Raw genomic sequence first — 257753 nt, forward strand, 5'->3', positions numbered from 1 at the left:
CGTGAATGCTTCAATCACAAGGGAGGGAGAAGGTCCGCGATGGGCCTCCTGCAAGGGGGAGATAAGCGCCGAGCCCGAGCTGCCGGCGCCGCCACCGGCGAAATCGCGAGACCAAAATAAACCGCCGTCGGATCCTGTGTGCGGTTTTTGACATCCCGGCGTGACGAGGCCACAAAACCGAGCTGTTGAATTTGGTCTTCACAGTTTTGATGACTAAAGCACTTTCTCCACCTTCTACCTACTCCAGTGGTCGGCAACCTTTTCTGTAGCATGGACCGGTTTAATGTATGACTGTATTCCCGATGCCTGGTCCATGACTAACATTAGTAACAACAATAAATTCAACAATAAATAAATGTGTAATCAATTGACCACTACGGTTCTAGATCAGTGTTTCACACCTCAGGGTTCATATATATATATATATGTCATTGGTATGTTGAATTTTGAAGACACGTCTGTTTCGTCTTTGATTTCCTGAGCACTGAGGTCATGTGAAGCACACAAGCACCTTAGCAAGCCAGTCACTCTGTTGGTTTACATTTTAGGTTTGGAGTGTTTTAAGACAAATTTTGGTAGTTTTGTGGAGAATTAATTTCCCGAGATCCATGGTGCGGTGGGGAGGAACCCTACACTTTCTGTGGCTAATAGAAAACAATAAAGGGTCTTTTATACTCCCTTTGAGGACTTTAAAAGTCAATATTCCAATGTATCCAGTACCATTAAAAGAAGAAAACCATGGTGAATCATGTATTTTGAATCTTGCGTGTGCATTTATTAAGACATGATTACATAGATCTTGAGTAAATCGCAAATACTTTTGTTTTTGAGACAAATAGCTCCTCATGTAAGTGTTGGGTAAAGAGTTAGAGTTGCAGGAAGTTCTTCTCATCCAATTTACAGCAATCGGAGTTCAATTTCCGTCGCATCCAATACTGAGCCATTGAGGTATTATATTGACTGATCAATCTCTGATATACCTCCATAAAACGTTGGTGGAACACAAATCCAAATTTTCAGAATTTTGGGGGGTGAAAAAAAAGATGTATTCAGAAATGATATAAGAAAAAATAAGGCTTTTTTTTCCTGTGCCGCCTGGCACCGAATGAACCCAATCCGCAGCACGGTGGTTGCCGACCACTGACCTACTCAACATGTATAATACACACCACAGGACATGCATCCACGTGGACTCACACATAAAAGACATCTGATACAATAAGAATCTTCTCATTAAAATAATGCAAAGTGAACGCACCTTTTAGAGTGTGTTTTCTCATCCTGGTTGAAGGGAGAATCAGTCATTGATTGGAATCAATAAATAAGATTTGATAAGCTCTAAAAATGGAATGTACAGCAAGTTTAAGTGCTCGACCTGTTCATCCATCGGAGGCATTTCAGTTCGGGTCACATTTTGCTTGGGCCCCCTTCTCAAGGGACGGCCCAGTAGGGTTTTGCGTGGTGGTGCCGGCCAAACCTCTGCTGCCCCCCGTGGCGTCTGACTTCCCGGCTTGTTTGTCATCAGCCGCCTTAGCCTGCTGCTGCTCTTTGCTCCTGGATCCGTCCTGTGAGCCCAATTTGATAGGGCCCAGCACGTTCTTGGCCACGGTGGTCAGCTGGCTCACGAAACTGGTCTTGTCGCCAGGGGAAACGGGCCGTGACTTGCACAGCGAGGGTCCGCAGAGCGAGGGGGTGACGGCGGTCGGAGAGGGAGAAGGGGACGGCGAATGTTCCTCCAGGACCTCCAGGCGACATTTGTCCTCCCAGTCCAGGGTTCCCCGGTAGCAGTTGACCGGGCCTAGACCTTGTCTGACTTTGCCCAGACTCAGTTGCGGCCCGTGAGGGGGCACGGCGGGAGCGAGGATCCGGGTCGGCAGTTTGGGGCTCTTGGAGCTCTGGTCAGAAGTCCTTGAGTCATTGGTCTCAGCTTTTCTCAAGCCGTTTCCCACACTTGAGGGTTTCAAAGCTTTCCTTAAGGCGAGTGGACTGCCCATCAGTGTCACGTTGATGATTTTGTCAGGATTGGAAGCGGAGTTCTTACGTAAACAAGGTCCGTTATTTGTCCCTCCCTCCTGCTTTGATTCCCTCCCACTTCCTAAAATGTGCTCTTGGGGTGATTTACAACCGAATAGAAGACTTTTGGCCATCTTTAGGTCAAGTTGCTTAGGAGTTGGACGCTGTGTGATCTTCTCAGACCCTAGAGTCTCCATTGCTTTGGCAGGGTTGCTTGTAGCTGAAGCAGTTTCTCCAACGTTTTTTGAGCTGAAAGTCTCCGCTTGCTGTCCTCTGTTCAATGCCGCCGCTTCGACCCGACTCAGCCGCTCCAGGACCGTCTCGCTTCTGGTTTCCCTCTCTCGCTCCCGTCCCCTCTCCTTTTCATCCTTTTCTCTACCAGCCAGAAGTGTCTCCCTGCTGAGCGGGGACTCTTGCCTGCCTAACCTCCTCACGGGCTTCAGCACGCGAGTTTCAGAGCCTGCGGAAGATAAAGGGCACGGCAGGGGCGGCGGATTAGGTGGCAGGCTCTCACCGTCCGACTCCAGCAGGCTCTGGAGGCCGAGTTCGGACAGGAAAGCGTCCTTGCGGTACTCGGAGTGTTGCACTTCAAGGCTGTGTTTCCTCAGCGGTCCCCCGAGTCCTCCAGTAGCACTGGGCTGCGTGAGGGGTGAGCTTAGCTTCTCAGCTGATTGCACACGTTTCAGAAGGGGCGACCGTGGGGGTTCGGCGCTCTTTGGCCTAGGACGTACCACCGGGGGCGATGAGTGGAGTTTGACGGGGAAAGACTGGGTGGTGTTAGAACTCCCTATGGTGTGACCAGGTAAGGGAGGGGGTGAAGATTGGGTGGGAGATGGGGTGTGGGCCAGCGGGGACAAGGGGATGTTGCCGGCGGACTTGCAACGGGCAGAGCGGTACTGCCGATGGAGTTTTGGAGAGAGACCGTGCAGGGAACTGGGTCTCATGTGCTGGGAGGGTGCCGGGGAGTTTGGAGTGCTGGAGGCTGAAGAGCTGCTTTGAGATGAAGCACCTATTAATAGAAAATATTGTGCATTAGAGGTCATGGAAATAAAGGGTTTGATTAAACCGTCCATCAGTATATCCTACAGGGCGCACATGATAAAAGAAGCATGTTCAAATTTAAGAACCAAATTTAATTGTGTTTTGTACAAGCCGCATTTTATTTTAAGCCGCAGGCTTACTGTAAGTCCGGGGCATACTTGGCGCCCTCTACGTGGGGAATTCGGTGTCGACGCCTGTGGATGCAAAACTGCTCCGTACCCCTGCAAACCTGAAGCCGTTTTCAGCTCTACTTTGAGTAGTTTAGGTCATGTGTTTTTAGATCATGTGACCATTCAAGATGGAGACTACTGGAGCGATTCCAAACACGAGCACATATTTACTACTACGCCGCTAGAAAACACAATTAAGGGCTGCATCGCATAAAGCATGAGCCCTATAGTTCTAGAAAATAGTGCAAAGGCAAACATACTGTGGAGAATAGTGCCAAATTGCAACACAGACGTAGTTGCATCATAAATGTGTTCAGACGTCACCACGTTGTTTTGTATTTAGAGCCTATGTGTCGTGAAAAAGGGCAGCTCGCCATTTTCCTCTGTGCCCCGCACACTTGAAGAATTTGGAAACGGAGCGTGTCACGATCTGATGCAGTACCTTCCCCCAGAGGTCCCTAATAAGGTTTTGGAACTGTACCAGATATACAAAAACCTGTCCCTAACCATCGTAGCCCTTCTATTATATGACTTTTTGGACTCCATTCTTTGTTTAGTAATTGTGATTCCACACCACTTTTGTCCTATCCGATGTTACTACATGAGGTTTGGGTTTTTTTTGTTTATGGGTTGGACAATTTTCTAGTTTTAAGATCTGCTTTGTTTTTGTTTGTTGTTCCTGTTTTTTGTTTATAAATATACCTTGTTGAGCACACCTGCCTCCGGCTTCTCCGCACTTGGGTCCACCCCCAATATCATGACAGTGCACTTAAATTATGAAGCATGGTTCTAAGAATTAATTAATTTATGCCAAATGCATAGGCATGAACTCAATTTCCTTCTTCAACTGCCAGAGTGATCGTTTCTAACTTAAATGCCGCATCATACGCTTTTCTTGTAGTTTTTTCTAATGTTGATGAGGGTTAGTACGGGTGATTTACAATTACAGAAGTTGTGATGAATCATACTATTCAATTGGACCTCCGTGACTTACTCATTAGCTTTATTGGTCTACTGTTGCTGGTAAAAATGTTTTTCTCGCCACAAAATAAAAAGACACACTGTAATTAAGGCCACACTATTTAAAATGTAGCCAACAATGGAGCGGCTTTTTGGTATGTTCTGTTAAAGACTGCTAAAGTATGGAGTGTTGTACTAAAACATACCCATTACTAATGTCAATGATTTCTGATACAAATTAAAATGACATTTAAGAATTTAATTATTGTGAAAGTGAAATAATAATACAGTATAATATTGCAACAGATAACTAAAGGGTGTCCGTGTGCATTTTGGAATTATTGTTCCATGCATGCATTGAAAACAGAAGAAAGCCAAAGATCAATTTCTAATAATGAATCAACAGAAGTATTTGCCAATTGCAAATAACCATACCCAGGTAGGACGTCTCTGCATTAGAGCGGTACCCCTGGGTTGGGGAACGGGCAGAGAGGCTATGAGTGGGCGAGCCGGGTAGACTCTCGCTAGAGGACAGCGAGCGGTTCAAAGAGGACAAACTGCGGCTGGTGTGGAGAAGATTGGATTGCTTGGTGATCTTGCGGAACAGCGAGCTTCGCTTCTTACTGTGCAGTGAAAAAGGACAGAAATGTTGTGATTGCTTTCCTTATTGTTTCATAAATCATGATACTAAAAGCCAGCAAAGACGTGGAACAACTCCTACCTGTCCTGGCCATCCTTGCAGAGCGTCCTCTTGTGTCTCCGAGCCATTTTACATTTATAACTGGCCTTGCGAGCGGGACCCACTTTGATGGAGGTGTTCTCGAAGGGCGTGGTTGTCACTTTCACCTTGTTGCCGCTCTAATTTGGTCGAAACAATAAATGATTCACACAGGAGTTGTGTAAGGAACAAAAAATGACCAATATAATGTGATATACAATCAAACCCCAGGATTCTGCAACCCAGCTTTACAATGTTTTGACTTTACAGTGTGGAATGAGGTGTTTTTTCGTATCCTCTTTATGGCATGTTCCCTGCTATATGACATAAAGAATAAATTGTTTTACGTTCCTAAAACCTTCTAAAATTCAAACTTTGGGGCTGTCACGAGTTATATAACTAAAATGGTGGTCTGTTCTTGGTTTTTCGTCACTGCGTCATGAGAATACACATGCTATTGGCTAAACTACCTCCCACAATGCCTTTCTCTTTCTTCATTCAGTTTACAACCTTGTGCGCTTCGTCGAGACTGAACTTTGGTGATACAATACTGGGTTTTCTTGGAATGTAATTATTCCCCCCAGGCCCAAGACTTGCAGTGATGCCAAAGGGAAATGCAAAAATGTAATAACCGTGGAAACAGATTTTGCTATCATCAAGGAATCCAAGAGCTATTGATACCCTTTTTTTAGTTACATGGCCATAACCAATTAGAACTATCATTAAAAATTAGGCGATACAAGCAAGGGAATATACCAAAAGCATAACTTTCCTTGGAAGTAGAAGTTGGATGTTTTAAAAACACTTTCATTTTTAATATGCTGTTGCCATTTAATACATACATCCGCTAACCGACTCGGCCAGCTTACGTCACAAAAAAGGTAGGAAAAATAATAATTTTTACTTTGTATTTAGTATATTTATGTATTCATTCAATCATTAATATATTCATTTTCCAAACTGCTTATCATCACAGCTAACATCAGTGTCATGATTACTGATGGGACACAGCGCCAACTGCCGCGGCTTCTGATTGGCTCCCCATCAGTATTTATATCCAGTCCTGTCTGTCCCCTTTTGTCAGTCCGTCTGCGAACCTCAGTTAACACTAGGTAAGCCTTTTTTGACCCTGACTCCCACTTGTTCCTTTTTTTTGCTCCCATCTGTCCCCCGGCTTTGACCCGTTTTTTATCCTGACCACGTCTGCTCTCCCATTCCGGCCTTCGACTTTTTTTTTGTCCCCAAACACGTCTTCTCTCCTATTCTGGCTTACGACTCGCTTCCGACCCCGACCACGTTTTTGCTCTCCCGTCCCGACTACTGACCCGCTATTCCGTCCCCGACACCGTCATCACTCGCCTCGGAAGATCCACTTCCGCGTTCAGAAACAACCGAATTTCAGAGCGACCTGCTTCCTGCGTCCAGCAATCACCAGATCGTGGGCGCAACCCTTTCTCTTTCTTTTAATAAAACTTGTGAGAAACGCAACGCAAATGGGACCTGTTCCCGTTCTGGTCTTGACAATCAGGCAGTGAGCACAGGGACATCCTGGACTGATTGCCAGCCAATCACAGGGCAATGTATACTTATTTATAATGTTATTTGATCATAGACACATATATTATACTTCCCACATACTACTTTGTTATTTTAATTATTTTGTCTAGGGTACCAGGGGTTCCTAGGACATTAGCTTTGCGATCCCAACCTTGGAACAATTAATGTTGTCTCTTGGGAGTCTACTGTAAACACAACCTACATTCAGCAATTTAAAATAAAATAATCAGAACCAATCCAAATTATCCCTACCTTGAGGATGAGCTCAACTACTTCAGTATGGACCAGACCATGGACTGGCTCGCCGTTCACGTGGGTAATGAGGTCGCCTGCACAAAGACCAGCTTCCTGGGCTGGACCACCTTCCTCTACATGCTGACCACGCAAAACACGAAAAAAGCAAGTTGGAGCATAAAAATACATAATGTATGGAAGCAAGGATTGAAAGTTTCTTACCCAGATGATATGATGCACGCTGTAGATATCGCTGTCGCCGATATAGACCCTGATGGCCCTGAGGGTGAAGCCATATTTCTTCCCGGAGCGGTGTATGGTGATGGGCGAGCGCAAAACGTTGACGGTGGGGAAGAAGTCTCGACTGGGTGAAGAGTCACGTGATGATGGGTTGGAGGAGAAGGAGTGGGGGGACATCGGACTCGCCAATGGAGAGAATCCACCGTGCTGGTCCACTGGAAGAGGCACATCAGAATTGACACTGTTATCAATCTTTATGTGTGTGTGTCATTCAATTTATAGACCTAATGCAGTGTTTATCAGAATTTTCTGATGATAAAACTAGAGATAAAACTAGAGACAATTGACATATTTTAGAGTTGTGATGAATGGTAAAAAAATAAACGATTATTATGCTTACTAGGTTATTTCATGGATTTCAGGCTGGTGATCAATGTAAGAATTAAAAAAAAAAAGACGTGGTGATTATTTATATACAAGCATGGAATGCATATTTACACACACAATTTAAACGCTAGTTTGGAAAAAGTTAATAAGTAGTTGGTAAGATTTATCAAATGCTTCTTACACCGATGATTGTTTTAAAAAAGGCACAGAAATTTTTGTAAATTTGAAGAACATAAGCATAACTTAGACGTCTGAAATAAAACTAAAGAAAGTCATTTCCCCTAACATTCACTGTTACCAAGAAATAAGTTGTTGTTATCAGTATTTTGAGTCATAAAACCCGCCTCACTGAGATCAAAAGATGGATGTCACTCAACTTCTTGCGCCTCAGCTTTGAAAAGACCGAAATGTTAATTATTGGTCCATTTAAATGCCGTGACGTGTACTCAAAAACTGCTCTGAACATTGACAAATGTAAAAAAATGTAAAAAAAAAAAAAAAGTAGGTGTCAGATTAGACCCAAATCTTTCCTTCCAAACTCACATTAAGAATATTACTAGAACAGCTTTCTTCCATCTTCACAACCTTGCCAAAATTCGCCCTATGCTGTCTCAGCCCGATGGGGAAATAATAATTGAGGCGTTTGTCTCCTGAAGTCCAAAATCAAGAGCCTGCAGCTGGTACAAAATGCTGCAGCGAGGCTTTTAACTAAGGCAAAAAAGTTTGATCAAAATACCCAGATTTAAGCTAACCTCCATTGACTCCCTGTTAGTTTAAGATGTGATTTTAAGGTTCTGTTGGTAGTATACAAAATCATGCATGGACTTGCTCCTTCATATCTTTCAGATTTAATTTCCACCTATGTTTCGGTTCAGCGCCTCTGCTCTGAAAATGCTGGTCTACTAGTGATCACAAGATCCAAGAAGAAATCTGCAGGTTCGAGACCAGTGCTAAGGAATTCTCTACTCTCTGAGATTAAATCTGCAACCTCAGTGGAACTGTTTAAGTCTAAGCTTAAAACATACTTCTATTCTATAGCATTTAAATAACCTAAATTTTATGATGACAATATCTGTGTATTATTATTGCAACATCCATCGCAGCCTGGTCATCCTGGAAGGGGGATTACCTCATGTGTTGTCCATTCTCAAGGTTTCTTCATTTTCCTCATGTTGAGGTTTTTGAGTTTTTCCTTGCATGTAGGTTTTAGATCAGGGGATAGTGTATTGATAGTCTGTAGTCTGTGCAGCCTTTTGAAACTCCTTGTGATTAAGGGCGTCACAAATAAACATGATTTGACTTGATTCTGTGAGCCTTGAATGATCCGAATCTTAAAATTGTATTTTGGGAGAGAAATTCAAATATATGTGTGGTCACACTGTTCACTGTTTTTATAAAATAAGATATCAATATCTTTAGTCAGAAAAGATAATATTCTGTAAGCCTCGAAAGATCAAAATCTTATCGTCGAGTCACATTATATTTTGGGGGACAATGCAAATATATTTCTCTGAAGGTATGTTCTCATTTTAAATTGAAAAGGTTTAAGAGATTGAATCGGATGCAACCCAACCAAAATCTCTACTTTTCCCATCACCCTTACCGGACGGTATGATGACAGACAGTGCTGTGGTCGAGGCGGATTTGATGACCTTGTTCCCAGCTCTGGAATTGCGTTTCTCCCCGTCTCCAGACAAATGAGAGTGGCGTGCCCTCCGAAGGACCAAATCATTGGTGGCCCGGGCCCCCAGAGGGTCATACAGAGGCGTCATCACATCGCGACCGACTGCTGCCGGAGACGGCCCCAACGTGTTGATGCTCACAACTCCGGGCGTCTCTCCTTGCTTTGGTGACTTGTCTGGCAAGAACGGTGTTGAAAGATTGAAAATAAGCTTAGGGTTAGGCAATGATGTAATCCTGACACCCACCTGCTCCGTTGATCTCTTTAAAACTGCACCTCGGCTCCCCGTGGTGAATTGTGGGAACGCCGGTCCCATCCAGGGATGTGCCTCGGACCCGGATAGGGGTCGGCCTCGACACAAAGTCGGGTTCGCCCTCGATGGGGGAGGCAAAGCGATGCGTGTCCATCAGCGCCGAGAAACGCCGCCGTGCGCCGAGTGGAGGACTGGCGTCACCGTCCATGTAAAGCGACTCGGAGCAGGAAAGGCGCTTCCTGCACGCAACCCAACAGACAGTCCAATATTCTGCTTTTAATCAAACATCCTCGGAATTCTTACAAACATGTTCATTGAATTAGCTTGAAGGAGCAGTACGGAACTGTTTTACTCGCTGTCATCATCTCCTGGCTCGAGTCATTATTGCAGCTTCGGTCTAGCTTCTTTTTGATGTGCATGCAAGTACGTGCACAAATAAACCTTCTTGGGGTTTGAGTTGGCGTTTGGACTTTACTTGAAACAGACCTTTTATTTTTATTTTCCCAAATTCATAATACACAAACAAAAAGAAACAAACCCCATCCTCATCCCGCATTCCTCCTACCTAATGGGTTCCGCCACAAACAGCTCTGATAAAAGTAAGATAAAAACAAGATAGGTGCAATAGAAAATAAACCATAAAGTCAGAGAATTCAGTTGGGCATTGTTAAACACATAAGCAATAGAGAATATATTCTACTTTAAACCTTTTAAGGACACCTCAAATGACGCACCCCACCTTAAACTGGGATGAGATCTACGCTCTAATAAATCATTAAATCACTCGTGTAGGATTTGTTCCCTTAAAAATTGTACTTTCATGGAAAAAAGGATTAAAAAAATGAAATCATGTCATGTGATAGGTGGCCTTAATAGCATGATTTTATTTAGATTTAATGTATGAAGGCTTCTGCATACATTTGTTGATCTTAAATATACTAAATAATTCAGTAAAACACATATATAATACTATATAGATATATAACAAACATTCAATTATTGATTGGTTTAAAAAACATACTATAATGACAGTATATTTCTAGTAAAATTATTATTTAGTTTTACGAGAAGTATTAAATAATGAATTAACATTATCAACTAATATTGTTAAGCAAATGAATAATTTGCTGAAAAACACGTTATAAATATATTTATATTAAAAATAATATATTGCTGCTGTCATCTGAAAAAACATGTTAATGATATAACTTTAATAGGAGGCATTTTTGCAATGTTTACATTTACAGTCAAGTAAAGTCATGTTTATTCATAAAGCCCTTAATCATAAAACGTCTCAAAGGGCTGTACAGACTGCAGACTACTTTTACACCATGCCCTGATCTAAAACGTACATGAGGGCAAGGAAAAACTCAAAAACCTCAACATGAGGAAAATTGAGAAAACTTGAAAAGGGACTGCCAATGAGGTAACCCCCCCCTCCAGGATGACCAGGCTGCAATGGATGTTGCAATGACCAATAATACACAGATATTTTCGACTTGAAATACAAAAAAAATAATAGAATGTCTGGTTGACAGCTTTCTGAGGTCAACATCTTTCATAAGCTATAGAATATAAGTATGTATTAAGCCTAGATTCAAACAATGAGGTTACCAGGGGTCCAAATGGAGAACACACTAACTGTCATGATTACCGATGTAAGGAACCTGTGCCCGCTCCTTTGGCGCCAACTGCCTCGGACTCTGATTGGCTCCCTGTCCCTTTTAAACCCACTCCTTTTTGTGACCTGTTGTCAGTCCGTCTGCGAACCTCAGTTTACACTAGGCAAGCCTTTTTCGACCCTTACTCCTACCTGTTTTTTTGCTCCCGTCTGTTCCCCGGCTTCGACCCGTTTTTGATCTTGACCGCGACTACTTTCCTCTCCTGGCTTACGACTCGTTTCCGACCCCGACCACGTTTTTGCTCTCCTGTCCCGGCGACTGACCCGTTTTTCCGTTCCCAACACCGCCATCGCTCGCCACAGAAGTCCCACTTCCGCGTTCAAAGCGACCTGCTTCCCGAGCCCAGCGATCACCGGATCATGGGTGCAACCCTTTCCTTTCTTCCAATAAAACTGAGAGAAACGAAATGCAAGTGGGTCCTGTCTCCGTTCTGGTCTTGACACTAACATCCCATTTACATTGTGAATATTTTTTTGGGTATAAAAACTGACCCCAAAAAGTGGAGATTTTTTTTAACATGACAGCAATGATTTGTAATATTATGGGAAAAATATGATATGAAAGATGGCAGGTCATTTTGCTCATTTTATTATTGTTTTCTCATGTTTGTCAGACAAGTAAAATACCCCCAAAACGCAGGTGTCAAACAGGCGGCCCGCGGGCCAAATCAGGCCCGCTAAGGGATTGAATCCGGCCCGCGAGACAACATTTAGAGAAGTGCAAGAGAAAAACAAGCTGCAGGTTGAAATATGTCAACTTGATGTTGCCAAAGAAAGGTGCCTCGAACAAAGACACTGTACTTGTATTTCTTTTTCTCTTTCTCTTTCTCTCTCTCTCTTCCATCCCTTTTCTCCCACTCTTTGTCTCTGCCTCTTTCACTTTCTGTGTCTCTTCTCTCTTCCTTTGTTGCTCTTTGTCTCTTTCTCTCTCTGTGTCTTTTTAACTTATTTTGCTCTAACTTCCTTTTTTCCTTTTCTCTCTTTTCTCTTTCTCTCTTCCTACCCTTTGCGCTTTCTTTTCTCTTTTCTCTCCTTCTGTCTTTCTATTTCTCTTTGGATTTCTTTCTTCCCCTCCCTTTCTTTTCCCCCTCTCTCACGACTTTTTATCTTTTGTTTCTCACGCTCTCTCCCTCTCTCTCTTTTTCTTTCTTTGTCCCACCCTCTCTCCTTTTCCCTCCCTCTTTCTCTTCTTTCTTTATCTCTCTTTTTCTTTCTCTTAAATCTACTAGTCCGGCCCCCGACAGAATGTTTGTTCTATCGTGTGGCCCCCGAGTTAAAATGAGTTTGACACCCTTGCCCTAAAAGGAGAGATGACCTAGATGCCTCATGTGAAAAAACGTTCATATGTAACAAGCTGTCTGAATTCAGAACGGATGAATAATTGATTTTTGTGAAATGCAGCGAACTGGTTTTTAACTTTCGGGACAGAAATGGAGTCATGGGATGTAATTACCAACTCCTTATGTGGCGTGTGCGCTCTTATCTCTAATGGATAAAACCAGCAGGTAGCCGCACGCGTGACAAGCATAGATACAGCGGCGCTGCGGATTTATGTTTAATAACTCCCAGGATCAGCTTGCATTTTTCATGTCGGCGTGCTAAAAATGGAAACCCTGTGGCGCTGAGACGTCTCTTAGATTTCTATTCAACGCCGTAGTGACAGTTGAGATGAAAGGCGAAGGAGCCACGACTGCCGATTACCAAATATGACTGAAGCGCTTGTAGGTCTTTGCATGGAATCCATCAGCATTGGTTCTTTTTTTAAAAATGTGGATTATTACTCGGGCGAGCAGAGATTTGGATAATCTGACACCCTCCAGAGAGAAATGTCCACTTCAGGGATTTAAAGGGAGACATCTTTATACAAATAAAATTCAAAGTGTTTATGTCAGAACCAGAACGGAATGAGGACCCACTTGCGTGACGTTCACCACAAGTTTTATTGAATGAGAGAGGAAGGCCTGTCACTCTCGTACTCGGATTGTGATCCGAACATGGAAGTGGATCGTCCGTAGCGAGCGATGGTGGTGTCAGGGGCGGAAAACTGCTCGGTAGCCGGGACTGGGAGAGCAAAACGTGGTCGGGGTCGGAAACGAGTCGTAAGCCGGAACGGGAGAGCAGACATGGTCGGGATCAAAAACGGGTCGTAGGTCAGGACGGGAGAGCAGACGGGAGCAAAAACGGGACAGGCGAGAGTCAGGGTCAAAAAAGGCTTCCCTTGTATCACGGAGATTCGCAGACGGACTGACCACAGGGGATTGACAGGACTGGGTTCAAATACTGACAGGGAGCCATTCAGAAACCGTGGCAGTTGGCGCCAAATGAGCGGGCACAGCTGAGTCACATCAGTAATCATGACAGTTTATTGTCATATACACAGTAAAGAACCACGTTTCCCAGCACAAAGAAATTCTTACTTTGCTGTCCACACAGTTGCCAGCATAATAAAACTGAGAAACTCCTCCGTGTTATATGTCGAAGTGTCCTTGGGCAAGATACTGAATCCCTAATGCACCCAATAGTAGGTAGTTGCCTTGCATGGCTGCACGGCCACTATTGGTATGAGAGAGTGTGTGTGAGTGTGTGTGAATGGGTAAGTGTGAAGCACATTGTAAAGCGCTTTGGGAGGTCTTCATTAACTTGAAAAGCGCTATATAAATGGAGACCATTTACCATTTATACATAAAAAATATTACAAATATTAAAAAGATAAAAATATACAAAATTAAGTCCCGATGAGCACTTAGATACAAGGTTTTTTGAAAACAATCTCACTTGCTTTATAAGGGAAAATCCAAATTCACAAGCAGTCCCAGAGGCTACCACTAGAGACTGCTCACTCCTCACCTCCTTCAGCTCAGTCCAGTTTTTGCAGCCGCTAACAGGCAACTGATTCCATACCTGTATAGTACTTGTATAGTTTTTGATGGCTTCTCTTTAATCGCATTTCACAGCGTCTCAAGTCTGTTACTTTTTGTGACCTTGGCCATGAGTTCTCGAAAGATGACATTTCGAACGAGGCAAGAAATAATGAAAAACACGAGTGCAGCGTTTGTGTGAGTGCCCAAGACAAGGTGGGGAAGGAGCGAGTGCCGATTTACGGAGTGCTTTGCTGCAATAATTTCCAGAGGGAGGTTATGCTCCTGTTGCAAAAAACAGCAAAGATAACAAACTAAAGGAGCTGGAATTTACAAAATAGATTAGAGCGGTGCTGGCTAAGTGGGAGGAAGTTGCTGCTTTTGTTGAAAAAAAAAAAAAATCCAGAAAAATTTGCAACTGGACAGCTCATTTTAATGACACTTGCCTTACGCAATTCCGTAACATTTTAACGAAGAGGCAGAGACGAATCTCATTGGATACGTTTAGGATCTAGCGCCCCTCCATCCACTAGAGGGCGCCTAATTGGCTTATAATTGGGACAAGTGTGTCCAATCAACTCACACCTGTCCCGAATTAGCATCACAATTCATTTTTGATTTCCATTCTCCAGTCACCTTTTTCCAGACCATCCAATTTTCTTGTTTCCCAATGCTTAATCTATTGCTGTCACGACCAGAACAGAATTATGACCCAGATGCGTAACGTCAACCACAAATTCATTGAGATAAAGAGGAAAGGCAGCCCCCGCGATCCGGTGCTCGCTGGACGCGGGAAGCAAGCCGCTCACAGAATCGGAACGTGTTCCGAATGCGAAAGTGGATCTTCCAGAGCGGGAAATCGTAGTGTCGTAGAAGGAAAAACAGGTCGATAGCCTGGATAGGAGAGCAAAACGTAGTCGCGATCAAAAAAACAGGTCGTAGCCGCAGACAACGGGGGTGGAAAACGGGTGAAAAAAGCGGCACCGATGGGAGTCAGAGTCAAAATGCTTGCCTTGTAGAAACAGAGGTTTGCTGATGAACTGACAACAGGTGAGTGAAAGGACTGAGCTTAAGTAGGACGGGGAACCAATCAGGAAGCCAGCAGCAGCTGGCGCCAAACGATCGGGCACAGGTGAAATTAATCAGACACCATGACAATTGCACCCTGGTCATCCTGAGAGGGGATTACCACTTGTAAAGACCTTTCTCAAGGTTTCCGATTTTCCTCGTGCTGAGGTTTTGAGTTTTTCCTTGTCTGCATGTTGGTTTCAGATCAGGGGATGCTGTCATTGCAATCTGTGTGGTCCTTTGAGACATTTTGTGATTAAGGGATATACAAATAAATGTCACTTGACTTTGGTTCTGACAGTTTTATTGTTGTTTTTGACCGTTTGTTTGTTACTATGTTAAGATAATATATTATGTTATTAAATACCATCCTTTTAGAGGTTCCTGCGTTTGGGTCCATTGCGAAACTATAACGTTTTTTTTTTTCAAAAGACCTATAAAAAGTGATAGTGTTGCGAGTCCGGCTAAAAAGGGCAAAATAAAGTGATGATCGAAAACTGAAACAGACAAAAAAGAAAATGCTTTGAAAACATTTGATGCCTTCATGTTCATTTAAAGTTACAGTAACTTTAATTTTGGTTGTACAGTAAGTGTGTCACGGTTGCCATGGCACCCAATTGGGCCCGCCCGTGTGACACCAGCTGCGGCTCATTGACAGATTGGCTTTCTGTCTGTTTAAGCTCGGTGCCCTCATTTTTCCTTTGTCAGTCCGTCAATGAAATTCTCCCTCGCAAGACGTGGGTTTCGACTCGGTCCTGTTCCTGTTGGTATTTCCTGTTTGGTATTGTTCCCGTTCATTTAGTCCTGTTTAATTTCGGCTTCCAGTTTTGTTTCCGTCTATTTTTGCCCTGTTTATTATTTTCTCCAGTTTTCGTTCCCGTCTAGTTTATCCTGTTTAATTTCGATATCCTGTTTCATTATCTATCCTGTCTGTCCCGTCCGGTATCAACCCATCTGTCCGATATCAATCGATTGGTATCGATGTCGTCATTTTGAGAGGTTGGGAAAAAGACAATTTGTTTTTAATTATTTCATATTGGGCACAATTCGTTTCTAACACAAGCAATTCAAGCTACGAGCACAATCCTGGTACTCGTATGTAGAGATATTACTGTATTCGGCTCTCCGTGCAAGCTGTCAGAAGCGGCCATGGCTACTTACATTTCAGGGGAACCCGTCCTCCAGCTCTTGTCTCGCATACCGAAGCTTCCGAAGCTCTCTCTCTTTGTCACCTTCTCCTCTCTGGAGCCCTTGTGGTCCCGACGGGATATGGAGGTGGACACTTTCTGTTCCAGTTGAGAGAGCTGCTCCATGCTGCTGTACACCTACAATTTTTAATGTTATGTTGATGGTTTGAATAGAATATACTCATGAAAATGTCCATATAGAAAATAATTCCCTTTTTGTGTTTTTCCCCAGTACATTTGTACATCCCAACGAAGGTTTTCTCAATCTATCAGGGAGCTGTAATATCAACCTGATTGACTGGATTGATCTTCTGACGAGATGATTAATAACAGTGTCTGAAATAACGTCTGCCCGGAGGCCCGGGGCATACATCTTTTACGTCGGGCGTACAACTTATAAAATGTCTCCGCCCCAGTGGACAGGATGGAATGGTAGCTTGTTATAAACGTTCTATTTATTCTGATTTCGGAATGTTCATTCGGTTTGGAAATTTCGGTTTGTTTGGCAATTTGCATACTCGGCAGCTAATCAGAATGCATCGAATAACTTCGGGACTTTCCCGAGCCTTATAAGGTCGTGCATTTGCATATCATTTTTCAAAGTAGACGCACAGAGAACACAAGAAAAATGGTAAAGTGGTTAGGAATAGAGCCAAAAACTCCCAGAAGAAAGATTCAAAAGAAGCTAACAAAATTAAGGACACTACAAAAAGTAAACGTACATTAAAAGCATCGTGGAAAGAGGAGTTCACGTGTCTTGTAGCAAATATTGCATGAAGATGAGTAAATACCGGTACATACTGATGGCAGATGGAAAACAGCGATGTCATATCCATGCAATGAATGTTATAAGTAGATTTATAATCAACGTAATTTTAAAGTGTTGTTCTTTTATATATTCTGATTATCAATCTTTGATACTTTGCAACAATATCTTTTTTTTTTTTTTTTTGCGATTAGTCGTCTTATTGTGTTTCAAGTTGGGAAAAATGGGGCAGGCAACTTTATGGCTGGGCAGGCAACTTTTCAGAGTTGTCTGCCTTGGTGTCCGGTAACTATTTGGCCCGAGTTTCAGACTCTGCTTATAAGCTTTATTTTGTGGAAGATAACTATGTCTTACGCAAAACATTGTTTACCCCATTCTCTCACGTTCATCTCTGGTATTGCAAGTAAAAATAGTGTGATAACAAGAAAAAAATCGAATGCCTTTTCATATGTCATATGTACTAGTGGTTGAGTGGTTAAGATTCGGCACAATCACCGTTGCATCCGATATTTTGCGATTGTGGTCATTGATATTTTTTGACTGAAAATTATTTCACAAATACTGTAATAAAGTAACGTATAATGAGCATCCAAACTTCTTTTTTCCCCTTTTTTAAAAAGAAAAAGTGCATTATACACAAATAAATATGGTACTTTTCAGTACTGATTAATTTGAAGCACTACCAGTTGTATATGGAATTCTAAAATGAAAACTCACTATTATGTCACCATGTTATTATTATGTTATGCATTGTTATTATTATAAATTCCTAGAAAACTGCAATGATCTATTACTAGTGAGCTATTTTCAGAATTGGTATTTTTAGGGGGATACCTGTTGGTACCAGTTTTATATCAAGTTCTAAAAAAAAATATAGTTATGACTAATTTGTTACCTTGTTATTATAATGTTATTGTTTTATATATGTTATTATAAATTCCTAGAAAACTGGTATGACCCATTACTGGAGAGCTATTTTCAGAATTGGTATTCTTATGGGACTACCTGGTATGGGCATGGTACCAGTTTTATATCCAGTACAAAAATAGAATATTGTTATGACTATATTGTTACCATGTTATTAGAATGTTATTGTTTTATATATTTAATGTTATTATACATTTGTAGAAAACTGGTATGACACATTACTGGTGAGCTATTTTCAGAATTGGTATTCTTAAAGGGCTACCTGGTGTGGGTGTGGCACCAATTTATATGTAGTTCTAAAATAGAATTTTGTTATTACTAAGTTGTTACCATGTTATTATTATGTTATTGTTATAAATTGTATATGTTGCTGTAAATTCCTAGAAAACTGCAATGACCTACTACTAGCAGTATTGTGTAGACCCTTCTATCTACCGAGAGAGCTAACTGTGGTCATTGTGCTTGCTGTTTACGTTCCACCGGATGCTAACGTTAGCATAGCGCTAAATCTCCTGCCCGCTGCTATCAATAAACAGCAGCTTGCACACCCCAACGGAGCTTTTATCGTCCCCGGCGACTTTAATCGGGCATGTTTAAGGACTGTACTTCCCAAATCCATTCAATACGTCGACTGAGCAATTCAGGAGAAAAACACTGGACCGTGTGTACAGTAAGATCAAACATCTAGTTGGATCCGCCCATCTCTGTCTGTCCCTCAACCCCCCATACACCCCCCCTCTGGAGGAAAACAAAGCCTATACAACAAGGACAGTACAAACATCTTCTTTGTTCCTTTATCTCTTTGTTTTCCTTATATCCTCACTGTAAAATGTGGAACTGGAGTGCCAAGTCCAATTTCGTTGTCACAATATATCCCATGTTGTAACAATGACAATAAAGGTATATTCTACTCTATTCTATTCTACTGGTGAGCTATTTTCGGAATTGGTATTCTTAGGGGGCTACTGGGTGTGGGTGTGGTATCAGTTTTATATGCAGAACCTGTGTATTTAGGGGGGTAGCTGATGCGCATGGGCACCAAGTTGATGACCTCAAGCTTATAAAGATGTGTATGAATGAGAGGTTGAGAGGAGATCTCTACCTTGCTAAATCGAGGAGAGCATGAGGAAAACTGTCGGATCTCCACCGGTTCGTCGTCGTTGGTGTCGTCCCCATCGTAGGTGTTGATGTGGTGGTAACGATCAGACCGCGCTGGAGAAGGTAGTCAAAATATATAGGAGCTGTCACTTCAGGAACCATAGCTAGCTCTAATAGAGATGCTGCGTACTATCAAAGTAGCTGGTGTCCTCCTCCGACTCCAGGTGAGGGACAAACTCCGCTTTCTGACGCAGCAAACTGTTCCAGTCCAGCTCGGTGAAAAACGGGTGCTCTTTCACTTCGAATGCGCCACCTGACAGGTGCACAAATGCAATGAGTAAAGAGATCTTAGGAAACGGACACAGAAGGGAAAAGTCAGCACCTGTGCCCAACCTCACGAGGGGGTTGGTTTGCAGCAGGGCGGAGATGAGGGCTTGCGCCTCTTCGGGTAAAGCGTCATCACCGTCGGGCCAAACCATGTTATCTGAAGAAAAAAGAAAGGACATCAGTTGAATTTATTTAGATTTTTAGATTTCATTGTTTCCTCATTTTGGAGGCCCACACTGGTTAGGGTATGGTTCAATGGCTGCCATCCCTATCAGTGTGGATAACCCTCCCTCAGGTATCTTTCCTCACATGGTTAGTCTGTGCCTTGTCATAATCACATTTTATTTCTATAACTGTTTATTTTGTTTTTATTGTATTTCAACCATTGAGTGTGTTTGCATTATGTGTATCAGGTTGTCAGGAGGGGATGAAGGAGGGGATTTGATTTTCTTATGGTACACTGCATGTTTTTATACAGCTATTTGACAGCAATGAATTGGCTGAAAAGTGCTTTTTAAATAAATTTGATTTGATCAAATGAAATGCTACATCTGTCATGATGACTGATTTAGATCACCTGTGCCCGCTCGTTTGGCGCCAACCGCTGCAGGTTCTCTGTCCTTTTTAAGACCAGTCCTTTCACACTCCTGTTGTCAGTCCGTCAGCGGACCTCTGTTTCTACAACGCAAGCATTTTCACTCCCGTCGATCCCGCTTTTTGCACGGGTTATTCACCCGTCTGTTCCTGATATCCCCATTGGTCTCCGGCTTTGACCTGTTTTTAACCCCGACTACGTTTGCTCTCCCGTCCCGGCTTACGACCCGTTTTTGGTCCCGACCACGTTTTTGCTCTTCTGTCTCGGCTATCGACCTGTTTTTTCCGTCCTTGACACCGCCATCTCCCGCTCCGGAATATCCACTTCCGTATTCGGATCACGAATACGATTGAGCCCTCGATTGTGTGTGAGCGGCTTGCTTCCCGTGTCCAGCACCGGATCGCGGGCGCTGCCCTTCCTCTTTCTATCAATAAACTTGTGGTTAACGCTACGCATTTGGGTCCTGATTCCGTTCTGGTCGTGACAACCTCAGTAAAAAAAATAATCACAGATTGTTATCTGATTATTTGAATTGTAATCTATCTTGGAACGGACTGACAGGATGGGACCAAGATAAGCTCTGGCTTTTTTCTGGTTAGCCCTTTTTTTCCTTCAGTTTTGTAAACTAAAATTGTTGATTTTGAATTCATTGTAACCTTGTATTTGATAAGCAGTTAAAAAATGTGAATCAATCAATCAATCAATTGAATCAATGAATAAAAATTCAGAATATTAAAAGAGAAATATATTCAGATTGTATCCCCTGCCACAATAAACTATACTGTAGCCGTTAATGCGAATTCAATTTATTGTTATTATAAAACAAGACTCATTATTAACAACCACAGTTGACACAAACCCCGCACTTACAAGAAAAAAAAGCTGATGGTGTGTTCAAGGACCAGAATCGCCGTGGAAAATTGGAATAAAAAGAAGCTCTGGAATCTCAATGTTTGCTTTTTTTTTGTATTACTGTTTAGATGTTGACATCTACAGTAAGTACTATAGTGATTTTGAAATATGTCAATGCATTTATAGTCATGGCTGTATAGGTTTTCAGCATTTACCTTTTTATTATTTCACTCATTTTTATCTTCTTCATTTATTTAGTGATAGTTGTCCATCCATTATCTGCACCGCTTATCCTCAGTAGGGTCACGGGGTTGCTGGAGCCCAACCCAGCTATCTTAGGGCAGTGGGCAGGGGACACCCTAAATTGGTTGCCTGAGACAGACAACTCACTCGCTTATTCACACCAAGGGACAGTTTAGACCGGCCAAGTAACCTGACATGCATGTTTTTGAAAGCGGGAGGAAACCGGAGTGCCCGTAGGAAACCCAAGGAAGCACGAGGAGAACATGCAAACTCCGCACAGGAAGGCTGGTAGCTAAATTTGATCTCATGACCTCAGAACTGTGCCGCACTAACCACTCATCCGCTGTTCTGCCCCTAGTGATAATAATCACTCCACCTCATATACATCTGGATACCGTGAACTTAAATGTACTGTAGCTATTTAGTTATTTATATTATTTTTTCACTTGATGTCTCAATGTATCCAGTCAAGACTTTATACCATCTCTAAAGTAGTGTTCTGATTTACTGTGAGAGTGGTATTCCCTTAAGTCTTATCAAAGCACCTAAATAATTTAGTCTGGTATATAAATAATTGTCAAACACTTTCAAAGTGCACTTGCGAAACCATTAAAGCCTTGTTCTATACTCACAAGCCCAGAATATTCAGTTTTCCTTTATTTGTTTTAATTGTATTAAAAATCTCAAGGAAAATGCTCTGCCAGCTCATTTTTTTATATATCTGTCTTATCTCGTTACCCAGATATTAAATTAAACACATGTCCTTCTTAAGTACTTCTTTAAAAACAAAAAATACTTCAGTCGATAAACGCTAATTGTATCACTATACTGGTATGATGGACAAAGATGCAATTTATTGGTTTAAAATCAAGTTATTGAGTATTTTGGGGTTGGCTTATCTTATGACTTCTGATGGCAAATTGATTGGTAATCATTGAAATAATTTGGACTGAAAACAACATGAATCATGTTTAAATATATAATAAAAACATAATAATACAATATTTTTCTGATTCCAATCTGCTGGATTTGATGGGATGGGTCACCATCATCTAATGTTCTCACCAGTGATGACCTGTCCGAACAATTCCTCGGGAGTGTCTCCAAAGAAGGGCACGCAACCTACAAGGAACTCGTAGAGGATGATGCCCATTGCCCACCAGTCCACTGGCTTTCCATAGCCCTGACGGAGAATAACTTCTGGGGCAATATATTCCGGAGTACCGCACACCTGAAAGATGAGTAAAGACAAACGCAGAAAAATTTATGAAGGACAGTATTCCTCCGACTTTTTAAGTTATCTCATTCCATTACCACTTGTATTGAGCAAATTTCTACGAAGTAGTAAGTATTTAGCTATTCAATGCCATAATATCTAAGAAGTATTTTCCCTGAATGCGAAAACGTAAAAATACGCTTTTTTGTTTTTGTTTAATTTAAGAAAATGTTATAAAGGGTTTGGTGCAGCTCATCGGTAAGCATCAATCCTCTGCGCATTATTTCAGTATGATAAATCACCATTAGATAGCAGGAGTGGCTTTGATCAAATCTTTGTCCACACATTGAGGAAGCCCCCACTTCCTAGTATTGCTTTCTGTATCCAGCGATTGAGAGTGTAGGCCGCCCCGTATGGCAATCAAGTGAAGTGAAGCATTTTGGTGAGAGAAGTGAAGTACAAACGATTAATCTTTAAACAGAGCTTTTTCCTCTCAAATAAAGATGACGTGCTCCAAAAGTTGCGTGAGGTAAGTTTTTCTGCTGCCATTTCAGTGTGTGTTCCTTTTTTCCCATCCCCACCCTTTAGGTCGGCAATTGTTGCTTTCCCTTTTGTGTTTTTCACCGCATGTCTTTCCCTGTTGAGCGTCGGGGCCAAAGGCTTCCAGTTTTGTTTGGTCAAGGTTAGCTTCTTTAGAGGTCGGCAAGCTGGCTAGCCTGCCATGTCCATTGTTTTTTTTCCTGGCTTAGTTGTTTTTGTGTGGGTTTTTTTTCAATGTTAATTCCCTGATAGCCTGGCTGCTTACTGCCTGTTTTCGGTCAGCTAGCTTCATGTTTTTCTGCCAATCGGTCCCTGTTAGCAGCCAGCTAGCCTGTCGTGGTCATTCGATTTATTTTCGGGTTGTTTCATGTTTCTTGCCGCATCCTTGGTAGCCTGTCTGCTTATTGCATGTTTTCAGTCGCCCAGCTTCACGTTTTTCGGCTAGCCTACCGTGTCTCGGCATGGTTAGCCTCTGTGTGTTATTTTTGCCAGTTCTCCCCATAATGTACCATGGCTGCACCCACCTGCATCACAGCGCCAAGGCATTCGCCATAAAAACTACCAAAAGTTGGCTTAAAACACTTAAAACCTATTCGACTAACACGTAAACCGATATGGTGACTGGCTTGCAAGGGTGCTGGTGATAGGTGATCTTCAAAATGCAATATCTCTGAAAATAATTGGAATACACTGAAATTATTATTATGTATATATATATATATATATATAAAAACATAATGCAATGAACATTTTTCACTTTTAATGTTTTAGAATTTGGGGTATGCCTTCAAGCCCTGCAACACCTGGCGCCAACCACGTGCGACGCCACAGGTGATCGATATTTTGCTTCTGGTGTTGAGTATCAAACATATTTTATATTTTTGTCTCTCGGTTGCCAAATTCCTCCCTGTAAATGCAAGTTAAAAATCCATTGATGTTTTCTCTCCTTATTTTGGGAGGCTACTAAAGTTTAAACTTATCTTGAACAATATTCAATATATTTTCCTGTACAACTTCATGAGAATACGGTTATTATTTAATAGGAATTTAAAAAATAGCAATCTGCTGCCACTACTGATATAGATGAATGTTACAGTTACTCGGCTGATAACCGGGAAAAATCAAAGATACTGAACTGATTGTCATGTCCTGCACGGTTGTCGTGGCGCCCAGCTGGCCCCGCCCCTTGACACCGGCTGACCTGCATTTCCTGATTACTCCTATGGGTACTTAAACGCGCCTTTTGGAACTGCCCTTGGCCAGATCGTTGTTTACCCTTATTGAAAACCTGTTCATGCCTGTTTGATACCTGTTTATTCTTGTTGTGCTTGTTGGACTTTGTTGCACTTTGGTGTAACATTCTGAGAGATTCCTGCAAGCTCTGTTTAATCCCGTTAAATGCCTAGTCTGTAGTTTTGCCTGCATTTGAGCCTGCTTTGTTTTGTTTTTAGTCCGTTTGTGTGTTGGACAACTTTTCTTTCTCAATTAAAGTGACAGATCGTCTACGCAAATGAGTTCCTGCTTCATGCTTCCCGACCCGTTTCAAGACAGTCCCGTTCCGTTTCATGACACTGATAAAATCGGGCAATTTCTCGCGGCACATTAGACAAGGTCTCAGTAGATTTGGGCTTATCATTAATAATATTATTATTATGGTTTTACTAATGTTATTAATGGGCCAGGCCACTGTTGCAAACGATTCATCCAGATAGTTCGAATCAATGCCCAGAAAACAGAAGGCATACTCAGATAGGTTTGAGTATACTGGTCATTGTAAAGTGGTGTAATAATTTTGCAAAGTATGTTTTTTTTTGGGCAACCTATCATTAGAAAAAAATAAGCAATGCACTGAGGTCACAAAAGTCGAAGCGTGAACTGGCAAGGGAATACTGTACAAAGTCTTGCTTATTTAATTTCAAGGGCAAACCGAGTTGCCAGAAAGGCTCATGCATCACGTTGACTGATTACGACGACTATCATTTGTAAAGAGCATAAACAATAGCTATAATAGCATTGCCACCAAGATGAAAAGCAGCACGCTTCACTGGTTTCAGGGAGCATTATCCCGTCAAGACGGACGACTTTACGGCGAGACTCGCCGGGGGTGGGCCGTACCACGGCGAAAGATGGAACGATTCTTTGATTGCCATTCACCCGTGCATCAATCACACATCCTGATTGGGGCTCATTTTATGTTATTGTCCCGCTTGTCAAGGAGAGCCGGAAAACCGTACCTGCTTATCCAGGAACTCTCTGGCGTCTTTTTCTATGTGTCCTTCGTAGAGATTGGTGGTGAGGCTCATCAGGCCCATTTTTGACAAGCCAAAGTCAGTCAGCTTGATATGGCCCATGGAGGTGATTAACAGGCTATAACAGGAGAGACAATATTACGTCATGAGCAATGTTCCCTGTAATTTTCCACGTGTCTGAGCTTTCACACAAAGTCGGTGGGCAACGCTTGAAACAACAGTGAGCAATTGTAATCCCAAGTGTGGCAAGATAATTAATTATCAAACATGTCCAAAACTTGACATCAAGTTACATTTTGCTGAGTTTCCGGCAATGCAAAACGATTTTTCTCTTTTGAATGAATTGACTCATGTACTATTGCAAAGGTTGTACGGCCTACAAACGTCGTTTGTTTTTACAATTCTTTCACAAGATATCCATTTATTTTTTTTCCTGATATATTTTGTCGCATAATACTAACATTTTTGGGGGCTTATTTAGTCGGTTGCAAGATACAGAACTGTACTTAATCACATTTTTTAGTGGAAGTACAATGTTGGCAACAAGATTCACTTGATATAATTGGAAATTATTTGAATGCAACACAAACTTTTTCTTCTTTTTGCTTTTTTTCTACTTTTTTAAAATTCCTTTAAATAAAATCTCATTGTGTTTATTTTTTCCGAGCTGTTACTTTTTTCTTTTTGTTCTCTATTTACTTTTTTCCTACATTTCTTTCTTTTCTTTTTTCTGGCTTTTTTTCTAAATTTGTACTTATTTTTTTCTCTTCCCTTTGTTTCTTTTTTTCTCAGCTTTTCACTACTTTTTCATTTTGGTATTTTTTTCTTTTTTGTTCTATTCCCCCCTTCCTTCAAGTCATTTTGTGCATAATTTTACATAATATTTGGTTATTTTGGGATTAATGAAGCAGAAACAACCTGAAGAGCCGTTTAGGACCTAGTGAGCCGAGCCAAAGAAGCCGGTTCTCGACAAACTCTACTAACTTTACCCAACTTCGTTCTACTTCGACTCGACTTCAAAATACCGCATTTAGGACACAACGTCAGGGGAACCCGTGTATTTTTACCTTCATGCACTGTAACTTTGACTTAAGTCGCTTTTTAATTAGTAATTTTGAGCCCGACGAGGGAAACAACAATCGCACTATGCGTTGATTCATATCTTTCAAGACGTACAGTATTTCTGTTTTCTCCATTGTTAACCATTTGTTTCTGGTACCCCGAGTGAAAATAATGTGAGAATAAAATCAGATCTAATGCCTTTGCATCTGTCATCTGTATCAAGTCAAGCCCAGTCACATTTATTTGTATAGCCATTCATCACAAAGAGTCTGAAGGGGTTGTAAAACAGTCAATTGAATGAATCCTAGAATTTTTTTTAAGTTTGATTATATATGAGCCTACCTACTAGTGGTATGTTGACTTTAAGTTCAGTTTCATCTAACACGTTTAAAATTGTGTTGAATTTACTTACTTTTATTGCACATGCACACACAAAAATGGATCCAGATAGATTTTAAGTTGCTGTAGACCCGGGTTCATTTCCCGTTGCATACAATGTTTTGCGATTTTGATTAGCACCATTTTTTAGATTGATCGATCATTGCATAAATATGATTGTATACTGTAAAACCTGGTGTGGTAAAAAAATCCTGTAGGGATTTACAATCATCTCTACTGCATTTTCCGGTATAAAGCACACAGTATTATAACCAGTTTGTCCAATTTGGGGTTTTTAGGTGCCCTGCATAGTCTAGTAATATTTATTCTTTGCCCTTTAGCAAGACATTCAACCAATTTTTAAAAGTTTGCACAGCAATAACTATAAAGTAATAATGAATCTTTTTCCAATTTAGCTAATAAATATTTGTTACAGCTGGTGGATGGTGGCTGATCCAAATCTGGACTATTTGGCCTTAACAGAGGTCTGTGCTCGACTGAGTGCCATTGGAGTTTGTCAAGTACCCAATTGTGAAAATTTGCTGCTTTTTCATTTGACCATTGAGGTCTTTTTAGCCACTTGTGCTTATTGTGCTGCTTTGTCAAAGAAGACGTTTCCTGGAAACCCTCGTTTGAATTAAATTAGCCTCATTCAGGGCGAGTACCCCACAGTTTTCCCAAAAGGTTTTTTGAAAGGCTTGTGAAATGCAGAATACAGACAAACAAATTGAATCGTAGTATGAAACAAGACACAAAAATCCACATTTTTAGGTCAATTACCGTATTTTAAGAACAATAAGGCGCACCCAAAAAACCCCAATATGGCCCAAAAGTTGAAAAAAAAGGTTTAGAATATATAGGATGGAGTACAGCCATGCACCAGCGAGGCAACTAAGCTTCTGTTACGCCCAAGGCCAGAGGTGGCAGTAATGAGTCAAAAAGCGACAACATTCCCATGCACTTTTTGTGATCACAAAAGATCTTTAAAAGACTGACTTGTCCGGCTTTAGGTCTCTGTGAACGATGCCATAGTTATGCAAGTACTCTAGGGCCAGAACGGTCTCGGCAAAGTACATTCGGGCCAGCTCCAAAGGAAGAGCCCCGATGTTCTTCAACAAGGTGGCGCAGTCGCCACCTGCACACAAATGTAGAAACAGGTTGCATGACTTTCAGTGCAGGTTGAAGAAAAATAGTATTTCAATGAAAAAAAATTAATATAAAGTGGCATGCGAAACTATTTGGCCCCCTTGAACTTTGTGACCTTTTGCCACATTTCAGACTTCAAACATCAAGATATAAAACTGTAATTTCTTGTGAAGAATCAACAATAAGTGGGACACAATCATGAAATGGAACACACTTTATTGGATATTTTAAAGTTGGAGTATGTATCTATCAGTTTTGCACATCGAGAAACTGATATTTTTGCCCATTCCTCCTTTCAAAAAAGCTCGAGCTTAGTGAGGTTGGATGGAAAGCGTTTGTATTCAGCAGTTTTCAGTTCTTTCCACAGATTCTCAGTTGGATTGAGGTCTGGACTTTGACTTGGCCATTCTAACAACTTGAAATGTTCTTTTGGTGAACCATTCCATTGTAGCTTATGCTTTATGTTTTGGATCATTTTCTTGTTGGAAGACAAATCTTTGTCTCAGTCTCAGGTCTTTTGTGGACTCCGTCAGGTTTTCTTCCAGAATTGTCCTTTATTTGGCTCCATCCACCTTCCCATCAATTTTAACTATCTTCCCTGTCCCTGCTGAAGAAAAGCAGACCCAAACCATGATGCTGCCACCACCATGTTTGACTGTGGGGACACTGAGTTTAGGGTGATGATCTGTGCCGCTTTCACACCAAACATAACGTCTTGCATTGTTGCCAAAAAGTTCGATTTTGGTCTCATCGGACCAGAGCACCTTCTTCCACATGTTTGATGTGTCTCCCAGGTGGCTTGTAGCAAACTTTAAACAATACTTTTTATGGATATCTTTAAGAAATGGCTTCCTTCTTGCCACTCTTCCATAAAGGCCAGATTTGTGCAGTATACGACTGAGTGTTTTCCTAAGGACAGATTCTTCCACCTCAGCTGTAGACCTCTGCAGTTCATCCAGAGTGAACACGGGCCTCTTGGCTGGATCTCTGATCAGTTTTCTCCTTGTATTTGCTGAAAGTTTAGGGGGATGGCCTGATCTTGGTAGATTTGCAGTGGTTTGATACTCCTTCCATTTCAATATTATTGCTTGCGCGGTGCTCTTTGGGGTGTTTAAAGCTTGGGAAATCTTTTTGAATCCAAATCCAGCTTTAAACTTCTCCACACCAGTATCTCGGACCTGCCTGGTGTGTCCCTCGTTCTTCATGATGCTCTCTGCGCTTTAAACAGACCTCTGAGACTATCACAGTGCATGCGCATTTATACAGAGACTTGATTACACACAGGTGGATTCCATTTATCATTGTTCGTCATTTAGATCAACATTGAATCATTCAGAGATCCTCACTGAACGTCTGGACAAAGTTTGCTGCACTGAAAATAAAGGGCCTGAATAATTTTGCACGCACTTTTTCGTTTTTTATTTGTTGAAAACGTTTAAAACATCCAAAAAAGTGTGTTCTACTTCACGATTGTGTCCGACTTATGGTTGATTCTTCACAAGAAATTACAGTTTTATATCTTTATGTTTGAAGTCTGAAATATGGCAAAAGGTCACAAAGTTCAAGGGGGCCAAATACTTTCGCAAGCCACTGTACTGAGAAAGTTAATCCTTTCTTACTGATATTCATAATGACCTCCACAATGCAAAATATATATTTTTGCCCCATTGGTACAGAAGCATTGATATTCTTATTTGACTGTGTTTTAATGAGAAATTAAATTCTTTGAATAATATAATTGATGGTTTTGCAAGCATATTTGTATACAAAATTGGGAAAAACACATTTACATTATTAATGCATATTTTTGTTACCAATGACAACAATATACTAAAAATACATCAAATGACTTGCAATATCAGACATTTCTGCTAACTAGTCCTTTTTCTGCAGTCTGACATTTTTTGTATCGCATGGAGGACATGCAATAGTGATATTAAAACTTATTAGTTAATTATTTTGTACTTTATAAATTCACGGTTTTTTACTTAGAGTTTCTTGGATAAAAATTTACAAAAAAAAGTTGTGGCATATGATGGAAACTTCAGTCAGCAACACAGCCCAGAAAATAATCAGCTGCTTTTTGCCCAGTCTGGAGGACATTGCCAGCCCGTGCTACGATGACTAATCTTTTGGTAAACAATGTAAACTATGTTGTTTAATAAATGACCCTAAAGACAATTATATTATTTTCTATCGTAACTCCAAAATATCTTCTTCTCAAACTTAAAAAAACAAATGTCCACCCAGGCACGGACGTTTTCATCTTACCTTCAACGTACTCCAGCACCATGCACAAGTGTTTACGTGTTTCGAAGGAACAAAACAAGGAAACCACAAAGGGGTTCTCCGCAAAGGTGAGAATGTCTCTCTCGACAAAGGCCTGCTGGATCTGGTTCCGCAGGATCAGGTTCTGCTTGTTGATCTTCTTCATGGCGAAGCGTTGTCGGGTCTCACGGTGGCGCACCAAATACACGGCCCTGCTCCGACAAGCGAGATTGAAGATGGACGACGAGGACTAAAAAGTCAATTGTGAAATGTTTGTGAAGTGTGGTACTTTACCCGTAAGCGCCATTGCTTATGAGTTTGATGCTCTGAAAGTCTTCCTCACTTGGTGGTTTGATTGATCTCCCTTTACCCTGGAAACAGAAGAAAATAGTTTTTGATATTTAAATTATGTGATGGTTACTTACAAAATTTTATAGAATAGAATTTGCCAGACTTCCTGTGCGGAGTTTGTATGTTCTCCCCTGGTTGCGTGGGTTTCCTCCGGGCACTCCGGTTTCCTCCCACATTCCAAAAACAAGCATTTCAGGTGAATTGGCCAATCCAAATTGTCCCTAGGTGTGAATGAGCGAGTGAGTTGTCTGTCCCTGTGTGCCCTGCGATTGGCTGGCAACCAGTTCAGGGTGTCCCCTGCCCACTGCCCGATGATTGGGCAGTGATGATGGGCTCCAGCACCCCCGTGACCCTACTGAGGATAAGCGGTGCAGCTAATGAGATGAGATAATGAGATGAGAATTTAATTGTAAATACTGTAGCTCCAGAAAAGGCCAAAGAGAACTTTTACCATTGTGGTGAACAGGGTTGGGTAGGGTTATTTTAACTGGATTACTTTCAACTACTTTTGGATTACTCCAATACCAAATATCCTAATAAAAGACAAAAGAAACTAAATAGGAATAAAATGACAAAATTTTGTGCAGGCTTGGGGAGTAACGGAATACATGGAACGGCAAAAATGATGTTGGCAAGCTGTTTGGATTTATTTTCATTTTGTTTCCGTCGCATTTTATGTTAGTTTTGCCGGAGATCAAAGAGATCAAAGCCAGGAGAGAAAGCTTACCACGTATTGTGAGTCATAATTTTATTCATATTTAGTTTCTTTGGTCTTTTATTAGCATATTTGGTATTGGAGTAATCCAAAAGTAATTGAAAGTAATCCAGTTAAAGTAACCCTACCCAACCCTGGTGGTGAATTTACAGTTTTGCAGTATTGTTATCAATGTTGTTGTTATTTTTCAATCATTATTACACTTTTTGACAAATATTCGTATTCCTATATGTACAGCTACAAGCTTGGACAAAAAATAGCTACCTCTGTGGAGTCGTCCGTCTCTGGCGTCTGCGGCCCTTCGCTGTCGTAGCTGTCAAGACTCACTATATCTGAAAAACACAAGCGTTAAGAGAAAAACTGAGCATGAAAACAAAAACTACCAGATTTACCGGACTATAAGTCCCTCTCAAGTATAAGTCGCACCAGCCGAAAAATGCATGATTAAGAAGGAAAAACGGGTACACGTCGCACTCGGAGTATCAGTCGCATTATTTGGGGGAATTCATTTGATAAAAATCCAACACACAAAACATCCATGTCATCTTGAAAAGCAATTCAAAATGAAAATAAAATAGAGAACACGGAATACTAACGTAATAGATACGTGTATATCAACGTAACATATTAAGAGTTATTCAGATAAGTAGCATAAAGAAGATGCCGACTGTCAACTTACTCCAAATCACTAAATCCGATAAAATATTCATCCTCAGTGTCACTTTTACCGGTAGACAACTCCTCCAACTTGGGAGGAAGACAATAAGGCTAGTGGTGTCAAGCTTGCCGCCCGCAGGCCGAATCGGGACCGCCATGGGTTTTTATCTGGCCCGGGAGACCACGCCGAGGGAGAAAAATGACTTGCAGTTTTAAATGATGTCCACTGGGAGTCGCCAAAGCCAGGGGCCACTCACGAAGCAATTTTCTTTCTTTTACTCTCTCTTTTTCACTCTCAATTTCTTTTTCTCTTTTTTACTATTTCTTCTTCTTCTAAAGCGCTTTGGGAGGTCTTCAGTGACTAGAAAAGAGCGCTATATAAATGCAGACCATTATCATTACCACTCCTTTTCTCTCTCTCTCTCTCTCTCTCTCTCTCTCTCTTTCCCTCTGCCTGTCTTTCTGTTTGTCTGTCTCTCTTTCTTCTCTATCTTTCTCTGCCTCTCTACTTTTTGCTCTTTCTAGCGATCGCTTTCTCTAATTAGCTCATTTTTGCTCTTTTTCTCCTTCCATCCTCCTTCTTTTTTTCCATCTCTCTTTCTCTCTATCTTTCTCTCTTGCTCCCTCCCCCTTCTTTTTCTCCATCTTTCTTTTTAATCTACATGTCTGGCCCTTGTGAAAGTTTTTTCTTCTATCATGTAGCCCTCGAGCTCAAATGAGTTTGACACCCCTGCAATAAAGCCGCTTTGCTTCCTTTTTCTGCTTCGAAAAATGTCCCCCACACAACAGGGCAAGGTTGAAATGATCAACACAAGCTTAGAGCGCCCTCTTGCGGTTTAGTGTGAAAATAATATGTGAAGTCATACCGGGAACAAAAATTAAAACCCAATGGTATAATACTGTGTTAATAATTTCAAATATAAGTCTCACAGGAGTATAACTGGCACACAGGGCCAAACTATGAAAAAAAAATGCGTATTATAGTCCGGAAACAATGGTTGCTTATCCACCGCGGCGAGCATCACGAAGGAAAAGCTATTTAGTTTTGGGGCACCACCGCCAAATATTTCATGAAAAGAAACCAGGATAAAGAAGAACGCTTTAATTATTTTTTTTTAGTATTGCTTTCAGTGCTGCCTCCCACCTCTGATGTTCTCTGCCAGAGGAAAGCCACTAATTTCCGCTGTTCTTGTAACACATGTACCGTGCGTGACAGTTACTGGAGCACAATGATTAGTAAGTAAATCTTTTGTTAAAGTGCAAAAAAACAAAACAAAGTACACCCCAAAAGATTTAATAGAACAGAAGACCGTTAATTCTGTCAAGTTGGATGTGGTACACACAGCCTTTATTATGTGCCAAGAAAAACAAAGTGGGAGACGCTTTGTTGTTTCAGAACATGCGCCCACGCTTCAAGTTGCGAAAACAGTCTCATCTTGAGCAGATCCGATCAGAAAATACAGCGGCACCTCTTCATACGAGCCTAATTTGGTTATAGCGGTTGCAGCTTGAATTGCCCGTTGAATGAGCACATTTTCTTAATATGAAATAACTAAAAATTAATCGCCTTTCTTCTTCCAAAAGTGTCCGTGTGAACACTAAATAGCAATAAAACACATCAGCCCAGCCCCTCAAAGAGAGCCATCTCTATCAGCAGAGATACAACTCGAAAGCCAGCCAGGAGGTCGTGTCTGTCACCTGGCAGCCGATAAGTCAAAACCAGGCCCCGGGGAACCATCTGAGTTCAAACGTCAGTAGTGGTGACAACATGACCTTGAGTAGAAATGAGAGCACCATTCAACAAGATCAAGAGCCCCTCAACATGACTGTGCATAACTTTGTCCAGAGCTCCAAGAAAACTCTACCATGAGCACCAGCCACCACATCATCTCCATCACCCAGCAGTGCTGGAGTGCTGGGCTGAACCAGACTTATGGCCAACGTAAGGTCTTCATTGACTTGAAAAGTGCTGTATAAATGCAGACCATTAATCGTTAAAAAAAATAATCATTCAACAACCCCATTGAATTTACTTTGGATTGGGATTTCAGGTGAATTTACAGGATTGTAAAGGGGATCATTAATAAGGGGAGAAATTGGCAGAGCTTGACATGTGTGAGATTGAGAGACTGTTGTTGATAAAAGAGCACTTACTGAACAATTAAAATGAAAGTTAAGTTTACTTTAAATGAATGTACACACAAAAAAATTACAGCGCAGTTTTTTTATTTTTTTGCTCGTAGTAGTTTGCATGGTCATGCGTGGTCAGTGGTCACGAGCGGTTTCTAGTGTAGCCTCTAGAACTGCTCGTGAACTGAATTTTTCTTCGTATCTCGAGCAAGGTTTTTGTTGCGAATAAAACACGCAGCGGCAGGCCATGAGGGCCAGCAAGGTTTTCTCTGCTAGCCTTAAAAAAACACGAATCATGTGATCTCATCTCATCTCATTAGCCGTACCGCTTATCCTCATTAGGGTCGCGGGGGGGCTGGAGCCCATCCCAGCCATCACCGGGCAGTGGGCAGGGGACTGAACTGGTTGCCAGCCAATCGCAGAGCACGCTGGGACAGACAACTCATTCGCTCATTCACACCTAGGGACAATTTGGACCGGCCAATTCACCTGAAATACATGTTTTTGGAATGTGGGAGGAAACCGGAGTGCCCGGAGGAAACCCACGCAAGCACGGGGAGAACATACAAACTCCGCACAGGAAGTCTGGAGCTGGATTTGAACCCACGACAGGTTCCCATGACATGAACTGTGCCGCACAAGCGCTAACCACTGCTCCTTTCCCGTTCTACTTCACGGATCGATATACTGTACAAGCAGCAACTCCAGACTCGTTGCACTATGCATCTTCAAGGAAGCCATTGATCAAAATATGCCGTGCCTCTGTTAGCTCAAAATATTGAGCCGTACTTAAAATTGTAATTCTATGTCAATGCTGGGGCCTTAAAAAGTGTTTGTGAACTGTTATAACTGGAAAAAGGTAAATTAATTAATCTTTTTTCTCACAACTTATTTCCAGTTTATTGCAATCCATTACCTTCAAGGCAAAGAAGCAAAAAAAAATATTCCATGGCGGTCTGCTTCACCTGCACGACCACAACCATGTTTATCAGGGGGAGAATCACGCAGAGGACGGGGAGTTTGAACACGACGGAGACATCCCTCACGAAGCACCGCAAGGACTCAAAGTAGACGGCGCTCAACACAGGAAAACATGACGACTTGTTTTGAAATCATGTGATGTTAATTGCATTTTGTCCATAAATACTAGAAATTGTTTGTGAGCTTCCATTCATTTCTTCTCCCTGGTTGCGCTGCTTCCAGATATGTGCTTTCATATTCAAGCATTTTAGTCATTAGTTTTTGCTAGACTGCTAGAAACCTTCCTAGTTTAAAAAATTAGTATTGGCTGGTGGAGGGGCGGTAATCCACCAAAGCAATCGTGTCAACAGCAGGTAAATTTGAAGAGAAAATCTGCACAAAGAAATACAGTAAATTGTGTTGATTTAATATCAAAAAGTCAGACAACTCTGTAGCGGTAAAAGGTTTTGTCCCCCACTTTCAGCCTAGAGGTAAGATCTTAAACCTGAGCCCTACCCAAATTGGGGTCGAGCCGAGCTTTTCCTTTGCTGACTATTTTTTATTATCCACCTGTCATTGTTCATTGTCACTGTTTGTACCATCTTGTTTAACTTAAATTCTGTAACAAAAGACAGGCTTTACGTGTCGCACCTCTGCATGGTGCTGGGCCCTTGGCAGCCCCCCTGCCCCCCTCTCGTCAAGTCCATGTTGCCGGCTCCCGTGTGCAACACGCTCTGCAGGGTGTCGCCTGTGGCCGTCGTACTATACCGCTGTATTTCTCGTCAATTTAAAATAAGTAGCTTCATGCCGCTTAGCCCATCGGCTAAATAGCAGCCTGCATTTTTGGTTTACAGCGGGCCCATCTGACAGGTGTTAATTAAAGGTTTGGAGGCAGTGACGGTGGCGCTCAGTTCTGGTGATTAATTAGAGACGCTGATGCTGCCACGCGATTACCGCTTCCAGCAGCCTAAATTGCACATGTCAGGTATTGTCTCGTCTACAATGTCAAAAAACACTTGCATTACTCAATAATTGCTGGCCTACTGAAAATCTATTTTGGAGGTCTGTATACAGTAAATTTACCAGAGTTAAATATGCACGATTAAAGTCTTTTAACTTCTCTGGTATTCTTCCAACAATGGAGTAAAATGGAGTAAAAAAAGTCCAGTGATGGTGAAAAAAGAATAACATAGTTAACTTAGTGTTTACTGTCACTCTTACATATTCATTTAGAGTTAATACAACTGTGGGAAGAGTCAAATACTTTTCTATTGTAGAAAAACAGTTTCTTTTTTCAACCACTGTGCTGCGAGAAAATTACCCGAATTGTGTGCCTGGGCGGTCTAGCACCTAGTAGAGTAATCATGTACAGGGTTACTACAGCTTGAGTCATGGTGAATTCAAGACTTAAAGACTCTTTCAAATGCCCTTTAAAATTGAGTTCAAGACCAAGCCGACAAAGAAACAACAACACGAATTGAAACAAACAAAATAAAAATATACATATATTTCTTGCACACAAAACATCGTGCCTCGTACACATTACCTGGCACAGCTTTTAGCCATGACGAAAAACGTTCATTGGACAGCGACTTCTTGTGAAATTTACACTTTTCCATAGTCCAATCTTAAAAGGCCAGGCTGAAACCATATCACCGTTTTGATACTTCCATTATTGTGGTCACGGCATGTTGCCAGTAAATTGGTGATTAATTATATAAGACAATTGATAAATGTCACACTTTTTTAGTTCATACAAATTTAAATATCATTATTTTGTTTCTCAAAAAAAATCGAACATTGGATTTGAGACATTTTAATGCCAGTTAAGGCTTTATTTTTAGAATAGTGAATTCAATGACTTTTAAGATTTTTCAAGGATCCGTAGGAACCCTGATGTAGTTCTCTTCCATACCATAAGCGACAGCAGGTAACTCATTTTCTTGTGCTTCGAGACAAGCGAATTAGTGAGAAAAAGAAATGCTTTGTGTGTGTCTTTGATTGATTCCTGTCTTGACAAACAGCCCCAGGTTTCACACTGAGTAAGTATGAATATGAGAGATTATAAAATACTTTATCCTTTGTGCCTATTTAATTCTTATTCAATACCATGGAACGTCATTCTTCAATGTTAAAAAAAATTGTATTGTTCATATAAAATATTTTGTCATTTTTCAGATGGTGGTGTCCCGAGGGATTTTTTTCAAATGAAAGTAATGTTCGAAAACACTGCTTTAAAGTGTAGAAAACAATTGACCCACTCTCAACCGGGAGCAGAGCCATTAAGGTAGAATAAATAACGTTAGTTTAGAGTAAAGAGTGGCAGCTCTGCTAACTCCTGAGTCCCGACATGCCGAATATTTGAAAAGGCAGTGAAAAACGTGTGTATGATTAAGACATAGCGTAAATATAGTGAACTTGATTTTAGGAAGCACATTCAGGTGTAGAATGTTGTATTAGATATTATCATAACATTAGTTTATTAATCAAGCCTGTGTGTTTGTGATTGAGAGAGAGAGCATAAAAAGCACAATGATGTGGCTGAGTGATTATCGGTTACCATTAGTTTGTCAATTTGGCTCTAAAACTGGAGTGCTGACACTTTTTGGGGTCTCCATTGAAATTTCAATGCACTTTTTGTTGGAATTCTTATGTTTTACTGTAAAAGGTTTCACGGAGCTATTTAAGCTTTTATGTACCTTTATAGGAATTACTGCAGAGCCCGATTTTATTTCCTGCACTGTTACTTTTTGGTGCAAGTGAAAGATATGACATAACCCTGAGATTCGAGTTACAACCTCAGTGGAACTGTTTAAATCTAGGCTTAAAACACACTTCTATTCTGTAGCATATGAATAATCTATATTTTATGTTGACAATATATGTGTATTATTTGTTATCGCAACATCCATTGTAGCCTGGTCATCCTGTAAAGGGGACTACCTCATGTGCGGTCCCTTCTCAAGGTTCCTTCATTTTCCTCATGTTGAGGTTTTTGAGTTTTTTCTTGCCCTCATGTAGGTTTTAGATCAGGGGATGGTGTCAGTGTAGTTTGCAATAATCTGTGGTCTGTGTAGCCCATTGAGACTCTTTGTGATTAAGGGCTATACAAATAAACATGACTTGACTTGACATGAATTTCTAATTTATTAACTGTAAAAGGTTACAAAGACCTTTTGGAGTTGTATTTAAATTTATAACAAATATTCTTTGTTTCTTTTTGCATCATTGAAATTATTTTTTTTTTTAATTGAAATTATTTTACAGAAAATGAATATCGGTTCCAAATATAGGTACCGTAAATTCCGGAATATAGGGCGCACCTGATTATAAGCCGCACCCACCACATTTTAAGAGGAAAACCGATTTTGTACTTACACAAGCCGCACCTGTATATACGCCGCATGCGCCCACATTAAAAAAATGTAACACAAACACAAAATTAACCCAAACCCGACTTTAAGTCCCGCGATTGGAAAAATATATATCCACTATTGTCCGCCGCGTCCACGAACAGGTCTCACCTTGCAGTCTTCCTCGGTGCATAAATTCCACCGGTCTAAATCTTACCTTTTGTACTCGAGCGCCGCTGGTGGCCGTTAGAAAAATTACATAAATTGGCCGCATCACTGAATAAGCCGCAGGGCTGAACGTTTGGGAAAAAAGTAGCGGCTTATAGTTCGGAATTTACGGTAATCGACCTCCTCCTTATACTAAAAATCAGTATCGACCCTGAAAAGCCTATATCGCTTGATCCTCAGTCGATAGCACTGAAGACATTCAAGTTAGCTAGCAATGTCTACAATTAAGAATGAAAAAAAAAATCCATCCCCACATTTTTTTTTCTTGGCAAATTCCTTCCACTCACCTTCCAGGGGGTCCCTGGTGAGCCCCAGCTGGCTGATGATGTATCGAGGGATGTCGGCCTTCATCAACTGTCCCTCTTTGGCGTGGTCCTCAGCTGCTTCCAGCAGATGGTAAAATTCTTCCGGATTAAACTCCTGTTAACGAGCACACAGACCAAAAACAGGGTTCGTAAACAATTTTCATGGCCAAATTCAAGCATTTTTCAAGCACTTTCAAGGCCATTATTCCTTGTACCTTCAAATATAGAAATCCAGCGCCGATCGAAAGAACATTTTTTTGTTGTTGACTTTGATGAGTAAAATGAAGTCCCTATCTTGCTGCCAACACATACTTAGTGCTATTATGATCTACAATAATTTGTGTCAATGGGCTATAGACTGACATGAATTCTGCCTCAACAATGCTTGCGCAGTTTGGCTACGTCACACATGTTTACAAACACGGAAAATGCTTTATAGGTGTTGGGTGATAATCGATAATCAATACGGAAGACAAAATAAAACAAAGTACTGTGAGTATTAAAACTGAAAAAGGAGCCAAATTATGACTCATGTTAATGATATTGATGATCTTTTGCTTTTTATTTTACTTATGGTATTTTAATTTTGATTTTTTGTGTTTTTCTGAGGATCTGTGTCTAAATTGGTTAAAATTGAATTGTAAATAGTATTTTTGCATTTAATAATTTATTTATAGGACTGAAGAGTTCATATTTATAATATTCATTTTATTGTTTTGCATTTTCAGGAATTGTGTGTTGTTGTTTGACTTTGAATCTGCCTAGTTAGTAAAAAGCTAAAATTGTTCTGTATTTTAAAACAATTTATGTAAATCTGTAACTATATTTCATATGTTTTTCAGGGGTCCCTTGCAAAAAAATATGAAATTACTACCGTAAATTCCGGACTATAAGCCGCTACTTTTTTCCCAAATGTTCAGCCCTGCGGCTTATTCAGTGAAGCGGCCAATTTATGGAATTTTTCTAACGGCCACCAGCGGCGCTGGAGTATAAAAGGTAAGATTAAGACCAGTAGAATAAGTGCGCCAAGAAAGACTGCAACCTCTAAGTTTAAGCATACATTGTCTGTAAAATTAAGGTACGTTCCGATAATGACGGAGACGCCCTTGATGACGATAGTTATGAGAAGGAAGTTGAGGACGATCTTCCGTGAATTTCACAATTACGGGATGTTTTTTTTAACAAGCACGTTTGATACATTGCGAGCGTGATCCTACTAGCGTGTTGGTACCTTTCAAAGGCACAGTTTGGGATGAAAGTTATATTATTATTATTAAAGCTTTGAAAACTCTCTCGGTGTACCGTCTTTCTTCGTAAATATGTGTAACCATGTATAATATGTATTTGCAACTGTATGTTTTTGTAATGTATTTATTTTAGAGATTTATTCTGTTATGTGTTCTACGGGCGAATCAAAAAGGGGCGGAGCAAACGCGGGCTGATGGGAATTGGGGTAAAGCTGAGTTACCGGTAGATCTGTCTGTTGACGCAGCGGACAATAGTGGAGATATATTTCTCCCACCCTTAACTTTGGAAATATACATTTTGTTTCCTTGGATTACTTTTAACGGGACCCGGACTTTACAAGTCTGCATCATACGTTAATTACGGGTATCATTTTCTATTTATGATGCCAACTGTGGTTCTAGAATTGTGTACCATCTATGAAGTTACAATCATAGAACTTACAGCCTGGCCTGGGTTGAACTTGTGTTTGTGTCCCAAATATTAATGCGGGCGTACGCGATTTATACATGGGTGCGGCTTGTGTAAGTACAAAAGTGGCAAATCACCTAAAAAGTGGTGGGTGCAGCTTATAATCAAGTGCTCTCTATAATCCAGAATTTATGGTAGTTATTAGTAATTGGCACTCAGTGAGCCGAGCCAAAAGAACCGTTTTTTTAAATAAAGTTGTCCTCTTGGGTGTGACCAGTGGTGGTGGCGCTTCACAAGACAATTGTTTTTCTTTTGGCTTTATTATTGTATTGTTCTCAGCTCAGGGATGCTGCTGGAAATGTGAATTTCCCTTAGGGGATGAATAAAGTATCTATCTATCTATCTATCTATCTATCTAAATGACTGAGAGCAGGCATGTCGACGTCGTTTTTCACGCACTTATTTAAAAAAAGGTTACATTTATCATGTGGTCTATAGCTTCAGACTGACAAGAACCATGGCAATGGCAACAATTTCAAGCATGTTCAAGCACTTAACTCAAAATGTAAGCATTTTCTTCACCTTGAAAACACAACCTTAATATTCTAGCATTTTCAAGGATTTCAAGCAACCGTACAAACCCTGCAAAAAGCTTCGGAAACTGAAATCAAAGCAGCCTGGGTCTATTTGTAAAGTGTCATAAATGATGCCTGGGATAAAGTCTTGTAACACATTTATCGAGATGTGAAAGACAATTTGCACATGGGCCAAGTGTTAATAAGCTCCAATAGATTCCGAAGGAAAAACGAGAAAAGGTCTTTTATGACTCAACTAACAGACGGGGAAAATAATTGATATTCATTGAGTTGAGATCTTGAGTCATTTTAATTTACATTTTCATAATTGTACTTGGTGAATTTTGGGTTGCTATTAACTTTGGCCTTCAGCATGAGAGCTGAAATCCGAGGACAAGGAGGAACAAGGTCGAGGGGAAATGCACAAATAGATCTTTTTCATTGCCGATAGCGGTTTCTTTCTCCTAATTTTTCATTTTGTGAGCATGTTATTTAGTGAAAATAAAACAAAAACTATCAATCAAGACTTCAAAATGACAGAATGCCCGATGTTACAATTTGTGCCTTTCAAAATTAAAGCTTTAACAGGAGTTAAACTAGACTTCAAGTTTCAAAGCAGATTCAACTCCAAATTATCTTTCAAAGTTAACGCCAGGATCAAAAATTAAAATTTAGTACTGTAGTGTTAACCCTACAGTTAAGGGGACAATATACGATTTAGCGCCTCCGTCTGGTAAAAAACATATATTTCAAATATTATATTGATTTAATTAATAGGCAAAAATACACTACAAATGTACGTTCTTTTAAAACCCTTAAGTCAATAAATTCAAATTCATATAATATAACATGGCGACCTAGATTGTCAGCCATCTTGCTGCTACAAGTACCCCAAGAACAAATACCTGACAAAAATGTAGTTGGTCACTTTAAGTCTCCGTAGTCTGTAATCTTCCTTTTAATTATTAGCACTTGTTTTCAGTTGCACGACACAATACAGCGACATCTAGTCATGAAATAATACACACTGTCCCTTTAAAGCAGGGCTCAGGGAGAGAAAAGTGCCCTGCGCGCTTAGTTCCGCCCACACTTACCGCTCACCCAATCAAATTGCTCTCCGTATTTGGTTGGTGATTCTGGGAGTTTTCAGTTTTTCTGTGGGTTTCTATCACAAAGTTATATTTAAAGTGAACCTAGATTGATTAATGAGCTTCCATATAAAAGATTCCTTAATCCTGTACAGCCAGAACTGAGTCTGTTGGTGTGCCCAGTATGCTCTTTATTTTCTGGGCTAAACCAATTATTCTATAGCTGGTAAGTGAACTATGTGCTCATTGACTCGACTCTGCCCTTATTAGAATTGGCACGCTGTAGATGAGATCTACATGAGTAAAATTGTATGTCTGAGCCATATATACTCATGAAAAGAGCCATATATAGCTTGCTAGCCATACGTTCCCGACCCATCCATTAAAGCAATAACTTTAGCAGAACCGTTGCACATGGTTTTTTCATGGTAAAATTAATATTGTGTGGTGTTTTATAAAAGTAAAAAGTACTTCTCAAAATTCTGTAGCCCTTTCCAGCTTTGTGGAGGTGTACAATTTTGTCTCAGGTGTCTTTGGACAGCTTTTTGGTCTTCGCCAAGTTAAAGTCTTACTGATTGTATGGGGTGGACAGGTGTCTTTATGCAGCTGACCACCTCAAACAGGTGGCTCTGATTCAGGATGATACATGAAGTGCTGGTGGACTTCTATTGGGCGGACTAACAGGTCTTTCAGGGTCAGAATTCTAGCTGATACACAGGTGTTCAAATACTTATTTGCAGCAATATCACATAAATAAATCCGTAAAAAATCATTTATTGTGCTTTCTGGATTTTCTTTTTAGTTTATCTCTCATAGTGGACGTGCACCTACGATGAATCTACGAGTGTAGATCGTGTAGATCGCCCCCACCCCTCGTGACCAACTGTTATCACGTGCGCACTTGCCTCTTTTTGCTTTCGCTTTTAATATCGGTGAACGGAGTGTTTTAGCCCTTAACTATGCCTCCGAAGAAGGTCGGCGCAAGCAGGAAAGGTGAAAAAAGAAAAGTTGTTCGTACAACTATTGCCTTTAAGAAAGACATAATAGCTAAGTACGAAAGAGGTGTCCGAGTTTCCGATCTTGCTAGGAAATACAGCATGCGCTTTCTGCTGACCACCACAAAGGTAAGAAATCCTATTCATAATTCTTTTCTTTATCTTTTTTTTTTTTTTTTTTTACACGTTCGTGTTAGCGTAATCTTTCGTACGGAAGATTACGATAACGCGAACGTACGATTAGCCTGGGTTAGCTCTATGATTACGTTGAACATTCAGGTAAACATTCAGGGTGTTGGAACTGAGCCCCCTTTCCAATGAAGCGCTAGCCAATTGTGGTGCTAAATGACTAGTAAACGACCTGATTTTTTTATTTTTACACGTTCATGTTAGCGTAATCTTTCGTACGGAAGATTACAATAACGCGAACGTACGATTAGCCTGGGTTAGCTTCATGTTTACGTTAAACATTCATGGTAAACATTCAGGGTGTTGGAACGGATTAAAACGATTTACATGATTTCGATGATTGAACAAATCTGTTCTCGAACAGGGTTCTGGAACGGATTATGGTCGAGAACCGAGGTTCCACTGTACTTATTTTCTTCACTGTATATATAATGACTTTTGATTTTTATACACATGTCCGTGTAAACTGTACACAAAAAAAATACAAATACGGTTTTTGGATCAAAATGACCCACGTGGCAAATAGAGCTGAAATCCAGGTCACAGAAAAAGAGATGTCAGTCCTGCCCTCAAAAGTCAGACTGTAAAACACATACTGTGTGTTGAAGGTGTAAGAAATACATCCACTCAGGCTGTGCACTTTCATACATGTGCTAATTAGCTGAATGGGTTATTGTTTTTCATTGTTTTGTAACCGATGGGACAGTTCTGAATCGTCTTTTGTTTACTGGATGTGAAAAAGGAAGAAACTGCATCCAAAACTAATTCTCAGACATTACTTTTCATTTTTCTCTCGCAATAAAATACAAGATGTGATGAAGAGGGATAACTATTTCACACATATATGCTGGTGAAGGACAAGTTGTTTTTCGAAGCAATACGACAATTGGAGTTTGAATTTAAATGAATCTACTTAAATTGGGGGTTAGTGACAACGGGTCATCTAGACCCAGAGGGCACAGGGTGTGCACAGAAAATGAGGACAACAGGAGAGTTAAATTACTTTTCTCAAAGAATTCCTTTTTCCTGTTTAGGGTCCCAGGGGATCACAGAGTGATTTTGATTACGAGGCGCAGTCGGGGGGGCTGCCGAGATCATTTCCTCCCGCGGTCTCGTGTATCCAACATCCCCCGCAAGACCAGGGAAAAAAGGAGCAGCGGAGGTAGAAGGATTAACCTCCTCAAGGATCGTATTTTTTGCGGCTAACGGCTTCCTGGCTTGGCTGACATTTCCGCCAGAGCCGACGTCGGCAACTGACTAATATACTCAAGGAACATTTCGTCATTGTCTCCTTCTTGCTAACCGAAAGGGCCGAAATCCCATTCGCATCTTGTCAAAGCCGATCAAGCCCTTTGGGACGGTCGTCTTGGCAACGGGAGGATGAGGGAAATGTGGGTGGAGTGATGTTAGCGACGATAGTGCAAGGACAATTGTCTCGGCCCAGGGCCACATGGGGTCCGTCATACTTTTGAAGCCAGCATTCCAAACAAAACTGGTCAAAGTATCATGACAGTAGTGATAAAAGTACTACTATTGAAAACGTATTTTTGGGGGGTCAACTTTGTCCCAATTTTCCGTTGATGTGTCTACAGCTCGGCGGCCTTGGGGTATGGCGCCCACCCCGAGACTAGGAGATTGTGGTTCAAGCCTCGGCCGAGTCATAGCTAAGACTTAAACATTGGTACCCGTTGCCTCCCTGCTTGGCGTTCAGCATTAGGGGTTGGAATTGGTCACCTAATGGCTCCCAACACCTCAGTTGGGTTAAGCGAGGGGGCTGGGAATCCCCTCCACTGTATCATCTCCCAAAAAGAGTCAGAAATGACTCTAGCCACCTCCCACTAGGGGGATATGGCTGCAATATATATATATATATATATATATATATATATATATATATATATATATATAGTGTCTACATTAAAAATACAACCACAGAAACACAAGAATACTACAAAATGACAACAAACTCCAGTCTTGTTTGACTTAGATTTTGTCACAAAAGACAGATTAAAATTTGTTATCATAAATCATATCTCCTCCTCCCAAGTCCTCACAAAAGAAAAGGAAATTTTAAGTTTGGGTGCATATTAAGTTAGTTGGTTGGGATCAGATTTGATTGGCTGGATTATTTTAGGCCCGATTTTAGCTCTAATTCATTGCAACTCCAAAGAAAACAAATTCTCACCAAGCACTCCAGAAGCCTGGCAGGCCGGGATATGATGATAAAGAGCTTTTTGACCAGCTCGATGACGAAGGTCAGCTCAGAGCTCTCAGAGCGCTCGTACGCCTGAGGGCAAAAAACAAAACAAAATCGAAGTTTCTGAGATGTCCCCGGAGGGAGACGTACGCCGAGCTATGCTGCTCACGTCGTGCAGGAGTTTTTCTAAGTTTTCCTGAAGTTCGCAGAAGTAAACGCTGGTAATGAGACCCTCTCGCGATTTAGTCAGACAGTCTCGGGACAGCTCGGCGATCTGGTGATGGATGAAGCTGAGGACGCCGTCGGCCAGCGGCAGAACGCTCTCTGGGGAGTAGTTGTGGATGAACTCTGCTAGCCTCTCCTCCATCTGAGCTGTGGCCTGAAGAAGGGTAACACAGCAGTTAGTCATCTATTATTGTCAAGTTTGATGGCGGATAATAATAAAGCTCAAAAATAAAACAATTACAATGCTATATAATTTCCAAAAGGGGTCACCTCTTTTACTGAAGCGTAAAGCTACTTCTCTGTTACTGATTAATGTGAAGGGCTACCAGTTTGCTACTCATTTCTGATACAACAACAGTTATCATGCTAACACCATATTTTTCGGCGCACTTAAAAAATTGGCCAGTAATTTAAGGTCCGCTTTATAATCCAGTGCGCCTTATATACCACAGAATACGGTGGATAAGTACATCCAGCACTCAAAGGTGGACATTACTACATGACGTTTTATGGCATACTACCATATATGAGCAATAATTGACAATTGCTAATCATTGCTAGCCCAAATTGCATAACATTATAAGCAATGGGATTAGAACCCAGGTTGCGGCAGCAAGGGCTTTGATGCTTTAATACGAGACCAACAGTGGAAGACACTTGAAAATACCATAGGCCAGAGGTGACCAATTTTTTTGACTCAGGGTCCAAACTGGATTAAAACATTGAGACGTGTGGCTGGGCAAGGAGGAAAAATAAAATTGACTATTTGGTTTGATTTTTTTTTATCTGTGAATAGTCTCGAATGAAATATCGCCATTATAAAAAAAGATACTGTAGACCTACACAATTAGTCTCTATAGTGTATTTGAATGAATATAACAACTGGCATCTACAGACGCTCCCCTACTTACGAACATTCGAGTTACGAAAAACGTAGGTACAAACGCTTTTTTGGGGATGTCGAAAAATATCCGGACATTGCTGTAAGTTAGATTTTGTATTGTGTGCACCTTTTTCCGAGTAGAGGACAGAACTGTAGTGCTTCTTTCCGCCACTACCGGCGTGTCGCGCTCTGAGAAGTCATCCAGCATCCACCCCGAAGAAGAAATGTGCTTCCTCTTCCTCGTTCGTTTGTAAACATACTACCTGTATATTGTATCTCCAGCGCGCTAAGAATTTTGACATTAATATCGTTTAATATCTCGGGCATCTATTCAATATGGTTGGTGTAAAGTGTAAAGAAGAAACGGACGGTTTCCTTTGAAAAGAAAGTAGAATATGGAAACTTGATGCTGTTGAGAAAATGGTTGGATCGCTTTTTTTCGGCCACTTTCTACCACGGCGAAGAAAGTCGCCTAACTCTTGAAGCCCATCTTCCAAAAGTAAGGTCAACTTAACTTGATTTATCTTTACAGAGCATATTGTTTCATCAAATGTTTAGTTTTCAGTACAAAACGATACAGGTTACTTATACAAGCCTTAAACATACTTATATAAACCTTTAACATACAAAGTATAGCACTGAAGCAACGTATGAAGAAATTCAACGTAGGAACGATCTTGTTCGTAAGTAGGGCAGCGTCCGTACATCTATTTTTTTTTTTCAATTTCATATTTGTTTAGAAATAGAGTCATTTCATTAAGTTGACATTCAAACACCCAGAATTAAACACAATGTTTTCTGTCCCTTATTAAGCACTAAATTTGATAAAATACATGGAAAAACTCAAAATATATTAGGGCTCAAAAAGGTACATCTATATCTTGATAAATAAAATGAATACATAATATAAAAGAAACAATTACAGAAACATGTAGCCAGATATTTGAATGTTGGCCATGAAAAATATATCTGGGCGGAGACACAAAAAAGGACACTGGGGACAAGAGTGATACCAAAAGACACATTTTTAATAGCAATATTGTATTTATAATAATATGTATGTATGTATGTATGTAGGTAGGTAGGTGGGTGGGTAGGTAGGTAGGTAGGTAGGTATGACAAAAAAATCTATTTTGGGGGAGTGCACCTTAGTGTACGGTGAGCCTTATCATGTGGAAAATACGGTACTATGTTACTATCTTATCATTGTGATATTACAAGGTTGCAATTATTAAGAGTGAGGCTAAAATCGTAGAAAATAAAAATGCATTGTTTTTTCGATAATTCAAAGTTTGGATGCAGGGTGTCGTGTTGTTTGTAAATAAAATATTACGACGTCTACCCCAAATGCCCTCTATTACATCTTAGATCTGGAACATAACACCTGTGAGAAATGGCCACCCATGTACAGTACATGCAAATGAACGGCAATAGGGAGTCATGCTGTTTAGCCCACGTTTCCTGAAACGTTTATGAAAACGTGTGATTAAAAGCTGTTCTTGTTATCACAGTCAGGTTGACAATGACGACAATGATGATGATTATGATAGTGAAATGATTTTGTAGGCACATTTTTGAGTTTCTGTTTGAAAAAACAAAAAATCATTTAAACACAAATTTCACTGTATTTTTATACTCTACCTGACAATTTAAAATTAGGACTTAAACCATTGTGCAGTATTCCCTTCAAAGCTTTTGAGTTAACTTAACCCTTTAACATTCCTGTACAATTCGCCTAAAATCCCGATCCAAGAAGAACCCAAAGCAAATTGCTTGCTGTTGTTGAACCATTTGGAGAATATGGTCGAGGTTTGGTCTCTTTTGAAAGGTAAGACTCTTTAGTTTTGTCCCAAAATGGATATGATCACTGCAAAGGCTACTAACATTGAGTAATCTGAGTTAGAACACACAGAAATAGAAGGTTTTTATTGTCGCCTGAATTTATTTCTTGCAATTACAGTAAATGCTTGAAGCCTTACCTAGTACCTTGTCAAATTTGATCACAATATGAAAAACTAAACATTGTATTTTACACATTTCTCTAATTGTAGGTTTGGGCGTTTCGACCTTTACTACATTAAAAGCTTTGCAAATTTTAATTGGCCATTTTTTCAGATATTGTGAAAGAGTTGTAAATGTTTGACATCTCTTTCCAGAAGTCAAATCAATAATGGTGCTTAAAAATGAATTACAAATTGTTTTGCGCATGTTTCATTTCGGCTTTGATTTAAAGACACATCGACAAATTGTATATATTCATGTTGGAAATTCTATTGGCTAACCTGTGTCTCAATCATTATTCTATTGGTTACTACTGGCTGAAGATAACCAGACCTATCACAGGTGATATCCGTTTTATCAAACAGTCTTGTATAATGCGGGATGTGGACCGTGAAGAAAAGCCTGCGTTTGGCCGAGAGTAGTGCCAATCAAAAAGGGGAAATGCTACCTACCATATTGTGAATAATTTTACAGGTACGTTTATTATGAAAGGGGAGTGTTGGAGCGAAACGAACGAATTTCGAAAAGCAAAGTCGAACGATGCAGACACGCTTTTAGGCGGTGTTTTATGTATCTGTCGGTATTATCTCCTGCTTTGGAGTACCGTAAATTCCTGGCAATAAGCCGCGACTTTTGTTACAACCCTGCTGCTAATGCAATGATGTGACTAATTCATGCATTCTTTTATAACGGCCAGCAGGGGCACCCGAGCAGTAAAGGTAAGAGTGCGACAGGTCGAATCTATGTGACGAGGAAAACGCAAGTTTGATTTAACTTTGTGCTTTGTGCATTAATAAAACTAGCACAGACACTCATCATGTAAATGGTGTCAATTGCAATACCGACTATGAAAAGACAGAAGAAGAGGAGCACCACTCAAAAGGATGCAAAACACCAGCTACAATATGCGATATCTCCTTTGTTCGAGTCCATAGGCTACCTTGTTGTCCTGATTGCAGAGCCTGTTTGAACAAAAATGTGCTACTTCACAAAACATTGAAGTTGTTACTTCATTACTTAATAAATCCCCTCCACGTAAGTACGCATCTGTCGGTCTCCGCTAAGGCACATTTATTTGTCGGAGAACTCTGCCAGGCTCTGGCGTGTTTAACCTATCAAACGTAGCAGCCTTGTCACCTGAACATATTCAACTTCAGCTAGGGAAAAAGTTGGATAAAACAGATGAAACAGATCGAAAATGTCGCTTAGCAATACCGACTACGAAAACGCAGAATAGGAGCACCCCTGGCCCCACATCAAAAGCATGTTCCCCTTAAAAAGGATTCCAAACACCAGCTACAATATGCAATATCTCCTTTGTTTGAGTTCATGGGCTAGTTCATTTTTCTGCTTGCAGAGGTGGCTATGAATGTGCTACTCTGTGCTACATGTGCTTAATTCATTCTTTTGATTTATACTTTTTGCATTTTATGGTTTTTTAAAGCATTTGAATTTGCGTTGATTCTCTTAATCTACAAATAAATAAAATGTATTTTTTGTTGATTGGATGGACTTTGATAATTTGATGATCTGATTGGTTGTTTTAAAAAAATCAATATATATGACGTCACTACAGTTACTCAGTACTTGAGTACTTTTCCTCAAGTAAGTATTTGGATGACTACTTTTACTTCTACTTAAGTAATAATATTCTGAAGTAATGGTACTTTTACTTGTGGAAGATTTTTGGCTTCTGTGTGTGCTTCTGACCTTGGGAAAGCGCTCCTTGTACACATGGTTCATCATCACTATTTCATTGTCGTAGCAGGATGGCGAGCGCCCCGGGCTGAAAACAGACAAAGGCAAAATGAGACGGAGTGTAAGACACATCTCGCAATGTGAAAAATCAAAGAGCGAGTAAAATATGCAGGGGAACTGTCTTTTCTTTGTTTTACCCACTTGCAAAAAAAAAAAAAAGCATTCACTGTTTCCATGTGCAGTCTCTCCACATATTATGCTAAAAAATGTAACAGTGTTTAATTAATGGAGACTTCTATTATGTGACACTCTCCTCCATCATTAGATCCCAGAGATAAATGCACTGAAAGGGTGCGGAAAATATCATTATAATCCCTTTTTTCATCGCCACGAACGGCACATTCAGTGGCATGAGATTGCATAGGATGATGAAAACCCGTCTGGCGGGCAAACACGCGAAAGAAAGCTTCCCAGACCGACGTGATGTGAATAGCAACAATGAGGCCCGTCAAGGTGCACAATGGGGGGGGAGCGCTGTGGAAAAGCCAGGATACAAGCTGGAGTATTATCTGGGAGAGGATCTGCTGAGCGGATTAATACGCTGGCCCTGATAAGTAGGAATGTGTGGTATCTTCTGTATCCGTAAGGACGCTGCTGAGCGTGCACCTCACATCCCTGCAAAGAAAGGACGTTATGTGTGCTAGAGGCTCCCAAAACAACAGGGTGCAAGAAAGGATAAGAATAGTTTTTCTTGAAATCATCCTCAAGTCCAATAAGACTGTGCAATTTCTTAGCTTTCTGTTGGTGCACCTCCTTCCTTTAGGGGGCGCCAACTGTGTTTGTAACTAGAACAGGTGTGTTTGAAATCCACACACCTGTCCCTGTCCCTATTTCGGGTCATATTCATTTCCACCACCACACCACATTTGTTTATCACTGGTTTCTTTATTACTTTGCTCCTTGCATTTTCCAGTTTTGGTCTTTGTTTCTGGTTTGGACTTTGTCAGGGTTGGCTTTGTTTGGACTTTTCATTGTTTTGTGAACTCATGTTTGTCACTTTGTACCTCCTTTTGTCTTTTGAGCACCTCTTCCTCCCGTTCCTGCTTCCCCACATGCGCCCTTCACCCTTCAAAAGAGGATGACCTGACCACCAAAGAAGCCAAAGGGAGGCTTCCATATCCTTGTCACGGCGGTGGCTTTTGGTTCCTGGAGAAAGGCCCTAAGCCGTGCCAGGTTTCCTGTCTTATCAGCGAGGAGAAAGAACCTCTCGGCGGCGCCTGGCTTCCTGTCCTTGTGGCGAGGGTAAAGCTTGACGGCTGCGCTCGGTTTCCGGTCCTGGCGGCAAAAATAAAGCCCCTCTGCGGCGCTTGCTTTCCTGTCCTGACCACAGGAAGACAGCCCCTCGGCCATTCTTGGTTTACTGGCATGGCAATGAGGAAAAATGCCCCTCAGGCGCGCCTGGTTTTCTGTCCTGGCAGCGAGGAGAAAGCCCTTCGGCCATCCTTTATTTCCTTCTGCTGTCCTGTTGCTGCAGACTCCGTATCTTTTTTTTCTTTAGGGCTTGAGGGGTTTCTGGCACGAGAGGGGGAAGTTATGTTAGGGTCTGGTGTGCCTCCTTTCGACAGGGGTATGCCGACTTTGACTGGGCACAGGAGTGTGCAATATCCACACTCGTCCCTATCAATCCTGAGCCCTTGAAAAGTACATTCTGGCCACCATATATAATTGGGTAAATTACATTTCCAAAAACACGCTAGGTTTTTTTGTTTCGTTTTTTTTTTCTTTACTTACCTACTTGCATTTTACAGTTTCGGCGTTTGTTTCTGTTTGGAACCTTGTCGGGTTTTGTTTTGTTTGGACATTTCATTGTTCAGTGAACCCATGTTTGTTTGTCACTTCCTTTCGTTATTCATTGCAATCCCTCTCTTTGGGCACCTCTGCCTCCAGTTCCTGCTTCCCCCAAATGGGTCCATAGTCCTTCAAATCATAACACTTTCGCTGTTATCCACATCCGCTTTTAAATATATTGGACTCCATTTTCACATTTCAGCAGGGTGATAAAATGGATCCTTGCACCGATCGACACCAAGGAAATTGATGTCCTCCGTTTCAGGCTTCAGCCGCGCGTATTTATCCGTATTTAATGGATTGTATATACAATCTAGCCAGGTTTAGAGTGCTCTAATTGGGCCAACCATGAATACTGTAAATGCCAAACCATCAGGATCAATTTGAGCAGATTGGCAGGGACGGGTTGACATTACGCGGTAATTTAACTTCCCTGATAATTAGACTTTAATTAGTCCCAAATTATGGTCTGCCACTCAGTGCGGGTGACAGGACAGCAATGCCACTGATTTACTGTAGATAATAAATTAAGATAATACGGTGTTCCCTCGCTACTTCACAACTCAGTTATTGGAGGTTCGCTGATTGCAGATCTTAATTAGCAAGTAATTTGTGAAATTTGTGAACCGGTTTCTGGGTCAGTTAAATTCTGTTACCGTAAAACCTTATGTGGAAACACATACTAATAATTACTATATGCATTTCCAATCTTATTTGCCGTATTCTGCAGTTTACAAGACGCACCGAGTTATAAGGCGCAGTTTCAAATTTTGGGCCAAAACGCGGTTTTATGTGCACCTTATAGTCAGGAAATTGCAGTAGATAAAGTTTTTTTTTCTAGGCAGGTGACTCACCTAAGACTCCGAGAGCGAGGCCGGACGTGTGGCGAGCGCCGGCCCCCGTCGTCGTCCGTAATGCTCTCCGTGCTTCCAAAATGCTTGGATAGGAAGTGCAGCTCATCCATGGTGGGCTGGAAAGGCAGCTGGTGCAAACGCTCCTGGGATGAGCTGGATGACTGCAAAAAGAAGATTTTTGTTAAAACGAGTTATAAAGAGTGAGAACTAGATAAATACAAGGATAATTTGACATTTAATTAAAATATTCAAATGTGACAGGAAGCCAATTGTAGTAAATATTCGCTCCTACAACAATGTTATTGGATAAAAATGAAAAGTTTATTAACGATTATTGATTTGTCGTTTCTTGTTTCAATAAAGTTTTGCAAAAAAATATATCATGGACATCCTAGCGAATGACGTTAGCACATTTTTCATCGTTGCTCGCTGCGGGCAGAACTCGCAGACAGAACCTGCGATTATCAATAGAAATCTTTACACAAGATTTCTTGGAAAACCACGTTTCTTCTTTTCAAACAAAACCTATAATTTTACTCCACCCTGTGATGGAGTTCTTCACAATAGTGGAAAACCCAAACTACACGAGTTTGGACAGGTTTTTCCCCCCTTCCGGGAAAATACCTGGATTCCTTGGACGATTGTAACTTTTGGGTACCCGAGTGGCAAGCTACCCAGACCAAGAAACCATCAAGGATCTGATTCTTCATAGAGCTTCACGTCAAGGTCACAGCAACAATTGGATAATTCCTTTGGTCTTGACCGTGGACTGCTGAACTTTCAAAAAACAGCGGTACGCATGGATTTGGGATTCATTGAATTAGAGAACAATAGAACTGTGTTTGCTTATTTGATAAACCCTCTTGTCATTCATTTGAATTGTCATTGACTTTAGAATCTGACATGAAAACAGATTTAAGTGGATTCTAAAATCCTATTCGTGGGCATAAAAATACATTTTGACTAATATTAGGTCTTCAACCATTACAATATATGACTGGTTATTTTACTGAGATAGAAATAAAACAGGGTAATTAAACCAAGATTAACCAAATTTAGAATATCTCATCCAACACCATAAGCAAGAACGAGCGTAAACTATAATTTATGTTAACTGTTGTCCATTGTCTTGTCCATTGTTCATTAAATTGCCAGTTTTTGTTCAAATCAATTTTGACTTTGGAACATCCTCTATTAATCTACCTATTAAACCTAGAATCAATCCAGTAGCTTATTTTCTCTGTGTCCAACAGCAAACTGTAGGTGATAAATCGACCGCGGCTAATAATTGAAGTGAAATAGGGAGCAAGGTAGTGAAGGGTAGGAAAGTAAAATACGTGGCGTAACATCATATGAGTGGGTGTAAAAAACATGACCAACATGAAGTAGCAAAGAGAGAGGTGAAGGAAAAAAGAAAAACACAAAAAATAGAGGGGTAAAGGAACAAAAGGTTAAATTCTGAAAGGAATGAAACATTCTGGAAGAATCAAAGTAGCCTGCAGCCTTTTAGGGGTTGATAGCGGCGTTTTTGCCCGCTCAGCGGGGAAAACGCCAACCTGGATCAATACGAGACTGAGTGAACGTGCCTCCCGATGGGATGTCATGCTTGGCATTGACCACACAATGATTTCTGCTCTCAGCCACTTGGAAGCTCATAAGTGGAATAATGGCAAGAATGGACGTATAAAAGAGAACCACAGGATCCATAAGAAAGCCATTTTGCTCAGAGCAAAATGTGCCTCCACTTATTTCATCCTCACTTTGCTTTTTATTTTCCTATCTATTACAGAAAAATCTTCTTTTTTAAAACATTAGGAGAGACATGCTTGCAGAATTATCACATTTGGCTTGGTAATTTCAGTTCTTCCACATTTTGCACATTAAACTTAAATTCAAGAAATCAGGTTTAACTCAACCTCTTTGTGGAATTTAAGGGGTGTTACCTTGAAGAGAAAATTTTTAGAAGAAGATTGTGTGCCAATATCATTTCAGTATCATATCATATCAGTACCCAAAACTCCAATCAGCCATAGAATGTTTTGTTCTCTTTGTTACTACATATAAGTGTGAGGCGGTGGTTTTCCACTACTTTAAATGTGAAGACAAAAAAAAGAAAGTGTCTGTAAGCTAATCATGATATGAAATTTGCCCTTTCGAGTGTTGAACCACATTTTGATTTATTGTGCAAAAATAAAAAGCAAGAGCATGTCATCCACCAAAATTGAGTATAGTACCAGAATGGCATAGTTGTGTCCAGCACTACATTTTGACGAAAGTTGAGGTTTGTGGTCTGGGAGCCTTTTCAACGACTCACTGGGGGTCCGGGCCCAGGTTGACTTTGGGAACCACTGCTGTAAATGAATCTGTATATGCTAAATATGCAGAATATACCACAGAATATACTCATATTTAGAAAACGGTTGAAAGTGTCAATTTTCAAAGAGATTATTATTCATGGCTCTCAGCTCTCCTTCCCGTTTCGGAACATTTTATGCATGCATTTAACAAGGACGTATGAAATTTCCTCACACCTTTCATCTGCTACGATCAATATGCACGGCCAAGGCTGCGCCTAACCAAGCGTGTAATGCCTCCGATAGGAGAGACGGAATGAAGCCAAAACACGCGTGGTCTGCATGTTTAATGAGATCAGATCTACAGTAAAGGGAGTAAAACTGTAAACAGATGCAAAGGCCGAAATTTCAACACGCCAACAAAAAGCCACGGAAGACATTCCTGCCTAAGTGATCTGGTAATCACCTCTGTGCCGCCCACCCTTGCTCATTAACTATCCACGCCAGAGGGAACACAGCGAAGCGTTACGGGAATTTGTTGGAACACGTTGTGACCGAAAGGCACAATTCCTTTCAATTATCTTCGCTCCACTTTTTTTTCCCTTTTATTTGGTTCTTTTTTCCTTGAAGAGCGAGTAATGATGAGCAGACGAATCAGGTCAATCAGTTCCTGGCAATGTATGAGATATTTTTTTAAGGTTTGCGCGCTCCTCTTTGTTTTCAAAGCGGGAAGAAACAAGCAGAACAAGAAAACTTCAGAGCGTGGCAGAATGAACACTGGAACGCCGTCTGATTTCATGCATGGGAATTTAAAGAAATCAAGTGGTGGGGTAAGTGTAGCTCGCGGGCAGAGAATGTCCCACTGGATACATTAATCCAGACAACCGAACAGTTAGATTATGAACTGAAATGTCTTTATCGTCAATGATATCAATGTTGTAAAACATTGTATGCAACGAGATTAGACAAGAGACTCAAGGGTAAACAGAGACCGTATTGTCGGCACTATAAGGCGCACACCCCAAAAAATAGTCATTTGTCATATATTTTCCATACATTAGGCGCACTGGACTATAAGGCGCTACAGTAGACACCTCAACAATACAGTCATATAGGTTAGTGTAACTTTATTAGCCCCTTAACGGACTGTTAAGAAGCAAATATGGGTCTCAGACATATAAAGAAATGGTGTCTGTACGATCTGGAGCATTCGCTCTGAAAATGCTGGTCTACTAGTGATCCCAAGAGCCAAGAAGAGAACCGCATGTTCGAGAGCATTCTCTATTCAGGCCCCAGTGCTGTGAAATGCTCTTCGCCCCTGAGATTTGATCTGCATCCTCAGTGGAAATGTTTAAATCTAAGTTTAAAACACACTTCTGTTTTATAGCATATAAATAACCTATATTTTGTGTTGACAATATCTGTGTATTATTTGTTATTGCAACATCCCTTGCAGCCTGGTTGTCCTGGAAGGGATATTACCTCATGTGCGGTCCCTTCTCAAGGTTTCTTCATTTTCCTCATGTTGAGGTTTTTAATTTTTTCCTTGCCCTCAAGTAGGTTTTAGATCATGGGATGTTGTTATAATAGTCTGTTGTTTGCAATAATCTGTGGTCTGTGCAGCCCTTTGAGACTCCTTGTGATTAAGGGCGTCACAAATAAATAAAATGAATGAATAAAATGAATAAAATTACTAAATTTTGTGCAGGCTTGGGGAGTAACGGAATACATGGAACGGCAAAAATGATGTTGGCAAGCTGTTTGGATTTATTTTCATTTTGTTTCTGTCGCATTTTATTTTAAGTTTTGCCAGAGATCAAAGAGATCAAAGCCAGGAGAGAAAGCTTACCACGTGTTGTGAGTCATAATTGTATTCATATTTAGTTTCTTTTGTCTTTTATTAGCATATTTGGTATTGGAGTAATCCAAAAGTAATTGAAAGTAATCAAGTTAAAGTAACCCTCCCCAACCCTGTATATATATATTTATATGTATATACTGTATATATTTACATAGGTTCTGTGGATGCACTTCATCATCATCATTACCATCACTATTTTCACCGTCATTATTATCGTCATTGCTGTCTTCATGCTCCTTTAGTATACTGTATAATTATCCATCCATCCATTATCTGCACCGCTTATCCTCAGTAGAGTCGCGGGGGTGCTGGAGCCCATCCCAGCTATCTTCGGGCAGTGGGCAGGGGACACCCCTAACTGGTTGCCAGCCAGTCCCAGGGCACACAGGGACAGACAATTCGCTCGCTTATTTACCCGTAGGGACAACTTGGACCGGCCAATTAACCTGACATGCATGTTTCTGGAATGTGGGAGGAAACCGGAGCCCCCGGAGGGAACCCACGGAAGCACGGGGGAGAGCATGCAAACTCCACACAGGAGGTTCGATCTCATGACCTATATAAAATTAGATTTTCTATAATAATTACATAAGTGACATGTCTGGTGACGTTAGTAACGACATAACATATTGAGAGTTATATAAAAAACATGCTTACTAAAATATCAACTTTACTCCAAATCACTAAATTCAGTGAAATCTTCATCCTCAATGTCACTCTTACCGGTAAACAACTCCCCCGACTATAAATTATGGGCGATGCGCCCAAAAATATACCCCCAAAACAGGGCAAAGTTGAAATTATCAACACAAGCCTAGAGCGCCCTCTTTTGGTTTAGTGTGAAAATAACATGTGAAATGATAGAGTACGGGTAATAACAATTTAGAGGTGAATAATAGAATTACGTGGTAATAATTTCACGTATAAGATTCACTGGCGTATAGTCGCACCACCAGACTTATAGTCCGGAAAATAAGGTATCCTCGAAACTAACTCTTACCGTAGAACTCGGCGTATTTGTGCCATATCCCGAGGACGGAAGCGAAGCCAGGGACCATCTACGGCCATCGGGCCTGGGGGAGGCGCAGAGAAAGAAGCAGCAAAAATCACAATTTTCTTTAGCAGTGTAAAAAGCATAACAAGCAAAACAGACACCACCGCTTTGCACGCCAGTGTGCGTCGTTATCGCCTCGTGTTTTCGCCGTGCATGTGAAATGAATCTCGTCAGCGATTTCACAGTTAGCCTTTCACAACAACAGAAAGGGACGCGAACCTTCTTGAAGAGGCGAAAGAGAAGTGGGCGGGACCGCTTGGTGAGAAGTTGCGTGGGCTGTCCAATGGGCTGCTTCCTGGTGGCGTAAACATGACAAAAAATCAGGACTCGAGATTTTATGGTGGGTTGAGGATGAATAATGACAAAAATATGACTAAACGTTTCATTTGGAGCAGGCTTGCCGAAACGACTCTTGTTCTCCATAGAACTAGGGTCAGGAAATAATAATAATATCACTATTAATGAGACAAATATCGTCATTACCAAACAAAAATTTTTGGTTCTTCACAGAACAAAAAGCCTATGGATTGTAAAAATTCTTAACAGGTCCAATATTAGAACACTGGACCACTAGTAGTATAGATGACTGGCGAAAAGGCTTTCGATTTTATCTCATTATAAAGCCAATTTTGATCACAGTACCAGGGACGAATGTTACTGTTAGATCTAAAGCGATCGTTTTGCGTCTGGGAGAGCTTAACAATATTGACTGATCGTAGGAGAAATTCAGACAAAGACTTTTGGTATTTTCTCAATTGCTATTGGAGAGAGAATTCAGGGTTTGAGTCTCCCCTCAGCCCGTTTCTCTCTACCTTGCTCCTCCTCCTTGCTCATCTTTTTATTGCAAAACTACTATCCCTCCTGGGAAACAAAGAAGCAAAGAAAACTCAGAGATTAGAAATTCACATTTTTGAGTAAATACATTTTAAACCCACTTTACAGTTACTTTCTTGTTCGTTTCACATTTTACTTTGACTATAAATCCAATTATATTTTTCTCTTCTAAGCATTGTGAGTGAACAATTTAATTGTTACTGTAACATGTGAAATGCACAATGAAATGAACATTAGTCTTTGGTACCATGACCAAAGATAGTATGTTAATTTCTTCAAATGTCATCTATATCCAGTGATAAGAGCTCACCACGATCCGTGTTCAAATCCTGTTAAAACCAAAGAGGCGCACCCAGACTTTTGAGTTCTTTTTCAAATAAAAAAAACAAAAAGCATGTCAAAATGCTTGCTGCTACTATTCATGGGGCTTGGATTGTAGATGACCAAGGAAAAGGCATTAGCTTCCATCTCATCATAAAACTTTTTTTACTCATGGTGCCACCTTGTATAATGCTCTAATGGAGCTTTATGGGAAAGAGTTTAGCAAAAACCTTCTACAAAGGGCAGCACGACGGCACAGTGGTTAGCGCGTGTGCAGCACAGTTCTGAGGTCATGAGATCGAACCTCCTGTGTGGAGTTTGCATGTTCTCCCCGTGGTTGCCTGGGTTTCCTCCTGGCACTGGGGTTTCCTCCCACATTCCAAAAACATGCATGTCAGGTTAACTGGCCGGTCCAAATTGTCCCTATGTGTGAATGAGCGAATTCTGTCCCTGTGTGACCTGCAACTGACTGGCAACCAGTTTAAGGTGTCCCCTGCCCACTGCCCAAAGATAGCTGGGATGGGCTCCAGCACCCCCGCGATCCTAATGAGGATAAGCGGTGCAGATAATGGATGGATGGACGTTCTACAAGGTGGCACTGAGAGTCAAGCAAAATAGTGTGCTGATGAGATAAAATTGAATGCCTTCTCCTATGTTATCTACAAGATCTCTAGTTGTCTATTGATTACAGAATGGAATTGGGCTTATTATTATTATAAATGTTATTATTACTGATATTATTATTAGGCCGGTCAGACATTTAACCAGTCCGTTGAGCAGAAAAGGTTGCCGACCACTGATTTGAAGGATACTTTTTGTTTTTATATGCCGAAAATAGATGCATTCGGGATTTGACATAAACCCGAGTTATTTTTCAGTATAAACTGACGGAACTGTCAGAAACTCTTTTGTCACATATAAAAAAAGTCTCATTCTAACATGAATCGGTGAAGGTTCGCATCAGGTTGAATGTGGGAGAAAAAAACAGAACTATTTATCATTTAAAAGTCAGAGTCTCTATGGAGAACCCAAACAATATCTTTGTTACCGTAGTAACAGGTCATAAAAAACAACAAGACTGTATCTCACGCTGGTCATTAAAACTTCATTTTTCTTGTGTCAATCTTTTCATGATGCATTTCGAGAGATTGCGGTAAACATCTCAAGAATCGACGCGATGGCTTTGTAACAAAGAAAGCGGCATCTCACGTGTTGCCAAGGCAACGTGATAAGATCACCGACTAAGCTCATGGTATATTGCACAACTGCATCCTTGTCCTTGACTGACCTATGTGTCCAGGCAGTGGGGAGTGAGGTCTGGGCAGAGTGGGAGACGTACTGGTCAGGATCAGGCTTTTCCGGTTACTTGTTCTGCAACTGGAAAACATGAGAGAAGAATCCAAATTTGATCATCTTGTACATTGATTTCAGAAAAAAATGAGAATATATTTGCTGGCATGGAAAAAACATGTATCTCCAACAGTTGCTACTTATTTCCACTTTTTGGAATCAGTGTATTTACAATTTAACACTCTGCTCTGTTGCACTGGTTTTTGTTTGGATTAGACAATACAGTGCCACCTAGTGGTGAAATATTACACACTCGGGCGTAAATATGTGTATACAGACGTTCCCCTACTTATGACTTTCGCGAAACAGTAGATACGAACATTTTTTTCGAGATGTCAAAAAATAATTAGACATTGCTGTAAATTAGATTTTGTTATCTATCTGAGTAGAGGACATTACTGTAGTGCTTCTTTCCCCCGCGTGGCGCTGTGAGAGCTCACCCAGCATCCACCCCAAAGAAGAAATCCAGCTTCTACTTCCTGGTTTGTGTGTATACACACTGCATTGTATCTCTAGCGCGCTCAGAACTTTGACGTTTTTATCGTGTAATATCTCGTGCATCCATTCAATATGGTTGGTCTAAAGCTTAAAGAAGAGGCAAGCCGTTTCTTTTGAAATGAAAGTGGAATAAGAAAGCTTGATGCGGTTGAGAAAATGGTTGGATGGCTTTTTTTCGGCCACTTTTTACCACGTAGGAGGAAGTCGCCAACAGAAGTAAGTAAATCTTACCTTTATTCATCTTTAAAGTCAAGTCGTGTTTATTTGTGACGCTCTTAATCACAAGGAGCCTCAAAGAGTTTCACAGACCACACAATGTCAACGCTTAATGTGTAGCTTTGTTCTTCAGTACTATGCTTTATCATTCAGCCTGCTTTGATAATTTTCCATTGTGATCCCCAACTCAGAAGAGATTAATGTATGTAACATATTTTAAATGTCCCGCGACCCTACTGAGGATAAGTGGCGCAGATAATGGATGAATGGATGGATGGATGGATATTTTAAATGGATTTACTCTTTAATATTGATAGAAATACCAATTCAGACCAGTAAAACAGATTCTCATTGTTTTGGTAGCTCTATTAGCGATTAAACACTATTTCAAGTTGACAAAAAAACTGTACTGCGGCTATTGCTGATTGTTATGATATCTGCTCTGTTATGTTCGTAATCAGAACCTTGATTGCCCTTCAAAGTGAGGCTCAAGTACTCTCTGCTCCTGTCTTACACAAGTTTCAATTGGACAAGCTCAGTGTCTTTGTCGTCTATTACCACTTGAAAGAGAGAAAGGATCTCATTTGTCCCGTGACTCAACAGAAATATCATGTTGCATCTAGTGCTGCAACAACAAATCGAAAAAAAAATCGATTAATATAGACGATTAAATGCATAGGTAACTAATTGATTTACGTGATTTATGAGCCACCAATGATGTTAAATCAATGCAAATTAAAGTGCGGGCTGTTTTGTTGTGACGCTGGGAATTGTAGTACCACTTTGGACTGATAGAGGGCGCCAAGACAGTTTTTATTAAAACAAATATGTTAAATATTTTACATCCTATATTTTAAACATCGCATCATTTACAAACAAAATTGACATGAAAGTTTCAACTTTGTCGTTTGTGACTGTTTCATCATGAAACAAAGTTAACAAATTTCAAGGGAACAGACAGAGAAAAACAATCGAAAAATAAGTATAAAATAAATAAAGTAAAAAGAAAAATAATAATAATGACATGTTTAAGTCTACCCAAGCAGCAAATTCTTGCGCATTTATCATTTTCATATTGGCAATGTTTATCATATTCCAAAATTTAACCTCCAAAACAAATTTGTTGACTACATTTTGAAACGTGGTTTTGTTTACATCTTTGATTATTTTTTTTGTGGATTAAAAAAATCCACACAAATTGAAAAGTATTGCTTTTTTCTTGTTCGTTGTGTAAGATAAGCCCAACTTTAATATGATCTGTAAATAAGGTGGTAGGGATAACAGTATCTTACATATTTACGGTGTATAGCTGTCATGATGACTGATTTGGATCACGTGTGCCATCTCGTTTGGCGCCAACCGCTGCGGGCTATCTGATTGGTTCCCTGTCCTTTTTAAGCCCAGTCCTTTCACTCTCCTGTTGTCAGTCCGTTAGCGAACCTCTGTTTCTACAAGGCAAGCATTTTGACTCTGACTCCCGTCTGTCCTGCTTTTTGCACACGTTTTTCCACCCGTCCGTTCCTGATCTCCCAGGTTGTCTCTGGCTTCAACCTGTTTTTGACCCCGAACACATTTTTGCTCTCCTGTCCCGGCTAGCGACCTGTTTTTTCCGTCCTTGAGACCGCCATCTCCCGCTGTGTGAGCGGCTTGCTTCCCGCGTCCAGCGAGCACCGGATCGCGGGCGCTGCCCTTCCTCTTTCTATCAATAAACTTGTAGTTAACGCTACTCATTTGGGTCCGTTCTGGTCGTGACAATAGCATACATTTCTATGCATTTTTTTCATCAAGTTAATTGACAAACCCTTAAATTTATTATTATTTGATATCACAGGATATTTTGTTTTGTGCAATATCGTCTATCCGTCCAAAACTTCAATTTTTGAGTAAATAGGAGGGAAATTAGAACTCCGATTCATCAATTAATCGAAGAAATAATCAACCAATTAATCAGTTATGAAATGAATCGTTAGTTGCAACCTTGGTTGCATCAAAGCACAGATTAGCTCTCAATAGATCTCCAACAATAGAATAGAATAGAATAGAATAGAATAGAATAGAATAGAATAGAATATACCTTTATTGTCATTGTTACAAAATTGGTTGAACATATTGTGACACTCCAGGTTCACATTTGACAGTGAGGATAAAAGAAAACAAAGAAGATAAAGGAACAAAGAATAAGGTTATAATTTACACAATATTTACACAAGAAATGTGGGCATGTAGGATGTTACATACAGTTTTGGGATCGTATTAGTGCAGTACGCGTTAAGTTCAAAAATAGTCAAAATTGTGCAAAAAAAAGAGTCAACATTGTGCAAAGTGAGCATAGGCATGAATACAATTTTACATCTGTATGAGGTAGTGTGTTTGCAAGAGTTTCAGTTGTTTGTGCGGTGTGTGTTAAGGGTGGTAATGGCTCTGGGGAAGAAACTGTCTCTGAGTCTGTTTGTTTTTGTTTTGTGTGACTTGTAGCGCTTGCCGGAAGGCAGCAGGTCAAAGAGGTGGTGGCCGGGGTGAGAGAAGTCCAAAGCACAAAGCCTGGATTTTGCCATTTCCCCAAATTCTGCTGCTTTATCCGGCCTCATTTTTTAGACTCTTGCACACAGCGAGACACCCAAATCTGGCCGGGAGTGCACATGTTCAGACGTGCCGAACTCAGGAGAGGCTTATTGAAATATTTAGGGGAATGCATTAGCCCTGAAAGCAGTTTCAGTGTTCTCGAGAGGATAAGAGCGAAAGGAGAGTGATGGACAAAGACAAGATTAGCCTCATTGCTGCTCATAGAAATGGGCGATTCGTTTTTATTCCTTTCCATATTTCACCTTGGCATTCTATGAATGCTCATTTACATCCGCTGACATTGAAAGGCTAAATCACCCGAGCGCACGTCGGACACGCTTGACTCTCTTGTGTTTTCTTTACTGCTGATTCATCAATCAAGATGTCGACGAGAGACCCGCACAGGAATCAACAAGTAGTTGTGACTCATTACAAGTTGACGTCACGACGTTTAGATTTATTTTGGGAAGACGTCGTAGTGACTAATGCCGCTTTATGACGGCAAATGAAGATATTTGTCAGCAACAAATCCTCAACATTTGATTTCTTTTCTTGACAATCCTTGCGATGCTAACGTCTAGTGGCGCTCAGCGGATCACAATGTACTGCAAACGAGGATTCTTGACGTATTGAACTTCAGTGGAGACGGCACTCACCCAATCAAATTGCTCGTTGCGCTTGGCTGGCGTTTCTGGGTATTTATGGTTTGTACCGTGGGTTTTCATCATGAAGTGTCTCAACAGTAAACCTGAATTGTTGAATGACCTTCCATATAAAAGATGTTTTTAGCGAAATAAATAACCAAAACGGGGTCTGTTGATGTGACACCTTGATTCTGACGACTGAAGACCAAACTTTCTTGTGTAAAATTGTGTAAATTATCTTTTTATCTTTTTTGGGGGGGGATCCTCACAGTAAAATGTGAAACTGGAATGCCACGTCCAATTTCGTTGTCACAATATGTTCAACCCATTTTGTAACAATGATAATAAAGTTATACTCTATTCTATTCTATTCTATACTATTCTAATGATTACATTTGCATGAGCAATATTTTATCTCCGAGCCATATGTACTCATAAAAATAGCCATATCTGTATCGCAAGCCATAGGTTCCTGACCCCTGTGCTAGCGTAGCGGCTAGTCCTCTTAGGTAGGTAATGATCGCGGCTCAAGAGCCTCTATTACTAGTGTTAGATTATTAAAATGTTTCAATAAATACACTGTAAAGCGCTTCGGGAAGTCTTCAGTGATTTGAAAAGTGCGATATAAAATGCAGTGCATTTGCCATTTGAATCAATGACACTATTGCATGAGTTTTTCAAGTACATTACTTTTATCATTTATTCATCACATCATCGTTATAATCATTTTATTCATTTAGTTGTTATAAATGCACCTTATGCTTATCCGCATATTTGAATGAAACATTCAGTTTTTGTGTTAACTTGATGTTTTAAGGTATCCTTTCATTCAGTACTTTACCAGCGATGTTTGTAAGTGGTGTTCTGATAAGTTTGCCCTCAAGTCTGTCATACTCTTATCATACCACCAGCAAAATCCCGTTAGATCTAGTTTTAACAAAAAGTTTCTTGGAAAGATGTACCTCCCTTGCCTGGATAATCCCAATTCAGTTAACTTTAATTTCCCAGCTAAGTTTCACTTTGGTCAATCCACGCCCCTTTCCTAGAAAAACAGTCAGCCATTTCTCGAGGCTTGCTTGTTTTAGGGACAACGTTGTCCTGATCACAAGCCCAGAATATTCTGTTTATTTTTTTTATAAAATTCCTCAACTGAACTGCTCTCTTCAGCTTTTTTTTCTTTGCCCAAACATTCGGTCAGAATCCAGAAAACTGAGCTCAAGCCACGAATTTCCCATGCAACACTAGCTAGCTATGTAATGCTAACGGTTAGCACCTCTCGACATGTTTTCGGACTTAGATGACAGCCTGCCTAGCTTGCTGTGATTACTTAATATCGCTAGATTTTAGACTAACCAAATATGTTAGCGTGGAAAAATCACAGTGTGAATTGACATTTAAAAAAGGTAACCCGGTAACTCATTACAACTGAGTTTAATATATTTACATATATATTTACATATATACGCAGTGTTCTCGTTTGCCCGCATCCCTGCATCCTAGACGCATTATTTTTGCTGGGGACGCATCGTGTCAAAGCAACTTTTTTGACACGAAATTGTCATTATCATTTTTTAACAAAGATTTACCGCACTCCAAACTTTTCAGCAGGCAGATCCGCCATTGTTGTTTTGGTCTCGCGGTTCGAGTTTTCGTCTGCACGCCGATCTCGAGTTCGAGTTGTGTAGTGAAAGTCCGTCTCTTTTTAGAGAACCGGCTTTTTCTGCTCAACTCATTAAAGAGCCGGCTTTCAAACTTTGATGCATTATATTACGAATGATTATGTTGTATCAAGAAGTTAAGAAAAAAAGGAAGTATAAAAGGAGAAAATGAAAAAAGACAGGTTTGTGGTGCTCCCTTTTAATCGGTATATTACCAACAATAATTCATTACAGAAAATGAATTAATAATTTGAATAAGAAAATGTATTATTCTACTTAATTATATTCTCATGTATTTTTTCCTCCTACAGTGAACGTCCAAGCAACTTCATTTTTGAACTTTTTTTTATAATAAACCTCATTCATGTCGAGCAAATCAGTGTCTCACAACAAAATGTTCATTAACAATGCATACGATATAAGGGAACACATGTATAATATAACGTATTAAACTACATAAAATAAACACGTTTGAAAAAAAAATATGCTGTAAGATTTTTTCGTATTTTGTAAGGAAAAATACGACAGTTTGTAAGGGCATGGAGCCCTGGAGCTTGGCAGGTATGAGTATGCCTCCGAAAAAAACAGTTAGTATTAGGTGAAAATCAACACAAAATTGGTAATTTCTTCAGTGTCGAAACATAATGCAGAAAGTGATAACAACGGCAATAATTCCGGCACGAAAAAACAGAATTGGCCGGTCCAAATTGTCCCTAGGTGTGAATGAGCGAGTGAGTTGTCTGTCCCCGTGTGCCCTGCGATTGGCTGGCAACCAGTTCAGGGTGTCCCCTGCCCACTGCCCGGAGATGGCTGGGATGGGCTCCAGCCCCCCCGCGACCCCAATGAGGATAAGCGGTACGGCTGATGAGATGAGATGACATATATTATCTCGTTCATCCTAGAAAGCCAAATATAATCTCGTTACAAAGAATGTACACCACGTTGTCATTAATGACAGTAAAGACTATTTTATGGTATCCTGATTTTTTTCAAACCACTAGGGGACGCTATACAATAAACACATTAAAGCTAGACAGAAACAGCCCAGTAAAAGTGACACAAAAGCAGCTTCGTGTGACTGTGTCTTAAAAGGTTTACGGCAAACAATAAAATAAAAGTACAACAGTAAAATAAAAGTGGATGTAAACACAGTCAGGACCTTGTCTTAACATTGTGGGGATCCACACACGTTTAAAACTACATTCGCTGGGATGGAATTATAACAAAAGACTTTATGTCTGTATACGATTCAAACAAGGACAAATCCAATTAGGCCAATAAAGAAAACAATATCTTAATGTGTATTTAATTGAGCGGGACGAAAGATGAGGAACAAAGGAGTACGAGGAGGAGGAGATGGGAGGAAAAGCGTAAAATCATGGCAACTCCTTTTAAATCACAAGCCGGGGAGGCAAACTCTGTTTTGTCTCTACCCAATTAGAAACAAAAACCGATTTTAAAAAACATGATCTCATCCGGCAATGGCAACAAAGATGGTTTGTTGGATGTGGATGCTAGTGGTACGATCCATCATCATCCAAAGTGTAATCCATCATGTGGCCTCAGTGTTTTTGCAGCAGGCTGTACAGACTAAAAGACTATGATTAAACCCTCCATAATAATATTTATTACACCAATAAAGAAAAACTAGTACAGATAGACTACGACAGAAATACTACCAAAAATACTACCGCAGAAATAATACGAAACTAAAGAAATACTACAACAATACTATGATGAAAATACTACAGAAATACTACAAAAATACAACCACAGTAATACTATAATACAAAAATAAAACTACAGAAATAATGTGACGATATAGGAAACACTACAAAAATGCTACAAAAATACCTCTACAGTAATACCATAATACAAAAATACAACTACAGAAATATTATGAGGAAAATACTACAAAAACACTACTATAGAAATACCACAAACATACTTTAACAGAAATTCAACAAAAACGTCACTACAGTCATAATATAATCAGAAATACTACTACAGAAATATTACAAAACTACTAAAGAAATACTACAAAAATACCATGATGAAAAGTTACAGAAATACTACAAAAATACCACTACAGTAATACCATAATACAAAAATAAAACGACAGAACTATTATGACGGAAGGACTACAAAAACACTACTATGGAAATACTACAAAAATACTAAATTAAACAAAAACATCCCTACAGTCTTACTATGATACAAAATACTACTACAGAAATATGACAAAATGAAACAAAATGGGACTACATTAATACAAAAATACTACAGATACACTAAAAAAATACTGCTGCAGAAATATTACAAAATACTACAAAAATGAAACTGTAATATTACATAAGTATAACTACAATAACACTACAAAAATACTAAATAAATACTACAAAAATACTAAATAAATACTACAAAAATACCACTACAGTAATACTATAATACGGAAACAAAATTACAGAAATATCGTGACGGAAGTACTACAGAAACAGTACTATGGAAAGACTACAAAAATACAACTACAGTAATACTATAAGACAAAAATACGACTGCAGAAATATTATGATGGAAATACTACAAAAACACTACTATGGAAATACTAAAAAATACGTCTACAGAAATGTAACAAAAACATCACTACAGTCATACGATGATACAAAAATACTACTACAAAAATATGACAGAATACAACAAAATAGGACTACATTCATACGGAAAAAATAGTACAGATATACTACAAAAATACTGCTGTAAAACCATTACAAAATACCACAACAAACCTTCTACAGGAATTTCACAAAAAATATCACGACAGTCATACTATGATACAAAAAAAAACTACAGAAATATCGTTACGGAAGTACTACAAAAACACTAGTATGGAAATACTACAAAAATACCACTACAGTTATGCTATAATACAAAAATACGACCACAGAATTATTATAAGGGAAATACTACAAAAACACTACTATGGAAATACTAAAAAATACGTCTACAGAAATTTAACAAAAACATCACTACAGTCATACGATGATACAAAAATACTAATACAAAAATATGACAGAATACAACAAAATAGGACTACATTCATACTGAAAAAATAGTACAGATATACTACAAAAATACTGCTGTAGAACCATTACAAAATACTACGAAAATGCAGCTCTGTAATTTTACATAAATAAAACTGCAATAACACTATAACACTACAAAAATGCTACAGAAATACTACAAAAATCTAAACGCAGAAAAAAGCTTTACCTGAACAAAACAAGATAGAAAACGACAACATGTTAGGATGCTGACTAGCTCTAAGTACGATTGATAGTGGTGATAATGCACGCAGCTACTTTGTGGAGAAATCCGGCTTATACTTCCTAGTTCGTGTTACTTGTACTGTATCTCTAGCGCGCGAAGAACTTTGACGTTTAATATCTCTCGCATCGATTCAATTTAAGTGTAAAGAAAAGGCGAGCCATTTCTTTTGAAAAGAAAGTGAAATAGGAAAGCTTGATGCGGTTGAGAAAATGGTTGGATCAATTTTTTTTAGCCACTTTCTACCATGGAGGAGGAAGTCACCTAACTCTTGAAGCTCATCTTCCAAAAGTAAGTAAAACTTAACTTTATTCATCTTTACAGAGCGTCTTATTTTATGAAATGTTTATTTTTTAGTACAGCGTCTTTTAATGAGTTTCCAACAAACTCAATTCATCAGTCAATGCCTATAAAGAAATAACTTCGATTATAGGACTGGCAAATAAATACCAAATGCATGCCTGAATACTCTGCAACAAATGACACTGGAGTAAAATATATTTTTTTCCAACAGTAAAATCAAATGTGTGATTGCCCTATTTGTTACTCACTTCGCCCAATCCAGCGGCCAGGTTAATACTCTGGCTAATGGCTAGCTAGTAAGGTCAACAATTAGCCAGTTAATGATTTGTGCAGAAGCTTTGACGACCAATTATCCCCCCTGAGGACAATGAGCAGGCACGGGGGGGGGAAGGCACTAGTGCCTGTTCCAGACGTGACCGTGAATGCAAAATAGGAGCAAATAAAACCCCTCTATAAATGATCCCAAATATTTACAATATATTGTATTGCCGTTAAAAGTGAACTCTACTCTTCCCCCTGAGATTCAATCTGCAATGTCAGTAGAACTGTTTAAATCTAGGCTTAAAACACACTTCTATTCTATAGCATATGAATAACCTATATTTTATGTTGACAATATCTGTTTATTATTTGTCATTCCAACATCCGTTGCAACCTGGTCATCCTGGAGAGGGGATTACATCATGTGTGGTCTCTTCTCAAGGTTTTTTCATTTTCCTCATGTTGAGGTTTTTGAGTTTTTCCTTCCCCTTATGTAGGTTTTAGATCAGGGGATGGTGTAATAATACGCTGTGGTCTGTGCAGCCCTTTGAGACACTTCGCTATGAAGGGCGTCACAAATAAACATGACTTGACTTGACAGGAAGGAAGACAAGATGGAAGAAAAAAGGAGAGGAGAGCAAAAAGAGACAAAGAAAGAAAGAATGAAGGAAAAGCAAATCGATATAAAGAAAGGCAGAAAGAGAGAAAGAAAGAAAGAGGGGGATGAAGGGAAGCAAGAAAGAAAGCAAAAAAGCAAGATTATTTCAGAGAGAAAGAAAGAGACAATGAAAAAATAAAGAAAGAGACAGAAAGAAAATGAGAAATTAAGAAGGTTAGGAAGGAAAGAAGGAAGCAAGCAAGCAAGCAAGCAAGCAAGCAAGCAAGCAAGCAAGCAAGCAAGCAAGCAAGCAAGCAAGCAAGCAAGCAAGGAAGGAAGGAAGGAAGGAAGGAAGGAAGGAAGAAAAGTTCAGAGAAAGGAGATAAAGTGTCATCATTGCCAAAATGAAGACACCTGGGGCAATCGTTTGCCACACAGGAGCGCGCTCTCTGATTGGCTGGCACTCTCCTCTTAAGCTGTCAGTGCCCAGTGGAGAGTGTCAGACCGTACTTGTGTCTCTCGGTGTGTTTTGCCAGATTCCAGTACCAAAGAACTTTCCTGTTTGATTCCTGCCTGCCTTCGGTTTTGACCTGTTTCTGTCCCTTGTTTACGACCTGCTCTCCTGCCCTGGCCATCAACCCGCCCGCTAAGCCATATCGATTCTGCCTACCTGTCACGGAACTGCCATTGAAATGAAATGATCTGCATTTATATAGCGCTTTTCAAGTCAATGACTTCCTAAAGCGCTTTACAGTGTGCTTCACATTTCCCAATAGCGGCCGTGATCTGTGCAGCCATGTAGGCGCTAACCTGCTTATTGGGGGTATTGGGGATTCAGTGTCATACCCAAGGACACTTCGGCATGTAACACAGACAAGCTGGGATTCGAACTGGGATCCCTTAATCCTAAAACGATCGCTCTACCTCCTGAGCTACTGCCGCCCCGTTCAACGCTGCTAGCGACCGACAACCATCGGCTTCCAAGTTCTGTCAACTCAATCCAATAAAGATTCCTTTAAAACGAACGCAATTGGGTGCGAGATTCCATTCTGGGTCATGACAGAAAGTATGGAAATAAAGAGAGAAAGAGATTATAGGAAAAATAGGAAGGAAAGAGGGAATGGAGAGCAAAGAGATAAAAAATAAAGAAAGAAAGAAAGAAAGGAAGAAAGAAAAAAGAAAGAAAAGTAAAATAATAGATCTTTTTATAACTCCTTATTTTAGATTTAAGGGCAGGGGGGAAAATCCCAACCTTTTTTGATATTTATTTCCACAATTGAAAGGAACTGAAGATCAACTAAAAATAATTTTGTGAGTGTCTCAATCCTCACTCCACACACTTTGTCCCTTATAATAAACTGGAAATATATATATATATATATATATATATATATATACAAATCCGGAAAAAGGGCAAACTAAATGTCAAACGTGACTGGACCCGACCTGCGAATTGCAAGCGGATTAGCATCCAGTGGGACGGCGAGAGGAAACAAAAAAACCCTCAAACGGCGAAGCCGAAGGTCTGCTGACTCACAGGGCAGCCAGGACGCTCCGGCCATCGATCCGCACGGACGCGTTTCCTGTCAGCTGACTCTCTCCCCCGCTTGTGATTCCCCGCAGAGCCTTTTAAAGGTGAGTGCATGTTTACAGGCTTTGCCGAGTGGGACGGAAATGAAAAAAGGCAAAATGCTATGCCTTTAAAGGCTCTTGCCAACGTCTTGCTGCTCCCCAATCGCTCTTTACGCTCACTAATGTGCAGCATTCACAGCTGCACCATTTCCTGATGAAATCCAGGGCGGTTTCTTTTTAGGGCAGGGGCGCTAACACATCTTTTAGCATGCTAGCTACTTTCAAAAAGAGACAGTCGATAAGATCTACAAGCATACAGCCCGTGGGCCGGATCATGTCCGTTGACGGGCCAAGAGAAGCGCGAGAGTAAAATAAGCAACAATGACCTGTAGTTTTTCATACGTCCACACAATGTCGCCAAAGCCAAATCTAATCCACCCATTGTAGCTTTAATAGAGGTAAGATAAAACGTAAAATCTAGCCCAACCCGACACAGGTCCGCAGGTATTAAAGCCCGAACCGACCAGAGTCCGACGAATTAACTTGATTCGTAGGACTGAGCGCGAAGCAAACCTGAAATTTTGAAGTTTATTTGTGAGGACTCAGGAGGAGGAGAGGTGGTTTATGATAACAAATTAAAGCATGTCTTTTTGAACAAAATCCATGTTGAACAAGACTGTACAAACATTTATACATTTTATATTTTTGTGTCTGCAGAGGTTACATTAACCGACAATTTTCCATCATTGACCGATTTGACGAGTTGACGGGAACGTATAAAGGTCATCCGTTATTTTGACGCGTTGATAATTGGTCCATAAACCGCAGCAGCAGTACGTTCTTTAGAATCTAGTGTAGCACTTTGAGAGAGAGAGAGAGAGAGAGAGAGAGAGAAGGGATAAAAAGAAAAAAAAAGAAATAAAGGAAGAAAGACAGGAAGAAAGTAAGAAAGAAAGAAAGAAACAAAGAAAGAAAAAGAAAGGAATGAATGAAAAAGAAAGAAGGAAGGAAGCATTTAAATCATTAATCAATCGATTTAACCGTTTGCCCCTAAATCAGTGTCAGTAAACTCTCATCTCATCTCATTAGCCGTACCGCTTATCCTCAGTAGGGTCGCGGGGGGCTGGAGCCCATCCCAGCAATCATCGGGCAGTGGGCAGGGGACACCCTGAACTGGTTGCCAGCCAATCGCAGGGCACACAGGGACAGACAACGCATTCGCTCATTCACACTTAGGGACAATTTGGACCGGCCAATTCACCTGAAATGCATGTCTTTGGAATGTGGGAGGAAACCGGAGTGCCCGGAGGAAACCCACGCAAGCACGGGGAGAACATACAAACTCCGCACAGAAAGTCTGGAGCTGGATTTGAACCCACGACAGGTTCCCATGACATGAACTGTGCCGCACAAGCGCTAACCACTGCGCCGCCGTGTCAGTAAACTATTTCATTCAATTTCCACTTTGCATCTGAGTTTTTCACAGTTAACTAAAAAAAAAAAGTAATAAATTGTCGCTGTATTGTGTAGTGCAACCAAAAATGGGTACTAGAAAGCACAAGAAAGAATATCTATGGAGACTCAAAGTGACCAAATCGTGCTTTTTTTCTTCTCATTTCTTTTTTTCAGCTTTTTCGTTGCATGACACAATACAGCAACATCTAGTGGTCAATAACTCACACTGTACCTTTAACAACAATTTCATCACTGGTTTGGCCAGAACCTTTCCAAAGATGTTGATCTTTTTTGGTGTTAAAATAAAACAAATTGCTGCATCTTGAATCAATACAGACGCTCCTCTACTTACGACCATTTGACTTACGAAAAACAGTAGATACGAATAAATTTTTCGGGATGTCGAAAATATACGGACATTGCTGTAAGTTAGATTTTGTATTGTATGCACCTCTTTCTGAGTAGAGGACAGTCCTGTAGTGCTTCTTTCCGCCACTACCGCCATGTATCGATGTGAGAGGTCACCCAACATCCACCCAGAAGAAGAAATCCAGCTTCTACTTCCTAGTTTGTGTGTGATGTAAACACACTGCACTGTATCTATGGCATGCTAAGAACTTTGACATTTCTTTTGAAACGAGAATAAAATGGGAAGGCTTGATGCGGTTGAGAAAATGGTCGGACGGCTTTTTTTCGGCCACTTTTGACCACGGAGGAGGATGTCGCCTAACTCTTGAAGCTCATCTTTTGAAAGTAAGTTGAACTCAACTTTTTTTATCTTTATAGAGCATATTATTTTATTATTTTTTAGTACAAAACGATGCAGGTGACTTATACAAGCCTTAAACATATGTATATAAACCTAAAACATACAAAATATAGCACTGAAGCGACTCACGAACAAATTCAATTTACGAACGATCGTCCGGAAGCTATCTCGTTCGTAAGTACGGCAACGTCTGTACTATCAGTTCAGAAGACAGACAAGGACATTCATCTATTTAAAAAGTATCCAAAAATTTAGGGGAAATCCTAGAAATACTAAATTTTAAAAAGGAAAATAATTGGGAATGAATAAATGGATTAAGGACAATTAACATCCATCCATCCATTATCTGCACCGCTTATCCTCAGTAGGGTCGCGGGGGTGCTGGAGCCCATCCCAGCCATCTTCGGGCAGTGGGCAGAGGACACCCTAAACTGGTTGCCAGCCAGTCGCAGGGCACATAGGGACAGACAACTCATCGCACATTTACACCTAAGGACAAATGGACCGGCCAATTCACCTGACATGCATGTTTTTGGAATGTGGGAGGAAACCGTAGTGCCCGGAGGAAACCCACGCAAGCACGGAGAGAATATGCAAACTCCACACAGGATGTTCAATCTCATGACCTCAGAACTGTGCCGCACACGCGGTAACCACTGCGACACCGTGCTGCCCGGACGATTAACACATTCCAGCGATTCAAGGGAGAAGTCATCCAAAAGAAATAGTAAGTTAACAACAGAGACTGTCATTGCTGTCATGTCTTAAAATATCCATAAAACAATTACGACCCAAACAGTTTTCCCTAAAATGCAATACAGTATATCTGTTTAACCATCATGTTTGTGGAGAAGCTGAACCTAAACTTGATTTACAAAAAGACAGTCTTTTGACATACAAGCAGAGCACAGTCTGTGCCAATGGTGGTCATAAATCTTTCCTTTTTTTCACAGCACCTGCCAAACCGTGCAGTACATCTCCTTTTGATACGTTGTCAACAAGCGAAGCCCCTCAGAATCGCAAGAAGACGGAGCCGGGAAGGTTTCAGACAGACGGAAGGACTTAATGGCTGGCTTAGAGGCTGGCTACAGTAAACCTCGGTGGGTTTCAGCTAAATGTAGGCTGAGAGATCACCTGCGGCAGTGTCTTGCACCGCACCCCTCCCTTGTCCATTGCGATCTCTCATTCTTTCTTGCTCTCTGCTCTTTTGGCTAAGCTGGCTTGGCGTTGTACACACACATTACAAAACATCCTTATTACAGTATTTCCCGCACTATACAACAACCCCCCAAACAAGTATTTAGTCATTTTCTTTTACAAGGCACACCAGACTGTAAGGCACGATAAATTGGGAACAACTGTATGTATTTGTGTATAACCATTGGCCTTTTTATTTGTCCTATACCATCTCAGTCGGATGCGGGGATTATAATTTACGCGTTTGTTACCTCCCTTCTCAATTACTGTAATGCACTACTCTCCGGTCTCCCGAAGTCCAGAATCAAGAGTCTTCAGCTGGTACAAAATGCTGCAGCAAAGCTTTTAACTAGGACAAAAAAGTCATATCACGCCGATTTTGGCTAACCTGCATTGGCTCCCTGTTAGCCTACGATGTGATTTCAAGGTTCTCTTAGTATTATACAAAATCATACATGGACTTGCTCCCTCATATCTTTCAGATCTGATTTCCCCCTATGTTCCGGTCCGAAGCCTTCGTTCTGAGAGCGCCGGTCTTCTGGTGATCCCAAGAGCCAAGAAGTGTTCCGCTGGTTCGAGAGCGTTCTCCATTCGGGCACCGGTGCTGTGGAATGCTCTTCCCCCTGAGATCCGTTCTGCAACCTCAGTGGAAATGTTTAAATCTTAGCTCAAAACACACTTCTACTCTATAGCATATGAATAACCTACACTTTTCTTGGACAATATCTCTTTATTATTTGTGATTGCAAAATCCTTTGTTGTCTGGTAATCCTGAAAGGGGGATGCCACATGTGCGGTCCCTTCTCAAGGTTTCTTCATTTTGTTGAGGTTTTTGAGTTTTTCCTTGCCCTCATGTTGGTTCCAGATCAGGAGATGGTGTAATAATAGTCTGAAAAAATAGTCTGTGTAATAACCTGTGAAGCCCTTTGAGACTCTTTGTGATTAAGGGCTATACAAATAAAAATGACTTGACTTGACTACACTTACAGCAGGGGTGTCAAATCCGTTTTAGCTAGTGGCCACATGCAGGATAAAAATATCACAAGGGCCAATCTAGTAGGTTTAAGAGGAAGAGAGAAAGAAAGCGAGAGGGAGAAAAGGAGACAGAAGGAAAGAGAGAGAATGAGAGTGAGAACAACTGGGACAGAGTAAAAGAGTGAGGGAGGGTTGGAGAGAGAGAGGGAAGGTAAGAGAGGGACAGAAAAACAGAGAGAGCACAATAAAGAGAGAGCACAATAGAAAAAGAAAGACAAAAAAGGAACGTGTCACAAGCCAGAGACGGAGACAGGACCCAATACCGTTCGTTTAAATCAGTTTTATTGAAAAAGAGAGCAGTGCTTGCTTCCACGCTGCGATGATCGTCAGACACGGGTAGCTGATGGCAGGAATGTGGAAGTGGCACTTTCGTGTCGAGCGGGGATAGTCGTGGGTGGCAAGGAAGCTGGCCGGTAGCCGGGACAGGAGAGCAGGGGTGGTAATCGAGTCCAGGAAAAAGGTCAGCAACAAGTATCAGGCAGGAAACAGGGCAAAACAGGTCGATGGCCGTGACGGAAGAGCAGGGCGGAAACGGGTCCAGAAACGGGTCGGCAACAGGGAGGACAAAACAGAACAGGAGATTGTCGGAGGGTACGGTGCTTGCCTAGCAAAAGCGTAGGTTCGCAGGACGGTCTGACACCAGTAACAGGGAGCCGGGGGTTTAAAAAGTGGCAAGGAGCCAATCAGCGACCAGGGCTGTTGGCGCCAACGGGGCAGCCGCAGGTGCCCCAAATCAGTAATCATGACAGATAGAGAAAAGAATAAAGAGAGAAATACAGTGAGAAAGAGTGAGAGAGCAAAAGATAAAAATAATGAGTAGAGAAAAAGACAGAGAGAGAGGATGAGGGAATGTGAGACAAAAGAGGGGAAGAGCAAAAGAGAGAGAGAGAAAAAAACAGAGGGAAAGAGGAAAAAAGGAGGAAAGTGACAAAGGGGGGTTGAAAAAGACAGGGTGGGAAATTAAAAATGAGGAAAATAACAGAGAAAGGAAAAAACAGAGAAAAGAGAAAAGATAAAGACAGACAATCGGACAGGATGGAAGGAAGGCAGGAAAAACAGAAGGAGAGAAATAGAAAGAAAGCAAGAAAACTAAGAGCGAGAGAGAATGAAAGTAAAAAGAGAGAGAGAGAATCCAAGTAGTAACAATGAAAAGCACTGACAATTAACCACTAGACTACCAATGGGATGAATAACACTCAAAAAGGCCAGGTTATCCTATTTCCACACTATTTATATGGCACCAGCGACACTGATTTGCATAGTGCACTCTGATATGTTAAACAGCCTCTACACTTCTTCACCTGTGCATCTATAACCTCTCGGTTCAATATTCATACGTATGTAAAAGAGTATTTTGTTGAAAGACTTTCCGTTTCCTCCATTCTCCATCATTCGTTAGTGAAGAGGTGGAAAGACGGTTTCCAGACACCGATTAAAAATAATGTGATAATGAGATAAGCTCTAATGTCTTGTCATATGTCATTTGCACTACTGGTAGAAGAGTGGTAAAGTGCCAGTACTTTGCATATTATGCCTTGCAATTAAGGTTAATGATGTTCATATTTATTTGATCAATCATTGCATAGTCATTGCTCAAATGCGGGGTTTGTGTTTGGAGACTTGTGGCCGACACTAGTGGATGAAGGCCTGGGTTAGAAATCCCGGTCGGCAAAACTCTCGCAGGCTTGTGTTTGGAGACTTGTGGCCGACACTCGTGGATGAAGGCCTGGGTTAGAAATCCCGGTCGGGGAAACTCTTGCAGGCTTGTGTTAGGAGGCTTGTGGCAGACACTAGTGGATGAAGGCCTGGGTTAGAAATCCCGGTCGGGAAAACTCTTGCACGCTTGTGTTTGGAGACTTGTGGCCGACACTAGTGGACGAATGCCTGGGTTAGAAATCCCAGTCGGGGAAACTCTTTCAGGCTTGTGTTTGGAGACTTGTGGCCGACACTAGTGGATGAAGGCCTGGGTCAGAAATCCCGGTCGGGGAAACTGTTGCAGGCTTGTGTTTGGAAAATTGTAGCCGACACTAGTGGACGAAGGCCTGGGTTGGAAATCCCGGTCGGGGAAACTGTTGCAGGCTTGTGTTTGGAAACTTGTGGCCGACACTAGAGGATGAAGGCCTGGGTTAGAAATCCCGGTCGGGGAAACTCTTACAGGCAAACTTGTATTTAACACCTTGTATGGTAATGCATAATTATAATTACTGTATGCATTTTCAGTCTTCACCGTATTCTGCAGTACAATATAAGGCACAACAGGTTTTAAGGAGCTCTTATAGTCAAGGAAATACGGTGCTGTCTGTAGGGAAGGCAAAAGCTAGTCTGAGCTGCCATAAAACTGATTCAGATGTGATTTTGTTTGCGCAGACATCGGCGGTGGCCTGGCGGTGAACCCTACTGACTGTGTTAATCCCCTTTCAAGGAGGGTGACGAGACAATTTGGGCTAGCTCTGCAACATCTTGGCTGCTATGAGACTAGCCTGGAATTCAATGCACACACACAGTCAGCTAATATGTCAAATCCGTGATAGAAATCTCTATATAGCGGCACAAGATCTGCAGAGCTGTACAATCCAGTTCCCCTTCTCTACCTTAACCTGACTCATTATTTCTTCCCCCTTTACTCTAGCCTACTCCCTACGCTACCATTGTTTTTTCTTTCTGTCCCTGACGTCCGCCATCTGTCGCCCATCTTTCCATTACGACTCTTCTTTTCTCCGGGATGTGTTTACTCGAGGAGCTTAAGCCGCTCAATGGAAACATTATTCCTTTACACACTCCTTTGGTAAAAAAGACAAGCACTTTTCTTATGATCCAAGATAACAATTCCTTTTTATGACTGTTCCTTCCATTTGAACATGATTCATTGTTGACCAATTAAAATTGGAATCAAACACATTACAACTGAAAAATCCAAAACAAGGGTGTTTGTTCTCTGATATCTTAGCCACAACAAGGAATTCAAAACACACACTAAAAAATATAATAAATGAGACATAAATCTTTGACAAAACAACAGATCTTCCCGTAAAACAGCAAAGCGGACCAGATTTGGTAAGCTGAGAATGTGGGAGGGTCGACAATTAAGCCTGGCATTCTTTGAACAGTCTTTAATAATTTCAACCTCAGTGAAAAGTTTACAGTGATTGGCTCGCCTTTGTAGAATTATCATCTGACTCCAAAGGTCTCGTGAAAAAGAGCTACTGTGCTATTAAACAGCTTTAGGTTGCTTCACCCTTTCACATCATTTGTTTGCAGTTAGCTTTTTTGTAGTCAGCATGTTTCATCTGGCAGTGCCACTTGATATTATATTCTTTGAAAACAGCCAGTCCACTTGTTTCATTTTTCGGTAATAAAATACAAACATTTCCGCTTCTCCTGGAAACAGCGGCCCTCACAGCCAACTTTCCTTTTTTTAATTTACATTCGCAATGTCTGAAATTGGGTGGGCTAAGTAAAAAACGTTCACAGGCCGTAACTGGCCCACGGGCCGGACTTTGGACATCCCTGCTGTAAAAATACTGGAAAAAAAATCTAATAAAAAAAATTACCAAAAGAAAAAGTGAGATAACATGCAAATTCGGATAATACTTTTCTTTTTTTACGATTTATTTTAAACAATCAGGCAAGATAATAAACAACACATACAAATTTTACCTATTTAAAAATGTAATTTGGAAAATAATGCCTTAAATGAAAAACATCTGCCAAGAGGAAATTTGTGAAAATAAGAAAGATAGGACTTAAAATTAACAAAATAATCTGCCACCTGACATAAAAGATAAATTCACTCATTTGTGTTGTATCAATCCATTTTTAAAAAATTATCATTGTGTAAAGATGCTGTTGTGAGAAGTATCACTGAAAAGATTAAAGGGACAGTATTCAACTTCTATAAAATCATACATTCGTGTTAGGAACTGAAATTCCAATATATACTGAAATAGTATTTTATCTTTATGTTTACATTTGTAAGGAATATATCACGACCAGAACGGAATCGGGAACCAATTGCGTAACGTTTACCACAAGTTTTATTGAATGAAAGAGGAAGGGCTGCGCCCACGATCCGGTGCTCGCTGGACGCGGGAAGAAAGTCGCTCTCGCAATCGGATTGTGATCAGAATACGGAAGTGGATCTTCCGTAGCGGGCGATGACAGTGTCAGGGACGGAAAAACAGGTCGATAGCCGGGACGAGAGAGCAGACGTGGTCGGGATAAGAAAAGGGGTTGTGAGCCGGGACGGGAGAGCAGACGTGTTCGGGATCAAAACAGATCGTAGCCAGAGACAAACGGGGAGATCAGGAACGGGCAGGTGGAAAAACGGGTGCAAATACGGGACAGGCGGCAGTCAGGGTCAAAAAGGCTTGCCTTGTATCAACAGAGGTTTGCAGACGGACTGACAACAGGAGAGTGACAGGACTGGGTTTAAATAGGGACAGGGAGCCAATCAGATGAGCGGGCATAGGTGATTCTAATCGGTAATCATGACACATTTTATAAGTGGAAGTGTCATATTATTTTATATAATATATAATTAAAATACATCATATTACTCATTTACAAAATGTGGACGGCTCTAATTTGTTACTGCCAAGATCAACATTTGATGTCCATGCTGTCAAGCTGCTTTTGAAAACCAGATGGCAATCATGTTTGAACAAATACAAAGAACTGAATACATTTTCCGTTTGTCAACCAATACGACCATTGCCATCAACCAGTAAATCTCGATCGACGTGAGCATTTCAGATTTAGATTAAGCATGCACATTTTAAAAAATCAATAAGGATGAAAAAATAAGTATCTATTCCACTTCGGATGATTCAGGTTTTTTAAATGAATCGGTTGGTTAGTGTTATAAAAAAACATCCCCTTTAAGGTGTTTGCTCCCGTTCCACAACTAAAACACGGTGAAAAACATGCAAAAACATGATCCATTCGAGAAAGGCGAGGAAATAGAAAGATAGGTGACAGATGGAGGACTTGAGGGACCGCGATGAGCGTCTTGGACAGAGGAGAAGCAATAACAATAGAGGAGAAAATAGCGAGAAGTGTCGAGGGAGAGGAAAAAGACAGGATTGGTGCCAGGCAGACGGCAATCTCAGCAATCAGCTGTCCACTGTTGCCTTTGCTTTTTAATGCTGGACAGAAGAATGAACATCCTTTGGTCTTTGAAAAACATTCAAGTTGACCAGATTTGACACATTCCTGACCTATTGAATTGCCTTGTCTTTCAGGCGTGCCAAATGTCGACAAAAGATGTCCTAGACCAGGTATTTAAATCACAAGCAATTGTGAAATGTTAGTTATTGGTCCATCTAAATGCTGTGACTTATTCTCAAAAACTGCTGTGAACATTGAAAAATGTCACATCACACAGAGTGACTCAGTTAAAAATTTAGGTGTCATATTTGACCCCGATCTGTCCTTTAAAACACATGTGAAGAAAATTACTAGAACCGCTTTCTTCCATCTTCGCAACTTTGCTAAAATTCGTCCTATACTGTCTGAGTCGGATGCGGAGATTATAATTCACGCGTTTGTTACCTCCAGTCTCGATTACTGTAATGCACTACTCTCCGGTCTCCCGAAGTCCAGAATCAAGAGTCTTCAGCTGGTACAAAATGCCGCAGCGAGGCTTTTAACTAGGACAAAAAAGTACGATCACAACACGCCGATTTTGGCTAACCTGCATTGGCTCCCTGTTAGCCTAAGATGTGATTTCAAGGTTCTCGTAGTATTATACAAAATCATACATGGACTTGCTCCCTCATATCTTTCAGATCTGATTTCCCCCTATGTTCCGGTCCGAAGCCTTCGTTCTGAGAGCGCCGGTCTTCTGGTGATCCCAAGAGCCAAGAAGTGTTCCGCTGGTTCGAGAGCGTTCTCCATTCGGGCACCGGTGCTGTGGAATGCTCTTCCCCCTGAGATCCGTTCTGCAACCTCAGTGGAAATGTTTAAATCTTAGCTCAAAACACACTTCTACTCTATAGCATATGAATAACCTACACTTTTCTTGGACAATATCTCTTTATTATTTGTGATTGCAAAATCCTTTGTTGTCTGGTAATCCTGAAAGGGGGATGCCACATGTGCGGTCCCTTCTCAAGGTTTCTTCATTTTGTTGAGGTTTTTGAGTTTTTCCTTGCCCTCATGTTGGTTCCAGATCAGGAGATGGTGTAATAATAGTCTGAAAAAATAGTCTGTGTAATAACCTGTGAAGCCCTTTGAGACTCTTTGTGATTAAGGGCTATACAAATAAAAATGACTTGACTTGACTACACTTACAGCAGGGGTGTCAAATCCGTTTTAGCTAGTGGCCACATGCAGGATAAAAATATCACAAGGGCCAATCTAGTAGGTTTAAGAGGAAGAGAGAAAGAAAGCGAGAGGGAGAAAAGGAGACAGAAGGAAAGAGAGAGAATGAGAGTGAGAACAACTGGGACAGAGTAAAAGAGTGAGGGAGGGTTGGAGAGAGAGAGGGAAGGTAAGAGAGGGACAGAAAAACAGAGAGAGCACAATAAAGAGAGAGCACAATAGAAAAAGAAAGACAAAAAAGGAACGTGTCACAAGCCAGAGACGGAGACAGGACCCAATACCGTTCGTTTAAATCAGTTTTATTGAAAAAGAGAGCAGTGCTTGCTTCCACGCTGCGATGATCGTCAGACACGGGTAGCTGATGGCAGGAATGTGGAAGTGGCACTTTCGTGTCGAGCGGGGATAGTCGTGGGTGGCAAGGAAGCTGGCCGGTAGCCGGGACAGGAGAGCAGGGGTGGTAATCGAGTCCAAGAAGTGTTCCGCTGGTTCGAGAGCGTTCTCCATCCGGGCACCGGTGCTGTGGAATGCTCTTTCCCCTGAGATTCAATCTGCAACCTCAGTGGAGCTGTTTAAATCGAGGCTTAAAACTCACTTCTACTCTATAGCATATGAATAACCTAAACTTTTCGTGGACAATATCTGTGTATTATTTGTGACTGCAACATCCTTTGGTGTCTGGTAATCCTGGAAGGGGGATACCACATGTGCGGTCCCTTCTCAAGGTGTCTTCATTTTCCTCATGTTGAGGTTTTTGAGTTTTTCCTTGCCCTCATGTTGGTTCCAGATCAGGGGATGGTGTAATAATAGTCTGAAAAAATAGTCTGGGTAATAACCTGTGAAGCCCTTTGAGACTCTTTGTGATTAAGGGCTATACAAATAAATATGACTTGACTTGACTTGAAAACTGATATCAGACCAATCTGAGGTGTCTCGAAAGCAGGCATGTTCTTATGCATTGACTTTGATTTTACGAAGTGACCTAAAGTATTTAAAGCATAACATATGCACAATATTCAAAACAGATTTTGAAAGATCCTTAAAGGACCCCTTTTGCTTTTTTTTTCCACTACACTTATCTGCTTTTAACTTACTTTTGGCAGAGATGTTCGAGGTGGAACAAATTAAGTTCAAAGAATGGGGGTTAGAGGAAGTGCAAGAGAATGACATCATACTCACTCCTGCAGGTTTTTCTTGTATTTATATTTCTCAGTGTAGCATGAAAATGGTGACGGTAAGAAAAGCCCTGCCTAAAGTAGAGTCCAAACCGCAACCAAACCCCCAAGATAGAAAAATAAGCGTTTATTCGAGCGCATCTAAGAAATGCACGTACATGCACGTGCATGATGAATGAGCGGACTTAGGCTGCAATGATGATACAAGCCAGGGGATGGTGGCAAAGAGTAGGAGGAGGAAGTCGCCTAACTCTTGAAGCCCATCTTACAAAAGTAAGTTAAACTTAACTTATAGAGCATATTATTTTTTTGTAGTTTGAACACTTAAATGTCGTGACTTGCAAAATATAAATGAAAAGAAATCTAACTTCTCATTTTACTTGAATGCAAAATTATTTTTCTTATAGTTTAAACTATTTGTTTTCTTTTTTTTGTTAGTGTTGTTGACTAATAAAACGGAACATTTCGGACAGGATATTGAGAAATGTAGTCATTAAAAATGTATATTTAAGCAGATATCTTTGTAAAAATGAATACAGTCCAGCCCTCTAGACCCGAACTTATCCATATCCTCTCGTTTTTTAAAAGAGTGAATACCAGTTCTGCACTAAACAAAAAAAATCCGTACAGTAATACATTAACTGGACTGTGTATTTGAGGGATATCAAAGAAACAGCAAAACATATCTCAGGATGTGGCCATTTTGCCACTTCATGTCAATTGAAAATGAAATCATATCATTTAGAGGTTAACGACCAATCACAAATCAGCGTGTCACAATGATGTGACATGGGTAATGTTATCTGTGACAATCAATACTATTAATCATGTTATTAAACTATAATCAAACCCCCCAAAAACAACATTTATTTCCCGTAGTTTCACGACCAGGAAGCATTCTTCCAAGCTGGTTCTATTCTGTATTTAACACATACACAAGGCGCACCCTACAATCGGGCGTGGACCCCTTTGCTTAGGCTGCGTCACAACGACACAACGACACAAGCATACAAGTGTGCGTATTTAAAAACACAACAGAAGCAAAACTGAGTTTCGTTGTTGTTAATTTAAGTATTGAATACAAATTAAAGCACACGTATAAAAAAAATTAAAAAAGAGCTGGTCCAAAACGGTTTGGCACTCACATACTATACCACTAATCCATAACATAACCGTCATAATCTTCTTGTCTGTTTCTGAACAGAACAGCTTAGCTAAATCTCGCTTTCTTCACTTTCAGAGTAACATTTAGTCACTTTCCGAAAGCCCGAACAACAGTTCCACCCAAGCGTCGACAATCCATTCTTTTCCATATAATCCGCTGTAAGTTTCTGCACCACAGTAGTTCTGGTCTGGGTATGAAAATGACACAGTATCATGAAACGAAAGCACCAAGACTGTAACAATAACTTTTAAATTGGTAGATACACTACGGCGTTAGCATCTCTGATAAACAAAACCGAAAGTTAGATAAAAATGCCAAAATGCTTGCAACTATTATTTGTTTTAGTCAAGTCATGTTTATTTGTGACGCCCTTAATAGCAAAGAGTCTCAAAGGGCTGCACAGACCACAGATTCTTGCAAACTACAGACTAATATCTCCTGTATCCATTCAAAATGGTTGGTGTAAAGCAATGGTTCCCCAGCTTTTGCAGGCTGGCGGCCCCTTGGCCCCCCAGTGTATTACTAGCGTGAAGGTCGGAAATGCTGCTTTGATGGAGGTTTGTTTACCTCCCAGTCCACTTGTAGATGCACCTTCTTCGTCTTTTACTTGTAATCCTTTTTGACATGCCGTGATAATTTTTAAGGTGCTGGTACAAGTTACTTATGTTTCCTCTGGACCAAGTGACTACGCAAAAGCAAATTCTGCAACAGGCGTTTTCTTCTGTTCGAAGTCCACTTCGTCAAAACCGAAATAGGTCCAAACAAGTGATGTACCACCCTTCTTCAGTGCAAGCTTCATTTCCTTCACGTTCGTTGACTCTGGGACTATGTTTACGGAGTCCGCCATGACACTCAATGAGCTCACACGGTGGGTGTGGCATTGTGTGGTGCTTGCAAACTTTGAATCGCGTTTATTGGCTTTTGCTATTATTAAAACTTGCCTCTGATTGGTCGGCGCTTTTGAAACTCGAACAGTAACAATTGTGGTTGGCCAAAACTCCATCACTCACTACAAAACCTTGAAAAAACTGCAGTGCTTTGCAGTCTCACATCCCCACTACGTTCAAACTTCTGACTTCGACTTCGGACTGCTGCCCCCCTACCGCCCCCTACCGCCTTCTTCTTCCTCACCGCCCCCCTACCCCCTTCTTCTTCCTCGGACCCCCCCCTAAGATCTTTCCACCACCCCCAGGGGGCGGTACTGCCCACTTTGAGAACTACTGGTGTTAAGTGTAAAGAAGAGGCAAAATGAAAGTGGAATAAGAAAGCTTGATGCGGTTGCGCTTGGATCACTTTTTTTCGGCCACTTATTACCACGGAGGAGGAAGTCGCCTAACTCTTGAAGCCCAATATTCCAAAAGTAAGTTAAACTTAACTTATAGAGCATGTTATTTAATAAAATGTTTATTTTTTCTGTAAAAATCAATACAGGTTACGTATACAAGCCTTAAAAACATAATTATATAGACCTTAAACATACAAAATATAGCACTGAAACAACTTACGAACAAATTCAACTTACAAGGGATCGTTCATAAGTAGGGCAGCGTCTGTAGGCGCCGAACAATTTGAAGAAAATCTGAGACTTTCATGCGCACCTTATAGTCATGAAAATCCGATATGTGTTTGCAAATATTAAAAGGCTTTTCCTCCTTTATGATCTCGATTTAAACTGGAGTCATTCCTTTAGCTGTAGCATATAAACAAAAACACACACAGATATGTGCAACCGGGCATGCTACAACACGCACGTGTACACAAACACGCCATATTCCTGTAGCTATTTGGACACAACTGTGAGACAGCTGGCAGGCACAATGGAAATATCCCCCGAAAATAAAACACTCTCTCTCCAACGAGTTCAGGCTGCAAGCTAAATGCTAACGGGAGTGATGCAACGAACCGACGCGCCGTTACCTTTTTGTGCGTCGGAACATGTCGCTAGCAGCAGAGGCTGTGTCGGCAGCTGATCTTTCACGTATATTCACGCACCACACGGAAGCAGTCAAGAGTCAAGCGCTACAGCCCACGTGTCAGTTCCGCACATGCACACATCACAAGTGGGAGACCGAGGGATGTGAGGCAGTCAAGAGGCAAGAGTTTGGGGCGCCAGGGCTTGCTTCCCCCCCTTTGGATTGTGTGCACCAAACCGGCAAAAAATGATGGGGGGGTTGCAGCCCGACAGAGGAAGAAAAAGTGCAAGGAAGGATGTTTGGGCGGCGCAAACAGTATTGAAAAAGATGAGAGAGCGAGAGGATGCGAGGGGAGAGGATGCGGGTGGGAGACGAGACGGAGCAGCCAAGCGGAGACTAATTTGAGGACAGACAGCGAGGAAGGGGGGCGATGGGGTTCCGTGTGTGTTATAGTGCACAATTTGACTTGATGGCACAAGTGAAGCACGGTGGCACTGGTGGGAGACGAGGAATCAATATTTCATTCAACAAGATAGATTGGACTAATTCAAAAGGCCAAATTGCTAATATACCCTGATGGCTAGCGCTATTACAATGTTGTTATTATCATATTTGTCAATGTAAATTCATGATATCAATCCCACATTCAATTGTGTTAAACTTTATTACCCAATAAATAGACACCAAAAAATCACCCCTCTAAGACATTAGAACAGACGTCAAACTCAGTTCGGCCCTGGCGCCGGAACCAGACTTTCTGTTTTGATGCAGACCAGATCAACTACAAAAATGTCGACTACAAATTTTTAGCTTTGCTTTTCAGTAATATGCTTTATCTTTTAGGCTAAGTTTGTAACCTACCCTACAAATTATAATCACGGATGACAAAGTGTCTTTTCTAAACATATTCAAAGGATTTTCATGTTTGGCATTCATTGGTTTATTTCAACAGTTGAGTAAATGTAGTTTTACACCTGATCCAACTCACCACGCTATAACAACTCACACTGCCCCCTAGTCGCTGGAGCGAGCATTTAGTTTTCATTTATTTAAAAAAATCATAATCGAAACGACCTAATGCAGGGATCTTCAACCTTTTTCAAGATGGAAGCTAATTTTTGTTACTAATTAGCACAAATAACACAAAATGTTCCTTAAAGGGGGTCATTATAATCTGCAGCGCTGCAGGCATTGTGTGGAATTTAATTATTCAATAGATCAACACAAAATCACACTTCCAACACTGTGACCCTTTTTGGCTTACCGCCCCTAAAAATTGACTCAAGAATAATAAACTTAAGAGAACAAACAGTAAAAATATACAGGACAATACGTTATTTATTTGCCTAAATTGTAGTCCTCATCAAGGTGTACTGGCCACAACAAGGCAGTAAAAGATAGGTAGTATAAAGAAAGTTCAGCTGATCTATTCTTTCCAGAGGATAAAGAATATTAGCATATTACACTCTTTTGACTACTAGAACCAGAACCTTGGCCTTGTATGAGACCTATTGATTGAAAAAAAAAACAGTGTCAACAGTGTATTGATTGCTAAGTAGATTGTGATCTGAAAACAGTCTGTCACTTGGCAGACATAATCTATATTTTTTGACTATCCTGGAGATCACACATTTTAGAAAAAAACACTGCAGTTTTTGGGGATGCCCGGATGACAATTGGAAATCTGATGCAATCACAGGACTTTCAGCTGATTTGATGAAGATGATTGAAAAAACACATTTTAAGCGTCTAAAAAGCTATCAAATAAAACCAATGTAAACACGTATTAATACTTTTGTTTTGCTTCATATTACTCAATGTTAATTTGTTTAAAATGATTAAGTGACAAAGGAGTGGAACCCTGTTTATGCTAGTTGACAAGCTCATAAGAATACTGTGCAAGTTTATAAACAGAGGAATTAACACACGACCCCAATGTCTAGCTACGCAGCATTTTTCAGCACTGCAAAAAAATAAAACACTATCCATCCATCTATTATCCGCATCGCTTATCCTCAGTAGGGCCGCGGGGGTGCTGGAGCCCATCTCAGCTATCTTCGGACAGAAGGCAGGGGACACCCCGGACTGGTTGCCAGCCAGTCGCAGGGCACATAGAGACAGACAACTCGCTCGCTCATTCATACCTAGGGAAAATTTGGACTGGCCAATTAACATGACATGCGTGTTTTTGGAATGTGGGAGGAAACCGGAGTGCCCGGAGGAAACCCACGCAAGCACGGGGAGAACATGCAAATTCTACACAGGAGGTTCGATCTCATGACCTCAGAACTGTGCCGCACACGCACTAACCACTGCACCGCCGTGCTGCCCAATAACACAAATCATTTGATCATTTTATAGTAAAGCCTACAACAGGGGTCCACAACCCGCGGCTCTTTCGGCCTTGCTGGCACATTACCAAAATTTTTACAAATTGAAAAAAGATATGGGAGGGATATGCATTTTTGTTTCAATGTGGTTTGTGTAAGACACATATGACACACTTCCAATGCCGTAAAATTTGTAGAAAAAATATTATATTTCAACTAGGTTTGTAACTATGAGCTGGTACAAGCGCAATTCTCCTTAGCTTGTTTTTTCTCTCCCGTGTCGCCTGTGTGTGTGCTGATCTGTGAGGCCCAAGCCCCGCCCCTGTTAAAGGCACCACGTTACAAACAAGGCAGATAGCACACCGGTGTGTGTGTGTGTTATCCACCATAGACCCCAAAGGTAAAAAGTAAAAAAATAACAGCGCAAAAATCCAACTTAAACTGTATAATGAGATGTATTTAATTAACATTTTCACATTAACATTAACATTTTTTTGCACTCTTTTTGTTCCCCAGATAAGGGGCCCATTATGCACAGTTGCTGTCCTTTTTTTCAAATCCTCAAAAAAAAAATGACATCAAAAATTGGATTTCTTAAATGCATTTCTTTAGTTTTATCAAAACAATTAGAAATACCTTAATTCACTCATATAGTAACAAAGTTAAACTTGAGGCAGTATATTTCAACAGAGTAGTCACGTGGTGCATCATTCTCTACAGGATGCCCTGCATCCAACTTAGTAATTTTGATACCTGGCTAATATAGCTAATAAAAAAAGCATGTGTTCTTTGGTCCTATATGGCTTTTTCAATATTTTGGGTTGCGGACCCCTGGCCTATACTATGTGAGAAATTGTTTTCCATCAATAACAGCTGAGGAATCGGATTGGGTCTCTGTGTCAGCAACCGATTGCAGGGGACCCAAATGCGTAACGTTTCACACAATGCTTCATTAAGGGATCTGGGAACTCAGGGCGAGAGGAAAAAGACAGCAATCTTGTGCTCGCTGGGCAGGAGGAGCAGGAAGCCCTCGGGAACGAAGCGTGCTCAGAGATCGGAACAAGTCGGGTAGCCGGGCTGAGCGGGAAGTCAGGGATCGGGGATCGATACAGGAAAATGAATCAGGATTCGGGTAGCCGGGACATGCAAACAGAGTTTAGATCGGGGATCGATAAAGGAAACAGAATCAGGATACCGGTAGCCGGGACAGGCAAACAGAGCTTAGATCGGGGATCGATACAGGAAAGAGAATCAGGATACCGGTAGCCGGGACAAGGAAACGGCGCTTGAATCAGGGATTGATACAGGAAACAGGTAGCTGGGACAGGAGAACGGAGCTTGGATCAGGGATTGGTACAGGAAACAGAATCAGGATGCCGGTAGCTGGGACAGGAGAGCGGAGCTTGGATCGGGGATCGATACAGGAAACAGAACCAGGATACGGGTAGCCAGGACAGGAGAACGGAGCTTGCATCGGGGATCGATACAGGAAACAGAATCAGGATACAGGTAGCCGGGAAAGGAGAAGGGAGCTTGAATCGAGGATCGATACAGGAAACAGGTCGGGATCAAAACGGGAGCCAGAGTCAAAAGTGCTTGCCTAGCATGCGTTGAGGTTCACAGACAGACTGCCAAGAGTGAATGAGAAAGACGTGTTTAAATAGGTGAACCAATCAGGAAACGAGCAGCAGTTGGGACAAAACAAGTGAGCGCAAGTGAGAGTAATGGGCAAATCATGACAAAAATATTATTCAGAGAAGTGTTATCCTATAGGGGTATTCTGCTTCAACATTAGTGAAAATGATTTATTTGAACTTACTTTAGATTTAAAGATACAGTAATATGTAATAATGCACCTTCCAGACCCAAAATGGAAAAAAGTCAGATCGTCTGTTGTACTTGTGATGTAAATCTCTCAGCAGTGTGCCACTTAGGCAGGCATCATTATTGTGTTATTGTATGAGGTGTGTGTGCACTCACAACCACACGCACTCACAAAACTTCCCCCACTTTTTCGGCTCAAACAAACCCAGCAAACGTTAAAGCTGACTCTTGGTGACAGTTACACAGTGGTGCCGAGTGGACTGATTGAATAATGGATGTGCTCTCTAATGTGTGAGTAGGAACGGATTAAATAACCATGGCGGACTAGAAATGGAGGCAGCATAGGGAGTGCTATGATATAATGAAGGTGCTGGGATTGAAATTTTTTAAACCTCAATAATTGCAGAGTATTGCCTCGAATTCTGCCGTTAATACATCCGATAACTACCTGTTTTAAGTGAATTTCCACGAAGCAGAACCCATGTGCGTAACACAAGGATCTGTTCCCCTCAATTGGGATATTTTGATGCAGCAGAAGGACTGTGGGACTTGTAGTAGAGACCAATGGTTCACGCAAACTCTGGCTTACTCAATAAAAAAACATCATGTGTATTGGTTGATTTCTCCGGAATCCTTCCATTTTATTTTATTCCCCCACGGCAAAAATGTCACAGTTTACACCATGTAAAGAGATGGAATGCAGCGATGAAACCCAATTTTGGAGCGTGAGCAAAAGAGCAAGGTATTTTGATGATTTAGGTGAAATGAAATGAAATGAAATGATCTGCATTTATATAGCGCTTTTCAAGTCAATGACTTTCCAAAGCACTTTACAATCTGCTCCACATTTCCCAATAGCGGCCTTGCAGCCATGTAAGGCGCTAACCTGCTTATTGGGGGTATTAGGGGTTCAGTGTCTTACCCAAGAACACTTCGACATGTAACACGGACAAGCCGGGATTCGAACCGGGATCCTATTCAATGTCAACAGTTAAATAAGGAAAATGTGTCTGTTTGCATATGACGTTGCCCGTGCTTGCATTCTTGAATACGGCATCCATGCAGGTTTTTGTTTTTTTAATACAAGATTGGATTGTTTCAATAGGCGCCCAGGAAACAGAAAGCAGTTCTAATTAGAGAGTACTGGGGCTCTTAAAGTGACGCTGAAATTCTGTGAGGTATGCCAAAATCCGCAGAACTAATAAAAAAAGAAATGCGCTTTGCACCAAGGACAATAAAGTCAAACCGCAATATGGCTTTAGGTCACATGCGACAAACTCATGGCCAAATTTGGCCATCTACACCATATATTTATATAGCCTGCTAAACAATGCTGAGGGAAGCACAAGAGAAACATAAAAACAATGACCTGCAGTTTTAAATATGTCCACTGGGTGTCGCCAAAGCCGGGTGTCACTTGCAAAGCACCCACTACAGCTGTATTTGCTGCCAAAGCTATTCTACTTAAAATAAAAGCGACAGATGCACAGAAAATACGGAATTAAAAAAGCAGAAGTTTAAAGAAGCTTTAGCTACTTTCTATATTATATATAAAATCTAATAGCAAAGTTCCCATATTCAGATTGACATTTTTATAAGAAAATAAAAAAAGCAGAGAGACTTTTAAGCCATTAAATAAGTCATTCAGATTAGTGTTTGTATGGCAATTTGTACCTTTCCAGTCTGCATGAGTTTCCCAGAGTTAAATATATTTCAGAAAAATAAATTAATTGTATTTATTTTTTGTTTTTGTTTTACAAATGCACAGGTGATAAACACTACAAAAGATTAAATCTTAGTGAAGAAATATATATTGAGGGAAAAAAAACTCCAATCTTAAGATTATAATTTAGTTGTGGGCCTCCAAAAAGACCACCAGCCCTCTGCTTAAGGGACGTTCTATGCCATTAATTCACTCGTCTGGCCCCGTAAGAATGTTTTTCTACCAGGTGGCCCTCGAGCTAATACGAATTTGACACTCCTGCTGTAGGTGCTACACTCTGTGACACTTTATCTCCGCCAATCGGAACACCAAAGTATTTTTTTCTTCATTATTTCCTACTGTGACATATGCTGGAAGTCCAAGGCCAGGGACGAAACACAGCGGGCCAAGGACGCAACATTTAGGCAGTTAAAGTGAAGTGCGGTCGTAATTACTCATGCATTGAGATGCTCAGCGTGTGCGTGGACAGGCTCCTTTGTAGCCAGACAGCACCTCTGCCCTCAAGGTGTACGCCGAATACAAAGACAATTAAATAGGACACACACACATGCAATGCATTTACGCGTGCATTAAAGTCACACATCCTCAATTGCTTCTCCAGTTTATATGATAAGCAGACGGATAACAAGGAAGCAGTATTAAAATGTATTCGTGGCTGCAGGCTACAGCGATTTCAAGAAAGATTTAATTGATTTCCACACCCAAATGAGAAGCACATTCAGGGGAATTACACCCCCACAGCTCCACCGCCATGGGCCCCCCAAGTCGGTCTTTGTTTATAAAGTCGGTTCTCTTTTGATCAGACAAAAGGCGTGCAGAAGATTTGATCTACATGTTTAAGGCTGCAATCTAGCAGCTGGGAACTGAAATTCATTTCGCAGCCGGAAGCCGAAAGAGGCGTGACGGCTACACAATGAACTCCAGCACCATGGACAGGGACACAGGAAAATACAGTTAGGACTTCTTTAGTTGAACAATTAATTTGATGATGCGTCACAGAATGGATGGTTAAATTTTGAAAAAAAACACTGTAGCGATTGAGATATCTTATTTCCACAGGGAAAAACTCTTTGTAAATAAAGTAAATTGTTCTTGCACGTGGAAAAATAATATTTTTAACGCAATTTAATCCCCCAAAAATGATATTCTGAGACATACTTTTTTACATGAAAGCAACACATTTTATAAATACTCTTAAGATAACTGGATGCATTGATGGATGATTTAAATAACAATCAATCAAAAAAATATATATATATTTTTTATACATGCCAGTGACAATATATGACATCGGACTGCACGAAACAAAATTATATAACAATGAGAGAAGATTCCAAAATGTTTTTCACCGCTTTGGTTGAAGAATCTCTTTTCTATCGCAGTATTATATGAATCTCCTGAATTGATTTGATTTAGTCTTATTTAGTTCTGTTGTCATTTTTATTTTATTTTGATACCAATTGGTAAATTTCTTCAGGGGAAATTGATATTGAGTACATGCAGAAAAATCCTTAAATTCTAAATAATACAGGGAGGAGGGATTAACTCGTCAAATTATTCCGTTTATTTTTGTCAAATATCACTTTATTACTTTCATTATTGTATTTCAATACATATACACACAGATATAAATATAAATGGGAAGAGTATATAAATATAAATAGGATCAGTATATTAGAGGTAAGATCAGGCTCAGAAATCTAGCCCGCGGGTATTAGAATGCTTGTCTTGGGATCAGGAGGTCACAGGTTCGATTCCCGGCTCCTCCGTGTTATGTGTTGAAGTGTCCTTGGGCAAGACAATGAATCCCTAATGCCCCCGATAGCAGGTAGGTGCCTTGCATGGCTGACACTGCTATCGGATAGTCAGTGTGTAAAAGGGAAAAGTGCTTTGGGAGGTGTTTATTGACTTGAAAAGCGCAATATAAATGCAGATCATTTACATTTATTTGCATTAGCCCGAACCAGCCCGAGCCCGAACAATTTGCTTGATTTGAGGGACCGAGCCCGAAGCAAACCCCAATTTTTCGTATTTTATTTGTGCGGACATGGGAGGATGCAATTTTTGGCCCAACCTGACCCTAATTTTAGACAGGGCTTCCGCCTAAGATCTTACCTCTACAATATATACATATAAATGGGGACAGTAAAAACACAAAAAACAGCCTTCAAAATTATTCTGATGAATATAGTAAAAATATTGATTTTTTTTTCTTTACTCCTGAGAGTTAATGACGGCTCCAAACATCAAATATTTTGATCGAAAAGGTCGTGAATAAGATAAAATGACCCATTCATGATTTCATGAATCCATATTAAATGATTTTATGAAATTTGATAAATATTTTTTCAAACAAAGCCTTTGGATGTAGTGTTTTTTCTCAAACCTTTTTTATTCAAGTTAAAATTGTGAGATTTGCACAAATGCGGGTTATTTTGAGGCAAAAAAACTGTAGAATAGTTATTTGATTTACCTAGCAAACGATAATGAAGGCAACGGATCGCTTACATTTCAAGTAGATATTTGTTTCTCAATGCAGCAGATTTGGATTCTAGGCGCTTCTAGTTCACATGACAAAATCCACTCATGTGGAGTCGACATCCTTATCGCGGTTATCCTGCTTCGCGAAGCTGTCGCGGAATGCTAATCTTGAGCTTTAAATGTGACATTTTGAGGGAAAGTTTTGGTAATCCTTTGATTAAAAAAGGGAAAAGAAAACCCGGTATGTGCCACAATAAATGACTGCTTTGCAATTCCAACACTGTGGCTCTTTTTTAGTCTAAACTCAAAAAGATTAGTTACCATAACGGCTTAAATAATTAGGAGATTTAAAATGCAAATATGTCAGTTATGCTGCTAGGTATTTCTGAAGTTTAATCAGGAGAATAATTCATGTTCACTCTACACTAGATGTAGGCAAACGTTTTGAGTCGCGGGCCTTATTGGGTTAAAAATGTTGGCAGAGCGCCTGAGCCAGGAGGAAAAACACATTGATTTGACTTTTTAAGATCCCCAAGGTTTCTACATCTTTATTCATGGCCAAATTCAAGCACGTTTTAAGGACTTTCAAAGCCAATTTTCCAACTTTTACAGTACCGTTAAAAGAAAAAACAGGTGTGAATCATGTACAAAAATATTTGTGGTTTATTTAGGCTATTTTAATTGTGCACATGCATTTATCAAAACAAATGATTTTGAGATCTTGAGTAACTATATTTGTTTTTGAGACAAATCTCTCCCCATATACTGTAAGTGTTGGGTAATAGGTAGCTTAAATTGTCAGTTTCAGGAGATTATTTATTTCCATTACAATTACTACTGGGAAACACTAACTTCAAGTTTTGCATGTGTAATCCTTGCACTAATACACATTTCACAGTGAACCTGTTTAAGTGTAGCATGCACCTTTCCTCTTGGGAGCGACCCATAGGGGGTGATGACGTTTCATAAGACATTGCAACACAAACTAATGTCAGCTGCCTTGAATCACCAGGGAAGAAGAAATGCAATCGCAAAGTAAAGACACCAGTGAGTAGTGTCAGTGTAATCTCCAAGCAGACTTGTGAAGAAACGGGGAAACAATTTCAAGCATTTACAAAGCCTTTCAACCACTTTTCAAAATTTGAAAACTCGATATTAAAGTTCAGGCATTTTTAAGGATTTTAAGCTCCTGTACAAAACCTGTATATGCTGATATAGTCTTGAATCTGATACCTTGGCTATACATGAAGAAAATATTTCTAATATTGTCGCTCTTCTATCAAGAAAACATTTCTCCATTTTGGTGCATTTTTTGTGTTACTTTTTTAATTGTAGACATTCTATGTATGCAAAACATTTTTAAAATGACAGTAAAATTGAGATACGTTTTAGAATAGCAGCAACAATATCCCTTTATGAATAAATAAAAGATGCAGACATATACATGTTTTATTATATATTTTTTAATAAATATAAATAAAGTCCATTTGATCAAATTGGTTTAGAAATACTAGAATTAAAGCAAAGTCATATATTTTGTCCATTTGTATAAACACATAATTGTATAATATGCATTTAAAATCCGAAATAGTAATAGTGGAGCTCACGAGTGTGTGTGAAATTTTACAAATATATTGATAAATAAAATAACACATGATAAAAAATAGCAAATACAGCATAAAAAAGCTAGCTATTTCAATGTTGGTATTGGGGTGAAAACACCGTTTTGTAAATTCTACATAAAATCATAATACTGTATTTTAGTTTGGTGGGCCTGACTAATAAGCCTGACAGGCCATATGCGGGTCCACGCTTGTTCTGCACCATTACTACGATTTTATCAAGCCCAGGACTCAATTACTAAACGGAATAGATCTTTGCAAGTTCAACATTAACATAAGTATTCAAAATGACCAACACATCAAATAATAAACACCTTTTAACACTTGAATTACACATCAGGGACTCGAGTAGGTCCTTGTGGTCCTTCTGTCAATGACATCTAACTAAAGCATAGCCCAGCCTCCTCAATTTCTTTTGCTCTTGAAATTTAAATTGCTGCATTTTTGAAAACGCTATATGGGTTTAGACAGACAATATCGTCTGTGCAATAAACAAACCCACATTTGCAATTATGGTGGAAAAATAAGAAGAAAACATACCTGCTACTTTTCCGTGGCAGTGGAAGATCCTTCTGGCGACAAAGCAGAGAGAGAAAAAAAAGATATACATTTAAATTTCAGTGTGTTATTATCTATGGAAAAAATTCTCATGGAAACCGAGATTGACATATTAAGTGTGCTAATGAGTCCAGAGAAAACATTATTTATTCAACTGGAGAAGCAGCTCATTTACAGACTGAAGTACATTTTAGTAATTACACCCCATAATTGTCATACCTTATCTTCTAATATTAAACCATAAAAAAGTAGGTTTGCAGTGAAATAAATAATTCATAAACGAGGGTAGTAAAACATAAAAATTGACAATCTAAAATGTTTACAAGAGAGAATAAAGACATTTTGTATGTCTTTATGTTACCGGTGACCAAACTATGACCCAGGGGCCATTTCTGGCCCACCATCTATTTCTAAGCAGCTCGCAAATAGCTCTAAAACTCCATTTATTAGTGAAAGATTGTTTTCAGCAGCTGAGTGGTTGGCACATTCGCGGTACAGTTCTGAGGTCATGGATTCAAAACCAGCTACCAACCTTCCTGTGCGGAGTTTGCATGTTGTCCCCGTGCTTGTGTAGGTTTCATCCAGGCACTCTGGTTTCTTCCCACATTCCAAAAACATGCATGTGAGGTTGATTGGCCTAGGTTTGACTGAACGAGTGAGTTGTCATTCTGTGTGCCCTACAACTGTCTGGCAACCAGTTTAGGGTGTCCCATGCCCACTGTCCGAAGATGGGCTCATGCAACCCAACTGTGTAGATAATGGATGCTTGAAATTGGTTTCAAAAATTTTTGAGTCTTTATAAATATGCAAAAAATACAAATGAACCATCACCTGCACCGCTTATCTTTAGTATGGTCGCGGGGGTACTGGAGCCCATCCCAGCCATCTCCGGGCAGTGGGCAGGGGACACCCTGAACTGGTTGCCAGCCAGTCGCAGGGCACACAGAGACAGACAACTCAATCGCTCATTCACACCTCGGGACAATATGGACACATTAACCTGACATACATGTTTGGAATGTGGGAGGAAACCGGAATGCCCGGAGTAACTCCACGCAAGCACGGAGAACATGGAAACTCCACACAGGAAGGTTCGATTTTGTGACTTCAGGACTGTGCCACGGACGAGCTAACCACTCATCCGCCGTGCTGTTGCAACACATCAGTTGGGTTGAGCCAGGGGGCTGGGAATCTCAAATAAAGTCAATAGAATAGGCCCTAAAGACAATCAAACAACGGTTTTCAAATTGCTATTACAATAAAGAATAGATTAGAATAGAACTAAGGCTGTCGTGAATATGAAATATTAATCTAATCCCAAATATCTTTCACATTTGCGAATATCTTTCACGATTGCAATTACCGCTTTTTTTCCCTTTCACCCCACTTTGTGACCATCCTTGACTGAAATGAATTGACATCAACGTGCAGCGATACACACGCGGTAGCAGAAAACACCTGCACTCTGTGTATGGTCACCATGAAGGCTCAATTTTTAGTTTCAAAACCACGCACAACTTCAGTATTTTGGACACATTTTGCGTTCACACCAAACGACAGCTATAAGCCCCAAAATACAGAGGAAGTGTCTCAAGGAGGGATCAGTAACAGGAGCAACAACAACCAATCTCAAGCAGCATTAAGAATCCAGACACCCGGTACAATTCGCCAAGCTAGTCATTTTCCGTTCGTTTTGCTGGCTGTGGTTTTTGGACTGTGTATTTTATATTCAGTTACAATCGCGGGACTTTGGGTTTGGGTTAATTTTGTGATTGTGTTACATGTTTTAATGTGAGCGCATGCGGCTTATGTACAGGTGCGGCTTGTGTAAGTACAAAAGCGGTTATCCTCTTAAAATGTGGTGGGTGCGGCTTATAATCAGGTGCGCTCTATAGTCCGGAATTTACGGTAGTCTATACTCACAGTAAGTGGTTTACATCGGGTTTAAACTCCAGGATAAACGTGAAATAAAGGGCTTTAAGAAATAATAGTAATAATAATAATAAAGAATATAAGGATAGATAAGCAATATTCGGGCAGTACGGCGGCGCAGTGGTTAGCGCATGTGTGGCACAGTTCATGTCATGGGAACCTCCTGCGTGGGTTCAAATCCAGCTCCAGACTTGCTGTGCGGAGTTTGTATGTTCTCCCCGTGCTTGCGTGGGTTTCCTCCGGGCACTCCGGTGTCCTCCCACATTCCAAAAACATGCATTTCAGGTGAATTGGCTGGTCCAAATTGTCCCTAGGTGGGAAGGAGCGAGTTGTCTGTCCCCGTGTGCCCAGTGATTGGCTGGCAACCAGTTCAGGGTGTCCCCTGCCCACTGCCCGATGATTCCTGGGATGGGCTCCAGCACCCCCGCGACCCTACTGAGGATAAGCGGTGCAGCTGATGAGATGAGATGAGATGAGATAAGCAATATTCACAAGTTAGTGTTGCTGGACTGGCCTATATGGTAAATGCATTAGAAAAGACCTTAACGATCCAAAAGGGATTTGTATTTTACCATACAGATTAGATGAACAGTTATATTGAAATATTAAATTTCAGTTATTCTCAGCATTTTACTGGTGATTTATTCACAAAACTGTGAAAAATGTAATGGAAAATCAGATTTTTTTTTGGACAATGACTATTGTTCCTGTAAACAGATCACAATATCAAATCAGGGTAAACTCATCTTGATTGATAGTTGCAATGCGAATCAGCCAGGTTTGTGATTACGTCGCTAATCCAATGATGGCCGGCGCACTACTCGATCTTGTCAATGCTCGGGGGCTTTGTGAGTGACAGGAAGCGGCAGGTTGAGTGAAGCAAAAGTCAATTTTAAAACGGTTTCTGTTCATTTTATGACGGCCGGACACGGCAGCGAGGACGCTGATGTGATTAAGATCAAGTGGGACGCACCCTCTCCGCTGTGCTTGTCGCACCGCCCGTTGCCAATTTGAGTCTATTAGACTCTGTCGGGGAGATTTTCTTACATATCTTTTGTCAGATTATCCAATAAGTCTGCTCACGCTAACAACATTAAGGTAAGATGTAGGAAATCAACAACCGCGAGACAGCTAATGACGTCCCTAAAGTAAATACTCTTGTGTTTAATCATTTCGCCTGTCCTTAATTCATTCCCCATCTTGAAGCTTTTGTCTGTTGCAATACAAACATTACCGTCCCAAAAGCGTCCACAAAGGCTAGCTGATGAAACGTGACTTGACAGCTGGAGCTCTTGCATCAAAACAAACTCAGCGCCGCGCTTCTGCAAAAGCAAACCCGGCCGGTTTTGCTGTGCGAGACAGCGTCCCCCTCCCCCTGTCCCTTGATCAGAAATAACAGCAGTGTAGGGGGATCATTAAATAAACATTGCATTCAGAAATACTTTGCAAAGCTAACCACCGCAAAGCAGCAGTCATGATTAACATAAAATCTCTGAAAATTGTGATACACTAATCATAAAAACGTCACTGTATCGCCCTTAGGCAATTGTTTTTCTTTAATAACATAGCGAAAGACTAAAAACAGATGTAAGTTAATCTACAACTGTTCCACATATTTTGTGTGTATTTATATATACATATTATCCATCTATTATCTGCACCACTTATCTTCAGTACGGTCACGGGGTCGCTGGAGCCTACACCAGCTATCTTCGGTCAGAGGGCAGGGGACACCCTGAACTGGTTGCCAGACAGTCGCAGGGCACGGAGAAACAGACAACTCACTCGCTTATTCACACCTAGGGACAATTTGGACCGGCCATATAACCTGACATGCAGGCACGGGGAGAACATGCAAACTCGACACAGGGAGGCTGCAATAGCTGGACTTGAACCCTGAAACTCTGCACCTTGGGGCTGCGCGCTAACCACCCATCCGCCATGCCTTTATATTATATATATAATATATACAGTATATACAATATATATACACAGTGGGACCTCGCTATTTCGCGGTTCCAGAGCTTTGCGAGTCTAAAAAGTAATAATAATTAAATAAAATAATTTTTTTTAAAAAAGCATTTTTTAAGGGGCGTCGCTACTTCGTGGTTCCACGTTCAGAGCTTTGCAGGTCTAAAAAAAAAAAATAATAATAAAATAAAACAATTAAAATAATAATAATAATAAAGTAAAATAATAATAAAAAAAATATGTATTTTTTTTTAAGCATTTTTGAAGGGGCGTCGCTACTCAGCGTAATTTCACTTTCGCGGGTGGTTTTGGTCCCCCATTAACCGCGATAACCGAGGGATTACTGTGTATATATATATATATATATATATATATATATATATATATATATATAAACTTCAGCAATCACAGGGCGTTTTTCATGAGATGGCTAATGAGTTACATCATCAAGAGGAAGTGAGCTTTGCCAAAGTGACTCAGACAGCATGTGCTAAAAGTGTGTTTTTCCATGTATCTATGTGAGCATGCGTGTGTGTCTTTGTGTTAGTGTAGATATGGCGTGTCAGGGGTAGCTAATGGATAAAAACCCCAACACCTGCTCCCTCCATCACTCCTATAAGTGATGTCACCGTGTTGTTTGTTCTCATCTCAGCTCACAGGACTATGACAACCTTGACAAGTCCAAATAGTGTAATATCACTTTTTTTTCTTGTGTAAACTGAATCTTGTGGGGAAAAATAGACATGCTGACTTATTTAGTATTCAGTCCAGATCGCGTTGCTTATTTTACTTTCTGCATAGGTGCATGGAGACAAGTTCCTTCCAAAAGAACTGTCCCGTGAGTCTGCCTTTTACAACTTTGAACAGAATCTTAATTGTTTTTAAAAAATGCAATGAATACGATAAAATCACATTAAAGAGACATTAGGTATATTAAGTGCCTCCTAGTGGTACACAAAACTTTCATTTAGTAAAAAAAAAAAAAAACATTGATGAGAATATTGAGCAAAAATACATACACTATCATCCCTCCATCCATCATCCAAACCGCTTATCCTCAATAGGGTGGCGGGGGTGCTGGAGCCCATCCCAGCTATCTTGGGCAGTGGGCAGCGGACACCCTCAACTGGTTGCCAGCCAGTCTCAGGGCACACAGACAATTCACTCTCTCATTCACTTCTAGAGACAATTTGGATCGACCAATCAACCTGGTATGCATGTTTTTGGAATGTGAGAGTAAACCCGAGCGCCCGGAGGAAACCCACGCAAGCACGGGGAGACCATGCAAACTCCACACAGGAAGACTGGTAGCTGGATTCGATCCCATGACCTCATAACTGTGCCGCAGACTCGCTAACCGCTCAGCTGCCGTGTCGCTCCACTATCATACCAATGTTAATTTAAAATAAAAAAAAATAATTGCTCGAAAAAATTTGTATTTCTTTTACTTTATGGAATCCATAGCTTGAAGTCACAGCCATTTTTGTCTAGTGTCTCGCTGCTAGGGGCATCCAAAGCGACCGAAACTCGCTTTGTGTTGGGCGAGGATCCCAATTCGTCTTCTGCAACATGGAGATACTACCACGAAAAATAATATTGGGCCCTTGCTCAAAGCATTGAGTTAACCAGGTAGGTAGGTAGGTCGGTAGGTTGGTAGGTTTGTAGGCCAGTAGAAGAGTGGTAGTTAGATCGGTAGGTCGGCAGGTGGGTGGGCGGATTTGTGTCTGGTTCCATTAGTTGTGTTTTGGGTAGGTCGGTAGGTATGCGGCTAGGTAGGATTTTGGGTTGTGGGGGGTGGAGGGTGGATAAAAGGATGGATGGATGGAAAGAGAGAGACAGACTAATTAGAAAGAGAGAGCGTGACAGAGCGATAGAAAAGAGAAAAATAGCGAGACAACGAGAGAGAAAGTGAGAAAGATAGACACATTTTCTAAAAGGAATGTGACCAAACAAATTTGCATGTTTATTTTTTGGGCTTGACAAAGCACTTGAATGAATTGGAACAGAGTTGAGGATCAGGCGACAATTATTCGTTGTTACAAAAATATTAGAATAAATCTGAGCATGTTCAAAAAAAGATTAGTCAGTTTGGGCAGAACAATTAGGGAAAAACAAATGTCTGAGTGTGGGCTTATGTGCAGACAATGGTGTACACACACAAACGGAAAAAAGGCATCTTTGGCAAAATGAATTCATTATGCAAAGCGACAACTACAAATAATTAATCTGTTCTACAGTCAACTAACAATGTTGCAAGAGAACATAACCATTCAAATATTTAACTACTTCTTCTGTTCAACAGACAAAACAAAGCTGAATGTCCTTTTCATTTTTCAATATTTCACCCCAAAAAGTAAATAAACTAACAGAAATCTGAAGCTGTCGTGCCAGGCGCTCTGAGCAGAATCAAAGCTCCTGTTCTGTTTCTGCTGCCAAAGAAGTGACAGCCGATTGCAAGGCAAATGTCACACTGTGTACTCTTCACTCGAATGGTCCACCAGACTTCAGGATTAACTTCACTGCTTTGAATCTTCTCTGAGCCTGCAGAGGATATTCGGCCTTTGCATGTATTAGCTCCCTGTTGGGTTACTTCGCGAATGCAATTCTTGATCTTATGTTGCAATTGTTTTGGTCGTAAGAGTCTTTTCTTGACGAGAACTCAATTGACATAGGGGCTTCAACAGACTACCGAAAATTCCGGACTATAAGCTGCTACTTTTTGCCAAAATGTTCAGCCCTGCGGCTTATTCAGGGAAGCGGCCAATGTAATTTTTCTAACGGCCGCGGCGCCGGAATATAAAATGTAAGATGAAGACCAGTAGAATATGTGCACCAAAAAAGACTGCAACCTCTAAATTGATGCATTCATTGTATGTAAAGTAAATGTACATCCCGATAATGAGGAAGACGCCCTTAACGGCAGTAGTTGTGAGGAGAAAGTTAAGGACGATCTACCGTGAAATTCACAATTACGGGATGCTTTTTTTTAACAGGCACGTTTGATACATTGCGAGCGTGATCCTACTAGCGTGTTGGTACCTTTCAAAGGCACGGTTTGGAATGAAAGTCTTATTATTATTATTAAAGCTTTGAAAACTGTCTCAGTGTACCGTCTTTCTTCGTAAATATGTGTAACCATGTATAATATGTATTTGCAACTGTATATTTTTGTAATGTATTTATTTTAGAGATTTATTCTGTTATGTGTTCTAAGGATGAATCAAAAAGAAGGAGCGAAGCAAACGCGGGCTGATGGGAATTGGGGTAAAGCTGAGTTACCGGTAGATCTGTCTGTTGTCGCAGCGGACAATAGTGGGTATATATTTTTCCCACCCTTAACTTTGGAAATATACATTTTGTTTCCTTGGATTACTTTCAACGGGACCCGGACTTTACAAGTCTGCATTATATGTTAATTACGGGTATCATTTTCCATTCATGATGCCGACTGTGGTTCCGGAATTGTGTACCATCTATGTCTTTAGTGTCAATAAATTTGTTCAAACCAAAAAAAAATGTGATTACAATCATGGGACCTGCGGCCTGGTCCATATTAAACTTGTGATTGTGTCACGGGTAATAATGCGGACGCCCGCGGCTTATACATAGGTGCGGCTTGTGTAAGTAAAAAAGTGGCAAATCACCTTAAAAAAAAGGCGTGTGCGGCTTATAACCAGGTGCGCCCTATAGTCCGGAATCTACGGTATGTTATTTTTAATATTTTGTTGATAATAAAAGAATCCGACATAATAGTTTTATTTCAATACCTCTTCTGCAAAAGTCAAATTTAGAGGAATATGTCAAAAAAGTATCTCTCTGTGCAATGAAGTCTTATTCAACTGACAGATGATTATGCAAATTTTAAGTATTCTTGGGGCCAGGGCGAGGTTTTTTTGCTACCCGACGTCTCCAATAAACATATCCAATTCGAATAGGGTAAAAAGTAAACAACATAAGCCGCCGCTTCTGGAGGGACTCATATCCCCGTGTGCTCAGCATACTAAATACGGGCACACTGCCCAGAACAAAATATTCAACAAATTATTCTTAATGTGTGTGTGCAGTGTCCTCCAAACCCCTGACAGTGAGGCGATTTGTGAGTGCGCCAAAGAGAAGAGTGTATTAAGTAGACTCCTGACACCAACCGTAACTGATGGCACAATAACCTTCACCGCAGTAGTTGAGATTGAAATGTCTCATCTTGATACCGGACTTCGGTATCAGAGTGGGAGAATACAGCGCTAAAGCCTTTGAGGAGACACGTGAAAAGGTAATCCTGGAAGGAGGGGCGCAATCACACTGGGACGCAACATATTTTAGAGATTTTAAACATGAACTAATAACTGAAATTGACATTTGGGGATGAATATTGTCATTAGGGTACAACAGAAATGATGAAAAACCATGAATTTAATAGATTTGTCTCGCTTATATTAGTAACAGAAGTCAATCAAACTGTCACGGTTGCCATGGCACCCGATTGGCCCCGCCCGTGTGGCGCCAGCTGTGGCTCGTTGACAGATTGGCTTCCCTTCTTTCTATTTAAGCTCAGTGCTCTCACTCAATCTTTGTCAGTCCGTCATCTAACCTCTGTGCCCGCAAGACGTGGGTTTTGACTCCGTCCGGTTTTCCTGCTTGTGTTTCCTGTCCGGTATTGTTCGATATCCAGTTTCGATAGCTATCCAGTCTGTCTCGCCTTGTCCGGTATCGCCCCATCCGTCCGATATCTACTCCGGCAATTGGTATCTATCTTGTCGGCCACTGGCATCCTGTCATTCCACGCCAGACTGCTGCCTTACGTCTTCCGCCCAACGATCGCCGAATCTCTGGCGTTTGGGTTAACGTGCATGACTGCCCCATTTCCCGTAAAATAAAAGCTTGCGTGAGAAACGTCACGCATTTGGGTTCTCCTCCTGTTCCGGTTCTTGGCACAAACATGCCTGGGGACATAGCATTTTAGTGTACGGAAATCAGAGTTTTAATAACTAATTAATCCTGCATACATATCAGTGTGTCCTATGGTGGAGGGCAGTTAAGTATACAAGAAAATATTTTAAGTATAAGCCAATTTTTATACAAATATACCATTTTATGTCACCAACTTTCTAATGGCACAGAATAACAGGAATAGAGACAGATAGATCAATAGATGTCTAGATAGATAAATAGATGTCTAGATAGATGTCTAGATAGATGTCTAGATAGATGTCTAGATAGATAGATAGATAGATAGATAGATAGATAGATAGATAGATAGATAGATAGATAGATAGATAGATAGATAGATAGATAGATAGATAGATAGATAGATAGATAGATAGATAGATAGATAGATAGATAGATAGATAGATAGATAGATAGATAGATAGATAGATAGATAGATAGATACTTAATTCATCCCTGTTGGGAAATTCACACTTCCAGCAGTATCATTGTGTTGAAAAATAAAATAATAAAATAAAGATATAGAATACAAATATACCCAATATAATGTTTTACTATAAAGCATTTAAATAGTGCTACGAAAAACACACTGTAATAAAAATAGGGTAATATGCAAATGTGGGGGTGGGGTTTAATGTGGGCTTTTACTCCCCCGGATGGAGTTAAAGAGCCTAATGGCATGAGGAAGAAATGATCTCCTCAGTCTGTGACAGCAGTCTGTCGCTGAAGCTGCTCTTCTGTTTGGAGATGATGCTGTGTAGTGGATGACCCAGTACAGGGAAATACATGTCTTTATTATAATAATTGATTATTGATATTTAAAGGATATCATTTTTTTTAAACACCCTTTATAATGGGGCACCTCAATGTCTAGAATCTTTATAAAAGTAGTTTCAGCCGATTGAATATTATAGCATGGTTCCAAGTGACTATGTATTGGGAACTTTTTTTTCTATCCAGCATGTACCGTTATATTATATTTTGCTATTTTAGTCTTATAAATACCAGCCTGATAATTATTGTGCATCACTACTTAGAAGCCGTCAGCAACACTAGTCAATGATCCGGACCACTTTATAGCAACTATAAGTGAAACATGATCCTCAAATAAAAACTCTGCCCATCTGTTTTGTGAAAAGACACACACTACACACTGATAATGTAACGGCCACTTAAACGGGGTGCACCAGAGCCCACAGCTATAGTTCCTTCTTCTGTCCTACCCCCTTGCCCTAGGCCCCTGGGCTTTTTAGGCCGTCCGTCTGCTTTCTCCCCGGGGGTAAACAGCATTCTTAGGCCCCCATTAGTCCTCCTAATGGGCCCGGCAACTGCGCCGGGACCTCCTTCGTCTTAGATATTGATATCGACCGTTTCAGGGTGGAGGAGTGAGTGGAAGGGGGTGGTCATGGGTCGATTTCATACAATCGAAAATACAGTCAAGTCATGTTTATTTGGCCATCACCACCTTAAACGAGCGCACAAAACTGTGAAAACATCTTGCGACATTTGTTTTTTTTTATATTTTTGCTGCTGCTAAATGAAACTGTGAAAACGTATACTATTGCATGAAACAGTGAAAATTTATGACATGTGACTCTTTTTTTTTTTTTGCTGCTGAATGTCATTGCACTTCTTTTCATTTCGCTATTGTTGTCAGGTACCAGCACGGAAAACAGGAAACAGAACCCACTTGCATAACGCTACTCACAGTTTATTGGGGAGAAGAGAAAGGAGCGCACACTCGATCCGGAGATCGTTGGTCGCGGGGAGTAGATTGCTCGGAACGCGGAAGTGGTCAAAATCAAACAGATTGTGGCGAGAGCAAAACAGGAGCAAAAACACAGGAGAAAAAAAACGAGATTCACAGGGCTTTGCAAAACAAGAGCAAAAACACGGGAAAAAACGCAGATTCTCACGGATGGACGTGTCAAAACAGAGTTTCGCAGACACCCCGACAAAAGGCGACTCACAGGACAGTGTTTAAGTAGTGACAGGGAGCAATCTGTCAACTGGTTTCAGCTGGTGTCCATGGGCGGGGCCAATTGGGCGCCCTGGCAACCGTGACAGAGGCTGGCACCACACGGCGGGGGCCAACTGGGCGCCATGGCAACCTTGACAATTGTTACAATGCACTATTGTTTCTCATTCACGAATACTGCACTGTTATTACAACTTTGGCCAGTCTCGAAGCACTGTGTTGTAAGTATTTTTTACTAACTTTTGTCCTGTCTTTTTTTCATTTGCTTTCTTTTAAACTTAGTACATGTTTACCCTGGAGTGCCATGTCCAATCTCATTGCATACAATGTTTCACAAAGTTAAAAATATCTATGACAATAACGACAAAGTCAATGCAATAGCTCTTAATCACAAGAAGTCTCAAAAGCATCAACACACTCAGACACCCGTCAAAGTACAGTAAAAGGGAGTTTGTCAGTAGACAAGATTGGAATTGCCTGCCTAAAAAGGGTAGGTTTAATTCAGCGTATCAAAGAGTGGAAACATTTTGTTAAAAATCAAAAGATAATAAAACATATCATTTGAAAAGTATATTGTAATGCTATGATGTCTTGTAAATCTTTTACCGCTGCTGTGAGTCCTGTTTGTGATGACATTATCTGCTCATAACCTTTAGATACATTTAAAAATGTGATTATGCTTTTGCTGTAAACATTCTGCAGTTGTATACTGTTTTCATTATAAATGGCTAGCATCCTGCAAACTTTCAAAAGCGAATTAACTAAACTGAACATAATTTATTCGAAAACATTTGATGTTGTGATGGTTAATCCTACCAAAATTGAGATAATTAAATCATCATCTGGGTTATATTTGCACAGAAAGCCATCCAAATTCACCAAGTCAATATTTCATAAACGATGAGCAGTCCAGGGCAGCAGATGGCATAGTGCGCTTTAAGTGCTTTGATTGTAAATTAATACATCTCGAGGCAGCTAAGCGCAAGTCAGTGCTTGCAGACTATGGGTTGGCGCTGCTTTGCTAGATTCGTTTTCACGACAGAGGAACACTTTGAAGTAAATCTCATCCAGGCACTCACTAGTGTACAAGATATCGACTAACTTACTTCATTGACAATATGTAGACTAAGCGGCTTTTAGCGCTTGTGGCTAAAGTCGGCTTAATGTAAATCTGAAACTCGTACCAGGGCTATGGCGCCCACTCGCTTCCTGCAGTTCAACCTTCAGAAATGGGTTTAGTAAAATGATCCTAATTGTAAACAGAGGTAGCCCAAGGCAATTTTGTTGTGCAGTCCCAGGCAGAAAAAAAGCGATCTAGTTTGGTGAGAAAGCATTAAGATGCAATGTGTATTAATGTGACAAGCTAAATCTATCGTGTACTGTAATCCCTTGTTTATTGTGGTAATGAGGACCAGAACACCCTGCTATATGCTCAATTCCGCAACAATAATCGGCCGGGGATAATGGACCCTGGCTGCACAAGTGCATTTCCCTTTTCGATGGTCTGAATTGAAAAAAAAAAACCACAATAGGCCTCAAAAAAAGGCGCTCTGCCAAGCCCCGATACCAAATCAGATCGAGGAATATTTTTCGATACACTGAGGCCCCAAAATTATAAGAAATTACAGTACTTTTGGGTGGATGTGCTGGTGAGTGGATCCCTAACCACTAGGGTTGTAGGGGCATTATGTCCTGTGGTGTGTATTGGTCAAGTACAGCCTGGTGGTGCACATCCAAGTTTCCAGAGTACAAAAACAAATTTCATTTCAAGCGAAAACAACGCAAAAAAATGAGCCACCTAGACTAACACAAATTTGCTCCCTCCGCCCCGGCTCTCAGCAATAATCGACTGGAGATAATGGATTGTGGCCAAAAGAGTGCAGTTCATTTTAGGCAGAACACAACGGCACGCTCTGCGATTGGCTGGCAACCAGTTCAGGGTGTCCCCTGCCAGCTGCCCGATGATTGCTGGGATGGGCTCCAGCCCCGGCGCGACCCTAATAAAGATAAGCGGTACAGCTAATGAGATGAGACAACGGCACGCTTTAGTGACTTTAACTAAAAAAAAAAACGCTCTGTCGGCCCCTGCTCTAAGCGAAACACAATCGTGCATTTTCTTTTAGGCGAGCCAGAACGGCAACCTTCCTGACAAGCGTGCCTTTTACTGGTCCCCGTTCACAGAAATACAGGGTTGGGGATAATGAACCGTAGCTGTACAAGTGCAGTTCACTTTAGGCGAGATTACAATAACGGCAAAATAGGAGCTGCCAGACGCAACAAAAGAGCGCTCTGCTGGTCCCCGTTCGCAGCAATATGCAATCGGGATTAATGGATCGCGGCCGCACAAGTGCAGTTCACTATCTGATGGACCGAACGGGATAAAAAAATCTGCCAGTCCCGACATAAAAGCGCTCTGCCGGCCCTTGATCCCAAATTGGATATTTCAACCCCAGATAAACTGAAGCTCCGTAGTATAAACCTTAAAGTGACGAGGGATAACAGTACAGTACAGCATCCATAATATACAGCCATGTTCGTGAGATGAAAAACAAGAGTGAGATTACGTCTTCACCAATACGGTACATACAGTTTCACATTTGGATGTTGTGAAGGAATGTACTTACAACCAACAAAAAACACTCGACAGAACGTAAAAGGTTAAGGATTTATAAAAAAAAAAACAGTTAGAAGGGGAAAATTTAAGACGTGCACAGAGCCAAACTAAATTACATCTTTATACTTGAATGTAGCTTGAAATATGAATACTTTTGTCAGTGGAATTAGTCTTAGAAGATAATGGCAAAATTGCAGAGTGGAACCAGATTTTGTATGGGTGTTAGTCGTAAAGTATGAGTTAAAAAAAAAATATATATACTATAAATTGGTTTCCCACAAAATATATAACATTTGTTTTTATCCATCCATTATCTGCACCGCTTATCCTCAGTAGGGTCGCGGGGGTGCTGGAGCCCATCTCAGCTGTCTTCGGGCAGTGGGCAGGGGACACCCTGAACTGGTTGCCAGCCAGTCGCAGGGCACACAGGGACAGACAATTCGCTCATTCACACCTAGGGACAATTTGGACCAATTAACCTAAAATGCATGTTTTTAGAATGTGGGAGGAAACCGGAGGTCCCGGAGGAAACCCAGGCAAGCACGGGGAGAACATGCAAACTCCACACAGTAAGTTCTATCTCATGACCTCAGAACTGTGCCGCGGACGCGACATTTGTCTTTATATTTTTTTTTAATTGTTGTTTTAGCAACACACGTAGATTGTTGATATACTGTATAGGGCTGCACGATTAACCGAAATCTAATAGATATCGGGATGTGACGTCGTGCAATTGTATAATCGGAACACACTGCGGTTTGAGCCTTGTGTGAGCAGAAGGCAACCATTACAGAGCTCCCCGAAAGAGGGTGTTTTTTTCTTAAGTTTAAATAAGATCAACATGATTAACCTCAATGGTTTAATTTTAAGGAGCATTTTCGTACTTTTTTTATACAGGTTACATGGAAATGTGAATAAAATCAACATTTTATTTTTCTGACCAATTTAGTAAAGTCATAACATTTTGCATGTTGGCGGCAGTAGCTCAGGAGGTAGAGCGCTCGTCTGGGGATCGAGAGATCGCAGTTCGAATCCCGGCTCCTCCGTGTTACATGTTGAAATGTCCTTGGGTAAGACACTGAACCCCTAATGCCCCCAATAAGCAGGTTAGCGCCTTACATGGCTGCACGGCCGCTATTGGGAAATGTGAAGCACACTGTAAAGCGCTTTGGGAAGTCATTGACTTGAAAAGCGCTATAGAAATGCAGATCATTTCATCAGATCAGGTGATGGTGTAATTGTGGCCCATGCAGTCCTTCAAGACATTTTGTGATTAAGGGCTATAATCATAAATGGTAAATGGTAAATGGTCTGCATATAGCGCTTTTCAAGTCAATAAAGACCTCCCAAAGCGTTTTACAATGTGCTTCACACTTACCCATTCACACACACTCACACACCAATAGGGAGTAAATGGGACTAGACATGGGTTAAATAAGATATAACCGATTTGTCAGGGTTTTCAACAACCTAGTGGCGGGTCATTTTGACCTGAGGGCAACAGGAGGGTAAAGTACTAACAAAAAATAATATGAATTTAGATTTTAGCTAACCTGCATTGGCTCCCTGTTAGCTTAAGATGTGATTTTAAGGTTCTGTTGGTAGTGTACAAAATCATGCATGGACTTGCTCCCTCATATCTTTCAGATTTAATTTCCCCCTATGTTCCGGTCCGGAGCCTTCGCTCTGAAAAAGCTGGTCTACTAGTGAGCCAAGAAGAGATCCGCAGGTTCGAGAGTGTTCTCCATTCGGGTCCCAGTCCTGTGGAATGCTCTTCCCCCTGAGATTTGATCTGCAACCTCAGTGGAACTGTTTAAATCCATGCTTAAAACACACTTCTATTCTATAGCATATGAATAACCTATATTTTATGTTGACAATATCTGTGTATTATCTGTTATTGCAACATCCATTGCAGCCTGGTCATCCTGCAAGGGGGATTCTCAAGGTTTCTTCATTTTCCTCATGTTGAGGTTTTTGACGAGTTCCCCTGGTGTAGGTTTTATATCAGGGGATGGTGTAATAATAGTCTGTGGTTTGCAATAATCTGTGAATCCCTTAGAGACTCTTTGTGATTAAGGGCTATACACATAAACATGACTTGACTTGACTTAATAATAAGACAAAAAAATGCACTTTTCTTTCAAAATTTAAAAATTGCATCGAAATTGCAATACTGGTCTGAAAAATCACAATTACCGTAAATTCCGGACTATAGAGCGCACCTGATTATAAGCCGCACCCACCCCATTTCGGGAGAAAAAACGATTTTGTACATACACAAGCCGCACCTGTATATTAGCCGCATGCGCCCACATTGAAAAAACGCAATACAAACACAAAATAAGGGGGGTTTTTGGGGTTTTTAAGGGTTATTGATCTATCTTCGTTATTCATTATCCATTATCCGTTATCGGTCAGTTCATAATACGCTACAAAGCCTAGGAGCCGGGACACTTACTCTTAGCCAAAAGGACAAGCTAAGGTCCTAGCCCTAGAGCCTTGCTGCGATCATTGCGAAAGCACCGTTCCCGGAGGTACTGCAATACCGGGCCGATGCGTGGAGTGGACAGAGCAAGCTCATATTCCATCTCCGAAATGCAAAAATCAAAGATAGTGACTACATAGAAAGTACACAGGCCGAATTAAGGTCCTAGCAATAAAGCGTTGCTTAAAAAAAGCAAAGGATCTAGCATCGGCCAAAAGGCCAAGTTAAGGTCCTGGCTACAAACACAAAATAAACCCATACCCGATACAGTCCAAAAAAACACAGCCGGCAAAATGAACGGAAAATGATACCGGTACTTAAGATTTAATGCAAACCTGCAGAGTCCAGGTGCCCGTTGAAAGTAATCCAAGGAAAAAAGTGTATACTTCCAAAGGTAAGGGTGGGAAAAATATATATCCACTATTGTCGGCCGCGTCCACAAACACGTCTCACCTTTACTCCACTTCCCGTCAGCCCTTGTTTGCCCCGCCCCTTCTTTCTCATTTGCTCGTACAAAACATATCAGAATAAGTTTCTAAAATAAATACATTACAAAAATATACAGTTGCAAATACATATTATACATGGTTACACATATTTACAAAGAAAGACGGTACACCGAGAGAGTTTTCTAAGCTTTAATAATAATATTATAACTTTCATCCCAAATCGTGCCTATGAGGGGTAGCAAAACGCTACTAGCAACACGCTCGCAACGCAACAAACGGCACTGTTAAAAAAACATACCGTACTTGTAATAAGCACGGTAAACTCTCCTCATCTTCCTCTTTATAATTGACGTCATCAAAGTCGTCACCCTTCAGTATGGGAAAGAGACTTTGTCTTATAGATGCCGTCCCACGCTCCCTTAATCAGAAACACGCTAGCATCACGCTCGCATTAATTTGCGTGCGGTAGCTCTGTTTCCTTCTATATCGGACTGCTTGACTGCGTTTAGCTTGAAAGTTGCGTCATGTGCCTTTCTTTTTGCAATTTGCATGATGAGGATATGTCTACGCTAATTTAATTTGTGCACAAGCTAAGAAGTTGTAGTCTAAAACTTACCTTTTGTACTCGAGCGCCGCTGGCGGCCGTTAGAAAAATTACATAAATTGGACGCATCACTGAATAAGCCGCAGGGTTGAAAGTTTGGGGAAAAAGTAGCGGCTTATAGTCCAGAATTTACGGTAGGTTTTACTCCCAAAATGATGGAGCCTTAGTACTGTATGTCCGTTTTCCTTGCCTGCATAGGTTTTCGAACTTATTTTCTGAAGTTTTGCATCAATAACTACGACTGTGTACTGCAAATTGAGAGAACAAATGAGATGTGCATATGAATGAGTTATCAACAGGCCTTGTGGTTAAGCTCATTTGGAGAACTAAAAAGCGGGGAGCAAATGTAATAGCCCTCTAAGGGCAACTGTGGCTAACCAGAGAAATGGACCGCTTTATGAGATATTATTATGTTACGTGCATCAGTGGTTTGCTAAAACACAACCGTGTAACTTTCGTTTTGAACAATCTTCCATTTTGCAATTGTGTGCTCTTCTTGTTGCAGAAGTTACTGTAGTCGGCCTATCAAAGTCTATGAAAGAGATAAAGTGGTCAAATCATTGTTGATAGAGCTGGGTAAAACAATTACACGTGACTGCGGGCTGTGTTGTAATAAGCTGCATAAATAAATTTAGAAATGTCTAGTAGCTTGTTAATATGCAGGAACTCTATTCGGGTGGTTAGCAATAGCAGAAGTGTACATAATAAAGCCAGATTCGAGCATTGTTCATATTTTAGGAGAATTATCAACACAGCAATGTACTTTGAGCAGTAGACAAGCTAGTTGCTTGCCAGATCACACTCCAAAAATAAGTAGACAGACTCAGACAATGAAATTGCCGAGTAAGCTTATGTTTTGTTGGCTAATTTTACTAACTTATCTAAATTATAGTACTGTAGAGCAGTGATTTTCAAACTGTTTTTTTTACGGCAAGGCACATTTTTTTTTATTAAAAAAATCATAAGGGACAACACCATTTGTCCAAAATGATTTAATTCTAAGAATCCATGTTTTTTAATTATCTTTTGTTATTACGTAAATCATCACATTGCCTAAATTGCCAGTTCTGCATGTTTTTATCATTTGTGGTCACCATGGCTCAGGAGAAAATCCAGGTTTTTCATTTGGGTTAAAAATTTAACAATTGATTTTTTTTAACATATTTTTCCAATTTTTACTCAATTTTCATCTTGTTTTTCTGAAAAATAAAAATAAATGTTGAATATGTTCTAAGATTTTTTTAAATAAGAAAATATTATCCAAAACAAGCAATATAATGGTGTTTTTTTCTTCCTATCTGGAGTTTGCACGTTCTCCCCGTGCCCACGTGGGTTTTCTCCAGGCACTCCGGTTTCCTCCCTTATCCCCGAAAACATGCACGTCAGGTTTATTGGTGGGTCCAAATTGTCCGTAGGTGTGAATGAGGAAGTGAGTTGTCTATCTCTGTGTGCCCTCCGACAAACAATTGAGGGTGTCCCCTGCCCACTGCCCGAAGATGACTAGAACGGGCTCCAGCACCCCCGTGACCCTACTGAGGATAAGCGGTGCAGATAACGGATGGATGGATGGATGAATTAGTCTGCTGTTGGTTTTTTTTAGTGCAACCTTGGGAGACTTCATAAAAAGTTATAAAATAAATCTACAATATAAATACATCTCTGTACTGCCTCATGAGAAAATAACTTGGATATATGGGGAAAAAGGATAGTAATCTGCTGCCACCTACTGACATGGATGAATGTTAGTTGGCTAGCAGGTCATTGAAAGACAGTAATCATACTGAAAATGGCATGCCATTTTGCTAAGATTAATTAATTTCCTGTGGCACACTTGACATGGTCTCACGGCACACTAGCGTGGCCTGGCACACTGGTTAAAAAACACCCAGTAGAGGGCAGAGGTTCTCGAAACTATTTAAAGCAGAGCTACATTTTGTAAAGGGCTACTAGTTTGATATGCATTTCTTAAATAACAATTAAGCATGTTTTTACTATATTGTTACCACGTTATTACGAGGTTGTATCTATTAGAAGTAGGGCTAAAATCGGATTAGTCAACCACTTAAACATCTGAGGTATTTACATATAGAAATTATAGGGCCATTTTAAAAACAATTTTGGAAGACTTATCATGTATTGAAAGACACTGATCCTGTCAATCATTCCTCATGCCGGTAAAAATCCAATTTCTTAGACGATCGCGATAACCACTGGCAGGCCATCGGAACGTTAAGGTGCTGATTATTATCAAAACTCTTTCTTTGTAAATATCTCATGTTTGAGATATGTGGGCACATGCAGCTTATAGTCAGGTGTGGCTTATTTATGTACAAAGTGTTTTTTTCCATTAAAAATGTACTGGGTGCGGCTTATAATCAGGTGCACCTAATAGTCGGAATTTTACGGTATGTATACAGTGGGACCTCGCTACTTCGCGGTTCCATGTTCGCGGGTTCAGAGCTTCGCGGGTCTGAAAAATAATAATAATAAAATAAAAATTTCACAAAAAAAAAAAAATATATATATATATATATATATATATATATATATATATGTATATATATATATATATATATATATATATATATATATATATATTAAGCATTTTGGAAGGGGCGTCATTCCACGTACGAGGGTCTACAAAATAATAATATTAAAAAATAAGATAATAAAACAATATATATATATATTTTTTTTTATATATATACTTCGCGGATTTCCACTTTTCGCGGGTGGTTTTTGGTCCCCATTAACCGCGATAACCGACGGATTACTGTATTCGGAAACACCGAAATTACTGCCAAATGGTAAAAGAACTAAAAAAAATTACTAAAATGTCTTCTTTTGTGTTGTTTATTTGGGTAGATAAAATAGACTTGTTTACACAAATTGTTTTTCCATAGTCCTTAATGTTTAATACCAGTTAATAAAGGAAATGGCAATCATTGATAAAAGGAACAGGTATGCTAATGTATGTTTTAGCTAGCTAGTAGGGTACCTTGCTTTATGAGTTGTTAAAAAATAGATACATTGTAGCAATAGAGTAGGAAATAAGATGTAGGCGTTGTATATGAACTCGGAAAAGAGTAGAATTCCTACCTGCAGCCTTCGTCTTCGAATGATACCAGAGTCGTCCATTGTGGCACCACACCTGGACCGTGTTTTGGTCCTCTGTAGTTTTATTTTTGGACTCAATAGAGTCCACACGGTGCTATCACGTGAACCCCCCCTTCAGTCAATTTCGCTAAAAAATCGAATATCGGGTGGACATCGTTCCCGAACAACAAATTACGACGCTAAAGGATATCTCCTATCGTCATTGTGACACAGTTCACTACGAGTGGAGCAAAAAGAATCCCCGCGTTCGGGTCCAGAAATCCAAGAGAGTGACGGTGAACGGGAGTTCCGTGAACGCATCGCCATCCTCGCACCCGTTTAAACGCTCGTTGTTGTAATTTCGCACATCAAGGAGACGCCATTGGGTTTGTTTTCATGTCTGCAGCGCCGTCCGCACAGGGTGTGCGCGGCTGAGGGTTCCTCACTGGCCGGGGGCTTGGTGGTATTGTGTTCCTCCTTTTCCGCCACCTCCCCTCTGCTCCATCCTCATCTCGAGCGCTTCCGACTAGCGTGTGACGTTCATATCCCCTGGGAGAGCAGACGCCCCTCACTGAAGATCCAAAATGGAAAGGGGAGGGGTTTGGGATGGAGTTCACACATGGGACCCTCTTCTCACCCCGCCCCTATTCAAAATGAATAAATTATTATATGTATTCAGTGGGCGGCACGGAGGAGCAGTGGTTAGCGCGTGTGCGGCACAGTTCTGAGGTTGTGAGATCGAACCTCCTGAGTGGAGTTTGCATGTTCTCCCCGTACTTGCGTGGGTTTCCTCCGGGCACTCCAGTTTCCTCACACATTCCAAAAACATGCATGTCAGGTTAATTGGCCAGTCCAAATTGTCCCTAGGTGTGAATGAGCGAGCGAATTGTCTGTCCCTGTGTGCCCTGCGACTGGCTGGCAACCAGTTCAGGGTGTCCCCTGCCCACTGCCCAAAGACAGCTGGGATGGGCTCCAGCACCCCCCGCGACCCTACTGAGGATAAGTGGTGCAGATAATGCATGGATGGATGGATGTATTCAGTCTTAAATTTATTTCTATTTAAACTTCAAAATTTTAGGAATTCCTTTTTTAAAATCGCAGAATTTTCCCACTACAGTATGAATGTGATTAGTATGTAACAAATATACCATTTTAAACTTGTCTCCCTCCTGTAATTACTTAAGATTATTAGGACTCATTTTGACCTTCATTTTTTGATAAATGATGTTTTCAAAACAAGGTGCAAGCAGAGTCATTTTGAAAAAATGTCACAAAATACTGCAAACAAGGATACTGACATATTTACCTTCGGTGCAGACAGCGCTGAGGCAGAAGTGCGCTGCATGCATAGCTCCGCCCACCCCTACCGCATCACCCAATCAAATTGCTCGATGTGCTCGGCTGGTCTTTCTGTCTGATAACAAGTCAAGTCATGTTTATTTGTGACGCCCTTAATCACAAGGAGTCTTAAAGGGCTGAACAGACCACAGATTATTCCTAACGGCAGACTATGATTACATCATCCATTGATCTAAAACCTACATGAGGGCAAGGAAAAACTCAAAAACTTTAGCATTTTAGTAGGTTTTTATCATTAATGGAAACTAAATTGTTGTTTGAGCTTCATATAAAGGATTATTTAGCGATATACAGCCACAACGGGGTCTGTTGGTGTGACAATCTGACTGTAAACTGTTGTGGGAGGTATGCTCTTCATATAATGGACCAAACAACTCTCATGACTATCGCTATGTTAGCAATGCGGGCTATAGACTTGACTCTGCATTCCTGTGATTTGAAACACTACAGATGAGATTGTAAGTACACCATTTTTTCTCTGTGCCAAATGTACTCATGAAAAAGCCATATATGTTTCGTGAGCCATAGGTTCCTGATCCCTGGTGTAAGCTATGTGTGTGGTCATCCTCCCAGCACTAGCATGGACATTTGCATTTTTTTATGTTTAAAAGTACCATGTTCAGGTGAGGGTTTATTACCCACAATAACTAAAGAAATACACAAACCCTTCTATCCATCCATCCATTATCTGCACCGCTTGTCGTCAGTAGGGTTGCAGGGGTGCTGGAGCCCATCCCAGCTATCTTTGGGCAGTGAACTGAACCGAGACAGACAACTCACTCATTCACACCTAGGGACAATTTGGACCGGCCAATTCACGTGACATGCATGTTTTTGGAATGTGGGAGGAAAACGGAGTGCCCGGAGGAAACTCACGCAAGCACGGGGAGAACATGCAAACTCCACACAGGAAGGTTACACAAACCCTTCTTCTGAAAGTGGTCAGCTCGAGGAGATAGAAGGGAAGAAAGGGAGGAGAGGGAACCCGGAGCCCTGGAAAACACAGGTAACATACTCACGAAGAAGCAAAATCTGAAGTTAAAAACATCCCGCCCTGAATAAGATTTAAGATGTATTCTGTTGATAATGAATTTTCTCCTCATTAGTCATCACATTTTGATGGAATATCTATCAACCAATCATCCATTATCTGTACTGCTTATCCTCAGTGGGGTTGCGGGGGTGCTGGAGCCCATCCCAGCCATCTCCAGGCAGTGGGCAGGGGACACCCTGACCTGGTTACCAGCCAGGAATGTTTTTAATGACTAAAAGATGTTTGTATGTGGTAGTTAAGTCAAATCAAATCACACTTCCTTGTATAGCCCTTAATCCAAAATGTCTCAAAGGACTGCACAGGTTACAATGACACCATCCCCTGATCTTGAACCAACATGCGGGCAAGGAAAAACTCAAAATCTCAGCACGGGGAGAATAAGGAGCCTCACATGTGGTAATCCCCCTTCCAGGATTACCACTAGTGAGGCCCCTGTTGTTGGTGGAAAGAGAGATAAGACACTGTGTGCACAGCACTCCCCAGAGCTCTGGACCTAAAATCACACCTGAATTGAAATTATGTATCAGAAAGAATAAACCAGGACAAAGGCAATAGTCCAGTTTTTTTCTAACTGGATTAGGAGAGGATCAAGAAGGTAGTATTACATCTACCTGAAGGTCAGCACTTGAGGTTTAACGACGAGAATGGTCACATCTAATCATGGATGGCGGATTTATACAACAGCGAGATCTGCATCTACAATATAAACGCAGATCTTCTGTAAAAAGGATCAACTGGACTTCCTACTCACTCGATGAGCTTGTCTTGACAAAAGAAGGGATGATCCTATCAACTCTTAATGGAACAACACTGCGGTGTATTGGTACAAGTTAGACTCTAGCTCAGGGGTCAGGAAACTTTTGGACCCAAAGAGCCATAAAAGCAAAAGTAAGAGAGAACGAGAGAGAGAGAGAGACACACACCATATATTTTAAGACAAAGAAAATTCTTCAGCACATTTTATTTCACTGCGTGTTGTTTGATGATTTGATCAAATCTATGAAATAATAATAATGCCAAAGCCTGGGTCCCCTATAAATGTAAATATACCACTTAAAAATCATCTTTCTCTCACAGTTTTTTTTGTCCGAAATAACAAAACAAGGTGCAAGCAAAGTTCTTTTGTAAAAATGTCACAAAATCCTGCAAACAAGGATACCGACGTATTTACCTTCGGTGCAGACTGCGCTGGGCGAGGGGGGACTGTGTGCGTGTGTATAGCTCATTCCTTCAGCTCACCCAATCTCATTACCCCCCACTTTCTCTCCTTCCTTCTCTCTCTCTTACTCTGTATCCCTTGTCTCTCTTGTTTATCTCGTTCCCTCTCTTTCCTTATCCATCCTTTTCTTCCACTCAGTGTTTCTTTTTCTCTCTCTCTTAAATCTGCTAGTTGTCACGGTTGCCATGGCGCCCAATTGGCCCCGCCCGTGTGGCGCCAGCTGCGGCTCGTTGAAAGATTGGCTTACCTTCTATTTAAGCTTAGTGCTCTCACTCACCTTTTGTCAGTCCGTCAACAAACCTCTGCCCTGCAAGATGTGGATTTTGACTCGGTCCTGTTTCCTGTTGGTATTTCCTGTCCGGTATTGTTCCCATTTATTTTGTCCTGTTTAATATCAGTTTCCAGGTCCGTTCCCGTCTAGTTAATTTCGATATCCTGTTTTGATATTAATTCTGTCTGTCCCGTCCTGTTTGGTATCGATTTTGTCGGCCTCTGGCTTCCTGTCATTCCACGCCAGACTGCTGCCTAACATTCATGAACTCCCCATTTCCCGTAAAATAAAAGGCTTGTGTGAAAAACGTCACGCATTTGGGTCCTGATACTGTTCCGGTTTCTGACACTAGTTTGCCCCTCTCAGAATTTTTTTTCGAGCATGTGGCTGAAATGAGTGTGACACCCCTGTGCTAGAGGGATAAGCCTTTTTCTTTTCTGGAGTGGGATATTATTATGTAGTTAAAGAGTTAAAGCACTCGTCTTGGGATCAAGACGTCGTGGTTTGATTCCCGGCTCCTCTGTTACAGGTCGAAGTGTCCTTAGGCAAGACACTGAATCCTTAATGCCCCCGGATGAGCAGGTAGTTGCCTTCCATGGCTGACACTGCTATCGGTGTGTGAGTGTGTGCGCCCCAGGGCAGGTTTCTCTTAAGAACTCCTTTGTTCTTTGTTTGAAATTCCCTTTGTTTTCCAAGTCGCCAATTAGCGAAGACAAATTAAGGCCGGATAGCAAAATCTACCTAAAAAGTCAAGAGTGAGGTGAAATATTCCGTTTGAGAGCGTGACCTAGTTAGCAGCTTGTCAGACTCCTCTATTAAGCCGTTTTTTGTTATTAGCGTTCAATAATTGATGAAAGCGCATGAATTTTGCATTTTTTTCCCTTCCCTCATTCATTAATCGGGTAGGCCGGCGTGGCACTCCATGTTGGAGTTTAAAAAAAAAAAAGCAGGAGCAGACAAAAAGCTTTCAGGAATGATGTCAGCCCGTTTGAAAGGACGCCCCGAGGGGGGTCGCACGGGGTCTGCTCTCCTGAGGAAAAACCCGGCGTGTGGCCTAGCGTGTGTCTTTTCATATAGTCGAAGTGCTGCGGTCGGCATTCCAATAGGATATGCGAGCGTGTCCATAAAATACAAAATAAACAATAGCTTACCTCCCTTGTCCTCTAAATGTGAGCATAAGCAGTTAAGAGCCCACGGGAATGTCAAATTTGCTGCAAACCGGTGAAGGAACTCATATTGTGGCTTTCATTGTTATGGGATATTCGTGCCATTGACAAGGCTCCCCGTGTTATAATAAAAACAATATCGTTCATTCTCAGTGCCCTTGACGCGGAATGCTTTGCAGGCTCATTCGGATGCAAGTCATCCATCTGAGATTCGTTTCTCAACACTGTGCAGGGAAAGTGACTTGCATCCTTGTAGTCTACAAAGAAAGAAAACAGAAGGTTTGGAATTGTATTGTTGGGTAGAAATATTTTCCATGATGCCCAAAAAACTTCAACCTCCCCTTTGTATGATTTGAGAGGAATGGTCGAGCAAGTACCAGTACCACTAGTATCATATAGAGCCGGTAAAAGGGCACTTGCACAGGATACAGATAATGTGGAGGATAATGCAAAAAACAAATATGTTATGATCCAGCTGATCCATTTTATTCACTTTAAGCATTTGCTGTTTAAATTTGCAATTCGGTTAACTTTCTTGGGAAATAAGCAAAATGAAGAAGTGAAAGAGAAAATATCATTTTGCTAGATTTCTTTTTTTAATTCAGTAAAAATAATACTGAAATCAGCAGTTATCTTCAATATTTTTTAATGAAATGTGGAAGAAATATTGCTGGATAGTTTGCTGAGTTTATCGTTCCCCTCTCTTCAAACACTTCTAGTTTGAAACAAAAACTGTAAAAGAAAAGAGACAGAAAGAAGGAGAGAGCGACACGGAGAAAGAGAGAGAGAGAGAGAGAGAGAGACCGAGAGAGGGACAGAGACACAGAGAGAGAGACACACAGACAGAGAGAGAGAGAGAGAGAAAGACAGAAAGAGGGACAGAGACAGAGAGAGAGAGAGAGAGAGAGAGAGAGAGAGAAAGAGAGAGAAAGAGAGGGAGAGAGAGACCCCCCTGCCACACACACACACACACACACACACACACACACACACACACACAGAGACAGAAAAACAGAGACACAGAGAGAGAGAGAGAGAGAGAGCAGGACAAAGAGGCTAAGACACAGAGAGAGAGAGAGAGAGGGGGGGGGAAGAGAGAGAGAGAGAGAGAGAGAGAGAGAGAGAGAGAGAGAGAGAGAGAGAAAGAGAGAGAAAGAGAGGGAGAGAGAGACCCCCCTGCCACACACACACACACACACACACACACACAGAGACAGAAAAACAGAGACACAGAGAGAGAGAGAGAGAGAGAGCAGGACAAAGAGGCTAAGACACAGAGAGAGAGAGAGAGGGGGGGGAAGAGAGAGGGGGGGAGACAGAGAAGGGGAGAGAGAGAGACAGAGAGGGGGAGAGAGAGAGACAGAGAGGGGGAGAGAGGGGGGGAGAGAGAGAAGGGGGGAAGAGACAGAGAGAGGACAAAGGGACAGAGAGAGAGGGAGAAAGAGACAGGGGGAGACAGAGAGACAAGCAGGCTGCTTGAGGCACAGTAAAGAGAGACAGCGGTAGAATCGGACAGAGAGTAAAACTGAGAAAAAGACAAAGGGATACAGGGACAGACAGACAGAGACAGAGAGAGACAGAGAGAGACAGAGAGAGACAGAGAGAGACACAGAGAGAGTGAAACAGAGGAAGAGAGCGACAGAAACAGAGAGAATGAGCGATTTAGAGGCAAAATAACATACATTTTTAGTGTAAAAACAAAGTAACAGTTTTAATTGATAAAGGTCATGTCAGCTCATTTTATGTTTGTTATTGTGATGTATATTTCAACTTTATTTCTTGTAAAATACTTATAAAGGAGCAAAACTGAGAAAACAAAAAAAAAACGCTTAAGATAGGATTCAAAGAAATGATCGTCAACCCTCACGTTTAAGTGATTCTGGTGAAGAGAAGATTTTCTTCTCAGAAGCTCTCTCTTTCCTCAGAGTCACACCATAGAATCTTCCGCCCTCCCTCGCCTTCTTTCCGTCAGCGTACAAGTGGGTCAGACTGCAGCGCCGCTAAAAGCTTGCTCTCTGCAAAGAGACTAAATAAAACAAGATGCAATCACAAGTCAGACATGCAAAAGCTGTCGGGGATGCAAAGAAGAGCCGAGGTGACTCCGGCGGCCGAGTCATGGCTAAATACAGCCAAAGGTTAAGTGGCTTTTAAACTGCCTTGCTGACAGGGTTGGGTAGGGTTACTTTAACTGCATTACTTTCAATTACTTTTGAATTACTCCGATACCAAATATGCTAATAAAAGACAAAAGAAACTCAATATGACTAAAATGATGACTCACAACACGTGGTAAGCTTTCTCTCCTGGCTTTGATCTCTTTGATCTCCGGCAAAACTAACATAAAATGCGACAGAAACAAAATGAAAATAAATCCAAACAGCTTGCCAACATCAATTTTGCCGTTCCATGTATTCCGTTACTCCCCAAAGTCATTTTATTCATATTGAGTTTCTTTTATCTTTTATTAGCATATTTAGTATTGGAGTAATCCAAAAGTCATTGAAAGTAATCCAGTTAAAGTAACCCTACCCAACCCTGCTTGCTGACAAAGACTCATAGTTTTCTACCTGCATGGATTAAAATATTGATTGTTTCCTGCAGTAATTGGATTTGTTTTAAAATTGGTATCATTTAAAATTGCTTATGAATTCCCCAAATGCACACTACTCACTCACAATATTTCTTCAAAACCAGTAGGTTATCCTAATCCAGGGTTCGGAAAACCTAAGCCCACAGACCAAATGGGGCATGCCGAGCAAAAATGGTAAATATATCACGACAATATATGTAATAGTAAAAGTACTACTACTAAAAACAAGTGGGATACCAGTTCTGTGCCCGTTGTCACCATGTGTGTGTCTACTACAAAATACAAGCACAGAAATAGTATTAAAAAAATAAAAATAAAAAATAAATAAATATATATATATATATATATATATATATATGTATGTATATATATATATATATATTCTCGTCTCAATAAAATGGTGAGGAAAGCGTGCTTTGTTGTGGGCACAGAGATGGACAGCCTGACAACAGTAGCTGAGAGACGGGCACTGAAAAAGCTGCGGTCAATCATGGACAAATCATCACATCCACTACACAGCATTATATCCAGACAAAAGAGCAGCTTCAGCGACAGACTGCTGTCACAGTCTTGTACCACGGACAGACTGAAGAGATCTTTTCTCCCTCATGCCATGAGGCTCTTTAACTCCACAGGGCAGAGTAAAGGCCCATATTAAACCACACCCCCTACATTGCATATTACCTAATTTTATTGCAATATGTATTCTGTCTAAATACTCTATATAACACGCTACAGTGGGTATTAGCACGTCACATTGGGTATTTGTATATTGTATTCTTTTTGCTTTATTATTGTATTGTTCTTAGCACAGGGATGCTGCTGGAAATGTGAATTTCCCTGCGGGGATGAATAAAGTATCTATCTATCTATCTGTCTATCCATCTATCTGTCAATATATATAAATCTGCAACAAAAACATGATATGGAATTCAATGCTGAAAAAATTGACCTAATATACTATATTATTTTTTAATTTGGAAAAGAATAAAGAAACACACCAGAAATACTACAAAATAGCTACTACATTAATACTATAAAACAAAAATACTCCAAAGAAATACTACAGATTTAGTGCTACAGTAACACTACAAAATACTACAAAAAACTACAAAGAAATACTACAGAAAGTGTCACAGAAACACTACTGAATAGTACAAAAATAATACTAAGAAATACTACAGAAATGCTGCAAAATATTGAATAAAAACTACAAAATACTACTATACTAAAACAACAAAAATACTACAGAAATATTACAAAAAATAATACTACGGAAATACTACAGACATACTTAAACAGAAATACCGGTACTACTAAAATACAACTACAATAAGACCACAAAAACCAACTAAAATAAGACTACAAAATAATACTGAAATAGTACAAAAATACTACTATGGTATCATTACAGAAATACTATTTTATAAGTGATAAAATAAATACTACTACAGTAATACTACAAAAATAAAACTAAATGATGGTATCATTACAGAAATACTACTATATAAATTATAAAAATACTACTACAGTAATACAACAATACCACGACAGTAATGTGCCAAAAATACAACCACACTAACACGATACAAAATGCTATAGAAATACTACAAAAATACTACTATGTAGATTTTTATAAATAACACTATAGAAATACTCCAAAAATGCAACTACAGTAATACCACGAAAATGCAACTAAAGTTTAAAATAATACTGAAATATTACAAAAAACACTACTATGGTATCATTATAGAAATACTACTATATAAATAATAAAAAAATACTACTATAGTAATACAATACCATTACAGTAAATACTCCTAAAATACAACTAAAGTGTAAAGTGTAAATATTAAAAAAAAAAAAAACACTACTATGGTATCATTACAGAAATACTACTATATAAATAATAAAAAATACTACTACAGTAATACCACTACAGTAATACTCGAAAAATACAACTACATTAACACAATACAAAATGCTATAGAAATACTCCAAAAATACTACTATGTAAATACTACTACAGAAATACTCAAAAAATACTACTATGTAAATATTAAAAAATGCTACTACAGAAATACTCAAAAAATACTACTATATAAATATTAAAAACTACTACTATAGAAATACTACAAAATACGACAATGTAAGCATTAAAAAAATACTACGATAGAAATACTACAAGAGAAATAATACAAAAATGCAACTACAGTAACACCACGAAAATACAACTAAAGTATAAAATAATACTGAAATATTACAAAAAACACTACTATGGTATCATTATAGAAATACTACTATACAAATAATAAAAAAATACTACTATAGTAATACAATACCATTACAGTAATACTCCTAAAATATAACTAAAGTGTAAAATAATACTTAAATATTAAAAAAAACACTACAATGGAATCATTACGGAAATACTACTATATAAATAATAAAAAATACCACTACAATAATACTCGAAAAATACAACTACATTAACACAATACAAAATGCTATAGAAATACTCCAAAAACACTACTATGTAAATACTACCACAGAAATACTCCAAAAATACAACTATGTACATATTAAAAACTACTACTAAATAAATACTCGAAAAATACTACTATGTAAATATTAAACACTACTACTATAGAAATACTACAAAAATACGACTATGTGAGTATTACAAAAATACTACTATTGAAATACTACAAAACTGCAAGTACAGTAACACCACAAAAATACAACTAAAGTATAAAATACCGAAATTCTACAAAAATACCACTATGGTATTACTACATAAATACTAAATGGTACAAAAATACTACTACAATAATACAGAAATATAACTATACTAACACGATACAAAAATATTGCTGTGGAAATATCTGCTACGGTACATTTGAAAGACTCGCGACAGTTCCGTTTCATTTTGGAAAAATGGCGACACCGTGTGGTCAAAGAACATAACTTTTTTTGTCAAAACGCAGTTAATCATTCATGATGATTGTGAGTGACGTCATGTTTTTGAAAAAAAATATATTATGTAAGTTAAGGTTAAAAACACAAAGTTCTCCTCAGTGTTGCATGACTTACGAGTACACGCTTGGCGGAAGATTTTCTGTGTCAATTGCGAGGAGGAAATATCAGCACAATCCGATTAGCGTGCTCCGAGAGACGCCCTGAAAAGAAACTAGAGTAAGAAGGTGAGAGATTTAAGACCTGCTGACACATTGTGACCTCGACTCTCAGGTAACATTCCCTGCTTCTCTAAAAAAAAGAAGGATTTCGATCACATAGTTGGCTTGATAAACACGACAGTGTTTTTTTTTACAATGTGTTCCGAATACTTATATTTCTGCTGGTGTTATGTGTGACTCAAAGAGATAATAACAATGTTCCCTGTAATTTTCCACGGGTCTGAGCGTTCACACAAAGTCGGTGAGCAACGCTTGAAACAACAGTGAGCAACCATAATCCCAAGTGAGGCAACTCAATCAATATCAAACATGTCCAAAACTTGACATCAAGTTACATTTTGCTGAGTTTCCGGCAATGCAAAATTATTTTTCTCTTTTGAATGAATTGACTCATGTACGATTGCAAAGGTTGTAAGGCCTAAAAACGTCGTTTGTTCTTAAAATTCTTTCACAAGATATCCATTTCATTTTATTTCCTGCTATATTTTGTCGCATAGTATTAACATTTTTGGGGGCTTATTTAGTCGGTTGTAAGATACAGAACTGTACTTAATCACATTTTTTTAGTGGGAGTACAATGTTGGCAACAAGATTCACTTGATGCAATTGGAAATTATTTGAATGCAACACAAACTTTTTCTTCTTTTTTCTGTGTTTTTTTCTACTTTTTTTAAATTCCTTTAAAAAAAATCTCATTGTGTTTATTTTTTCCGAGCTGTTACTTTTTTATTTTCGTTCTCTATTTACTTTTTTTCCTTTGTTTCTTTCTTTTCTTTTTTTCTTGCTTTTTTCTAAATTTTTCCTTCTTTTTTTCTCTTCCTTTTTTTTTCAGCTTTTCACTACTTTTTCATTTTGGTATTTTTTGTTGTATTTCCCCCGTCCTTTAAGTCATTTTGTGCACCATTTTACATAATATTTGGTCATGTTGGGATGAAAGAAGCAAAAACCACCCGAAGAGCCGTTTAGGACCCGAAAGAGCCGGTTCCTTTTAGTGAGCCGAGCAGAAGAAGCCGGTTCTCGACAAACTCTACTAACTTTACTCAACTTCAATTCTACTTCGACTCGACTTCAAAATACCGCATTTAGGATACAACGTCAGGGGAACCCGTGTATTTTTACCTTCCTGCACTGTAACTTTGACTTAAGTCGCTTCTTAATTAGTAATTTTGAGCCCTCATTTATGTGCGCTGGCTAGATTTTCTTGTGCGCTGAGGATGTGCGAGCAGCCTAGAGGGAACACTGGGTACCAATGACAAAAAAAGAAAATGACATCTTAGAGAGAACAAACGAGAGATAAAGAGTAGGAAAGAGAGAGGAAAGAAAAAAATGCTGGAAGAGAAGAATAGAGAAAGAAAGAGAAACAGAGAGAAAAATAGAGAAAGGGAGAGAGGAAATGAAAAAGGGACCAAAAGAGGCAAAGAAAGGGAGAAAAGAGAGAGAGGAGAACAAAAAGAGAAAAAGTAGTGTGCAATATTCTGTGCTATGTGCAGCTCTTGGGCAAGACACTAAATCCCTAATGCCCCCCATAAGCAGGTTGGCGCCTTGCATGGCTGCTATTGGTGTGTGAGTGTGTGTGCGAATGGGTAAGTGTGAAGCACATTGTGGAAATGTGTTTTGCACATGCAAAAAAGATGAAATAAATAAGGATACAACAAGGTGAGCTTCCTTTTAAGTTCATCAACCAGATGGAGATCCATATCTAAAGCTAGTTTGAATCTTAAAATAAACTATTTATTCAACGATAAAAGCAAAATTATTTTCCAGACTACAAGGCACATCTAATTTCAAGGCGCATCTTCAAAAATATAACTTCGTGAAAGGGTTTTCCATATTAAAGGCGCACCATACTATAAGGTGGGTGAAATGAAAATTAAGGCGAGGGCAAGGTTTGCATTTTTTTTTTTTTAAAGATTAGATTTTTTTTTTAAATACTGGTTTTACAACTAAAATGAATTTAATCATTTTAAAATGATTAACATAACATTTTGATATTATTTTATTTACATTATTTCCAGGCAACACGGCAGCGCAGTGCTGAGTTCTGAGGTCATGAGATTGAACCTTCCTGTGTGGAGTTTGCATGTTCTCCCCGTGCTTGTGTGGGTTTCTTCCAACATTCTAAAAACATGCATGTCAGGTTAATTGGTGACTCCAAATTGTCCCTAGGTGTGAATGAGTGAGCGAGGTGTCTGTCCCTGTGTGCCCTGCCCCCTGCCCGAAGATAGCTGGGATGGGCTCCAGCACCCCCACGACCCTACTGAGGATAAGCGGTGCTGATAATGGATGGATAATGGACACAATGTCAGGACCAGAATGGAAACAGGACCCAATTGTACAGTATAAAGTTTACCTCAAGTTTTATTGAAGGAAAGAGGAAGGGTTGCGCCCACGATCCGGTGTTTGCTGGACACGGGAAGCAAGTCGCTCTTGCACTTGAATTGTGACCCGAACACGGAAGTGGATCTTCCGTAGCGAGCGATGGCGGTGCCAGGGATGGCAAAACTGGTCGGTAGCCGGGACTGGAAGAGCAAGGCGTGGTCGGGGTCGGAAACGAGTCGTAAGCCAGGAGAATAGACGTAGACTGGATCAAAAATGGGTCGTAGGCCGGGACGGGAGAGCAGACATGATCGGGAGCAAAACGGGTCGAAGCCGGAGACAAACGGGAGAAAAAAAACGGGACAGGTGGGAGTGGAAAAAGGCTTGCCTTGTATACACAGAGGTTCACAGACGGACTGACAACAGGGGACTGACAGGGCTGGGTTAAAATAGAGAACAGGAGGCAATCAGAACCCGCCGCGGTTGGCGCCAAATGAGCGGGCACAGGTGATTCACATAATCATGACACATAATTTCCAGTCTTTAACAGGCACTGGATAAAAAAGCACACTTTTGATTTTTGGGGGTGTCTTGTAGTCTTTAAAAATGGCAAATTAGCATATTAGCAACTTTTCAAAAATATTTTTTAATACAAACAGTGAGCCACAAACGGACCCAGGGCTGTAGTTTGGATACAACCTATATTTTTTATCTTATCTTTTCAGCATACCCAGTGATAAATTTCAGTCCGTTTATGTTTTCATTGTGGAGATTGTGTAACAGCTAGTTATTTAACACCTAACAAATTCTGTCCTAAATAAGTTAATCATTCTCTAATTCTGTCCAGCTGAAATTTCCTATGGAGGGATAAAATAAGTTATAACAGGACCAAGCTGTTAATACTAAACCACAGGTGTCAAACAGCGAGACGACACTCAGAGAAGCACAAGAGAAAAACAAGCTGCAGGTTGAAATATGTCAACTTGACGTTGCCAAAGCCAGGTGCCACGAACAAAGACACTGTACTTGTATTTCTTTCTCTCTCTCTCACCCTTTTTCTCCCACTCTCTATGTCTCCCTTTTTCTCTTCCTTTGTTGTCTTTTGAACTTCTTTTGCTCTAACTTCCCTTTTTCCTTTTCTCTTCCTCTCTTCCTACCCTTCGCGCTTTCTTTTCTCTCCCTCTGTCTTTCTATTTCTCTTTGGATTTCTTTCTTCCTCGCCCTTTCTTTCCCCCTCTCTCACGAATTCTCTTTTTACCTTTTGTTTCTCACCCTCTCTCCCTTTTTTTCTTTCTTTGTCCCGCCCTCTCTCCTTTTCCCTCCCTCTTTCTTTTATTTCTTTATCTCTCTCTTTCTTTCTCTTTAATCTACAAGTCCGGCCCCCGACAGAATGTTTGTTCTATTGTGTGGCCCCTGAGTTAAAATGAGTTTGACACCCCTGTACTAAACTAACTGAAATTGGGAAGAAAATATATTACTGCTTCAAGACTTGACAGTACCCATGCCAGTTGCTATTCATTTTATTCTGAACAATTTTTTTTCAAGTTATTGCTTCAATAGTGCTAATCATAACCAGTTGGATTTAGCGTGGGTGGACTACTTAACCACAAGGTGGCGCATTAGGCCGGTGTTACCCAATCAGTTGGCCCCAGGAAGTCAAGTCATGTATATTTGTATAGCCCTTAATCACAAGGAGTCTCAAAGGGCTGCACAGATGATTGCAAAATGAAAATATGAACGTTACATGATACAATATAGTAAGAACTTCTTATGCGTTTAGGATTGAATGATAAAAAATAAATTGTATTTACTTGTGGCGGTGTGACTTGAGTTGGTGGAGTGGAGTGGTGGGTGGATGCATGTGGGGTGGAAGTGGCAAAGGCGTTTTAAAAATGAAACTGTTTTTAAAACTTGCGAGGATTGTCACGCTTTCCTTGCTTAAACCGCCTCCTGATTTAGGATAATAGTCCTGATCGTCGACTGGTTATAGTCGTGCAATATAGCGAAGGCAGCAATTTCTGTCCCTGCTTCGAATTTCTTGATAATCGCAGGCATTGTTTTCATGTTGCATTCTCATATTTTAAAATTACCTGCTCAGCTGGTACTACGGCAAAATAATATTGGTAACTAGGTAGTTGGAAGAGATTTATGCTTATGCTGCAAAAAAAACTTTTTGGGGGGGAGGTCGCTGGTTCAAGCCTGGGCTGAGTCATACCTAAGACTTACAACATTGGTACTCATTGCCTCCCTGCTTGGCGCTTGGCATTAGGGGTTGGAATTGGGGGGTTTGGTCACCTAATCAGGGATCAGAATTTTCCGCGGATCCGCGGATTTCCGCTGTTTTTGAACCCCAAAGGCATTCCGACTTTTTCACTTTTTCTCTTGCGTAGCAAACAAATTCAAAATCCGACTGTCTCACTCTTTCCTTTATTGCTCTGGCGCACCCTGGCGGCCGTTAGAAAAATTGGCCGCATTGTTGCTCAAGCTGCAGGGACTGAACTGCATTTGAACTTATCTTGCAGTATTTACAAAAAAATCAGTTATGTGGGCAACTTATTTTAATCTTCTAAAAATGTTACTTAAATGATAAATATAAGCATGGTTTTGGACAAGTAAATTGCCTAAAACCCAGGAGCTTGGGGGGGGGGGGGGGGGGCGGCGCGGTGTGGGGGGGCTTGTTAGGGGGGGCTCCGCCCTGCTTTATTCCTGGACCCTGGCTATTTCAGCTGAAAATGAAAATCTCCATTCTGATCCCTGCCTAATGACTCCCAAAACAGCAGTTGGGTTGAGCGAGGGGGCTGGGAACCCCCTCCTTTGTATCAATCTCCCAGAAAGAGTCATAAATATGAACGTGTTTCTGACTCTTGCCACCTCCCACTAGGGGGATATGGCTCCGGTATATATATATATATATATAACCTTGGAAACGGTGGTCTTAATTCCTCACCTTTCGTGGAACCATTGAGACCCCACGAGGTGATATCTTGCACGGGGCTCCACTCCGATTCAAATAGAAGGTCATGTTTAGCTTCTTACATTTTATAATGATTGAAGGAGGTTGTTCCCCAAAATCTCACAATACACGGCCCCAGTCATCCTATTTTTAATGCAGTACAATTGTCCTGTCCCATGTGCAGAAAAATACCCCCAAAGCATGATGCTACCACCCCCATGCTTCACAGTAGGGATGGTGTTCTTGGGATTGTACACTTCATTCTTTTTCTTCCAAACAGGCTTAGTGGAATTATTACCAAAAAGTTCTATTTTGGTCTCATCTGACCACAAAACATTCTCGAATTACTCCTTTGTATCACCCAAATGGTCATATGCACACTTAAGACAGGCCTTGACATGTGCTGGTTTAAGGAGGGGGGACCTTTCGTGCCACACATGATTTCAAACCGTGACGTCTTAGTGTATTACCTACAGTAACCTTGGAAACAGTGGTCCCAGCTCTCTTCAGGTCATTGACCAATTCCTGTCGTGCTGATTCCTGGCCTTTCTTAGAATTGTTGAGAGCCCACGAGGTGATATCTTGCATGGGGCTCCATTCCGATTGAGATTGACCTTCATGTTTAGCTTCTTCCATTTCCTAATGATTGCACCAACAGTGGACCTTGTTGCACCAAGCTGCTTCGCAATTGCTCGGTAGCCCTTTCCAGCCTTGTGGAGGTGTACAATTTTGTCTCTGGTGTCTTTGGACAGCTCTTTGGTCTACGCCATGTTACAAGTTAAAGTCTCACTGATTGTATATGGTGGACAGCTACAGACTTTAATGAGGTGCATCTGATTCAGGATGATACATGAAGTGCAGGCGGACTAACAGGTCTTTCAGGGTCAGAATTCTGGATGATTCCGTTCAAATACATATTTGCAGCTGTATCACACAAATAAATTGTTAAAAAATCATGCATTGTGATTTCTGGATTTTTCTTTTTAGTTTATCTCTCTCACAGTAGACATACGCTTCCGATAAAAATTTCAGACGCATCCATGATTTCTAAGTGGGAGAAATAGCAAAATAGCAGGGTGTTCAAATATTTATTTTCTTCACTGTGTGTAATATAGATACATAACTAAAAAAAAAAGAAACACTGTATTTTTCTTCAATCTAAGATCCATTGTTTCGCTCGACAATTTAAAAGTTAAAAATGTCTCAATTTTAAAATATGACCTGATTTACGGAAATGAGTCACAGTGAGGCAAATATCAAATTTGGTATTAATGGAAATTATAAGAAATAAGCTTCAAAAATATACAATTTTTAAAGCTTTATTCTAAACTATTTTGAAGATATGGTCATTTAAATGGCAGCCTTCCATCCATTCTTTTTTGGTGTGATGTCATTGAGTTTTTTTCAGTTAAAGTCTAATTTTAAAGTTGAATTTTAATATAGGCATTTTTACACATAGAAAAAAAAAATTAGACCAGACTGAAAGATACTTTTAGCGCATATTTATTTCAATAAACATAAAAGTACTTTAATTCTAAAATGCGAAAATATTCAACTTTAATTGCCGTTTTTGTGACTTTCCCCATCTATGTAGATTATAAAACTCAGGGAAAGTGTTTTCGAATGTCATAGCATTTAAAGATCCGAAAAACCGAGAAAAAACATATTTCATTATTTTCCTGATTTATCAGCCTGTAGCCTAACATAGAACCTTGCTACTTGCGAATCATTTCGGCAGAGCGGGTCACAAATGTACAAATTAAGGATTTTTTCATTTTTAGCGAAGGGATTTTTAATATTGCTTTGAAAATGTTCTCCAAGCACTGATCATAAAGATGTATTCAATTAAAAAAAACTACATTTATTTCAAACCGGTAGAGAAGTACTTCACTAGACCCATCCATCCATCGATTATCTGCACCGCTTTTCCTCAGTAGGGTCGCGGGGGTGCTGGAGCCCATCCCAGCTATCTTCGGGCAGTGGGCAGGGGACACCCTGAACTGGTTGCCAGCCAGTCGCAGGGCACTCAGGGACAGACAATTCACTCGCTTATTAACACCTCGGCACAATTTGGACCGGCCAATTAACCTGACATGCATGTTTTTGGAATGTGGGAGGAAACCGGAGTAAACCCACGCAAGCACGGGAAGAACATGCAAACTCCACACAGGAGGTTAGATCTCATGACCTCAGAACTGTGCCACACACGCACTAACCACTGCCGTGCTGCCCTTCACTAGACACACATATATATATATATATATATATATATATATATATATATATATACTACAGCCATATCCCCCTAGTGGGAGGTGGTTAGAGTCATTTCTGACTCTTTTTGGGAGATTGATTCAGAGGAGGGGATTCCCAGCCCCCTCGCTCAACCCAGCTGATGTGTTGGGAGTCATTAGATGACCAAACCCCCCAATTCCAACCCCTAATGCTGGACGCCAAGCAGGGAGGCAACGGGTACTAATGTTTTTTTAAGTCTTAGGTATGACTCGGCCGAGGCTTGAACCACAACCTCCCAGTCTCGGGGCGGGCGCCATACACCCAAGGCCACCGAGCTGGATTAGACCCATTTGTGTTTATTCTAATTGAAATGTTGAGACTTTTGGGATTGTGCAAAAACATGAATGAGTTAAAGAATCCTAATGACTACCGTACATTAACAGGCTGATCTAACGGAATTAAGTCAGCCGGCCTTGATCTGAAATAGATCACCATCTTAGTCTTTAATCGGCATGCTAACTATTTTTATTCCCATTGACGCAGGGGGAAGAACCGGCCTCTTAAGAGGGTTTAACACACGAGGTTATAACTGACCGCGCAGGAAGGAATTACGAGACAACAAGGAAGGGACTCGGCGCATTGAGGCCCGCCAGACGGCTTCGCGTAAGGCACCGGACAAACTTCTAGCAAACCCGCCATGGAAGCCAGCGCTCAGCCTGCAAACTTCGACCGGGAGTCATTCGCCAAGAAGGCCCTGAGAGCTACCACCAGAGGAGCCTCGTCTCATTTTGTGGGCATTTCCATTATCATCCTGTCCTCGTTTGCCGTGTCCACCCTGGCTATGAACTGCGGGAAAAAGATTCAGGTGTCCCGACACAAACCTCTTGGAAACTGATGACTGGCTGCAGGTGGACTGTCCTTCATGTGTTGTGTTATATATGTTGTATCCTTTGGATAGTTTTCAAGCAAGAGGAATGACTTGTAAAGATGCATCCCACTGTCTTCCCAGCTTTTAATTTTGTCTCATATTGATGCTGTAAATGTGATCCGTATGCCTGTCAGAAACGAAAGACTGACACTAAAATCAAAGTGTATTTACAAGATGAAATGTGTCTAACACAATTGAGCCAAATGCTGGCTTTAACTGCCCTTTGTCAACTTGCCTCTGAATGCCATTTGCGTGGAACTCTATGGCCACATTGATTGAAAACATGTGTCCAGTTATTTCTCCACACTATGCAAGAAAATGTTCTCTTTTGCATGCATGCATTGGCCAATTTTTCCACATCCAGTGCCATTGATGAAAAAAGGATGTCCATTTTCCATTTGAGAAGTCTAAGAGTGTAAAAGTTAAGAAAAACAGTGATAAGTCATTAGAGGGCCAAAACAATGATTTATGTGCTTAACTAGTATGGATTACAGTCAGAAGTAAGATTGGGGCTGAAAAAAAATCCAGCCGACACGAACAATTAACTTGATTTGCAGGACCGAGCCCAGATTAAACCTGGAACTTCCTATTTCATTTGTGAGGACTTGGGAGAAGGAGAAGTGATGCTAATAAATCAAAGCCTGACTTTCTAACAAAATCCAAGGTAAACAAGACTGTATAAATATTAACATATTTTGTACTTCTGTGTCAGCGGGGGTTACATTAACCGACAATTTTCCATCTTTGACGGATTTTTTTAAAGCGTTGGTGGGGAATTTTCATTTTGACGTGTTGAAAACTGGGCCATAAACCACGGCAGCACGTCTTTAAGAATTGAATGCAGCAACTTTAAGAGAGAGTGAAGCAAAGAAGGAAGGGTGGTTAATAATTGAAAATAAGGCAGAGAGAAAAGCACAGCCAGACCCGCACGTAATGATTGACGTTTTAAGCTTGACTGGGCCCGAAATATGGGTCGGGCTCAGGTTTAAGTTCATACAATTGATTCCAGCAATGAACAAATCTTGTTTTTCACACTACCATCAGAGATCAAATCACTTACTAAAATATTGTGTGATGCTCCTAATCCTGTTAAAAAAGACTCTGGATACCTTTTATACAAACACATTTTATGATTAAAACCAATAGAACATTGTGCTTGCATGTGCAAGCAACTCACAGTGCATGTAGGTCAGTCAGTCCTTAAAAAGAGTCCACACTTTTCAGCTTGCGCTCTGTGAAGAAGCGGTGTGCCTGTGCTTGTTTCTTGGCGCCCCCTGGCGGACTAAAGTAGGAAAGCATGGACTTGTTGGACAGCCGCTGCGCCGCCTTTTCGCCGTCCTCTTCGTCATCATCCCTGATGGGACAGTCAAAGACAAAAAAACTGTTTTTCTGTCACTGTAGTCTCTTAGGGTCAACTCTTTGGCCGAAGAAGCATAGGGTAAAGATCAAAAAGATTGTGGGTTTCATACATGAAGCGATATACGGTTTATGTTTGAATGCAAACCAAAACTAATTTTGAAGGCGTTTTTGTCTCTGTTTTGATCTTAACACACATGGGAAAACCCATTCCCTTATCTTCACGAGTCTTTATTCTTTGTATGTATGCACTTTTTATGTACTGTAGTCTGCCAAAGGCAAGGACACAGTTAATCGCTTTTTAATCCTGACTCATAAATCACGTGTTACATTTCTGAGCACATGAATTCAAAGAATCATATGTAAAATTGACTTTTTAATTGCTGAAGTACTACGCTAAGGTTTTTGTCTGCTGTTTTTTGTGCTCAGACGTTATCTATCTATCTATATATATATATATATATATATATATATTGTAATAGTGAAAAAAATACTCCTTAAAAAAACATTGTTAGAGGTGCCAGGTTTGCCAGTGTCTACTACATAATACTACTACAGAATGACTACAAAATTACTACAAATATCAAGTTTAGTGCTTGAAAACAGGGAAGTAATATATTATTTTACTTTTATTCTGAAAATAAAAATACAATCAGAATACTACAAAAAATATTAAAACTGGTAGTAGAATACAAAATTCCACTAGGGAAATATTGCATCAGTAGTACTGCAAAAATACAACAATAGTATTACAAACAATACTACAGGAATACTAAAAAAATATTACCTCAGAAATGGTTCTTTATAAATACTACAAAAATACCGCTACAGTAATTCAATAATACAAAAATAAAATAAATAAAAATACTACAAAAATACTACTACAAACCTATTACAACAGCAACAACTAAACACTATAGAAATACTGCAATACAGAAATTCTGGACTACAAAAATACAACAGCAATGTTATAAATATACTACAGCAATTGTCTTTGAACACTAAGAAATGTTTTTCCGAATAAAGTCCAAGAGTTTTACCATTAGACCATTAGATAGATAGATACTTTATTCATCCCCGTAGGAAAATTCAGACTTCCAGCAGTATCCTTGTGTTGAAAAATAAAATAATAAAATAAAGATATAGAATACAAAAATACCCAATATAACGTTTTGCTATAGAGTATTCAAATAGTGCTACGGAAAATACACACTATAATAAAAATAGGGTAATATGAAAATGTGGGGGTGGGGTTTATTGTGGGCTTTTACTCCCCGGGTGGACTTAAAGAGCCTCATGACATGAGGAAAAAAATTATCTCCTCAGTCTGTCCGTCTGTATTACTCACCAATGTACAGCGGCAGCCTTGCTGTCAATCAAGGTTTGGGCTGTGCTCCAGCTAAAACGCACAAACTGGGGGTAGCCAAACACCGGGTCCAAGTACTTTGTGAGCCAAGCTTTAGTCTTCGGGTCTTTAGTAGTGTGACAGAAAGAGTCCATCAGTAATTGTTAAAAAAAAAAATCAAATGAAACCAAGCATCAAATATGTTTTTTTTTAAATAATACCATTTGGGTATCCTGAGCCGTAGTCCGTATCCACATCTCCGAGGTCCTCAACAAACTTCCAATTCTTTACAACATGGTCTCTGGCTACCTAAATAACCATATGTGATAGCAGACATTAATAAGGTTGCCATTTCTGTGAAGGTTTACAAAAAAGAAAAACCCGTAGATTGAAATCAAAATCAGTCATACTAATTGAAAACCTCACAGAATTTCATCTTCTGCGATCATCTTTGTACCTAACTAAAGCTTCCTGATGGCTCAGGCATATTACGTTTGTTCTAATTTCAAGGTATTTGAAGAGCAGACATTCCTCAAGTATTATCACAAAAAATGTTTTTCAAAATGGATTTTCTAAGGCAAATCTATTCAATAGCTCCTAAGAATTAGTGTCCTTGTGCATAACGTTTATAAAATCAAATTACTGTTTTACAGACATCAAATTTGAATGACTTTGGTATATTTTATTTCATCATTGACAATGTAACTGGAACTAATGAACTATTGTTTATTTTTTTATTGGTACTCATCAATTGTGATTGTCTGGGAAGCAGTTTAGCGCTAGAGAAAAGGGTAAAAAGTCAGTATAACAGGGGGTCAGGAACCAGTGGCTCACGAGCCATATCTTAATCTTCTCTTCTCTGTTCCTTTATCTTCTTGGCTCATACCTCACTGTTAATGTGTAAAACTGGAGTGTCATGCCCAATTTCGTTGTCACAATATGCTAACCCATTTTGTAACAAGACAATAAAGGTATATTCTATTCTATTCTATATATGGCTCTTTTTGTGAGTACATATGGCTCGGAGATAAAACTTGACTATTGCACATTTCTCTGTGACGTTTCAAAATTGGGTGGTTAATTCCCGATTTTGGTACATGTTGAGATGTTTCTGACGAAAACCCACCGAACGAACTGTGAATACCCAAATACGCCAGCAAACCACTCAGAGCAATTTGATTGGGTGAGTGGTAGAGGTGGCTGGATCTCTGCACACAGCATAAGGCACTCCCTTCTCACTCTCGCTCAGTGCAGTCTACGCTAAAAGTAAATACGACAATATCCTTAATGTTTGCAAAATTTTGTGACAATTTTACAAAAGAGCTTTGCTTGCACCTTGTTTTGAAACCAATATTCAAGACTAAATTGTTGGTCAAAATGAGCCTTAACACTCTTAAGTAACTGGGGAGACAGATTTTAAGTGGTAGATTTATATTGATATGGGACACAGGCTCTGGCATTATAATTTCATAGACTTAATCAAATCATCAAAAGCAAACACAGTGAAATTGAATGTGTTGAAGAATCCGCTTTGGTCTTTAGAGCGGGTTTGATGGTTTTGTTGAATTCTGTCTTAAAATATATGGTGTGGCTCTCAGAATTTCTCTTAAAACGTTTTTCCTTTTGTGGCTCTTTGTGTCAAAAAGCTTCCTGACCCCTGCTGTATAACAATGTAACTGTCGGGGGGACTGACCTTTGCACAGATACTGGCTGCACTGACAATAGGGAAGAGGGAGTCAGCTTTCGGCCTCACTGTAACATCGATACCTGGAAACAACTTGGAGAGCTTTTCCTCGTACTTCTCGGCAGGGCCAACTGTGTCCACAAACACCTGCAGAGATGATATGAACAAATCAAAGCTATTTACACTTTTTCTTCTAGTTTTGAGTGTAGAGAGAAACCTTGAACCATAACCACAGATATTGAGAACCTTTAATTATCCGATTGTAAAAATTTGGTTAGTAAATTCTATACATGATAAATCACGCATTTTTTTTCAACAAACCCACAGTAATATTTAAATTCAAAGTCAGTATTATTTTTAAGTTTGATTGCCCAATATGAATAGTCACACATACAGTACATACCTCTTTGAGCTGCACGCCGCTGTCCAGTGCAAACTGAACTAAACCAATGGCTGTATCGTGTGACAACGTGTTCAAGTTGCATTTAGTTCTGCCAAAGGATGACATGAAGGTGACGCTTAATTTCATACATGATTGCATTTCATTACATTTACCAACAATACCTTTGTAACATACTGGTCGAGATGGTGTTAGGAGAGAGAACACAAAGGGCCCAGCCTATGAAGCTTTTTGCATCATCCAGTTTTTGGAAGAGAGTCTCTCTTTCTGCCTCAGAAAGTGTTTTTGAATCTAGAAAAGGATTAAAGTAAAACCTATTGGTGATATTCTGTAACTTCACACTTGCTTATAAGATAGTTTTGTTTTATGTCAAACCCCGAATGTTAACAGTCGGCCATTCTGGATGGGTCCAACAGATGTCGGAAGAAGTGTACACTATTATTTAGTTGGTTCCAAAAATATAGGTGGAAGGTTTAAGGGGTTATTTTTTTTTACTAATTCTTTTCTATATTACACAACCTGCTGAGTGGGGGACAAAGGAAAAACCTGACTTGGTGCAATGCAACCTCTGGGGATGGCTTGGCACGCACCATTAAGCTTGGATTCAAACAGTGTACCATTCACTGGCTGAATTTATCCTTATAGAGTACTAAGGACAGGACTAAGGTTCGAACTCTGAACCCTAATACACTTTTCTCTAATGTGTGTCATTATTTAAAACCGTGAGCATTTTTTAATAACGTAGCCTGGGAGCTGCGTCTTACAACAGCCTCTATCTGAAGTGGGAAAACTACAGGCTGTTGGTCTTTTTAATACAGCTAACCAAACAAAAGTCCTAAAAAATGAATACCGTAAATTCCGGGCTATAGAGCGCACCTGATTTTAAGCCGCACCCACCACATTATAAAAGGAAAACCGATTTTGTACATACACAAGCCGCACCTGTATATAAGCCGCATGCGCCCACATTTAAACATGTAACACAAACACAAAATTAACCCAAACCCGACTTTAAGTCCCGCGATTGAAACTAAATGTCCTTCATTAAAGTCCACAGTCTAAAAATCACAGCCGGCAAAATGAACGGAAAATGATACCGGTACTTAAGGTTTGATGCAGACCTGCAGAGTCCAGGTCCCGTTGACAGTAATCCAAGGAAAAAAGTGTATATTTTCAAAGGGTGGGAAAAATATATCAGATGAACACCTTTACTCACGCAACTCCTTTTTCTTTAACCAATTTTTTACTCGTCTGTCCCTCACCTTTAGCGGTCCCCACTTAAACTCGGCACCCCGCGTTTGTTCCGCCCCTCAATTTTCGTTCACCCGTATCAGAATACGTGTCTAAAACAAATACAAATAAATACATTACAAAAATATACAGTTGCAGATACATATTATACATGGGTTACGCATATTTACAAAGAAAGACGGTAAACCGAGAGAGTTTTCAAAGCTTTAATAATAATAATATAGCTTTGACAGGGCAGTTAATGGTAGAAACACTCGATCATTTTTATTCATAGATACAGACGCTCCCCTACTTACGACCATTCGACTTACGTAAAACTGTAGATACGAAAAAAAAAAATCGGGATGTCGAAAAATATCTGGACATTGCTGTAAGTTAGATTTTGTATTGTGTGCACCTTTTTCCGAGTAGAGGACAATACTGTAGTGCTTCTTTCCGCCACGTGGCGGTGTGAGAGGTCACCCAGCATCTACAACCAGGAAGAAATCCGGCTTCTACTTCCTGGTTCGTGTATAAACATAACAACAGGTACTGTATGGCTAGCGCGCCAAGAACGTTGACGTTTTTATTGTTTAATATCTCGTGCATTCATTTGGTTGGTGTGAAGTGTAAAGAAGAGGCGAGCTGTTTCTTTTGAAACAAAAGTGGAAAAAGAAAGCTTGATGCGGTTGAGAAAATGGTCGGAATGCTTTTTTAGGTCACTTTTTACAACAGATTAGGACCTCTTGAAGCGCATCTTCCAAAAGTAAGTTAAACTCAACTTTATGTATCTTTGTATAGCATATTATTTTATGAAATGTTTAATTTTTTTGTACAAAACAATACAGGTTACTTATACCAGCCTTAAACATACTTATATAGACATTAAACATACATTCCATACAAAATATAGCACTGAGGCAACTTACGAACAAATTAAACTTACGAATCTCATTTGTAAGTAGGACAGCGTTTGTATACGAATCAAATTTGATAAAAAAAAAAAGAAAAAGAAAAACACAATTATCAAATGTAGAACTTGAGAAAGGGGATGTCTGATATTACATTGCTTAAATTCTGAGTGTATTCAAAATCAATTTGATGAAATAATCTATTTTTAGACATAAATAAGATTAAATATTACATGTGCGATTAGTTGTCTGCATGTGTATTTATTCAGAAATGCACAAGAGAGCGATTGGGGAGGCGTGCATTCTCCCTTTTCTTCATGTTTTGGCAGATAGAAAAAAAATCCAATAAATAGTTTCCCCCTCCTCGTCCGTATATTTAAACCCAACGTGGCCAGGCCTGAAACTCCAAAAAGTTTGCCCAACTATGGACAATAACTAATCAGAATTCTAGGCATAACTTCAAAAGTCAATCATAATAATTGGCAATGATGTATTGTAAACATACACCTACCCATCCAGCATAGTTTTCACTATATAGATTGCCATAATGTAGATCGTGTCATAGGAACGACAGTGGAACCTCGCTTTTCGAACGCCTCTCAGTTCGAACAAATCAGAGTCCGACCAAAAATTTTGAGAAATTCTTGCTTCGCTGTTCGGTCAAAAAATCGGAGTTCGAACGCCGGTAATGCGTGAGTGCGTACGCTAGGGTGCGATGCTGAGTGGCGTACAGGTGTTTTAGCCCCTTATTATGCCTCCGAAGAAAGTCAGTGCAAGCAGCAAAGTTGCTACGGGTGAAAAAAGAAAAGTAGTGCGTACAACTATTGCATTTAAGAAAGAAATAATAGCAACATATGAAGGAGGTGTGTGAGTGTCTGATCTTGCTAGGGATGGCTAAATCTACGATCAGTACGATACTAAAGAATAAGGAGGCTGTGAAATCTAGTGATGTGGCTAAGGAAGTGAGTGCTATAAGCAAGCAACGGCCGAAAGTTTTGGAAGAGGTTGAAAAACTTTTGATGATTTTCCTCTCCCCACCGTCCACCTGCGCCTTCTGCTGACCAGCACAAAGGTAAGAAATCCTATTCATAATTCTTTTCTTTATTTTTACACGTTCATGTTAGCGCGAACGTACGATTAGCCTGGGTTAGCTTTACGTTAAATGTTCAAGGTAAACATTCAGGGTGTTGGAACGGAGCCCAACATTCAAGGTGTTGGAACGGAGCCCCCTTTACAATGTACCGCTCACCACTTGTTGTGGAGACCCGGGTGCTAAATGACTTGTAAACGACCTGATTTTTTTTATTTTTACACGTTCATGTTAGCGTAATCTTTTGTACAAAAGATTACAATAACGCGAACGTACGATTAGCCTGGGTTAGCTTTATGTTTACGTTAAACATTCAAGGTAAACATTCAGGGTGATGGAACGGATTAAAACGATTGACATTATTTTTAATGGGAAAAATAATTTCGGTGATCGAACAGGCTTCTGGAACGGATTATGGTCGAGAACCGAGGTTCCACTGTATATGATAAATAATGGGAAGTGGTCGCTATTAAAAGGAAACATCAGTACCTGCTACTTTCAAGCTCTTCAGATCTTCCTTTTTGGAAATGGGACAGAAGCATATTCCATAAACCATTGGACCTGAACACAATTAAAACATTGCATGAATCAGGGGCGATTTTAGGTTCAGAACCAGAATGTCTGGCTGGTTACATTTTTTACACTTTACTTAGTAATTTAGTACAAATCAACACTGTTCTTGATTGTTAACACCACATTACACTTCGGAGTTAGAAACACCACCATTACTACGCCATGCCCAGTTTTTACTAGTACATGCACACGTCCATATGTAACGGGTGTAATAATAACTTTTGTTTTATTGAAATTCCTGCTGAAATATGTTGTATAGTTTTTGTGGAAGTGTCCTGCAATGATGAGTCCAACAGTGCCACCTGCTGGTATGGGGTAAGGTTTAGTTTGGCTTTTGACATGTGACCGGAAGGCGGGGTTTGTTGGCAGTCTAACAGCGAGCTGTCAACGGTAAGACACGATTTCTTGGTGCTCCGGAAAAAAGTTAATTTTAAACATTAAAACCAAAGCTGACAAATATCTCAACATGCACAGTAATGTGTTTGATGATGTCAAGCTGTTTGGATTTATTTTCGTTTTGTTTCTGTCGCCTTTTATGTTAGTTTTGCTGGACGTTGCAAGTCGTACTAAAATGCTAATTCCCTTTATAGCTCAAAGAGATCGAAGCCAGCAGAGAAGCTTACCATGTGTTGTGACTCATTCATTTGCAGGTAAATTGTACCTGTTTTTATACTCATTATTGTTATTATTTCTATTTTCTCATATATATAAATAGGATGATGTTGGTTAAAATTCAGACTGAAGAAAGAGATGTTGAATTCATTGTAAACGTTAAAAAGCCACTATACGATCTCTTGTTAAAATGGATGTAAACATGTATTGTGATGGTTGATATTCTAAAATGTATTTTATGTAAACTGAAAAGAAAGCTCTTTGATATGTTTAGGGCAGTCTAACAGCGAGCTGTCAACGTGATCAAAGCCAGCAGCTTACCAAGTGTTGTGACTCATTCATTTGCAGCAACTGTAATAAAAACCTCATCATAATAATAATAATAATAATTTCCTTTGTATTGTCATTCTTTGTAACAATGTACACAGAACGAAATGTCGATACATCTGACCCGTTGTAGCGAGTCGATGCAGCCGCAGCCAGAGGGCGCCGCCATTATACCAATTAGGTATGTCTCGGTCGAGGCGCGAACCAGCGACCTCCCAGTCTCAAAGCGGGCACACTACCATCTAGGCTACTGAGCTGGTCCAGTCCAGCGTGAATATTGATCTTTGGTGGGACGGATACACCGCGGTTACACATTTAACAAAGTTATGGTATTGGGTGGTAAACTAGTTGAACATAACCAATATATAACATACTCTCACTGCAATACATCGGAGCCTCCACAGGCTCCGCCGCTATGCCGCAAGTGGCACTGAGTGTGCGAAAGAGGAGCGGGGATTGGAGGAAAGCGGTGCTAGGAACCATTTCAACGCAGTGGAATATTTCTAGGGCTGCAGTGTTATTTTTGTTTTATTTTTTTTTAATCAAGCATTTTTCATTATACAGTATTGAAAGCTGGGCAGCACGGCGGCGCAGTGGTTAGCTGCGCGTGTGTGGCACAGTTCTAAGGTCTTGGGAACCTCCTGTGTGGGTTCAAATCCAGCTACTGGACTTACTGTGCGGAGTTTGTATGTTCTCCCCGTGCTTGCGTGGGTTTCCTCCGGGCACTCCAGTTTCCTCCCACATTCCAAAGACATGCATTTCAGGTGGATTGGCCGGTCCAAATTGTCCCTAGGTGTGAATGAGTGAGCGAGTTGTCTGTCCCTGTGTGCCCTGAGACTGGCTGGCAACCAGTTGAGGGTGTCCCCTGCCCGATGATTGCTGGGATGGGCTCCAGCACCCCGCGACCCTACTGAGGATAAGCGGTGCAGCTAATGAGATGAGACTCTATTTTTAGGGTGCTTGGGTTGAATTTGGGGGTTCCCGTGCACTCACAAAAACGAGCTGGTTACGCCTATGGCGTGAACTACAATGAAAAACTGCAATGTATAGGGAAAACCAGCACATACCAAGCACCGGACCCCTGCCCGCTTCGTCGATTCCCAGGCAGCAGTCTTCGGTTTTACATAATTCGGGGATGTCAGATGAAAGTCGACAACTGACCGAGTTATCGGCGTCGAAGTCAGTGGTATCCATTACCGCTGTCGAGAAGGAATTCCTGGCAAAATTTTGTAATGTCGCTCTGATAGTTTTAAATTGGGAACCACAAGCTAGCTAAATGCTAATGTTAGTAGTAATTGAAGCACATTTACCGTTCACCTCTTTGACTGTGACTCCGTGGCGTATGACGCTATATTTAAAAATGTTTATATTATTATTATAATGTGGAAAAAAATGGAATGGACTTTAACAAGATTATGTCGTTATAATCTTTGAGAAGCGCTGCGTGTGTAAATAAACAAGACTGCATTTGAAGTTGGAAAATTCGCGCCCTGAGCTGTGGTCCCACTAATAAACAACACTGCCATCTTGCGGTCTGGAGTAAAAACAGCCTAACGCAGGGGTGTCAAACTCGTTTTGGCTGGGGGGCCACAAATCAGGGTTGGGTAGGGTTACTTTAACTTGATTACTTTCAATTACTTTTGGATTACTCCAATACCAAATATTCTAATAAAAGACAAAAGAAACTAAATATGAATAAAATGACTAAATTTTGTGCAGGCTTGGGGAGTAACGGAATACATGGAACGGCAAAAATTATGTTGGCAAGCTGTTTGGATTTATTTTCATTTTGTTTCTGTCGCATTTTATGTTAGTTTTGCCGGAGATCAAAGAAGTCAAAGCCAGGAGAGAAAGCTTACCACGTGTTGTGAGTCATCATTTTATTCATATTTAGTTTATTTTGTCTTTTATTAGCATATTTGGTATTGGAGTAATCCAAAAGTAATTGAAAGTAATCCCGTTAAAGTAACCCTACCCAACCCTGCCACAAATGCTATAAAAAAATTTAACGGGGGCCGGACTAGTAAGTTTAAGAGAAAGAGAGAGGGAGAAAAAGACAGAGACAGAGAGGGAGTGAAAGAGAGAGCGTTAAACAGATAGGCAGAACAAGGGAGACGGAGTAACAGTGAGAGAAAAGGAGAGAGCAGAATAGAGATATGAATGGAGAAGAAGGGGGAAATGAATATAGAGAGAAAAAGAAAGTGAAAAAGAGAAAGATAAAAAGAATAAGAGAAGGTAAACGACAGAAAGAGTCAGCAGGAGAAAAAGAGACAAAGTGAAGTGAGAGAGAGAGAGAGAGAGCGAGAGGTTGAAAAAGGGAAAGAAAGAGGATGAGAAAGAAAGAGAAAAATAGAAAGAAAGAGAATAAAAGTGTAAATTAGAGAGGGAAAATAGAAAGAGAGCAAGAGAGAGAAATAGAGAAAAGAGAAAAAGAGAGAGAAAGAGAGAGTGAACAGGAGAAAGAAAAAGATGGAGGAATAAATAAAAAAGAAGTGAGTCAGAGAGAAATGGAGAAATACTACCACAATTGTTTTGCAAATGTTAACTGGCTCTGGTGGCATCTGGTGGAAATATCTAAAACTACAGCTCATTTTCCTCTTGCGCTTCTCTCACTGTTGTCTTCCGGCCCGCCTGTTTGACACCTGTGGCCTAACGCGACAACACCCGGTCGACACTTAAAGGGACGTTGTGTATTATTTAACGTCTCCTAATAGTAAAAAAAAACTTCAATCATTAAAAAAACAAAACAATATTGATTTAAATAATAAGCAAAACCGAATGAACTACCATCTAAGTGTATTTTCTTTAGATACTCACAGGTTGAGGAATGTCAACTCATTTATCTAGGATAAAATCTGATTTCAATGTATAATTTATTTGCCTGTCCCTAAACAAATGGATAGAGGATTATTCAAATATATATGTCTCTACTGACCAAGCATTGTACCAACATTTTTTTAGATTTGTATTTTTATTTAATTTTTGTACGAATCCGGCGTATGTTCAATAAAAGCTTTATTTACATTGTATCTACTTTTCTTGTGTTTATTATCATATGCTACAAAATTAAATCAACTATGAATACAAAAAAGACCAAATAAATTTATAGAGAAGGATTTTTTTAAAGAATTGCCACTCCCCCCTTATATCTTTAAGATTTAATTTCCCCCTATGTTCAGGTACCCTGAAAATGCTGGTCTACTCGTGATCCCAAGAGCCAAGAAGAGATCCGCAGGTTTGAGAGCGTTCTCCATTCGGGCCCCGGTTCTGTGGAATGCTCTTCCCCCTGAGATTCGATCGGCAACCTCAGTGGAACTGTTCAAATCTAGGCTTAAAACACACTTATATTCTAAAGCTTATGAATGACCTATATTTCATGTTGAAGATATCTGTGTATTATTTGTTATTGCAACATCCATTGCAGCCTGGTCATCCTGGAAGGGGGATTATCTCATGTGCGAGCCCTTTTCATGGTTTCTTCATTTTCCTCATGCTGAGGTTTTTGAGTTTTTCCTTTCTCTCATGTTGTCACGAACCAGGACAGGAGTCAGGAATGGAGAACCCAATCGCGTAACGTACTCACAGTTTATTAGGGAGAGGAGGAATGCCCGCACACTCGATCCGGGGATCGATGGTCGCGGAAGTGGATTGAAATCCGAACAAAAGAGTGGTCAAAATCAAACAGATCAGGCCGAAAATAAAACAGGATCAAACACAGGCAAATTCACATAACTAGGCATTTCACACAGAGTTTAACAGGAGTCTTGCAGATGCTCTGACAGCTAATGGCTCAAAGGACCGCGTTTAAGTACTCTCAAGGAGCAATCTGTCAACGCGTTTCAGCCGGTGTCCATGGGCGGGGCCAATTGGGCGCCATGGCAACCGTGACACATTTAGGTTTTAGATCAGGGGATGGTCAAATAATAGTCTGTAGTTTGCAAAAAATGTGTTCTGTGCAGCCCTTTGAGACTTCTTGTTATTAACCGCTATACGAATAAACATGACTTGACTTGACTTGACTTCACATGAGGCTCACCTAGAGTGAGATGACATTATTGACGGCCGTTTTGCGGCTAATGCTGCATTCCAGAAAAGTGGGAAGCGGCAGTTCTCTGAACTCCGACCAGGAAACTATCACTAAAATATCACTCGAGTTGGGAGGTCCCATTCGTAAAGTCGAAGGGAAGATGTGTACCCCGACTTCATCGAGTACTTCTACCTGACGTCATTCCACAAAAAGTAAATGGTAAAACATGATTTACACGATTAGAGTGTGTGCTGTTGACCCTAATTGAGAGTTAGTTTGTGTTACTTATTAGCCCAAATGGCACCCAGTTTGATAGGCGTTTCTAATATTACAACTTATCGTTTCATTGTTATGTTGGTATCATGTTATTACCAGCTTAATTATCGGAAGAAGGGTTTAAGAGACTAAGTCAACCATTAAAAAAATATTTCTACTTTATAATCACAATGATCCAACACTGGTGAGCTCTTTTCTGAACTGGCCCGTGGGCTCCTCAGCATTTCCTAGGAGGTACACTGTGGCCCGTGGGCACCACATTGGAGACCCCTAATGTCTTTTTAGCTGCTGGTTGCGCCATGTTTCCACGTGTAAAATGCGAGCACAACGTCTAAATTGCAAATGTCCGAATCTGCATGTCATGATTACTAACTCTGATCACCTGGAGCAAACATGTGGGCGCCTTCTGATTGGCTGGCACTTCACTCTTAAGCGCGCCGCGCCCATACCTCCTCGTCAGAGTGTACATTTGTAACTCTGTGTGACTCTCCTGATTTCCCGTTCGTCAAAGAACTCTGCTTACCTGTTTCTGCCTGCCTCCGATCCGACCTGTTTCCGTCCCACGCTTCGATCTCCGCTCCAGCCCCGGTAAACTCGACCTGCCTGACTTCCGCACTCTGATTGGCCACTTGATCCGAAGCTATCGCTCCGGCTCCCCTGTTGACGTCTGTCGGCCATCGCGTCTCCCGCAAGCCCTGAACGCTTCCTTAAATAAAGAACTGAAACGAATGCTCTGGGGTTTCCTGGTCTGTTCTGGTCTCCTGATACTGTGGTGGATTGTGAGGTTTTGTTTAAAATTCAAAAGAAGCTGACGTTTAATGGAACAAAATCTTGAGATAGGCGAATAAATCGCATGTTTAATGAAAATCATATTAATGCCGGAATACGATTGTGTTCAAATATTTGAGCAAATTTAAAATGAAATAACATCAAATTGACAGGGATGGTAAAGCCTAGTAATTTAAGTCACGACCAACAGTAGAAAACACAGGTGAGACAGACTATTTGGGCAGGATTACTTTTAATCCAATAATTTTACCCTTTATGTGTCAGGACCAGAACGGAGACAGGACCCACTTGCGTTGCGTTTCTCACAAGTTTTTATTAAAAGGAAGAGAAAGGCCTGCGCCCACGATCCAGTGTTCGCTGGACGCGGGAAGCAAGTCGCTCTGGTACTGGGATTGTGCTCCGAACGCGGAAGTGGATCTTCCGTGGCGAGCGATGGTGGTGTCAGGGACGGAAAAAAGAGGTGGGTAGCCGGGACAGGAGAGCAAAAACGTGGTTGGGGTTGGAAGCGAGTCGTAAACCAGAAAAGGAGAGAAGACGTAGTCGGGGACAAAAAGAGGTCGGAAGCCGGGACGGGAGAGCAGGCGTGGTCAGGATCAAATACAGGTCGAAGCCAGGGATAGACGGGAGCAAAAGTCGGGACAGGTGGGAGTTGAAAAAGGCTTGCCTAGTGTTCACTGAGGTTCACAGACGGACTGACAAAAGGGAACAGACAGGACTGGGTTCAAATACTGATTGGGATCAGTAATCATAACAATGTGGGCACATTTCATGTATTATTTTCAGGTGTTTGAATCCATTTATTCTAAATAATAATAACATTCAATTTTTTATTTTTCATTTAATCTGAAGTGCTTATGTGCTTTGTTTGGAATACTTTATTTAATATTTGTTCATAGAGTAAATAGCTGAAATACATTTTAGATTCTTTGCTTTTTTATATGCCTAAAAAAATCCTTATCAATTTTTCAAAATATAATAAATGCAAAGCCGTTTTCAAAGCTGTTTGAAATCTATTTTCGCAGACGTGCATTTATTCGGGTGGAAAGAGAAGGCAGTGAGCAAAGAAAGCTATTACCCTTTAGCTAAAATTGGCCAACTCCCTACCTCTTAACACCCTCCCCTTCCCTTACTTTATATCCCTCTCGCTCAATCAATGGCCCCCTTTGTCTTTTTGCAGTAAAAATCCGTCCCTAGCCGATTAAATGCTAGGAATTAGTACTCCATTTTAGCCTACTGTGCACACAAACACTCTAAACAGCTTAGGTTGCACGTCAGCAGAGTGTTTATTATTTACCTTTCTGCGCCGTCACCTGTTAGTGTCTAAATTTGACTGTTGCCTCAAATATTGTTTTTGCAAGTTGATCATTTTTTATTTGCTTATATTATTGGACACTTGCAAAGGAGATTGCATAGGACTCCAGTTAGTTTTGACTAACTCGCTGTTGTTCATTGTTTCAACTACTATGCACTGGTTGCATCATTGTCACTATCAGCCAATCATGCTGCTGTACTATGATTTCTACATGCTTTAGGGTGGATCTGCTTTTGTAGCGTAGGAGATTTGATAAAAAGAAAGGGCTCAGGCGAGGGCTTTTAAAAATGGTTGGAATTTCTTATCAGAGGGTTGGGTCCTCTCCTGTTGTCCATGCAAGTTCAAAATCCATTAACGTCCTCTCTCCTTATTTTCAGCTTCTACTAAACTACAGAGCAGAAGTCAATGGAAGGAGACCAAGGATTGACGTGGATGGATGGTGTCATGAGTGCACTGCAGGAAAGAGGTCTAAATATAATGGAAGCTAGAGCTCTTGTTGGTGATAGGAATGAGTGGAGAGGTGTTGTGAAAGGATAGTGGGATGTTTGGATGCGTTCTAGGGGATGGGCAGGGCACCCGTATGATGCGGCAGGGGTAAACCAGTGAAAGCTGTTGGGCCCTGCTGTTGAAAAGAAGAGTGTGTTGTGTCACCCTGACCCGAGTGACATGGCCGCTTTCTGGTGTCCCTTTTCATCTGGAGGGACGAAAGCATGACCAACTGGGGTGCCGAGGTGCCTAACTTGTTTGGGTGTTTGGGCAATTGGGTTGGCCATGGTCCAAAAAAATTTGTGTGTTTTTTAATGCTATTTATTTCCCTTTTATTTTCTTTGTTATTGTATGTGTGTGTCTTGCTGTCGGTCACCCCTCTTGAGGGATATGACCAAGGTAGATAGCTAGATAGAACTAAACTATAAACCTATCACATGTATACTGACAAAGGAACTGAAGTTCTTTTTTTTTATAAATAAATCGATTTAATGGATGACAACAGTAATATTTCAACATTGCTATTTCTTGTAAGGAAGCAAAAAACTTGGCAAACCCTTTATAAAACTATTGAAAATTATACAAAAATGGAAAAAGCAAAAGGTGTGGCATATTTATAGCAAAAAAAAAAAAAAAAAAGAACGCATTGTAAGCAGGTCAGTATAAAACAGGAATGCACCCATCACAAATTGTAAGGTAAAGCCCGTGGTATTTGAATATTATTCACATTGGCAGAGAGGAAGTACATGCCTGGGCCGCTATATAGGAACAACAGTGGTGTAGAAAACTTGCAGAACAATTGTACATGTGATTCCGAGTAATCCTTAAGCGGACGCCAAAGCCGGTCAATTTTCTTAAGGGACTGGATCGTACTTTGTACTTCCTACTACAGCTCAATTCGACATGTTGGCGATCAGATTTGATTCAGGCAAAACATTGCAAAGTGAGAGAGGAAAGTAAAATAGTTTGAGGGTTTTTCTCTAAACGAGCAAGCACGAAAAGCGCCCTCCGCTATTGGCACAAAAACGACAATAACCGTTGAGGTAAAGTGTCCAAGATGGAGCAAAAATGTGAAACAGAAGCTCTCTTTCCCTCTCTTTTTCCTATTATTCCCATGAATGTTCCAGATCATATTGCAAAGGACAGAAGACACAGAAACACGCAGACAGAAAAGCTCGCCGTTTCCATGTTTGACGTCCGAATCCGTCAAGGGGAGTGAATGAGAAGATCGGGCGTTGGGTTTCAACAAAACCAGAAGCAGTGGTGAAGCTGTGTAAGTGAATTATCTTGTCAGTCACAATAAAATTACTCTCTATCCACATCAATGACACTACTCATATAAAACAACATAAAAAGATTCAAAAAACACAGGAGTCTCCTTTAGTTTGGTTAATAAACGGGTGATGCCAGTCGGTGAATCGTTCCTGGGTTATCGTTTGGGTATACAAATCACTCGCTCCTCTTCGTTTGCTGTACTTCTTCACTCACACATTCTGGATGGCACACGATGCATTTGATTGGCTGCTGGCCACTAACTAAGCTTCCCACCTCTTGGATAAGCTAAAAAAAAAAGTAAAACACGACATCAATATGGCGGAGACACGCATATGAGAGGCCGTTTGAGGAGTAAATCATACTTGCTTTCACATATAATATCACACCCTCACACACAGTCATACACATGGCGAAATACTGATATACTCTCTCTCACATATACTATACTCTCACACACACACATACACAGTGCCGTAGACTTTCTTACACGCTACTATACTCCCACACAGACACTACTTTAGGTTCTTACACACAACTATACTCCTTCACACATACTACTATACTCGCATACACACAATACTATGCTTTCACACATGCTACTATACTCTCACTCACACTATTATACTTTTTCACACATTCTTCTACACGCGCATACACACACTACTATGCTTTCACACATGCTACTATAATTTCACTCACACGATTATACTCTCACATACACTAGTATACTCCCCCACACACACTACTATAGACTCTCACACACACTATAATACTCTCACTCACACACCATTAAAATTGCCATTACTATTAAAAATTGACGTGGGAGTGGCTTCCTGTATAATAATGAGAGAGTATAGTAATATTTGTAAGAGAGTATAGTAGTTTGTGTATGAGAGTATGGTAATATTTGTGAGAGAGTATAGTAGTTTGTGTATGAAAGCAAAGTGGTATGTGTGAGAGAGTATAGCAGACCTTGTGAGAGAGTATAGTAGTGTTTGTGCATAAGTATGACTTAGAGGTAAGACTAAGACTCGGGTTCTGGGTTAGGTAGGACCTAAAATGTCAAACATCACGTTTGGGTCAGGCCGGGCCGGGCTTCTCTGTCGCTGCCTTTTTAAAAAACAAAAATCATCCAACCGGCATTGTTCTTATTCTCTCTGCTTCTCTCTTAAAGTGCCGCACTGGACTCTTCAGGGTGTACTGCTGCTGTGGTTAATGGCCCAATTTTCGATCTGTCAAAATGACGGACAGCCTTAAAATTTTGCCGTCAACTCTTAAAAAACTCTGTCAATGATGGAAAGTTCTCGGTTAGTGTAAGCTCTGCTGACACACTAAATAAAAAATGTAAATGTTTATACACTTGCACCGATACTTGGGATTTTGTTACACAAGACAGGCTTTTATCTGTTATTATAAATCACCTCTCCTCCCGAGTCCTCACAAACAAGAAAGAAAGAATTGTGTTTGCTTAGGGTTTGTTGCTGCAGATCAAGTTAATCCATCAGGCTTTAGGCCCAGTCTCACGTCTAGTACGACTGTGTCTGCATGAGGGAATCGTTGTGCATGTGTGAAAGTATAGTTATTGTGATTTTCTTCTTAAAACAGCCTATCAGACACATACACGCACGCACACGTCACGCAAACTCCCATTAGCAAACACACACGTGGCTGCTCTCACACACTTCCCATATAGTCCTGTACTCAAGGTCTTGTGAGGGTGGTGTAAACAGGCTGCTCCCAGTGTGTGGGGCTGTGGGAGGGGGCCACGCTGGAGGGGTCCCCGATGGTGGTGTAAAGAGGCCTCTGTGTCGGCCCCATGTAGGAGAAGGCTGAATACAGCCCCGGGGCCTGACCGGAGTGGGTGTAGTACGCCCCGGGGGCCTGGTGGTCTCCGTATTCAAACTGAGCTCTGGAGGCCAACGAAGGGAAAGCCGAACCGTAGTGAGGGAGGCTGAGCGGGGTGTAGGTGACGTGTGCACCCGAAGAGGGCGACGAAGAGGCCTCCACGTAGTGGCTCCCCGACCCGGATTCGCTTTTGATCTGGGCTTTGTTGTGGTCGGAGGACGTGGGCGAGCCCTGGGGCTGCTGCTTGGAGAGCCAGGCCGAGTGGCTGCTAGCCGCTGCCAGGGCGTAGGCGTAGGAGGCTGAGGTCCCCCCGGCAGCGGCTCCTGCCTGGGGGTGCCCGTTGGGGGGAAGGTACTGGTCAAACTCGTTGACGTCGAAGGGCTCGATGTTGGACATGACTTCGTTGCTGATCTCGCCGATGTCCATCGTGCCGAAATCGATGTGGGGTTTGGATCCCGATGACCCACCGGAAGTCCCTTCGCCCCCGACGCCGAGGGAACCCCTGGAGCCGCCTGGACCTCCGGACCCACCTGCTGCCCCTTCTCGCTTGCTGTCTGACAGTTTGCCCGACTGGAGATCTGTCTTTGGGGTGGTTGGGGGTGTGGGGGGGCTGTGACCTTGACCTGGAAGAGACAGATATGCTTACTAAGCGACACGAAAAGGAATCACATTTCTGTATGTTGATGAAATGAAATGAAATGATCTGCATTTATATAGCGCTTTTCAAGTCAAGACGTCCCAAAGCGCTTTACAGTGTGCTTCACATTTCCCAATAGGCGCTAACCTGCATATTGGGGGTATTAGGGGTTCAGTGTCTTACCCAAGGACACTTCGACATGTAACACGGAGGAGCTGGGATTCGAACTGCAATCTCTTGATCCCCAGACGGGCGCTCTACCTCCTGAGCTAATGCCGCCCCATGTTGACAAAGACTAAAAACCCAAAATCGTCAAATAAACAAACGAGTAATCCCTAATACTTCTTACGTGTAGTGTAATTTTGAGAAATATGCATGATAGTTAACTCTCGGACAAAAAACAACCACTGTGCTAAACAATGTATAAAGACATTTCATATTGGAGCTGCACCTAACAATGATTTTTTTATGAATCGGTCGATTATTTTTTCAATTAATCCATGAATCTGACTTTTTTCTATAAGATATTTTTAATTTCTTTCTTTTTATTCAAATATTGATGGTTTGGACGTATAGAGAAGAGTGCACAGAACAACAGAATATTCTATAATAGAAAAAAAAACAAGCAAGCAAAAAGCTTAAAAATAAGCTTTTCACAAGCAAATATATGGGATACTTTTCTTTGATAAAAACGCTCTTGAGGCGCCCTCTGCCGAACCAAAGTGCTACTACAAGCATGTGCTCTCAACTCCACTCTTATTTGCATCGATTTGACGCGCGTTGGCTTATAAATCACACGACTCAACAAATCGATGATAAAATCCGTTGCCATCGCATTTAATCATCGTTTATAATCGATCATATCGATTTGTTGTTGCAGTCCTATTTATATTCGAGATCATAGTATCACAACAGAATGATTATGTAAAAATTAGCTCGTATGGCAGGGGTCACCAACCTTTTTAAAGCTGAGAGCTGCTTTTCGTTAACTGATTGCAGTGAATGGCTACCATTTCAATATCCATCCATCCATCCATTTTTTGTGTTGTTATCCTCAATAGGGTCACGGGGATGCTGGAGCCTATCCCAGCTATCTTTGGGCAGTGGGTAGGGGACATTCTGAACTGGTTGCCATTTTAAAATAACAACTTATGTTATTACTACATCATTACCAGGTTTTATTATTCAGAAGTTAAGTCTACCACTAAAAACTTCATATGAGTTACAAATCAAATTTACTAGATGATTGCAAAGACCCATCACTAGTCAGCTATTTTCAGAACATGTCTCTGGCTACTCAGGCACCATTTTGTATGGTATATAAGTACTCTATATTAAACATGTTATTTTTAACATATCTTGCAGTGCTGTTTTTACATGAGAGTCAAATTAAAAAGTCAAATGAAATTCCCCGTAATATCTTGCTTTGGCCATTCTGACAAATTAGGTTATTTAAAAAAAACCTGTGACATAAGAGTTCATCGGGAATGTTTACAAAATTGGCAAACATTGCTTGATTAGACATCCACTTCATTTTTGATTTCATCAGGAATATTCAAACACTAACAACGACTGCTGTCATATTTTCCCCATTTACTTAGTGAATTTACGATCTTTGCAAGCAACCTATTGTGACCAACACAGCAATACAACTACCTTTCACTTGGTGGCAGTAGCTGCAGTGTGCATTCAACAAGAAGTGCTTTAAACCAATACATTTGATTTTTTTATTCCCAATATTTATTGAAATATACTAGAGAATAACTCTTAAAAGAACAGTGTCTACTATTGGACCACTTGATGTTGCTGTATTGTGTTGTGCAATGGATACAAGTGCTACTAAGCACAAAGAAGATTACAAACTACGGAGGCTCCAAGTGACCGAACCACATAATTATCTTCTCATTTTTTAGTTGACGGTAACTGTAGCAGCAACTTGGTGGACAATCATGTCAACTCCCCCTGGGTGAGCCTCATATTATGAAAAATAAATACAAATTACTTGACCTATGATTATGTAAAAAAACAAACAAAAAACAAAACAAACAAAACAAACAATATCCCTTTAACGCACAAATGCAAAAACAAAACAAAAGCCAGTCAGATATTATATTTTCAAACTTAATTCTTCAACTCTGGTTATGAGAATAGATTATCATTAAATAAAAACACAATCTTTCAACTAATGAGACTTTAGGGCCACTCATGGCCACCGTACTTGCGGAAGTGGTTCGATAATCTTTAATTTTGAAGTTTGTATATACAATGTACGATAACCTTCTAAATGTGTTCTAAAAAAAGAAACAAAAAAAAAGACGAATGTGGCTTCCTAGAGATTTTTAGTAAAAGATGGGGGGAAGGAAATATATATCTATTGTTTCATTGATGTTTTTATCCAGATAAGAGCTTCACGTGCTGTATGGATTTTGGAACCTTCCCAGCCGCTGCTGCCATCTCTTGGCTTAGGTTATCATTGCAGCCATCATTGCGCATGCGTTTCTTAGACGCACTCGAACAAACTCATCTTATTTTATCTTTTTGGGTTTTTTGTTGTTGTTGTCTGTTTTTTGGACCGCTATGGTTCTTTCAAGATTTAGGGTTGTTGACCCGTTTCCTATCCCCTTTCCCTGGCATTTGTCTCCGCCCCTCCCCCGTGCCCTCACCCCATGGCGTGCCACCTACTTGCAGAGTGGTGGTGATGATGGTGATGGTGGTGCATTTCACCCAAAGGTGACCCTGCACCACCATTGTGCTCCAAATGCAAGCTCTTGTAGTGCGACTGGGAGTGGCTGGCCTCGCCCTCGCCCGGGCTGTCCGTCTCATTAGCGGGCGTCAGCTTGCCGTTCTTGCGTCTCCGGGGCTGGTACTTGTACTCCGGGTAGTCCTTCTTGTGCTGTTTCCTCAGCCTCTCCGCCTCCTCGATGAATGGCCTCTTGTCGCTCTCGTTGAGCAGCCTGCAGAGAGGAGAACAAGGAGCGGTTTTGACTCCCCTAAAGTCAAGGTGGAAGTTAAAATATGCGTAAATAGCGCGCGTTGGCGCCGTGCGTAAATCGAGACGCGCGCGTAATTGGTTGCTCAAATGACTTGTAGCGCAAATTAAACAGGCGAGGACAAACAACGCGCTTTAGTTGCTGTTTCACTTTTGCGATCCGGTTTATAATTTCCCTCATTTTAGCGAAAATTACACAGGAAGCAAAGTGTTACTCTATGCGTACTGTGTTGTTTTTTTCATACAAACCTCCAAAGTTTTCCGAGGGTCTTGCTGAGCTCCGCGTTGTGCAGGTGGGGGTACTGGTCAGCCAGCTTCCTCCTGGCTGCCTGGGCCCAAACCATGAAGGCGTTCATGGGTCGCTTTACATGCGGTTTTGCTTTGTTTCCGTTGTTAACGCGCACCGGCATGGGCACCAAGGTCCAGTCGTAGCCGTCCAGAACCTGGCTCACCGCTTCCCGGATCCCGATAGGGAATCGATCGTCGTCGTCTTCTGACTTGACCGTGGATCTGTCGTCCCCTGAACCGTCAGCCACGCACAGCGCGGTCAGCTGAGGCGAAGGCCCGGTCAGAGGTGAGTCATGACCGGGTGGAGCTCCCGTATGGCTCGGAGAGAGCGAGTGTGCGTCGTCCGAACCTCCCGGGCTAAGCTCCGCTTCGGACATGCTGTGCTCCTCTCCGGACATTTCCCCACGTTATTAACCAAAATGTGAAATTTGCTTGAGAAGAGTTTTCAAAGAATGGGTAACTTTTGCGAGCAGTGATGACTTTCTTTCTTTTCTTGATGTTTTTAATTCAAAGCCATAGTGGTGCGTAAAAGTGGCTGGATCCTTTTTTACGCATTGAAATCTGCAACGTACACCTGTGAGGAAGCATACAATAAACTAGTTTTAATACAATAATGTTTTACTCGCAAACGTCTTTCTTTTTAAAATATCCAATTTAAAGCCATAGCAGTGCGTAAAAGTGGCTGGATCTTTTTTTACGCACAACGCACGCCCACAGAAAAACATACAATAAACTAGTTTTAAAACAATTATGTTTTACTTACACATTTTGATAGTAAAACATAGATAAATTGTCTTTCACAAACGGTTAAGAAATTACTTGACGAACCTTACAGAGCTTTGTGTATCAAGAGAGCTCGGAAAATTGTAAAGGACATTTCCACCCCGGACGTTATTTGTTTGAGCTGTTTTCCTCGGGTAGACGATTTAGGACCATAAAGTTTCGAACTAAAGAGATTGAAAAAACAGCTTTTTATCTATTAGGTGACAATCACCCGCAATGCTGTAAAATGCTTAAACGGGAATATGCGATATTGCCAACGGATGATTCAGTTCTGCCATTTTATTAGTTCATTTTTATTCGATATTACTTATTCTATACTATTTCGCTTAACTTGTTATCTTAATTGCGTTATTTTAGCTCGTAAATGCTCTTGTAGGATAGGACTTTTTAATTCCGTTGTGCGTTTCACATGCTACACAGACGATACAATATATTCTAAAATGCCCTTTACATCATAATTGCGTAGAAATAATAAAATAAAAAAACGAACTGATTAAAACAAAACGAGTCATTGACTGTAATTATTTTTTTTAAATTACATAACTTACCAGTAGAGACGCGCAGTGGTCCAACATGGGAGTGCGTGTGGCTGGCCGTGGTAGCGATGAATGGTTGCTCTGTGTGGCGACACCGGAGCTTAAAGAGCGCCTTGTGAGAAGGACTGCAAGAGGGAAAGGAAAAAAAAGAGAAGAGGGGGTGCAGGGGGGGGGGGAGATTGAAAGTGGAAAACATTCCCGGAGAGGCAGCATTCCAGCACAGGGACCGAGCCCCGCCCAACGGCGCGCGACCTGCCGCTCCCATTGGCTCTCGCCCCGCCCCCTCACCCTCCCATTGGACCAGAGCAAGATGGCGTTAACGCCCGGTGGCCCGTGCGCGCGCCGTTGGCCACCGCCGCCGTTTGCGCCGGAGAAGAGGTGAGATGTTAGAAACGAATTGACAGTGAGCCCTTTTAGTGGATGGAGAAGGCTAGCTTTGTTGCAAGCGCCGACACGCTACATGAAAACAAATAAACAATCATCCGCTGACTTATTACATCTTGCGGCCGCATTAAATCAGAAAAAGGGGGTAGGGGGAGACTCGGGTGCAATATAAACAGTCCAAATTGGCGGAGCTCTCCGGTTTGATTGGGTGTCATGCAGGAAATGTTTAGTTACGACTCATGGGAGTCAAATATTGAAGGGAGGGAAATGGGTCAGACAGGTAGGGCAGGGCTAAAGTCACATAGCAAAAAAGGCTAATCATCTTTGCATACCGTTGTCCTAAACTTGAATACGTTTTAGTACACTGTACTGTATTCATCTTTCATACATAATGAAATATTTGTTATTGTCAAGTGAAAACACACATCAAATAAGATAAAAACCATATGCTCATTGAGAGTCAAAACTGTACTCTTTAAGTGTCAAATTAACACTACGATTTGAAATGAAATGAAACGAAATGATCTGCATTTTATATAGCGCTTTTCAAGTCAAGACTTCCCAAAGCGCTTTACAGTGTGCTTCACATTTCCCAATAGCGGCCGTGCAGCCATGTAAGGCGCTAACCTGCTTATTGGGGGCATTAGGGGTTCAGTGTCTTACCCAAGGACACTTTGACATGTAACACGGAGGAGCCGGGATTCGAACTGCGATCTCTACCTGCCGGCCCTATTAAGTGCATTGACTGTAAATTAAACAGTGTATATAATTGAACACTTGTAGGACCCTATGTTCACCCGAGTATATTGTTCAAAGTTTACTCTTTAAGTGTTGGAGTAATACTATTATAAGTACACTTAAATACTATTAAAATAATACTTGGATGATGAACTCTACCTAACTTATTCTATTATAAGTACACGTAAAATAACTAGAGCATTTAATTAAACACTTGTAGGACCATATTTTCACAGGGGTAAAATTATAAGTTTACTCGTTACGTGTTAGAGTAATACAATACAAGTACACTTAAATTAATACTTAGAGGATTAACACTATAGTCAAGTCAAGTCATGTTTATTTGTATAGCCCTTAATCACAAGGAGTCTCAAAGAGCTTGTTGTTTTGTTTTTCAGTACTATGCTTTATCATTCAGCCCGCTTTGTAACGTTATAGAGCATAATATTTTATTAAACTTTCATTTTTTTCGTTTCAAAACAATTCAGGTTACTTATACAAGCCTTAAACATACTCGTATAAACCTTAAACATACATTCCATACAAAATATAGCACTGAGGCAACTCACGTGTAAATTCAACTTACGAAAGATGGTCCGAAATCTCATTCGTAAGTAGGGTAGGGTCTGTATTTAAATAAAGAAATTCCAATTAACGAGCTTCATGGACAAAAAAAAATATATCTTGTAATTATATTTACACCAGTGAACGTATAACCCTTCTTTTCACAGAGTATTAAATTATCCCTGGTAATTTTGATGTGAATTTTTTTTTGTCATTTTTCAAAAACGTACTCAATTCAGTGACACTAGAAAGTGTTAGTTTGTCGTCCACAGATTTTGAAATGACATTTAAAAGCTGTTTTTAAAGGTTCTAGAAGCCTAATCTTATTTTTGTGTGTTCATTGCGACAAATACCTCTTTTATTTTAAAAGTCTGTAAGTGTTAGGTGAATCCTATTATAACTACACTTAAAATAACCACCGTTAAATTAAACTCTCAACACTTCAGTACTTTAGTGAACATATGGTCCTTTTTACAGAGGGTAAAATTAACACTGGTGATTTTACTGTGCAGTTTTGACAAACATAAATGGGACACCCCCCCTCCCTTAAGAAATTGAACTACAAAAAGAAAAATAGATTTTTATCATTTTTACTTGACAGTGATGAATCATTGCTTCGTTTTGCAGCATGATTCGCTGCTTAATTCCAAACCACACAGCAAAATCATACTATGTTTGTCGTCCATACCCAAGTGTTGGTTTCACACTTTTGTAGTGTTTTTTGTTCCAAGGATCTCAGCAGCCTAATCTTATGTGTTTTTTAGTGCAAGAAATTAGTAACACTTTGAAAAGTTCTAAATTAACAAAAAAATAGGTGAAGTTACATATTAGGTCTAGTTTTGATCTATCTTGGATTTTATATCATTACTGTCACGAGAACAACAAAATTGTGTATATTTTTCCCAGTAAGATGAAAATAAAAACACAATTATTCCCTCCAACTGAATTTTGGACATGTATACCTTCAAACAACGATACACTTGATATTTACAGATTAAGGAAACTTATTAAATAACTCCTGAAACAACCAGGGCCAATTTAAAAAACAAACAACTAAAAAATAAACTAATGACGCTTGAAAAAAACTATTTGGGGACTATTTGAAACACAATAGACTAGAATAGAATAGAATAGAATAGATAAGAATAGAATAGAATAAAATAGAATAGAATACAATTCCCTTTGTCTTTATACAATAACACAACAAAATTGGAGAGCCTTCCCATTCTGTTACAGTTAAAGCAAAATAGAAAATAAAAAATGTGCAAACGGATAAAAAAAAATAAGATAAAATAATATATGGTCCTTTAATGATATATTCAATACATGTGTGCATATTCGCAGTGCCAGTAGTACATTGCATTATGCCCAAGAATGAAGTAGATGGGAGTTCAAGGTTGAAAGGGCTCTTGTAAAGAAGCTACTCGGATAGTTAACAAGAAATTAAACGATTTGCTCTTTAAGTAACTCTTAAATAACTCATCCAGGGACGATTTCGAGAATAAAAGAAACTAAAGTACAAAAATCCTGTGGTAATTTGTTTATATACAGTTCTAATATGTTTGAACATATATTGATCTATGTATTTGGAGATTTAATTCCACCTTTTTAAACCATATTCTGGTTTGTCATGTCGGCACACTATTTATAATTCTGTTTTCACAAGACGAGCTCATCAATAATGGCTCATTGTGATTTACTAAATCGAATAAAACGAATGTGTCCTCACAAATATCTCCTTTAATGTTTGTTGATGATCTCCCCAGGTCAAAGAAACGCAAACTATTGACTCACTTGTTCATTCCCAGACAGACTCTGCGGTTGTTTAAAGCGAACAGTTAAGAAGCGACCATTGAAAAGAAAGAACAAGCGCACATTCATATGTTTGTCAACCGGGGGATTTTTTCGTCCCTCCTTTTCCCCTAGTTGGACTTTTAATTCAAGCGTTCCTCTTCCTGCGAGCAAAGCGCAACTGATGCGCCACGTCTCGCTTTGCGGCAATGCGCAAAGGCCGCAATTCGCGCGTGCGCAACACGCGCGCGGAACAGCATGGCAACAATGACGCCAGTGTCCCCGATGGCTCTCGCTCGTCTCTCTTTGCTCTCTTTGTCCGCATCTCAGGTGAATTGTAGCCATGTGATCAAACGCCCAAGCCTCTATCCATTAACCCTCGTAAATGAAAAAAATGGGGAACAAAAAGAAGTTTTGTGCTGCAAACATGAAGAGAGGAAAGGAGGGGAAAAAATGATAACAGAGAGCGATGTGTGCGTCCTTTCTCCCCTTATGTCCGAGCATTGACACTGGTCGCGCACATTGAGAAATTCCTCCTCAGTGAGAATGGATCGAGCTCCTGCCTGCTCTCTGCATTTGATATATTTCTTTTCCACACTCGCCTTACTGGATTTATGAGGGGGTGAAGGTGCTTGGTGAGGGAGGGAAGGGGGTGAGAAAAAAAGAAAGGGGAGGGGGGTTACCTCCAGGCTGCACCCCGCTGATGGAGCCGTCGTACCAGGCCTGGAAGTGAGTGTATTAATTTTTCGTTGTGTGAGTGTGCGTAAAAGTGCTTGCTATTTAAATTGGCGCAATGCGCGAGGGAGGAAGCTGCGGTTTTGCGCAGAAAAGTTGACTTAATGCACTTGGATGTGCACGACCCCCAGGGAGCCAAATGCCGCTCTGTGCGCGATGTAATTACACTCGTCAACCAAGTGCGAGTTATTTATTTGGGCGCTTTATATTCCATGCAAAAATGTACTATTCATTTGTATAGTCCTTGATTTTAAGGGCCATCACCATCCTAAACAAGCGTAAAACTGTGAAAAAATATATTTGCGGCTTATTTATTTATATCACTGTTGTTACGATGCACTATTCTTTCATTGCATTATTATTATAAGTCAAGTCGTATTTATTTGTATAGCCCTAAATCTTAAGGGTCCATTTGCACCCTAAACAAGAACATAAAACTGTGAAAATACATATTTAGTTTTTGTTGTTGTTGCTCCTAAATTTTATTGCAATACTTTGCATTGCACTGTTGTTAAGAAACACTATAATTTTGTTGCACTATTATTATAAGCATAGTGGTATTTGTTTGTATAGCCCTTAATCTTAAAGTCCATCACCACCCTAAACAAGCGCACAAAACTGTGAATATATATATTTGCAGCTTATTTAGGATTTGTCTGTTGCTGCTAAATGTTATTGCAATACTTTTTATTGCACTGTTGTTACGATGCACTATTCTTTCATTGCACTATTATTATAATTCAAGTCGTATTTAATTGTATAGCCCTAAATCTTAAGGGTTCATTTGCATCCTAAAAAATAACACAAAACTTTGAAAATATATATTTGCGGCTTTTTTAGTTTTTGTTGTTGTTGCTTTTCATCACACTGTTTTTATGAAACACTATTATTTCGTAGCACTATTATTATAAGCCTAGTTGTATTTGTTAGTATAGCCCTTAATATTAAAGGCCATCACCACCCTGAACAAGCACGAAAAACTGTAAAAATATATATTTTTCGACTCATTTATAGGATTTTCTATTTTTGCTGATGAATGTTATTGCACTACTTCTTTCTTATGATGCACTATTCTTTCTTTGCACTATTATCATAACGCATAGGCCAGCCTCTAAGCACTACTTTGTTAATATTTTGCCTGTTTTATCTAGTTTTATACCGTTTTTTTCCATATTTTTCTGTGGCATGTCTAATTGTGTTGCATGAAATGTTTCACAACGTTATTATCAATAAAGAGGACTCCATTTAATTCTGTAATCACAGAAAGTCACATAGGTCTGTGCAGACCAGAAAACAAACCCCATTTCATAATATACAAATGTAAATTATAAAAAAAATGTTTTTTTTTTCGAAATAAACAACAACATTTTCATGAGAAATTGTCATCAATAGCAAGGTTTTGATGTTTTTATCCCTCCCCCCAGAATAAATTTTCTCCGAAGTTAGCCCCAAACTGAAGCAAATTAATCATGCTTAAAAATATTTATCGAATCATCCCCTTTTATAACGTTTAATTTAAATGTACAATTATGCAAATCGAAATAAATGTTTTTTCTCATTCCTGGCGCATATAGGATCGGTTGAAAAGGCCTGAAGCCTTCGAGTTCTCTAAATTGAAATGGGCTCACGGCACAGAAGCGACGAGGACAAAAATAATACGCGTTGCAAAATCCGTTGATAAAATGTTCAGCGGTTTGTTTTCCTTCGCCTGCAGGTTGTTCTCATGCTCGATCCGCAACACAGGCCTTCTTCATTCCCCCATGTAGCGTTGAAATTTACTTGAATTTACACACCGCAACTGCCCTTTTCTGTAAATTTTTGAGTTTAAGAAAGGATTTCTTTCATGGGCCTTGGAGGTTAAAGGAATGAGTTAATTAATACGCGGTTATAACCAGAAATGACTTTCTTTTTTGCAAGAAAATGATCATTTTTGTTACTCAAAGATATATTGATGTAGTTCAATTTGCAACTACGGTATAGGCCAAACAAATAATTCGATAAATAATAATGATAAATTAAATCCATACAAAATAACCACCAACTCAGAACATGAAAAAAATTAACATGACTGTACCTAGACACAATAAACTGCTCTTAAAATAATCAGAATTAGAATCGTCTTTGTTGTCATTGATAACGTAACCAAAATTGTTTGCAACTAGATTAGACATGGTACTCCAGGATACGCACGTAATAAAGAGATAAATAAGATAAAAAGAATATCAGGTAATAGACAGAATAGTTACAAGACTGGCATTAATTGTACGGCCAGAGTTGTAATGATTGCGAAATGAAAAATACTGCAATAAATAAGAAGAAAACCACTTTTTCTATACAACAAAAACAAAATCAGGAAAAAGTAACATAAAAAAATGTAATTATTTAATTTATTGCCAGGAATTGATTATGTTTTAAAGCTATCGGGGAAAAATACTTAACACGTTAGTTCAGCCTGCTTGATAAATGTGTTAACACATTATTAATAGCCCCCAAATTTATGGAATTTATATGAATTTACCTGTCATGACGCAAATAACCTGAGAAGAAACAGAATACGATGTAAGGCTCTTTTGAAGCCGAGAGCTGAATTTTTGTTACTGGTTAGCATGAAGGGCTTCTAGTTTATTACTATGTTGTTATTATGTTTTTACTGGTTGTTACCAGTATGTAATTATTGAAAATACGGTTAAAACAGTCAACCATCAAAACATCTATTTTATATAAGAGCACTGAGTGTTTGAGATTTATAAATTATAGACTAACTTTTGAAAGAATTCATCATGTATTTAAAGACACTGATCAGGTCATAGATTTCTTGTGGCAATTACAAATCAAACGACCTAGAAAATCCCAATGACACATCACTGGTGAGCTATTATCAGACCCTTCTCAGGTGTCCTGAAGGGGCTACTACGTTGGTGACCCCGATTTGGGAACCGACAACTAAAATCAACGTGGTGTGTAAAATACTCTGAGACTGGAATCAAATAAACTGAACTAAACTAAACTAAACTAAACTAAACTAAACTAAACTAAACTAAACCCCCCAGATTATAGTAGTTTATTCATTTTCCAAAGAACTTAACCTTTCTAGGGGTCACCCTGGACACAGGGTACACACATTACAATAATTCACTCATATAACCATGCCTAGGGACAATTTGGGGTCCCCAATCCACCTGCATGTTTTTGGAATGTGGAAGGAAACCTGAGTGCCTGGGGAAAACCCAGTCAGGCGTGGGGAGTACATGCAAACTCCGCACAGGGAGGTCTGCAGCTGAAATTGAACCCTTAGAATGGGTGAGGCGGATGTTTTAATATATAGAATTGTATATCTGTATACACATCTAGACACATATATATTTCTGTGTGTGCCTGTTGATCAGTAGATGTTGTGTCTGCAAGAAAGGAAGGGGGGAAGGAAAATAGAACTCACATGGTGCATCAGGGCTTGCGCTAACCTGCCATGTGACTGCACTAATAGGCCTCTCCATATTTGTACACACATAGACACTAACACAAACGCATAAACACGCACAACAACCACAGTGTCACAAGAGTCTGAGACACAACTTTTCTGGGCAAGGGGGGGAAGGGAGAAGGTCTCATGATCTTCCGGAATAGGTGAAGAGGTCATTCCTCAGGTGCACAAAAAATCAATTGAGAAGATAGATTCGACATGCAACAGCTACCTGGCAAAAGTTGTGATCACATAGATTTCTTGTGGCAATTAGAAATCAAATGACCTAGAAAATCCCAATGACACATCACTGGTGAGCTTTTATCAGACCCTTCTCAGGCAAACCCTTCTCAGGTGTTCTGGAGGGGCTACTACGTTGGTGACCCCGAATGTGTAACCGACAACTAAAATCAACGCGGTGTGTAAAATAACTATGTTTGTGATCACAAATTTCGGAGTGAATTCCAAGAAGTCTTTTACTGATTTTGGTATTGATAAGAGTTTTTATTTTTTAGGAATTGGGTGTTTGGCATTTTTCTCTCACACACAATTGAAGGTCATTTTATTTTCCACTCTTTGAAAAAACAAACAACTACAGACACTTTGGTACATACTTTAGAGTACTCCCAGAATGTTAATGTCACGACCGGTACTAGCGGTGGACCCAAATGCGTAACATCTCACAAAATGCCTTATTAAGGGATCAGGGAAGTCAGGGAGAGGGGAAAAGACAGCCCCCGCAGGGCCGGAGAGCCGAGCGTGATCGTGGACCGGACAAGTCGGGTAGCCGGGACCGGCGAACGAATCGTGATCGCGGATCAGAACAAATTGGACAGCCGGGACGGGAGAACGGAGCGTGTTTGGAGATCGGAAGCATGTCGGGCAGCCGGGAAGGGAGAATGGAGCGTGGTCAGAGATCGGAACAAGTTGGGCAGCCGGGACGGGAGACGGAGCGTGGTCGGAGATCGGAACAAGTTTGGGCAGCCGGGACGGGAGACAGAGCGTGGTCGGAGATCGGAACAAGTCGGGTAGCCGGGACGAGTGGGAAGCCAGGGTTCGGGGATGGATTCAGGAAACAGAATTGGGCGGGATACGGGTTGCTGAAACGGGAGAACGGAGCTTGGTTCGGGGATCGATACAGGATACAGAATCAGGATACAGGTAGCCGGGACAGGAGAACAGAGAGTGGATCAAGAATTGATACAGGAATCAGAATCAGGATAAGGGTAGCTGGGACAGGAGAATGGAGCCTGGATCGGGGATCGATACAGGAAACCGAATCAGGATACGGGTAGCCGGGTCAGGAGAACAGAGCTTGGGTCAGGAATCAATACATGAATAAGAATCAGGATACAGGTAGCCGGGACAGGAGAACGGAGCTTGGATCGGGGATCGTTACAGGAAACAGGTCAGGATCAAAATGGGAGCCAGAATCAAAAGTGCTTGCCTTGCATGCGCTGAGGTTCGCAGATGGACTGACCACAAGTGAATGAGACTGACATGTTTAAATAGGAGGAGAACTAATTAGGAAACGGGTGGCAGTTGGGGCTGAACGAGTGAGCGCGTGTAAGGGGAATTGGCAAATCATGATAGTTAATTTTTTTAACAGATTTTATTTATTTATTGCTATATTTGATTGTTTGTTTGGTGATTTTTTATGTATTTATTTATTTACTTATTCATTTATTCTGTTTTTTTTAATTTACTTATTTATCCAATCCAAATTTACCAATTTCTACATTTTCCCCATGTTGAGGGTTTTGAGTTTTTCCTTGCCCTCATGTAGGTTTTAGATCAGGGGATGGTGTAATAATAGTCTGTAGTTTACAAACGCGTAACGTTTCACACCAAGAGTAGTCAAGCATGGGAAAACAGACGCCAACGATTCGGCGATCGCTGGGCAGGAGAAGCAGGAAGCCCTCGAGATCGTAGCATGGTGGGAGGGCGGAAACGAGTCGGGCAGCCGGGACGGGATATCAGAGCGTGGTCAGAGGAAGGAATCAAGTCAGGTACCTGGAGATGATCGGGAAGCCAGGGGCAGACGAGTGGGATACAGCAAAGAACAGGACAGACGGGAGTCAAAAAGTGCTTGCCTTGCATGTGCGGAGGTTCGCTGACGGACTGACAAGGAGTGAATGAGAGTGTTGAGCTTAAATAGGAGGGGAACCAATCAGGAATGGAGCAGAAGCTGGAGCCAAACGAGCGGGTACAGGTGAGGGCAATGGGCAAATCATGACACATTCATTCATTCATTCATTCATTCAATCTGTGGTCTCTGCAGCCCTTTGAGTCTCCTTGTGATTAAGGGCGTCACAAATAAACATGACTTGACTTGAAGCAGTGAAAGATAAAAAAAAGCTTAAAATAATGGGAATTCGAGGTATGTAAAACATCTGTGAAGACCATCAGAATGACTGTTTTTCGAATAGTACTTTGGACTTGTCGGACCGCAGCGCCTTTCCGCTTTGTATACCCTAGATTAGCTAATTGATATTTTACCTTTGTGTGCTACTTTTAACCCACATTCCAAGATATTAAGACAAACTTATGGTGACCAACAAAGTTTTTGGGAAGTGAACCCAATATTTTTTCTGAACAATCTTGACCTGGGAGCGGCAAATCTACAGATTTGCTGAATATTTAGATGTTGACACTGGAGCTAATGAAATCAAGAGGACATTGTTCTTGATTTGTGTTCGATTTCCCCAGATATACTGTCGTTATGTCGGTTCAGAAATGAAAAAGGGGACTGACATGACAGAGTTTAAATACTGACAGGGAGCCAATCTGTCAACAAGCTAGCCCACGGGCGGGGCCAATTGGGCGCCATGGCAACCGTGATACTTCAATTTCTTCCCCATTCCGGCAGCACTCCTGTCCCTATCTTTCTCAGATAGCATTTGAAGGTACAATTGTGCATGCTCACTCAGCTCCTTTGGACATCCAACACGGGCCCTGTCGTGAGTGCATCCTGATATCCTGATTTTTTTTAAACGCTTAAGGATCTTGGCCACTGTCCCGCAGCTCAACTTCAGGGTGTTGGCAATCATCTTGTAGCCTTAGGCAGCCTTCTTGTAGTGCCACAATTCATTATTATGGTCCCCGGACAGTTCCTTGCCATGGTGTGCCATATTGGGTGTTTCATTGACCAATTAGACGGAGTGTACTTCAAATTGAACACACCTTCCCCTTATTCATACCTGAGACCTAGTAAGAGTAAATCACATGGTATTTTGGAGCAGTACTTTGTTTAGACATACAGGAGTGTAGTGCCTTTGGGGTGTACTCGCTTTTGTGGCCAGGGGTTAAATTTTGATGGCTATATTTTGATTTTTTTAAAGGGGAAACATAAAGTTACTGTACTAGAAAAGCTTTACACTGACTTCGTTTCATTGTGTGAAAACGAGGTTTATTCAGTGTTGAAATCTCTCCAGAAATGTAAGGGATGTACTCACTTTTGTGACATACTGTAGGTCAAGTACTACACACTCTCCTACAATCCGTGGGGAATTCCTAAACTTTATGACATCGGATGTAGAGAAAATAACACCGAGCGTGGAAAAAAAGAGGGAAAGGGAACAATGCAGGGGACGATAAGCTAGTAGAAGTCAAATATTCACATGCCGGGTCACATTTTGCATTAAATAGACGAATAATTGCTGGCAAGGCATTCCTCCTTCTCGTGTCACCGCAGTGAAAAGAATGCGGACATTTGTTCCGAATGCTGACAAAAAGAGTCTGAAATGAAGCAGATTTTCCAACATTCCGAACAGAAATTGACTGGTATGAAACCCGGAAAGGCGAGGCGGGAAAAATGGATTGGTTGATGAACCGTTGATGGCTGTTAAATCGTGTCACGGACCAAACGGAGGATATGTACTAGCTGAGGTACAATTGATTCAATTTGATTACGGTCTAAAAAGGAACAAGATGACATCATTAATGGCAGGGTTTTTCAACCAGTGTGCCGGGGCACACTAGTGTGTCGTGAGACCTGTCAACCTGTACGTTTTTGCCGTACAAAGTACGTTTATTATGCATTTTAAGACGTGTACGACGTACGAGAAAATCTGTACGGAAAAACGCAAATTTGTCAATGATTGGTATCATCCGGTATACACCGACTATCACGAAACGGCAAATCAATCAAGTCAAACGAGTTCGCCGCGGTAGCCTCTATCTCGGTATCGTTTTTTTTTCATTGCAAACGGAGCGAGCGGTTTGATGCTACTGTGTGCATGCATCTGCCGCCTCAGATTTCATATGGTAGTTATGCAGTGAAAGGAAGTCCATCTCTTTTTAGAGAACCGGCTTTTTCGGCTCAACTCATTAAAGAGTCTGAAACGGCTCACTTGCTTTGATGCATTATATTACGAATTATGATGTATAAAGAAGTTAAGAAAAAAAGAAAGTATAAAAGGCGAAAATGAAAAAAGACAGGTTTGTGATTATCCCTTTAATCAGTATAATAACAACAATCATTTAATGCAGAAAATGAATTCATAATTTGAATAAGAAAATGTATTATTCTACTTCATTATATTTGCATGTATTTTATCCTTCTACAGTGAACGTCCAAGCTATTTAATTTTTGAACCTTTTTTATGATAAACCTCATTCATGTCGAGCAACTCAGTATCTCACAACAAAATGTTAACTAAAAATATATGTGATATAACAAGGGCAGCACGGCAGCGCGGTGGTTAGCGTGTGTGCGGCACAGTTTGGAGGTCATGGGTTCAAATCCAGCTACCAACCTTCCTGTACAGAGTTTGCAGGTTCTCCCCGTGCTTGCGTGGGTTTCCTCCGGGCACTCCGGTTTCCTCCCACATTCCAAAGACATGCATTTCAGGTTGATTGGCCGGTCCAAATTGTCCCTAGGTGTGAATGAGCGAGCGAGTTGTCTGTCCCTGTGTGCCCTGCGATTGGCTGGCAACCAGTTCAGGGTGTCCCCTGCCCTCTGCCCGATGATTGCTGGGATGGGCTCCAGCACCCCCGCGACCCTACTGAGGATAAGCGGTGTAGCTAATGAGATGAGATGAGATGAGATGATATAATGAAACACATGTACAAGATAACATGTCAAACTAATTAAATAAACATGTTTGAAAACAAATATGGTTTTTATTATATTCTTTTTATAAACAAATTGTTAGGGTCTGGCTTGCATCTGTCCACCAGGGGGCTTAAAAGAATAAAAATGACAGAGGCTGAAGCAACAAAATGGCTAAAGGACCTTGCCGGTACAGGGAGCTGAAACGGCTTGGTGCTCTTCAGGTCCAAGCCTGAGAATAGATTCCTCTGCTGCAAGGAGAGTCCCCATTCACTTCCGCTCGCTGGCCTTGCTGCGAGGAGAGCACCCAGCCACTTCAGGTGTCACAAGCCAGAAACGGAGACAGGACCCAATAGCGTTCGTTTTACTCAGTCATTTGAGAAAGAGAGCAGTGCTTGCTTCCACGATTCAATGATCGTCAGACACGGGTAGCTGATGGCAGCAACGCGGAAGAGGATAGTCGTGGGCGGCAGGAAAGCTGTTCGATAGCCGGGACGGGGGAGCAAGGGCGGTAACGAGTCCAGAAAAAAGGTCGGCTACATGTATCAGGCAGGAAACGGGGCAAAACAGGTCGATGGCCGGGACGGAAGAGCAGGGCAGGAACGGGTCCAGAAACAGGTCGGCAACGGGTAACAGGCAGGAGAAAACAGGGTAGGAGATTGTCAGAAGGTACGGAGCTTGCCTAGCAAAAGCGTATGTTCGCAGGACGGTCTGACTGCTTCCTTTTGGAAGCCGGGGGTTTAAAAAGAGTCAGGGAACCAATCGGCGACCGGGGCTGTTGGCGCCAACGGGGCATTCGTAGGTGCCCCGAATCAGTAATCATGTCATCATGTCCCTGTACCGGCCGTACTTTTCAGCCGTCCCATTGCTGTAGCCCTAGTAATCCTTTTTCTTTTGGGCCCCATCCACTTCAGCTATCACCTACCTGCCGCGGCTGCAAGTAAAGTCCCCGGCCTCTCCGGCTCCCTGCCCCGGCTGCAAGAAGAGTGCCCGGCCTCTCCGGCTCCCTGCCTCAGCTGAGAGGAGAGACCCAGACTGCTTCGGCTCTCTGCCCCAGCTACAACGAGAGTCCCCGACTGCTTCTGCTCCCTTCCCTGGCTGCAAGGAGAGTTCCCGACTGCTTCCACTCCCTGGCTCCCTGTTCCGGCAAAAAATTTCAGCCATCCTTTTGCTGCAGCCTCTATATTTTTTTTTATCTTTTGGGCCTTCTGGTGGACGGAGGAGCCTCAGACCCTAACACCATTATGTGGTCATGCAACAATACAGAATGTAGAATGGCTTATTTCGTTTGATGATGCTGTTTAATGTTCCACTGCTAAAAACAATAGAATATATTAAAAAAAAAAGTAAAGATATTGCATATTTATTTGCCGATTATTTTTCTTTTTGAAAGAAATTGTTTATTTTTGGATCAATTGTACTCATTTTAAGTATTTTTTAAAATTATTTTTCTAGAAATACTGGAAAAACAGGTAGCGAAAGAAACCAAAATGAATAACCTGTTATACCTTCCGAGCCACAGTGACCTGTTATGATTACTGATGTGACTTAGCTCATTTGGCTCTGATTGGCTCCCTGTCCCTATTTAAACCCAGTCCTGTCAATCTCCTGTTGTCAGTTCGTCTGCAAACCTCTGTGTATACTAGGCAAGCCTTTTTCGACCCTGACTCCCACCTGTCCCGTTTTTGCTCCCGTTTGTGTCCGGCTACGACCTGTTTTCATCCCGACCACGCCTTGCTCTCCCGGTCCCAGCTACCGACCCGTTTTTCCGACCCTGACACCACCATCGCTCGCTACGGAAGATCCACTTCCGTGTTCGGAACACAATCGGAGTACAAGAGCGACTTGCTTCCCGCGTCCAGCGAACACCGGCTCGTGGGCGCAGCCCTTCCTCTTTCCTTCAATAAAACCTGTGGTAAACGTTACGCAATTGGGTCCTGTTTCCGTTCTGGTCCTGACAGTGACCACAAATTGTATATTAAATCAAAACGTTATCAATTTCGCAACAGGATCATTTAAGTTTAAAAAAGTGATTCATCTAACTAATTAATTTGTAGTACTTTTTAATGGAGGGTGTACCTCGAAATGAAAAAATTACAAAAGTGTCCCTATGGGAAAACATTGGGAAACAGTGCTTCTCAATTATTTTCGGTCCCGACCCCCCTCGGAAGAAGAAATCCTCTCTTTAAGGCAGGGGTGTCAAGCATGCGACCCATGGGCCTGATCAGGCCCGCCAAGGGTTTTGTTCGGGCCTGTGAGATAAAACCTGGAGTAGCGCAAGAGACAAAGGAGCTGTCGGTTATTTTTCTTTCTTTTTTTCCATCACGTTCTCTCTATTTATCACTCTCTCTCTATTCCTTTCTCTTTTCTCTTCCTTTCCTTTTCCCATTTTTTCCTCTCTCTCTCATTTTTCTTCCTCTTTCTCTCTTTTTTATTTATATCTCTCTCTTCTCTGTTTTAATTTTCTCACTTCTTCTCTCTTTTTCTTTCACTATCACTCTCTTTCTCACTTTCCATTAGTCTCTCTCTCCTCTCTTCTCTCTCTTTTCCCTCCAACTTTCTTTTCTTCTTTTTATCTATTTTTCTCTGTGTCTTTTACTCTCTTTCACTCTCTTTCACTTTCTTTTTTTCTCACCTTTATCCTATCTTTCTTTCTCTTTTTTTCATTCCCTCTTTCTTTTTATTTTCTCTCTTTCTATTTTTTATTCACTCTCTCTTTGTCCCTCTCCTTTTCCCCCTGTCTCTGTTTCCTTTTTCTGATTTTCTCTCTTTCTCTCTTTCATTCTCTATCGCTTGCTCTTTCTCTTTCCCTCTCTTCTTTCTGTCTCCTCTTTTTTCTTTCTTTTTCATCCGCCCTTCTTTTATCCCTCTCTCTCTTTCCTTTTCGCTCTCTTTTTCTCTCTATCTATTTTCCCTCCCTCTCTCCCCTTTTCTCTTTTTGTCTAGTCCTCTCTCTCTCGCTCTCTTTCTCTCATTTTCTCCCTTTCTCTTTCTTTCTCACACACTTTCTTTCTCTCTAACTTCCTCTTTCTCTTCCTCTTTCTCTTTCTTTCTCTTTCTCAATCTCTCTCTTTCTCTTCCTCTTTTTCCTGTCTCTTTCTCTTTATCAATCTCTCACTCTTTCTCTCTCTGTCTCTCTCTCTCTCTTTTCTCTCACTCTCTCTTTCTCAATCTTTCTCTCTTTCTCTCTCTGTCTCTCGCTCTCTCTTTTCTCTCACTCTCTCTTTCTCAATCTCTCTCTCTTTCTCTCTCTGTCTCTCGCTCTCTCTTTTCTCTCACTCTTTTCTCTCCCTCTTTACTTTTCTCTCTTTTTATCTATTTTCTCCCCCTCTCTCTCTCTGTCTCTCTCCGTTTCTCTCTCTCTCTCTTTTCTCTCCTTCTTTACTTTTCTCTCTCTTCATCTATTCTCTCTCTCTCTCTCTCCCCCTTTTTTCTTTTCTCTCTCTTCCTCTCATCTACCAGTCAAGACCCCGTGAGATTTATTCGCGGCCCCCGAGCCAAGTTGAGTTTGACACCCCCGCTTCGGGGCATGCACGGAACTAGGAGCTGTCAGTCTGCGCGGGGGAATTCCAAATGGCGGCCACCGATAAAGAAAAAATCCAAATCATGTGATCCGAAGCCTCGGACGAGCAGTTCCAAACATACTGTACACCTCGTTAAGAGTCCGGATCAAGAGTTTGATGATACGGCGGTGTTGCCGTGACTGCCTGGCCGGGGGGCCATATATCATCTCGATGTCTGCGAAGGGTCACGTTGAGAACGGGTCATGAGACGGTGACACGCGTGTTGATGAAAAACTCTATTTAGTTACAGTTACTTCAGTTCAAAAGTCAATTGTTTTATATCATAGAATATTCCGTTTTATGGTCTTTTTTCTATCAGTCCAAAACGTTCATATTTGAAGAAAGGGGAGAAAATGAAAAATATCTTTAAGAAATCCAATATATCCGAATAATTGACCGATTCATCGATTATGAAAACAATCGTTAGTTGGACAGACTTTGTGTAATCGCTTGTCATGTTTTCATTCATGTTGTAGAGTAGATTACCGTAAATTCCGGACTATAGAGCGCACCTGATTATAAGCCGCACCCACCACATTTTAAGAGGAAAACAGCTTTTATACTTACACAAGCCGCACCTGTATATAAGCCGCATGCGCCCACATTAAAACATGTAACACAATCACAAAAGTAACCCATACCCGACTTTGTGTCCCGCGATTGTAACTGAATATAAAGTACACAGTCCAAAAAACCACAGCCGGCTAAATAAACGAAAAATGATACCGGTACTTAAGGTTTGATGCAGACCTGCAGAGTCCGGGTCCCGTTGAAAGGAATGCAAGGAAAAAAAGCCTATATTTCCAAAGGTAAGGGTGGGAAAATATATATCCACTATTGTCCGCTGCGTCCACAAACACGTCTCATCTTTACTCCACTTCCCGTCAGCCCCCGTTGTTTTCGCCCCTTCTTTTTGATTCGCCCGTGGAAAACATATCAGAATAAGTCTCTAAAATTAATACATTACAAATATATACAGTTGCAAATACATATTATACATGGTTACTCATATTTACAAAGAAAGACGGTACATCGAAAGAGTTTTCAAAGCTTTAATAATAATAATATAACTTTCATCCCAAACCGTGACTGTGACAGGTAGCAACACGCTACTAGCAACACGCTTGCAAAACAGTAAAAGGGTCTGTCAAAAAACGATACCGTACTTTTAAAAATCACTGTAAACCGTCCTCATCTTCCGCCTTATAACTGACGCCATCAAAGTCGTCTTCCTCAGTATTGGAAAGAAACTTTGTCATATAAACGTCGTCCCACGCTCCCTTATTCCAAAACATATTCCAAAACACGCTAGCAACACGCTTGCAAAATAAAGATGCGTGCAATAGCTGTTTCCTTCTTTATCGGATTGCTCGATTGCTTTTAGCTTGAAAGCTGCGTCATGTGCCTTTCTTTTTGCAATTTGCATGATGAGGGTAAGTTTACGCTAATTTAATTTGTGCACAAACTAAGAAGTTGCAGTCTTCCTCGGCGCATATATTCCAGCGGTCTAAATCTTACTTCTTGTACCCGAGCGGCTGTTAGAAAAATGACTAAAATTGGCCGCATCACTGAACAAGCCGCAGGGTTGAACGTTTGGGAAAAAAGTAGCGGCTTATAGTCCGGAATTTACTCTACTCTAAAAAGAAGTGTAATACCCGTCACTAATACCTTGCGCTTTATAATTACATACCTGTCAACAGGGTTGGGAAGGGTTACTTTAACTGGATTACTTTCAATTACTTTTGGATTACTCCAATACCAAATATGCTAATAAAAGACAAAAGAAACTAAATATGAATAAAATGATGACTCACAACACGTGGTAAGCTTTCTCTCCTGGCTTTGATCTCTTTGATCTCTGGCAAAACGAACATAAAATGCGACAGAAACAAAATGCAAATAAATCCAAACAGCTTGCCAACATCATTTTTGCCGTTCCATGTCTTCCATTACTCCCCAAGCGTGCACAAAATTGAGTCATTTTATTCCTATTTAGTTTCTTTTGTCTTTTATTAGCATATTTGCTATTGGGGTAATCCAAAAGTAATTGAAAGTAATCCAGTTAAAGTAACCCTTCCCAACCCTGCCTGTCAACTTATACCGACGCTCCGCCAACATTCGACTTACGATAAACGGTCGATAAATTTTTTGGGGGATGTCGAAAAATATCTGGACATTGCTGTAAGTTAGATTTTGTATTGTGTGTCCATTTCCCGTAAAATAAAAGGCTTGTGTGAGATTGTCACGCGATTGGGTCCTGATCCTGTTCTGGTTCCCGACATATATATATTATTTTGCTTTAGTGTGATTGTTTCAAAACCAATTTGATGAAACAAATCTAGTTCAAAGGAACTTCACCATGTAAATATCTGCATGTACAGTGTGACCTCGCTACTTCGAGGTTCCACGTTCGGGGGTTCAGAGCTTCGCGGGTCTGAAAAATAATAATAATAAAATAAAATAATTTTTAAAAAAAAATGTTTTTTTTCAAGCATTTTTGAAGGGGCGTCGCTACTTCACAGATTTTCACTTTTTGTGGGTGGTTTTGGTCCCCATTAACCGCGATAACCGAGGGATTACTGTATATAGTCATACCTAAGACTTATAACATTGGTAAATGGCGGCGCCCTCTGTTGGCTGCGGCTGCATCGGCTCGCTACAACGGGTCAGGTGTATCGACATTTCGTTCTGTGTACATTGTTACAAAGAATGACAATACAAAGGAAATTATTATTATTATTATTATTATTATATTTATTCCCAGTCGAAAAAATTCAATCTTTTTCTTCAGCCAAAACATTTGAACCCGATGCGGCCCCCGACTCCAAATAGTTGCCCTCCCCTGGATTAGAACATGGAATGCGTTTTAGTAGGTATGCAAATGATCAAGTAATAAGGAGCCTAAAAACGAATTTTGCTTAGGGCCCCATGAAGGCTCGGGCCGGCCCTGGTGTGTGTGAATGGGTAAGTGTGAAGCACATTGTAAAGCACTTTAGTGACTTAAAATGTGCTATATAAATGCATAACTTATATGAAATGAAATGATCTGCATTTATATAGCGCTTTTCAAGTCAAGATTTCCCAAAGCGCCGTGCAGCCATGTAAGGCGCTAACCTGCTTATTGGGGGCATTAGGGGCTCAGTGTCTTACCCAAGGACACTTCGACATGTAACACGGAAGAGCCAGGATTCGAACTGCGATCTCTTGATCCCAAGACGAGTAAAGATGAGTAAACGTGCACAATGGTACATCCAAATGCCATCTAAGAAAGATAGGGACAGGAGTTCTGCCAGAATGGGGAAGAGATTGAAGTGTCACGGTTGCAATGGTGCCCAATTGGCCCCACCCGTGGGCGCCAGCTGCAGCTTGTTGACAGATTGGCTCCCTGTCAGTATTCAAACTCTGTCATGTCAGTCCCCTTTTGTCAGTCCGTCTGCGAATCTCCGTTTTTACACAGCAACTCTTTTTCGCCTGTCCTGTGTTTTTGCGTCTGTTTTTCTCCCGCTACGATCTGTTTTAAGCTAGGTCACGCCCGCTCTCCCGTCCCGAATTACGACCTGTTTTGATCTCGACCACGTCTACTCTCCTCTCCTGGCTTTCGACTTGTTTCCGTTCCCGACACGTCTCTTGATCCCAAGACGAGCGCTCTACCTCCTGAGCCATATTGTCTTTATAGTTTGACCCTACTCATTTGGCGCGCCGGATGAAAAAGCTTGCCGGGCCTGCATGTCGCCCGTGGGGCGTAGTTTGACCCAACACGTGGATAAAACCGAGCCGAGATCTCTTCTATTCCGCTTCCCGTGGTGATGCAGGTGTTAGAGGACGATGCAGCGAGACGAATAAAAAATGATTCTACTTTCTGACCTCTGCCCCTCCTTTTTTCGCGCCCCCCCTCTCAGTTTCACCCAATGAATTAGTGCAGCTGCATCTCTCCTAAATGGGTGCCGCTCTTTTTCCCCGGCTAGTGTATGTGACCCGCCATGAATCCTCTCTTTGTGCTCTCCCCCTCTTTCCCATCTCCCCTCCTCCTAGTTTCTTGCGTCCTTTTTTCTTTTTATTTGGGGTGAGCACCAGTGTTAGGATGAACGCGTTACAAATTTAATGTTGCAATTACGCTACTTACGAATTAAATAGGTTCCGGACGATCGTTTGTAGGTTGAATTTGTTCCTAAGTTGCTCCAGTGCTATATTTTGTATATTAAAGGTTTATATAGAAGTAGGTTTAAGGATTGTATAAGTAACCTGTATTGTTTTGTACTGAAAGATAAACATTTCATCAAATAATCTGCTCCATAAAGCTAAATAAAGTTGAGTTTAACTTACTTATGCGAGGTGAGCTTCAAGAGTTAGGCGACTTCGTCCTTCTTGGTAGAAAGTGGCCGAAAAAAAAGCGATCCGACCGTTTTCTCAACCGCATCAAGCTTTCTTATTCCACTTTCATTTCAAAATAAACTGCTCGCCCCTTCTTTACACTTTACACCAGAGGTGTCAAACTCATTTTAACCCGGGCCACACAATAGAATAAACATTCTGTCGGGGGCCGGACTAGTAGATTAAAGAGAAAGAAAAAGAGAGATAAAGAAATAAGAGAAAGAGGGAGGGAAAAGGAGAGAGGGCGGGAAGAAAAAGAAAAAGAGAGAGAGGGAGAGAGCGTGATAAACTAAAGATAAAAAGTCGTGAGAGAGGGGGAAAAGAAAGGGAGAGGAAGAAAGAAATCCAAAGAAAAATAGAAAGACAAAAGGAGAGAAAAGAGAAAAGAAAGCACGAAGGGTATGAAGAGAGAAAGAGAAAAGAGATAAATCGAAAAAAGTAAGTTGGAGAGAACGAGGTTAAAAGACACAGAGAGAGAAAGAGACAAAGAGCAATGAAGGAAGAGAAAAAGAGAGACACAGAGAGTTAAAGAGACAGAGACAGAGTGGAAGAAAGGGGGTGAGAGAGAGAGATAGAATGAGATAGAATGAGATAGAATGAGAGAGAGAGAGGGAGAGAGAAATAAAGAGAAATAAATACAGAGAGGCACCTGGCTTTGGCAACATCAAGCTTGTTTTTCTCTTGTGCTCCTCTAAATGTTGTCTCGCAGGCCGGATTCAATCCCTTAGCGGGCCTGATCTGGCCCGCGGGCCGCCTGTTTGACACCTGTGCTTTACACCAACCACATTGAATAGATGCACTAGATATTAAACAATCAAAATGTCAAAGTTATTTAGCGCTGGAGATACAGTATAGAATGTTTACACACGAACTAGGAAGAGGAAGCGGATTTCTTCTTCAGCTTGGATGCTGGGTGAGCTCTCACAGCGCCACACTCCGGTAGTGGCGGAAAGAAGCACTACAGTAATGTCCTGTACTCGGAAAAAGGTGCACAATACAAAATCTAACTTAACAACAATGTCCGGATATTTTTCGACATCCCGAAAAAATGTTCGTATGTACAATTATTCGTAACTCAAATGTTCATAAGGCGGGGATTGTCTGTACTGTAACGCATTATATCGGAACTCTATTGTCGACTCTTTTTGGTACTTTACTACGTCACTCTGTTACTTTATAAATACAGATAATTACCGTAATTCCTGGACTATAAATCACATCACCTGCATTTTTCAACCATTAGATCAGGGGTCTTCAACCTTTTTCGAGCTGAGAGCTACTTTTTGTTACTGACAGGTGCCAAGGGCACCCGGTCTGATATGTATTTCTAGGATAAAAACATATTATGTTATTAATAGAATAGAATAGAATAGAATAGAATAGAATAGAATAGAATATACCTTTATTGTCATTGTTACAACAAGGGTTGAATATATAGTGACAACGAAATTGGACGTGGCACTCCAGTACCACATTTTACAGTGAGGACAAAGAAAACAAAGAGATAAAGGTACAAAGAAGATGTTCTTACTGTCCTTGTTGCATAGGCTTTTTTTTTCCCTCCGGAGGGGGGTGTATGAGGGGGTGAGGGACAGACAGAGCTGGCCGGATCCAACTAGATGTTTGATCTTACTGTACACACAGTCCAGTGTTTTTTTTTCCCTGATTGCTAAGTCCACAAATTGAATGAATTTGGGAAGACTGAAGAGATCTTCTCTTCCTCATGCCATGAGGCTCTTTAACTCCACCCTGCGGAGTAAAGGCCCACATTAAACCACACCCCCTACATTGCATATTACCGTACTTTTATTGCAGTGTGTATTTTATGTAGCACTATTTAAATACTCTATACAACACGCCACAGTGGGTATTAGCACGTCACATTGGGTATTTGTATATTGTATTCCTTTTGCTTTATTATTGTATTGTTCTCAGCGAAGGGATGCTGCTGGAAATGTGAATTTCCCTGCGGGGATGAATAAAGTATCTATCTATCTATCTATCTATCTATCTATCTATCTATCTATCTATCTATCTATCTATCTATCTATCTATCTATCTATCTATCTAAGTACAGTCCTTAAGCATGCCTGATTAAAGTCGCCGCCGTCGATAAAAGCGTTGGGGTGTGCGAGCTGCTGTTTATTGATAGCAATAAACAAATTATAACAAATAATAATAGTAATAATAATAATAAATATAAATATGTTGTTACTATGTTATAACAAGGTTACCATTTTGAAGTCGTGTTAAATAGACTCATTGCTCATATTGTCTCAGTATTCTACAAAGGCTGTGTTGCTTTGTGTAAATAGGTGCCACACTGTGTTTGTAAGGGGAGTTGCAAGCATTATTAAGGTGATTAATTGCGTGTGGGTGACAGGATCACACAAAAAAACATCAATTTCACCATTCTTTTTTTTTTGCCTACAGTAGTTTGCTAGTGCAAAATGAGACAAACTGAGTCACGAGCGGTTTGGAGCGGTCTCTAGTGGTAGCCTCTGGGAACGCTCGTGACCTGGATCTTCCGTCGTATTTTTTCGTAGATTTTCGATTCAAAATAAACTCGGTTATTTTAATTCTAGTCCAAAAGGTGTTCGTATAAAGAGGGTTAACTGTATTTGATTGTGCGTCACCAGTAGCGAATGATAAGCAGTATGTGGGGAGGGGGGCGTGTCTTCTACAGACACAATAAACAAAACATCTGACGGGGCAAACAGTAAAAGTGAGAAAAATTGGGTTTGTTTGATTTGTAAAACAGCATGCTTGGGGGAAAAAAGTTGTCTTTGACAGTACCCAGAAATGGAGAAGATCTACAAATAATTTGAAGCCCATGGACAAAATGGGTATGGAGTAGCTTGGCTAATTGTTTGTATGCAAGCTCTCACAGGTCAAGTCAAGTCATTTTTATTTGTATAGCCCTTAATCACAAATAGTCTCAAAGGGCTGCACAGGTTATTGCAAACCACAGACTATTATTACAGACTATTATGACAGTATCCCCTGATCTAAAACCTACATGAGGGCAAGGAAAAACTCAAAAACCTCAACATGAGGAAAATGAAGAAACCTTGAGAAGGGACCGCACATGTGGTAATCTCCCTTCCAGGAATACCAGGCTGCAACGGATGTTGCGATAACAAACAATACACATCTATTGTCAACATAAAATATAGGTCATTCATGTGCTATAGAATAGAAGTGTGTTTTAAGCTTAGATTTAAACATTTCCACTGAGGTTGCAGATCGGATCTCAGGGGGAAGAGCATTCCCGGATGGAGAACGCTCTCGAACCTGCAGAACTCTTCTTGGCTCTTGGGATCATAAATAAGGAGACCAGTGTTTTCAGAACAAAGGCTCCGGACCGGAACATAGGGGGAAATTAAATCTGAAAGATATGAAGGAGCAAGTCCATGCACGATTTTGTATAATACCAAGAGAATCTTAAAATCACATCTTAAGCTAACAGGGAGCCAATGCAGGTTAGCTAAAATCGGGGTAATGTGATCAAACTTTCTTGTCTTAGTTAAAAGCGTCGCTGTAGCATTTTGTACCAGCTGATGCCTCTTGATTTTGGACATCGGGAGACCGGAGACTAGCGCATTACAGTAATAGATAATTACAGGTGGGTGTACTGTACACGTTTTATTGTACAGTGGAACCTCGGTTTTCGAACGCCTCTCAGTTCGAACAAATCGGAGTCCGACCAAAAATTTCGAGAAATTCTTGCTTCGCTGTTCGGTCAAATAATCGGAGTTCGAACGCCGGTAATGCGTGAGTGCGTACGCTAGGGTGCGATGCTGAGCGGCATACGGGTATTTTAGCCTCTTATTATGCCTCCGAAGAAAGTCAGTGCAAGCAGCAAAGTTGCTACGGGGGAAAAAAGAAAAGTAGTGCGTACAACTATTGCATTTAAGAAAGAAATAATAGCAAAATATGAAGGAGGTGTGCGAGTTTCTGATCTTGCTAGGGATGGCTAAATCTACGATCAGTACGATACTAAAGAATAAGGAGGCTGTGAAATCTAGTGATGTGGCTAAGGGAGTGATTGCTAAAAGCAAGCAACGGCCGCAAGTTTTGGAAGAGGTTGAAAAACTTTTGATGATTTTCCTCTCCCCACCGTCCACCTGCGCCTTCTGCTGACCACCACAAAGGTAAGAAATCCTATTCATAATTCTTTTCTTTGTACTTTTTTTATTTTTACTCGTTCATGCTAGCGTAATCTTTCGTACGGAAGATTACGATAACGCGAACGTACGATTAGCCTCGGTTAGCTTTACGTTAAACATTCAAGGTAAACATTCAGGGTGTTGGAACGGATTAGAACGATTTACATTATTTTTAATGGGAAAAATGATTTCGGTGATCGAACAAATCGGTTTTCGAACAGGCTTCTGGAACGGATTATGGTCGAGAACCGAGGTTCCACTGTATTTCTTTTATTACGAGGCTATTTCACAGCAGTTGTAGGGGTCTGCTACTATGTGAGTATCTCCGGTCGTTAGATAGTTTGACTTTCTGAGTAACGCGCAACTGTTTCAGTAATCTGTTGGTCACTAAGTTACTCTTCACACGAGGTATCGAGTAACTGCTTTATTTTCAGTAACGTGCTCAACACTGGTGAGCACACTGGTGATACGGTGGCAGTGTTAGGGATGGAGGAGGCAGCCGGCGGAAGGGTGGGTAAAGGGTGGCGATGGGTTGGGGAGGGGGCGCCGCATAGAACTTGTTGGATTACATTCCAGTGCAGCTGTGGAGGCTGGTGCAGACCAGAGCGGGATCATCATTGCATTGCGAGGGCATCATGAATGGACTATTGTTCGGGAAAGCCCGCATCCATTTGCTGCTAACTTCGTTCCGATTGGCCAACAGAACAACAAGCCGATGGAGTGCAGCGTTTACGGTTTTGTGAGACTCGGGGAATCGAAACCAATGGATCGTTTGTTTGTGTCATGGCAAATGGCAAACAAATGTGACTGTGTCAAAAATTAAGTGAAATTGAATAGTTGCAGTCCCTCGGATTGCTTATGTCAGCTTGAGTGACTCGTTCGGGTAAAAATGTGAGCAAAACAGCATCACGTTAAGGTCGGTAATCGAATGAAATGGCAAATACCTAACATTTAAAAAATTGATACGTTAAATAAAGATAAAACATTAAAACATTAAAGTACTACTGGTCAGCACAGCGGCGCAGTGGTTAGCGCGTGTGCGGCACAGTTCTAAGGTCTTGGGAACCTCCTGTGTGGGTTCAAATCCAGCTACCGGACCTCCTGTGTGGAGTTTGTATGTTCTCCCCGCGCTTGCGTGGGTTTCCTCCGGGCACTCCGGTTTCCTCCCACATTCCAAAGACATGCATTTCAGGTGAATTGGCCGGTCCAAATTGTCTCTAGGTGAGAATGAGCGAGTGAGTTGTCTGTCCCTGTGTGCCCTGCGATTGGCTAGCAACCGGTTCAGGGTGTCCCCTGCCCACTGCCCGACGATTGCTGGGATGGGCTCCAGGCACCCCCGCGACCCTACTGAGGATAAGCGGATGAAATGATCTGCATTTCTATAGCGCTTTTCAAGTCAATGACTTCCCAAAGCGCTTTACAATGTGCTCCACATTTCCCAATAGCGGCCTTGCAGCCATCCATGTAAGGCGCTAACCTGCTTAATGGGGGTATTAGGGGTTCAGTGTCTTACCCAAGGACACTTCGACATGTAACACGGACGAGCTGGGATTCGAACTGGGATCCCTCACTCCCAAGACGAGCGCTCTACCTCCTGAGCTACTGCCGCCGAATGGGTCCTTACTTCCTGTTTCCCGCTCTGTTACGTGACAAAAATGACATAAAACACTATAAACCACTTTACACACAATGATAGTTTCCTTTCCTTGTTCTCATATCTCTTAACCGATTGTGACAGACCACAGGCTCACCAACAACCCCTAATAAATATAAATCAACACCCACGCTTTGTCACATGACCAATTCAGTCTCAAACTCCATCTCAGTCCTGCAGGGTTTGTTTTATGACATTGAAAGACAACCAATTGGAAAGAATCAATGATACAAGGAGAGATCAACACAGTTAAAGAAAGAGATACGGTAGTCCTTTTTGGCTACGACTCGTATGCAAGAACGATGGCGAGAAGCAGAATGCGATGGTGCCGATGAAGATGGGGACGATAGCCGGCATGCGAACAATGGCGCCATTGACGGCTAGTTTATGACGTTTGCGCCCTCCGGCCACACATGCCAGCACGCTTGATTGTCATGCATGTACGCCGATTATTTTTCAAGTCTTTCAGTGAAATTTTCTCAAGGAATCGCTTGACAAAAACGGGGCTTGTACGCGCTTTGTGCAGTTGCTGGTAATTAGGACTTTATGAAGACTTAGTAATAGCGGTCCTTCCTTCCTGCTTGTCAAAGGGTGATCCCACGCTTTCAGGGTTGGGTAGGGTTACTTTAACTGGATTACTTTCAATGACTTTTGGATTACTCCAATACCAAATATGATAATAAAAGACAAAAGAAACTAAATATGAATAAAACGACTCAATTTTGTGCAGGCTTGGGGAGTAACGGAATACATGGAACGGCAAAAATGATGTTGGCAAGCTGTTTGGATTTATTTTCATTTTGTTTCTGTCGCATTTTATGTTAGTTTTGCCGGAGATCAAAGAGATCAAAGCCAGGAGAGAAAGCTTACCACGTGTTGTGAGTCATCATTTTATTCCTATTTAGTTTCTTTTGTCTTTTATGAGCATATTTGGTATTGGAGTAATCCAAAAGTAATTAAAAGTTATCAAGTTATAAGTTATATCATTGAAGGCTTAAAGTGAAAGAGTTGAATACGTTGATTGAAAACTGATTTTTACGTTAGTTAAAAACAAGTTAAGGAGCAAGATCCATTGTTTTGTAATCAATCCCTGGGGGCTGATATGGAATAATTCACTGTTTTTTGTCAGTCTAATCACTTTGTTTTCATCCCTTCAAGCAGTGCTTTCAATTATTTTCTTTCACGCTCTCCCTTGGAAGAAGAAATCCTCTCACCACCCCATCTTTGCAAGATCGATCGATTTAAATGATCACATTTGTCACGGCCAGAAGAAATGGTTGACCCAATCGTGAAACGTTTATCACAAGTTTATTGAGAAAAGAGGAAGTGCTCGCTGGACGCGGGAAGCAAGCCGCTCCCAGAACTGGATCGTGATCCGAATGCGGAAGTGGATCTTCACGAGCGGGAGATCGTGGTGTTGAAGACGGAAAAAACAGGTCGATAGCCGGGACGGGAGAGCAAAAAACGTGGTCGGGATCAGAAACGGGTCGTAGGCGGAGAGAAACAGGGAGATCAGGCAAGGACAGGTAGAAAAACGGAAGCAAAAACGGGACAGGCGGGAGTCAGGGTCAAAATTCTTGTAACATCAGGTAGCCCCCAAGGAACACCTGAGTCGCCCCTAGACTTATAACAAATTGCAGTAATGGCTCATTGTGATTTTCTAGGAAATTGGATTTATAACCTATTTTAGCCTATTTGAACCCTTCTCCTATTAATTACAATATGGTAATTACAAACCGGAAACAATGTAATAAAACAGTAATAACATTGTAACGATGCGTAACAAACTGGTGGCGCTTTGGGCTTCAAAAAGATTGGGGATCGCTGTATTAAAGAGTAACAATTTGTATAAAATCTAAAGGACATAAATTCTCATTGAATTAACCCTTTTAATGCCAGGACCAGCACACAGGGTAGACCCAATCCCGTAACGTTTTCTCACAATTTTATTGAAAGAAAGAGGAAGGGCAGTGCCCGCGATCCGATGCTCACTGCACGCGGGAAGCAAGTCGCTCTCGCAATCGGATTGTGATCCGTATACGTAAGTGGATCTTCCGTAGCAGGTGAAGGCGGTAACAAGTATGGAAAAAGAGGTCGATAGCCGGGACATGAGAGCAAGAACGTGGTCGGGGTCAGAAACGGGTCGTAAGCCGGGATAGGAGAGCAGATGCGGTCGAGATCCAAAACGGGTTGTAAGCTTGGACGGCAGAGCAGACGTGGTCGGGATCAAAACAGGTCGTAGCCGGGGACAAACTGGAGCAAAAACGGGACAGGTGGGAGTCAAGGTCAAAAAAGGCTTGCCTAGTGTTCACTGAGGTTCGCAGACGGACTGAAAACATGGGATTGACAGGACTGGGTTTAAGTCAGGACAGGGAGCCAATCAGAACCCTAGGCGGTTGGTGCCAAATGAGCGGGCCCAGTTGATTCCAATCGGTAATCATGACAGACACTCATTAACAATTTTTGTACTTTGCAAACGTTTCATCCTCCGACTCAATCGTTGATGTTTTCCCATTTCGGACGTGGTCGGGATCAAAACAGGTCGTAGCCAGAAACAAACGAGAAGAAAAACGGGACAGGCGGGAGTCAGGGTCGAAAAAGGCTTGCCTTGTATACACAGAGGTTTGCAGACGTACTGACAACAGGGGACTGACAGGACTGGGTTCAAATAGTGACAGGGAACCAATCAGAACCCAAATGAGCGTGTACAGGTGATTTACATCAGTAATCATGGCATTTAATGATTTCCAGAGTTTAATCCACATGATCTCAGAGTTAAAACTTGGATTCATGCCCAGGTTTTTGTGATTATTTTATACAATATACAATTTATCACAGTTCAGGGATCCCTTAGCCGCCTGGGTCTTCGGGGCAACAATGAGGAAGCAACTCTGGACAGCTTTTTCCACTGTGGATGGTTCCTGGCCTGTTTCTCTGGTTGTATCGATATTTCTTGCCTCGGATACAATTCATACAAAACATAATTGCATGCATTTCTGTATGTGCACTATTCATGTTCTGTATTTCATAGCATCCTTATACAGAACTAATATTCTTTGTTTTTTCTTTCTCATTATTGCCGCAAGCCAATAAATCAAAAGGAAGAGCAGATGAACCGAGATGAACCCTTGAGACCTTTGAAATAGGTTCCCTTCAATCAGCATGCATTTAAGCAATTAGCTGCCTTCTCCAAATGAGGGGCTGCAGACAGACAACACATACTTTTACAAATGGTGGTCAGTTTGGCTGAAAACGCTGCTACGGTGTAAGGCGATGCTAAAAAAAAGGCTAAAGTTGGCTAAAATTACTCACATGTTTGCGCTGCTGCTGTCTGTGCTCATTTAGTCAACATCGCCAAAATGGCCTCGGTACAAAAAACACAAGGCTCTATAATAGCCTTTAAATATTTGCAATGTGAGGTCACACTGTTAAAGGAGACATTTTGTTTTATTTACTGTGTTTAGAACGGTGCTAGGTTTGTGATACACGATATACTTTGATTTCATTCTTTGTTTAAAAACGATTTCATGTCACCACTTTCTTCAAGATTATCTTCCGTTGTTCTCTACAGTATATTTAGTTCTGCTTGTTCTTCATCTTTGTCTCTTTTTGTCATGATTACTGATGTGACTCACTTGTGCCTGCTCATTTGGCGGCAACCGCCACGGGTTCTGATTGGCTCCCTGTCACTATTTGAACCCTGTCCTTTCAATCCCCTGTTGTCAGTCCGTCTGCGAACCTCAGTGTATACTCGGCAAGCCTTTTTCGACCCTGACTCCCACCTGTCCCGTTTTTGCTCCCTTTTGACCCTGACCACTTCTGCTCTCCTGTCCGGCTTACAACCTCTTTTTGTCCCAGACTACGTCTACTCTCCCGATCTGGCTTACGACTTGTTTCCGACGGCGACCACGCCTTGCTCTCCTAGTCCCGGCTACCGACCCGGTTCTGATTGGCTCCCTGTCCTGACTTAAACCCAGTCCTGTCAATCCCCTGTTGTCAGTCCATCTGGGAATCTCAGTGAACACGAGGCAAGCCTTTTTCGACCCTGAATCCCACCTGTCCCGTTTTTGCTCCAGTTTGTCCCCGGCTACGACGTGTTTTGATCCTGACCACGTCTGCTCTCCCGTCCCGGCTTACGACCCCCTTTTTGTTCCCGACTATGTCTACTCTCCCGTTCTGGCTTACGACTCATTTCCGATGGCGACCACGCCTTGCTCTCCCAGTCCCGGCTACCGACCCGTTTTTCCGTCCCTGACACCTCCATCGCTCTCTACGGAAGATCCACTTCCATGTTCGGATCTCAATCCGAGTACGAGAGCGACTTGCTTCCCGCGTCCAGCGAACACCGGATCGTGGGCGCAGCCCTTCCTCTTTCCTTCAATAAAACTTGTGGGAAACGTAACGCAATTGGGTCCTGTTTCTGGTCTGGTCCTGACACTTTAAAAGGGACACTACGTAATATTTAAACACTATATGTCGCTGGATTGTGTGGTGCTACCAAAAAATGAAATAATACAAACTACAGGGACTCAGAGTGACCAAAGTACACATTATTTCTTCTCATTTTTCAGCACTGAAAGTATAAAGCGTTGACCTACTGGGAAAAAAAATAGATTTTATGTATAATTACTCATATTTTTATCACGGTTGCCATGGCACCCAATTGGCCCCGCCCGTGTGGCGCCAGCTGCGGCTCATTAACAGATTGGCCTTCCGTCTTTTTAAGCTCAGTGCGCTCTCTTACTTTGTCAGTCCGTCAACGAACCTCTGCCCCGCAAGACGTGGGTTCTGACTCGGCCCTGGTTTCCTGTTGGTATTTCCAGTCCGGTATTGTTCCCGTTTATTTTGGTCCTGTTTAATATCGGTTTCCAGTTTTGTTCCCATCTAGTTTTTCCTGTTTAATTTCGATATACTCTTGTGACATCAATCCTGTCTGTCCCGTTGTTTAGTGTCGATTTCCAGTTTCGTTACCGTCTAGTTTGTCCTGTTTATCTTCCATTTCCTGTTTTGATATCAATCCTGTCCGTCCCGTCCTGTCCAGTATTGACCCCATCTGTCGATATCTGCTCGGGCAATTGGTATCGATCTCGTCTGCCTCTGGCTTCCTTTCATTCCACGCCAGACTGCCGCCTAACATGCATGACTCCCCATTTCCCGTAAAATAAAAGGCTTGTGTGAGAAACGTCACGCATTTGGGTCCTGATTCATGACATCCCCACCCCTCAAAAAAAACACCTCACAATTTACATTTTTAATTTTTCTTTTCAGCCATCTATCAATAAGTTATTATTCAGCTGTTTTTTGAATCTATTTATTTTTTATATTGGTCTCAGGATTGTGTTCCTGCTCGGAGCCTTCAACGCTGGTCTGCTCGTGATTCCAAGAACCATGAAGAAAACCGCAAATAAACATGACTTGACCTGATTTGGACATTTTTTATTAAATTCTTTGGAAATTGATAAATGTCACCACTTTGTTGAAGATTCTCTTGCATTTTTGTCGTTTTATCTGTATTTGTTCTATATTTTTGTCACTAGAAAGTGGATAAATTGAAGTCTCTTTGCTTTTTTTACTGGTTATTCATCAACCCCACCAAAAATTCCTACTTATATCCCATATATCATCATTGATTTCAGGCATCTTGAACATAGCTTGTTAGTAAGCGATTGAATGTATTTTTTCACGGAACAACAATAAAAGTAAAAGAGTAAAGTGCAAAAAACTGGAGAACATTTAATTAGCCGGTCCGAGCAAAACCGAGAGAAAGAAGGAGGAGGGAGAGGGCCCGAGGGTGCGGAGGAAAAGACGTCCACATGAAAGACCCCGTTGTCCGAGCAGAAGGAGGACATGAAAGGGAACACGACAAAGAGACGGATGAGATATCAGGGGCCACTGAAATTTGTGACAATTTGTGACAGCCACTCCTCCTGCTTGTTAAAAGTCTATATACTTGGAGATTGTTCTCTTCAAAAGTATTTTCTATTTATATTAAAATGAGCAGCGACTCTTTATGTGTACATTCATATACACGGACTCAAAAGACATTTATCGAATCATATTTATTTCAGGCAAAAATAAAAATGGCAATCAAAGTGCTGTATAAAAACATATAGTATGCAACAAGACGGTAAAATCCCCACTAATATAAGACCAGAGAGCAGGGCATTACAATAATCTAATGAAAACGAAATAATCTGCATTTATATAGCGCTTTTCAAGTCAAGACTTCCCAAAGCGCTTTACAGTGTGCTTCACATTTCCCAATAGCGGCCGTGCAGCCATGTAAGGCGCTAACCTGCTTATTGGGGGTATTAGGGGTTCAGTGTCTTACCCAAGGACACTTCGACATGTAACACGGAGGAGCCGGGATTCGAACTGCGATCTCTTGATCCCAAGACGAGCGCTCTACCTCCTGAGCCACTGCCGCCCCATTTCTAGGGAATATATAAAAGCATGCATCAGTACCTCCATGTTTTCCTGACAGAGAAATGGGCAGACTCTGTCTATATTGTTGAGATGATAAAAACAATTTTAAGTATGTTTCTGATATGTGGCGTCAAATTGAGCACATAGTCAAAAATAATGCCCACGTTTTTAATAAAATAGATATAGAAAATACAGTATAACCCCAAGATAAGGTGACCCAGCTTTCCAATATTTTAACATTACTAAGATGTGAGACAAAGAGAGAGAGGGGTAAAAAAGAGAAATAGAGAAAGCGAGAGAAACAGAGAAAGGAAATGGGAAGAAAAAGAGTAAACCGTGAAAGAGAGAAAACATAAAGAAACAGGAAGAGAAAGAAAGAAGATATTGAGAAAAATAGAAGGAAAAATTAGAGGGAAAGGGAGAGAAACAGAGAAATAGAAAAAGGAACAGAGCAAATAAGAGATTAAGAGAGAGAGGAGAAAAAAGAATGCGAGAAGAGAAGATAAAGAGGAAAATAGAGAAAGAAAAAGCAAGAAAAATAGAGAAAGGCTAAAAGAGGAAAAAGAAAAGGGACAGAAAGAGGCAAAGAAAGGTAGAGGGGAAGAGAGAGAAAGAGAAGAGAAAAAAGAATGCGAGAAGAGAAGATAAAGAGGCATATAGAGAAAGAAAAAGCGAGAAAAATAGAGAAAGGGTAAGAGAGGAAATGAAAAAGGGACAGAAAGAGGCAAATAAAGGGAGAGGGGAAGAGAGAGAGAAAAAGGAGAAAAAGTAGTTTGCAGGATCAATATACTGTATGTATGTGAGCTTTTCTATTTTTTCGTGTTTTCTAATTTGTTTTGTACATGTTTTTTTTCCTTTTGTATTTTTTTAGTTGATTATCTGATAGCGTTTAAAGGGACACTGTGTAATATTTGACCACTAAATGTATCATGTAGCACAACAGAAAAAGTACTACAAAGGACAAGGAAGAATACAAACTATGGAGATTCGAAGTCACCAAAACACACCATTTTTCTTCTTTTTTTTGCACAGCCTTTCACAATTTCTTTGTTTTCACCCGTAGCAGCAAAATAGCCGACAGTTTATGGCTTCTCCCTCCCGGTGAGGCTAATATTATGTGACTTACGAGTATTCAAAGATAAACATGTTGCTATTTTTTAGCCTACTATTCACATCAATCTTGTCTTTTTAATGAATCAAGTTTGTTTTTTTTAACACAAGGAGGCGCTAAACAAAACATAATGTTCCTTTAAATATCTGTATTATATTATTATTATCTGTTATTACATTATTATAGTCTCAGATATCTGAGACCACGCCCGAAGATGCATGATCTGATCAAGATTTCCTGGTCCATATAAAAAGAGGAGCTGATCGATAGCTCTCTCTCTTTTCTTCTGCCTGGCTGGTTGGTTGGTCTTTCATGATGGCCTTGAGTTCAGCACGTGGGCCACACGTTGCTACCTTCCGGAGCACGAGACCAAATCTCTCCGCAACAACAAGTAAGAGGACGGCTTAACACCATTTTCTGGTTCTTGGGAATGAGTGTTTTTTTTTCGATAGAAAGGAATCTCCCCAAATCGACTAGCATTATAGCGGGAAACTTTCTTTTTGTCCTAGTAACTTTCAGCGGTCGAAAACTCCAATAATCCTTCCCCTCCCATTTTTTCCACCTATCATTAATTCTCTGTGTTAATAAACTGTGTGTGCTATTTTAATCGGCCTCGTTCATTGAATCCATTTTTGGGGGATTAGTAATTCATATCAGAAGTCAAAGAACTCAAAGTAATAACGTAATTTCATTCTGTGTAAAATATTATAACATCCTTCAGAGAAAAAAAAAATTATGGTGGAGCAAATTTGTTTACTGATTGCAGTAAAGATGAATTTGTTTCAATCCTAACAATTTTCAAAATTAAAGCTAGAAAAATCCCTAAAACATTATATTTGCGGAACGTGATTAACTTTGGTAAAACACGTTTCCCTTTTCTTTGTCTCCTCCTGACCATTGTAAATGTAATAAACCATTGTAGTTCATAAAAAAACAAAACAAGCATCGGTACTACTAAGGAGTATGGGATGTATTCATAGAATTTGCACAGCAACTATCTCAGCAACCTACAATGAGGATTTTGTCCGGGTTTGACGAGATCGGTCCAACAAAAAAAAAACGTTTTTGAAAAATCGATTTCATTTTTTCCCACTAGGAGGAGCTAATTAATACACACGGTCAATGTTCCCTGTAATTTTCCACGGGTCTGAGTGTTCACACAAAGTCAGTGAGCAACGCTTGAAACAACAGTGAGCAACCATAATCCCAAGTGTGGCAAGATAATTCATGATCAAACATGTTTAAAACTTGACATCAAGTTACATTTTGCTGAGTTTCCGGCAATGCAAAATTATTTTTCTATTTTGAATGAATTGGCTCATGTACTATTGAAAAGGTTGTACGGCCTACAAACGTCATTTTTTCTTACAATTCTTTCACAAGATATCCATTCCTTTTTATTTCCTGATATATTTTCTCGCATAATATTAACATTTTTTGGGGCTTACTTAGTCGGTTGTAAGACACAGAACTGTACTTAATCACATTTTTTAGTGGTAGTACAATTTTGGCAACAAGATTTACTTGATATAATTGGAAATGATTTGAATGCAACACGAACTTTTTCTTATTTTTTCCGTGTTTTTTCCGACTTATTTTTAAATTCCTTTTCCGAGCTGTTACTTTTTTCTTTTTGTTCTCTGTTTACTTTTTTCCTACATTTCTTTCTTTTCTTTTTTTCTGGCTTTTTTCTAAATTTTTTCCCTTTTTTTTCTCTTCCCTTTGTTTCTTTTTTTCTCAGCTTTTCACTACTTTTTCATTTTGGTATTTTTTTCTTTTTTGTTCTATTCCCCCCTTCTTTTAAGTCATTTTGTGCATAGTTTTACATAATATTTGGTCATGTTGGAATTAAAGAAGCAAAAACAACCCGAAGAGCCGTTTAGGACCCGAAAGAGCCGGTTCATTTTTAGTGAGCCAAACCGAAGAAGCCGGTTCTCGACCAACTCAACTAACTGTACTCAACTTCGTTCTACTCTGACTCGACTTCAAAATACCGCATTTAGGACACAACGTCAGGGGAACCCGTGTATTTTTACCTTCATGCACTGTAACTTTGACTTAAGTCGCTTCTTAATTGGTAATTTTGAGCCCTCATTTTTCTGCGCCGGCCAGATTTTCTTGTGCGCAGAGAATGTGCGAGCAGTGCAAATTGCGCACGCGCGCAGCTTAGAGGGAACACTGCTCACGGTCCCCTCTAAATTCCATATTGAGGCGGGGGCCTCAAAGTATCATCCTGAGGGCTGCAATTGGCCCCCCCATGCTGCAAGATTGAGACCCCAGGGGTTAAACAGAAGATCTATCCCAGACTACATCTGCCAAGATGTGCTGTGATGGGTCTCGAGGAGCAAACTCAGATCATCAAAATCTCAAAGACCCCAACATGCACGCATGCACATTATTTGGAGAATTGGACAAGCGTGCAAAGAGCAAAATGAAATGGATTGGATTCAGGGGTTGGGCGTTCATGACACTCTCATAAAACATTTTTTCCACATTTCCATTTGGAGCGTGAAGTGTGGTGTGTCAGTCCTCTATCTGTAATCTTGAGCTTTCTGATATGATTCTCGTGGGAATTTTTAACAATATTCACAGTTACATTCTGGCTTATAATCAGGGTTGGGTCGGGTTTCTTTAACTGGATTACTTTTAATTACTTTTGGATTACTCCAATACCAAATATGCTAATAAAAGACAAAAGAAACTAAATATGAATAAAATGATGACTCACAACACGTGGTAAGCTTTCTCTCCTGGCTTTGATCTCTTTGATCTCCGGCAAAACTAACATAAAATGCAGGGTTGGGTAGGGTTACTTTAACTTGATTACTTTCAATTACTTTTGGATTACTCCAATACCAAATATGCTAATAAAAGACAAAATAAACTAAATATGAATAAAATGATGACTCTCAACACGTGGTAAGCTTTCTCTCCTGGTTTTGATCTCTTTGATCTCCGGCAAAACTAACATAAAATGCAGGGTTGGGTAGGGTTACTTTATCTGGATTAATTTCAATGACTTTTGGATTACTCCAATACCAAATATGCTAATAAAAGACAAAATAAACTAAATATGAATAAAATGATGACTCACAACACGTGGTAAGCTTTCTCTCCTGGCTTTGATCTCTTTGATCTCCGGCAAAACGAACATAAAATGCAGGGTTGGGTAGGGTTACTTTAACTTGATTACTTTCAATGACTTTTGGATTACTCCAATACCAAATATGCTAATAAAAGACAAAATAAACTAAATATGAATAAAATGATGACTCACAACACGTGGTAAGCTTTCTCTCCTGGCTTTGATCGCTTTGATCTCCGGCAAAACTAACATAAAATGCAGGGTTGGGTAGGGTTACTTTAACTTGATTACTTTCAATGACTTTTGGATTACTCCAATACCAAATATGCTAATAAAAGACAAAATAAACTAAATACACAACACGTGGTAAGCGTTCTCTCCTGGCTTTGATCTCTTTGATCTCCGGCAAAACGAACATAAAATGCGACAGAAACAAAAGAAAATAAATCTAAACAGCTTGCCAACATCATTTTTGACGTTCCATGTGCTCCGTTACTCCCCAAGCCTGCACAAAATGTAGTCATTTTATTCATATTTAGTTTCTTTTGTCTTTTATTAGCATATTTGGTATTGGAGTAATCCAAAAGTAATTGAAAGTAATCCAGTTAAAGTAACCTTACCCAACCCTGCTTATAATTAGTGCCAAACAAACTTGTTGTTACACTTGTCTGCTAACATGTGCGAAGAGTTAAATATAGATTGCAAAGTCTTGTGAGTGTTTTATTTTTTTGTATTCTGTACAGAATTTGCATATACTCTAAAGTAGTGATTCTCAACTGGTCTTCAAGACCCACCGTTCCAACCTAATGATAAACTGCAACCCAAACAAATAAAATCCATCCAATGAAAGGATTGTGCAGTTTAAAACGGAGATAGAAGAATATATTCACCTTTTAAAAATAAAAAAAATAAAATGACCGGCCAAACTGAATGACCTCAAGTACTCCATACTCTTGCATATATTCTTACATCGCAAATAAGAGACTGTCAGGACCAGAACAGAGACAGGACCCACTTGCGTACGTTTCTCTCAGTTTTATTGCGAAGAAGGGAAAGGATTGCACACACGATACGGTGATCGCTGGTCGCTGGGAGCAGGTTGCTCTGAACACGTTTCCCTTTTCTTACTCATCGACTTACAAAAAATGGTACATACTGTCACTTTTTTCGGGATGTCGGAGATATCCGGACATTGCTGTAAGTTAGATTTTGTTATTGTGCGCACCTTTCCTCCAGTACAGGACAGTATTGTAGTGCTTCTTTCCACCGCTACCAGCGTGTGGCACTGTGAGAGGTCACCCAGCATCCACCCCGAAGAAGAAATCCGGCTTCTACTTCCTGGATCGTGTGTAATCATAACAACGTGTATTGTATCGCTAGAACTTTGGTCTATATTGTTGGTGTAAAGTGTAAAGAAGAGACGAGCCGTTTCTTTTGAAATAAAACTGGAATAAGAAAGCTTGATGCGGTTGAGAAAATGGTCGGAAGGCTTTTTCTCGGCCACTTTTTACCACAGAGGAGGACCTCTGGAAGCACATCTTCCAAAAGTAAGTTAAACTTAACTTTACTTCTCTTTATAGAGCATAATATGTCATGAAATGTTTATTTTTTTGTACAAAAAAAAACAGGTTACTTATACAAACCTTAAGCATACAAAATATAGCACTGAAGTAACTCACGGACAAATTTAACTTACGAACTATTGTCCGGAACCTAACTCGTTCCTAGGTTGTTGTCATGTCCAGCATGGTCGCCATGACAACCAGCTGGCCCCGCCCCTTGGCACCGGCTGTAACAGATTGTCTAAATTGCGTGTGTGCTTCTTAAGGGCGGGTTTTGGGGACTGCCGGTTGCTGGATCATTGCATTAGTCTGTTCTGTTTTGTTTGATTCGAGGAAGACCTGTCATGCCCGTTTGTCTGAGTTAGTAACTATAAGCCTGTTTGTGAGTATTACCCAGTCTGAATTTCTGATTGCCTGTAAGTCTGTTTTTGTTTTGTTTTTGTCCCTGCGCGTTGGAAAACTTTTATTTTCTAAATAAAAGTAACTGATCATTACGCAATTGAGTTCACACTTCCTGCCTCCCGGTCCGGTTCCCTGACAGTTGTGCAGTGTCTGTAACAGTAAATAAATATATTCAGATGTTTCTGAACAACACACAGGAAAAGTTGAGGTTTTTTTTCAAAAGCAAAAAACACCTTTTCTTGGTATTTTTTAAAAGAAACTTGTCAAATTTTTGGTATATTTAAAAAAAGAAACACGGAATAATGGTTGCAGATGGTTGGAAAAAATAAAGAATCGTTTATGTAAAAACACACAAAAAATGGATACGATTGGTCTAGTTCTTACAAAAACAATCAATATGCAAATGGGGGAAAAAGCAACTACAACTACCATTTTTTTCAATGTTGACAGTTCAACAACATTGACGCAATAATTTGAGACCATAAAGTATATCAAGCATCGAGATATTTGGTTATTTATACGACTGAAAATAAATTGTATCAAGCCAAGGGCGCTGAGACTTAAGTACATGCATTCTTTTTGATGCTTTTATTATCTTCAGCAGGAAATGTGATGACATTATTGAATTACATGAAAAGAAATGCATGGAAAAAACCCATGTCAATTCCCAATGCCAACTATAGGAGGATCTAAAGTATCTGAATATATTGTAAACATACTATCTTTGTGCGTTTTTTACTGTATTCTGTGTTTTTGTAGTAAATAGTCAAGTTAAAAAAAGACATCTGCTACCGCACGACCGTTTTTCATTCCTACTGCAAATCATGGGACATCATTGTGATGCACTGTGCTGAATAAAAGACAATTTTTTTAGCAACTTGTCTTTTTTTTATTTTGCATTCCAGAAAATGTTGCTTGTCGAAAGAAAACTGCAATGCGAGAAGAGTAGTATGATATACGTTGCATTCAATAATGTCACGGATCAGACAGAGGACGACAATTGTGTCACGTTAAGAAAGTTTATTTAGGGATCGGGGGAACAGGAGAGAGAGTCTTGGAGTGAAGAGAAATCTTGAAGCGGAGATTTGGGACTACCTTTAAAGGAAGAAAGATGGAACGAAGAGGAAACTGAGCAACACAGTTGGTGAGTGCAGACAAACAGGTTCCGGGTGTAGGCTTTGCAGGTGATCTGGTAAAATTTCATTTTACAAAGGTAGGCTGTAAGACAGGGCTTTAAATACAGAGCTTGATTGGCAGGGAATTTAGAATAGCTGGTGGTAAACGAGAACAGACAGGTGGAACTGATCGGGGTGCAGTGACAAAGCAGGGAGGTGATTGGTGCTGGTTACCGGTAGATAGAGAGAGATCGAGCTCATGACAAATAAGTAGTTGAGGGTTACTTCGATCCTGCTTGACAACCAAAGATCTTTTCTTTATTTAATCATCCATCCATTATCGGTACGGTCGTGGGGTCTCTAGAGCCCACCCCTATTTTTGGACACCCTGAACTGGTTGCCAGCCAGACAACCGACAACTCACTCGCTCATTCACAACTCGGGACAATTTGAAGCGGGCAATTAACCTGACATGCTTGTTTTTTGGAATGTGGGAGGAAACTCACACAGGCACGGGGAGAACATGCAAATTTCACACAGGGAGCTGGACTCGAACCCTGAACCTCTTCACCGTGGGGCTTCTGCTAACCACCCAACCGCCGTGCCGCCTTTGTTTAATCAATCATTAAAAAAACAAGATAAAAAATCACAATGACAGCTTGTGGTTTTGTGCTTCTCCCCCGAAATTAAATGACGATTTTTCACTGTCTGTTATATTTTAAACACACACACCCTGAAGAAATCTTTTTCTTATATCATTTATATCTTGGTTGGTGAAATAATTTGAACGCAGAAGAGGAAAAAAGAGAAAAATACAGTGTAGTGTGGAGCGAAACATCCGAAATAGTACAAAATATGTTTTAGTGTTAAAGGAAAATTGTTTTCCACGGAATCTGTTGTAACTAATTACATTTGCTCTGATAATTAAAAACACTGCTGAAGTTATCTAAGCTTCAATAATTGTCATATTTGGTGGAATATGTCATGATTACAGATTTGAATCACCTGTGCTGCGGGCTTTTTGATTGGCTCCCTGTCACTATTTGAACCTAGTCCTGTCTGTCCCCTGTTGTCAGTCCGTCTGCGAACCTCTGTGTATACAAGGCAAGCGTTTTTTGACCCTGACTCCTGCCTGTTCCGTTTTTGCTCCCGTTTGTCTCCGGCTACGACCTGTTTTGATCCCGACCACGTCTGCTCTCCCGTCCCGGCTTATGACCCATTTTTGATCCCGACTATGTCCACTCGCCCTTCCTGGCTTAGAGTCGTTTCCGACCCCCACCACGCTTTTGCTCTCCCTGTCCCGGCTACCGACCTGTCTTTCCCTCCCAGACACCGCCATCGCTCGCTACGGAAGATCCACTTCGGGTCACAATCTGAGAGCGAGAACGACTTGCTTCCCGCATCCAGTGAGCATTGGATCGCGGGCGCTGTCCTTCATCGTTCTTTCAATAAAATTGCGAGAAAACGTTACGCGATTGGGTCTACTCTGTGTGCTGGTTGTGACAGAATAATGAAAAATATTTTATACGTTCTCATGGTCAGGATATATAATTCCATAAACCGTTTTTTAAAAATTCCCATTGTTTTAATTGGCCAAGGTTGACGTCAACTGTTGATTTCATGGTCACGTGAAAGCTGGATATGCAAATAAAACAGTTAAGAATAATCCCTAAATTACAATAATTATGTTTTACTGTGCGGAGTTTGTACGTTCTCCCCGTGCTTGCGTGGGTTTCCTCCCACATTCCAAAGACATGCATTTCAGGTGAATTGGCCGGTCCAAATTGTCCCTTGGTGTGAATGAGCGAGTGACCTGTCTGTCCCTGTGTGCCCTGCGATTGGCCGGCAACCAGTTCAGGGTGTCCCCTGCCCACTGCATGGAGATGGCTGGGATGGGCTACAGCCCCCCCGCGACCCTATTAAGGTTAAGATGAGATGTTTTGAGGCTTATTTCCATTGGCGTATTTTTACATAACAATTCATACAAGGCCAACAATAAAAGTAATTGATTTAGTTGGTTATCAATAATACCAGGTAAATGATTAGGTGAGGTGTGGGTTGAGGTCAGTTCCTAAACTGTGTTAAAACCAAAAAACAGTTAAATAAAATCAATTAAAAACTATTTTTGTTGCAAAACATGTCCTCATATTACTTGAAATGATACAGAAAATCTAGTGGTTGCATGTATGTTGTCATGATTACCGATGTGAATCACCCGCCCGCTCATTTGGCGCCAACCGCTGCGGGTTCTCATTGGCTCCCTGTCCCTATTTAAACCCAGTCCTTTCAGTCCCCCGTTGTCAGTCCGTCTGCGGACCTCTGTGTGTACAAGGCAAGCCTTTTTCGACACTGACTGTCCCGTTTTTGCTCCCGTTTGTCTCCGGCTATGACCTGTTTTGATCCCGACCACGTCTGCTCTCCCGTCCCAGCTTATGACTCATTTTTGTTCCCGACTACGTCTACTCTCCCGTTCTGGCTTACGACTCATTTTCGACCCCGACCACGCCTTGCTCTTCCAGTCCCGGCTACCGACCCGTTTTTCTGTCCCTGACACCGCCATCGCTCGCGACTGGAGATCCACTTCCGTGTTCGGATCGCTATCCGGGTATGAGAGCGACTTACTTCCTGCGTCCAGCGAACACTGGATCGTGGGCGGAGCCCTTCCTCTTTCCTTCAATAAAATTAATGTTACGTGATTGGGTCTACCCTGTGTGCTGGTCGTGACATATGTATTAGCAAGTTCATTATTTTTCAAGGCACACTTTTTTCTTTATAAAATTTTGAGGCACACCGTTGCTCGAAAATGTTTAAAAAAAATTCCCAGACCAGTTTCATGTCTTTCTTTTAAAGAAAGCTTAAATGATCATGTTGCCTAACTTCACACTATGATATTTATCGTATCTCAGGAATTCAAACCAGCCACTCGTTCCGGTGAAGAACTTTCCTTTAATTTTAGATTCTTTCTGTATTGTAACCTGTTTTTGGAGTTTTACTACATTTCCGAATAGTGGTGGAGAGTGCTGCGCTGTAAACGGTGAATAGAGGCCACATCGTAGAGAAAACTTTCTCACGGGGGCCAAAATAGTAAAATAATGCTTTAGCTGTAGGGTTGGGGATCTTTTGGAGGCTCAGAATTAAATTATGATTCATTTTTTTTACCCCCTCAATGTTTTTTTCCATCACTAAGAAATGATATTTTGTAGCTTAAACTTAAAAAAAAAAAAAAAGCAACAGTTGAATTAATTTTCACCACTCATGCAGACTGGAAAGTGGATATAGCATATCCGCACTAATTTAAATGATGTATTTAATCATTTAAAAGTCTTTCTCCTTTCTATTATTTTGTTTCTATGAAAATATTCACCCAAATGGCGCCCATCTTTGGCGACATCCAGTGGACATATTTAAAACTACAGGTCATTGTTTGACAGGATGTGGCTCATTTTTCTCTTATGCTTCTCTCAGCATTGTGGGCCACATTTAGTTTTTAGAAATTGAGCATGTATTAGAGGAACAACTTGAGAACAATATGGTCACATGAGAAAGAGATAGTGTAAAAACATAATTTTAGTTGCACTAAACAATACAGTGACATCTAGTGGCCAAATATAAGACGTGAAAATAATGCAAGGAGTCCAGTTTTTAATTATTTTCAAGTTTATAATAGATTAATGACAAATATTGAGAATTACTGGTCTGGCTTATTAACAGGGTTGGGTAGGGTTACTTTAACTGGATTACTTTCAATTACTTTTGGATTACTCCAATACCAAATATGCTAATAAAAGACAAAAGAAACTAAACATAAATAAAATAATGACTCACAACACATGTGGTAAGCTTTCTCTCCTGGCTTTGATCTCTTTGATCTCCGGCAAAACGAACATTGCATTTTACGTTAGTTTTGCCGGAGATCAAAGAGATCAAAGCCAGGAGAGAAAGCTTACCACGTGTTGTGAGTCATCATTTTATTCATATTTAGTTTATTTTGTCCTTTATTAGCATATTTGGTATTGGAGTAATCCAAAAGTAATTGAAAGTAATCAAGTTAAAGTAACCCTACCCAACCCTGCATTTTACGTTAGTTTTGCCAGAGATCAAAGAGATCAAAGCCAGGAGAGAAAGCTTACCACATGTTGTGAGTCATCATTTTATTCATATTTAGTTTCTTTTGTCTTTTATTAGCATCTTTGGTATTGGAGTAATCCAAAAGTAATTGAAAGTAATCAAGTTAAAGTAACCCTACCCAACCCTGCATTTTTTGTTAGTTTTGCCGGAGATCAAAAAGATCAAAGCCAGGAGAGAAAGCTTACCACATGTTGTGAGTCATCATTTTATTCATATTTAGTTTATTTTGTCTTTTATTAGCATATTTGGTATTGGAGTAATCCAAAAGTAATTGAAAGTAATCAAGTTAAAGTAACCCTACCCAACCCTGCTTATTAATCAGTTCGTAAACCAAAACTCCAGCTCGTTTTAACTGAAAAAGAGGACAGACAGACAGATAGACAGGCTATCTGGCAGACAGACAGGCACGCAGACAGACAGAGGACGTTTGCCCTGTGGTGCTTCCCAGGCCTTTTGGGCCTCCGATGAGCCGAGTAGAGCGCACTCCCACACACACAATCGTGCACAAAGCTCTTCTGTTCCTGCGACAAACTGCGAGACACACAACAGCTCATTATGGAATCAAAGACCACCCCCCCTGCCATTAACGCCATCACCCCCATGCTTCCCACTGCCCATATACCGCCCCCCCTGCAGAGCCCACCGAGCGTCACCGGCTCTTGTTGCGAGGCCCCGGGCTGCCACCGGCAACAACCCGCACACTCACACTAAAACGAAGACTTTATTAGTCAGACCTCTCGTCAGTCATTAGCAGCCTTACGAAGGCGGCAAAGGTCAGCCGGGCTACTTTCCTTCACGAAACTCTCCACAGGCATTTGAAGTTAGCACGGGACCAAGGGGTGAAGAGGATGAAGGTGAGCTCCTCCATCGGTCATGTGCTGACCGTCAAAGGACGTAAGGAGGTCAAACTAGGCAGCAGCAGGAGGTGAATTCGCGTATCGCGCTAAATTACGCTCAGCAGGAAACCTGGTTGAAGCTTGATAAGCTAGTTAGCGGCACAAAAAGGAGAAATGAGATCTATATTAAATGCCTGGAGCTTTTTACTGGGACTAATTGGACTATCTACCCTGCCAGTATGAATAAATGATTAATAATAATACACAGAGTTGGGTAGGGTTACTTTAACTGGATTACTTTCAATTACTTTTGGATTACTCCAATACCAAATATGCTAATAAAAGACAAAAGAAACTAAATATGAATAAAATGACTACATTTTGTGCAGGCTTGGGGAGTAACGGAATACATGGAACGGCAAAAATGATGTTGGCAAGCTGTCTGGATTTATTTTCATTTTGTTTCTGTCGCATTTTATGTTAATTTTGCCGGAGATCAAAGAGATCAAAGCCAGGAGAGAAAGCTTACCACGTGTTGTGAGTCATCATTTTATTCATATTTAGTTTCTGTTGTCTTTTATCAGCATATTTGGTATTGGAGTCATCCAAAAGTAATTGAAAGTAATCCAGTTAAAGTAACCCTACCCGACCCTGCATTTTATGTTAGTTTTGCCGGAGATCAAAGAGATCAAAGCCAGGAGAGAAAGCTTACCATGTGTTGTGAGTCATCATTTGATTCATATTTAGTTTCTGTTGTTTTTTATCAGCATATTTGGTATTGGAGTAATCCAAAAGTAATTGAAAGTAATCCAGTTAAAGTAACCCTACCCGACCCTGCATTTTATGTTAGTTTTGCCGGAGATCAAAGAAATTAAAGCCAGGAGAGAAAGCTTACCACGTGTTGAGAGTCATCATTTTATTCATATTTAGTTTCTTTTGTCTTTTATTAGCATATTTGGTATTGGAGCAATCCAAAAGTAATTGAAAGTAATCCAGTTAAAGTAACCCTACCCGACCCTGCATTTTATGTTAGTTTTGCCGGAGATCAAAGAGATCAAAGCCAGGAGAGAAAGCTTACCATGTGTTGTGAGTCATCATTTGATTCATATTTAGTTTCTGTTGTTTTTTATCAGCATATTTGGTATTGGAGTAATCCAAAAGTAATTGAAAGTAATCCAGTTAAAGTAACCCTACCCGACCCTGCATTTTATGTTAGTTTTGCCGGAGATCAAAGAAATTAAAGCCAGGAGAGAAAGCTTACCACGTGTTGAGAGTCATCATTTTATTCATATTTAGTTTCTTTTGTCTTTTATTAGCATATTTGGTATTGGAGCAATCCAAAAGTAATTGAAAGTAATCCAGTTAAAGCAACCCTACCCAACCCTGCATTTGATGTTAGTTTTGCCAGAGATCAAAGAGATCAAAGCCAGGAGAGAAAGCTTACCACGTGTTGTGAGTCAGAATTGTATTCATATTTAGTTTCTTTTGTCTCGTATTAGCATATTTGGTATTGGAGTAATCCAAAAGTAATTGAAAGTAATCCAGTTAAAGTAACCCTACCCAACTCTGAAAATACATGATACCCTACTTCAGGGGTGGGCAGTGTTAGGGATTAAATATCAAAATGTACCGGTTACCAAATTGTTCGAATTAGTTATCTGACTCCATTAACCAAACACAACCCACATTCATCCAACAATTTATGCGCACTTGTTTCTTGACGGAAAAGATGAACAGGAAAGCCGACATTTCCACTCGGATATTTAACTAAGTGTACTCCATCGAAAATGGACGAATTAGTGTCGTTGGAGTCTCTAGGAAGCCTTCTTCTGAAGTCCTTTAGCTCTTTCCTTGGCCCACGTCTCTCCGCAAGATGGTTTGCCGGTTCCTCCCATGGGTATGCCAAGGAAGCCCAAAGTGGGGCTTCTCAAAACAACGCCGAGTTTCTACGTCATCAGGGCCTGGTTCTCAAAACATCGCCTGCTGTCCTCCCTCAGAGTCCTGTTGTCAAAATTCCCTGGTCAAAATATTCTGCAATTGGAACAGCGTGACCTGTCATTGAACTAAAGCAGAATATTTTCATAGTGGAATTTTGGTAGTATATCTATAGTATTTTGGCAACATTACTACACATTACTAATTGTAGTTTTGTAGTATTTTTTGTCGTGATATATTTGTAGGACTAGAAAGAAAGAAAGAAAAAAAGAAAGAAACAAAGAAACAATGAAGGAAAGAAAGAAACAAAGAAGGAAAGAAAGGGACAAAGAAGGAAAGAAAGAAAGAAAGAAAGAAAGAAAAAAAGGAAGGAAGGAAGGAAGGAAGGAACAAAAGAAAGAAAGAAAAAAGGGAAGAATGTATACAAAGAAAGAAAGAAAGAAAGAAAGAAAGAAAGAAAGAAAAAAAGAAAATTAATTAATTCAAAGAAGAAAAAAAGGAAATTTATCATTATTTATTTTCTCTTTTTTATTTCTATTCTTATTTCTTTTCTTATTTCTTTTCATTATTTCTTTTATTTTCTCTTTTCTCTTTTCTCTTTTCTCTTTTCTCTTTTCTCTTTTCTCTTTTCTCTTTTCTCTTTTTTCTTTTCTCTTTTTTCTTTTCTCTTTTCTCTTTTCTCTTTTCTCTTTTCTCTTTTCTTTTCTTATATTTTTCTTGTGTCTTTTCTTATTTCTTTTCCTTTCTCTTTTTTATTTCTTCTCTTCTCTTCTCTTCTCTTCTCGTCTCTTCTTTTCTCTTCTCTTCTCTTCTCTTCTCTTCTCTTTTCTTCTCTTCTCTTCTCTTCTCTTCTCTTCTCTTCTCTTGTCTTCTCTTGTCTTGTCTTGTCTTGTCTTCTCTTCTCATGTCTTGTCTTGTCTTGTCTTCTCTTGTCTTGTCTTCTCTTGTCTTATCTTGTATTGTCTTCTCTTCCCTTCTCTTGTCTTATCTTGTCTTGTCTTGTCTTTTCTTTTCTTTTCTTTTCTTCTCTTCTGTTCTCTTCTCTTGTCTTGTCTTGTCTTCTTTTCTTTTCTTTTTTTCTCTTCTCTTCTCTTCTTTTCTTTTCTTTTTTTCTCTTCTCTTCTCTTCTCTTCTCTTCTCTTCTCTTCTCTTCTAGGTCTATATCAGGGGGTGGTGTAATAATAGTCTGTTGTTTGCAATAGTCTGAGAACTGTGCATGCCTTTGAGACTTCTTATGATTAAGGGCGTAACAAATAAGCATGACTTGACTTGTCTTCTAATATATTCTATTCTATTCTATTCTATTCTATTCTATTCTATTCTATGCATCGGCTCGCTACAACGGGTCAGGTGTAATCGACATTTCGTTCTGTGTACATTGTTACACAGAATGACAATACAAGGAAATTATTATTATTATTATTATTCTATTCTATTCTATTCTATTCTATTCTATAACTGGGTGGATTTCTTTAGTCAACGTCAGAGTCCAGCCACATGAGGGCGCTTCAACAACGGCCATTTGAACTCACTGCTTAGTGTTACTTGAATCACTTTCCACGCTGTCCTTTTTGTTTTTCACCCACCTGTCCTTTCTATGATCTTAGCTTTTTTTTCATGTCAAAACAATTGACTCCATTATCTCCTTTGCCTGGGGCCGAATGGAAATATTTGGGGTCAGGAGTTCCAAGATTGTAACACGTTGTTCTTCAAATGTAGCCTAATTTAAAGCATTAGAATATGAATTATTGCTATTTATTTTGGGCCATTGTCCTTTTTGTCCTGATCATGTTAACCTGGTTTGGGGTCTCCAGAGCGGAAGTGCCCTGGTTTCTTTCAGGGGCCACACAAAAACATATACAGCGGTACTGTTTTATTATTTGTATACGGTCCTGCTGATCGGTTGCCTAGCAACAGAGACAATAGAGGAGATTTGCTTTTAATAGTACTGTATCCTTTCTAACGTTTTAAAGTAGAATTTTATATTGAACGTAACATTTTTTTTTCTTTTGTTATTGCACAAAAATAAAATTTCCAAAATGGTTGTTTTTTTGGTGGGTTGTGTGGCAACTATCGCAACTTGAGTTTTATAATATCGACAGGTGTCAAACAGGCAGCCCGCGGGCCGGATTAGGCCCGCGAGACAACACTCAGAGAAGCACAAGAGAAAAACAAGCTGCAGGTTGAAATATGTCAACTTGATGTTGCCAAAGCCAGGTGCCTCGAACAAAGACACTGTACTTGTATCTCTCTCTCTCTCTCTCTCTCTCTCTCTCTCTCTCTCTCTCTCTCTCTCTCTCTCTCTCTCTCTCTCTCTCTCTCTCTCTCTCTCTCTCTCTCTTTTCCACCCCTTTTTCCCACTGTTTCTGTCTCTTTCACTCTCTGTGCCTCTCTTTTTCACTTCCTTTTTTGCTCTTTGTTTCTTTCTCTCTCTGTGTCTTTTTAACTTCTTTTGCTCTAACTTCCTTTTTTCCTTTTCTCTCCTTTCTCTGTTTCTCTTCCTACCCTTGGCGCGTTCTTTTCTCTTTTCTCTCCTTCTGTCTTTCTATTTCTCTTTGGATTTCTTTCTTCCTCTCCCTTTTTTTCCCCCCTCTCACGACTTTTTATATCTTTTGTTTGTCACGCTCTCTCCCTCTCTCTCTTTTTCTTTCTTTGTCCTGCCCGCTCTCCTTTTCCCTCCCTCTTTCTCTTATATCTTTATCTCTCTTTTTCTTTCTCTTTAATCTACTAGTCCGCCCCCCGACAGAATGTTTGTTCTATCGTGTGGCCCCCGTGTTAAAATGAGTTTGACACCCCTGGACTAGATTTTCATAACAAGGACTAATTATAAGCAGGTAGGCGCATTGCATGACTGCCATTGGCCTCTGGATTGTGTGAATTGGTGAGTGTGAAGCACATTGTAAAGCACTTTGGGAGGTCTTCAGTGGCCTGAAAAGCGCTACATGACCACAAGGAGTCTCAAAGGGGCTGTTATTATCCCATCCCCTGATCTAAAACCTACATGAGGGCAAGGAAAAGCTCAAAAACCTCAGCATGAGGAAAATCAGAACCGTTTTTTTTTTAAATGTCCATCTTACCTGAGTTGTAGTAGGAAGCTAGAATAAGAACACGTTTAGGACGCATGTTAGAGTTAAAAGCAACATAACACACAACAAACTTTTTGTTGTTGTGGTATTTTATTTGGTAGCTACTTGAATATGCTAACATGCTAAGCTAGATTCATTTTAGGCTAATTTTGTCTCCGCGTAATATTACTATTTTCATAACATCTACTCTACTATTTATTAAGAAGAACCATGTACATTTATTCTTAGTTTTTTTCAAAAGTCCATCTTACCTGATTTGTAGTAGGAAGCTAGCTGGCTTTATGGAATTAGCTATCCAAGTTTGTTATTGAAAAGTCTGTGGGGAATTTTTGAAAACAAGGATTTTATGTATTACTCGGTGACCAATTACACAAATAAGAACACGTCTGGGCGCATATTATAATTAAAAAGAATATAACAGTCTACAAACGTTTTGTTGTTCTATTATTTCATTTTGTAACCACTTGAATATGCTAACATGCTAAGCTAAAGTCATTTTGTCTCCACATAATATTACTATTTTAATAACATCTACTCAACTTTTTATAAAAAAGAACCATATACGTTTATTCTTAGTTTTTTTAAAAGTCCATCCTACCTGATTTGTAGTAGGTAGCTAGCTGGCTCTATCTAATTAGCTATCTAAGTTCGTTATTGAAAAGTCTGTGGGGAAGGATTCTATATATACGTCGGTGACCAATAACACGAATAAGAACACTTCTGGGCGTGAAGTACAATTAAAAAGAAAATGACACTCTACAAACCTTTTGTGGTTGTTTTATTTTATTTCATTTGGTAGCTATTTGAATATGCTAACATGCTAAGCTAAAGTTTTTTAGCCTCATTTTGTCTCCACGTGATATTACTATTTTCATAACATCTACTCAACTATTTATAAGAAGAACCATGTACAGTTTTTCTTAGTGTTTTAAAAAGTCCATCTTACGTGATTTGTAGGAGCTGGTTAGCAAAAATTTTTACTTAGTTAGCTAAGTTTGCCAGTGACAAATCTGTGGGAAAAGTGAAAAAATAAAGTTTGTAACAAAGTTGCCAGCTAGCTTTAGCTACGAAGGTAGATAAGTTTGTTATTGACAACTTAGTGGGAACATTTTTAATACAAGGTTTTCAAACAAAGTTAGCCAGCTAGCTTTAGCCCCTAGGCAAGCTAAGTTTGCCATTGACAACTTTGTGAGAAAAAAGTAATATTGTAGGTTTGTAAACTACATTACATTTTTGTGAGCAACAACATGAAAAGTAACATTTTTAGGTGCGTATTACTAATAATTGAAAATCCATAACACTTTACAACCTACTTGTTGTTTTCTATCTGGGATTCTTGGCTGGTCAAATGCTAAGCTGGAAGAATTTAGCTTCATTTTATTACAGCATAATCTTACTATTTTGATAACATCTACTTTACTATTTCTTAAAAGAAAATTATGTATTATTTTTTATTCCCATCTTAGCAGATTTGTGGTAGGTAGATATATAGCTAGCTAGGTTTGCCAAAGGAATTGTTAGCTGGAACGCGCTATGCTGGAAGCTTTTAGCTTGGCTGTACGGCCGCTATTGGTGTGCGAGTGTGAGTGTGATTGGGTAAGTGTGAAGCACATTGTAAAGCACTTTGGGAAGTCTTGATTGACTTGAAAAGCGCTATATAAATGCAGACCATTTACCATTTATTCTTTTAAAAACATTTTCTACCATTTCTTAAAGGAGAAACTTATATATTTACTTATATATTATATATTTTTAATGGATGATCACCTGTTAGCTTTAGCTATACATCTGGCTAAGTTTGCCATTCAAAACTTTGTGGTAAAACATTAAATATAGGTTATGTAGCCTTCAATATGTATATTTCGAGACCAATAACATGAGAAAACATTTTTTAGCTGCCTTATACATTAAAAAAACTCCATAACACTCTAAAACCTGCAGTATCTGTTTTGTTTTAGATTTGGTAGCATCTCACCTTACTCGTGGTATATAGGCAGCTAGCTTTATCTAGCCTAGTTTGCCTTCGACGACTTTATGGGAAAAGTTTAAATATGAGGTTTGTAACTTCAAAATAGTTTTTGGTGACCAAGAAAAAGAACATTTTAAGGTGTATACTAAATCCATAGCAATATACCGGTACATCATTTTTTTCATTGTGTATGTTTTTGGATTGGTATAAGAAAGCTTTACATGATTCTAATATAGAGAAAGAAAGAAAGAAAGAAAGAAAGAAAGAAAGAAAGAAAGAAAGAAAAGAAGGAAGGAAGGAAGGTACAAAAGAAAAAAAGAAAAAAGGGAAGAATGTATTAAAAGAAAGAAGGGAAGCAAGAAAAGAAAGAAAAGAGAAAAGAAAGAAAGAGAGAAAGAAAGGAAGAAAAAAAGAGTGTGGAGTGTCTGCAGGACTCTAATGTTGTAGTAATAGTGTGGATGGATTTTTAAGGAAGGAAGGAAGGAAGAAATGAAAGAAAGAAACAAAGAAGGAAGAAAGGAAGGAAGGAGGAAAGAAAGAAAGAAAGAAAGAAAGAAAGGAGGGAAGGAAAGAAGGAAGGAAGGAAGGAACAAAAGAACGAAATAAGGGAAGAATGTATAAAAAGAAAAAAGGGATGAAGGAAAAGAAAGAAAAGAAAAAAGAAAGAAAGAAAGAAAGAGAGAAAGAAATAAAAAAGACAAGCAGACATATTTAAAAATAAAGCTTGTTCGCTGAGCATTGTCTCACGGGGACAGATTCAATCCCATGGCAGGCCTCACCTGGGCCGCGGGCCTCATGCTTGACTCCTATATGAAGAAACGGTGTTTCTAATATGCACACAAACAAGGACAAGTCCGTCATATTATAACAGTAAATACTGTTTTTATTCGGTGTTTTATCATACAAAACAACACACTGTGTTTGTATCTACTGATAAAAGAAGAATAAAGTGCATTTTCCTCTTCTGCACAGTACATAAATATATGTTTATTTCCATATTTTATATCCTGTTAGAAATAAGGAAAGGAATTTCAGTCTTTGCCAGGCTGGGTTTACTGGAAAACACAAAATGCGTGCTGGTTTCTCTTCTAGTTTAAAAAATGAACTGTGTTTGAACAATAACAATCGATTGTTGATTTATGCCAGACAAGCAGTAAGGAGCAGTCAGGTGAGGCAGGGGAGGATTAGTTAGTTAGTTAGTATTAGCTAGCTAACAAAAAGTCAAACCATTCAGGAGTTTGCTTCTCATTCATGGACTTTTCATTATGCATCTATTGATGCTATTATTCAAAGAGCAGCGTAGGGACTTCATTTATAAGTTAAGGTAAGACTGTCATGATTACCGATTTGAATCACCTGTGCCCGCTCATTTGATTGGCTCCCTGTCCCTTTTTAAACCCAGTCCTGTCACTCTCCGGTTGTCAGTCTGTCTGAGAACCTCTGTTAATACAAGGCAAGCCTTTTTGACCCTGACTCCCGCCTGTCCCGTTTTTGCTCCCGTTTTTCCACCTGTCCATTCCTGATCTCCCCATCTATCTCTAGCTACGACCTGCTTTTTGGTCCCGACCACGTCTGCTCTCCTGTCCTGGCTTACGACCCGTTTTCTGACCCCGACCACATTTTTGCTCTCCTGTCCCGGCTATCGACCTGTTTTCCGTCCTTAACACCGCCATCGCCCGCTACGGAAGATCCACTTCCGTATCTCTTTCTTTCGATAAAACTTGTGGTAAACGTTACGCAATTGGGTCCTGATTCCGTTCTGGTCGTGACAAAGACAGTAAAATGATTTTTCCCTATGCTACAGTTTATATATTGCTTTCTTGCTCTGCCAATCAAAAGATGATTTCAATGTAGTATTATTTATTTGTAAATCTGACTGTGCCTCACCAGCAGGGTTGGGTAGGGTTACTTTATCTTGATTACTTTCAATGACTTTTGGATTACTCCAATACCAAATAGGCTAATAAAGGACAAAATAAACTAAATATGAATACAATGACTAAATTTTGTGCAGGCTTGGGGAGTAACGGAATACATGGAACGGCAAAAATGATGTTGGCAAGCTGTTTGGATTTATTTTCATTTTGTTTCTGTCGCATTTTATGTCACTTTTGCCGGAGATCAAAGAGATCAAAGCCAGGAGAGAAAGCGTACCACGTGTTGTGAGTCATCATTTTATTCATATTTAGTTTCTTTTGTCTTTTATTAGCATATTTGGTATTGGAGTCATCCAAAAGTAATTGAAAGTAATCCAGTTAAAGTAACTCTACCCAACCCTGCTAACACTACCGAACACACTTTCAGTCCGAAGGATTTCAAAAACCAACATTGTGTCCCATTCCATTCATTCTTTCCCAACATTGTAAGGTAAACTGTATTTTAGACCACATTTTCTGCTCCGAACGCTACGCCTGGTGTGTTAAAAAGTCTATCTGATGTTTTTTCGAATTTAGTAAAAAAAAAATAGACGAAACATAGCCCAAAAATAAGGGAAACCAAGGATTGAGTTCACAAGCCAGTTGACTGATTTGTGCAGGGTAGAAGTGAGCTATAGATGTGATGACACCCTAAAAAGTAATATGTCTGGCGTCTTTAGCAGATGAATTTCTTTCCGTCTTGAAATCAATGCACAGCGTATTTACAAAAACAAACTGGAGACAAGAAGAAAAGCTTGAGTCCTTCACAGATCATATACATAGCAAAGAAAAATAAAAGTAAATCTTACCAAAATGGTGAAAAGTTTTGCTTGTTTTCGATATTTAGAATACTGTGATTAGGTTTTAAATTTGTGTAATGCAATTAGAAAAACAGCATACATTCTGGATTATTTATCATCCATCCATTATCTGCACTGCTTATGCTCAATAGGGTCACGGGGGTGCTGGAGCCCATTCCAGCCGTCTTCAGGCAGTGGGCAGGGGACACCCTGAACTGGTTGCCAGCCGATCGCAGGGAACACAGAGACAACTCACTCGCTCATTCACACCTAGGGACAATTTGGACCAGCCAATCAACCTGACATGCATGTTTTTGGGAATGTGGGAGGAAACTTGAGTGCCCAGAGGATACCCACACAGGCACAAAATGTAGTCATTTTATTCATATTTAGTTTCTTTTGTCTTTTATTAGCATATTTGGTATTGGAGTAATCCAAAAGTAATTGAAAGTAATCCAGTTAAAGTAACCCTACCCAACCCTGCATCCGGGTTGCAAAACATGTAAAACTAGCTCTTGAGATGAGCAGTGCCTTCGTAGTGTTATTATTACAGAATATTCTGGGCACAATTGAGCAACAGTAAGACGGTTTGTCGGATTCACAGGTCTGCCGTCAAAATGGCTGACAATTACTCTTACACTGGGAGGGCAAACCCAAGGACTGAAACCTGCGGAAAACAAAACTAAAAGAGTGTAAGGTGTCTTAGTTCAAACTGATTCTAACGGGAACTGATATGGCGAACCCGAGCTTTGTTCGTCTACACCAGGGGTGTCAAACTCATTTTAACTCAGGGGCCACACGATAGGAACATTCTGTCGGGGGCCGGACTAGTAGATTAAAGAGAAAGAAAAGGAGAGATAAAGAAATAAGAGAAAGAGGGAGGGAAAAGCAGAGAGGGCGGGACAAAGAAAGAAAAAAAGAGAGAGAGAGAGCATGAGAAACAAAAGATAAAAAGTCGTGAGAGAGGGGGAAAAGAAAGGGAGAGGAAGAAAGAAATCCAAAGAGAAATAGAAAGACAGAAGGAGAGAAAAGAGAATAGAAAGTGCAAAGGGTATGAAGGGAGAAAGAGAAAAGAGAGAAATGGAAAAAAGGAAGTTAGAGCAAAAGAGGTTAAAAGACACAGAGAGAGAAAGAGACAAAGAGCAACAAAGGAAGAGAAGAAGAGAGACACAAAGAATGAAAGAGACAGAGTGGGAGAAAAGGGGTGGAGAAGAAAGAGAGAGGGGGAGAGAGAGGGAGAGAGAGAGAGAGGGAGAGAGGGAGAGAGAGGGAGAGAGAGAGAAATAAATACAAGTAAGGTGTCTTCGTGAGAGGCACCTGGCTTTGGCAGCATCAAGTTGACATATTTCAACCTGCAGCTTGTTTTTCTCTTGCGCGTCTCTGAGTGTTGTCTCCAATCCCTTAGTGGGCCTGATCTGGCCCGCGGGCCGCCTGTTTAACACCTGTGGTCTACACAATCAAACGCAACTGAAAGAATAGATTTCAACTGCGACTCACTAAATCAAGAAGTTAATGAATTATGAGTGAATATAAAAGTTATAAATGACTGAAGGCTTGCAATATTTCTGTGTACTGTATTTGTAATGCATTCAGAATTTATGACATTTTAGTTTTTTAAATTCTATTACAGAAAATAAAGATCTTGATGTCATTTTGCACGCCGGCGCAGTGGTTAGCGGGTGTGCGGCACAGTTCAGAGGTCATGAGATCGAACCTCCTGTGTGGAGTTTGCTTGTTCTCCCCGTGCTTGCGTGGGTTTTCCGTCCACATTCCAAAAACATGCATTTATGGTTAATTGGCCGGTCTAAATTGTACCTAGGTGTGAATGTGCGAGTGAGTTGTCTGTCCCCGTGTGCCCTGGCGACCAGTTCAGTGTGTCCCCTGTCCACTGCCCGATGATTGCTGGGATGGGCTCCAGCAACCCCGCGACCCTACTGAGGATAAGCGGTGTAGCTAATGAGATGAGATGAGATGGCCGGGCCATATTGTCCTTCCGTATTAATGACTGAGTGAATGGTTGTCTGTCTCTGTGTGCCCTGCGATTGGCTGGCAACCAGTGTCCCCTGCCCACTGCCCGAAGATAACTGGGATGGGCTCCAGCACCCCCGTGACCCTACTGAGGATACGCGGTGCAGATAATGGATGGATGTAATTTTCCAATTTTCTGAGACAGTCCTGAATCATAAAACAAGAAAAATTATACAAAAACAGTCCTGTAGTTTAACTTGATTTTGGTTTTTAGCAAAATTTGACAATTTATATTAAAAATAAGCATACTTTTTATTTTATTTTTCAATTTTCATTGAAAGTACAGTACTAGTAATGGATAAGACAAGTTTGCTTATTGTAAAGAAAAAATAAATAAAAAGGAACAATTTTATGCAAAATATTCTCCCAATGGGGTAAGAATTGACTTTAGTTGTGCAGTGAAAGAAACAAATAAGTCTTAGAGATGAGCCGATTCAATGCAGAATAAAATGTACAATTCCCAAAAGCAGAGTTTGGAGATACACGCTTATAACTTCCCCTTCTTTTTCATCACGCGTGGTTCGAAAAGTGAATCGTCTCTGGGATTCACTATTAGTGCAATGCTTTGGTTGAATGGGCCGCAAATAAATAAACCCTCAACCCACTGGCAAAAAGATGCTCATTTTAAGTATATTTTTTCCTATTTTAGGATTTTTTAATCTCGGTTTTCCTTGTAAAATAAGAAAACCTCATTTTAAAAAAATACAAAAAAATGTCTAGTAGTTCACTGTCCTAATTTTTTATCACGTTTTCTTTGCATAATTCCACTAAACTTGATATAAAAATGAAAAACTAGGATCATGTGTTAGTAGAAATAGTTTTTCCTGTTTTAACTTATTCACTGCTAGGACTCAAATGAAGAAAATTGAATAATCAAGAAATAATATTAGTGTAATATTTGACCACTAGATGTCACTGTATCGTGTGCAAATGATAGTTTATTCTGCTTACTTTCAATGAATAATGTAGTTCTATTTTGACTATTGGACAACCTCAAAAGAGATTGCATAGGAGGTCGCAGTTATTTTGACTATAATTTACTGTTTACATCAATGTCACTATGATACCTTATAGGGCTGATCTGCTTTTTCTAATTTAGGAAATTTAATTTACAAAAAGGGCTAAGAAGATGTACAACATATTAAAATATATAATATCTATATAAAATGTACATAGAATATATATTCTCTCTTGTTTTTGTACCGTTGGTCCTGTTCTTGCAAGTGCAAAGTTCATTGAGGTCTTCTCTCCTTATCTTAACTGTCTACTAAACTTGAAACATAGCACGAGGGAGAATACCAAGTGATTATCATTGACTTTGTGGAATTTTTGGACAATTTTACATATTATCTACTGTATGTCTTTGTTATTGATGTTCATAAGGTTTTGTGTACTGTTACCTATCTATCTATCTATTGGATTACCACTTGTCTGGCCCCCGAGGTTTCTTATTCTACTCATGTTGAAGTTTTGAGTTTTTCCTTGCCCGCATGTTGGTTTCAGATCAGGGCATGGTGTAATTGAAGCTTGTACAGTACTTTGAGACATTTTGTGATTAAAGACTATATTGTGACCTACGAGTATTGTAAGACATACACATTTATTTATTAGTTTATGTATATTTATTTATTATTCAAAATAGTAGTTTTTTAATGAATGTTTACTGTATTTACCACTAGGAGGCACCAAGTAATACATAATGTTCCTTTAAACAAGAAAAACATTTTCAGCCAGTGGGCGAAGAATTTATTTTTCGCAGTGTGGAGGAAAGGTCGTCATTAGACCCCGGACTCACGACTGACGTACAAAGGAAGTCCGGGCTGCAGTTTGTCCAGACCGATCTGGTTCTCAGAGTCCAGCACGCATAACATCTCCACCATTTGCTCTTTTGCGAACGTGTCCTTGAAGCCCGCGTGATGGTCGCCTTGCAGGGCCGCTCCTCGCTCAACCAAGCCTTCCACCCTCCCTTCCTCTTCATCATCCCCGCAACAGAGCGCCACCTCGTTCTCGTAACAAAAAGCGCTTGGCGAGTGAAGACCGAGAAGCTGGCGCGCCGCCCTCGGGGCGAACGGCGACGGGGACCTCGAAAAACTGGACCCGGAGGACGAAGGTGCCCGGCCTTGACCATCCCTGTGTCCCAGCTCCCTGGCACTGCATCGCGGTGTGGTTGGCACTTCGTACGTCTTGTGGAAGCGTGAGTAGTCCACGTGGTAGCGATTCCCCTTCTCGAAAACCACCGGTTCAAATCGGTGACCCCACAAGATCTCCTTGGCCAAATAGGAACTGCGGGCCTGAGTGGTCATGGCCGTGGCCTCCACCATACCTTCCAGGATGACCACGATCTCAAAGTCCTCCTTCTGAAGATCAGAGCAGCTCAGGTCATACAAAGGACTGTTTTTGTTGATCTCGTGGACCACAACCAGTGGCGAAACCAGGAAAAGCCGGTCCAGGCCATCGTCGTAGCCCACGTCGATATCTGTCTGCTCCAAGGGTAGGTACTCCCCCTCGGCGGTCACTTTGGGCCTTATGAGCTGGGCTCGAACGTGCGCCTCCACGATGTGGCTTTTCCTCATGTTCCCCAGTCGCCACATGAGGCATAACTTCCCGTCCCGCAGGGCGATAACCGCGTGATGCGAGAAAAGCAGCGTCTGAGCCCGTTTCTTGGGGCGCACCATCTTGGCCATGATGGTTCCTATCATGAAAGAGTCAATAATGCAACCCACGATGGACTGCACCACCACCGTCACCACAGCGATGGGGCACTCCTCGGTGACGCAGCGGAAGCCGTACCCGATGGTGGTTTGCGTTTCTATGGAGAAGAGAAACGCCCCGATAAACCCTTGGATGTGCAGGATGCAAGGTCGGCGTTTATCTTGCCGGTCGTCCGCTTTGCTCTGAGGGTCTCCGTCCTTAACAGGGGATTGGAAGTCAAAATCTCCGTGAGCCAGCGCCACACCCCAGAAGACCAAACCGAAAAACAACCAGGATAAAAGAAAGGTGGCGGTGAAAATGAGCAGCAGGTAGCGCCAGCGTATGTCCACGCAGGTGGTGAAGATATCCGCCAGGTATCTGCGCTGCTTATCTTCCATGTTATCGAAGACCACGTTACATTGCCCGTTTTTTTTCACGAAGCGGCTACGGAAGCGGCCGGTGTTAAGATCTAGGCCGGCGTGCCGGCACGACGGCGAAGCCCGGCAGCAGTTGGCTTCCGTGGGTCCCGGAGAAAGGGCACACTGGGCTTCTTCGCCGGCGAGGTATTCTCCCACTGCTTCTTCCTCTGCCTGCATGCAGGACCCCGTCAGGGTCTGCTGGGTCAGAGGACTGTGGCCATTGTGGAGGCTCAAGGCTGAGATCTTCTGGGCATCTTCGTCTGTGGAAACAATGCTGTATCTGAAAAAAATAGAAGAACAGTCCATCCTGGTGAGTTGTTGTGACCAGGTTGTGTAAACCAATTGAGCATTTAAACACGAAAAATATCCCAGTGGGGGTTGGTCATCTAGATTTGAGAACTGAATGGAAATGAATGAATAAATTGTTAACATTCCTAGTTGCCAGCTTGATGTTTTTTCAATAAAAGAAAATAAGGAAAGAATACCTGAAAAAGAAACACACGTATCTGCTTTATAAATATATAGTTTATTATATGGAATATGATTTTTAAAATCAGATCTTTTGCCTGGTTAATACTCTTCCACATTGATATTGGTATAATCAATTTACATATGAACAAATCCCCTTCTATTATCCATTTAAGGCTCTAGTGCAAAAATAAAATAAATAGAAAACCTACACAATTTGGACAGTGATTTCCACCTTTTTAACGTTTTCATACTTACATTTCATGTTTTCCTGGAAAGAAAAATCTTGAAATGAGCAAATTTGTTGAATTTGCTTTGTATCCGATTTTTATTAGTTTTGGTCTTAGTAGAATGTCATGGTTGCCATGGCGCCCAATTGGCCCCGCCCGTGTGGCGCCAGCTGCAGCTTGTTGACAGATTAGCTCCCTGTCAGTATTTAAACTCTGTCCCGTCAGTCCCCTTTTGTTGGTCCGTCTGCGAATCTCTGTTTTTACACGGCAAGCCCTTTTTCGCCTGTCCCGTTTTTTTGCTCCTGTTTGTCTCCCGCTATGATCTGTTTTGATCTCGACCATGTAAGCTCTCCCGTCCCGAATTACGACCTGTTTTGATCTCGACCACGTCTGTTCTCCCGTCCCGAATAATGACCAGTTTTGATCTCTCCTCTCCTGGCTTTCGACTTGTTTCCGATCCCAACCACGTTTTTTGCTCTTCTATCCCGGCTACTGACCCGGTTTTTCCGTTCCCGACACCGCCATCGCTCGCCACGGAAGTCCCACCTCCGCTTTCAGGGCGACCTGCTTCCCGCGTCCAGCAATCCCCGGATCGTGGGCGCAACCCCCCCCCCCCCTTTCCTCTAATAAAACTTATGAGAAGCGTTACGCGAGTGGGTCCTGTCTACGTTCTGGTCCTGACCGTGAAAAAGTCTTAAGGTGAGCAAAAAGTTTCACCAGTCAGTGAAAAAAAATATACCAAAAAATTGCGTGTATTTTTAAATGCAAGAAAACTTTGAACTTATTTATTTCATTTAGGAATAATCTTTATTATGTTTACTTTATAAGAGCTGCTGTTAACCTAGAAAAACCTCTTCACCTATTTAAAATTAAAAATCGGAGTGGAAAAAAGTTTAAATTTGTACTTTTTGCATGCTTACAACTTGGAGGAGGGTTTTTCCTGAATTTTAAAACAAAGGAGTTCATTTTTCAGTGATTAAAAAAGGGCGGAAATGGGAGCAAAAAAATACATTTAAAAAAATATTCATTTAAATAATAAGGGTGAATATTGTATCATACAAAAGAAACAAATTAAACACCAATTATTTTCTCTTTGAGGAAAAAGTATTGAAAGATATAATTATATACCTCACACTTTTGCCCCAGCATACTAATTATATTGAAACTGATTTTAGAAAAAAGAAAAATTGGTGCACTTGAATTTAAAGTACATAAACCCCTCTCAATGCAACACTTGTAATACATAAAAGGAAGTTATTTAACATTATAAAATAATTGAGGTCGCCAATCAAAAAGTTTGTTTTGTTAGCTTGCCATAAAGAATGTAGTTCTGTTTTAACTCAGGTCGCCGGATCAAATCCGGCTCGAAGGACCAAATGATAAGCTTAAAGTTGAGTGGACATTTAAAATAAGGAGGACGCCAATGAATTTTATATATACTTTGTGATTTATATTGTTCGTTTTCATTGTTGTAGCTAAATGTTATTTAACTTCTCTTCATTGCACAATTGTTACGATGTACTTTCCTTTTTCGTTGCATTATTATTATAACTTAGGCCAGTTTTTTAAGCACTATTTTGTAATTATTATTTTTCCTTATTTACCCTAATAGTCTTTGATTATTTTTCTCTCAAAGTCTTTATTTTTTATTTTACTGTGGATGGTCATGTCTAATCTCGTTGCAAGAGATGTTTCACTGCGTTGAAATCAATGACAAGAAAGACAATTTGTCACGGTTGCCATGGCACCCAATTGGCCCCGCCCGTGTGGCACCAGTTGCGGCTCATTAACAGATTGGCTTTATGCCTATTTAAGCTCAGCGCTCTCTAGCTTCCTTTGTCAGCCCGTCAATGAACCTCTGCCCCGCAAGACGTGGGTTCTGACTCGGTCCTGTTTTCCTGTTGGTGTTTTCCAGTCCGGTATTGTTCCCTTTGATTTTTGTCCCGTTTAATATCGGTTTCCAGTTTTGTTCCAGTCTATTTTTGTCCTGTTTATTACTCTCTCCAATTTTTGTTCCCGTCTTGTTTGTCCTGTTTATTTTCGATATCCTGTTTCATTATCTATCCTGTCTGTCTGTCCCGTCCTGTCCGGCATCGACCCCATCTGTCCGATATCAACTCGGACAATTGGAATGGATCTCGTCGGTCTCCGGCTTCCTGTCTTTACACGCCAGACCGCTGTTTAACGTGCATGAGTCCCCATTTCCCGTAAAATAAAAGGCTTGTGTGGGAACGCCGCGCGTTTGGGTCCTGATCCTGTTCTGGTTCCTGACACAATTCAATTCAAGTCATCATTGGCAAGCAGAATAAACATATAACCAATGTTTGTCAAGTTCTGGCCATTCTTCACACTTGATTTGTTAATTGTTTTTTGTCTGTCACAAAATGGCAGTTTTTTTAGAACACACCAGACACGAATCGTGCAAACTCCGCTGACGATCGGCTGAAAATGAATAGAATTGAAACTGTTTGGAATTGTAATCGAAAGGCGAAACCGTGAACCGAACTAGAATAATTCAAATTCAAACCCATTCGTATGCATTAGGACTCCCACCATTACAGTCAGCCTGCACAGGGTCCAAAGAGGGGGCATTGAAGCACCACATCCATCCCATTGATTTGTGTCGAAAAGCCTGCTGTATGTTTCGGGGTCATGCCCTCATTGTAATGTTTGTTAGAACCTCCCACATTGTAACAGTGACTGGGTGACGTCACGACTTTCCAGTCAAGCGAAATCTAAATTATCTTCTGCCTTTGCACAAGTTTGCAGTGTTATCGTTTGACGCATCATTTTTGCTGGGGACGCATAGTGTCAAGTCAACGTGCGTCCCTGGGACACAACTTTTTTGACACAAAATTGTCATTTTTACCCGATTACATTTATTTTTTGAACAAAGATTTACCGCACTCCAAACTTTTCGTCAGGCAGATCTGCCATTGTTGTTTTGGTCTCGCGGTTCGAGTTTTCGTCTGCCCGCCGATCTCGGCAAACGAGATCTCGTTGTTTCGAGATTACGTCATTGTTGTGGTGGTTGTCGTCAAGGGAAGGTGAAGGCTAAGTATGCTTCCGAAAAAAGTTAGTATTTGGTGAAAATCAACACAAAATTGGTAATATCTTCAGTGTCAGTAATAAGTCGAAACTTAATGCAGAAAGTGATAACAACGGCAACATTTCCCGCACAAAAAAAACGGCGAAGAAATTCTTCCGAAAATCACGAAGGCAAGGAAAACACGTGTGTTGAAGCCAACGATTCAACGAAAGAAAACAAACAAAAGAATACTCCTAGCAAGAACTTTTCTGCCAAAATGGACTCAATTATATTCCTGGTGACGCTATGAGGAGGATGGTAATGGATTGGACCTTGAGAAGACAACTGTGGCGGGACAGCAAACCACGAAGAATATATGAATTGGAAAATCTGAAGTGATAACTTGCTTTGTATTACCAATTAGCTGTGATGATTAAAACTGAATGAATATATAGATTTATATTATATATTTGTCGCCGTTTTACAATGTCAACCTCGATAACACTAAATTTTGGGGACCCATAGATCTCTGTTGGGACCCATAGATTTTTGAGCATGCGAGTCAGTCCCCAGGACCCATCACTTTCCACAGGTAAAATGAACACTGAGTTTGACAATATCACTTCCAGAAGATGTGACTTTAAGGTTATCTTACTAACATACATGTTTGCATGGACTTGTCCCCTCTTATCTGTTTGATTTGATTTCCACCAATATACCAGCACGGAGTCTCTGCTCAGAAAATGCCGGTCTTCTTGTGACTCCAAGAGCCAAGAAGAAATCTGCTGGCTCAAGAGCATTCTCCATCCAGGACCCGATGCTGTGCAATGCTCTGTCTCCGGAGATAAGATCTGCAACCTCATTGGAAGTTTTTAAATCTAGACTTAAGACACACTTTTATTCTACAGTTTATGATTGATGCAGACCTCATACTCTTCTTTTTGTGTCCTTCCCGGCTTCGTGGTTGGTGGAGAAATGAGGGAGAAGGATGTATCGGGAGGAGGAAGCGGACCAGCACTTTGACCTGAAGCGTGTCATCATCTGCATCGTGTCATGATTACCGATATGATGCACCTGTGCCCACTCCTTTGGTGCCAACTGCCTTGGACTCTGATTGGCTCCCTGTCCCTATTTGAACCCACTCCTTTTGGTCACCTGTTGTCAGTCCGTCTGCAAACCTCAGTTTACACTAGGCAAGCCTTTTTCGACCCTGACTCCCATCTGTTTTTGCTCCTGTCTGTTTCCCGGCTTCAACCCGTTTTTGATCCTGACCACGTCTACTCTCCCGTCCCGGCTTTCGACCTCTTTTGTCCTCGACCACGTCTACTCTCCTTTCCTGGCTTACGTCTCGCTTACGACACCGACCACGTTTTTGCTCGTCTCTCCCGGCTACTGACCCTTTTTTCCGTTCCTGACACCGCCGTCACTCGCCACGGAAGATCCACTTCCGCATTCAGAGCGATCTGCTTCTCGCGTCCAGCAATCCCTGGATCGTGGGCGCAACCCTTTCCCTATCTTTTCATGAAACCTGTGAGAAACGCAACGCAAGTGGGTCCTGTCTCCGTTCTTGTCCTGAAACATTGACAACCCGGCTGAGATGGGAAACTGCGTTGTTGCTGTCATGGACTTTTTGGACAATGTTCCATATTACCTGTGTTTTTTTATGGATGTTCACTACGTTTTGTGTATTCTTACCCAATGTCATATCCTGCACGGTTGTCATGGCGCCCAGCTGGCCCCGCCCCTTGACACTGGCTGAGACGCATTGGACTGATTGCTTTTGGAGTACTTAAGCGCTCCTTTTGGAACTGCCCGCTGCCAGATCATTGTTTAACCCTTGTTGAAACCCTGTTCATGCCCGTTTGATCTGAGTAATGCCCAGTTTGTAATTTGGATTGCCTTTGAACCTGTTTTGTTTTGTTTTTGATCCGTTTGTGTGTTGGACAACTTTTCTTTCCTAATTAAAGTGACAGATCGTCTACGCATATGAGTTCCGACTTCCTGCTTCCCGGCCCGTTTCTTGACACCCAATGCAACATCTATTGAACCTTTGTCATCCTGGAAGAGGGATTTCCACTTGTGTGGCCCCTTCTCAAAGTTTCTTATTTTCTCTCATATTGAGGTTTCACGTCACCTTGCCTGCATGTCGGTTTCAGATCAGGAGATGGTGTAATTGTGGCCTGTGCAGTCCTTTTGTCATGATTACTGATTCAGGGCGACTGCGGCTGCCCCATTGGCGCCAACAGCAACGGGACCTGATTGGCTGTTGGACTCTCGTCTTCCAAAATGAACCCGTCAGACCGTCTGCAAACCTATGCTCTCAGCTAGGCAAGCTTTTGTACTCTCCAACACTATCCTGCCCTGTTTCCTGCCTGATACCTGTTGCTGACCTCTTTTCTGGACCTGTTTCTGCTTTTGCTCCTCCGTCCCGGCCACCGACCTGTTTTTCTCGCTGCCAACGACTACCCTCGCTCGACACGGAAGTGCCACTTCCGCATTCCTGCTATGTGCTACCCGTGGCAGACGATCATCGGATCGTGGATGCAAGCACTGTTCTCTTTCTTAATAAAAACTGAGTAAAACGAACGCTATTGGGTCCCGTCTCCGTTCCTGGTCTGTGACACCTTTGGGATATTTGTGATTAAGGGCTATCCCAAAAAATGTGAGTTGACTTTTAAAAGTGGACACTTTAGGAGTGGCTTTCTTTTCCCGATATCTTACCTGTTGACTCGCACTGCTCCCATGGCAATGGTGATCATCAGTCTCCGTCCGCAAGGGCAGTAATGAAGGCTGGGACGGGCAGTTCCAACCATGAAAGTTCTGGTACTGGACTGAGTTGTCGTAGGAGCTCAGGTCCGTCTTGCCTTTGTGACCAGCGTCTTCTCATGACATTTTCTGGGAAAAGAAAAAAAAACAATCAACGGAATATTTTTCACATCACGTTTTGCAGTGGACATCAACTTCCGGTGTCCCTACCTCGCAATGTTTTCATGTTACATAATGGAATAAGCGTTTTTTTCTGTCCCATCTTTCAACACTTTCCCACCTTACGATACAACTTACTTTCAATTACTTTTGGATGACTCCAATACCAAATATGCTAATAAAAGACAAAAGAAACTAAATATGAATCAAATGATGACTCACAACACGTGGTGAGCTTTCTCTCCTGGCTTTGATCTCCGGCAAAACGAACATAAAATGCGACAGACACAAAATGAAAATAAGTCCAAACAGCTTGCCAACATCATTTTTGCCGTTCCATGTGTTCTGTTACTCCCCAAGCCTGCACAAATTTTGTAATTTTATTCATATTTAGTTTCTTTTGTCTTTTATTAGCATATTTGCTATTGGAGTAATCCAAAAGTAATTGAAAGTAATCCAGTTAAAGTAACCCTACCCAACCCTGTCTTTAAGATGCCTGTCTGCTATTGGTCGACATTAGATGTGGGTAGAGTAGCCAAAGGTTTTACTCAAGTACAAATACTGTAACTTCAGAATAATATGACTTAAGTAGAAGTAAATAGTCGTCATCTAAATAATTACTTGAGTAAAAGTAAAAAGTACTTGAGGAAAAAAATACTCAAGTAGTGAGTAAGTGTAGCAACGTCTTATTTATCAATTCTTAAAAGCAACCATTCAAACAGATCATCAATAAATCAACAATAAATTACAAGTGAAATGAAATGAAATGATATGCATTTATATAGCGCTTTTCAAGTCAATGGCTTCCCAAAGCGCTTTACAATGTGCTCCACATTTCCCAATAGCGGCCTTGCAGCCATGTAAGGCGCTAACCTGCTTATTGGGGGTATTAGGGGTTCAGTGTCTTACCCAAGGACACTTCGACATGTAACACGGACGAGCCGGGATTCGAACTGGGATCCCTTGATCCCAAGACGAGCGCTCTACCTCCTGAGCTACTGTGTCGCCTCAAGTCTATGTAAGTCTGTGTTTGCTTTGGTGAACCCTCACTGGATAAAAAAATTATATATATATGTGTGAGGCTACAGCTATATACACAGCGCATACAGTACAATAAAAAGAAAAAAAAATCCCAACCTAGCTCTGAAGTGCCACCTGGTGGTTGTTTGGTCAAATCTAACTAAAAGAAACGGTCTCTGACAAAATAAATGTGCCTTAGCAGAGACAGAGGCGTACACACATGAAGGGGATTTAAATAACGGGTTCAATGTAGCCTATTGTAGCAGGGTAAGAGTACAGTTTCTTCTTCACAAAATCGACTCAAGTTAAAGTAAATAGTATTGTGATTCAAAAATACTTCTAGAAGTACAAAACGACTCAAGTAAATGTAACAGTAAATGTAACTCATTACTACCCACCTCTGGTCGATGTCATATAAGATGCTTAAGATGCTGATATAGGTTTACATAACGGCATCACTAAGATCCTGATATGTCATTGGCTGAATTTTCCATTTCTAGCCCTTTCTTCAGTTTAGAAACTTGTGTAACAAAATGTATTAAGTTTACCAATGAGTCCTAAGAGTTGCAGTGATGCTAAAGGGAGAAGCAAATATTAAACGAAACTTGTGATTATTGAGAAGGCACACAATATTATAATCTTACAATTATTAAGAATATAGAGGCAATTAAAGTAACCACATTTTCTAAAAGCAGAAAAACCCTCATTTTAAAACCATCTTTACTTCTAATCATCTTCTCCTACCCCCTCTGTATTTGCGTAAATCACAACTCACGGCTCACTGATCCCCTCCTCCTGTTGTGTGTCTTGGGCAATTACAGCCTGGCAGCGCCCATCCCTCCTTATTTAAGTCGTACTGGTTTTCATGTGAAATATTAGCATCAGGAGAAGCTTCCTGATCTGACTCAGATACAGGACCTTCATCATCTGGTTGGCGTTGTTTTTCAGCTTATATAAAAACATTGTTTTTCCTTTACCTGGCACATATATTTAGAATCATAATTTTAATAACTATTTTGTGATTTTAATGTATTATTTGGGGCATCAGCGGTTCGGAACACATTAGCTATTTAAGTCAAGTCAAGTCAAGTCATTTTTATTTGTATAGCCCTTAATCACAAAGAGTCTCAAAGGAATTCACAGGTTATTACACAGACTATTTTTTTCAGACTATTATTACACCATCCCCTGATCTGGAAACAACATGAGGGCAAGGAAAAACTCAAAAAACCTCAACCTGAGGAAAATAGGTTTGTACAAAGATTTCAATAAAACACAATAAAAGCAGGGCAGCACGGCAGCGCAGTGGTTAGCACAGTTCTAAGGTCTTGGGAACCTCCTGTGTGGGTTCAAATCCAGCTACCGGACTTCCTGTGCGGAGTTTGTATGTTCTCCCCGTGCTTGCATGGGTTTCCTCCGGGCACTCCTCCCACATTCCAAAGACATGCATTTCAGGTGGATTGGCCGGTCCGCATTGTCCCTAGGTGTGAATGAGCGAGCGACTTGTCTGTCCCTGTGTTCCCTGTGATTGGCTGGCAACCAGTTCAGGGTGTCCCCTGCCCACTGCTTGATGATTGCTAAGATGGGCTCCAGCACCCCCGCGACCCTACTGAGGATAAGCGGTGCAGCTAATGAGATGAGACAATAAAAGCAAGTTAAACTAAACTTGCTTTTTAAATTGAAATAGGTAAAATAAGATGAAAAACATGTTAGACATGGCAGAAGGTAGATCATTATTCTGAGATGAGGATTGATGAATGATTTTCTGATCGCTAAGGGGAAAAAAAAGGATAGAAATTATTTGGAGTTGGCCGTCATGATCACGTTTCTGGGAAAACTCCGCTTTGAAGCTCAGGTTTGACAAAGGTGGCTCCTAACCAATGTTCCCTGTAATTTTCCAGGGGTCTGAGCGTTCATACAATGTCGGTGGGCAACGCTTGAAACAACAGTGAGCCACCGTAATCCCAAGTGTGGCAAGATAATTCATGATCAAACATGTCCAAAACTTGACATCAAGTTACATTTTGCTGAGTTTCCGGCAATGCAAAATTATTTTTTTCTTTTGAATGAATTGACTCATGTACTATTGCAAAGGTTGTACGGCCTACAAACGTCGTTTGTTCTTACAATTCTTGCACAAGATATCCATTTCTTTTTATTTACTGATAAATAATATTTTGTCACATAATATTAACATTTTTGGGGGCTTATTTAGTCGGTTGTAAGATACAGAACTGTACTTAATCACATTTTTTAGTGGAAGTACAATGTTGGCGACAAGATTCACTTGATATACAGTAATTGGAAATTATTTGAATGCAACACAAACTTTTTCTTCTTTTTTCTGTGTTTTTTTTCTACTTTTTAAAAAAAAATCCTTTAAAAAAATCTCATTGTGTTTATTTTTTCCGAGCTGTTACTTTTTTCTATTTACTTTTTTTCCTACATTTCTTTCTTTTCTTTTTTTCTGGCTTTTTTCTAAATTTTTCCTTCTTTTTTTTTTCTTTTCCTTTTGTTTCTTTTTTTTCTCAGCTTTTCACTACTTTTTCATTTTGGTATTTTTTTCTTTTTTGTTCTATTCCCCCCTTCCTTTAAGTCAATTTGTGCATAATTTTACTTAATATGTGGTCATGTTGGGGTTAAAGAAGCAAAAACAACCTGAAGAGCCGTTTAGGACCCGAAAGAGCCGGTTCCTTTTAGTGAGCCGAGCCGAAGAAGCCGGTTCTCGACATACTCTACTAACTTTACTCAACTTCGTTCGACTTCAAAATACCGCATTTAGGACACAACGTCAGGGGAACCCGTGTATTTTCACCTTCATGCACTGTAACTTTGACTTAAGTCGCTTCTAAATTAGTAATTTTGAGCCCTCATTTTTGTGCAGCTTAGAGGAAACACTGCTCCTAACCACATTCAAACATCGGTCCAAATGAAAAAAAAATCAAGTATTTGGCATGGTCCTAATGCACTGGTCAGACAGTTTTGCGTAATGAAAGCTTATCGATCGGGTTCTTTCTAGTGGTTTGCCTTCGGGAGCTTCGGCCCGACCAATGTTGGAAAACCAGACCTGCGTCGGTGGGGACAAAGGTCTAAAAAAGACATGAATCGGTGGTAATCTACTGTTAGAGGAACAATCGATCAGCTGGTTGGCCCTACGACAAGGTTGTGGGGTGATTATTATGTCAGAAGCAGCAGAACCAAAAAGTGCCCGGTTGCATAACCCATAGCGGGTCAATCGCATGCAATCCTAAAGGGCATCGGTGATTTGCCCATCACTCTGACCCGGGTGCGTTGCCTTGCCCGGTTTGGGGAATATTTCCAGCAAATGGGAATCAACAATCAGGGTTGGGTAGGGTTACTTTAACTGGATTACTTTCAATGACTTTTGGATTACTCCAATACCAAATATGCTTATAAAAGACAAAAGAAACTAAATATGAATAAATATATGACTCACAACACGTGGTAAGCTTTCTCCCCTGGCTTTGATCTCTTTGATCTCCGGCAAAACTAACATAAAATGCGACAGAAACAAAATAAAAATAAATCCAAACAGCTTGCCAACATGTCCCCTGCCCACTGCCCGATGATTGCTGGGATGGGCTCCAGCACCCCCGCGACCCTACTGAGGATAAGCGGTGCAGCTAATGAGATGAGATGAGATGAACTTGCCAACATCATTTTTGCTGTTCCATGTATTCCAAGCCTGCACAAAATTTAGTCATTTTATTCCTATTTAGTTTCTTTTGTCTTTTATCAGCATATTTGGCATTGGAGTAATCCAAAAGTCATTGAAAGTAATCCATTTAAAGTAACCCTACCCAACCCTGCATCCGGGTTGCAAAACATGTAAAACTAGCTCTTGAGATGAGCAGTGCCTTTGAAGTGTTATTATTACAGAATATTCTGGGCACAATTGCAAACTCCACACGGGGAGTCTGCGATGGCTGGACTTGAACCCTGAACCTACGCACTGTGGGGGTGCGCGTTAACCACCGGACGGCACAGCGGCTCTGTGGTATTATTTATTTATCAACCAGCTCAGTAGTGTGCCCGCTTTGAGACTGGGAGGTCGCTGGTTCGCGCCTCGGCCGAGACATACCTAATTGGTATAATGGCGGCGCCCTCTGTTGGCTGCGGCTGCATCGGCTCGCTACAACGGGTCAGGTGTATCGACATTTCGTTCTGTGTACATTGTTACAAAGAATGACAATACAAAGGAAATTATTATTATTATTATTATTATTATTATTAACTGAAATTATGCCAGTCTTTTATTGCTTTAATATTGCTGATCAGCACGTTTACGTAAATATCCTCTCTCAAAGTATTAAAATACCGTGAAAAACGAATATTAGTGGGTGAAAGAAGAAGGCCTTTTTCCTCCCTGGCTTTGATCTCTTTGATCTCCGGCAAAACGAACATAAAATGCGACAGAAACAAAATGAAAATAAATCCAAAGAGCTTGCCAACATCGTTTTTGCCGTTCCATGTGTTCCGTTACTCCCCTGCACAAAATGTAGTCATTTTATTCATATTTAGTTTCTTTTGTCTTTTATTAGCATATTTGGTATTGGAGTAATCCAAAAGTCATTGAAAGTAATCAAGTTAAAGTAACCCTACCCAACCCTGTCAACAATAAGAACCCGTACCTAATCCGAAACCATTCAAAGACTCCCAGATACACCTTTTGATAGGATTTAGTGTCATGTAATGTGTGTGACGGTCACAGACTTCTTTCCCTGTTGCACCAAGGACAGATGTCAGCGACTGGCTGCTGATTGGCCGGATCCCGAGCGATTTTCTACAGGATAATCCGGAAAAAGGAGGATGACGTCAACGCAACCACTCGAGGAGGAAAAAATAAACCTTATACATGAAATCTCCACCTTTTGTCAAGGTTGAGCAACATCCCTCGTTTTGCTTAGGATAAGCAAGGCTTTGTTGATTTATCATTTGATTTTTTTTCACAAAATATTAATATGTAACGCACCTGCAGGGTTGCGTAGGGTTACTTTAAGTGGATTACTTTCAATGACTTTTGGATTACTCCAATACCAAATATGCTAATAAAAGACAAAAGAAACTAAATATGAATTAAATGACTAAATTTTGTGCAGGCTTTGGGGATCAGGCCCGCTAAGGTATTGAATCCGGCCCACAAGACAACGCTTAAAGAAGCGCGAGAGAAAAATGAGCTGCAGGTTGAAATATGTCCACTTAATGTTGGCATAGCCAGGTGCCTCTCGCAAAAATGCTGTACTTGTATCTCTCTCTCTCTCTCTCTCTCTCTCTCTCTCTCTCTCTCTCTCTCTCTCTCTCTCTCTTTCACTCTCTGTGTCTCTCTTTTTCTCTTTCTTTGTTCCTCTTTGTCTTTCTCTCTCTCTCTGTCTTTTTACCTTCCTTTGCTCTCTCTCTTCCTTTTTTCCTTTTCTCCATCTTTCTCTCTCTCTCTCTCTTTTGCCTTCCCCTTTTCTCTTTCTCTCCTTTTCTTTTTTCTCCTCTCTTTGTCTTTCTATTTCTCTTTGGATTTCTTTCTCTCTCTTTATTTCCCCCTCTCTCACTAATTCTCTTTTTATCTCTTTTGTTTCTCCTGTTCTCTCTATGTCTTCTCTCTTTCTTTGTCCCACCCTCTCTCTTTTTCTCCCTCCCTTTCTCTTATTTCGTTTTCTCTCTTTTTCTTTCTCTCTAATCTACTAGTCCGGCCCCCGAGAGAACGTTTGTTCTATCGTGTGGCCCCCGAGTTAAAATGAGTTTGACACCATGATTTAGATGGTTTTACCTAGCTTGAATTTTTATTTTGGAAGGTGTTTACGGAAACCTAAATATTTCCCTTAAACATCTGCCTTTGTATATTGATTTTCTAAATTGTATCTTAAGACAGCCCTCGCTCAATGTCGAAAGTTATGGCTCTAAAATTTTAACAATTTCCAGGCCATTGACAAAAATCAATTAAAATCGTGGGCGAGTTAAAGCATTAACTCTGATTCAAAAGCTTTGACAGCAATAGACATTGTTGCCTTTACTCAGATTCAACATTTTTAGGAAGCCACCGATCCGTCAATGACTCATAACTGAATTTACAGACAGGCGAAGATGTCTCAAAAAATTGCTGAATTATTTTACTGTTATGTTGCCATAGTAACATTTTTCTTGTCTTGATGGAGAAAAATCCCTCGGTTGTGAGTGTTACTGTGTATTATTTTATTTATCCGGAGGGTTTTAACTTCATAAAATAATTATGTTTTATCTAGTGAGATAATCATTGCGATCAAATTCATAATATTCAATGTTATTAGTTTAACAGTACCCTCATTATTGTGTCAATGGTCCACTTCTTTATCCAAAGATTATGTTGATTAATTGTCACGGTTGCCATGGCGCCCAATTGGCCCCGCTCGTGTGGCGCCAGCTGCGGCTCATTAACAGATTGGCTTTCCGTCTTTTTAAGCTCAGTGCCCTCTCTCTTACTTTGTCAGTCCGTCAACGAACCTCTGCCCTGCAAGACGTGGCTTCTGACTCGGTCCTGTTTTCCTGTTGGTATTTCCAGTCCGGTATTGTTCCCGTTTATTTTTGTCCTGTTTAATATCGGTTTCCAGTTTCATTCCCGTCTATTTTTGTCCTGTTTATTATTCTCTCCAGTTTGCATTCCCGTCTTGTTTGTCCTGTTTATTTTCAATATCCTGTTTCATTGTCTATCCTGTCTGTCTGTCTCGTCCTGTCCGGTATCAACCCCATTTGTCCGATATCAACTTGGACAATTGGAATCGATCTCCACGCCAGATCGCTGCCTAACGTGCATGACTCTCCATTTCCCGTAAAATAAAAGGCTTGCGTGAGAACGTCACGCGTTTGGGTCCTGATCCAGTTCTGGTTCCTGACATTAATTGAAACTGTTCTCATTCAGTGTAACATAGCCACGGTTGGGAATGATGCTGTTATAAATGACGCTGTTACGTTACGGCATTATTTTTTCAGTAGCGGGCCCCAACAAAACCTGCTTCTAAAGGCCTGGTTTTCCGCTCTCCTCCGAGTTGTTTAGGTCACGTCTTTTCGGATTATGTCACCATACAAAATAGCGCCGACTATTTGGTTAAATAGCGATGACTAAGTTAGATATATAGATAGATAGATAGATAGATAGATAGATAGATAGATAGATAGATAGATAGATAGATAGATAGATAGATAGATAGATAGATAGATAGATAGATAGATAGATAGATAGATAGATAGATAGATAGATAGATAGATAGATAGATAGATAGATAGATAGATAGATAGATAGATAGATAGATAGATAGATAGATAGATAGATAGATAGATAGAAACTTTATTTATCCCTGTAGGGCAATTCACAATTCCAGCAGTATCCTTTGTTGTTTATTAACAGATTAACAGGATGGCCTTGGGGTGCTGTGTTGTAGTCTAGCAACATCGGAGTGGATGACGTCACACGCTAGTCCAAATGTTTGACGTCCCTGCAGCAGATGGAAATCTTTGTGCCCAGGGTTACACCACCTCGTGTTCACGTAGATAGCGAGTCAATCTCCTCTCCGCTTCCCGCAGGCTTTCATGTCTCTGTCTGGTACCTCCGGATAGCTCCACGTTAGCGTCCGGGATGCTAGATGTGAGCCACGTCTCCGTAAAACACAGCAAACTGCACTCCCTGTACTCTTTGATGTTTTTCACCAGCACAGCCAGTTTGTCGGTCTTATTCGGTAGAGAGTTCACATTTACCATGATTACGGACAGCACCGAAGACTTATAACGCCCCTAGCCGCTTAGCTAGCTCCGGCTCTGCATCAACGATAGGGCCCCCTCTTCACACCGGCACAAGAATTCTTCAGGGCAAGGAGTTGATTCCTCGAATAAACGCATTTTTGTCTGTTAGAACCCATAATGTAGTATTTACTAAAGCGCCGAAAGAAATGGCGAATGATCGAGAAAAATGTGAGTCGCCAGTGCTGTTGACATTCGTGGATGCGGCACCAACCGACCTGTGTCGTTCGTGAAGAAACATCTACCTGCTCCCCACCAATCAATAGCTGGTTCCCTCCACAACACCTTTTTTTCTCTTATGATTAGTAAAAATGCATTTTGGGTCGATTCTGTGACTCTAAAATTGTTGAGCATTAAAAAAAGGTTAAATTGTTCGGTGTTTTATCTTTTTTTGGGGTAGATCTATTAATACTCTAATTTTAGTTCCTGTGTTTTTCTGTGTTAATGTGTTTTTATAGAAATTTAGTATATTATAAGTATATTATTTTGTCTTATCTGTATTATTATTATTGTATATCTCTTGTTTCGTTTTGTTATTGTGTTTTGTTTTGGTTTGTTTTTTTCATGTTATTTCATGAAGTCACTTTATATTGTTTACTGCTGATGTTTATTTTATTATATTGTTTATTGTTTATATTTGTTGCACTTCGAAACCTGTTGCTGGTGATGTGCAATAAATATTACCAGGTTCACTATTCAACTAGGGGCAGCACGGCAGCACAGTGTTTAGCGCATGTGTGGCACAGTTCTGAGGTCATGGGATCAAACCTTCCTGTGTGGAGTTTGCATATTCTCCCCAGTTTCCTCCCACAATCCAAAAACATGCATGTCAGGTGAATTGGCCGGTCCAAATTGTCCCTAGGTGCGAATGAGCGAGTGAGTTGTCTGTCTCTGTGTGCCCTGCGACTGGCTGGCACCCCGTTCAGGGTGTCCCCTGCCCACTGCCCAAAGATAACTGGGATGGGCTCCAGCACCCCCGCGACCCTACTGAGGATAAGCAGTGTAGATAATGGATGGATGGACTATTCAATTGACTTGAATACTGCTCAACACATAACAAATTCTTTGTCATACAACTTATTTGTAAAGTAACGGATATAGTTAAATTTCCTGGTAACTTAGTTACTTATACTATAGAGTGATTGATTTACTAACTCAGTTACTTTTTGGAAGAAGTAGTGAGTAGCTATTACTTTTTCAAAGTAACCTGCCCTACCCTCAACATAACTGAGTTGTATAGAAGGGCCAGGCTGTGCAAAAATGGGAGTTATCAAATTCTACTTGAGTCAATTAACGAAGCTAGTAAACAAAATTAGCACACCACCAGAAGTGACGTCAAATCACATTGCTTGACTAGGCAGCAACAGTATGCAAAAGTATCTGAACCTTATGGAAATAATCACGTTTCTGCGTTAAATCGATATCAAATGTGATCTAAATTTTGTCAAAATCACACAAATGTGAAATCAGCACGACCCAAAAATGTTTAGGTTTTCCATATCTTATATTCTCTTAAAAAATATGAATATTTATTCGGACATTTGTTTTTATTCTGCTTGCTTATAATAAGGAATGTGGTTCTATTTTGACTATTGACCACCTGTAAAGAACATTGCTTAGAATGCCAGGGTTGCATTATTTTGACTATTATTGAACACTGCTGTTTGTTATTTTGACTCTCATAGAGAATTTGTGCAGAGTTGGCATCATTTTCACTATTTGCCAATCGTGTTGCTGTTCTCTGATTTGGTAACCTTGGAGATTTTCATAAACATACAAAACTGTATGTAACATTCTACATGCCGACATTTCTTGTGTAAATATCATGTAAATTATAACTATAGCCTTATCCTCCTTGTTTTATAACCTTATCTTCTCTGTTCCTTTATCTTCTTGGCTTTTTACCTCACTGTGAATGTGTGAAACTGGAGTGTCATGCCCAATTTTGTTGTCACAATATGTTAACCCATTTTGTAACAATGACAATAAAGGTATATTCTATTCTATTCTAAAAAGAGAGGACTCGAGGGAGGACCTTCAGAACAGGTTGGATTTTTACCTCTTAAGGTTTTTCTACAGTTTTCTCCTGTTCTCCTTGCAAACTCAATAAAAAAACTGATATCTTCACTCCTTATTTTGAGGGTCTACTTTAAACGTATCGCATATTTCAAGGTGTATAGCATGCAAATCATGACAGGGGGAGACTTAAAGAGACTTCAAGAGAAATTACAATTAAAATTTAGGTGAAATATGTGCCTAATCACTGCGGAGTGTTTTAAAGGGACAGTGTGTATCATTTAGTGCCTTGTTGTCACTTCAGTCATTAAAAAAATGATATTACTAAAAATAATAATTAAATACACATGAAAAAATGTCATTTTATTAAAAGGTGATGACAACACCAAGTGATATAGTACGGAGTTTAAATTTTAATCTTATTTCATGCCAGTGTTAAGGGGACAGTGAGGATTATTTTGTGCCTGCTAGGGTTAAAAAAATCATTTATTAAAAAACAATATTGATTTTGATAATAAAAGTAAATATCATATTTTTCAAAATATTCGCAGGTCTAAGAATTCACATTTATTTTACATAACATGTGCATCCTCTAGAATGAGGTGACGAATTTATCCAACATCTTGCTGCTACAGGTTCTCCAAAAAACAAAAATCTCTAAAAAGGCTGGCCCAAAAAATGTTTTTTTTTTGGGATGACGCATATAATACGCATATATAAATATAAATATTATATACGCATATTATACCCATATATATTATACCCATATAAATATTTTGAGTTTTGAGGTTTTCCTTGCCCTCACATAGGTTTTAGATCAGGGGATGATGTAAAAATATTCTGTGGTTTGCAATAATCTGTGGTCTGTGCAGCCTTTGAGACTCCTTGTGATTAAAGACTATATAAATAAATGTGACTCGACCTGACCAGAGTACACGCACCAGAAATTCCAAAAGATTCAAATACTTTCTCATACCACTGCAGGGAGAAGATCCCGCTCCCTTGACGTCATCTTAGTCAAATATGTCAACGAAACCTACGTAATCTCATGCGAGGCAAAAGATGGAGAAAGCCCTGGTCAAACGCAGATTACGATGCCTCTTAATCTCTGAGTCCAAACAGTAATAATAAAAGGTGCCAGAGCCGGCCTGCCTTGTCCGGTGTAATCAGAGATGTGATGACAAACGGGAACGGATAAACAATGAGAAGATGAATTACATGCAAAGAATGTATGAGTAAAAGGATCTATATGAGAATTCGGTGTGAAGTGTAAAAGGAAAGGGAGACAATAGAGATTAAGATGAAGAGATTATGACATCAGCGGATGTTTTTGCATATAATGATATTTGCTAAAAAAGAAGGAGAGTGTTGAAAAAAAACCCACAGTGTTTAAACGAGGATGAAATACAGAGTAGTTTTAAAGACTTTATGAAACACTGGTTAAGCTAAAACCTGACGAGCACACCTTATCATGAACAGATTATTACGTAATCAAACGTTTTTAAACTAATTCTTTGATATGTACATCTCCACATGGGCCCGATTGATTAAAGAAGTTACTCAGTCTTATCAGTAGATTATTAAAATGTTACATAAAGGGTAAAAGCAGGACAGGAATACTACATTTTGTGTGTTTAGTTTTACTGTAGACTTCAAAAGGGTGTCATTTGAAAAAGGTGCTTAGATATAAGATATTTATGTTGCAAACAAGGTGATGCATTTGGGGAACTTTCACAACGTGGGAAACTTTGTTTTCTGATATATGACTTTTTGGAAGGAATTAATAAGCCATAAGTTAGTTTTTCTTGATGTTTAAGTGATTTTTTTTTAATGAATGCATCCTTCCTTCCTTTATTCATTCCTTCTTTCCTTTCTTTCATCCTTCCTCCCTTCCTTCCTTACATTCTTTCTCTTTTGTTTGAGTCTCTTTCTTTCTTTCTTTCTTTCTTCCTTTCTTTTTTCTTTCTTTCTTTCTGTCTTCCTGCCTTTCTTTCTTTCTTTCTTTTTGTATTTATTTTTTATTTTTTATACCCCCCTCATTCCCTACCTGTCTCTTTTCCTCCCTCCTTCCCTACCTATGTCCTTTTCTCCCTCCCTAACTCCTTACCTCCCTTTCACTTTTCCTCCCTCCCTTCCTCCTTTTTTTTCTTTCTTTCTTCCTTCCACTTTCCCTACCTATCTCATTTCTTCCTTCCTTTCCTACCGATTTCCTTTCCTGCCTACCCAACTCCCTACATCTTTACCTACGCACGTTTCTCCTTCCTTCTATCCTTCCCTCCTTTCTCCTTTCCTCTCTCCTTCCCTACTTTCTTTCTTTCTTTCATTCTTTCTAACCATATCAGCAACTTTGTTTCTTTTACAAATCATAACATTAAAAAAATGACATTATTAGATGTATCCAGTTTGTTTGCGATTTCGGCCATTTTCTCATTAAAAACACGGACAACTTATTTTAGTAACCGTGACAATTTCAGCACATTCTTTGGATTCTAACCAGCATCTGCTCCAATATGGTCAGGGTGGATTTTTTTGTTTAAAACTATTGGGAACCTCACTGTGAGTTTGTCTTTTTATCCTCCTACAGATTCTGGATTTTAAAATTCGTGTCAAAGTTAGGATATAATTCTATTAATGCTTTTAGTAGGGAAATCCACACAAATCATGGGATATGTCTCCTTTAAACAAAAAAATGGCTGCTTGTATTATGTATGAAATGCTGCAATCGGGAGCCGATTAATCGGTTGGGTCCTAACCTAGGATTTACTTTCAAATGAATGTAACAAAAAATTAAAAATATATATATATATATATATATATATATATATATATATATATATATATATATTGTGCCCTGCTCTATAAATAATGACAGATACTATCGAACACACATGTGTCCATTTAGTCCCACAGGCGAGTTCTTAGGAATTATTGACTGTAAGTTGATAGCAGATCTAAAAAGCATTTAAAAATGACAGTGACGTTTCCATCACCGACGGCAATCAATGATTCTAAGTTATGATGGCGATTTGCAGACGAAAGCGGCATGTGTGACGTATGCGGGCCTGATTGAGGCCACGGGAGCTGTCCAGTGCTGAAAATCGATGCAGGGCCTGCAGGGACAATCGACAGGCATGGGGAGGAAAGGATGGGGGGATGATAGAGGGGGGGGGCTTACCAACTCAAACTCACCCCTTAACTGGAAAAAGATTTTCCCATTCAGAAATTTTCCCCTCTCTGTTTCGACCAGGCAGCACGGCGGCGCAGTGGGTAGCGCGTGTGCGGCACAGTTCTGAGGTCATGAGATCGAACCTCCTGTGTGGAGTTTGCATGTTCTCCCCGTGCTTGCGTGGGTTTCCTCCGGGCACTCCGGTTTCCTCCCACATTCCAAAAACATGCATGTCAGGTTAATTGGCCGGTCCGAATTGTCCCTAGGTGTGAATGAGCGAGCGAATTGTCTGTCCCTGTGTTCCCTGCAACTGGCTGGCAACCAGTTCAGGGTGTCCCCTGCCCACTGCCCGAAGACAGCTGGGATGGGCTCCAGCACCCCCGCGACCCTACTAAGGATAAGCGGTGCAGATAAATGGATGGATGGATGAATGTTTAGACCAGTTTTACTGACAATGAACTTGTGTGTTGTTTACTATGTATCCACAAGTTTCTCAGTGTTATTGAGTTTCAATATATGGAAAATGGTTTCTTGACTTTTGTATCAGGACAATAAGTGAAAGGGCTAAGAAAGCAACCCCAGTGAACAAATCCACACCGGGTTTTTTCATTAAAATGTTGTCATATTTAGTTATACTATGAATCAACTCCAGCACTCACCTCAGTATTCCAACAGTATGAATCACTCAATTTCCGTCGTTGCTGTCATCCTGAGTCAAGTCCTTCCTCACTTCTCGCTTCCTTGTGATATCGACGTAACTTTTTATCGTCTCGCGCAAACTTGGAAATGCCTCCAATCCGACCTGGGTCATGGTTGCTCCATAGCGATGAAGCGTTTCAGTTCTATCTCGCTGGTGCATCTGTCTTGATCTGTGCGTGTCTGCGCGCGTGTGTGCCTCTGCATGTGATAGTGAGAGAGAAAGAGAGAGAGATCTGATTATCATCCCAATTCCTCATATATGCCATTGTTTTGTCTATCGAATGGAAATATGCAACAAAACACAAAACATTTATCAATGCTGTAATTCTTCCCCAATGATCTACTCTCAGCCATACATGACAATTCTGCATTATTTACGTTTTATTGTATGCATTTTACACGTTTTCATGTAAAATAAGAATTGGAATAGTTAATAAAAGATAGATTGACTGATAGTTTATTTGTTTATTTACTTATTTGTTATTTTTCATGACACCATTGGTGGAGGCAAACTGAGTTGTCCTGCATCTCTAATCTAAACTAAATACATTTATGGCATAGTAGACACCTGAGATACGATATTAATCAATTCTGAGGTGGAGATCGCAAGATAAAATGGCGGGGAATGGGAATGGAAAGATATCCATCCATGTGCACTGCTTTTCCTCAGTAGAGTCGCGGGGTGCTGGAGCCCATCCAAGCTAACTTCGGGCAATAGGCAGGGGACACCCTGAACTGGTTGCCAGCCAGTTGCAGGGCACACAGGGACAAACAACCATTCACTCACTCATTCACCTACTAGGGACAATTTGAGCCGGCCAATTAACCTAACATGCATGTTTTTTAACTGTGGGAGGAAACCGGAGGAAACCCACACAAGCACAGGGAGAACATACAAACTCCACACAGGAGGTCAGATCTAATAACCTCAAAACTGTGCCGCACAGGCGCTAACCACTGCACCACCGTGATGCCCATGGAAAGACATGGAAAATAAAAATAAAACTAGTTGTCTCCACCTTGTTCTCAATAGTTGTCTCGATAGTCAAGTGTTTATAGCCATTTCCCTTGGCGAGGGTAAATTTCTTGATAATTGCAAGCTTTGTTTCTAGGATTATCTAACTTTTTTGCTTTTCCATGGAACATCATTGCAAGCCACACTGTAAAGATAAAATACAAAAACAACAATATCGTATCTCAATTTGATTTTAAACTCCACAAAGAGAAATGCATTTTGGGAAGGAGAAGGGTCTACGTTAATATGGTTTTGAGGAAGTTCTTGGTTAGAAAAGAAAAACAAAGAAAAAACATTGTGAAGATCTTTCATGAGAAACTACAAAAATCCTACATTCAAAAGAGAAAGCATCACAACACAGAACATGATGGTATATAAAGTTCAGGATCTGTCAATGTTTTTGGTTGGGACTGTACTATATTGTTCCATTATCTAAGTTGGATTTTTTTTCCAATTCCAAATAACCCAAAAAACACATTTTTCGCCAGGATAGTACAGTAGCTTCAGAATACAGGTGAGCCATAAGGATACTTATATGGAGGAAGTGAGCTGAGGAATTCATGTTTTAGTCTTACAAATAAAGCCAAATTCTTGCGAATGTTGAGTTTTATTTTAAACAAGCTGCACGGATGATATCCCGACTTTTTATGGCGGTGATCCTACCCAAGCCAACCTCAGATGCAGGACAGTGCCAAGAAGAGTGATTAAGTTAGTTGACATTACGTGCCGCTTAAACAGATGTTAGGTAAGAGTTTTTTGGGTGGGAAAATACAAGAACTCTAATTTGGGACATGCAATTTTTAGAAGGATGAGACAGCGTTTCTGGAACCTATAAAATCATCACAGGAGAGAAAAGAAAATTCAATAAAACAGCACGTGTATGTACATGTTACACCAAGGCTGCGTTTTGCCTTATTGCAAAACCGGACCAAACTTTTTAGTTTCCATGGTAACTCCATCTTCTCACGCATATAAATACAAACCTCTCCCGCCGAGCAGTTTATTTATAATATCGCGTTCTTTTTAGTTTGAAGGAACAACAGGCGCGTGTTTAGGCTGCGTGGGGGGGAAAGGGTGGCTCCCCGGAGCGTGGGCCGGGGGTCAGAGGTCCGAGGTGCCCCCACGCGATCTGACAAAAGAAATGAGTGGGTTGAGATTCACGCGGTCCAAGGAACACGATGTGCAAGTAACACATTTGAATGGAGGAAGAAGTTCTTCATGTTTTTTTATGTTTTTAAGCAGTTTGATGGTTTGATGGTTCCAACCATGGGCGCAACTGGCTCGCTTTTGGCAAATTCAACCAGAGCACCCCTCAAAATTAAAGCATTTTTAAAACTCTCTCCCTTAACAAAGGACAGGATAGGTTTAAATAAAATGAAAAACGCAAGATTAAAAAAAACAAAAAATGTGAACAACGCAGTGTCGGAGATACAGTGGCTTGCGAAACTATTCGCCCCCTTGAACTTTGTGATCTTTTCCACATTTCAGACTTCAAACATAAAGATATAAAACTGTAATTTCTTCTGACGAATCAACAATAAGTGGGACACAACCATCAGTTGGAACACACTTTAATGGATATAATGTAATGTTTATTGAAAGTATTGTTAGATACATTAATCAAAACATGACACAAAGCTAATGCAAAGAGTGAGGAATATAATTTAGTCCATTTGGGCAGAAAAGTCCTTGCTAGGAGTATTCTTTTGTTTGTTTTCTTTCGTCAAATCGTTGACTTCAACACACGTGTTTTCCTCGCCTTCGCGATCTTCCTAAGAATTTCTTCGCTGTTTTTTCGTGCCGGAATTATTGCCGTTGTTATCACTTTCTGCATTAAGTTTCGACTTATTACTGACACTAAGGAAATGACCAATTTTGTATTGATTTTCACATTTTACTAACTTTTTTCAGAGGCATACTTAGCCTTCACCTTCCCTCGACGACAACCACCACAACGATGACGTAACCTCGAAACAACGAGATCTGGTTTGCCGAGAACGGCGTGCAGACGAAAACTCGAACCGAGAGACCAAAACAACAATGTCGGATCTGCCTGATGAAAAGTTTGGAGTGCGGTAAATCTTTGTTTAAAAAAAAATGTAATCGGGTAAAAATTTTGTGTCAAAAAAGTTGCGTCCCGGGGATGCACGTTGACTTGACACTATGCGTCCCCAGCAAAAATGATGCGTCTAGGACGCAGTGATGCGGGCAAACAAAAACACTGGGGACACTTTTGACTCATCTGGACTGAACCTCATGAGTTTTCACAAAGCTTATCAAGAAATTCAACTGTTTAATAACCACAGGAAGCCATCATTGGCATATGAGGAGTTTCTCTTCAGTTTATTTTTGGATTTCATCGGAGTATGAAGAGAAATGTTGGGGTATTTTCGGCCTCTGCAACCCTGCCAGCTAACTCCAAAGCTCACACATCAAGAGAGCCAATTAGTCACTTTGAGAGCTCATCCAGGTCAACATGTTTTCAGAAAAGCAGGCCGAGGGGGGAGTGTCCGAATAGGGCAGTGGGCTTCCCTGAAAATTCATCATCCAAATAATATTATTCAAAAGGGTATTTAACGCATTCAGTGGTGTTGAAAATTATAGAAGTCAAATATTCATTTGAACTGAACTCTCTTGTTCTGATGCTGTGAAAGATCAAGAAGAGTTATTCTGTTTTCATTGGCACTGTCAGATATTCTACAAATGACTGTGGTTCTAATTTAGATTCACGTGAAATTCATGCATCTCACTAAAAGTTGCTTTTACTATTTAGCTGTTTTGCATAAAACAAAAAAATACAGATATTTTACAATTCTAGCAAATTATTTGGTTAGTAACTCCAATCAATGTTATCCAAAAGCTACTGTTCACTGACATTTGGCCTAAAATTGGAGGGTTAATTGCGTAATATCCCTGGGAATAACAAAAATGGCCTTTTTAGGATGAGAAAATTGGTTTCCTCTGTGTCAAAAATGTTTTGATCCCGGAACATCCATTCAACCATGACCTGCACCGCTTATCCTCAGTAGGGTCGCGGGGGTGCTGGAGCCCATCCCAGCCATTTTCAGGCAGTGGGCAGGGGAAACACTCTGAACTGGTTTCCAGCCAGTCGCAGGGCACACAGAGCCAAGTCAAGTCAAGTCATTTTTATTTGTATAGCCCTAAATCACGAAGAGTCTCAAAGGGCTTCACAGATTATTACACTATATTACACAGACTATTTTTCAGAATATTATTATACATTCCCCTGCTCTGGAGCCGATGAGAAGAGTAGGTTATTCATATGCTATGGAGTAGAAGTGAGTTTTAAGTTTAGATTTAAACATTTCCACTGAGGTTGCAGATCGGATCTCAGGGGGAAGAGCATTCCACAGCACCGGTGCCCGGATGGAGAACGCTCTCGAACCAGCAGAACACTTCTTTGCTCCTGGGATCACCAGAAGACCGGCACTCTCAGAACGTAGGCTTCGGACCGGGACATAGGGGCAAATCAGATCTGAAATATAAGAGGGAGCAAGTCCATGTATGATTTTGTATAATACTAAGAGAACATTGAAATCACATCTAAGGCTAACTGGGAGCCAATGCAGGTTAGCCAAAATCGGTGTTATGTGATCGGACTTTTTTGTCCTAGTTAAAAGCCTCGCTGCGGCATTTTGTACCAGCTGAAGAGACTTGATTCTAGACTTCGGGAGACCAGAGAGTAGTGCATTACAGTAATCGAGACGGGAGGTAACAAACGCATGAATTATAATTTCCGCATCCGACTGAGACAGTATAGAACGAATTTTAGCACAGACAACTGCCTCACTCATTCACACCTAGGGACAATTTGGACCGACCAGTTAACCTCTTGGTAATGTGGGAGGAAACCGGAGTGCCCAGAGGAAACCACACGAGGAGGCTGCGGTAGCTGGACTTGAACCCTAAACCTCTGCACCGTGGGACTGAGCGCCATGATCCTGGAACATGCATAGGCCAATTCTTTAAATTCATAGAATCAAGTTAGTATGGCAGTACAACACACATGTTGTTATACTTTAATGATTAAAAATATTTTTTTCAAGCCAACTGACTGATTTTCTCATATTATCATTCAATTAAATGATTTGGTCAAAATGTCTTTCCTACAAATAGTACTAGCATGTTGAACATAGATGTATATATGATTTTCCAATATACAGAAAACTCACTTTGGTCCAGAAAATATATTTAAATTGTGTTAAAAGATGTATTGGTCCAGTTCTTGGGTCAATTTTGTTTTTTTTGGGTTTATTTGTATCGCACTACCTAATTTTGGGGTAGAGCCATTAATCAACCGGAGTGTTATTTTATTCAAAATATAAGTCTCAAACATGCTGTTCAAGGCAATAATACAAAACATTCTAAAATAACAAATGGCGTACTGAAAAAATAAATAAATACATAAATTGGTTCCAGGAGGTATTCCGCAATGTAGTACCGTATTTTCCGCACTATAAGGCGCACCGGATTATAAGGCGCTACAATGGGAACGTGGACAAAACAGTCATATAGTTCAGTCCAATTTATTACCCCCTTAACATTCCGAAAGCTTGCAAAGAAGCAAATACGTGTCGAGAACACGTGCGGATGCGGTGTCCGTACGATGTCACTCAAATGCGTCGTTCCATCATTCGGAAGGTTAAAGTCTTGGGATTCAAGAAATGCCAATCATTCCGGGGGCGGCAGTAGCTCAGGAGGTAGAGCGCTCGTCTTAGGATCAAGGGATCCAGTTCGAATCCCGGCTCGTCCGTGTTACATGTCAAAGTGTCCTTGGGTAAGACACTGAACCCCTAATACCCCCAATAAGCAGGTTAGCGCCTTACATGGCTGCAAGGCCGCTATTGGGAAATGTGAAGCACACTGTAAAGCGCTTTGGGAAGTCTTGACTTGAAAAGCGCTATATAAATGCAGATCATTTCATTTTCATTTCATTTCATTTCATTCCTTAGTTTCTATTTTCTTTTTCGCTCGCAACTTTACTGTGCATATGACAATAAACACTTGAAATTGAGATTAATTTAAAAATAGACACGCCATTCCATCCATTATCTGCACCGCTTATCACAGAAACATCGAGTTCAGTCTGAAACAAGATACAGGGATAATATATAGCCGGAGTAGCTCACCGAAGTCGTTGTGTTCATAATAATGTGCAGCCAATATCCTCTTATATCCGTGAGTGTAGTAAATCCAGGAGAATAAAATATTTACAAATACAGTATAGTATAAAATGCTTTCTGTATGCCGTCAACCACGTGCTATACACATTCATCTTTTTCGGCCAATTGCAGGCTTTGTTTTGCCGTTTAAGCCAATGCCAGCCTGTAAATGATAAAAAGGATCCGCCCCTTGACCTCCGAATAACTTTAGCCAATAGTGATCGATTCAAATGATGATTGACACATTGGTTAGCCAATGAAACGCCGGTAAATAAATCCCAGCATACACCGCGGACTACTTGGCGTTCGGGGGGAAATCTAGTCGGCGGCTGCAAGTTAGTTGCAAGACTTTGCGACTTAATGTTGATCCATAAATAAGGCGCACTGTATTATAAGGCGCATGGTCAGCTTTTGAAAAAAAATAAGACTTTTAGGTGCGCCTTATAGTGCAAAAAAATACGGTAGTTCGCATTGAATACTGAGTATCATGAAAATATGACATAAAAAAATTTTTTGTCTTCGATTTCAAGATTTTTCTCACTTATTTTTATCCCAAATCGCTGTTTTTTTACACATTATGAATAAAATACTATTAGTATGTAACATATGTCGGGCAGCTCAACGACAACTACCCCAAAAGACCTACATACAAATCTTTTCTCATATTAACTATTCCAATTCTTATTTTACAGGAAAATATGTAAAATAAGTACAATAAAATGAAAGATTGATTCGGGAAGAATTACAGTAATGACAAAGTTTTTAAAAGTTTTTAAAAGAAATCATGATTCCATCCAATAGGCATAACATGTGGGTATGTAACATCCCACATGCCGACATTTCTTGTGTAAATACCATGTAAATTATAACTATAGCCTTATCCCCCTTGTTTTATAATCTTATCTTCTCTGTTCCTTTATCTTCTTGGCTCATACCTCACTGTTAATGTGTAAAACTGGAGTGTCATGCCCAATTTCGTTGTCACAATCTGTTAACCCATTTTGTAACAATGACAGTAAAGGTATATTCTATTCTATTCTATATTCTATAACGAAGGCAAATATAAGGATATAAGCATTCCCCCCACTTCTCATTCCTCCTCTCTAATGTGGTCTGCCCCGAACACCTTTGCTAAAAGTAAGATAAAAGCAGATAGGTGCAGTGGAAAAGAAAGCATAAGGGCTTTTTGAACTCATATTGCCATTGTTAACACAACTTAATAGAGAAAATATCTAATTTTCAACCTCAAACGATGCAACCCACCTTCAAAGAGACCAAACTTTTTAAATAGAGCTAACTGTTACGATCCAAACACCCAATAAATGAAGCAGCCGATTACATAAGGACCAGTGAAAAATAGCTGTCTGTTAAATGTTGTTGCCAACGTGTTTAATTATAGTCCTCCGCCTCGGGGGCTTTAAAGCTTTGTTTAAAAAAATGTGCTGCACGCACACACAGAATTGTTCGCTCTGCAGACACGCCCCCTTGTGGCTGAATTTCAATGCCTGAGGAAAAGCCCTTTTTTTTACTTGGCTGAAAATGTTAACACATATCCAAAATTGATTATTCTATATATCCCTCACATAAATAAAGATTCCATATGCTGTTAGTTTGGGTTTCTCTCCTCTTGGCCTAGGTCGATGTGTCAAACCTATTTGAACTCAGGGACTACAAGGTAGGAAAAAAAACTCACAGGGGCTGGACAGGTAGATTAAAGAGAGAAAAAAGAGAGGGGGAGAAGAATAGAAAAGGAGAAAAGGGAAGAAGAGAAGGAAAGAAAGGAAGGAAAGAAAGGAAGAAGGGAATTGATAGAGAAAAAAGAAAGAAAGAAAGAAAGAAAGAGCAATAAAGAGAAAAAAATGAATTTTAGAGAGAAAAAAGAAAGACCGAAAGAAAGAAAGAAAGAAAGAAAGACAGAAAGACAGACAGACAGACAGAAAGACAGACAGAAAGACAGAAAGAAAGAGCAATAAAGAGAAATAAATTCATTTTAGAGAGAGAAAAGAAAGACAGAAAGAAAGAAAGAAAGAGAGAAAGAGAGAAAGAAAGAAAGACAGACAGAAAGAAAGAAAGAAAGAAAGAGCAATAATAATTAATAATAATAATTTCCTTTGTATTGTCATTCTTTGTAACAATGTACACAGAACGAAATGTCAATACACCTGACCCGTTGTAGCGAGCCGATGCAGCCGCAGCCAACAGAGGGCGCCGCCATTTTACCAATGTTATAAGTCTTAGGTATGACTCGGCCGAGGCGCGAACCAGCGACCTCCCAGTCTCAAAGCGGGCGCCCTACCATCTAGGCTACTGAGAGAAAGAAATGAATTTTAGAGAGTAAAAAGAAAGACAGAAAGAAAGAAAGAAAGAAAGAAAGAAAGACAGAAAGAGAGAAAGAAAGAAAGACCAAAAGAAAGAAAGAAAGACAGAAAGAAAGAAAAAGCAATAAAGAGAAAGAAATTCATTTTAGAGAGAGAAAAGAAAGACAGAAAGAAAGAAAGAAAGAAAGACAGAAAGAAAGAAAGAAAGAAAGAAAGAAAGAAAGAAAGCAATAAAGAGAAAAAAATGAATTTTAGAGAGTAAAAAGAAAGACAGAAAGAAAGAAAGAAAGAAAGAAAGAGCAAAAAGAGAAAAAAAATAATTTTTAAGAGAAAAAAGAAAGACAGAAAGAGAGAAGATAAGAAAGAGGGAAGAAAACAAAGAGAGAAAGACAGAAAGAAAGAAAGAAAGACAGAAAGAAAGAAAGACAAAAAGAAAGACAGAAGGAAAGACAGAAAGAAAAAAATGAAAGGAAGAAAGAAGGATCAAAAGAAAGAAAGAGTGATAAAGAGAATAAGGATATTTCTCAAAGAGAAAGAAAGAGTGACTAATATGTTTAATAAATGCCATTCCAAACAGCTGCAAACATAATGGCTAGTTTTGATGATGTCATACATGCTTTCCACATAGCTCAGTTACTTTTGTAGTTAAAGGGCATTTGTCGCATAGTCTTTAAAAAAGCCTTAGCAATTATAACTCTTTGGACCGCTCTGTTGCGTTCAAGGATCAGATGTTGCCCTTGTCTTTTATTTCACTTCCATGCTGATTGATTGTCATAGCAACCATCTGAGTAGCAACTTCGCCTTCTCCACAAAACAGCTGTCAGGGGACAGTCTACTGTTGTGAAGATGAAGTTACCAGATACGAAACCAGTCACCTTGTGGGCCCAGGTGAAGACCACTCCACTTTATTTTGAAAGAAGTCAGCCCGGGGAGCAAAAGTACCAGAACGACGTCTTTTTTGTTTGAACCTGAAGGCAACACCTCTGGGGACAAAAGGCGTTGAAGAAGGTAAAGGTTATCTATTAAGTCATTGTTTCCAAACGTCTCTGTGATTCCCATTTTATCTTTCTTTCTCAGTTTTTTTCTCTTTCCTGATTATTTTCTTTCTCTCTTTCTTTCTCTCTTCTTTCTACTTCAATTATTAACTTGGTTATAAAATAGTAACGACATAAAAGTAACATACGTTCTTATTTTATAATTGCATATCCAACAGAAACGGAGACAGGACCCAATAGCGTTCGTTTTATTATGATTGTCAAACACGGGTAGCTGATGGCAGGAACGCGGAAGTGGCACTTCCGTGTCGAGCGAGGATAGTCGTAGGCAGAGAGAAAACAGGTCGATGGCCGGGACGGAGGAGCAAGGGCGGTAACGAGTCCAGAAAAGAGGTCGGCAACAGGAATCAGGCAGGAAACAGGGCAAAACGGGTCGATGGCCGGGATGGAGGAACAAGGGAGAAACAGGTCCAGAAACAGGTCGGTAACAGGTATCAGGCAGAAGAAAATAGGACAGGAGAATGTCGGATAGTACAGAGCTTGCCTAGCTGAAAACATAGGTTCGCAGACGGTCTGACAGCTTCCTCTTGGAAGACGGGGGTTTAAAAAGAGTCAGGGAGCCAATCAGCGACTAGGGCTGTTGGCGCCAACGGGGCAGTAGCAGGTGCCCCGAATCAGCAATCATGACAAATATAGCTCTTCGCTTGAAAAAGGTTGGCAACGTCTGTTTTAAGGGAACTGTAGTGACTGACAGAAGGCTGTAGGTCTAAGGTGACCAGGGTATTATCAAGGAGTCATTGATAATGCTAATGGATATGCAGCGGTAGCAGCGTAGGCAGCGGAAAACAGGTCCATGGCCGCGACGAAGGAGCAAGGGCGGTAACGAGTCCAGAAAAGAGGTCGGCAACAGGAATCAGGCAGGAAACAGGGAAAAACGGGTCGACGGCCGGGACGGAGGAGCAAAGGAGAAACGGGTCCAGAAACAGGTCGGTAACAGGTATCAGGCAGAAGAAAATAGGACAGGAGAATGTCGGATAGTACAGAGCTTGCCTAGCTGAAAACATAGGTTCGCAGACGGTCTGACAGCTTCCTCTTGGAAGACGGGGGTTTAAAAAGAGTCAGGGAGCCAATCAGCGACTAGGGCTGTTGGCGCCAACGGGGCAGTAGCAGGTGCCCCGAATCAGCAATCATGACAAATATAGCTCTTCGCTTGAAAAAGGTTGGCAACGTCTGTTTTAAGGGAACTGTAGTGACTGACAGAAGGCTGTAGGTCTAAGGTGACCAGGGTATTATCAAGGAGTCATTGATAATGCTAATGGATATGCAGCGGTAGCAGCGTAGGCAGCGGAAAACAGGTCCATGGCCGCGACGAAGGAGCAAGGGCGGTAAAGAGTCCAGAAAAGAGGTCGGCAACAGGAATCAGGCAGGAAACAGGGAAAAACGGGTCGACGGCCGGGACGGAGGAGCAAAGGAGAAACGGGTCCAGAAACAGGTCGGTAACAGGTATCAGGCAGAAGAAAATAGGACAGGAGAATGTCGGATAGTACAGAGCTTGCCTAGCTGAAAACATAGGTTCGCAGACGGTCTGACAGCTTCCTCTTGGAAGACGGGGGTTTAAAAAGAGTCAGGGAGCCAATCAGCGACTAGGGCTGTTGGCGCCAACGGGGCAGTAGCAGGTGCCCCGAATCAGCAATCATGACAAATATAGCTCTTCGCTTGAAAAAGGTTGGCAACGTCTGTTTTAAGGGAACTGTAGTGACTGACAGAAGGCTGTAGGTCTAAGGTGACCAGGGTATTATCAAGGAGTCATTGATAATGCTAATGGGTATGCAGCGGTAGGAGCGTAGGCAGCGGGAAAACAGGTCGATGGCCGGGAGGGACGAGCAAGGGCGGTAACGAGTCCAGAAAAGAGGTCGGCAACAAAAATCAGGCAGGAAACAGGGCAAAACGGGTCGATGGCAATAACCTCCAGAACGGGGAGTGAGCAGTCTATGATTTTCTGCCCTATGTTGATGACTCTCTTCTCGTGTCTGTAGCCGTGCACTAGCATAGAGCACGTGTATGCCAGTATGCTCTCCACTATGGCTCTGTAAAAACAGATTTTGCCTGATCAACAACACTTGTGAGTTAATTAAGGTTGTTTAATTAAAATTGTTTTGAGCAAAGAGTCTTCAGGGAAATAAGAACCTCTAACGTCAATCACATTTTAATAACAACTGAATGACAGATGCAGGAGATTCAAAGGCGCCATGTCTCTACCAGTTGAGGACTTCTATTGCCAGCGTTTCCAGCCCAACGCCTTTGACCCGTCTCGTTGCAGCTCCTGCCTGCGACCAGATCATATGCACGTCGAGACTGCACCAATAGAAGAATTGGTGTGTACACAAATTTCTTTATTAGAAAAAATGTCTACCATAAGTTTTATTGAAAGAGAGCAGAAGGGCTGTGCCCACGATCCGGTGTTCGCTGGGCGCGGGAAGCAAGTCGCTCTCGTACTCGGATTGTGATCCCAACACAGAAGTGGATCTTCCGTAGCGAGCGATGGCGGTGTCAGGGGCGGAAAACAAGGGTCGGTAGCCGGGACTGTGAGAGCAAGACGTGGCCGGGGTCAGAAACGAGTCGTAAGCCAGAACGGGAGCGTAGACGTGGTCGGGATCTCAACAGGTAGTGGCTGGAAACAAATCGGAGCAAAAACGGGACAGGCGGGAGTCTTGGGTCAAAAAAGGCTTGCCTTAAAAAACAGAGGTTTGCAGACGAACTAACAAAAGGGGACTGACAGGACTGGGTTCAAATACTGACAGGGAGCTAATCAGAACCCGCGGCAGTTGGCGACAAATGAGCGGGCACACCCTAGTCACATCAGTTATCATGACATACAATACAATTGTCTGCAGGGTTGGGTAGGGTTACTTTAACTGGATTACTTTCAATTACTTTTGGATGACTCCAATACCAAATATGCTAATAAAAGACAAAAGAAACTAAATGTGAATAATGTGGTAAGCTTTCTCTCCTGGCTTTGATCTCTTTGATCTCCGGCAAAACGAACATAAAATTCGACAGAAACAAAATGAAAATAAATCCAAACAGCTTGCCAACATCATTTTTGCCATTCCATGTATTCCAAGCCTGCACAAAATTTAGTAATTTTATTCATATTTAGTTTCTTTTGTCTTTTATTAGCATATTTGGTATTGGAGTAATCCAAAAGTAATTGAAAGTAATCCAGTTAAAGTAACCCTACCCAACCCTGATTGTCTGTCTCTGTGTGCCCTGCGATTGGCTGGCAACCAGTTCAGGGTGTCCTGTGCCCACTGCCTGAAGATAGCTGGGATGGGCTCCAGCACCCCCGCGACCCTACTGAGGATAAGCGGTGCAGATAATGGATGATTACGTAACGCCATTACACGTATTCCGTTACTCCCCAAGCTTGCATATGACACATGTAAACACTCAACACCATTGAGTTGAGACATTTAATTTTATTAACAAATAGAAGACGAGCAGGTTGTAGATGGTTCAGAACCTTATTGAATTAAAATTCACTTTTGAGATAACAACCTCCACCTTCTAAAAAAAAAGGGGGGGGTTAAGATAAGGCCACGAAAGAAGTCTGGTGGGCGGTCCTTGAAATGCAACAAGAAATGAAATAATGATGAAGGTGAGCAGGGACTGACTTGTGTTACCTGCGCCATGCAGACGACGGGCTAGCTTGGCTAGGCGAATGTAGAGATGGACGATTATTTGGAGGAAATGTCGTGGTGAGAGTAAATGCTTTGTTATCGTATTCTCTTGTGAAAATATCATGTTTGATCCTAAAATGTCTACGTTTTCTTTATGTTTTTTTCTTATATTGATGTGCTTTGTAAGTTGGTGGGACTGCTTTGAGCTAAATTGCTCAAGTAGTCATCTATTTATTTTATCTAATAATTAATAAAACATGTTACATACCTGTTGTAAGGTATATTACTTCTAGTTATTTGTATTTTTCTCAATTACTCACGTTACAAATGGCTCTGATGGAATATATTTGATTTCATACTATTTTTTAATACTTGTTCTCTATTTTTCTCTTTTATATGATTCTGTTTAAAAACACGCATACTTTCAGTCTTTATTTTGAAGGGTACAGGAAACTCATCATGGTATGTTTTTACAACTGCTTGACTTCTTCTAAATAAAAACAATCGCGTCACTGGGCCACGGTGAGAAAGAGGAGTCATTCAAAGGAGTGGGTCCGTTTTTCTCCCCGCGGTAACTGGGGGCCTCCTGTTGATATCAAACCTGCATCTTCCTTGACTCTCATATCAGCCAGAGATTAATATCCCAAATTAATCTGTCACCTGTCGCGCTCCAGGGCTCCATGCCCTTACAAACTGTGGTATTTTCCGTTACAAAATACAAAATAATCTTACACCATATTTTTTTTTCCAAACGTGTTTATTTATGTAGTTTAACATGTTATATTGTACGTGTGTTTCGTTATATCATGTATATTGTTCATTAACATTTTGTTGTGAGATCCTGAGTTGCTCGACATGAATGAGGTTTATTATAAAAAAATAGCTTGGACGTTCATTGTAGAAGGAAAAAAATACATGCAAATATAATTAAGTAGAATTTTCTTATTCAAATTATGATTTCATTTTCTGCATTAAAATATTGTTGGTAATATACTGATTAAAAGGGATAACTAGAAACCTGTCTTTTTTCAATTTTCTCCTTTTATACTTCCTTTTTTTCTTAACTTCTTTATACAACAATAATGATTCGTAATATAATACATCAAAGCAAGTGAGCCGTTTGAGAGCCGGCTCGCTTTAATGAGTTGAGCCGAAGAAGCCGGTTCTCTAAAAAGAGACGGACTTCCTTTCACTACATCAAACCGCTCGCTTCGTTTGCAACGGAAAAAACCGTACCGAGATAGAGGCTTCCGCGGCGAACTCGTTTGACTTGATGGATTTGCCGTTTCGTGATAGTCGGTATATACCGGATGGTACCCATCTTTGCGTTTTTCCGTACAGATTTTCTCGTACGCCGTACACGTCTTAAAATGCATAATAAACGTACTTTGTACGGCAAAACCGTACAGGTTGACAGGTATGACGTTGTTATCTCTATCTAGACACATTCAACTTTTTTGTCTTTTATATGGGTTATTGTGTTTGACTGGGTGTGTTTAAAACATTTTCAGGAGTTGAGTGATGATGAAGAAATCGTGTCTGAGGTGAACTCGAGTGTCAG

At 40.5% G+C, this 257753-nt stretch overlaps 4 protein-coding genes, 1 long non-coding RNA gene and 1 pseudogene across 6 annotated transcripts; 1 reads left to right on the forward strand and 5 right to left on the reverse strand.

Annotated features, from left to right (window-relative positions):
• Positions 1 to 446: 446 nt before the first annotated feature.
• Positions 447 to 118126, reverse strand: mast1a (microtubule associated serine/threonine kinase 1a). Of its 2 annotated transcripts, XM_088341579.1 has the most exons (27): positions 117618 to 118126; positions 97521 to 97552; positions 60276 to 60364; positions 58052 to 58127; positions 57779 to 57851; positions 52624 to 52784; positions 49934 to 50009; positions 45284 to 45493; positions 45103 to 45204; positions 38397 to 38529; positions 31046 to 31113; positions 30010 to 30086; positions 29719 to 29927; positions 27298 to 27436; positions 24847 to 24979; positions 21922 to 22087; positions 19222 to 19323; positions 19030 to 19152; positions 18844 to 18953; positions 16023 to 16186; positions 9249 to 9493; positions 8924 to 9178; positions 6916 to 7148; positions 6712 to 6834; positions 4906 to 5042; positions 4620 to 4807; positions 447 to 3022 (listed from the first exon to the last, which is right to left on the reverse strand). In XM_088341579.1, exons 1-27 carry the CDS (start codon positions 117654 to 117656, stop codon positions 1398 to 1400), a joined length of 5088 nt encoding a protein of 1695 aa, XP_088197705.1. In that variant the 5' UTR covers positions 117657 to 118126; the 3' UTR covers positions 447 to 1397. The 2 variants fall into 2 exon arrangements, with proteins under 2 accessions (XP_088197705.1, XP_088197706.1); XM_088341580.1 differs by lacking the exons at positions 97521 to 97552; positions 117618 to 118126 and adding an exon at positions 87005 to 87085.
• Positions 113493 to 113693, reverse strand: LOC148360684 (U2 spliceosomal RNA; annotated as a pseudogene).
• Positions 118127 to 128329: 10203 nt separating the features above from the next.
• LOC148360685 (uncharacterized) lies at positions 128330 to 138480 on the forward strand. The gene is made up of 2 exons (XR_015851087.1): positions 128330 to 128476; positions 136518 to 138480. It is a non-coding gene; the product is annotated as an uncharacterized LOC148360685 (long non-coding RNA).
• On the reverse strand, positions 138009 to 147955 carry rnaseh2a (ribonuclease H2, subunit A). Its single transcript, XM_088341581.1, has 9 exons — positions 147741 to 147955; positions 147498 to 147646; positions 145408 to 145479; positions 141852 to 141978; positions 141691 to 141778; positions 141297 to 141434; positions 139825 to 139912; positions 139607 to 139730; positions 138009 to 138256 (listed from the first exon to the last, which is right to left on the reverse strand). The coding sequence occupies exons 2-9, from the start codon at positions 147622 to 147624 to the stop codon at positions 138103 to 138105; spliced, it is 918 nt and encodes a 305-aa protein (XP_088197707.1). The 5' UTR covers positions 147625 to 147646; positions 147741 to 147955; the 3' UTR covers positions 138009 to 138102.
• A 5821-nt stretch (positions 147956 to 153776) lies between these two features.
• LOC148360687 (transcription factor Sox-10-like) lies at positions 153777 to 161833 on the reverse strand. The gene is made up of 4 exons (XM_088341583.1): positions 161686 to 161833; positions 160316 to 160928; positions 159760 to 160031; positions 153777 to 157063 (listed from the first exon to the last, which is right to left on the reverse strand). Exons 2-4 carry the CDS (start codon positions 160750 to 160752, stop codon positions 156297 to 156299), a joined length of 1476 nt encoding a protein of 491 aa, XP_088197709.1. The 5' UTR covers positions 160753 to 160928; positions 161686 to 161833; the 3' UTR covers positions 153777 to 156296.
• A 58446-nt stretch (positions 161834 to 220279) lies between these two features.
• On the reverse strand, positions 220280 to 243155 carry LOC148360688 (ATP-sensitive inward rectifier potassium channel 12-like). The gene is made up of 3 exons (XM_088341584.1): positions 242959 to 243155; positions 228112 to 228285; positions 220280 to 221944 (listed from the first exon to the last, which is right to left on the reverse strand). Exons 2-3 carry the CDS (start codon positions 228201 to 228203, stop codon positions 220333 to 220335), a joined length of 1704 nt encoding a protein of 567 aa, XP_088197710.1. The 5' UTR covers positions 228204 to 228285; positions 242959 to 243155; the 3' UTR covers positions 220280 to 220332.
• Positions 243156 to 257753: the final 14598 nt, after the last annotated feature.

Source organism: Urocampus carinirostris, chromosome 8, assembly GCF_059441175.1.
Source record: "Urocampus carinirostris isolate Australia breed hairy pipefish chromosome 8, RoL_Ucar_1.0, whole genome shotgun sequence".
In the NCBI taxonomy this organism is placed as follows: domain Eukaryota; kingdom Metazoa; phylum Chordata; class Actinopteri; order Syngnathiformes; family Syngnathidae; genus Urocampus; species Urocampus carinirostris.

Coding starts and splice junctions, on each gene's coding strand:
- mast1a (XM_088341579.1), bottom strand. CDS start 117,656: ATGGACGACTCTGGTATCATTCGAAGACGAAGGCTGCAG. Junction 60,365..97,520: donor CTGCCACGGAAAAGTAGCAG/GTATGTTTTCTT, acceptor CATGTTTTCCAG/TTGCAGAACAAGTAACCGGA. Junction 31,114..38,396: donor CACCAGGGACCCCCTGGAAG/GTGAGTGGAAGG, acceptor TGTGTTTTTCAG/ATATAGTGAGTCTTGACAGC.
- rnaseh2a (XM_088341581.1), bottom strand. CDS start 147,624: ATGGATACCACTGACTTCGACGCCGATAACTCGGTCAGTTGTCGACTT. Junction 145,480..147,497: donor GGGCAGGGGTCCGGTGCTTG/GTATGTGCTGGT, acceptor AATTGTGTTCAG/GTCCAATGGTTTATGGAATA. Junction 139,731..139,824: donor CGGCTCAGGATACCCAAATG/GTATTATTTAAA, acceptor ACACTACTAAAG/ACCCGAAGACTAAAGCTTGG.
- LOC148360687 (XM_088341583.1), bottom strand. CDS start 160,752: ATGTCCGGAGAGGAGCACAGCATGTCCGAAGCGGAGCTTAGCCCGGGA. Junction 160,032..160,315: donor ACCCTCGGAAAACTTTGGAG/GTTTGTATGAAA, acceptor TCCTCTCTGCAG/GCTGCTCAACGAGAGCGACA. Junction 157,064..159,759: donor TCATCACCACCACTCTGCAA/GTAGGTGGCACG, acceptor TGTCTCTTCCAG/GTCAAGGTCACAGCCCCCCC.
- LOC148360688 (XM_088341584.1), bottom strand. CDS start 228,203: ATGGTTGGAACTGCCCGTCCCAGCCTTCATTACTGCCCTTGCGGACGG. Junction 221,945..228,111: donor GGAGCAGTGCGAGTCAACAG/GTAAGATATCGG, acceptor TATTTTTTTCAG/ATACAGCATTGTTTCCACAG.